Source organism: Pygocentrus nattereri, chromosome 4 (assembly GCF_015220715.1).
Source record: "Pygocentrus nattereri isolate fPygNat1 chromosome 4, fPygNat1.pri, whole genome shotgun sequence".
Classification (NCBI taxonomy): Eukaryota; Metazoa; Chordata; class Actinopteri; order Characiformes; family Serrasalmidae; genus Pygocentrus; species Pygocentrus nattereri.
In genome coordinates this window covers 1,731,350-2,000,818 of record NC_051214.1, presented here as the reverse complement: position 1 = coordinate 2,000,818, position 269,469 = coordinate 1,731,350, and the positions used below count along the sequence as shown (strand labels likewise).

General features: G+C 42.5%; 31 protein-coding genes and 2 pseudogenes across 32 annotated transcripts; 32 read left to right on the top strand and 1 right to left on the bottom strand.

Moving 5' to 3' along the window:
- The first annotated feature begins 7,383 nt into the window (after positions 1–7,383).
- On the top strand, positions 7,384–8,412 carry LOC108432865 (trace amine-associated receptor 1-like). Its single transcript, XM_017706987.1, has one exon. The coding sequence runs from the start codon at positions 7,384–7,386 to the stop codon at positions 8,410–8,412; it is 1,029 nt and encodes a 342-aa protein (XP_017562476.1).
- Positions 8,413–19,739: 11,327 nt separating this feature from the next.
- Positions 19,740–20,768, top strand: LOC108432866 (trace amine-associated receptor 1-like). Its single transcript, XM_017706988.1, has one exon. It carries the CDS (start codon positions 19,740–19,742, stop codon positions 20,766–20,768), a length of 1,029 nt encoding a protein of 342 aa, XP_017562477.1.
- A 15,608-nt stretch (positions 20,769–36,376) lies between these two features.
- Positions 36,377–40,441, top strand: LOC108432790 (trace amine-associated receptor 1-like). The gene is made up of 4 exons (XM_037537811.1): positions 36,377–36,703; positions 36,773–37,106; positions 37,164–37,430; positions 40,254–40,441. The coding sequence occupies exons 1-4, from the start codon at positions 36,377–36,379 to the stop codon at positions 40,439–40,441; spliced, it is 1,116 nt and encodes a 371-aa protein (XP_037393708.1).
- A 2,050-nt stretch (positions 40,442–42,491) lies between these two features.
- On the top strand, positions 42,492–43,520 carry LOC108432862 (trace amine-associated receptor 1-like). The gene is made up of 2 exons (XM_037537810.1): positions 42,492–42,814; positions 42,887–43,520. The coding sequence occupies exons 1-2, from the start codon at positions 42,492–42,494 to the stop codon at positions 43,518–43,520; spliced, it is 957 nt and encodes a 318-aa protein (XP_037393707.1).
- Positions 43,521–51,986: 8,466 nt separating this feature from the next.
- LOC108432791 lies at positions 51,987–53,016 on the top strand (annotated as a pseudogene).
- A 2,017-nt stretch (positions 53,017–55,033) lies between these two features.
- On the top strand, positions 55,034–56,023 carry LOC108432857 (trace amine-associated receptor 1-like). Its single transcript, XM_037537809.1, has 2 exons — positions 55,034–55,326; positions 55,399–56,023. Exons 1-2 carry the CDS (start codon positions 55,034–55,036, stop codon positions 56,021–56,023), a joined length of 918 nt encoding a protein of 305 aa, XP_037393706.1.
- A 13,650-nt stretch (positions 56,024–69,673) lies between these two features.
- LOC108432855 (trace amine-associated receptor 1-like) lies at positions 69,674–70,708 on the top strand. The gene has a single exon (XM_017706976.1). The coding sequence runs from the start codon at positions 69,674–69,676 to the stop codon at positions 70,706–70,708; it is 1,035 nt and encodes a 344-aa protein (XP_017562465.1).
- A 7,570-nt stretch (positions 70,709–78,278) lies between these two features.
- Positions 78,279–114,632, top strand: taar1b (trace amine associated receptor 1b). Its single transcript, XM_037537516.1, has 3 exons — positions 78,279–78,298; positions 112,814–112,889; positions 112,975–114,632. The coding sequence occupies exon 3, from the start codon at positions 112,986–112,988 to the stop codon at positions 114,033–114,035; it is 1,050 nt and encodes a 349-aa protein (XP_037393413.1). The 5' UTR covers positions 78,279–78,298; positions 112,814–112,889; positions 112,975–112,985; the 3' UTR covers positions 114,036–114,632.
- LOC108432869 (trace amine-associated receptor 1-like) lies at positions 79,959–80,993 on the top strand. Its single transcript, XM_017706992.1, has one exon. It carries the CDS (start codon positions 79,959–79,961, stop codon positions 80,991–80,993), a length of 1,035 nt encoding a protein of 344 aa, XP_017562481.1.
- Positions 90,383–91,400, top strand: LOC108432868 (trace amine-associated receptor 1-like). The gene is made up of 2 exons (XM_037537808.1): positions 90,383–90,675; positions 90,748–91,400. The coding sequence occupies exons 1-2, from the start codon at positions 90,383–90,385 to the stop codon at positions 91,382–91,384; spliced, it is 930 nt and encodes a 309-aa protein (XP_037393705.1). The 3' UTR covers positions 91,385–91,400.
- LOC108432871 lies at positions 97,139–98,395 on the top strand (annotated as a pseudogene).
- On the top strand, positions 104,279–105,319 carry LOC108432792 (trace amine-associated receptor 1-like). The gene is made up of 2 exons (XM_017706897.1): positions 104,279–104,606; positions 104,679–105,319. Exons 1-2 carry the CDS (start codon positions 104,279–104,281, stop codon positions 105,317–105,319), a joined length of 969 nt encoding a protein of 322 aa, XP_017562386.1.
- On the bottom strand, positions 109,843–110,826 carry taar11 (trace amine-associated receptor 11). Its single transcript, XM_017706993.2, has one exon. It carries the CDS (start codon positions 110,824–110,826, stop codon positions 109,843–109,845), a length of 984 nt encoding a protein of 327 aa, XP_017562482.1.
- Positions 114,633–134,674: 20,042 nt separating the features above from the next.
- Positions 134,675–135,727, top strand: LOC108432812 (trace amine-associated receptor 4-like). The gene has a single exon (XM_017706918.2). The coding sequence runs from the start codon at positions 134,675–134,677 to the stop codon at positions 135,725–135,727; it is 1,053 nt and encodes a 350-aa protein (XP_017562407.2).
- Positions 135,728–145,341: 9,614 nt separating this feature from the next.
- On the top strand, positions 145,342–146,394 carry LOC108432813 (trace amine-associated receptor 4-like). Its single transcript, XM_017706919.2, has one exon. It carries the CDS (start codon positions 145,342–145,344, stop codon positions 146,392–146,394), a length of 1,053 nt encoding a protein of 350 aa, XP_017562408.2.
- A 3,392-nt stretch (positions 146,395–149,786) lies between these two features.
- LOC108432814 (trace amine-associated receptor 4-like) lies at positions 149,787–150,839 on the top strand. Its single transcript, XM_017706920.2, has one exon. It carries the CDS (start codon positions 149,787–149,789, stop codon positions 150,837–150,839), a length of 1,053 nt encoding a protein of 350 aa, XP_017562409.2.
- Positions 150,840–153,844: 3,005 nt separating this feature from the next.
- On the top strand, positions 153,845–154,876 carry LOC108432815 (trace amine-associated receptor 3-like). The gene has a single exon (XM_017706923.2). It carries the CDS (start codon positions 153,845–153,847, stop codon positions 154,874–154,876), a length of 1,032 nt encoding a protein of 343 aa, XP_017562412.2.
- A 3,438-nt stretch (positions 154,877–158,314) lies between these two features.
- Positions 158,315–159,346, top strand: LOC108432816 (trace amine-associated receptor 3-like). Its single transcript, XM_017706924.2, has one exon. It carries the CDS (start codon positions 158,315–158,317, stop codon positions 159,344–159,346), a length of 1,032 nt encoding a protein of 343 aa, XP_017562413.2.
- Positions 159,347–163,999: 4,653 nt separating this feature from the next.
- LOC108432817 (trace amine-associated receptor 4-like) lies at positions 164,000–165,034 on the top strand. The gene has a single exon (XM_017706925.2). It carries the CDS (start codon positions 164,000–164,002, stop codon positions 165,032–165,034), a length of 1,035 nt encoding a protein of 344 aa, XP_017562414.2.
- Positions 165,035–167,647: 2,613 nt separating this feature from the next.
- Positions 167,648–168,697, top strand: LOC108432793 (trace amine-associated receptor 13c-like). The gene has a single exon (XM_017706898.1). The coding sequence runs from the start codon at positions 167,648–167,650 to the stop codon at positions 168,695–168,697; it is 1,050 nt and encodes a 349-aa protein (XP_017562387.1).
- A 5,910-nt stretch (positions 168,698–174,607) lies between these two features.
- On the top strand, positions 174,608–175,657 carry LOC108432794 (trace amine-associated receptor 13c-like). Its single transcript, XM_017706899.1, has one exon. It carries the CDS (start codon positions 174,608–174,610, stop codon positions 175,655–175,657), a length of 1,050 nt encoding a protein of 349 aa, XP_017562388.1.
- Positions 175,658–176,641: 984 nt separating this feature from the next.
- Positions 176,642–183,951, top strand: LOC108432796 (trace amine-associated receptor 13c-like). The gene is made up of 5 exons (XM_017706900.1): positions 176,642–176,771; positions 177,999–178,095; positions 178,209–178,243; positions 182,148–182,215; positions 182,890–183,951. The coding sequence occupies exons 1-5, from the start codon at positions 176,642–176,644 to the stop codon at positions 183,949–183,951; spliced, it is 1,392 nt and encodes a 463-aa protein (XP_017562389.1).
- A 7,024-nt stretch (positions 183,952–190,975) lies between these two features.
- On the top strand, positions 190,976–192,025 carry LOC108432797 (trace amine-associated receptor 13c-like). The gene has a single exon (XM_017706901.1). It carries the CDS (start codon positions 190,976–190,978, stop codon positions 192,023–192,025), a length of 1,050 nt encoding a protein of 349 aa, XP_017562390.1.
- A 4,971-nt stretch (positions 192,026–196,996) lies between these two features.
- Positions 196,997–197,956, top strand: LOC108432798 (trace amine-associated receptor 13c-like). Its single transcript, XM_017706902.1, has one exon. The coding sequence runs from the start codon at positions 196,997–196,999 to the stop codon at positions 197,954–197,956; it is 960 nt and encodes a 319-aa protein (XP_017562391.1).
- A 2,306-nt stretch (positions 197,957–200,262) lies between these two features.
- On the top strand, positions 200,263–201,237 carry LOC108432799 (trace amine-associated receptor 13c-like). Its single transcript, XM_017706903.1, has one exon. It carries the CDS (start codon positions 200,263–200,265, stop codon positions 201,235–201,237), a length of 975 nt encoding a protein of 324 aa, XP_017562392.1.
- A 3,961-nt stretch (positions 201,238–205,198) lies between these two features.
- Positions 205,199–219,743, top strand: stx7l (syntaxin 7-like). Of its 2 annotated transcripts, none has more exons than XM_017706994.2 (10): positions 205,199–205,297; positions 207,538–207,646; positions 210,080–210,149; positions 210,274–210,364; positions 211,918–212,055; positions 212,372–212,421; positions 212,752–212,848; positions 213,435–213,507; positions 215,610–215,692; positions 217,417–219,743. In XM_017706994.2, exons 2-10 carry the CDS (start codon positions 207,574–207,576, stop codon positions 217,510–217,512), a joined length of 771 nt encoding a protein of 256 aa, XP_017562483.1. In that variant the 5' UTR covers positions 205,199–205,297; positions 207,538–207,573; the 3' UTR covers positions 217,513–219,743. The 2 variants fall into 2 exon arrangements, with proteins under 2 accessions (XP_017562483.1, XP_017562484.1); XM_017706995.2 differs by lacking the exon at positions 205,199–205,297 and adding an exon at positions 205,456–205,619.
- Positions 219,744–222,079: 2,336 nt separating this feature from the next.
- LOC108432800 (trace amine-associated receptor 13c-like) lies at positions 222,080–223,084 on the top strand. The gene has a single exon (XM_017706904.1). The coding sequence runs from the start codon at positions 222,080–222,082 to the stop codon at positions 223,082–223,084; it is 1,005 nt and encodes a 334-aa protein (XP_017562393.1).
- Positions 223,085–225,869: 2,785 nt separating this feature from the next.
- LOC108432818 (trace amine-associated receptor 13c-like) lies at positions 225,870–226,878 on the top strand. The gene has a single exon (XM_017706926.2). The coding sequence runs from the start codon at positions 225,875–225,877 to the stop codon at positions 226,844–226,846; it is 972 nt and encodes a 323-aa protein (XP_017562415.1). The 5' UTR covers positions 225,870–225,874; the 3' UTR covers positions 226,847–226,878.
- A 7,683-nt stretch (positions 226,879–234,561) lies between these two features.
- Positions 234,562–235,542, top strand: LOC108432819 (trace amine-associated receptor 13c-like). The gene has a single exon (XM_037538223.1). The coding sequence runs from the start codon at positions 234,562–234,564 to the stop codon at positions 235,540–235,542; it is 981 nt and encodes a 326-aa protein (XP_037394120.1).
- A 10,157-nt stretch (positions 235,543–245,699) lies between these two features.
- LOC108432801 (trace amine-associated receptor 13c-like) lies at positions 245,700–246,680 on the top strand. Its single transcript, XM_017706905.2, has one exon. The coding sequence runs from the start codon at positions 245,700–245,702 to the stop codon at positions 246,678–246,680; it is 981 nt and encodes a 326-aa protein (XP_017562394.2).
- A 2,947-nt stretch (positions 246,681–249,627) lies between these two features.
- On the top strand, positions 249,628–250,611 carry LOC108432802 (trace amine-associated receptor 13c-like). Its single transcript, XM_017706906.1, has one exon. The coding sequence runs from the start codon at positions 249,628–249,630 to the stop codon at positions 250,609–250,611; it is 984 nt and encodes a 327-aa protein (XP_017562395.1).
- Positions 250,612–257,727: 7,116 nt separating this feature from the next.
- LOC108432820 (trace amine-associated receptor 13c-like) lies at positions 257,728–258,711 on the top strand. Its single transcript, XM_017706928.1, has one exon. The coding sequence runs from the start codon at positions 257,728–257,730 to the stop codon at positions 258,709–258,711; it is 984 nt and encodes a 327-aa protein (XP_017562417.1).
- Positions 258,712–267,403: 8,692 nt separating this feature from the next.
- Positions 267,404–268,393, top strand: LOC108432821 (trace amine-associated receptor 13c-like). The gene has a single exon (XM_017706929.1). It carries the CDS (start codon positions 267,404–267,406, stop codon positions 268,391–268,393), a length of 990 nt encoding a protein of 329 aa, XP_017562418.1.
- The last annotated feature ends 1,076 nt before the right edge of the window (positions 268,394–269,469 follow it).

Sequence of the window (269,469 nt, the reverse complement as noted above, 5' to 3'; positions counted from 1 at the left end):
GTGGGTAGCACTATCGCCTCATGGCAAGGAGGGCCTGGGTTCTATTCCCTGGCTGGGCGACCATGGTCCTCTCTGTGTGGAGTTTGCATGTTCTCCCCGTGTCTGCATGGGTTTCCTCCGGGTTCTCCGGTTTCCTCCCACAGTCCAAAGACATGCAGTCAGGCCAATTGGACGTGCTAAATTGCCCCTAGGTGTGAGTGACTGTCTCTGTCTGTCTGCCCTGCGATGGACTGGCGACCTGTCCAGGGTGAATACTGCCTTCCGCCCGAAGACTGCTGGGATAGGCTCCAGCACCCCCCCGCGACCCTGACGGAGAAGCGGCTTAGAAAATGGATGGATGGATGGATAGATAGATATGAATATTATATATGTAAAATTAGGCCCAACTACATGAAACAGATATGCTGTACAAATTGTAAAGACATATCAAGTAACAGCCACAACTGACAAAAATGGTTTGAACAAGCTTTGGTATTTCCACACATCAGTAAGATATGCAGAATTTGAGCTACTTAGGGCTTGTAGAGAGTGTAGGACTAAAACCAGTGTAGACTAAAAAAGACAGACATTGTTTAGGTTGCACAGTAAAATCATTGAGGTATAAAATTTGCAGTCTTGTTTCAAATAGACTGAGGGCACAAAAGCAAAACTTCTGTTGTACCTGAAGTTAGCATGAGAACATTCCTGTTAAACTAGACTGACAAAGTCTTCTGTGTAACTCTACAACTGAGTCTGGCTTGGCTGACATGTATAACTGAATACCATCAGCATTAAGGTGATTGAGAAACAATGTGACAGTACATTAGTAAGACTGATAATACATGGCATCAATATAATATGACAAACTCAATATTTCATTGTTTTTAAAGGATGATTCCTCCACTGCCAGTTGCAGTTACACTGACCACAGCAGTAAGTACAATATTGTGTTGAGGTTTCAATTGTCCCAACTTTTTCCATTTTTCCACTGCTGTGGCCAAACTGAATGTTAGGCTTTCATTAACACAGGGACTGAATGCTCATAGATGTCCAGGCATACCTGTTTGTGTACAATAACACTTAAACTTCAGTGAAAAAACACTATGCCTCTCAGTGGGCAGGAACCATAGTGAAACAAATGCTCAACTAGTAATCCTTTCATAATATCAAAATTTTCATGTAGACATGCTGACATCAAATGTATACCACTGCTGATTCTGCTGTACAGCGTGGAGCAGTGGCTTTTAAAAGCAGAGGTGTCCTAGGCCTCTGTGGGTTTTTTCCTTTAAATTTATTACATGCTCAGGGACCTCATGGGCTCTTTAATGTCAAGTCAAGTCAAAGTTTTCATGTAGCTCTTTTTACAACAGCTGTTGTAGCATAGCAGAAAATGCCTTTAGAGAAGCATGGGAACAGCAACCCACCCCCTTTGACTCTGTCATTGAGTATGTACAGAAGATGCAACAACAGATAGATGCAGCATCATCCATTGTTCAGAAACACCTGGAAGAAGCCCAGGGAGTCCAACAGTGGGACTACAACTGGTCAAACCAACCATAAGAGTCCCAGCCAAGGGACTGTGTCTGGGTACCTGTAACCAGCTACATGTTTCTAGCGACCTGGCAGGAGCCTTGTACTGTTTAGTGTCTGCAGAATTTCACACCTATTAACGTAAGCTAGAGTGCAGGGAGCTGATGGGCAGCAGGTCTCACAAAAAATTACATTATTAAGCAAGCAGTCTACTCATAATTTTAACAAAGTTAGGCAAAAAAAAGAGAGGCATGTAGGATTCCAGGCCCCTCTCCCGGGCTATGCGATTGGCGGCTGTCCATAACAGGAGGTGATGAGACACCTCAGAACCTCAGAGAGCTACCGTTCGCCATGATGGCTTGATAAATCAGGCCCGATGGGTGTATCAAGGCAGACATGAGATAGTTCCATTGAGTTTACGGATGTCACTGCAAAACCTCAGGTGCTATCAGGCTTGGAAACCATAATGATAGGGCTGGACCATGGACTGTTTTAGAGCCTCCACACTGTATATTTTCACTAATATCAGTTCAAAACATTTACACCAATAAAATGAGCAGGAACATCAGCAACTTTACCAGCTTTGATTTTTACTGTTATATATTTCGCTAGAAATCTTACCGATCATTTCATACAGAATCAGACAGTATTACTGCATTTCACAACTACACTGCCTCTCACAGTTAAAGAGAAACACCAAGGCAGAGAGAGAGAGAGAGAGAGAGAGAGAAAGAGAGGATCACATCAGGTTAGTCAACGACAGTACAACAGAATCGAACAGGACACAACCCTTTGCTAAGACCGAAGAGGAACTGAGAAAGGTAATTAACATGTGCACTGCAACATGGCACACATGGTACACAACCTGTGCAGCTGTAACGGAGAACAAGTAGGCGGAAGGATATGCAGAGATAAGCGAGATTTATTAAGGGCAAATCCAGGGTCATGGTCAAAACGGTCCAGGGACATAGAGCCAATACGGATAGAACAATGTACAGACATGACATAAACCTGAATAACCAACACAGCAGATACCAACAACAGCGATCAATGCAAAGGTCAGCACAATCAAACAAAGACCAGTAAAGACAACGGGCAAACACAGGGCTTATAAAACAGGGATAACGAGGGACAGGTGAAAACAATCAGGGGCGGAGTCAACAAACAAGGGGGCTGAACCAACAAACGCACATGGAAGATCCAAAACACAAAGCACATGAACAGGACTGGGAGGGGCCAATTGTGACAGCAGCTGATATTGTGGCTAGGCTAGTAGCACCTGGACACTGGAAGTGCCCCTTTACACATAAACTTTCTCAGTTTGCAGTAACTCAAAAGACCTCTAGAGCTTCTGATTGAAAAGCCATCTTTGATAAGAAACTCCATTCCTCTTCACAAATATTTGGTTTTAAAACAATCAAGGCAGGGGTATTGGCTGGGCATTTTTGGGATATTATCTCCCAGATTATTGTTACATTTATGTACATTGTAAAATGTGTTAAATTTATCTTTAAAATATATATTATTGTTATTTTACATGGGCATAGCTTTGTCTACCCCTCTCCCCTTAGTTTCAGGATCAGGTGTGTCCCTGAATGAAATTGTGTATGATGAGAAGGTTCAGGGCTTAGTTAAAAATGTTTGAGTATTTTGCCCCAGATGCCAAGGCCAGGAGACCTCCCTGGATCAAGGTACTGAATTCCTTTCTGCAGTGTTTCAGTTCTGGTCTTTGTCTCAATCCTATGGCAGTGCGTATCCTATAATTTGCCATTGGACAGTTAATAGCTCTTAAACTGCTGCCAACATTCCAGTCTTTGCTTGTCCGCCTGGTGGCACCTATTCTGTTATTATTTGAGCTCCAATTTCAATGAGTGGTCAAGCTTTTTTTCTCTTCCTATGTAGCTGCTGCTGCCTCCTCTTCTATTCATGCTCAGTGATTGCAGGTAGGTCAGCAACAGCCACACAACTCACCCTGACGCTAGGCGCAGCGATAGCAGCAGTGGCCCTCCTTCTGGCCACTTCCAGCTTTTTCTGCCACACGCTGCACCACGGACACCAGCAACATTTGTACTTCTGTTTGTTAGAGCTCTAGCCCTTGGCTTTGATTAAACATGCTGCCAGTACCTACTCGTGTGATATAGGTTTGGACTAAATCTTCATCCTAAAGAATGATTATTTAAAATCTGGATGGGTGACTGAATACTTTTGGCAATATAGTGTAGGTTTGGAATAATCTTTATCTTCAGTCAAATGCAATTATTTTCTGAAAAATACGTGTTTTGTGTCCAATTCTATTTTCTTTGTTATTTAAAAATTGTTGGATGATCATATTCAGAAGGTATCCGGTGAAGGGCAAATACTTTGTTTACAGCACTGTACTGTGGTGATATATGTATTATCAGATTAGATTAGATTGGGGCAATTTGGTTTGTAGACAGCAGTGAACACGACAGTTAAAAAACAACTAAAAACAGCAACATATAACACATACATAAGATAAAATAAATATCATATTGGCCTTAAAAATCCAATTGCTGCTGGAAAAAAATTTACCTCAGATATGTGTTTGATTTGGCCCTTCTAGGGAACGTGTACCACTATAGACAAAATTGGGCATGGAAAGGGTGACGAGCATCCGCCAGAATGAACTCTGGTCTTTTCATTGCTCTAACTCGATGAAGATGGTTAAGATCATTCAAAGTAATGTCAATAAGCTTAATGATAGATTCTTTCCATAGCATTGGAACGTTATCACAGGATAAAGACAGCTGAAATATAACTGTAAATATTCCACACAAAAACAAGGCACGGTTTTGAAGCAGTTGGCCACTGATATGAACCCTTGACTTTGCCTCACATTAGTATGTTCAAGAGTTTTCCGGGTGTCCATTTAATTTTCACTGCCCTCTGAAATAAGTCTAAATTTGGACAATTCCTTAATAAAGTCAAAGGAATCAAATATCAAGTAAAACTGATTTAACATATCAGGGTCCAGCAGGAATAACCATTCCCTAGGTTACTTTCTAGTTTGTCTTTATGGAGCATTTTGGCATTTGAATTCCTTTTTCACTAATGTTTGAGCTACTCTTTTTTGGCTAATGTCACTTTGATGAAAAGTTATGTTTTCTGATTGAGAGAATTTTTGAGGGGTATACTGACCCAGGGATTATTATTTGGCTACAATGTAATTGTCTTTCTGGGAATAATCATTTGCTCACAAACACAACACAACTTGATGCAGTAAAAGTCAATTAATCTAAATCAATATAAAACATTTTAAAGATTTGCCAGTTGGTACTATGAAAACAGGCATTCAGTTGAAATATAGCATCCTTGGTCCATGTAGTTACCTTGATGTGCTCAACTTTGCGGCTTCTGGGGGCCATTTGGCAAATTGAAGCAAGAAAACCACAGTTGTGTTCAGTGCCAGTGCCATAGTCTAGGAATTATAGGCCATCTTTATAATACAGTAGCAGATGTCCAGCACTTTACTGCTTCTGTTTGGACAGCTTGCATACTGGTAAAAGAGACCAAGAGGGTTCCTAAGACTAATTGAAATCACTAATTATAAATAAATGTGGGGCATCAGGGGAAATGCACTGCATGTGATGCACAAATTTAACAATGATGTATGTTGCATTTTCCAAATTGGCTCAAGGATCGATATCAACTACCATAATACATACTCGTGGGACCTCTCATCTGACAGCAATAGAAATAGATGAATTTGACGTGAATGCAAATTGATTTTCTAACTACAACATTAGTTACACCAGTTACAGTCTTACACCAGCAGGAGTTACCATATGATCACCCCCCCAGCCCAGTCAGCTGTGTGTCATGGTCAAGCCCACTAGGTTGACCAAAGTCCTCGATTTCGAAATCCTGGCTTCATATATAAACTTTCATCCAGGTTTCAGTCAGTACTGTCAAACAAGCAGTCTCATACTCCACGAACATCTCATATGTCCAGTTTATTCATGAATGAGTGTATGTTACAGAAGATAATGGAGGGAAGTGACAAATGGTGCAGCCAATGTCTGTGTAGCCTCTGTTGTACTCCTCTTTTCCAGCTGCGTTTCCTCACCCATACCACTGTCTGCTGCGTTCTGATGTTCAGACTGCATAACGCTTCGCTTACCTTCTTTCCAGCAAGGCTTCGACACTCGTACCACTGTCAGTTGACGAGTGTAAACGTGTTGGCATGTATTGTCAATAAATGATTCTGGAAACATGATGGCAAGTTTTCATTGGATAGAAAAATATGTAAAAAAAAAATAAAAAGCTTTGAGTCAAGATAAAGTTTCTAAAGCAAATTTAGCTTAAATATGCAACTGAAAAAATATGTCACAATTATGATTCCTAGCTAGACATTCTGGAGATTTTCCCATGCCAGTGCCAGTTGTGTACCTTTTTTGGGAGAATTTGTACACTACTTGTAGACAGCTTAATTTTGGATCAGTTGAGATGTCCACCCAGGGCTGTTTCCTGCTGTAAGTGGAAGAGCAGTCACTAAGGGCCCCTGAACCACCAGGGGGGGTAGGGGGTACACTTATCAAAAGTTCATCTAACATTGTTAAAATAAATGCTCAGTGAGTAATCTAATTTGGTTAACTATTGATTATTTTTCTATTTTTGCATGCACAGGAATATGTTGGTAGGTAGGAGCCTCTGTTCAGAAGTGTTTAGCCCTAGGTCTGCATCGAAAGCTTGGCTAGAAGATTTATTTTAAAACCTTCATTAGTATGTGATCACCCCTTCTAAATATTGTGTTTCAGCCACATCTTTTGATGAAAGGTTTAAAAAAATTAAGCAATAAAAAGTTTTGTGGTGACAGTTTGGGGAAGTCCCTTTCCTGTTCCAGGGGGAGCTCCATAAAGACATAGTTTGATGAGTTTGGTGTGAAGGAGCTCCAGTGGCCTGCACAGAGCCCTGACCTCAACCCCACTGAATACCTTTGTGATGAACTGAAATGTTGATAGCAAGCTAGTGTGTCTCATCCAACCTCCGTTCCTAATCTAACAAATGCTGTCACATGAAAATTTCGGGGAACGCCCTTCCAGACGTTTGGAGCATGTTATAGCTGCAAAGCGGATGACTCCATAGTAATGCCCATGGTTTTAAAAGCACTGATAATGGTGTGATGGTCAGGTGTCCAATCATTTTGGCCATACAGTGTAGCTGGTGTGGCTGGTGATACTGAAAGTCTCAGTTGTCACTGAAAGTCGACTTGCTGTTTGAAATGTACTAATGTCGCGATGTGCATATGTGTTTAATTTATATACTATTCATTGCCTCTTCCCTATTTTCTTGGCTTTGTTATATTTCCAGAATGCAGTAACGAGAGTTGGAAAGTTTGTATGTAGGGATATCAGTTTAACAGCTCATATTCTGTATGTGTCAACTTAGTTTGATTTGTATCTGGTATCCATGACATGGACTATCAAGGGATCAGGAAATAGGTGTGATTTAGCAGAAGGCTTTCCTCATGCAGGTCTGTCAGCCTATAAATGAAAGCTGCTCTTTCATTAAAGCTGGCTTTGACCCCCTGTGTACAAGCATGGGTAAGGCTGGATATTGAAATCATGGAACAAAGATGAAAAAAATAAACTGTACTGTAATAATGTTTTTAATCTATTAGTAAATGTAGCAGGGTTACATTACTGATTGTGCATGATAAACTTTTTAATGTGTCTTAGGAAATACTTATTTTTAGTGTAATACTGTAATATTTGTTTTATGTGTAATAATTTTTAAAGTTAATCAGTTTCAGAAAGGTTTAATTCCTGCATTCAATAATTAATACAAAGTACTTCTTAAATACTTCTTAAAGGCATATTTCTTTCCAGATAAAGATAAAGGACAAGAAGCATAATGGACATGAGCATTAGTCAAAATGGGAGCATAAGAAACATTTCTCTTTGTTATGAACATCATCCTAACTCCTGTCAGAAGTTTGTCTATCCACTGGCCATGCGAGTTATTTTATATTTTGTCCTTAGTGTTATTGTACTTCTTACATCATTTGGAAATCTTCTGGTGATCATAGCCATAGCTCATTTCAGGCAGCTGCACACACCAACTAACTATCTCACTCTTTGTCTGGCTGTAGCTGACATGCTTATGGGAGTTTCTGTGATGCCTTTTAACATGATACGCTCTGTGGAGACTTGCTGGTATTTTGGGAGTTTATTTTGTAAAATACGCAGCAGCATTGCCATTACATTGGGCACTGGATCTATTTTAAATCTTGTTTTTATCTCTATTGAGCGATATTATGCGATCTGCCACCCCCTGCTGTACCACAGTAAAATAACTCCTCGTGTTATTTTATGTATGATGGGTGTCTGTTGGGGCCTTGCTGTTGCTGAAGGGATTTTATATCCACAGCTAAATAACACAGGCATAGATGCTTACAGTGATATGTTATGTAAAGGAGCATGTGTGGTGCTTATAGGACAGATGACAAGTTTAGCGCTTACAGTGACCTTGTTATACATACCTACCGTTACCATGCTCAGCATTTATCTGAAAATATATTTTGTTGCACGGAGGCAATCACGATTAGTTCACAATACTCCCTTTCAAGTAAACAAATCCAAAGGTCAACCCACCATTAGTAAGGCAGAGAGAAAAGCAACTAAAACATTAGCTATAGTCACAGGAGGGTTTCTGTTATTTTGGGCACCATTTTCTATCTATAATCTCATTGTGACAATTTTTGGTGTTACTGGTTCACCACAAATATTTGATTTGCTTTCTTGGGTTGCTTTGACAAATTCACTTTGCAATCCTGTTATATATGCATTAGTCTATAAGTGGTTTAGAAAGGCACTCAAAGTTATTTTTTTAGGTGAAATATTTAGGAGAGGCTCTTCCAAATTGCAGCTGTGTTCAGAGTAGTACAATGTAATGAAGAACCATAAAATGCATTTATATGATTGTTATCATTTTCGCTTAAGGTCTTGATTAATAGCTAAGGGTTTGCATGAAAATATGCAGGACTATGGGGCTGAAACTGCACAACTGCTTTACAGTATCACATTTCAGAATCAAAGCTACAACATGAAGCTACATGAAAGAACAGCACTGCGAAATCTGAGAAAATTAGCCAACACATTAAATGAATGATGTAAAATGATTAAATTATTATATTTACAAATGATTTTACAACACCTGATCTTTAAGTGATTATGCCCGTTTGCAGTTAGACTGTCACAGCTGAGCAAAGTGATTTGAATGGGCTTTAACAACACATCAGGAAGACATGATGGAGCTTGGAAAATTTAGTGCTTTAAATATCGTAACAAAGACCTTGCAGTGAGTGCATGAACTTAGCTTAAACCAATGCATAGCTAAGTAGAATGGACTGCTGAATTTTTTTATTTTGCACAAAAAATCCATCAAGGTACAATGTTAAAATAGCTATCGTATTTCAAACAGACCAAGGGCACGACTGCAATTTATATCTGAATTTAGCATGAGAAAATTGCTGGTAAACCAGGCTTTGACAGTCTTCCATAGAGAAGTCTTAGAAGTCTTCCATAATGTGTAACTATATCATGAAACGATGTGACAGTACATTAGAAAGACTGATAATACATGGCATCAATATAATATATGACAAACTCAATATTTCATTGTTTTTAATGGATGATTCCTCCACTGCCATTTGCAGTTACACTGACCACAGCAGTAAGTACAATATTGTGTTGAGGTTTCAATTGCCCCAACTTTTTCCATTTTTCCACTGCTGTGGCCAAACTGAATGTTAGGCTTTTATTAACACAGGGACTGAATGCTCATAGATGTCCAGGCATACCTGTTTGTGTACAATAACATTTAAGCTTCAGTGAAAAAACACTCTGCCTCTCAGTGGGCAAGAACCATAGTGAAACAAATGCTCAACTAGTAATCCTTTCATAATATCAAAATTTTCATGTAGACATGCTGACATCAAATGTATACCACTGCTGATTCTGCTGTACAGCGTGGAGCAGTGGCTTTTAAAAGCAGAGGTGTCCTAGGCCTCTGTGGGTTTTTTTCCTTTAAATGTATTACATGCTCAGGGACCTCATGGGCTCTTTAATGTCAAGTCAAGTCAAAGTTTATTCATATAGCTCTTTTTACAACAGCTGTTGTAGCGTAGCAGAAAATGCCTTTAGAGAAGCATGGGAACAGCAACCCACCCCCTTTCACTCGGTCATTGAGTATGTACAGAAGATGTAACAACAGATAGATGCAGCATCATCCATTGTTCAGAAACACCTGGAAGAAGCCCAGGGAGCCCAGTAGTTGGACTACAACTGGTCAACTCAGTCCCAGCCAAGGGACTGTGTCTGGGTACTTGCAACCACCTTTATGTTTCGAGCGACCTGGCAGGAGCCTTATACTGTAAAGGAGAAGTTTGGTGCAGTTAATTATATTCTAGATCAGCTGGGTAAGAAAATAGTGTATAAACATACCATGTTGATCTCTTAACAAATTGGATTGAACCTGTCCTCCTGCTCTCAGGTTTCACTTCCTCTCCAGAATCTCTTGCCCATCACCTGCTGCTGTATGGCGAGGAGCTTACTCCTCCTCGCTGCTAGATACTGGCCAAAAGGGCAAAACACTTCCAAGATTTGGTCTCCGATGTCCCCGGCCACACCAGTGTCATTCAGTATACGATTTGTTTATACCTGGGGTTGTAAGGCAGCAGCCCAACCACGTGCACAAGGCACACCACACCGCTATTGAAGAGGAGGTTAACTGGATACTAGCCGCTGGTAATATTAAACAGCCCGTGGTCCAGCCCTATCATTATGGTTTCCAAGCCTGATAGCACCTGAGGGTTTTGCTGTGACTTCCTTAAACTCAATGGAACTATCAGAATCTTGCAGTTAGACTGCCCTGAATGATTGTTTTCATCTCATGGATAATGTTATACACATTTGGAGGGCACTGAGTGGCCTCTGTGAGGCTTGACTCATGGTCAACCCCAAGCAGTGCAACCTCACACTTACAGAGATGCAATACCTGGGGTTCTGTAGAAATAGGTTTAAAAAAGATGGCAATCCTCAACTGCCCCTAGCCTAAGACCTTTTGTGGTCGGTTGGGTATTACAGGCAATTTAGTTCTTTTGTGGCCATCCCCTCTCAGACCTCACCAAAAAGGGCCAACCAGACACATAACCTCTGCAGCACAAAGCTATGCTGCCCTGAAATGTGGTGCCATGGCATTGAACAGTGGTTGAGTAAAGCTGAAGATTCAAACAAGCAAGGCAGTTTGTTCCTAATATCTCCTTTGTGGCCATCCCCTCATGTGGTGGTTTCTGATGCTGCAAAACTTCTCATTTTAGGTGCAGCATAGAGCGGGGGTGCTGAATGGCAATGCAGAAGCCTTCTTTTGTTTGCCTGTCTGCTCAGATTTGACTTGACTCCAGACAGAATTGTTTCTAAGTTGGGCTGTGTGTCTGATGTCTGCCTTGATCCACCCATCAGGATTGTTTTATCAAGCCATCATGGCCAACGGTAGCTCTCTGAGGTTCTGAGGTGCCTCATCACCCCTCTTGTGGACAGCCGCCAATTGCATGGCCTGGGAGTGGGGCCTGGAATTCTACATGCCTATCTTTCTTTCCTAACTTCGTCAAAATTATGAGTAGACTGCTTAATTAATAATGTATTTTTGTTGTAAAATGAGCAGGAACATCAGCAACTTTACCAGCTTTGATTTTTACTGTTATATATTTCACTAGAAACCTTACCGATCATTTCATACAGAATCAAACAGTATTACTGCATTTCACAGCTGCACAGCCTTTTCACAGTTAAAGAGAAATACTAAGGCAGATAGAGAAAGGAAGAGAGAAGAAGAAGGAGAGACAGAAATAGGACAGGGATGTGAGCAGGGATCAGATCAGGTCAGTCAACGACAGTTCAACAGAATCAAACAGGACACAACCCTTTGCTAAGCCAGAAGAGAAACCGAGAAATGTTATTACTTGTGCACTGCAACAAGGCTAATGGAACGCAACCTGTGCAACTGATATTGTGGCTGGGCTAGTAGCTACTGGAAACTGGAAGTCATGCCCCTTTATACATAAACTTACTTAATTTGTGTTAAGTCAGAAGACACCTCCAGAGCTTCTGATTGAATATATCTGGCGGTGCGGGGCTGCAGCTGCCACTTTGGGAATAGCAAAAGTGTGCTTTTTTGCTATTTTTATTTACTGTCTGTCGTGTAACCTGACCAAAACTTATATTATGACTGTTTCAACCAGCACCATCATCTACCATCGCCAGAGCCTGCTACAGCTGAGAAATCAGCCACAATTTCTGGTTCCAAGTGAACTATGTGAAGAGCTGTGTGAGCTAGGCCTGCTACAGTCCCTGGTGCTGCATGATCCTGCTGGCCGAAAGCAATGCACAAAGAAGCAGAAGCGAGGCAAGCAAGCTGGCGTGCGTGCGTGCTAGGCTAATGGCTAACCCCACAAGACCAGTCATTCCATCGCTCCTTCTCTCTAACGTTTGTTCCTTGGAGAATAAACTGGACTACCAGCGGGTTCAGCGGGCTACCCAGCGTAAGTTCAGAGACTGCTGTGTTTTCATTTTTACAGAGACGTGGATGACGAGCTCCACTCCGGACTCAGCCGTTCAGCTCGACGGCCTGTTGTGCTTCTGTGCTGACAGAGATGCTGAGCTGTGCAGTAAGACTCAAGGCGGAAGCCTGTGTGTTTACATCAACGCTGAATGGTGTAAAAACGCAGCACTAGTCTATCCAGTCACTGCTCACCACTGGTGGAGTTTACGATTGTCAGAGCCAGGCCAATTTATTTCTAAGTTCACTGTATATAAAAGCGGTGTATATAGCTCCAAGCGCTAATGCTAACACCTCACTGAACGAGCTGTACACTGCTATCAGCGACCTCCAGAACACAAACCCTGACGCATTGTTTATTATTGCCAGTGATTTCAACCATGCCAATCTGAAGTCAGTACTCCCCAAATTTCATCAGTATGTGGACTTGGCAACCCGTGAGGCTAACGTGCTGGACCTTGTTTACACAAACATCCCCGGCGAGTACAGGGCCGAGCCCCGCCCCCACTGCGGCTGCTCCGACCACGTCTCTGTGATGCTCATTCCAGCATACAGACCGCTCATCAGACATGCCAAACCAGACCAGAAGCAAGTGAGAACCTGGCCGCCAGGAGCTTTCTCTGCTCTTCAGGACTGTTTTGAGCACACTGACTGGGAGATGTTCAGAATAGCAGCAACTACCAGTGACTCAACCTTCAGGAGTACACAGAAATCAGTGACTGGCTACATCAGCAAGTGCATTGATGATGTTACTATCTTCAAACCCATCACAACTCACCCCAACCAGAAACCAAGGATAGCTGCAGAGGTGCGCATGCTGCTGAGAACCCGCGACAAGGCTTTCAAGTCAAGGGACAAAGCAAGCCTCAGGGTTGCAAGAGCCAAGCATGTTGAAGGGCATCCAGGCCATCAGCAACTACAAGTCACCTCCACCTGCTTGTGACAGTGATGCCTCCCTTCCAGACATGCTTAACAACATCTATGCTTGGTTTGAGGCACAGAATGACACGACGGTGAGGAAAACCACACCTCCTCCGGGTAAACAGGTACTGTGTCTGTCCACTGCTGTTGTGAGGAGAACTCTGTGTAGAGTCAACCCACGAAAAGCCCCAGGATCTGACAGCATACCAGGCAAAGTGCTTAGAGAACACGCCGAACAGCTGGCAGATGTTCTCATAGACATATTCAACATTTCTCTGAGCACTTCAGTCGTTCCAACGTGCTTCAAGTCCACCATCATCATCCCTGTGCCGAAGAAGTCTCCAGTGTCCTGCCTCAACGACTACCGTCCCGTTGCACTCACTCCCATCATCAAGAAGTGCTTTGAGAGGCTTGTCATGAGGCACATTAAAGACCAGCTTCCTCCTTCACTGGACCCACTGCAGTTTGCCCCATATCACCCCAAGCGCTCAAGAGATGACGCCATCTACACCAGACTCCACCTGGCTCTCACCCACTTGGACAATAAAGACACCTACATCGGAATGCTGTTCATAGACTTCAGTTCAATGTTCAACACCATCATTCCTCAGCAGCTTATTGGAAAGCTGAGCCTGCTGGGCCTGAACACTACCCTCTGTAACTAGATCCTGGATTTCCTATCTGAGAGACTTCAGTTAGTCAGGATAGGTAATAACATCTCCAGCACCACCACACTGAGCACCGGTGCCCCTCAGGGCTGTGTGCTCAATCCACTGCTGTTCACTCTACTGACTCAAATCACATCATCAAGTTTGTTACTGACATGACTGTGGTGGGTCTGATCAGCAAGAATGACGAGTCAGCGTACAGCGTTTCCACATCGCAGATAACCTCACCTGTGCCGTCAACACCAACTCCATAGCCAAGAGAGTCCAGCTGCACCTCTGCTTCCTGCGGAGACTGAAGAAGGCTCATCTCCCCCCCTCCCATCCTCATCATGTTCTACAGGGGGACTGTGGAGAGCATCCTGAGCAGCTGCATTATCGCATGGTTTGGGAATTGCACAGCCTCAGACCGCAAGACTCTACAGCGTATAGTGAGGACAGCTGAGAAGATCATTGGGTTCTCGCTCCCCTCCATCGTGGTCATCTACACCACACATTGTATCCGGAAAGCCACTAGCATTGTGGACGACCCCATTTGTTCCTCACATGGATTTTTAGTTTATCATATTTATTGGTTCTAGTTAAATTATTTGTTTGCACACGATGTCTGCACGTTCACACTTTGTATTTTTTGTTCATTGTTGCACCAAGTTGTTTCTGAAGGAATGTAATTTCACTCCGCTGTGTACTTGTACATTGATGGAATGATAATAAAAGCCTATTGACTTGACTTTGATAAGAAACTCCATTCCTCTTCACAAATATTTGGTTTTAAAATGATCAAGACAGGGGCCTTGGCTGGGCATGTAAAGATCCGGGACTCATCCCAGTTGACTGAAGGACTTTTTTGGGATATTATCTCCCAGATTATTGTTACAAACCAGCCATTAGGGGTGTACTTTGTGTACCTCTGGTGCCGGTCCCAAGCCCGGATAAATGGTGAGGGTTGCGTCAGGAAGGGCATCCGGTGTAAACTTTTGCCAAAACTATCATGCGGATCATGAATATGATTGCCATACCGGATCGGTCGAGGCCCAGGTTAACAACGACCGCCTCCGGTGCTGTTGACCAGCAGGGTGCCAGTGGAATTTACTGTTATTGGACTACTGTAGGTCGAAGACCATCAAAGAGGAGAGGAGTTAGAAGTTAGCGAGAGAGAAGGAAAGGCAGGAGCGTGGAGGTTAGAGTAGGGACTCTGAACATAGGGACAATGACTGGTAAAGGCAGAGAGCTTGCAGACATGATGGAGAGAAGGAAGGTAGATATTCTGTGTGTCCAGGAGACCAGATGGAAAGGAAGCAAGGCCAGGAACATTGGAGGTGGATTCAAACTGTTCTATCATGGTGTAGAGAGGAACAGAAATGGAGTAGGGATAATCCTAAAGGAGCAGCTTGGGAAAAGTGTTCTGGATGTAAAGAGAGTGTCAGGATCATGAGCCTGAAGTTGGAGGTTGATGGTGTGATTTTGAATGTGGTCAATTCATATCCACCACAGGTTGGCTGTCAGTTAGAGGAGAAAGAGGAATTTTGGAGTAAAATGGATGAAGTGGTAGATGGTGTCCCTAGAGAGGAGAGCTTGGTGATTGGTGCAGACTTCAATGGACATGTTGGTGAAGGAAACAGAGGGGATGAAGAGGTGCAAGAATGTGTTGGGTGTTTCGTCTGCTTCAGAGGAAAGAAGACAAGGAAAGTTGGTGGTGGAATGAGGAAGTCCAGGAGAGTATTCAGAAGAAGAAGGCAGCTAAGAAAAAGTGGAATAACAAGAGAGATGAAGGAAGTAGGCGGGAGTACTGTGAGGCTAGCCACATAGCAAAACGAATGGTGGCAAAGGCTCAGGCCTATGATGAGCTGTATGAGAGGCTGGACAGTAAAGACGGAGTAAAGGACTTGTATCGTTTGGCTAAACAGAGAGATAGAGCTGGAACGGATGTACAGCAGGTTAGGCTGATAAAGGATAGAGAGGGAAATGTACTAGTGAGTGAACCGAGAGTGTTGAGTAGATGGAAGGAGTACTTTGAAGAACTAATGAATGAAGAAAACGAGAGAGAGGAGGACAACGGGGGAGAGATAGTGGATCAGGAAGTGCAGAGAATTAGTAAGGTAGAAGTGAGGGCAGCTTTAAAAAGGATGAAGAATGGAAAGGCAGTTGGTCCAGATGACATACCTGTGGAGGTATGGAGATGTTTAGAAGAGAAGGCAGTGGACTTTTTAACCAGGTTGTTTAGCAAAATCCTGGAGAGTGAGAGGATGCCTGATGAGTGGAGAAGTAGTGTACTAGTCCCCATTTTTAAGAACAAGGGTGATGTGCAGAGCTGCAGTAACTACAGAGGTATAAAGTTAGCCACACCATGAAGGTATGGGAAAGAGTTGTTGAAGCAAGGCTAAGGCGAGAGGTCCAGATCAGTGAGCAGCAGTTTGGTTTCATGCCCAGAAAGAGTACCACATATGCAATTTTTGCGTTGAGAGTGTTGGTAGAGAAGTACAGAGAAGGTCAGAAGGAGCTACATTGTGTCTTTGTGGATCTAGAGAAGGCATATGATAGGGTGCCAAGAGAGGAACTGTGGTACTGTATGAGGAAGTCAGGTGTAGCTGAAAAGTATGTTAGGGTGGTGCAGGACATGTATGAGGATAGTGAGACAGTGGTGAAGTGTGCAGTTGGAGTGACAAATGGTTTCAAGAAGAAGGTCGGGTTACATCAGGGATCAGATTTGAGCCCCTTCTTGTTTGCAATGGTGATGGACAGGTTGACAGATGAGGTCAGGCAGGAGGCTCCATGGATCATGATGTTTGCAGATGACATTGTAATCTGTGGTGAGAGTAGAGAGCAGGTGGAAGAGAATCTGGAGAGGTGGAGGTTTGCACTGGAGAGGAGAGGAATGAAGGTCAGTAGAGATAAGACGGAATACATGTGTGTGAATGAGAGGGAGGCAGGTGGAAAGGTGAAGATGCAAGGAGTAGAGGTTGTAAAGGTGGATGACTTCAAATATCTTGGTTCAACCATCCAGAGCAATGGACAGTGCAAAAAAGGAGGTGAGGAAGAGGGTGCAGGCAGGATGGAGTGGTTGGAGATGGCTGTCAGGGCTGATGTGTGACAGAAGGATAGCAGCAAGAGTGAAAGGGAAGGTTTACAAGACAGTAGTGTGTCCTGCTATGATGTATGGTTTGGAGACTGTGGCTCTGTCTAAAAGACAGGAGGCTGAGCTGGAGGTGGCGGAGATGAAGATGCTGAGATTTTCATTGGGAGTGACAAGGCTGGACAAGATTAGAAATGAGCAGATCAGAGGGACAGTGAAGGTGGAGCAGTTTGGAGGTAAAGCCAGAGAGGCCAGGTTGAGATGGTTTGGACATGTGTTGAGGAGGAATAGTGGATATATTGGGCAAAGAATGTTGGAGATGGAGCTGCCAGGTAGAAGGAGAAGAGGTAGACGGAGAAGGTTTATGAATGTAGTGAAGGTGGACATGGAGATGGTTGGTGTGAAAGTAGAGGAGGCAATGGATAGGGCAAGATGGAGGCAGATGATCCGCTGTGGCGACCCCTAAAGGGAGCAGCCGAAAGAAGAAGAAGAAGAATACAAAACATTTTAAAGATTTCCCAGTTGGTACTATGAAAACAGCCATTCAGTTGAAATATAGCATCCTTGGTCCATGTAGTTACCTTGATGGGCTTAACTTTGCGGCTTCTGAGGGCCATTTGGCAAATTGAAGCAAGAAAAACACAGTTGTGTTCAGTAGAGCCTTGTGGTGCCATAGTCTAGGAATTATAGGCCATACTGGTAAAAGTGACCAAGAGGGTTCCTAAGACAAATTGAAATCACTAATTATAAATAAATGTGGGGCATCAGGGGAAATGCACTGCATGTGATGCACAAATTTAACAATGATGTATGTTGCATTTTCCAAATTGGCTCAAGGATCGATATCAACTACCATAATACATACTCGTGGGACCTCTCATCTGACAGCAATAGATGAATTTGACGTGAATGCAAATTGATTTTCTAACTACAACAGTAGTTACACCAGTTACAGTCTTACACCAGCAGGAGTGACCATATGATCACCCCCCCAGCCCAGTCAGCTGTGTGTCATGGTCAAGCCCACTAGGTTGGCCAAAGTCCTCGATTTCGAAATCCTGGCTTCATATATAAACTTTCATCCAGGTTTCAGTCAGTACTGTCAAACAAGCAGTCTCATACTCCACGAACATCTCATATGTCCAGTTTATTCATGAATGAGTGTATGTTACAGAAGATAATGGAGGGAAGTGACAAATGGTGCAGCCAATGTCTGTGTAGCCTCTGTTGTACTTTTCTTTTCCAGCTGCGTTTCCTCACCCATACCACTGTCTGCTGCGTTCTGATGTTCAGACTGCATAACGCTTCGCTTACCTTCTTTCCAGCAAGGCTTCGACACTCGTACCACTGTCAGTTGACAAGTGTAAACATGTTGGCATGTATTGTCAATAAATGATTCTGGAAACATGATGGCAAGTTTTCATTGGATAGAAAAATATGTAAAAAAAAAAAAAAAAAGCTTTGAGTCAAGATAAAGTTTCTAAAGCAGATTTAACTTAAATATGCAACTGAAAAAATATGTCACAATTATGATTCCTAGCTAGACATTCTGGAGATTTTCCCATGCCAGTGCCAGTTGTGTACCTTTTTTGGGAGAATTTGTACACTACTTGTAGACAGCTTAATTTTGGATCAGTTGAGATGTCCACCCAGGGCTGTTTCCTGCTGTAAGTGGAAGAGCAGTCACTAAGGGCCCCTGAACCACCAGGGGGGGTAGGGGGTACACTTATCAAAAGTTCATCTAACATTGTTAAAATAAATGCTCAGTGAGTAATCTAATTTGGTTAACTATTGATTATTTTTCTATTTTTGCATGCACAGGAATATGTTGGTAGGTAGGAGCCTCTGTTCGGAAGTGTTTAGCACTAGGTCTGCATCGAAAGCTTGGCTAGAAGATTTATTTTAAAACCTTCATTAGTATGTGATCACCCCTTCTAAATATTGTGTTTCAGCCACATCTTTTAATGAAAGGTTTAAAAAAATTAAGCAATAAAAAGTTTTGTGGTGACAGTTTGGGGAAGTCCCTTTCCTGTTCCAGGGGGAGCTCCATAAAGACATAGTTTGATGAGTTTGGTGTGAAGGAGCTCCAGTGGCCTGCACAGAGCCCTGACCTCAACCCCACTGAACACCTTTGTGATGAACTGAAATGTTGATAGCAAGCTAGTGTGTCTCATCCAACCTCCGTTCCTAATCTAACAAATGCTGTCACATGAAAATTTCGGGGAACGCCCTTCCAGACGATTGGAGCATGTTATAGCTGCAAAGGGGATGACTCCATAGTAATGCCCATGGTTTTAAAAGCACTGATAATGGTGTGATGGTCAGGTGTCCAATCATTTTGGCCATACAGTGTAGCTGGTGTGGCTGGTGATACTGAAAGTCTCAGTTGTCACTGAAAGTCGACTTGCTGTTTGAAATGTACTAATGTCGCGATGTGCATATGTGTTTAATTTATATACTATTCATTTCCTCTTCCCTATTTTCTTGGCTTTGTTATATTTCCAGAATGCAGTAATGAGAGTTGGAAAGTTTGTATGTAGGGATATCAGTTTAACAGCTCATATTCTGTATGTGTCAACTTAGTTTGATTTGTATCTGGTATCCATGACATGGACTATCAAGGGATCAGGAAATAGGCGTGATTTAGCAGAAGGCTTTCCTCACGCAGGTCTGTCAGCCTATAAATGAAAGCTGCTCTTTCATTAAAGCTGGCTTTGCCCCCCCTTGTATACAAGCATTGGTAAGGCTGGATATTGAAATCATAGCAGGGTTTACATAACTGATTGTGCATGATAAACTTATGTTTTTAATGTGTCTTAGGAAATACTTATTTTTAGTGTAATACTGTAATATTTGTTTTATTTGTAATCATTTTTAAAGTTAATCAGTTTCAGAAAGGTTTAATTACTGCTTTCAATAATTAATACAAAGGAGTTCTTATACTTCTTAAAGGCATATTTCTTTCCAGATAAAGATAAAGGACAAGAAGCATAATGGACATGAGCATTAGTCAAAATGGGAGCATAAGAAACATTTCTCTTTGTTATGATCATCATCCTAACTCCTGTCAGAAGTTTGTCTATCCACTGGCCATGCGAGCTATTATGTATTTTGTTATTAGTGTTATTGTACTTATTACATCATTTGGAAATATTCTGGTGATCATAGCCATAGCTCATTTCAGGCAGCTGCACACACCACCTAACTATCTCACTCTTTGTCTGGCTGTAGCTGACATGCTTATGGGAGTTTCTGTGATGCCTTTTCACATGATACGCTCTGTGGAGACTTGCTGGTATTTTGGGAGTTTATTTTGTAAAATACACAGCAGCGCTGCCATTACATTGGGCACTGGATCTATTTTAAATCTTGTTTTTATCTCTATTGAGCGATATTATGCGATCTGCCACCCCCTGCTGTACCACAGTAAAATAACTCCTCGTGTTATTTTATGTATGATGGGTGTCTGTTGGGGCCTTGCTGTTGCTGAAGGGATTTTATATCCACAGCTAAATAACACAGGCATAGATGCTTACAGTGATATGTTATGTAAAGGAGCCTGTGTGGTGGTTATAGGACAGATGACAAGCTTAGCACTTACAGTGACCTTGTTATACATACCTACAGTTACCATGCTCAGCATTTATCTGAAAATATATTTTGTTGCACGGAGGCAATCACGATTAGTTCACAATACTGCCTTTCAAGTAAACAAATCCAAAGGTCAACCCACCATTAGTAAGGCAGAGAGAAAAGCAACTAAAACATTAGCTATAGTCACAGGAGGGTTTCTGTTATTTTGGGCACCATTTTCTATCTATAATCTCATTGTGACAATTTTTGGTGTTACTGGTTCACCACAAATATTTGATTTGCTTTCTTGGGTTGCTTTGACAAATTCACTTTGCAATCCTGTTATATATGCATTAGTCTATAAGTGGTTTAGAAAGGCACTCAAAGTTATTTTTTTAGGTGAAATATTTAGGAGAGGCTCTTCCAAATTGCAGCTGTGTTCAGAGTAGTACAATGTAATGAAGAACCATAAAATGCATTTATATGATTATCATTTTCGCTTAAGGTCTTGATTAATAGCTAAGGGTTGCATGAAAACATGCAGGACTATGGGGCTGAAACTGGATAACTGCTTTACAGTATCACATTTCAGAATCAAAGCTACAACAACAATGTATTAATGTATGTATACAAAGTATAAATGACTCTGTCTGTCATACAAACCCAATACGTGTACTACCTCACATACAAAACTTTTCTGACCCCTGGTTTTGTTCATTTTGTGAAGAGTAAACAAGTTAATACATCCTGAGTATGTGCTTAAATTACAGGCCGCATTTTATGTTTTATTATGAAATTAAAGAAATGCATGATAATGTTATTTTGTTTTAAATTGGGCAAAAGTATGTTCCCTGTAAATATTCTATATCAACAAATTTAAATTGCAGGTCATATGATTCATTTTAAATTCAGCAAATACACAGTTACTGTGCATTGTGTATCTCTGTAGAGGGAAGAGAGTACTTTCTGATTTAGAAAATCAACTAAATGTGTAATTTGGCCAGGGAGCCAAACATTTGCCCAGGACTGTCATTATGTAGCATGTTAAACATACTAATACTACTAATAATTTGTATGTTTATCACACTTTTATCTGTAGTTGCAAAATCTCAAAGAACTTTGAAAAGGAACACAATTTTTAAAAATGGAAAGAAAAAAAATACTGTGGCCTACATGAAAGAACAGCACTGCGAAATCTGAGAAAATTAGCCAACACATTAAATGAATGATGTAAAATGATCAAATTATTATATTTACAAATGATTTTACAACACCTGATCTTTAAGTGATTATGCCAGTTTGCAGTTAGACTGTCACAGCTGAGCAAAGTGATTTGAATGGGCTTTAACATTTCAACACATCAGAAAGACATGATGGAGCTTGGCCATTTAGGGCTTTAAATATCATAAAGACCTTGCAGTGAGTGCATGAATTTAGCTGAAACCAATGCATACTAAGTAGGATGGACTGCTGAATTTTTTTATTTTGCACATAAAATTCATCAAGGTACAATGTTAAATTTGCTATCGTATTTCAAACAGACCAAGGGCACGACTGCAATTTATATCTGTATTTAGCATGAGAAAATTGCTGGTAAACCAGGCTTTGAGAAAGTCTTCCATAATGTGTAACTATATCATGAAACGATGTGACAATACATTAGAAAGACTGATAATACATGGCATCAATATAATATATGACAAACTCAATATTTCATTGTTTTTAATGGATGATTCCTTCGCTGCCAGTTGCAGTTACACTGACCACAGCAGTAAGTACAATATTTTGTTGAGATTTCAATTGCCCCAACTTTTTCCATTTTTCCACTACTGTGGCCAAACTGAATGTTAGGCTTTCGTTAACACAGGTGTGACAAGGAGCGAGGAGGTGGACGCATACGCTGAGATAAACAACTTTTTTTATGGGCAAATCCAGGGTCGTCGTCATGACAGTCCAGGTTCAAGTAGCCAATACGGGGAGAATGTGGGTCAGACATGATAAACAAAGACAGAGAACCTCAACCAAGAATCAAACAAGATCAAAACATTTAAACACCATCCAAACACTACAAACAGAACAAGCCTCCAAACATCAAACAATAGAAAGACCAACACAGACCAAGGCAAACACAGGGCTTAAATACACATGGGCTAACAAGGGATCGCAAGACACAGGTGGAAACACAGGTGGGGACAGTCAGGGATGGAGTAACCAAACAAGCACATGGACTAGACCAAAACAAGCATGAACACATGGACAGGACTGGGAAGGAAACACCATGAGCAAATGGAAAGGACTGGGAGGGACCAATCGTGACAACAGGGGCTGAATGTTCATAGATGTCCAGGCGTACTTGTGTACAATAACTCATCAAATGTATCACCATATAACCATTGCTGATTCTGCTGTACAGCGTGAAGCAGGGCTTTTAAAAGCAGAGGTGTCCTAGGCCTCTGTGGGTTTTTTTCCTTTAAATGTATTACATTCTCAGGGACCTCATGGGCTCTTTAATGTCAAGTCAAAGTTTATTGAAATAGCTCTTTTTACAACAGCTGTTGTTGCATAGCAGAAAATGCCTTTAGAGAAGCATGGGAACAGCAACCCACCCCCTTTGACTCTGTCATTGAGTATGTACAGAAGATGCAACAACAGATATATTCAGTGTCACCCATTGTTGAGAAACACCTGGAGGAAGCCCAGGGAGCCCAGCAGTGGGCCTACAACGGGTCAACCCAACCCAAAGAGTTCCAGCGAAATGACTGTGTCCGGGTACCTGCAACCACCTGTATGTTTCGAGCGACCTGGCAGGAGCCTTATACTGTAAAGGAGAAGTTTGGTCCAGTTAATTATATTCTAGAACAGCCCGGTAAAAAAAACACTGAATAAACATACGATATTTATCTCTTAACAAAATGGATTGAACCTGTCCTGCTCTCAGGTTTCATTTCCTATCCAGAATCTTTTGCCCAGTTCCTGCTGCTGTATGGAGGTTCTTCTCCTCACTGCTCCAATGTGGTCTCCGATGTCCCCGACCACACCAATGTCATTCAGTATACCGTGCGGGTATACCTGGGGTTGTGATAAGGCAGCGGCACAACCATGTGCACAAGGCACGCCACACTGCCATTGAAGAGGAGGTTAACTGGATACTGGCTGCTGGTAACATTGAACCCCCTAACAGCCCATGGTCCAGCCCCATCATTATGGTTTCCAAGCCTGAGAGCACCTGAAGGTTTTGTACGGACTTCCATAAACTCAATGGAACTTACAAAATCTTGCAATTAGACTGTTCCGAATGATTGTTCATCAACCGCCTGGGTAAGGCACATTTCATCTCCAGCCTAAACCCCACAAGGGGCACTGGCAGGTGTCCTTTTTTTTTCAAAGCCTGTCGAAAAACAGCCTACCCCCCACCACTGGCATTACTGCTTCTTATTCTGCCTACATGGAGCCCCAGTCACCTTCCAGCACTTCATGGAGGTGTTCCTATGGCTGCATCAAACGTCCACATACTTCATCTTACATAACATCGTCGATCACTCAGAAACCTGATTGGATAATGTGATACACCTGTGGAGGCACTGAGCGGCCTCTGCGAGGCTTTACTCAACTTCAACCCCAAGAAGTGCAACCTCACAGTTACGAAGTTGCGATACCTGGGGTTCTGTAGAAATAGGTGGAAAAAAAGTGGCGGCGATCCTCAACTGCCCCTGGCCTAAGACTTTTTGGGGTCGTTTGAGTATTACAGGCAGTTTGTTCCTAATATCTCCTTTGTGGCCATCCCCTCATGTGGTGGTTTCTGATGCTTTTAGGTGCAGCATAGAGCAGGGGTGCTGAATGGCAATACAAAAGCCCTCTTTTGTCTGCCTGTCTGCTCAGATTTGACTTGACTCCAGACAGGACTGTTTCTAAGGTGGGCTGTGCGTCTGATGTCTGCCTTGATACACGAATCAGGCTTATTTCATCAAGCCATTATGGCCAAAGATAGCTCTCTGAGGTTCTGAGGTGCCTCATCACCTCCTATTATGGACAGCCAGCAATCACATGGCCCCGGGACTGGTGCCTGGAATCCTATATGCCATCTTTTTTGTCAAAATTCTGAGTAAATTGCTTAATTAATAATGTAATGTTAGTGAGACCTGCTTCCCATTAGCTCCCTGCACTCTGGCTTATATTAATAGGTGTGAACTACTACAGACAGTAAATACATTTACAGCCTTGATGCTGTATATTTTCACTAATATCAGTTCAGAACATTTACATCAATAAAATGAGCAGCAACATCAGCAACTTACCCAGCTTTGATTTTTACTGTAATATATTTAACTAGAAATCTTATTTATCATTTCATACAGAATCAGACATTACTGCATTATACAGCTACACAGTCTCTCACGGTGAAAAAGAAAGACCAAGGTAGGTACTTGTGCACTACAACATGGCTAATGGTACACAACCTGTGCAGCTGATATTGTGGCTAGGCTAGTAGCACCTGGACACTGGAAGCCATGCCCCTTTATACATAAACTTACAAAGTTTGTAATAAGTCAGAAGAGTTTCTGATTGAAAAGCCATCTTTGATTAGAAACTCCATTCCTCTTCACAAATATTTGGTTTTAAAACAATCAAGGCAGGGGTATTGGCTGGGCTTGTAAAGATCCATGATCTTCCCAGTTGACTGTGGAATTTTTTTGGGATATTATCTCCCAGATTATTGTTACATTGTTACTTTTATGTACACTGTAAAATGTGTTAAATTTATCTTTAAAATATATATTATTGTTATTTTACATGGGCATAGCTTTGTCTACCCCTCTCCCCTTAGTTTCAGGATCAGGTGTGTCCCTGAATGAAATTGTGTATGATGAGAAGGTTCAGGGCTTAGTTAAAAATGTTTGAGTCTTTTGCCCCAGGTGCCCAGGCCAGGAGACATCCCTGGATCAAGGTACTGAATTCCTTTCTGCAGTGTTTCAGTTCTGGTCTTTGTCTCAGTCCTATGGCAATGCTTATCCTATTGTTTGCCACTGAACAGTTATTAGCTCTTAAACTGCTGCCAACATTCCAGTCTTTGCTTGTCCGCCTGGTGGCACCTTTCTGTTATTATTTGAGCTCCGATTCCAGTAAGTGTTCAAGCTTTTTTTCTCTTCCTATGTAGCTGCTGCTGCCTCCTCTTCTATTCATGCTCAGTGATTGCAGGTAGGTCAGCAACAGCCACACAACTCACCCTGACGCTAGGGGCAGTGACAGCAGCAGTGGCCCTCCTTCTGGCCACTTCCAGCTTTTTCTGCCACACGCTGCACCACGGACACCAGCAACATTTGTACTTCTGTTTGTTAGAGCTCTAGCCCTTGGCTTTGATTAAACATGCTGCCAGTACCTACTCGTGTGATATAGGTTTGGACTAAATCTTCATCCTAAAGAATGATTATTTAAAATCTGGATGGGTGACTGAATACTTTTGGCAATATAGTGTAGGTTTGGAATAATCTTTATCTTCAGTCAAATGCAGTTATTGTTTGAAAAATACGTGTTGTGTCCAATTCTATTTTCTTTGTTATATAAAAATTTCTTGGATGATCTGAAACAGTTAAATGTGACAAATTAGCAAAGACAGAAGATATCCGGTGAGGGGCAAATACTTTGTTTACAGCACTGTACTGATATATATTATCAGATTAGATTAAATTGGGACAATTTTGTTTGCAGAAAGCAGTGAACACAGCACCTTTAAAAAACAACTAAAATCAGCAATGTATAACACATAAAATATCATATTGACCTTAAAAATCCAATTGCTGGTAAAAAAAAAAATAAAATAAATAATAATACCTTAGGTATGCGTTTGATTTGGCCCTTCTAGGGAAAGTGTACCTCTGGAGACAAAATTGGGCATGGAAAGGGTGACGAGCATCCGCCAGAATGGAATCTGCTCTTTTCATGGCGCTAACTTGATGAAGATGGTTAAGATCATTCAAGCTATTGCCAAAAAGATTAGTGATAGATTCTTTCCATAGCATTGGAATGTTACCCCCTGCGACCCTGACGGAGAAGTGGCTTGGAAAATGGATGGATGGATGGATGGAATGTTACCCTGTGATATAGAGAGCTGAAAAATACATGTAAAAATGCCTAACAAAAACAAGGCACAGTTTTGGCCACTGATACAATTAGACCCTTGACTTTGCCTCACATTAGTCTGTTCAAGAGTTTTCCAGGTGTCCATTTAATTTCCACTGCCCTCTGAAATAACTCTAAATTTGGACAATTGTCCTTTGGACAATTACATCAAAGGAATCAAATGTCAAGTAAAACTGATTTAACTTGTCAGGGTCCAAATGCCATTTTCTTGTCCTGAATTCCCACTATAGCTTTAGTTCTCCAAGCACAGCTGGAATCACCATTCCTAAATTTACCTTTTAGTTTGTCTTTATGGAGTATTTTGGCATTTGAATTTCTGAGCAACTCCTTTTTGGCTAATGCCACTTTGATGGAAAAGTTATGTTTTCTGATTGTGAGAATTTTTGAGATATACTGACCCAGGGATTATTATTTGGCTGCAATGTAATTGTCTTTCTGCGAATAATCGTTTGCTCACAACACAACAGAAATTGTGCTCACAACACAACTTGATGCAGTAAAAGTCAATTAATCTAAATCAGTACAAAAAAATTTAAAGATATCCCAGTTGGGTGAAACAGCCATTCTGTTCAAGCGTGACATCCTTGGTCCATATAGTTACCTTGATGTGCTCAACTTTGCATCTTCTGAGGGCCATTTAGCAAATTGAAACAAGAACAACAATTGTGGTAAGTCTAAGAATTATAGGCCATTTTTATAATACAGTAGCAGATGTCCAGCACTTTACAGCTTCTTTTTGGACAGTTTGCATTCTGGTAAAGGTGACCAAGAGGGTTTCTAAGACTAATTGAAATCACTAATTATAAATAAATGTGGGGCATCAGGGGAAATGCACTGCATGTGATCCACAAGTTTAACAATGGTGTATGTTGCACATTCCAAATTGGCTCAAGGATGGATATAAACTACCGTAATAAATACTTGTGGGACCTCTCATGGACAACAATAGAAATAGATGAATTTGATGAGAGGACTGCAAGTTGATTTTCTAACTTCAACAATTTTACACCAGCGGGAGTTACCATACGATCACCCCCCCATCCCTTCTTCGCCACTAGAGTGTGTGAATGGCGACGGTCAAAGCACCCTGAGGAAGGGGGGAAAAGGCAACGGGAGCGAAGGACAAAGAAAGGGGACGCCACGGACAGTGTGTTCAAACAATGGCTGAGTTGAAAGGTGAAACGAACAGAAACGAAAACACAAAAATGTTGCCACCGTAATTGTGACGGTTGGCAGACTTTCCTTCATGTGTTTGGTCCTTTAGCAAACACCTTTGGTGTGGCTTGGATTTTTGGGTATTTTTTTGGTGTGAGTAATTTGGGGGCAATTACTCAATGTTTGTTTTTTGAGGTAAGTTCTTTTCTCTGTCCTTTTTTATTTTTCTTTTTGGTTTTTTGGGCAGTTTCTTTTCTTTTCCTGTCTTTTCTTTCTTTTCCTTTCTGAAGACTAAGTACCATCTCTCTACAAAGGTGTGACAAACATATGCGTTTGCCAGCACCTTATACGGATGCTTCCAGGTGCGTCAAGTTAGTCTAATTGATCGACGGCACCTTGCTGCTATTGCCCTCTTCCGGCAGCAGGCGATGCAGGCTTGGCGCCTCGCCACTGCCGCCTTCTTCCAGCAGCAGGTAGTGTGGGCTGGGCGCCTTGCTGCCGACACCCTCTGCTGGAAGCAGGCGGTGCAGACTGAACCCTTACAGGATCCTGCCTCCTAGGGGCAGCAGCAGATGTCCCCAGGCCACCAGCCCATGCTCATCGGAACTCCCTGATGAGATCTGGTTCTAGAATATGGGACATGGGAACCCAGGACCATTCCTGAGGCCCATGGCCCTCCCATTCCACCAAGTACTGGACACCGCTCCGTATGTGGTGGGAGTCCAGGAGGAAGCGGATGGTGTAAGCCGGGGAGCCAGCCACAAGACAGGGGTCAAGGTCCCACAAGGGAACGGCCTAAAGGCAGGAGACGTGGAATGTCAGGTGGATCGCATGGAGGGCAGAAGGTGCAGCCGGTAGGAGACTGGGTTGACCCACCGGTCGATCTTGGAAGGCAGCAGGAACCCTGACCTCATGCTCCTTCTCAGGGAACACGGGTGGAAGAAACCCAAACTGGCATTCGAAGGGTGATATGCCCAAGGACAAATGCCGGAGAGTGTTGTGAGCATATTCTGCCCAGGGTAAGTGCTCCGCTTAAGAGGAGGGGTTGGTGGAGGTCAAGCACCGCAGAGTCCGGGCTAGGTCTTGCTTGACCCGCTCGGTTTGGCCATTGGACTCTGGGTGGAAGCCGGAGGAGAGGCTCACAGAGGCTCCCATGAGCCGGCAGAAGGCCTTCCAGAAGTGGCTAGCGAACTGGGGTGCCCGATCAGACACCAGATCGCTAGGCATTCCGTGTACCCTGACCATGTGCTGGAGGAATAGCACCGCTGTCTACTTGGCAGATGGAAGCTTGGGCAGTGCCACAAACTTGCATGCCTTGGAGAAGCGGTCGACGAGGACCAAGATGACTGTGTTTCCCCTGGAAGGAAGCAAGCCTATAATAAAGTCCACGGAGACATGAGACCATGGACGCGCTGGGACAGGCAGCAGGTGTGGTGGCACTTGTTCCAGGCACTTTCAGCTGCCAGTGTCTGGAATTCGATGGCGTAATATGCCACCGAACGGGCACCTTGGGAGAGGGCCGGGAGGTGGGGTGATGCCTCCCGAACCCCATGGGGGTTGTGGAAGGTGGTCCGCAGTGCCCTTGTAACGCTTTCCCCCAAGGCAGTGTCTGGGGAATCCAGCTCCCACAATGAGGTGGCCCAAACCAGAGCCCTGCCAGTCAATAGAGAGATCATATAGGCCACTTTAGACCTGTTGCTGTTCAAACACCGGGCAGAAGTGCAGAACCGATATCCAGCAAAACAAAAGGTAACAGGATATGAGGGGCAATGGAACATGCAGCTGCCATCATCACTAATGAGGCGCCCGGACCAAGGTTTGAATCGCCGCTGTTATGGTCGAAGGTCCGCAGCGCTACCACTGCACCACTTAGTGTGGAGTTGTATTTCAGAAGTTGGAGGGGCTGAACGGTATTTAATACATTGGAAAAATTGAACAACATGACACTACAACACTTGTCCATATAAGAGTGGGCCCGATGAAGAAAGTAAAGAATGGCATCCTCTACTTCCACTTTCTCCCTGTAGGTGAACTGCAGGGGGTCCATTGCATGTCAAACCTGTGGTCTAAGAAGGTGTAAAAGCAGGTGCTCCGGGGTCTTCATGTCATGTGAAGTCATTGAGCTCACTGGCTTGCTCCCTCTTGGGTACTGCAATGAGGCATGAAGTCTGCCACAGTGTGGGGACCCTCCCCAAGCACAGACTCAGATCAAAGAGTTTACATTCCCCATCATCACTGAAGGAATAGATTGTTTTTACCTCCAGCATTTCTCCATTCGCTTAGCCTTTAGCTTAGCGCCAATAGCTGCACCCCCAATAGCTTCTTCACAGCGGTTGTGTTGTGCTGACGTGACCCTTTGTTCAGAGCACTAGCAGCTCTTCCCTTGAGCACACAAAGTTATCCCTGCCCCCACGCATGAAAACAGGTTCCATGTCCTTAGGATAACCAAAATAGTCACCAAACTAACAATATAAGCATATAAAGAAAAGAAAACATATGGAAAAAGTGCAAAAACAGTACACAAAAGACACAGCTATTAAAAAGGCTGTCACCCACAGCTGCACCAGAATTACATACATCATGTATCAGTGGAGATTTTCTCTGCATGCTTTCTGGTTCTGGATGCATGCAGTTCCAGCAGTGTGGTCAATTTAATATCATTTGTCCTCTCTGCAAACCTGATGATGTGGTGCAGTCTGTGGATGCCATGCTTGGTGACTGAGCTGCCCCACACTGCGATAGTCATTTAGGTTTAGGTCTTAATTGTCATTGTCACAAGTACAACGGAATTGAAAGTGCTCTGCAGTCAGTGCATCACTCAAAAGTCTCTAAAATAATTTAGGTTAAAAAAAATAACAGCATTGCAGCATACCTAAACACACACCAATATGGACTCACATCTACAGACATGCATACTTTCTGTCTGTAACGCCAGGGAGCGAGGAGGCGGACGCATATGCTGAGATAAGTGACTTTCATGATGGGCAAATCCAGGGTCATGGTCAAAACGGTCTAGGTTCATATAGCTGACACGAAGAGCAGCAGGGACAGACATGACAAAAATGAACACAGAGCTTCAAACAGCATAAACAAAACAACCAGCACAATCAAACAGTACAAAGACCAGCGAAAACAAAGGACAAACACAGGGCTTCTAAAACCGGGATAATGAGGGACAGGCAGAAAACAGGTGGCGACAATCAGGGGCACAAAACAAGGGGTTGGACTAGGAAACCAAAACAAAGAAAACACATGGAAGATCAAAGGGGCACATGGACGATCAGAAAGTGAACAGAGAAAGCACGTAGAGTAGTGGGAGGAGCCAACCGTGACACTGTCATTGCATTGATCCATTTTTTTTTTTCTTGCAGCATTGAGAGTTGTTATTGCAGTTGGATAAAAACTATGAGTTTTCTTTCCTTTCATTAATTGATCTGTACCATCTGCCTGAAGGCAACAGATCAAACAGGTAATGACTGTGATGGTAGGTGTCCTTTATAATGTTCAGGGCTTTTTTTAGACAACAGGAATGGTGTAGTTCTTCCAGTGTGGGAACAGGGCAGCCGATGATCTTTTGGGTGGTGTTGATGACCCTCTGGAGTGCTTTCCTCTGAGCCACTGTACAGCTGGTGTACCATACGCACATGCAGTATGTTGGTAAGCTCTTATTGGAGGCACAGTAAAAGGTCAACAGCACTCTTTGTGTGAACACTCAAGAGGTACAGTCTCTGCCGGACATTTTTCAGCAGCTCAGAGGTGTTCACACTCCAGGATAGGCTGTCCTTGATGTGGAAGTCTGCCGCCCTCTCCATGCAGTCCCTGTTGATGATTAATGGTGGGACCTCTGTTTTCTTTCTCCTGTAATTTATGATGAGTTCTTTGGTCTTTGAGGTGTTGAGGAGCAGGTAGTTGACCCTGCACGATATTGACAGCCGCTCCACCTCATCTCTGTAGGCAAACTCTGTGCTTTGATGGACAGGGGACCAGTCATGTGTGTAGAGGGAGTAGAGCAAGGGACTTAGCACACAGCCCTGGGGAGAGCCGGTACTGAGGCTTAGGGCTGTAGATGTGTAGTGGCCCACTCTGACCCTCTGTCTGAGATCAGAAAGGAAGCTGTTAATCCACATGCAGGTAGTGTGTGGAAGACCTAAGTCCCCCAGTTTGACCACTAGTTTGTCAGGGAGGATGGTATTGAATGTAGAGCTATAATCCACAAAGAGCATCCGGACATCACTCCCCTGCTGCTCCAGGTGTGATAGTGCAGTCAGGAGTGCTATAGCTATGGCCTCCTCTGTGGATCGGTTCGCTCTGTATGCAAACTGGTGAGAGTCAAAGCTGTGGGGCAGGGCTGCTGTAATGTGGCTACGGACCAGTTTTTCAGAGCATTTTATAACCACTGGGGTAAGTGCCACTGGCTGGTAATCATTAAGGCTGGAAATAGGCTGGAAATATGGGGTTTCTTGGGCAGGGGGACTATGGTTGAGGATTTCAGACATGGTGTTACAGTGGACTGTTTGAGGGACTGGTTGAAGATCTTTGTACAGATTCCAGCCAGCTGATCTGCATAGTCTTTCAGTACGCATCCTGGAATGCCATCAGGACCAGTTGCCTTCCTCAGGTTGATGGCCCGCAGCATGCTCCTAACCTTATGCTCTTCAATTGTGAGGTTTACACTGCTGTGGGCCATGTGTTGTAGCGATGCCGTCTTTAGTGCTGTGACCTCAAAGTGGGAAAAGATGTTCAGCCCCTCTGCCGGCACGGCATCACTTCCAGCAGCTCCAAGGTTGGTCCTGTAGTTGATCAGATGCTGAACTCCCTGCCACACCTGCCTGCTGTTGTTTCTGCTCAGGTGGTCCTCTGCCATGGCCTCTCTGATGCCCATCTTCAGATTGGCTTGGGCTGTGTTAACTGCTGCTTTCTGTAGCCTCAATTCATCTATTTTGTTTGCGAGAGATCTGTCATTCATGAGAAATAGGCTGGGAAGTGGTGGTTTGAATGGCTGCCTCCATGGCCTGGCTAGCCCTGAAGCCTCGCTACTGCCTCCTTTCTCTATGCGGCCTGCGCCTCCTCCCTGCTGGGATGGTAATCCATGGAGAGCTGAGGCTTCTAGCTAACTCTGCTGGAATCTCGTGTGTGCGTAGGAACTTGCTTGTTACGCGCCAATTGTTACATAATCCGAACTTAAGGAGATCATGATGACAGACTCAGCTAATGCAGAAAGTACATCCATTGCTGGGCTCTCTTGATGATGGAGCTGGTGGTGCTGTCCCAATTCAACTCTCTGATGATTGTTGTGCCCAGGAACTTGCAGGACTCTACTGCCATCACAGTTCTGTCCAGGATACTGAATGCTGGCAGGGTTGGAGGGCTCCACCTGAAGTCTACTATAATTTTCACTGTTTTTGCTGTATTCAACACCAAGCTGTTTTGGCTGCTTTAGAGGACCACCTGATCAAATACTTGTCACAATCATCTGCAAACATCAGGATTTTGACAGAGGGGTCCATAGAGGTAGTCATTTGTGTACAGTGAGAAGAGCAATGGTGAGAGTACACAACCCTGTGCAGTGCCTATACTGATGATCTGGGTTTTTGAGGTGAACTTTCCCAGCCTCACCTGATGCTCTCTGCCAGTGAGGAAGTTGGTGATCTACATAATGACTACAGAGATCAGTGCAGCGGGCCTATAGTCATTCAATCCTATGATGGTTGCTTTCTTGGGAATTGGTATTATGGTGGAGCATATGAAACAGGAAGTTATGACACAGAACTCGAGTGATTTGTAGAAGATTGCTGTGAATAAAGGTGCAAGCTGGTTGACACAGGCCCTCAGGCAGGAGGGTGATACACCATCTGGTCCTGATGCTTTCCCCACTTTTTGTTTGCTGAAGAGTCAATGCACAACTTTCTCACAAGCTGAATAGGTGGCCGAATGATGGGAGTGTGAATCTGTGCTGAATTAATGTGTGGACCTGGGCTTTTCAAATCTGCAGTAAAAAAGTGTTAAGCTTCTCAGCCAGCCAACAATCACCCATTATCTGGGATGGTGTCCTTTTGTAGCTGATGATGTTCTGCAGGCACTTCCAGATGGTTGATTGCTCGTTTGTGGACATCATATTAGTCAGCTTGTTTGAATATCTCTTCTTTGTAGCTCTGATTTCTTTATTCATTGTGTTCCTTGCCTGATTGTGCAGAGCCCGATCTCCTCTATTCTTCCTATACACTGCCTCTTTAGACCGGCGCAACTGTTTCAATTTGGCATGAAACCAGGGCTTGTCAGAGCAGTAATCCCCCTTTAGCACAGTGTAGCAGCGATCTAAGATATTACTTTCTCTGGTAGAGCAGGTAACATGCTTTCTGTATTTAGACAGTTTGCTGGTGAGTTGTACTCTAATGATGTCCCGTAAAATTATAAAAAAACAGAGTCAGTGTGTTTGAGCTCCACGCTAGTGATCTGATCTACAAGAGTTTTACAGTTTATAAAAACCATTCCAGGTTCCAGGTTAGGACTGCATGGTTTCATTACCACCGACATCTGTACAACAGCCTTGGTTTTGCCTTGCATGAGAGCTCTGTGGAGCAGTCCGATCTGTAGAGATTAAACCCAAGGAGCTGGAGTGCGCTGTCTGGGCTCAACTCAGTGAGCCAAGAGTCTTTATTAGTTCTGTTTAGAAGGGAAAGCTCATCTAATTTATTTCATAAACAGCGAAGATTCATCAAGTGAATGCTGGGGAGTAGTGTGCAAAAACCACGCTGTCAGAGTTTAACCAGTTCTCGAGAGTGCTTCCCATGTCTGTGTGTCTGTCTGCATCTGCTGTAGAGAGCAGCCGCTCCGCTCATTCAAATGTCCAAAAACAGTCAGAAAGCAAAAAGTAAGGAGCAATGCCTTGTGGACTGCCTGATGTTTAGCAGATTTTCTTGCACTGTATATGAGTGACAGGGCCAGTTCCCTAACCTACAGCCAACGTCTGTCCCCATCTTGTGATGTCCCTAGGTAATAATATGACATTGTTCCCCCAAATGCAGCAAACTCACCCAGCCATACAGAGTACAATGCTCCAAAATGTCAGGTAATGTGCTTAATATTATTCACCTGTTAGAAATTGGGGTGTGGCGGAAACACCTGAACTCAGTAATTAGGAGGGGCGTCCCAATACGCTTGTCTATATAGTGTGTCTGTTCATGTTATTATATTGATTGTAGGAAAGTGCAGATGGATTACAATGATAACTTTGTAGAAACTAAAATAAAAAGAAAAGCTATATTACATTAATTTAAGAAAATGTTTTAGAACTTGTGAAAATGCATCATTTTGCATTAGTCAGTCTCCATAGTGCACGATTTTCCATATCCCATAGTCTTTATTCTATGCACAGCAGTCTCCATATTTATTTATCTGTTATTTCCCCAGTATAGTCACTGATAATTCCAACTCACTGACTGGGTCTGACATTATGTTACCAAGTTGAGAAGAAGCTTATTATAAGATTGTTTACCTTATTTCTAGATATTTTACTTGTTTTAAGCCATTTTACTAAAGAAAGTGACTATATTGGAAGCCTATAACATTGCCTATTGAAGCCTATAACAATCTCAAGATAAATATGTCATCCAGATTTTAAAGATTTTATAAAGAATAATTTCACTTATGTAGCACATTCTTTTATTGACCATTTTTACGCATATTCTAATATTCTTTAATGTTTGTGCAGAATATTAGGAAAAGTAATAAGAAATAATTAAACATTAATTACTGTTTAGGACATATAAACACAATTTGCTCTGATGATTAAATAATTTGCTCCCACAAATTATAGGTGTTAAAATATACTTGTCTGATTAAGGTAAATTTTTGTTTGCAATGTTCCAGTACTGGCCTTGTTTTTAGTCCTGTGGCAATGCTTTTTTATTATCCTATTTTTTCCCTTGGAACATTAAATAGCTGCTATACTGTTGCCCAAATACCTGCATCTATTCTGTGGTTATTAGAGCCCTGAGTGGCTCAGCTTCTTGTTCTTTTCTGAGCTTCTTGTTCTTTTTTCAGTTGCCATTATGACGTCTTCAGGTGTCCACAACTTGTCAGGCAGTAAAATCATAATCATGATTTGATTGAGTCAAATCAAAAAAAGTCGATTTTTTTTGCCTGTGAATGCTTTAATTGGAGAAATCTACCTATTTTAATGCTCAAATAGCTAAACCATGTTTTGGTTTTGTAATACTGTTGGTCTGAAATATACCAAGTTGGACACTTCATATATACCCTATCCTTGTGAATTACTTATTTTTGTTGAACACCAAATTGATCTACCTTAAGGAAAACAAACAAAAAAACCCCAAGTGGTAAACATGTTTTCATCCGCAGTTTGTTAGCTGTCATGCAAAATAGCAAGGGATCAACACAGGGGAGGGATCAGCAGAAGGGTATTAATGACACAAGCCTGCAAGCCTATAAATGAAATCTGGTCTTCATCAGAGCTGACTTTGGTCTTGTGTGCAGACAGAGGTAAGGCTGAAAATGTTGTCTGACATTAAATTGTGAAACCATAAATATGTGCTTGTTGTCAAACTATTCTGAATTATAGTATCACATGGATTATTCTTCTTAAAACGTGTTTTTATGTTTTAATACAGTAACTATTAAACAACTGTAATTTAAGAGGAAAAACTCAGACATTTACACTGAATAATGAATATATAACTAATATGAAATATAACTAATGATGTTACATCTTGATTTATTTCTTTACAGATATAGTCAAAACAGGATGGACATGAGTGTAAAACAAAACTGTAGCATAAAAAACATTTCTCTTTGTTATGAACATCATCCTAACTCCTGTCCGAAGTTTACCTATCCACTGGCTGTGAGAATTGTGTCTTATTTTGTCATTGGTGTCATTATACTTCTTACATTGTTTGGAAATCTTCTGGTGATCATAGCCATCACTCATTTCAAGCAGCTGCACACACCAACTAACTACCTCACTCTGTCTCTGGCTGTAGCTGACCTGCTTGTAGGAGGTGTGGTGATGCCTGCCAGCATGATACGCTCTGTGGAGACTTGCTGGTATTTCGGGACTGAGTTATGTAAAGTACACACCACCCTTGACATGACATTGTGCACTGCATCTGTTTTAAATCTTGCATTTATCTCAATTGAGCGATATTATGCAGTATGTCACCCCCTGCAGTACCACAGTAAAATAACCCCTCTTACTACTCTGTTCATGATTGCTGTGTGTTGGAGTGTTGCTGTTGCTGTGGGAATTTTATATCCAGCACTAAATATTCTGGGCATAGAAGATTACAATAATATTTCATGTGAGGGAGCTTGTGCTATAGTTCTAGGACCCATGATAAGTTTGTCGATTTTAGCATTCTCTTTATATCTCCCCACCACTATCATGCTAAGCATATATCTGAAAATATATCTTGTTGCACAGAAACAATCACGTTTAGTTCTCCAAACTGTATCTCAATTAAATAAGTCCAGAGGTCAGCCCATTAGCAGAGGCATAAAGAGACAAAGGCATTCCACCATTAGTAAGACAGAGAGAAAAGCAACTAAGACATTAGCCATTGTAATGGGAGGATTTGTAATATTTTGGGCACCATTTTCTATCTACAATTTTATTGTGACAATTTTAGGTTATTCTGGTTCTCCACAAATGTTTGATGTACTTGGCTGGATTGGTTATTCAAGTTCAGCTTGTAATCCTGTTATATATGCATTCTTCTACAGATGGTTTAGAAAGGCACTCAAAGTTGTATTATTAGGCAAAATATATAGGAACAATTCTTCAAGAATGGATCTCCAGAGTACGTCTTTTTGACTTCCTGATAAAGGATATGGATAGGCATGGGTATATTTATATGTTTATGGCATTTGGCTGACACTCTTATGCAGAGCGACTTAAAATTTGATCATTTTACACATTTTTCACCTTGTGAGATCACGTGATTGTTACCTTCTTGTTTTCTTATTTTTCTTTTTGTGTTTGCACCTGTAACAGAGCACTGTTTAAATCCTATAGTTGTGTAATTCTTTTCAGGCTCACTCTCTGCTAAATGATAAATTTATGCATTCATTTTAGGTTGCTTTTATCAGCACAGCTTTGTATCTTCCTGTACCTTTTCTAACAACTCAGCACGAGCTTAATTATTGGCAAACAGTATACAGGAAAACATGAGCTGAATCAAATTTGTTAGAATGGGTACAGAAAAAGCAAAAACAAAACAATAAAAGATGGCCTGTATTGTATGCTTAATGTACATTTCCTGAGGTTTTAGTACAGTACTTACATGTAAATTAAATCTTCACATTCAGCATACACAGCATACACCTCTATTTTGAACTCAAATTTATAAACAGAATTTAAACAGTTTATTATTTTAATCACTATAGGTTTCACGATTTTTGATTCCATAATCCATATGTTTTCAAAGCCTTTCCAGACATTGATATTTTCTGATATTGATCACAGGAATATTTTGACCAAAATGAAAGCTTGTCCTGGAATAAAGGTCTAAATGTATGTTACTGTTTAGTTTAGTTCATTAGATATACATTTTGTAATATATATGCAATGATTATATAATTTACCAGTTAACTCTGGTGGTGGGAGGGGTCTCTTGAATAGCATGGTCACACACTGGAGAACAGTTCTATACTAAAATACATAAAGTACATGGACAACTGAAGGCTGCGCAAATGAGAAAATTCAACAGAGGCCACCATGAGGAAATTAACAATTTGAATAGACAAAGTTTTATACTACCAGTGAGAGAAAATAATGAGTGTATTTCCACAGCAAATGGTTACTAATAGGTGACAGGTGAAGCTGACAAAGAGCCACAGGTGTAGCAGTACGTTTGGAAGCCAGTGGTTGGAGTTTCTGGTGGAGATCCAAATACAGTCCCCAGGTTAAACCTTTGGAGGGTAATTGCAGCTACAATCTGCATTTGTTGTGACAACTGCAGGGGATGCATTTTTGGGTCACAAGGCCTTAAAAGCTAAAAGCTGAGATGCTACCTTCAGGCCGCCACATGTTTTAGAAACTTGGCCAGAGGGAACCTTCTGCTCTCATCAACCTAGAAGCTTAATCATTGTGGGTATACTCATTATAACTGAAACCAATTTCTGTCATCCAGTATAAAACCAATACTTTGGCAGAAACACAGAAGAGCTGTTTGAGTCAAGATCATGCAGAAAATAACATACTTGCCACTTTAAAATGTAGTTGTAGGTCTATGATTTTGTACGAATCTTTTAATTGAAATAACTGTGGATTTTCTTAGTATAAACAGTAGCATGGATTCCATTAAATAGAAAGAGATTTTAGTTCAAAATCTGACTGCTGCCAGATGGCTAGGACTGAATGGGAATTGCGTCTTCCAGCAGACCAGTAATGCAATGAATCCTTCAAACACAAATTGTTCACAGATCACAGAAACACGCTTTTGCAGTAGTCATTCTAGTCCCCTGAACCAAACAGTACTGGAAAAGAGGGAATCCTTGAAAGTATTTCATGAGCTGGTCCACTACAAGAGCACAGATGGCTGGGGGTCAAGCATTGAAATAGCAGTTTTCTTGTTTTGGCTGGCTTGTGGCCCATCCTACCCTGTTGTGTCTTGTGCATTTCAATGCCCCATTCCACTGTCCGTTGTGTAATTCATCAGGTGGCCAGTGAAATTAGGTCAATTTTCCCAAAAGTGGTTCAGCATCCAAAAAATTTCAAGGTTCAAGGTTTCAAGGTTTCAAAAAGTTTCAAGGTCTGAGAAATCATGCAGTTTTCTGATGTGTAGTCAGTGCTATAGATGGCTGCCATGTACAAATTAAAGCTCCAGGAGAACCTGATGCACAGTGCTACTGAAACCGGAAGCTTTACCCATCTGTGCAAATGCAGGCCGTGTGCGATCATCAGGCAAAGTTTCTGGATGTTTTTGTAGACTTTTCTGGATCTGTGCATTTTTTTGGCACTATGCTAAAATCAGTTAAAATATACCTGCATAGACAAGTTAATTGTTTCTTTTCAATCACAAAATAAGAAAGCTTTAGGATAATTATTTTTGCAGTGAGAAAAAATAGGTCAATATTCATTTTGCTAAATCTCACACCAAAAAGACCTTCATTATAGTTTATCTTACTAATAGCTCATGTGAAAATATTGTTTTGTTATTATGATTATACTGTAAAAATAGTTCCTACTTATTTTACAACATGAATGACCTTCATTAAAGGAAAATGTCAATATGCTACAAAAAAAAGAATGGACCTTAATGACTGAACAGTCTGTAAATTTAAATTTGTGAAAGATAGCATAGAAGCATAGCACTAGAATTGGTTTCCAATGAAGTTATCAATAAAGAATAAATTGATTCAATCAAAGAGAAAGCTTATTATTAGTTTATGCATTACCACATTTCAAGATTAACATTAAAACGTTCCAGAATTATTCAATAACATAAGCTTTATTTTTATAATGCATTAGTTAATTTTGCCAACAAGTTTTTCAACAAGGCCGTACAAGCGGTCAGACCACTCCTGCGCCGCTCACTCTTTCCTCTCTTCTCTTTCTGTCTCCCTCTCCATAACCTCTTGCAAGAGGTTGGTTCCCTGCCTCTTCCTTTGTCTTTCTTCAGACAGTGGGGAAGCCACAGCAGAAGATGGCCCTGGTTCTGCCTCATCTGACGAGGCTATTTGCAGAGGTGGTGAAATCGAGGGCTGGTTATTGAGAGACTCGTCCATGAGGCTAAACCAGGGCCAAGTGGCTGCAGTGGTTTCCCTGTTGCCTGTCCCACTTCCAGATGGTGGATACTTCAGCTCCTAAAATAAATGCAAACCTGTAAGCAAATCTCATTCTGCTTTCTATTGCCTGGCTGAATTATATTTAAGAATACTTTAATATTTGAATTAAGTTTGAAATACACAAATGGTTGAAATAGATAAATCCTTAGTCTTTCAAATCATGTACTGCAACTCTGTCTTAGAACTTACGTTTTATGTCTTCTTGAAATTATCCCATTTTTACGGGCTTGTTGAGGAGTCACTTGCTGCTGCAGCCCCAGTTCCAAAGAGATAGTCCTATCAACAAGCAAATAAAACCATATTAGGACTTTTTGAGTCTAGGTAAATAGATTAAAAGATTCAACATTTTACAACAAAACTTTTAATCAAAAAACACTTTTACATAATACACACTGTTAATTTAAAAACATGCATGACTGACTCATTCATGCCCAATCGTTTCTGCATAGATTCGCTACTGCAGGTTTTCATAATTTAGTTTGCCCCGATTGAGAGGAATCAGGTGAGCTTCTACATGTTTGCAATGAAAACCTGCAGCTGCAGCCACCCTTTATAGATAAGCTTGGACACCCCTGATCTGACTGGTGAATCAACACTTTCTTACTTCCAAGCTGAGTTTTTCTCCCCGATGAACAGCCTCTCTTTCTTTATACAAGCCTTAATAAATGCTTCAAGTGCTGATCTGGTCCCTGAAAAAATGGAAACAACTTTTACCTTGAAGAGTATTCTTAAGGGGAAAGGGACACATTTGGTTAAAAAAAAAAGATAAAATGCCAGGACTCAATACAAAGTCTAGACAATTAAGACCATTAAGACAATTAACATAAATATATAACTGAAAAATAATATGGAAATTATGTTAAAAAACTGAGGTACTGAAGAAGTACCCACTCCATTGACAGTTCAGTAAATTTCCTTTCTGAGAGTATCCAGTACATGCAAACAGATTAATTTCGGAGTAATTGATAGGTCCCCCCTAGGGATTATGTCTAGTTTAAAATGGTGTAAAGAGTCATATAGGGTCAACAAGCTGCCAGGGGGTGCTGACTTTGCACTTTTTAAGCTGGATACATTGTTTAAAAAAAACTCAGTGCCTAAATGTTGAGAAACAGTCCTGGGTCTTTTTTTTAAAGCTTGGTAGAAGATTTGTTTTTAAAACACTAAAATTATGCAATCACCCCTGCAATTATTTAGTTTGTGTTTCAGCCACTTCGTTTGGTAACAGGTGCAGCTTAGGGAAGTCCTTTCCTGTGACCCTGTACACAAAGCGAGCTCTATAAAGACATGGTTTGACAAGTTTGACCTCAACAACACTGAACACTTTTGGAATGAACTGGAATGTCAACTGTGAGCCAGGCCTTCAACATCTGACCACACAAATGTTCTTTTAATTGAAATGACACAAATTAATAAGTTGTCCACATAATTTTAGAAATGGTGTAGCTACCGTGCAGTAATAATAAAATAGAATTTGGCCGGTATTACTGAATATTGCAGGTGTTACCATTTCCAGAGTGCAGTAATCAGAGGTGGAAAAATCTGTATTTAATAATATAAAAAAAGTATGTAATAATATCAGTTTAGCAGCTTTTAATCTGTCTGGGTGAACGTATTTTGATTTGTATCTGGTAAATATCAGATGGACTATCACGGGATCAGGAAATAGGAGTGATTTAGCAGAAGGCGTTCCTGATGCAGGTCTGTCAGCCTATAAATGAAAGCTGCTCTTTCATCAGAGCTGGCTTTGTCCCCCCCCCCCTGTATGAACATTGGTAAGGCTGGATCCTGAAGTCATTAAAAGCAGATAAAAAAAGAAAATACTGAACATGTGCTTGTTATCTGTTATAAATTATAGCAGGGTTACATTGCATTTATATACTATTCATGCGCACTGAGCTTTTTACTATTTTATGTCTCAAAAATGATATGAATGATCATTTTATTATCATTTTGTGTTATTTCAAATGAGTAATTTTTTATCAGTGTTTAATTAATTACTACTTTTAATTGTGACTTTTAATGAAAGCACTTCTTAAAGGCATATTTCTTTATAGATAAAGGGAAAATGCATAATGGACATGAGCATTAGTCAAAATGTGAGCTTAAGAAACATTTCTCTGTGTTATGAACATCAGCCTAACTCCTGTCAGAAGTTCATCTATCCACTGGCTGTGCGATATATTATGTTTCTTATCTTTGGTGTTATTGTAGTTCTCACTTTACTTGGAAATCTTCTGGTGATCACAGCCATAGCTCATTTCAAGCAGCTGCACACACCAACTAACTACCTCACTCTGTCTCTGGCTGTAGCTGACCTGCTTGTGGGAGTGGTTGTAATGCCTCCTAGTGTAATACACTCTGTGGAGACTTGCTGGTATTTTGGGAGCTTTTTCTGCAAAATACACAGGGGCTTTGGTATTATATTGTGCACTGCATCTATTTTAAATCTTGCATTTATCTCTGTTGAGAGATTTTATGCAGTATGTCACCCCCTGCAGTACCACAGTAAAATGACCCCCCTTACTACTTTGTTCATGATCATTGTTTGCTGGGGTCTTGCTATTGCAGAGGGCATTATGTATCCAGAGATAAATAATCTGGGCATGAAAACCTACAGTGGTTATATATGTAAAGGAGCCTGTGTGTTGCTTATAGGACCTGTGATAAGTTTATCAGCTTCTGTGATCTTTTTGTACATACCTACCATTATCATGCTCAGCATATATCTGAAAATATATCTTGTTGCACGGAGGCAATCACGATTAGTCCGCAATGCTCTCTCTCATGTAAATAAATCCAGAGGGCAAGCCAACGTTAATAAGACAGATAGTAAAGCAACTAAAACATTAGTCATTGTCATGGGAGGGTTTTTATTATTTTGGGCACCTCTTTCTCTGTGTAATCTTGTTGTGACATTTTCTGGTTTTAATGGCCCCCCACAACTGTATGATGTGCTCTGTTGGGTTGCTTATTCAAATTCAGCTTGCAATCCTATTATATATGCATTCTTCTACAAGTGGTTTAGAAAGGCACTCAAAGTTATTCTGTTAGGTCAAATATTTAGGAGAAACTCCTCCAGAATGCAGCTGTGTTCAGAGTAATGCAAAGCGATAAAGCACCATCAACAAAAATCAGCAGAACTGACTCATGATGATTACTTCCAAAAGATCACTGCACACATGGACTGGAGCAGTGCTCAGTAATGTTTCACTTACTGACATGTGAAGCATAAGGGTGTTGAAAATGTATAACAAACACACAGAACTCATAAACCTTGAATTTCTTTTTTTTAAGCATTCATACTCTGTATGGCAATATATTTTAATTTCAACACAATCCAGTGTTTTGTGCGTTATTTCTGTTGCTGTTGTAATACATTGCAGCTGTGAGCTGCTCTAACACATCTGAACAAGAACATTAAATGAACTAGTCCATGCCATACAACCCCAGTACACCAGTGCAGCAAAAGGTAATAATAACAGTAAGTCCATATTTTGTAAAGTAACATATTCTCCAAGAAGCTTACAGTAATGTTTTATGTGAGGGGGCTGTGTGATGTTTCTAGGATGATAAGTTTGTCAGTTTGTGTTCTCTTTTTATCTACCCACGACTGTCATATAAAGTAAAGCACAATCCTCAAACTTTAACTGACTCAGTAATTAATTATAACACAGCACAGTACTTACTTACATGGGATACATACTATAAATATACATATCAGTCAGACATCTCATCTTCCTTTAACAACAGCCAAGAGACTCTAAGGTATGAGATTACTCCACCTTCTGATATGACTGCTTAACACCTGATGTTCTTTTTTGCATCCACTGTAAAAGAAGAGTATTCAATTGGTATTACCTCAAATTTTGTTTCTTACGTTTTTTTTTTTGTTTTTTTTTACACTTCTTATGCAATATATTTATGATTGTTTGAATACTTTCCATCACTTTTTCTCAGCTAGAGTCCTTAGTTCATTTGCAGTACACATATTTCTATGTTCTTATACTGATTCAAGCCAAGAAGAAAAAGAAAACTTAATTATTAGCATGCATCATAATGACAAGATCACTTAAACAAAAATTTAGGATGCTGTAGTTGGGAATTATGTCAGTGCAACTGGGTTACACTGATAATTTTGAAAAGACAAAAGGAAAATAATAACCAGATTACTCTGATAAATTAATCATGACTCAGAGTGTTCGCTTGAACAGCATAATTCACAACCACTTTTAACAGTCTGTGAAGGTTAGAAAGGATGGTTTAATTATTTTATCTTGTCCACAGAAGACTGTGCAGCGATCCATTTGCAGCAACTGAGGAATGCAGTCATTTCCACATTTTGACACAACACATCCAGCATCTTGGAGAGTCCAAGACCAGATAAAATCATGCTCTCGAAGGCCTGAAGGCGAAAGTAAGCACAACCCACTCTTAGATAGGGCCATCTTGTAGACTGGCAGCTCAGTTTATGCACATAAAAAGGATCATGCATGTTGAGTCGAAGTCATACAGAGAGTTCCCAATTTCAAGTGTGGTATTGGGTCTGTGATTTGGTATGGATCTTTTAATTTTTTAAAATTATTTTAATTCCTCTGTGTATCCTCTTAACCTGTTTATACATAAGCACCCACTAGCCGGGTTTATTTTTTTCTGCGTAGATTACAGGGGACTTCATAAAATTACAGACAAATTTTTACAGTTCAGTAAAAACTCTCGGTGCCTGGCATGTGATCTAACCACTGGAGCGAGTCCGATAATTACCAGTATTTACAGACTTCACTGAAGTAAAATATGCTGGCATGTAGCCGGAAATATTTATTTTATAAAAAAAAATAAAACAATGTCTTTCCCGCTGTGCTGCTTGTGAGGGCCAATCAACTTTTTCTTCCAGTCTGCAGTGATGTGTGTTTATTACCACAACCCTAACCCTGGAAGGAGACTCCTGTTCAGAATTTTAACTCCTACCTCCAGGAGAGCTTTTCCCATGTTCCAGAGAAGGTAGGGGACATAGTGTCTGAATGGATGGACCCTGTTCAAAAGCTCCATCGTGGAAGCTGCCAGGAGTAGCTATAGCCAAAAGCTTGTTGGTGCCTGTAAGGGCGGAAAGCCAAGAACCCCCTGGTGGACAACGGTGGTTAGGGAGGATATCATGCTGAAGAAAGAGGCCTTTAGGGACTGGATAACCTGGAGAATTCCCGATTCATGAGATAGGTAACAGCAGGTAAAAAAGGCAGCACTGGCAGCTACAGCGGAAGCAAAATTCACGGTGTGGGAGGAGTTTGGCGAGGCCAAGGAAAAAGACTTTCAGTTGGCTTCAAGGAGGTTCTGGACAACTTTCCGGCGACTCAGGAGTGGACAGGAGGGCTTTGCCCAAGCTGTGTTTGGCAGGTGTGGAGACATTCTGACTTCAAATTAGCATATTGTCAGTTGGTGGAAGGAGAACTCTGAGGAACTCCTTAATCCAAGAGACATGCCTCCCTCACAGGAGTCACGGCCAGAGGTCTGTCAGGCTCCATGTCACTGAGGTAGTTGGCAAGCTCCTTGGTGGCAAGGCACTGTGGGTGGATGAGATTCACCCAGAAATGCTTAAGGCTCTGGATGTTGTGGGGCTGAAATGGCTGACATGTTGCAAGGACCTCGGGAAGAGTACCCTTGGACTGGTAGAGGGTGTGTGCCATCTACCAGGGTATCACATTGCTCAGCTTCCCTGGGAAAGTTTATGTTAAAGTGCTGGAAAGGAGACTCCAACTGATAGTCGAACCTCAGATTGTGGAGGAACAATTCAGATTCTGTCCTGACCAAGGAACATTGATCTATCTTTTCACCCTCTCGTAGATTGTTGAGGGGGCATGGGAGTTTGCCAACCCAGTCTACATGTGTTTCATTGAATTGGAGAAGGCTTATGACCGTGTTCCCTGCGATATATTGTGGGAGATCCTCAGAGAGTATAGGGTGCCGGGGCTACGACTCTGGGCCATCCAATCTCTGTACTTCCAGAGGAGGCTGGAGGGTGGCACCTTTGCTATTTGCAGATGATGCTGTCCTTTTGCCTGGATCACATGGATGCCTCCAGCACTCACTGGAGAATTTGCAGCTGAGTGTGAAGTGGTTGATGCACGGATTAGCTTCCATGGTCCATGGTCCTAGCCCAGAAAAGGATGGCATACCCACTCCAGATAAGGCCCCAGGTGGAGTTTAAGTATCTCAGGGTCTTGTTCACAAGTGATGGGAGTAGGAACTGTGAGATCAGATGCAGGCTGGGACAGAAGGGAGCAGTAATGTTGTCACTGTACTGGACTGTAGTCCCGACCCCCACCTATGGTCATAAGCTGTGGGTAATGACGCAGTGTAGGAGATCTCAAATACAAGTGGCAGAAATTAGCTTTCTTCACAGGGTGAAAGGCTACACTCTGCTTAATAGGGTGAGGAGATTGGTCATCTGGAAGGAGCTGAGAGTAGAGCTGCTACTCCTCTGCATTAAGAGGAGCCAGTTGAGGTGGTTCAGGCATCTAATCAGAATGCCCCCTGAACACCTCCCAGTGGGGGTATACCAGGCACGTCATACGGGGATGAGACCCTGGGGTCATCCTAGAGAGAATATAGAAATATAAGAAATTGTGGGGGACAGGGTTGTCTAGGGTTTTCTGCTCTACCAACTGCTACTGATTGGTTAAAAATTTTTATGATGATAAAAACTAACATCACCTCATACATGGAGAGAAACTGTAATACTGTGAGTGATATATCAGTAATAGGACTGCAATAGCAGTGTTTCTATGAGTACATATCGCCATCTTATGTGTGCCATTGCCAATTATGCTGTTTTTAAAAACCCTTCCTGGATCGGGGCCCTTCCTGGATTGGGGCCTTGTCATGGCGGAAGGGCTTGTGTGGTCTAGGGATTTTCAGAGCTAAGTCGTCGGGAGCAATATGCTCCTGGTAGTGTCTCCCAGGGCGAACAGGTCTGGAGTGAAGACCCAGACTAACACAATCCAAAGTTTCTCCATGCATATCGTGCACAAAAAATCGTGTACCCTGCCCGGGAAAGGGTCACCGGGACCTACCCCTGGAGCCAGGCCTGGGGGTAGTGTTCCACGGCGAGCGCCTGGTGGCCGGGCAGCCCACGTAACCTGGCTGGGCTCAGCCCGAAGAGGCAACGTGGGGAGGCCATGTGGGCCCACCACCCGCAAGGTCCAGCATGGGGGAGTGGTGCAGTGCCATATTGGCAGTGGGAGATTGCGGCGGGGAAGGAGCCAGAACTTGTGCAGGAGGTTGAGAGGTACCAACTAGATATAGTTGGGCTCACCTCCACCCACAGTGTCGGCTCTGGAACCAAACTCCTGGATAGGGGTTGGTCTCTCTCCTACTCAGGGGTTGCACAGGGTGAGAGGCGCCGGGCGGGTGTGGGGATACTCACAAGTCCCCGGCTGGTGACCATGGAGTTGGAGTTGGCCAAAGAGATTCTGGGTTGGCATGGGAGTTTGCCAACCCAGTCTACATGTGTTTTGTGGACTTGGAGAAGGCTTATGACCATGTCCCTCGAGATATCTTGTGGGAGGTCCTCCGGGAGTATGGGGTGCCGGGGCTACTACTCCAGGCTATCCAATCTCTGTACTCCCGGAGTGAGAGTTGTGTCCGTATACTCGGCATTAAGTCAGACTCTTTCAGTGTTAGCGTTGGGACTCCACCAGGGTTGTGCTCTGTCTCCACTCTTGTTCGTGATATTCATGGACAGAGTGTCAGGGCGTAGCCGGAGTCAGGAGGGCATTATGTGTGGAGGCCAGAGGGTGGCATCTCTGCCATTTGCAGATGATGTTCTTTTGGCGGAATCACATGGATGCCTCCAGCGCTCGCTGGAGCGGTTTGCAGCTGAGTGTGAAGCGGTTGGTATGCGGATCAGCACCTCCAAGTCTGAGTCTATGGTCTTGGCCCAGAAAAGGATGGCATGCCCACTCCATGTAAGGGGAAAGGACCTGCCCCAGGTGGATGAGTTTAAGTATCTTGGGGTCTTGTTCATGATTGACGGGCAGAGGGATCGTGAGATCGGCCGCAGGCTGGGACAGGCAGCAGCAGTAATGCGGTCACTGTACCGGAATGTACTGGTGAAGAGTTAGTTGAGCCAAAAGGCGAAGCTCTCTTTTTACCGGTCGATCTACATCCCAACCCTCCGCTATGGTCATGAGCTGTGGGTAATGACCGAAAGAACGTGATCGCGTATACAAGCGGCAGAAATGAGCTTTCTTCGTCGGGTGGCAGGCTACACGCTATGCAATAGAGTGAGGAGCTCGGTCATCCAGGAGGAGCTCAGAGAAGAGCCGCTACTCCTCCGCATTGAGAGGAGCCAGCTGAGGTGGTTTGGGCATCTGATCCGGATCCCCCCTAGATGCCTCCCAGTGGGGGTGTTACAGGCACGGCCTACCGGGACAAGACCCCGGGGTCGTCCTAGGACCTGCTGGAGGGATTATGTCTCCAAGTTGGCCTGGGAGGGGGTTGGGGTCCCCGGGAATGAGCTGGAGAAAGTTGCGGGGGACAGGGCCGTCTGGGATTCTCTGCTCTCCCAACTGCTACCGCGACCCTGTCTGGACTAGCGGTCAATGATGATGGATGGATAATGGATGGAGGTTTTTAAATGCCAAGATATAACACAGCTTAATTAGAATTAATAAATAAAAGCAAAATCAGTGAGTTATATTTGCCAAGCTTGTAACTGTATTTTTTTTAAGAGTAATTTTTTTAGAGTAGTGCAATACAGTGATACCAGTCTTGCAAGGAGAAAAGCACGAGAAACTGTGAACTAATACTTGTACAAATGACATTTACATGGTTTTGAACTGCATTCAGGAAGTTATTTGATGCATGCTATGTATTGTACATTTGTAATTGTTACACAGTATTTTATATACAACCCCAATTCCAGTGAAGTTGGGACATTGTGTAAAACATAAATATAAACAGAATACGATGACTTGTAAATTCTTTTCAACCTATATTCAATTGAATACACTACAAAGACAATATTTTTAATGTTCAAACAGATAAACTTTATTGTTTTTTGCAAATATTCACTCATTTTGAATTTGATGCCTGCAACATGTTCCAAAGAAGTTGGGACAGGGGCGTGTTTACCACTGTGTTACATCACCTTTCCTTTTAACAACACTTAATAAGTGTTTGAGAACTGAAGACACTGATTGTTGACGCTTTGTAGGTGGAATTCTTTCCCATTCTTGCTTGATGTACAGCTTCAGTTGCTCAGCAGTCCGGGGTCTCCGTTGTTGTATTTTGTGCTTCATAATGCGCCACACATTTTCAATGGGAGACAGGTCTGGACTGCAGGCAGGCCAGTCTAGTACCCACACTCTTTTACTACGAAGCCACGCTGTTGTAACACATGCAGAATGTGGCTTGGCATCGTCTTGCTGAAATAAGCAGAACGTCCCTGAAAAAGATGTTGCTTGGATGGCAGCATATCTTGTACCTTTCAGCATTAATGGTGCCTTCACAGATGTGCCAGTTACCCCTGCCATGGGCACTAACACACCCCCACACCATCAGAGATGCTGGCTTTTGAACTTTGCACTGAGAACAATCCGGACAGTCCTTTTCCTCTTTGGCCCGGAGGACACGACGTCCATGATTTCCAAAAACAATTTGAAATGTGGACTCATCAGACCACAGGACACTTTTCCACTTTGCGTCAGTCCATCTCAGATGAGTTCGGGCCCAGAGAAGCTGGCGGTGTTTCTGGGTGGTGTTGATATATGGCTTTCTCTTTGCATGGCAGAGTTTTAACTTGCACTTGTAGATGGAGCGACGAACTGTGTTCACTGACAGTGGTTTTCTGAAGTGTTCCCAAGCCCATGTGGGAATATCCGTTACAGCATGATGGTGGTTTTTAATGCAGTGCCGTCTGAGGGATCGAAGGTCACGGGCATTTGGTGTTGGTTTTCTGCCTTGTCGCTTACTTGCAGAGATTTCTCCAGATTCTCTGAATCTTTTGATGATATTATTGCTTGTAGATGATGAAATCCCTAAATTCCTTGCAGTTGCACGTTGAGAAACGTTCTTAAACTGTTGGACTGTTTACTCACTCAGTTGTTCACAAAGTGGTGAACCTCGCCCGTCCTTGCTTGTGAACGACTGAGCCTTTCAGGGATGCTCCCTTTATACCCAATCATGACACGTTTTGCAGGCATCAAATACAAAATGTTTGAATATTTGCAAAAAAAACAATAAAGTTTATCCGTTTGAACATTAAATATCTTGTCTTTGTAGTGTATTCAATTGAATATAGGTTGAAAAGGATTTGCAAATCATCATATTCTGTTTTTATTTATGTTTTATACAACGTCCCACCTTCATTGGAATTGGGTTTGTAGCTTCAACTACAACTTAAAGCACAGGAAAATTAGAACAGGTGAAAATGTGTTTGACTGATACTTTCTGTAAGACTTTCTTAATGCAGAATACCTTGCTTCTCACTCCAGCCCAGCTTTTGATCCTGCTACTGCAATCAACTCTGATCTAGCTGCTGGCTTCAATTTAGATCCTGCCTCTGCCTCTGTACAAGTCTCTGGTTCCTATCGCTGTCTCCACCTCAGTCCTTGTCATCATCGCCAAGCCAAGTCTCTTTCACAGTCTCAATCATGTTTCCATCTCTGTCCAAGTTACAGCTCCCACTGCAGATAAGGCTCTTTTGTTGATACAGAGTACTGAGGACTAATCTTATATCAAGCACCTATGTCACAATATATATTACAAATATAGCATATAAAAAGAAACTGACACAAAATACATGCCTGTTGCACAATGACTGTAAAAAAATAACCAAGCAAAATGTGTTTTGTATGGTTTTAATGTTTGTAAGTCATATGTAGAATTTATCATTTGATCCCTGTATGAAATAAGAGGGAGCAAACCTGCTTTACCACAACTCTCCTGAAAATGAGTCTACAATAAATCTCAAGTACAAACACAAGTGTTTTGAATTAGTGTGAAAAATAATCAGTAGCCAATTGGTAGTACAATATAGCAAATACCAATATAGTTGAACTGTCCTTTGACTCAGTTTTGCATGATTTATCCACTAATACTTACTCCGGAGACTCCTGGCTAACTGTAATCCCATATCTTACATAGATTCATAGCTGCTTCCACCAAAAAAAAGGCAAAAATGTGCCAAATTAATGATGAACTTATTCATGGTGTATTATTTGTCAGGTATCAAGGGATCAGGAAGGGGGAGTGATTTAGCATGAGAATGCTCTTGATACAAGGCTGGAAGCCTATAAATGAATGCTTCGTGTTTGCCAGTGCTGCCTTTTCCCACCCATCTGTGCAAGCCGAGATAAAGCTGGAAATAAAAAAAATCTATTCTTAATCATAGCATGGTTACAAAGTATTTAGTTTGACTTTCTCAAGAACATGCAACATTTAGAAAATAGATTAAACAAAAGCATAAAAATTATTTCATGCTATTTATAGCAAATGATTTGGAGATTTTTTTTTCTGTGATAAAAATTATGTCAGTGATTATATCCCCTTTTATGAAATTTCTTTACAGAAAAATGAAAAGCATGCTGGAAATTACTGTAAGCCAAAATAGAAGCATTGGAAACACTTCTCTTTGTTTTGAACATCATCCTAACTCTTGTCAGCAGAATGTCTATCCACTGGCTGTGAGAATTGTCTTATTTTGTCATTGGTGTTATTGTACTTCTTACGTTGTTTGGAAATCTTCTGGTGATCACAGCCATCACTCATTTCAAGCAGCTGCACACACCAACTAACTACCTCACTCTGTCTCTGGCTGTAGCTGACCTGCTTGTGGGAGGGATTGTGATGCCTCCTAGCATGCTGCGCTCTGTGGAAACTTGCTGGTATTTGGGGAGTTCATTTTGTAAAATGCACAGCAGCCTTAACATTATGTTGTGTAATGCCTCCCTGTTAAACCTTGTATTTATCTCTGTTGAGCGATATTATGCAGTATGTCACCCCCTGCAGTACCACAGTAAAATGACTCCTCTTACTACTCTGTTCATGATCACTGTTTGTTGGAGTGTTGCTGCAGTTGTGGGAATTATATATCCAGAGCTAAATGTTCAAGGCATAGAAGCTAACAGTGATGTGTTTTGTGAGGGAGCCTGTGTGGTGATTACAGGGCCCATGATAAGCTTAGCAGTTTCATTGGTTTCTTTGTACCTTCCCATCATTGTCATGTTAAGCATATATTTGAAAATATATCTTGTTGCACGGAGGCAATCACGATTAGTCAGCAATGCTCTCTCTCATGTAAATAAATCCAGAGGTCAGCCTACTATTAATAAGACAGAGAGAAAAGCAACTAAAACATTAGCCATTGTCATGGGAGGGTTTATATCATTTTGGGCACCATTTTCTATTTATAATTTCATAGTGTTGTTTTTTGGTTTTAGTGGTCCACCACAATTGTTTGATGCACTTTTATGGGTTTCATTGTCAAATTCAGCTTGTAATCCTATTATATATGCATTCTTCTTCATGTGGTTTAGAAAAGCACTCAAACTTATTTTATTAGGCAAAATGTTCGTGACCAATTCCTCAAAAACAAAGCTGTGATCAGAGTAGAATAAAGAACACCCTAAACCTGATCACCAGAACTTGATCGATTTGATCAATTTCCAGTGCAGTACTGCTGTAAAATGCATTAGAACATCTGCAAAATGCAATAAATATAAATGTGAAATGTACTGCATGCTGCTTAAGCAGTGTTTAGAGTTTGTTTAAACTACTGATATGTACAAGCATTGACAACTACATATTCTTTGACACCACATCTTCCTTAAGAAGAGCTACCAGGCCCCAGATCTGACCTATGTTTGTTGCAAATTTATACAATCCTTGTATCTCAACACCTCTTTGTTTTTTTTTATTTCTCTGTATTCACAAGAGACAGAAGTATTCAATGTATTCATTCAATTCTTATTTTTTTTACTCTTTATAGAATAATTTTTTAAATATATTAACACTTTACATCTGTGTTTCTGAGTTTCAATCCTGTTGTCAACCTGCATGGTACAGTTTCAGCTCCTGAAGGTCTTGATTAACTAACAGATTAATAACTATCTGTGCAGGTATGGGAAAACATGAACCTTTTTGTGGGTGCAGCTGGACGATAGGGTTGGCACTCAAAAATGCTGTTTTCGAGTGTCTTTAAGAAATGTCTCAATAAACCACACAAATGTATTAAGCCTGACAGACTTATTTGCAAAGAGTAAGTGCCCATTACAGGCAGTGTAATATGTTTGAGTTAGTGAAAAGAACGAGAGACTTTAGGTCATGCGAGTAGATTTACAGAAACAATATTTTGCTAAAAAGAAAAATTAAAAGCTCATTGTGATCTCAAACTCAAACTTTGATCCAAACCTAAACAGAATTCATCCAGAATTGTATTAACATTTTACATTCAATGCAAAATTTACATTTAGATACATTTATTCAAATAAATGTCTAAATAAGTAAATGATATGAAACAGTTTTCTGAATTTGTTTTCAGCATTTTCTAGAATTTATATTTTTTAACGTGTTTCCAAGATATTCTCATGATGAACATAATATTTTTAGCCATATGGAAGTTTTAGTTTTTAACAGTTATGTATGCTTACATTTTAGGCTGTAAAGTAAAAATAAAAAATTGATCTAGAATCATCTACCAATTTATTGTGTGGTGGTATGGGTCTCTTGATGTTGCAGTGTCACGCAGTGCAGGAGAACTGAATAGAATTAAAGGCAAAGTTATGTATTAAGGTGTGAAAAAGGCTAAGGTTAAATTAAAGCTAGCCTTTAAGGAAGAATCTAAGAATGCTGAGCACAAATAAATTAACAAAATAGAAACGCACACACAAAATCAACAAAATGAGCAATCGTGCCGAACAAAGAAATGTGCTTTACCATGCCTTTCTTAAAAATGAGACCACATTAAATCCCAAATTTTTGGATAAGGTTGAAAAATGACCAATAATAGCCAATTAGTAGTAAATTAGCAAATGCAAATAGAGTTTGCATCATCCTTTGACTCACTTCTGCTTGAATTATTGACTAATACTGATTCCCAGGCACACCAAGATAACTAATTTCAGATCTCACAAAGATTCCACCAAAAAAGTAAGTAAATTAGTGTTGAACTTACTTTGATTAATGGTTTGGTTTCTATCAGGTATCAAGGGATCAGAAAAGGGGAGTGATTTAGCATGAGGATGCTCCTGATACAAGCTTGTAAGCATATAAATAAATGCTTCTTGTTTGTCAGTGCTGCCTTTGCCCAATCATCTCGACAGGCAGAGGTTAAACTTAAAATAAAAGGCATACTGTTTTTGTTCAATTCTTAATTGTAGCATTCTTAAATAGTATACTTGCTAAACCATTTATGAGTTTGAATTTCTCAAGAAGGAGCAACATTTAGAAAATATTTCAAAAGTATAAAAATATTTGCATATTATTTATAGCAAATCATTTGGGTTTTTTCTTTTATGGTTGTCATAAAGAATTGATTTTTTAGTCATTATTTATAGTTATGAAATTTCTTTACAGAAGAAGGAAAAGCATGATGGATGTTACTCTAAGTCAAAATGGGAACATGGGAAACACTTCTCTTTGTTTTGAACATCATCCTAACTCTTGTCAGCAGAATGTCTATCCACTGGCTGTGAGAATTGTGTCTTATTTTGTCATTAGTGTTATTGTACTTCTTACATTGTTTGGAAATCTTGTGGTGATCATAGCCATAACTCATTTCAAGCAGCTGCACACACCAACTAACTACCTCACTCTGTCTCTGGCTGTAGCTGACCTGCTTGTAGGAGGGGCTGTGATGCCTGCCAGCATGATACGCTCTGTGGAGACTTGCTGGTATTTTGGGACTTTATTTTGTAAAATACACACCAGCCTTAACTTTATGTTGTGTAATGCCTCCCTGTTAAACCTTGTATTTATCTCTGTTGAGCGATATTATGCAGTATGTCACCCCCTAATGTACCACAGTAAAATGACCCCTAATACTGCTCTGTTCATGATCACTGTATGTTGGAGTGTTGCTGTTGCTGGGGGATTTATATTTCCTGAGCTAAGTGTTCAAGACATAGAGGCTAACAGTGATGTGTTTTGTGAGGGAGCCTGTGTGGTGGTGATGGAGCCCATGATACATTTAGCGCTTTCATTGGCTTCTTTTTACCTTCCCATCATTGTCATGCTAAGCATATATCTGAAAATATATCTTGTTGCACAGAGGCAATCACGATTAGTCCACAATGCTCTCTCTCAAGTAAATAAATCCAGAGGTCAGCCTACTATTAATAAGAAAGAGAGAAAAGCAACTAAGACTTTAGCCATTGTCATGGGAGCGTTTATGTCATTTTGGGCACCATTTTCCATCTACATACTCGTAATAACATATTATAGTTCCAGTGGTCCACCACAACTTTTTGATGTTTTTCGTTGGATTGCTTATTCAAATTCAGCTTGTAATCCAGTTATATATGCATTCTTCTACATGTGGTTTAGAAAAGCAGTCAAAATAATTTTATTAGGTAAAATCTTCAGGATCAGTTCCTCAAAAACAAAGCTGTGATCAGAGTAGAATAAAGAACACCCTAAAAATCACCAGAACTTGATGATTATTTCCAGTGTAGTACTGCTGTAAAATTATTAAAACTTTGCTCTGCATAAGAACATCTGCAAAATGCAATAAATATAAATATGAAATGTACTGCACACTGCTTAAGCAGTGTTTACAGTTTTTAAACTACTGATATGTACAAGCATTGATAACTGCATATCCTTTGACACCACATCATCTTTTTAAGAAGAGCTGGCAGCCTCAGCTCTGATGTTTGTCCCATCTTTGTGTTATCTTTTTAACACCATTTTTTATTTCTTTGTTTACATGGGAAACCGAAGTCTTCAATTAGTCTTTTTCTTTACTGTTACTACACAGAACAATTTTTATTGTATTTACACTTTTACAGCTGTGCTTCGGAGCTTCAATCCTGTTGTCAACCTGCACGGCACATTTTCAACTCATGAAGGTCTTGATTAACAGATTAATAACTGTCTGTGTGACATGGTTGGCTCTCATAAGTGCTGCTTTAATTCAAATACATACATTCATTCAAATGCATTAAATGAAGCTTTATGATTCAAACCAGAGAAACTTGTTTGCAAAGGGTAAGAGCCAATTAAATGCAGCGTAATCTGTGCTTATGAGTGAGTGAAAAGGCAGTGCATTCCAAAGAGATTTTGGAAATAGATTTACAGTAATAATAGTTTTGCCAAAAGAAAAAAAAGTTAAATGCTGAGCTTAATCTCATACATTGATTCAAACCTAATATCACTAATTTCATGAACAGAATTCATTTTATTACCATTTACATTCATTGCAAAGTTTATATTTATAACTTTTTTTTCAGACAAATGTCTAAATGTGTAAATCATATAAAACAATTTTGTGAATTAAAATTTTCACCTTTTTCTTGAATTTCTTTTTTTTTTTTTTAGCAACAAGAAAGTTTCAGTCTTTAACAGTTATACATTTTTACATTTTTGGTTATAAAATTTTAAAAAGTGGATCTATACTCACCTACCAGTTTAGTATGTGGTGGAAGGGGACTCCTGATGTTCCAATGTCATGCAGTGCAGGAGAACTAGATTCAATTGAAAGTAAAGTTATGCATTAAGGTGAAAAACAAGCTATGGTAAATGGTAAAGGAGGCCTTTAAAGAAGCACAGGTAAATTAGCAAAATGGAAACACACATATGAAGCCAACAAAATGAGCAATCATGAAAGCATAGATGCATAGATTTATACACAATAAACATTACACATATACTTACAATGCAAATTATGAATGACACATCCAGGTGATTAAAACCATAAATGTTTATTTAAAAAATGATTTATTACAGTTGGAATAAAAAATGATTACTGTCAGGCCTTTCGCCATAACAGGAGCAGTCGTGGGCTGGAGGTTAGGGATCCACCCTTGTGACCGGAAGGTCGCCGGTTCGATCCCCAGAGCCGACAGCACATGACTGAGGTGTCCTTGAGCAAGACACCTAACCCCAACTGCTCCCCGAGCGCTGCGGATTGGGCTGCCCACCGCTCTGGGCAAGTGTGCTCACTGCCCCCTAGTGTGTGTGTGTGTGCTCACTAGAGTGTATGTGGTGTTTCACTTCACAGATGGGTTAAATGCGGAGGTGAAATTTCCCCATTGTGGGACTAATAAGGGTATCTTAATAACACTGTTTTATCTGTGAGCTTCTGACTGTGTTTGGAATGTTACAATTATATTAATGTAGATATCAGAGAATTTGCATCTTTTTTTTCAGTCTATGAAATCTAATTGTCATGTCCATTTTTGTGATGTTTGGTTTCAAATTTGTATCAGTGCATAAAGTCCTGCATTTACATTTACGGTATTTAGCAGGCAAGTGTATGCTTTTTTTGTCCATTCAGATAATGTATCTTAACTTGTACAAATAGTTCAAGGTCCAAACTGCCCTTGAACTCAGACTCTGCTAGCAACAAAAACCAATGCTGATACCTAGAAAGAAAAATACAGAATTTTATACAGAAATGCAGAAAATTGTGATATAATGCATTTACTATAAGATAAGATAAGATAAAATAAGATAAGACAAGACAAGACAAGATAACCCTTTATTAGTCCCATAATGAAATTAAGGAAATTCTGAGTGTTACAGTAGCAACTTTTTCCTGAATTTCACATAGGGTACTGATGTATATTACACATGGGATGTTGAGGAGTTAACAATATCAACTCTTTAAACTATAGAGACAATTAAAATTTGTTGCACATTATAATGCACACAATTAGTGGTGATGATATCCACAGTTAATGTTCTGTAAGTATGTGAGGTGGAGGAGAGTTCTACTGGGAGCAGTGCTGTTTGTACAGTCTAACAGCAGCAGGAAGGAAGGACCTGTGATAACGCTCCTTCACACTCTTGGCGTGAAGCAACTGGTCACTGAAGGAACTGCCCGGTGCTGCCAGAGTCTCATGCATGGGGTGGGAGCTGTTCTCCAGCATGGATGATTGTCTGACTAACATCCTCCTGTCTCCCACCATCTGCACTGGGTCTAGGAGGCTTTCCAGGACAGAGATAGTCCTCTTAATGTGTCCTATCAAGTCACATACTGACTGCAGTTGCGATGCTCCTGCCCCAGCTGACCACTCCATAAAAGATGGCTGATGCCACAATGATGTCGCCGAAGGTCCTCAGGAGTGCCCCCTGCACTCCAAATGACTTCAGTCTCCTAAGCAGGTAGAGTCTATTCTGGCCTTTCCTATGAAGTGCACTCTTGTTTTCTGACCAGTCCAGTCTGTTGTTGAGGTAAAAATAAACAGGTAATTATGAGTCCACTCTCTCAGTGTCCGTTCCCTGAATGTTCACTGGTGGAGGGAGGTGACTGTGTCTGCAAAAATTCACCACCATCTCTTTGGTTTTCCCTGCACTGATCAGGAGATGGTTCTTCAGACATCAGTCCACAAAGTCCTGGGTCAGTTTTCTGTGCTCTCTGTCATCCTCATCTGTAATGAGTCCGATGATTTGGTGAGATGTACATGAAGTCTGCAGTGTACAGTATGAAGAGGAATGGTGTCAGGACTTTTCCCTGCGAGGCCCCTGTGTCATACACACATACCATCCCATACTGTGGTCTGTTGGTGAGATAGTCCAGAATCCAATTGTATAGGTGGTGATCCACCCATGTGTTCTCCAGCTCGTCCCTCAGGAGTTTAGGCTCTGTGGTGCTGAAGAAATCAAAGAGTATGATTCTCACAGTGCTCCCAGGCACTCTTCTTCAGCGAGAAAGAGATGTGTAGAAGGTAGATTGCTGCATCGTCCACTCCAATGCCAGGTTGATAGGCACACTGGACAGGGTCCATAGATGTGCTCACCAGAGGGCGAAGATGTAGAAGGACCAGCCTCTCTCATCTTCATCATCAGCTGATACAGTATCTCACAAAAGTGAGTACACCGCTCACATTTCTGCAAATATTTTGTTCTATCTTTTCATGGGACAGTGCTATAGAAATGAAATTTGGATATAACTTAGTCAGTGTGCAGCTTGTATAGCAGTATAAATTTACTGTCCTCTGAATATAACTAAATTGTGTTTAGTTTTCCAAACTATATTTCAAATAAACTGAGGCAGATTCAGTCAGACACTCTCACTTAAAGAAATTACACTGTTGTGAGAATAATCTACAGACATTGTTGAGAAACAGGCATGGTTCAGAACCAGAAAAGAGCAGAGACAACATATAACAAGCATTAATTCAAGCAGACAAATACAAAAGGGAGAAGGTAAAAGGTGATGTCTAAATCCACGGGAAAAACATTGTTTTTGGAAGGATGTAGGGTCTGAGGGATTCGTGACAGTACCCCCCAAGGAGTCTGAGACAGCTGCGGAATGAGGACAACTGCAACAACCATCACACATGCAACCAGAGGAAGGAACAGGAGCAACCCTGGAGCTATTGTCGCACTGGACCGATGGGGCATTCTCCGGATGATTATGGAGCCAACCAGAATCAGGACCAGAACTATCCCTCCTAGTCAAACCTCTAGGGCAAGAAGCAGGCCGCTCTGGGCGCTGATTGTGAAAATTAGCCAACAATCCTGAATCCAGGAGATCCAGAACTATTCCTCTGGTCCGTATCCTTCTCAGTTTGTGAGATATTGCAGAACACCTCTGCTGCTTCTTGAGTCCAGTAACTGTTAAATAGCATACACTGGGACTCTGTCCATCACCATCCTAAGGGCGGTGAGACATCAGGCTTGGCCTCATCTAATGGATCTGGAACAGCTGGCTTAAGAAGGGAGACATGAAAATATTGAGAAACCCAATATCATGAAGTCAAATCAGGCAATCATGTTACAGCATTGATTTTCTTGAGAATCTTAAATGGCCAACATATAAGCTGCCTGCTCCCCTTTGCAAACCTAAAGTCTCTAGTGGAAAGCCAAACCTGATCTTCAGGCTGGGGAATCTCTCCCTAATGATGATTGGCCTGCCCCTTATGTCTGTGCACAGCTGCCTTAATGCATTGATTAGTGTCTTCCCAAACTTTTTCATTGTGTTGCATCCATGCATCCACTGCAGGGACATCAGAAACCATAGCAGTCCAAGATTGGACAATTGCCACTGGAGATTGAAAGCCTGAACAACATTGAGAGGGAGTGATACCAGTCGTCAAACTAATTAAAGTATTTTGGGCAATTCAGTCAATTTGTTGTTATGACAAAATTCTCAAAACTTTTCCAAACTCTTGGTTCACCCTCTTACACTGTCCACTGGATTGGGAGTAATATCCTGATGTCAAAATTACACATACACCAATGTGTTGCCCACACTTGATATGTAAATTGGGAACCCTGATAACAAAGAATGTCCTCAGGTATGCCAAGATATTTATACACTTGATTGACAAGTCTTAATAGTCTGAAATCCTTTCAATAGAGCAAAGGGTGCAGCAATATTGTTAAAATTACCAATGAAATGTCTATAGACATTGGTAAAACCTAGAAAAAAAAAAAAAAAAAAAAAATATATATATATATATATATATATATATATATATATATATATATATATATATATATACAGAATCCTGCTTGGGCCAGTTAAACTTTGTGGTTGCCCATGGATACACCACTAGAGCTGATGACATAACTGTGCCATGCACCCGTCATTGATGACTGCCATAAGAGCCAGTGGGAAGGCATGAATCAAAAACATTGCCAAATGGGTGAGAGCCACGAGAGGCACAAATGTGGGACACAAGTACTGAGCTCTGCCACCCAGTTCCCACCTACTTGCAAACTTGTCACTGAGGCTGTGTCTACTCATGAAGATGTCAGTGTGACATCTAGTCCCCAAATTCTTACCTCGCTCTCTGTTGGCACTGTGGGGAGCCCAGACACTTCCAGGATCTGTGTCACCACATGGAGGTCGGGACATTGGTCTGGGTCCCCACATTGCCTCCGACCTCCCCTAATCAGGCTGGAGCGTACCACATACGTGAATATTCAAGGGGGTACATATCAAGCCTTCTTTGATTCTGGGTGTAATCAAACCATGATTCGCCAATGCTTGATTCAGGACACATGACATTGGAGGGCATGTAGGGTGAAGTTGCAATGCCTCCACGGGGATGTACACAATTTTGGGGGAAAAGGCATAGCATGAAGGGGGCTGTTAGTCCTTGCCTTACCCATCTTATGATTTTGGGGACAAATTGGCCGCAGTTCGGTGGGTTAGTGAAAACTTCGTTAGATGATGGGTCCCGCAGTACTATAAGGAAGGGGGCATGAAAATTATGTGCATGCTCGAGGCAGGTGGGCTTCCATGTCTGTCCCTGACAGCTCCTGAGTAAAGGGAGGTGGGAGATGGGGCCTCAGGGGGTGGGGCTGAACCTGACAATGTGGCCACACCTCCCAGGGTTACCCTCCTGGTTCCCCTTGGGGATTTCTCTGTGGAGCAGTCACATGATGATGAAGTGAAAGTTATTGATGGTCAGTTGCTCGAGCCAAGATGGGCTCTGTCATACCCCCATTTTTCGCTTATTAAAGATAGATTATACAGAGTGACAAATGTCAACCCAGCTTTTAGTACCAAAAAGCCGTAGTTATTCCATGCTGCTCATAATAATCCGATGGCAAGACACTTGGGTCAAGAGAAGACACTGAATTGCCTAATGGTCCATTTCTACTGGCCAGCTTGTAAACCCTCCGGCCATGCCAAAAGAGCCTTTGTGGCCCCTCCCATTAATCAAGATCCCCTTCGAGAGAATTGTTATGGACCTCGTCGGACCATTGGATTGAAACTCACATGGGTATCGCTTTGTATTGGTCTTAGTAGATTAGGCAACGCGATATCCAGAGTCGGTGCTTCTTTGCAACATATCAGCACGTACTGTTGCAGAGGCACTCTTCAAAGTAATCTCCTGAGTCAGGATCCCGAAAGAGATCCTGACTGATCAGTGCACAATGTTCATGTCACACACTTTACGCGAATTGTACGAATTGTTGAGGGTTAAATCGATTGTACCAGTGTTTACCACCCCCAAAAGGATAGATTGGTCGAATGCTTTAACCAAACCCTTAAAAACATGATTCGAAAGTTCATTCACAAGGATGCTAGAAATTGGGATAAGTGGCTAGAACCCCTGTTGTTTGCAGGGAGAGAAGTCCCGCAAGACTCCTTGGGGTTTTCTCCTTTTGAATTATTGTATGCGAGGAGACCCAGGGGTGTCCCAGACGTCATTAAAAGAGTACTGGGAGGAGGGACCTTCAACCAGCAAAAATGAAATTCAGTACGTTCTTGACCTGAGAGCAAAACTGCAAGTACTAGGGCACTTAACTCAGGAGAATTTGCTCCAGGGTTAAGAATGTCAGAGCTGTACCTACAACATGGGCACTCGGCTACGTAGGCTTTCACTGGGAGACAAGGTACTCGTTATACTCCCAATATCGAGCTCCAAATTCCTCGCCAAGTGGCAAGGACCCTTTGAGGTCACACGGCGAGTGGGAGAAGTTGACTATGAGGTCAGACAAACAGACAAAGGTGGGGCACTCCAGGTATACCACCTCAATCTCATCAAACTTTGGAGGGAGTTGGTCCCTGTTACTCTGGTTACCATGGTTCCAAAGAGAGCTGAGTTGGGGCCAGAGGACCCAACCAAAATTAATCACACTCGGTCCAGCTCTCCCTGTCTCCCTGTTTTTGACTCTGCCTGGCCGTACTGATCTCATAGAGCACCACATTAAAACTCCTCCTGGCGAGGTTGTATGCAGCTGGCTTTAGCATCTGCCTGAGCACAAAAAAGGTGGTTCAGGATTAAATTAAGGCCGTGCTCAACATGGGGGTAATCGAGGAGTGCCACAGTGATTGAAGCAGCCCCATGGTGCTTGCTCCCAAGCCTGACGGGATTGTTTGTTTCTGTGTGGACTACAGGAAAGTCAATGCGGTGTCTAAATTCTGTGCCTATCCAATGCCACAAATTGATGAACTGCTCGATTGGTTAGGTGCTGCTCGTTTTTACTTGACACTGGATTTAATTAAGGGCTACTGGCATATCCTCTTGACTCCAGTATCGGAAGACAAAACGGCTTTCTCCATCCTGTTTGGGTTACACCAATGCATCACCCTCCCTTTTGCATTATTCAGAGCACCAGCCATGTTCCAGTGACTCATGGATAGAGTTCTCTGCCCCTACAGTGCTTATGCCACTGCCTATTTAGATGACATTATCGTATATAGCAATGATTGACAGCAGCATCTGAGGGCGGTTTTGAGATCGTTGAGATGGGATGGCCTTGCGGCTAACCCAAAGAAGTGTGCGATTCGACAGATGGAGGTATGGTATCTGGGCTTGCACTTGGGTCACGGACAGGTGCGTCCCCAAATTGATAAGACAGCAGCGATTGTCCGAGACCCAAGACCAAAAAGGAGGTGTGACAGTTCCTGGGGCTGGCTGGCTATTATCGTAGGTTCATCTCTAAATATTCGGATGTCACCAGCCTGCTGACTGATCTCAGTAAAAAGGAAGCACCAGATCCAGTCCAGTGGATGGAGCAGTACCAACAGTCTGTGAACCACATTAAGGCAAATCTCTGTGGGGACCACTGCTGCATTCGCCTGACTTTGCTCTCCCTTTTGTTTTGTAGACCGGTGCGTCAGACAGAGGGCTGGGGCCCAGGTGGTGGAGGGGGAGGATCACCCTGTGCTGTACATAAGCCAAAAATTGGCACCTTGGGACTTGGCACTTATCGGCCAGATGGCTGCCCAGCCTGGATTGGGTGGTGGGGGCATGTGGAGAAGAGATGTGGCTGAGCATCGAATGTGGGACATCTGTGAGGGTGAGTGGTCTCCATCTCTCCACCACCACAGTCCTCCCTTAGAGCACAGCCACCAGGGTCAAAGGTAAGATGAGGTCTGGAGGTTGGGCCCAAGCAGGGGAGGTGGGGGAAGAGAGGCAGGGAAGCTGCAGAGCACATGGAAAACCCAGACAGCAGCTCCAGGGCACTCCCAAGAGCACTCTGTAAGAGAGTTCCTGACATACTCTGTGATGCCAGGTGATGTGATCAATGTAATAGAAGTCCTTTATCCCTGCAGGCTTTTGCAGGAGAAGAAGATTCTGCAGCCATGCATTAGGAGATTGTGCCCATGAGGGCCAGGGGAAGTCCTCGTCCCCTGTCAGGTCCACACTACCCAGAGCCTCCTCCTCCACCCTGCGAACCAGGCCCACAGCTGGGAAAGACAAAACCAGGCTCTGGGACAGGTGGAGGCCGGGAGTGGGCAGGGCTTTGGCAACCCTGGCTCATCCAGGAAAGTGAGGAGGGAGAGAGTGGAGATGTCTAGGCTGGAGGAAGAGGAAAGAACCAGACTAGGGCGTGCAGGGCAGGCGGCCATTTCTGGGCCATATTCCCCATCCATTCCTGAGAGCACTGCAGCCTCAGCAACAGTCAGGAAGTGGTGGGTGGGCTGAGGCTCAGGAATATCAAGCTCTACAGGCTTCAGCATATTGTGTGGCATGTGGGAACTCAAGCGCTTCAAAGGCCATGGTCTCATAATCCTCCTTGGGATAAACTCAACAGCAGCAATAATCCTACTCAGTGTTGTCACACTCCACTGCCTTAACACTATTTGACCATTCCCATTTCACCATGAATGTTTCCCCTGTGTACAAAGTGAGCTGCCTAAAAACATGGTTTGACATGTTTGGTGTGGAGAAACACCGACCAATGTAGCTACAATGCCTAAATAATAAAATGTCATTGTGCTTAATATTGCTGGCTAATACAGGTGTTACTAAAATACTTGAAATAAATGTAATCAGGCAATGTTTACTTGCTGTTTCTAGTGCTCTGATATCTTAATAATCTTACATATTTCAGTTGTCTATATTTCCTTGTCTCTTTCCTATTTTCTTGTCTTAGAAATACTACCAGCGTGTATTAATCAGAGTTTGAAATATTTTTAGGAAGGAAATGGAACAGCCCACAGGCAAGGAACAGGAGTTGGAGAGGTCTGAGGCACAGGAACAGGAGCCAGAGAGGCCGGGGTGCAGAAACAGGGACTGGAGAGGCCCAGGGGGCAGGAACAGGGACTGGAGACACAGAGACTACAGGCAGGTCAGGAGATGCTGAGACCTCTGGCAGATCAGGAGATTCGGAAGCCAGCAGGTGAGGAGACTTGGAAGCCATGGGCAGGTCAGGAGACTCGAAAGCCACGAGCAGGTCAGGAGACTCACATGCTGTGGGCTGGTCAGGAGATGCTGAGGCTGCCGGATGGTCAGGGAACCAGAGTGCAGACATAAGCTGAACTGCACTGACTTGGGGTGCAGATGGGCCTACTGCAATGTCCTTGGTGGCAGGCAAGGCAGCTGCCATTCATGCTCTCCAGAGCACAGGGTAGCACCAGAGGGGCATTGAATAAAAAATCCAAAATGTCCCAGGGGGGTAACTCCAAGCCCTCTGTGTGGTAGTCATTAATTCTCGGGCAGTCTTCAACATGGTGGCTAGAGCCTAACAACCCTCTTCCAACATTCTTCACCCCCATGAGCAAATCACTTATCTTGCTGTTGGGTGAAGCAGTGTGACTGTGACATTTTATATACACTATATTGCCAAAAGTATTCACTCATCTGCATTCACAGATAGGGTTTCATATGATGTCGGCCCGGGCGGCACGGTGGCGTGGTGGGTAGCGCTGTCGCCTCACAGCGAGGAGGGCCTGGGTTCGATTCCCCGGCCGGGTGACCAGGGTCCTCTCTGTGTGGAGTTTGCATGTTCTCCCCGTGTCTGCGTGGGTTTCCTCCGGGTTCTCCGGTTTCCTCCCACAGTCCAAAGACATGCAGTCAGGCCGATTGGACATGCTAAATTGCCCCTAGGTGTGAGTGTGTGAGTGGCTGTCTGTGTCTGTGTGTCTGCCCTGTGATGGACTGGCGACCTGTCCAGGGTGTATCGTGCCTTTCGCCCGAAGACTGCTGGGATAGGCTCCAGCACCCCCCCGCGACCCTGACGGAGAAGCGGCTTGGAAAATGGATGGATGGATGGATGATGTCGGCCCACCCTTTGTAGTGATAACAGCTTCAACTCTTCTGGGAAGGCTTTCCACAAGGGTTAGGAGTGTTTACGGGAATTTTTGACCATTCTTTCAGAAGCGCATTTGTGAGGTCAGACAATGATGTTGGACGAGAAGGCCTGGCTCACAGTCTCTGCTCCAATTCATCACAAATGTGTTCTGTCAGGTTGAGGTCCAGACTCTGTGCAGGCCAGTCAAGTTCTTACACATTAAACTTGCTCATCCATGTCTTTATGGACCTGCTTTGTACACTGTTATGCAGTTGGAACAGGAAGGGGCCATCCCCAAACTGTTGCTACAAAGTTGGTGCATGAAATTGTCCAAAATCTCTTGGTCTGCTGAAGCATTAAGAGTTGCTTTCACTGGAACTAAGGCCGAGTCCAACTCCCCGAAAAACAACCCCACACCATAATCGACACTTTACACTTGGCACAATGCAGTCAGACAAATGCTTTCTCCAGGCAAGCAACAAACCCAGACTCAAACTGAGAAGAATGGAGAAGCGTGATTTCTCACTCCAGAGAACACGTCTCCACTGCTCTAGAGTCCAGTGGCGGCGCTTTACACCACTGCATTTGACACTTTGCATTGCGTTTGGTGATGTAAGGTTTGGATGCAGCTGCTCGGCCATGGAAACCCATTCCATGAAGCCCTCTGCGCTGTTCTTGAGCTAATCTGAAGGTCACATGAAGTTTGGTGGTCTGTAATGATTGACTCTGCAAAAGTTGGTGACCACTGCAGTTGCTGTTGATACAGTCACTTCCACTTTGTTATAATCCTACTGACAATTGACTGTGGAATATTTAGTAGTGAGGAAATTTCACGACTGGACTTGCTGCACAGGTGGCGTCCTATTACGGTACCACGCTGGAATTCATTGAGCTCCTGAGAGCGACCCATTCTTTCACTAATGTCTGTAGAAGCAATCTGCAGGACTAGTGGCTTGGCTTTATACACCTGTGGCCGTGGAAGTGACTGGAACACCTGAATTCAATTATTTAGTTGGGTGAGTGAAAACTCCTGATTCACATTGGGCCCTGAACTGGGCCAAAACACAATATTAATCCTGTAAGCTGGTGCTGGGTTTCTGAGTTGTTTTGCTTGCTGTACCAGTTAGTGGGCTGGCATTCTGTAAAGCTGGGGTTGCCGAGGCAGATGAGGGGATGGTACAGGCACAAGTATCCTTTGTTATAAACTTTATACAGAACATGCAGAGGACAAGCAGGAAAATAAATGGTGTGTATATCCTTGAATATAACAGAAAACAAGACTATACTGACTACTGTGAACATGAACTATATATAAATACAAAGAAAACATGAGCAGAGAAAACCGAACACTGTTAACTCAAACATAATTTAGAGAGTTAGAAACATGGAACTGACAACACAAACTGAGAGCATGAGAGCACAAACTGGGACCATGAACCAAGGACAAAGAGCCCACGTAATGCTAGCCAAGGAACAAGAGGAATAGAGGTGTATATATACAGCAGAAGAAAAGCTAGACACAACACATTTGGCCTAAGCTTCAGCTACAAAGCGGATTGCATGCCTAGAAGAGATGTCGGACAACCTTGAGAAACATGGGTGAAGTAAGAATATTCGGCTGTTCAGTCTCAAAGAGTGTGCTGAGGGCAGGCATCCCCTTCTGGTCTTTGTGTGTGAAATGCTATCCAAATGGTTAGATTCAGGATCCAACAAATCATTACTTAACTCATTTTTTTTCTCTTTACAATACAATAAAATTCACAAATTGAATATGACTAACACACAATGTAATAATTAACGTCACAGGCCTAGATCAAAAGAATTCTTATAGTTTTGAAAAAGAAAACGGCAGCTGTCACTCTTTTATAGAAAACCTATCTGTCTACTGAGGAGCACAAAAAACTTGAGAGATATTGGGTAATTCACTGTGAAGGCGGAAGCAAGGCCCATGGTGGAAATTGACAGACGAGCCACGACAGTGCTCCAAAGCGTTCACCAGGGTGCTGAAAAGCCCAAAATAAACAGGGGGGGTCTGACTGATTATACACCTTTGACAGGTGATGAAGACCGCAGCTGCAATGCCAAGGGAGCGGGAGAAGCTCTAACTGCTTCTTTTCCCTCTCTCTCTCAAAAACCAGGCTCGACAACAGACTTGAGTAGACTCAAGCCGGCTGTTCTCATCCTCCATGCTCTGAGCTCTTCCCCATGGGACTGCCATGGGTCTTCTACACACCAAAAAGCTTGCACCCATTTTCAGGCTTCAGCCTATTCTCATTAAACTCTCTATTTTGAGTTTGTAATAAACGTCTCTGAGCTCTACTAACCCTGTCTGTGGTTTGTCTGTCTGTCGGTTCTATTAACATCACACATAGCATTCATCAGTCAATCCCTGTACGAAATAGGAAGGAACAAACAAATCTGCTTTACCATGCCTCTCCTAAAATCCACAATAAATCCCAAGTGCATACACAAGTGTTTTGAATGAATGTGAAAAACAACCAAAAATAGCCCTTTTGTAGTATAACTTATAAAATGCAAATGGTTTTTGTATCATCCTTTAACCCAGTTCTGCATGAAATATCCACTAATATTCACTCCCAGACATTCCTAGATAACTGCAGTCCTGTATCTCACATATATTCATAGCCTGATGCCCACCAAAAAAGTGCTAAATTAGTGATGAACTTATGTTGATTTATGGTTTGTTACCTGTCGGGTATCAAGTATCAAGCGATCAGGAAAGGGGAGTGATTCAACATGGGGATGCTCCTAGTACAAGCCTGTAAGCCTATAAAAGACAGTTGCTCATTTGCCAGTGCTGGCTTTGCCCCCTAGCTCTACGGGAAGAGGTAAAACTGGAAAGGTATAATGAGTTGTTTTGATCTATTCTTAATTATAGCATGGTTACAAAGTATTCTTGTTAAACTGTTTATGAGTTTGAAATTATCAGGTATGTGCAACATTTAGAAAATGGATTTTTCAAGAGTATAAAAATAATTTCTTGTTATTTGAAGCAGATCATTTGGAGATTTGTCTTCTTTCATTGCTGTCATATATAATTCATTCATTTTCTGTGATTTATTTATTGTTATGAAATTACTTTACAGAAAAGAAAAGCATGATGGAAATTACTGTAAACCAAAATGGGAACATGGGAAACACTTCACTTTGTTTTGAACATCATCCTAACTCTTGTCAGCAGAATGTCTATCCACTGGCTGTGAGAATTGTGTCTTATTTTGTCATTAGTGTTATTGTACTTCTTACATTGTTTGGAAATCTTGTGGTGATCATAGCCATCACTCATTTCAAGCAGCTGCACACACCAACTAACTACCTCACTCTGTCTCTGGCTGTAGCTGACCTGCTTGTAGGAGGGATTGTGATGCCTCCTAGCATGATGCGCTCTGTGGAGACTTGCTGGTATTTGGGAACCATGTTCTGTAAAATACACAGCAGCTTGGATATTATGTTGTGTAATGCCTCCCTGTTAAACCTTGTATTTATCTCTGTTGAGCGATATTATGCAGTATGTCATCCCCTAAAGTACCACAGTAAAATGACTCCTGTTACTGCTCTGTTCATGATCACTGTTTGTTGGAGTGTTGCTGCTGTTGCTGGAGGATTTATATTTTCAGAGCTAAATGTTCAAGACATAGAGGCTAACAGTGATGTGTTTTGTGAGGGAGCCTGTGTGTTGGTGATAGAGCCCATGATAGGTTTAGTGCTTTCATTGGTTTCTTTTTACCTTCCTATTGTTATCATGCTAAGCATATATCTGAAAATATATCTTGTTGCACAGAGGCAATCACGATTAGTCCACAATGCTCTCTCTCAAGTAAATAAATCCAGAGGTCAGCCTACTATTAATAAGACAGAGAGAAAAGCAACTAAGACTTTAGCCATTGTCATGGGAGCGTTTATGTCATTTTGGACACCATTTTCCATCTACATACTCATTGTAACATTTTATAATTACAGTGGTCCACCACAACTTTTTGATGTTCTTAATTGGATTGCTTATTCAAATTCAGCGTGTAATCCTATTATATATGCATTCTTCTACATGTGGTTTAGAAAAGCAGTCAAAATTATTTTATTAGGTAAAATTGTTGGGAACAGTTCGTCAAAAATGCAGCTGTGCTCAGAATAGAATAAAGAACACCCTAACAATCCCAGAACTTGATGATTATTTCCATTGCAATACTGATGTCAAATTGTAAGAGCAAATGCAAAATGTAAATAAATACAAATGTAAATTAAATAGAAATGTGAAATGTATTGCACACTGCTTAAACAGTGTTCAGAGTACTGACACAAAAAAGCATTATTAATTTCATATCATTCATGAGAAGAGCTACCAGGCCCTACCTCTGACTTTTTGTCCCATATGTATGCTATCTTTAATTATTTTAACAGTTTTTACCTTTTATTTAATTATATATGTACATGGGAAACAGAAGAAATCAATATGTATTCTTAGTCTTTCTTTCTATTTTTTTGTGACTTCATAGAACTGTTTTTTTTTTTCAAATTAATACTTTACTGCTGCCTTTCATGGACTAAATGCAGACATTCTTATAGAACTAGCCTTTAAGGACGGTGCACTGTCTCTGGAACAACTTAACTCTTTGGCTATCTGGCTGGATCTTACAGGACAAGAGATCCATTTCAGTTGAGAGTCCTGAGGAACTTCTCTCCCACAGAACATTTGATTGTGCCATACACCAAGAACATGGTTTTATTCGCCCTTCCAAGTAACCTATAGCCTCCTATTTATTTATTTATTTTTGTTTAAAAGAAGCATGGGGGAACTGGGGGAACCGCTGCAGTTACTTCAAGTTAGAACTTAGACAGAGATTGGTAGCAGCTAAGATCTGAGACAAGATGGGATTTCTTTTATTTTCTCTCATCCTTACTCAGCTATTGCTGGTACCTGTGCAGGACACCTGTAAGCCAGGGGGAATCTTGCTGGCCTAGAGGAGAGACAATTCAGAAGGCTAATTGCAGATGAGGGTGAAGCAAGTTAAGTATCTGTAACTGTATCCTTGGAGAGAAAATAAAATAAGGCAGGGTGGGGAAAGATAGGACAGAAGCGAGAGACAAAGGAGGAAGTGCAGATTGTGCCAAGTGAAGGCAGAGCAGGGAGTTACTGTGCTAGGAGGAGGGGTAGGTCTGCTGAAGTTCAGGCCCAGAACAAGCCACAGGCCAATGTTCAGTCTCCTCATCCTATAGCAATCAATTACAGTCTTATCTGCAAATGTAAGTGTATTCTGCTGTTACTGACTGCTATAATCATATGTGCAAAGGATGTACAGGAGATGAGACAGGACACAACCCTGTGGTTAACCAGAAGAGAAACAGTGGGAAACTATTTATGCACTGCAAAATGGTTACTGATATATGACCTGTACAGCAGATATTAAGGCTAGGCTATTAGCTACTGGGTACTGAAAGCCCTGCCCAGAGGAGGAACTCTGACCAAAAGACTGCAAAGAAGAAGTGTGACAGGCATAATCATCTAATAATGTTTTGTCCTATTGTGAGAACCCAAGCTAAATTCAAAGCCATTTTTGGCAGGACACCACTTTCCTCTTACATAACTTTCTGATCTTAAAATGTGCTTTTGATCAAGGTACTGAATTCTTGATTGCAGTGTTCTTGCTCTGGCCTTGTTCTCAGTCCTGTGGCAATGCTGTTGCTTTTCCCTTTTTTTGCTAGTGAACATTTATTATTTGCCGCCCTCATTCCTGTCTGTGCTTGTCTGCCTGTCCATTTGCAAGGTGGATTTTTTTCTTCAATCAGATCTGTAAAAATGACTGTCCACACTGTTATTTGTAAGTAATCAGATCAGGTTTGAGTTTGGAGACATCACCAACCTATCTTCATGCATTGTTGTAGTAGCTACATAGCTATGCTGGTGATGTGGATTTCAAACGCAGATGCAGGTGAGATGGATGTGCACTTCTATCACTGTGGAATGGACATCACTGGTGTTTGTTGCATTGTGAGTGACATAAAAGACAATACAATTTGAGCAGCAAGAGCATCCAGATTGAGATTCATCTGATTTGGACCTGTCAGTCTGAACATAGCCAAAGTGTGTAATAGGGGCCTGTCTTGCCCTGTGTGACAACTGAACAGGCATTCTCCTCATTGGGAGACCAGAATGCTAAAGGGAAAACCACCAGCCAGGGATGGATTCAAGTGCAGAGCAGTAGGGGTTTAAAATACATTAATTTAACAACATGAAAAGAGGATGAATTTATAGCCGTCTTATTCTTGAGGATAATCAAAGGACAAACAGAAGAGAGAACCAAATTTTGATTGTCTTTTAAAAACCAAAAATATTGTTCTTTAATTTAATTCTTTCTTTTGTTTCCTTGGTTTTTTTACTTTTCTCTTCCACTAAGTAAACTAAATAAAGTGACAAGTTTTCCAACTTGGCCCTTTTTTAATAAGACTAATACTGAGAGCTTTAACTCGAGATGGACCAAATTCTAAAAACACTGAACTGAAGAGAACAGTATGTGCTGTGGTTACCTGAACACCAAAAGACACAAGCATTGAACTGACTGAGCAGAGAGCTGCTTATGAGTTCTCCTTAAGAAGAATGTCTCACTGTGGACACTTTTTGTGAAGCCAGGGCCTTTTGAAGTGCTCTGCTGGTCTGTTGCAAGGGTACAGGGACCTCTGTCTCAGACTCTTGCTATAGGAATATGGGAGGGGAGCAGACAGCGTAACCACAAAGGAAAGTGCCGTCAGAAGGCTTAGAGCAAGAGCCATCCACATAGAAGGAAAGACCACTAGAAAGGGGGGTGGACAGGACGTCCGGGCGAATAGAGGTTTCAGCGGCCAGGCGAGAAGTGCAGTCATGCAAGTCAAAAGAGGAAGAAGTGTGTGAGTCAGACAAGGAAAGCAGGTGCATGAGAGCAGAGGATCAAGGGCAGAGTGAGGACGGATAGAAAGATTTTCTGTGGCGAGAAGAATGTTCTCATAACCTGCACGGCGCTGGGCCGATAAATGCTGTGTGGAACAATTGTTAAGAAGCTGACACACCTGATGTGAAGTATGCAAGGTGAGGGCATGACCTAAAACGATTTTCTCCGCATCTTGTATCATGAGGGCACAAGCTGCAACCGCTCTGAGACAAGATGGGAGGCCTCTAGCCGCAACGTCAAGCGTTTTCGAGTAGTACGCGCAAGGGCGCATCCCCCCCCCATGGGACTGGGCAAGCACAGCAGCCACGGCACCCCCAGACTCCGACACCCAGAGATGGAATGGCAGGTTGTAGTTAGGAAGGCCCAAGGCAGGTGCTGAACGAAGGGCAGTAAGCAGTGCCACATAGGCAGTGTTCATGGCATCGGTCCAAGTCAGGGAGGAAGACATGGGCTGTTCATGGGAGAAGGAGGCCCTCAGGGTCTTATCGTGGGTGGAGCAGTCGGGAATCCACTGTCTGCAGTAATTGATGAGACGCAGGAAGGACATCATGGCCTGTTTGGTGGCGGGTTTAGGAAGGCCTGTGATGCAAGAGACACGGTCAGCAGAGAGCAGGCGTTGACCTTGAGAGAGTTCATGGCCTAGGTATTGCACACGCGGGAGGCAGAACTGCAACTTTTTCAGTGAAACCTTGAAGCCTAAGTCAGCCAGCCATGTGAGAACCAGCCTGGAGGCATCAACACAGGTGCATTCGTCTGGGGCCAAAATCAGGAGGTCATCCGCGTACTGCAGGAGCACAGCGCCCCCGGGGAGGGAGAGGTCTGAAAGGAGGTCCCTAAGCGACGCAGCGAAAGCGGCAGGCGAGTCGCAAAAACCTTGCGGCAAACGAGTCCACGTTTATTGGCGCTAACGGTGCGTGAACGCAAAAATGGGCTGTGTGTCAGGCTCAACTGGAATACTGAAAAAAGCGGAACTGACGTCAATCACGGTGAAAAATGCATGATGGCAAGGAACCGATGACAGAATTGACGTCACGTCAGAAACAATAGGGGCTATCGGCACCGCTGCATCATTTAAGCGTCGCAAATCCTGTGTGAAACGCCAAGACCCGTCCGGCTTAGGAACCGGATTAATTGGGGTATTGTAGGCGCTTTGACACGGGACTACCATGCCCAGAGACAGCAATGTAGTGAGAATGGAGTCGATACCACGCAGTTTGTGTTCAGGCAGTGGGTATTGTTTCACATACACCGGTGTAGAATATTTAAGAGTGACCTCATAGGGTTTACAATCTACACACCCCACGTCATCCTTATGGGTGGCCCAGACCGTGCGAGGAATGGAGCTGAGAGGTTCCGGGATGGTTGAGCTGTCAGAGGGAGAGAGAGAAAAGAAAGCAGGTGAAAAAGACTTATATGATTTGTTAGCAATCTGCAAATCTCTAGAGGGAGAGCCAGTGGAAACAGTCATGCGAGAGCCGCTGAAAGTCAGAGTAATGCCAAGGCGGCTCATGAGGTCACAGCCCATGGGATTAAACGGGCAGTCCGGCATAAAAAACAAACGCATGGGAAAAACGGAGGTCGTCGCAAAGAACTGATAGCGGGGGAGTGTAATGGGGTACAAAGGGCTGACCAGTTATACCCACAGAGCTAGTGGTTCTACATGACAAAGGGCCCTCATACTTAGGTCCGAGCGAAGAAAGCGTGGCACCAGTATCTATGAGAAAACTGAGGTCCACGCCCGACACGTTAAGCGAAATAACGGGAAGATCGTGGTTCTGGAAAGAGGAAAAAGTAGTGCTAAGATAAGCTTCACTCGGGACCAGACTCTGTGGGCAGCCCTATACTGGGGGAGGTGGAGGAAAAGGGCCAGGAGGACGAGGAGGACCCTTTGCCTTTGCCTTCAAGTCTCTCGCACGTTTTCTACACTCTGGCTGCCAATGACCCTCCCTGCCACAGTAATGACAGTTCCCTGGTTTTCTATCAGGGGCTGGCCTGAACCTGGATTTCCCTGATATTGCAACAGAACTGTGTTAGGGGCCATATCAAACAACCCATCTGATTCCATCATACGAAGCTTCTTCCCTACATCCTGTATTCTCAAGTTACTCCGATCAGTTAGCTGCATTTTCAGCATCTGCTGACAATCAGCACGACAGTTACTCATGAACGTATTAATGAGCAAAACATTCGGGTCTTTCTCATTCACATCCATACCACCCTGGAAAATCCAAACATTCTTAAACCTTTCCAAAAACTTAACAAATGGCTCACCCTTCTCCTGCTTACATGAGGTTACTTGAGACAAATCCTGCCTACGCTGTTTGCGAGTGGACAGATATCTAGTCAACAAAGCCTGGAGCCTGTCCATAGCATCAGGTTCCTACCATATATAGCGAGTGGTGAGTGAATATGTCATACCACGACGTATATCCCTCTTTCATGTAGGGGAGGTCCCATTGCGGATCCCCAATGAGCAGAACTCAAATACCCTGCATCAAAAGTCCCATTCCTAGGGTATGGCGGAATCTGAGGATTACTCTCAGTCCGTCCTGCTAGGTTAGAGAGAAACGGGTCAATATAGTAGGCCAGATTACATCGCCTCATCCAATCAGCAGGTTTCTCATCCGGCTCTGGTTTGGGAAACGACGTACCCATAGCAACAAACACAATACAAATACAAACAACACAAATCTTGGGAGTCAGAGGGATTGTGAGCATAAAACCACTAGGCGCCTAGGTTTGTACCCTCGTTACAGGGGCAAAAATCCTGCTTCATCTCATACTCCCGCCCACCAGACAGGGCTGGGTAGGTTAGCTGAGCCAAAAAGGAACGCGATATCGTCAACCAGGCAGAGGTCCAAAGGAAGGAAACGGACTTACCAGGTGAGGATATCACGTCGGGGTCGCCACGACTGTTAGGAAGGGTCTCCTTGAACAGTGTTCTCCCTCAGAAACCAGAGAATGAAGCGATAAACCAGCTTGGTGCAATGATGAACACTCTCGTAGAGAGATGAGTGATTTATTCAGCACAAAGCACACAGAAGAAGGGGAAGTCCCCTCTTTATAAACACGGAGAGCCCGTCCCATGTGCACACAGGCAGCCAGGAAGGGCCCGACCACATTCTAACATATGTCGTAACCTGCTTGTCCATACATGGAGTTGTTTTTCTCCATCTCTGGATGTGCTCAGTTCAACATCAAAATCCAGTAAGTCAAAAGTGCAAGTGGTTTGCAGAATGAAAGAGGAACAATAGTTATTAACAGCCTGTAAGTTTGCACAAAGGGCAGACACCCTTGCACCCTCAGCAGAGTCTAATGTTATTAATACATGTTAGTCACCGGGGAAGAGACAGGCCAAAGGAAAGTTAACCCTTTCAGTACCTCTTAATCCGAGACCATGGTTCTCAGGCGGAAAAGGGTGGAGAGCCCTCTCTGGGTCAGGGATAGGCTTTTGCCTCAAGTGGAGGAGTTCAAGTATCTTGTTCACGAGTGATGGTACAAGGGAGCAGGAGATTGACAGGCACGTTGGTGCTGGGTCAGCAGTGATGCGGGCTCTTTACCGGTCTGATGGGGTAAAGAAAGAGCTGAGCCATAAGGCAAGGCTCTCGATTTACCGGTCGATCTACGTTCCCACCCTCACCTATGGTCATGAGCTTTGGGTAATGACCAAAAGAATAAGATCACGAATACAAGCGGCTGAAATAGGTTTCCTCCGCAGGGTGTTTGGACTCTCCCTTAGAGATAGGGTGAGAAGTTCGGTCATCCGGGAGTGACTCGCAGTAGAGCCGCTGCTTCTTCACATCGAGAGGAGTCAGCCAAGGTGGTTCGGGCATCTGGTTAGGATGCCTCCTGGACGCCTCCCTCGGGAGGTGTCACAGGTAAGTCCACCTGGGAGGAGACCCCGGGGAAGACCCAGGACACGCTGGCATGACTACATCGCCCAGCTGGCCTGGGAGCGCTTCAGAATCCCCCTTGGAGAGCTAGTGGAAGTGGCTGGGGAAAGGGAGGTCTGGGCCTCATTGCTTAGGATGCTGTCCCTGCGACCCGAACCCCGGAGAAGCGGCAGATAATGGATGGATGGATGGATGGATGGATGGATGGGTTATAGCCTTTTGTCTGGGATAGGCTGTCTGCTTGTTCAAAAGCAGAACCAGGCTCTGGGACAGGTGGCGGCCGGGAGTGGGCAGGGCTTTGGCAACCCCGGCTCATCCAGGAAAGTGAGGAGGGAGAGAGTGGAGATGTCTAGGCTGGAGGGAGAGGAAAGAACCAGTCTAGGGTGTGCAGGGTAGGCGGCCATTTCTGGGCCATATTCCCCATCCATTCCTGAGAGCACTGCAGCCTCAGCAACAGTCAGGAGGTGCTGGGTGGACTGAGGTTCAGGAAGGTCAATCTCTACAGGCTTGAGCATATTGTGTGGCATGTGGGAACTCAAGCACTTCAAAGGCCATGCTCTCATAATCCTCCTTGGGATAAACTCAACAGCAGCAATAATCCTACTACCAATGTAGCTACAATGCCTAAATAATAAAATGGCATTGTGCTTAATATTGCTGGCTATTGCAGGTGTTACTAAAATACTTGAAATAAATGTAATCAGGCAATGTTTACTTGCTGTTTCTTGTGCACTGATATCCTAATAATCTTACATATTACAGTTGTCTATATTTCCTTGTCTCTTTCCTATTTTCTTGTCTCACTACCAGCGTGTATTAATCAGAGTTTGAAATATTTTTAGGGTGCAGAAACAGGGACTGGAGAGGCCCAGGGGGCAGGAACAGGGACTGGAGATACAGAGACTACAGGTAGGTCAGGAGACGCTGAGCCATGGGCAGGTCAGGAGACTCAGATGCTGTGGGCAGGTCAGGAGATGCTGATGGTCAGGGAACAGAGAGCAGACATAAGCTGAACTGCACTGACTTGGGGTGCAGATGGGCCTACTGTGATGTCCTGGAAGGCAGGTGGGCCTGCTGCGATGTCCTTGGCGGCAGGCAAGGCAGCTGCCGTTCATTGCTTTCCAGAGCACAGGGTGGCACCAGAGGGGCCTTGAATAAAAAATCCAAAATGTCCCAGGGGGGTAACTCGAAGCCCTCTGTGTGGTAGTCATTAATTCTAATGAGCCTAACAACCCACTTCCAACATTCTTCACCCCCGTGAGCAAATCACTTATCTTGCTGTTGGGTGAAGCAGTGTGACTGTGACATTTTATATACACTATATTGCCAAAAGTATTTGCTCATCTGCATTCACACGTGTATGAACTTGAGCAACATCCCATTTTAAATCCATAGGGTTTCATATGATGTCGGCCCACTCTTTGTAGCGATAACAGCTTCAACTCTTCTAGGAAGGCTTTGTGAGGTCAGACAATGATGTTGGACGAGAAGGCCTGGCTCACAGTCTCCGCTCTAATTCATCCCAAATGTGTTCTGTCACGTTGAGATCAAGACTCTGTGCAGGCCACTCAAGTTCTTACACATTAAAATTGCTCATCTATGTCTTTATGGACCTTGCTTTGTACACTGGTATGCAGTTGGAACAGGAAGGGGCCGTCCCCAAACTGTTGCTACAAAGTTTGGAGCATGAAATTGTCCAAAATCTCTTGGTCTGCTGAAGCATTAAGAGTTCCTTTCACTGGAACTAAGGCCGAGTCCAACTCCCCGAAAAACAACTGATTATACACCGCTGACAGGTGATGAAGACTGCAGCTGCAATGCCAAGGGAGCGGGCGAAGCTCTAACTGCTGCTTTTCCCTCTCTCTCTCAAAAACTAGGCTCGACAACAGACTTCAGTAGACTCAATCCGGCTGTTCTCATCCTCCACGCTCTGAGCTCTTCCCCATGGGACTGCCATGGTTCTTCTACACACCAAAAAGCTTGTACCCAGAGCTGCAACTCCCAGAAAGTACAAATGAAGCATGAAATATCCACTAATATTCACTCCCAGACATTCCTAAATAAATGCAGTCCTGTATCTCACATATATTCATAGCCTGACGCCCACCAAAAAAGTGCTAAATAAGTGATGAACTTATGTTGATTTATGGTTTGTTACTTGTCGGGTATCTAGTATCAAGCAATCAGGAAAGGGGAGTGATTCAACATGGGGATGTTCCTAGGACTGTAAGCCTGTAAGCCTATAAAAGACAGTTGCTCATTTGCCAGTGCTTGCTTTGCCCCCTAGCTCTACGGGAAGAGGTAAAACTGGAAAGGTATAATGAGTTGTTTTGATCTATTCTTAATTATAGCATGGTTACAAAGTATTCTTGTTAAACCGTTTATGAGTTGCATTTATCAGGTATGTGCAACATTTAGAAAATGGATTTTTCAAGAGTATAAAAATAATTTCTTGTTATTTGAAGCAAATCATTTGGAGATTTGTTTTCTTTCATTGCTGTCATATATAATTCATTCATTTTCTGTGATTTATTTATTGTTATGAAATTACTTTACAGAAAAGAAAAGCATGATGGAAATTGCTGTAAACCAAAATGGGAACATGGGAAACACTTCACTTTGTTTTGAACATCATCCTAACTCTTGTCAGCAGAATGTCTATCCACTGGCTGTGAGAATTGTGTCTTATTTTGCCATTGGTGTTATTGTACTTCTTACATTATTTGGAAATCTTGTGGTGATCATAGCCATCACTCATTTCAAGCAGCTGCACACACCAACTAACTACCTAACTCTGTCTCTGGCTGTAGCTGACCTGCTTGTAGGAGGGGCTGTCATGCCTGCCAGCATGATACGTTCTGTGGAGACTTGCTGGTATTTGGGGAGTTTATTCTGTAAAATATACATCAGCCTTAACATTATGTTATGTAATGCCTCCCTGTTAAACCTTGTATTTATCTCTGTTGAGCGATATTATGCAGTATGTCACCCCCTGCTGTACCACAGTAAAATGACTCCTGTTACTGCTCTGTTCATGATCACTGTTTGTTGGAGTGTTGCTGCTGTTGCTGGAGGATTTATATTTTCAGAGCTAAATGTTCAAGACATAGAGGCTAACAGTGATGTGTTTTGTGAGGGGGCCTGTGTGTTGGTGATAGGGCCCATGATAGGTTTAGCGCTTTCATTGGTTTCTTTTTACCTTCCTATTGTTATCATGCTCATCATATATATGAAAATATATCTTGTTGCACAGAGGCAATCACGATTAGTCCACAATGCTCTCTCTCAAGTAAATAAATCCAGAGGTCAGCCTACTATTAATAAGACAGAGAGAAAAGCAACTAAGACTTTAGCCATTGTCATGGGAGCGTTTATGTCATTTTGGACACCATTTTCCATCTACACACTCGTTATAACATTTTATAATTACAGTGGTCCACCACAACTTTTTGATGTTCTTAGTTGGATTGCTTATTCAAATTCAGCGTGTAATCCTATTATATATGCATTCTTCTACATGTGGTTTAGAAAGGCACTCAAAATTATTTTATTTGGCAAAATTGTTGGGAACAGTTCCTCAAAAATGCAGCTCTGCTCAGAATAGAATAAAGAACACCCTAACAATCCCAGAACTTGATGATTATTTCCATTGCAATACTGATGTCAAATTATAAAAGCAACTGCAAAATGTAAATAAATACAAATGTAAATTAAATAGAAATGTGAAATGTATTGCACACTGCTTAAACAGTGTTCAGAGCTTTTTTAAGTACTGACACGAAAAAGCATTATTAATTTCATATCATTCATAAGAAGAGCTACCAGGCCCTACCTCTGACTTTTTGACCCATATGTATGCTATGTTTAATTATAACACTTTTAAAATTTTATTTAGTTATATATGTACATGGGAAACAGAACATTTGATTGTGCCATACACCAAGAACATGTTTTTTTGCCCTTCCAATTAACCTATAGCCTCCTATTTATTTATTATTTTTGTTTAAAAGAAGCATGGGGGAACCAGGGGAACCCCCCCTGGTAATCTTGAATACTGATGGAGTATGGCCTGATGAGAAGGAGCTGTTTAAGACTGGTGGCTTCATTAACCTCCTCCTCAGAGAAGGTGACAAAATTCTCAGAGGTGAGAGAAGACGGTGGTGGGGGAGAAGGAGAGTAGAAAATGCTGAGGCCCTTGCATGTATCAGATGCTGATGCTTCCAGTTTCCCCCTGTAGAAGGATGACTTTGCTGCAGTTACTTCAAGTTAGAACTTAGAAAGAGATTGGTAGCAGCTAAGATCTGAGACAAGCTGGGATTTCTTTTATTATCTCTCAGCCTTTCTCAGCTCTTGCTGGTACCTGTGCAGAACACCTGTAAGCCAGGGGGAATCCTGCTGGCCTGGAGGAGAGACAATAGAGAATGTTAATTGCAGATGAGGGTGAAACGTTAAGTATCTGTAACTGTATCCTTGATAGGAAATAAAATAAGGCAGGATGGGGAAAGATAGACATGACAATTGAAGCAAGAGATTATCTGAGCAATGAAGGGGGGTTACTGTGCTAGGAGGAGGGGTAGGTCTGCTGAAGATCAGGCCCAGAACAAGCCACAGGCCAATGTTCTGTCTCCTCATCCTTTTTGCTAGTGAACATAATATTTGCTTCACTGCTGCCCTCATTCCTGTCTGTGCTTTGTCTGCCTGTCCATTTGCAAGGTGGATTTTTTTCTTCAATCAGATCTGTAAAAATGATTGTCCACTCTGTTATTTGTAAGTAATCAGATTAGGTTTGAGTTTGGAGACATCGCCAACCTATCTTCATGCATTGTTGTAGTAACTACATAGCTATGCTGGTGATGTGGATTTCAAAAGCAGATTCATGGATGTGCATCATCTTGCCCTCCAAATTCTTAAAAAATTCTCTGGCATAACCATAAATTCTTGGCACTCTTCTTGAATTCCAGCACTTCTGTCACTGTGGAATGGACACCACTGGTGTTTGTTGCATTGCGAGTGAAGAAACGACAATCCAATTTGAGCAGCAAGAACATCCAGATTGAGATTCATCTGATTTGGACTGTCAGTCTGAACACAGCCAAAGTGTGTAATAGGGGCCTGTCTTGCCCTGTGTGACAACTGAACAGGCATTCTCCTCATTGGGAGACCAGAATGCTAAGGAGGAAAACCACCAGCCAGGGATGGATTCAAGTGCAGAGCAGTAGGGGTTTAAAATACATTAATTTAACAACATACAAAGAGGATGAATTTATAGCAGTCTTATTCTTGAGGACAATCAAAGGACAAACAGAAGAGAGAACCAAATTTTGATTGTATTTTAAAACCACCCCCCACCCCATTCCTCCAAAGCAAGTGCTAGCAGCTCCTGATCCCCAGCATTGTGGTTGCATTCTGCACAGGTAAGGGTAGTAAAAAAAAGGCACAAGGACAAAGTTTACAGCCAGTCCTGGAAGATTGGGATGCCAATGTCGCTACACAGACATCGGAGGCATCTACCATCACTAAAAAATGGTAGCGCAGGTTCAGGGAGTTGCAGGACCAGAACAGTGTTCAGGTGAAGTTTTAGCTTATCAAAAGCCTTCTGTGCTTCCTGGGTCCACTGGAACCATATTGAGCCTTTCTTTGTGAGGTTGGTCAATGGGGCAGCCACAAGGCTGAAATTTCTAATAGAAAAAATGAAAGGTTTTGAGTTCGTTCATTAATCCTAATGGCATAATGTGGTACTTATGGCGTACACATTAATTCTCAGGGCATCATGTGGCAGGGAATTATGAATGTTGTCTTCCATTTTTTGTCCTGGCACATTCTAATGAGGTTAGACACTGCAGAAGTCCAGCTTAGTGAAAAATGGATGCTTGCTGCAGTGCCTCAAAGGCTCCTTGATAATTATTTTGTTTGCTCCAGCTAGCAAGGTGGAAGGTTAGATGAAGCCCACTGCTACTGCATCCCTGATGTATTCCTCCATGGCTGTTCCATCAGGACCCAAGACATTCTGCGGAGGTAGAATTTGGACTTTGTGTTCGCTAAAGACATCCAATAGATTGTAGCAGTCAGCCAGGACTTGAGATAGGTCAAGACTGGCAACTGGATCATTTACATTGAGGCTCCTAACCTGCCACAAGCTGGGTCAGCCAACCCAGTCATGGATCATGATGCTGCAACCAGGGAAGCCCTGAGATCAGTTGCAATTCGGGGGACTTGAGCAAAATCTGCTCAATGTGCTGACCTAGTCATAGGGTGAGAGGCTGAGTCTACTGGTTGACCAGCCCCAGCCCAAGAGGGCAACTGTTGATAGCTGAAACTGGTACAGAGAACTTGGTTAACTAGTGATTTAGATTTAGGGTCTTGACCTAGGAGATATCTTAAAAAATCGCCTGCTGCCCCACAGCCATTTCTTGTGCAATTGCCCCTGGGAGAAGGTAGCGGTAAAGAAAAGTATAGGTGCCTTCGGGGAGTGACCCTGCTCTGGCACTGGTCCCCTTTTTTTAACAGACCTTGGCTTTTCCCCTTTCAGAGCATTCAGGACAGAAGTGGTCAACTTGCCCAATGTAAAGGCACCTGTGTTCCCACACGTGTTGCTTTCTTGACAGGTTTGGCAGGTATGCCCTAAATGCATGGGCTGCTTGGCCTATCAGGGTATGATCAAAAACCCACAGGAGTTACGAAAGGGAATATAACAAGATTAGACTAGAACCTAATACTTACCATTATTGTAACACCAAATTTACCAATAATGTAATACTTTATTGCATTATTAGGAAATTAATTTCTCAGGTAGATCAATTGTAATACTCTATTACATTATTAGGAATGTACTATTATTTGATGTAATATTATATTATGATGTCCAATGGATAATGTAATAATTTTCTGTTGTAATGTAATTTTTTCTTATAATGTAATAATGTATTTAATTATAGTTTATAGCTGAAGCTGAGAAAGCCCAATAAAACAGTTTTAATATGTTGGTATTAAATTGTTGGTCACTTGTGTCTTGTTGACACTATCTTCTTCATTTTGTACCTTCAGAAATACCAATGTTCGAGTATTCTGTATGAGACCTGTATTAAAAGCCTCTCACTATTAAAAAGTCAAGAATTTCAAAACAAGTTTTCCATTGATCATATTATGATAGTGACAGCTTTGGAAGGCCCTTTTCTGTTCCAGCATGACTGTGCCCCTGTCCACAAAGTAAGCTCTATAATGACATGGTTTGGCAAGTTAGATGTTAAGAAACTCCAGTGGCCTGCATTGTCCTGACCTCAACCCCACTGATCTGTAATGTTGATAGCAAGCCAGGCCATCTTATTCAATAACATGCCTGGTATCACCAATTCTTTTGCTGAATGGGCACAAATTCCCATTTGGGGAGTGCATTCTTTTATGCATTCTTTTACAAGTGGTTTCGAAAAGCCCTCAGAGTTATTTTACTACATCAAATATTTAAGAGAAACTCCTCCAGAATGCAGCCGTTTTCAGAGTAGTACAAAGCAATAAAACATCATTCACCAAAAAAAAAAACAGTTCAATGTTAGGCAGTGTTTTGTGCATTTGTTGATTGATTGTTTTAGTATTTGGCATCAGGGATTTGCTACGGTATCTCACCAGTTTCAGCTTCAGCTTGATTATAGGCTAAAAACCTATAAAAAGACATAATACGCGTATGGTTTTAAACTACTAAACATGGACTAACATGGCTTGGAACTGTGTAAAAGGGGTGGGGAGATGACCTTTGAGATGATATTTGCATTGTGGTTGACTGGGAACCATTTTGCCCTTTGATGCTCAATAAAACAAAGGCCTTTTCCTTCCTTCCACAAGAACTCAGCAACTGAGGACTTTTTTCATTCCTTTTTATCCTTTTTCCTTTTTGTTTTATTATTTCATTTCTTTAAATTCTTTTTGAAGACAGATTACAGACAGTTATTAAGGCAATAGTATAGATAATATCATTAGTTATTTATAAATGTCCAGACCCTGGGCAAAAAGAGAGAGCTCTTGGTTGCAACACCCTACTCCAACACAACCACTAAATCTAGCAATAAGTGCAATCAGGTGTGTTTGACTAGGTAAATCTCCAAACTGTGCTGGACACTTGTCCTCCAGAACTGCAGTTGTGCACCCTTGCAGTACAAAGTACAGACTTGAATTATGGCCTACGTTATAGCCTTTCCTCTCCATGGATCACCACCTTAACGTGGTGGATGGGTTTGCATGCTTGAATGATCCTAGGAGCTATGTTGTCTGCAGCAAAAGCTCCTGGTAGGGTCTCCCATGGCAAACTGGTCCTAGGTGACAGGTCAGACAAAGTGTGATACATAAATAACCCCTATGAAAAGACAAGAACATGACTTGTGTACCTGGGACCCCACCCTGGAGCCAGGCCTGGGGGAGGGGCTCGCCAGCGAGCGTCTGGTGGCCGGGCATTTACTCATGGTGCCCGGCCGGGTTATAGTCGGCTCACCTCAACACACAGCTTGGGCTCTGGGTCCAATCTCCTTGAGAGGGACTGGACTTTATTCTTTTCTGGAGTTGCCCATGGTGAGAGGCGGCGGGCAGGTGTGGGGTTTCTCATAGCCCCTCGACTCGGTGCCTGTATGTTGGGGTTTTCTCCGGTGGATGAGAGGGTAGCTTCCCTACGCCTTCGGGTTGGGGAACGGGTCCTGACTGCTGTCTGTGCTTATGCACCGGACAGCAGTTCAGATTACCCAGCCTTCTTAGAGTCCTTGGGAAGGGTGCTTGAAAGTGCTCCTCCTGGAGACTCGATTGTCCTACTGGAGGACTTCAACGCTCACGTGGGCAATGACAGTGAGACCTGGAGGGGTGTGATTGGGAGGAATGGCCTCTCTGATCTGAACCCGAGAGGTGTTCAGTTTTTGGACTTCTGTGCAAATCACAGATTGTCCATCACGAACAACATGTTTGAACACAAGGATGTCCATAAGTGCACATGGCACCAGGACACCCTAGGCCGCAGTTCAATGATTGACTTTGTAGTCGTGTCATGGGACTTGCGGCCATGGGTTTTGGACACTCGGGTAAAGAGAGGAGCTGAGCTGTCAACTGATCACCACCTGGTGGTGAGTTGGATCAGGTGGTGGGGGAAGATGCCGGGCAGACCAGGCAAGCCCAAACGTATAGTGAGGGTTTGCTGGGAACGTCTGGCAGAAGAACCTGTCAGATTGATTTTCAACTCACACCTCCGTCAGAACTTTGACCAGATATCGGGGGAGGTGGGGGACATTGACTCAGAATGGGCCATGTTCCGTTCCTCCATTGTTGAAGCGGCTGACTGTAGCTGTGGCCGTAAGGTAGTTGGTGCCTGTCGGGGCGGTAATCCTTGAACCCGGTGGTGGACACCCCAGGTGAGAGATGCCATCAAGCTGAAGAAGGAGTCCTACCGGGCATGGTTGGCCTGTGGGATACCAGAGGCAGCTGGCAGGTATCGACAGGCCGAGCGATCTGCGGCTTCAGTCGTCGCCAAGGCAAAAACCCGTGTATGGGAGGAGTTTGGTGAGGCCTTGGAAAGTAACTTTAAATCGGCTCCGAAAAGATTCTGGCAAACCGTCAGGTGACTCAGAAGGGGAAAGCAGTGTGCCACTAGCACTGTATATAGTGGAGATGGTGTGCTGCTGACTTCGACTGAAGACATCATTGGGCGGTGGAAGGAATACTTTGAGGACCTTCTCAATCCCACCGACACATTCTCCAGTGAGGAGGCAGAGTCTGGGGACATGGGAATAGGCTTGACCATTACTTTCCACAAGGGTTAGGTGTGTGCTTATGGGAATTTTTGACCGTTCTTTTAGAAGCGCATTTGTGAGGTCAGACAATGATGTTGGACGAGAAGGCCTGGCTCACAGTCTCTGCTCTAATTCATCACAAATGTGTTCTCTCAGGTTGAGATCAGGACTCTGTGCAGGCCAGTCAAGTTCTTACACATTAAACTTGCTCATCTATGTCTTTATGGATCTGCTTTGTACACGGGTATGCAGTTGAAACAGGAAGGGGCCATCCGCAAACTGTTGTTACAAAGTTGGGAGCATGAAATTGTCCAAAATCTCTTGGTCTGCTGAAGCATTAAGAGTTGCTTTCACTGGAACTAAGGCCGAGTCCAACTCCCCGAAAAACAACCCCACACCATAATCGACACTTTACACTTGGCACAATGCAGTCAGACAAATGCTTTCTCCAGGCAAGCACAAAACCCAGACTCAAACTGAGAAGAACGGAGAAGTGTGATTTGTCACTCCAGAGAACACGTCTCCACTGCTCTAGAGTCCAGTGGCGGCACTTTACACCACTGCATTTGACACTTTGCATTGCGTTTGTTGATGTAAGGTTTGGATGCAGTTGCTCGGCCATGGAAACCCATTCCATGAAGCTCTCTACGCTGTTCTTGAGCTAATCTGAAGGTCACATGAAGTTTGGTGGTCTGTAATGATTGACTCTGCAAAAGTTGGTGACCACTGCAGTTGGTGTTGATTACAATCACTTCCACTTTGTTATAATCCCACTGACAGTGGACTGTGGAATATTTAGTAGTGAGGAAATTTCACGACTGGACTTGCTGCACAGGTGGCGTCCTATTACGGTACCATGCTGGAATTCATTGAGCTCCTGAGAGCGACCCATTCTTTCACTAATGTCTGTAGAAGCAGTCTGCAGGACTAGTGGCTTGGATTTATACACCTGCGGCCGTGGAAGTGATTGGAACACCTGAATTCAATTATTTGGTTGGGTGAGTGAAAACTTTTTGCAATATAGTGTAGCTCTTCTAGAGGTTAGCTGAGAGGGGAAACTCCTGATTCAGTTTTGGCCCTGAACTAGGCCAAAACACAATATTAATCCTGTAAGCTGGTGCTGGGTTTCTGAGTTGTTTTGCTTGCTGTACCCCTTAGCAGGCTAGCATTCTGTAATGCTGGGGTTGCCGAGGCAGATGAGGGATGGTACAGGCACAAGTATCCTTTGTTATAAACTTTATTCAGAACATGCAGAGGACAAGCAGGAACATAAATGGTATGTATATCCATGAATATAACAAGACTATACTGACTAAGAAAACCTGTGAACATGAACTATATATAAATACAAAGAAAACATGAGCAGAGAAAGCCAAACACTGTTAACTGAAACATAATATAGAAAGTTAGTAACATGGAACTGACAACATAAACTGAGAGCATGAGAGCAAAACTGGGACCATGAACCAAGGACAAAGAGCCCACATAATGCTAGCCATGGAACAAGAGGAATAGAGGTGTATATATACAGCAGAAGAAAAGCTAGACACAACGCATTTGACCTAAGCTTCAGCTACAAAGCGGATTGCATGCCTAGAAGAGATGTCAGACAACCTTGAGAAACATGGGAGAAGAAAGAATATTCAGCTGTTCAGTCTCAAAGAGTGTGCTGAGGGCAGGCATCCCCTTCTGGTCTTTGTGTGTGAAATGCTATCCAAATGGTTAGATTCAGGATCCAACAAATCATTACTTAACTCATTTTTTTTCTCTTTACAATACAATAAAATTCACAAATTGAATATGACTAACACACAATGTAATAACTAACATCACAGGCCTAGATCAAAAGAATTCTTATAGTTTTGAAAAAGAAAACGGCAGCTGTCACTCTTTTAAAGAAAACCTATCTGTCTACTGAGGAGCACAAAAAACTTGAGAGATATTGGGTAATTCACTGTGAAGGCGGACGCAAGGCCCATGGTGGAAATTGACAGACGAGCCACGACAGTGCTCCAAAGCGTTCACCAGGGTGCTGAAAAGCCCAAAATAAACAGGAGGGGTCTGACTGTTTATACACCTTTGACAGGTGATGAAGACCGCAGCTGCAATGCCAAGGGAGCGGGAGAAGCTCTAACTGCTTCTTTTCGCTCTCTCTCTCAAAAACCAGGCTCGACAACAGACTTGAGTAGACTCAAGCCAGCTGTTCTCATCCTCCACGCTCTGAGCTCTTCCCCATGGGACTGCCATGGGTCTTCTACACACCAAAAAGCTTGCAGCCAGAGCTGCAACTCCCCGAAAGTACAAATGAAATGTAGTTTTCCTTCTTGCACCCATTTTCAGGCTTCAGCCTATTCTCATTAAACTCTCTATTTTGAGTTTGTAATAAACGTCTCTGAGCTCTACTAACCCTGTCTGTGGTGTGTCTGTCTGTCGGTTCTATTAACATCACACATAGCATTCATCAGTCTATCCCTGTACGAAATAGGAAGGAACAAACAAATCTGCTTTACCATGCCTCTCCTAAAATGAGTCCACAGTGAATCCCAAGTGCATACACAAGTGTTTTGAATAAATGTGAAAAACAACCAAAAATAGCCCTTTTGTAGTATAACTTATAAAATGCAAATGGTTTTTGTATCATCCTTTAACCCAGTTCTGCATGACATATCCACTAATATTCATTCCCAGACTTTCCTAGATAACTGCAGTCCTGTATCTCACATATATTCATAGCCTGATGCCCACCAAAAAAGTGCTAAATTAGTGATGAACTTATGTTGATTTATGGTTTGTTACCTGTCGGGTATCAAGTATCAAGCGATCAGGAAATGGGAGTGATTCAACATGGGGATGCTCCTAGTACAAGCCTGTAAGCCTATAAAAGACAGTTGCTCATTTGCCAGTGCTGGCTTTGCCCCCTAGCTCTATAGGAAGAGGTAAAACTGGAAAGGTATAATGAGTTGTTTTGATCTATTCTTAATTATAGCATGGTTATAAAGTATTCTTGTTAAACCGTTGAGTTTGCATTTATCAGGTATGTGCAACATTTAGAAAATGGATTTTTCAAGAGTATAAAAATAATTTCTTGTTATTTGAAGCAAATCATTTGGAGATTTGTCTTCTTTCATTGCTGTCATAAATAATTCATTCATTTTCTGTGATTTATTTATTGTTATGAAATTACTTTACAGAAAAGAAAAGCATGATGGAAATTGCTGTAAACCAAAATGGGAGCATGGGAAACACTCCTCTTTGTTATGAACATCATCCTAACTCTTGTCAGCAGAATGTCTATCCACTGGCTGTGAGAATTGTGTCTTATTTTGCCATTGGTGTTATTGTACTTCTTACATTATTTGGAAATCTTCTGGTGATCATAGCCATAACTCATTTCAAGCAGCTGCACACACCAACTAACTACCTCACTCTGTCTCTGGCTGTAGCTGACCTGCTTGTAGGAGGAATTGTGATGCCTCCGAGCATGATGCGCTCTGTGGAGACTTGCTGGTATTTGGGAACCATGTTTTGTAAAATACACACCAGCCTTAACATTATGTTGTGTAATGCCTCCCTGTTAAACCTTGTATTTATCTCTGTTGAGCGATATTATGCAGTATGTCACCCCCTGCTGTACCACAGTAAAATGACTCCTGTTACTGCTCTGTTCATGATCACTGTATGTTGGAGTGTTGCTGCTGTTGCTGGAGGATTTATATTTTCAGAGCTAAATGTTCAAGACATAGAGGCTAACAGTGATGTGTTTTGTGAGGGAGCCTGTGTGGTGATTACAGGGCCCATGATATGTTTAGCGCTTTCATTGTTTTCTTTTTACCTTCCCATTGTTGCCATGCTCATCATATATCTGAAAATATATCTTGTTGCACAGAGGCAATCACGATTAGTCCACAATGCTCTCTCTCAAGTAAATAAATCCAGAGGTCAGCCTACTATTAATAAGACAGAGAGAAAAGCAACTAAGACTTTAGCCATTGTCATGGGAGCGTTTATGTCATTTTGGACACCATTTTCCATCTACACACTCGTTATAACATTTTATAATTACAGTCATCCACCACAACTTTTTGATGTTCTTAGTTGGATTGCTTATTCAAATTCAGCGTGTAATCCTATTATATATGCATTCTTCTACATGTGGTTTAGAAAAGCAGTCAAAATTATTTTATTAGGCAAAATTGTTGGGAACAGTTCGTCAAAAATGCAGCTGTGCTCAGAATAGAATAAAGAGCACCCTAACAATCCCAGAACTTGATGATTATTTCCATTGCAATACTGATGTCAAATTATAAGAGCAACTACAAAATGTAAATAAATACAAATGTAAATTAAATAGAAATGTGAAATGTATTGCACACTGCTTAAACAGTGTTTAGAGTACTGACACAAAAAAGCATTATTAATTTCATATCATTCATAAGAAGAGCTACCAGGCCCTACCTCTGACTTTTTGTCCCATATGTATGCTATCTTTAATTATAACACTTTTAAAATTTTATTTAATTATATATGTACATGGGAAACAGAAGAAATCCATATATATTCTTAATCTTTCTTTGTATTTTTTATTGTTACTTCATAGAACTTTTTTTTCTTCAAATCAATAATTTACTGCTGGCTTTCATGGACTAAATGTAGACATTCATATAGAACTAGCATTTAAGGACGGTGCACTGTCTCTGGAACAACTTAACTCTTTGTCTATCTTGCTGGATCTTACAGGACAAGAGATCCATTTCAGTTGAGAGTCCTGAGGAACTTCTCACTCACAGAACATTTGATTGTGCCATACATCAAGTTTTATTCGCCCTTCCAAGTAACCTATAGCCTCTTATTTATTTATTTATTTTTGTTTAAAAGAAGCATGGGGAACCGGGGGAACCGCCCTGGTAATCTTGAATACTGATGGAGTATGGCCTGATGAGAAGGAGCTGTTTAAGACTGGTGGCTTAATTAACCTTCTCCTCAGACAAGGTGACAAAATTCTCAGAGGTGAGAGAAGACGGTGGTGGGGGAGAAGGAGAGTAGAAAATGCTGAGGCCCTTGCATGTATCAGATGCTGATGCTTCCAGTTTCCCCCTGTAGAAAGATGACTTCAAGTTAGAACTTAGAAAGAGATTGGTAGCAGCTAAGATCTGAGACAAGCTGGGATTTCTTTTATTATCTCTCAGCCTTTCTCAGCTCTTGCTGGTACCTGCGCAAGAGACCTGTAAGCCAGGGGGAATCCTGTTGGCCTGTAGGAGAGACAATACAGAAGGCTAATTGCAGATGAGAGTGAAGCAAGTTACTGTAACTGTATCCTTGGAGAGAAAATAAAATAAGGCAGGGTGGGGAAAGATAGGACAGAAGCGAGAGACAAAGGAGGAAGTGCAGATTGTGCCAAGTGAAGGCAGAGCAGGGAGGGAGAGTGTAAAAGATAGAAGGTGATTATCTGAGCAATGAAGGGGGGTTACTGTGCTAGGAGGAGGGGTAGGTCTGCTGAAGTTCAGGCCCAGAACAAGCCACAGGCCAATGTTCAGTCTCCTCATCCTATAGCAATCAATTACAGTCTTATCTGCAAATGTAAGTGTATTCTGCTGTTACTGACTGCTATAATCATATGTGCAAAGGATGTACAGGAGATGAGACAGGACACAACCCTGTGGTTAACCAGAAGAGAAACAGTGGGAAACTATTTATGCACTGCAAAATGGTTACTGATATATGACCTGTACAGCAGATATTAAGGCTAGGCTATTAGCTACTGGGTACTGAAAGCCCTGCCCAGAGGAGGAACTCTGACCAAAAACTGCAAAGAAGAAGTGTGACAGGCATAATCATCTAATAATGTTTTGTCCTATTGTGAGAACCCAAGCTAAATTCAAAGCCATTTTTGGCAGGACACCACTTTCCTCTTACATAACTTTCTGATCTTAAAATGTGCTTTTGATCAAGGTACTGAATTCTTGATTGCAGTGTTTCTGCTCTGGCCTTGTTCTCAGTCCTGTGGCAATGCTGTTGCTTTTCCCTTTTTTTGCTAGTGAACATTTATTATTTGCCGCCCTCATTCCTGTCTGTGCTTGTCTGCCTGTCCATTTGCAAGGTGGATTTTTTTCTTAAATCGGATCTGTAAAAATGACTGTCCACACTGTTATTTGTAAGTAATCAGATCAGGTTTGAGTTTGGAGACATCACCAACCTATCTTCATGCATTGTTGTAGTAGCTACATAGCTATGCTGGTGATGTGGATTTCAAAAGCAGATGCAGGTGAGATGGATGTGCACTTCTGTCACTGTGGAATGGACATCACTGGTGTTTGTTGCATTGTGAGTGACATAAAAGACGATCCAATTTGAGCAGCAAGAGCATCCAGATTGAGATTCGTCTGATTTAGACCTGTCAGTCTGAACATAGCCAAAGTGAGTAATAGGGGCCTGTCTTGCCCTGTGTGACAACTGAACAGGCATTCTCCTCATTGGGAGACCAGAATGCTAAAGGGAAAACCACCAGCCAGGGATAGATTCAAGTGCAGAGCAGTAGGGGTTCAAAAACATTCATTTAAACAACATACAAAGAGGATGAATTTATAGCAGTCTTATTCTTGAGGATAATCAAAGGACAAACAGAAGAGGGAACCAAATTTTGATTGTCTTTTAAAAACCAAAAATATTTTTCTTTAATTTAATTCTTTCTTTTGTTTCCTTGGTCTTTATACTTTTCTCTTCCACTAAGTAAACTAAATAAAGTGACAAGTTTTCCCTTCACTTCAAGTTTTGTGAAGTTTTCACTTCAAGTTTTGGCCCTTTTTTAATAAGACTAATACTGAGAGCTTTAACTCGAGATAGACCAAAGTCTACAAACACTGAACTGAAGAGAGCAGTATGTGCTGTGGTTACCTGAACACCATGGATCACCACCTTATCGTGGTGGAGGGGTTTGCGTGCTTGTATGATCCTAGGAGCTATGTTTTCTGGAGCAAAAGCTCCTGGTAGGGTCTCCCATGGCAAACTGGTCCTAGGTGACAGGTCAGACAAAGTGTGATCCATAATAACCCCTGTGAAAAGACAAAAACAGGACTTGTGTACCCTGCCCGGAACAGGGTTACCGGGGCCCCACCCTGGAGCCAGGCCTGGGGGAGGGGCTTGCCAGCAGGCGTCTGGTGGCCGGGCATTTATTCATGGTGCCCGGCCGGGCCCAGCCTGAAGGTGTTACATGAGTCCCCCCTCCCATCAACCCACCACCAATGGGAGGGGCAGTAGTAGGGGTTCGGTGCTTTGTGGATTGGGCAGTGTCCGAAGGCGTGGACCTTGGCGTTCTAATCCTCGGTTGCTGAAACTGGCTTTTGGAACTTGGAACGTTACCTCACTGGCGGGGACGGAGCCTGAGTTGGTGCGCGAGGTTGAGAGATACTGGCTAGATATAGTCGGGCTCACCTCAACACACAGCTTGGGCTCTGGGTCCAATCTCCTTGAGAGGGACTGGACTTTATTCTTCTCTGGAGTTGCCCATGGTGAGAGGCGGCGGGCAGGTGTGGGCTTTCTCATAGCCCCTCACCTCGGTGCCTGTATGTTGTGGTTTTCTCCAGTGGACGAGAGGGTAGCTTCCCTACGCCTTCGGGTTGGGGAACGGGTCCTGACTGCTGTCTGTGCTTATGCACCGAACAGCAGTTCTGAGTACCCAGCCTTCTTAGAGTCCTTGGCAAGGGTGCTTGAAAGTGCTCCTCCTGGAGACTCTATTGTCCTACTGGGGGACTTCAACGCTCACGTGGGCAATGACAGTGAGACCTGGAGTGGTGTGATTGGGAGGAACGGCCTCTCTGATCTGAACTCGAATGGTGTTCAGTTTTTGGACTTCTGTACAAACCACGTGCCGCCATGTGTTTTGGACACTCGGGTAAAGAGAGGAGCTGAGCTGTCAACTGATCACCACCTGGTGGTGAGTTGGATCAGGTGGTGGGGGAAGATGCCGGTCAGACCAGGCAAGCCCAAACATATAGTCAGGGTTTGCTGGGAACGTCTGGCAGAAGAACCTGTCAGATTGATCTTCACCTCACACCTCCGTCAGAACTTTGACCAGATATCGGGGCAGGTGGGGGACATTGACTCAGAATGGGCCATGTTCCGTTCCTCCATTGTTGAGGCCTTGCAAAGTGACTTTACGTCAGCTCCGACAAGATTCTGGCAAACCGTCAGGCGACTCAGAAGGGGAAAGCAGTGTGCCACTAGCACTGTATATAGTGGAGATGGTGCGCTGCTGACTTCGACTGAAGACGTCATTGGGCGGTGGAAGGAATACTTTGAGGACCTTCTCAATCCCACCGACACGTTTTCCAGTGAGGAGGCAGAGTCTGGGCACATGGGAATAGGCTTGTCCATTACTGAAGCCAAAGTCGCTAAGGTAGTTAAGAAGCTCCTTGGTGGCAAGGCTCCAGGGGTGGATGAGATCCGCCCTGAGTTCCTCAAGGCTCTGGATCTTGTGGGGCTGTCTTGGGTGACACGCCTTTTCAACATTGCGTGGACATCGGGGGTGGTGCCACTGGATTGGCAGACTGGGGTGGTGGTGCCTCTTTTTAAAAAGGGGGACCAGAGCGTGTGTTCCAACTACAGGGGAATCACACTCCTCAGCCTCCCTGGTACGGTCTATGCAGGGGTACTGGAGAAGAGAGTCCGGCTTTTAGTCGAACCTCGGATCCAGGAGGAGCAGTGCAGGTTCCGCCCTGGTCGTGGAACACTGGAGCAACTCTTCACCCTCCCCAGGATTCTGGAGGGTTCATGGGAGTTTGCTCAAACTCCCATTGCATAGCCGGCAGTAAGTCAGACTCGTTCCCAGTGAGAGTTTGACTCCGTCAGGGCTGCCCTTTGTCACCGATTCTATTCATAATTTTTATGGATAGAATTTCTAGGCGCAGTCAGGGGATGGAAGGTGTCCGGTTTGGTGACCTCAGGGTCACACCGCTGCTGTTTGCAGATGATGTGGTCCTATTGAGGACATCAGGCCGCGAACTTCAGCTTTCGCTGGATCGGTTTGCAGCCGAGTGTGAAGCGGCCGGGATGAGAATCAATACCTCTAAATCTGAGACCATGGTTCTCAGGCGGAAAAGGGTGGAGAGCCCTCTCTGGTTCGGGGATAGGCTCTTGCCTCAAGTGGAGGAGTTCAAGTATCTTGGGGTCTTGTTCACAAGTGATGGTACAAGGGAGCGGGAAAGAAAGAGCTGAGCATAAGGCAAGGCTCTCGATTTACCTGTCGATCTACATTCCCACCCTCACCTATGGTCATGAGCCTCATTGCTTAGGATGCTGCCCCCGCGACCCGAACCCCAGAGAGGCAGAAGATTAAGTGATACATTTTTGTTCCGACAACCGGGGAAATTCCACCTTCGCATTTAACCCATCCGTGAAGTGAAACACCACATACACACTAGTGAACACACACACTAGGGGGCAGTGAGCACACACTTGCCCGGTGCGATGGGCAGCCCTATCCACGGCGCCCGGGAAGCAGGTTGGGATTAGGTGTCTTGCTCAAGGACACCTCAGTCATGGACTGTCAGCCCTGGGGATCAAACCGGCGACCTTCCGGTCACAGGGCCAGATCCCTAACCTCCAGCCCACGACTGCCCCTAGATAATGGATGGATGGATGGATGGATGTTTTCTTGGTTTAGTAATATTTCTAGAGTGCAGTCAGAGCACTTGTCAACTTATTTTGATTTGTATCTGGTATCTATCAAAGTCTTTCAGTGAATCAGGAAATAGGAGTGACTTAGCAGAAGGGCGTTCCTGAAGCAGGTCCATCAGCCTATAAATAAAAGCTGCTGTTTTGTCACAGCTGGCTTTGCCCCTCCATACAAGCATTGGTAAGGCTGGATACTGAAGTCATTAAACACAGATGGAAAAAAGAGGAAAATATTGAATATCTGCTTGTTCTTCATTATAACAGTTACATAGCATTCATATACTACTCCTGCATGATAAAACCTTTACAATTTTAATGTGTCTCAAACATTTAGCAAATTCATCTGGAATTATTATTTCGTGCTGTCGTGCTATTTGAAGTGGATGCTTTTCTGCAATGTCTAATTAATCACTGCCTTGAATAGTTTTATTGAAAGCATTTTTACATATTTATAAAACATTTCTTTACAGATAAAGGAAAAAGGAATAATGGACATGAACATGAGTCAAAATGGGAGCATAAGAAACATTTCTCTTTGTTATGATCATCATCCTAACTCCTGTCAGAGGTTCATCTATCCACTGGCCATGCGAGTGATCATATATTTTGCCATTGGTGTTATTGTGCTTCTTACATTGTTTGGAAATCTTCTGGTGATCATAGCCATAACTCATTTCAAGCAGCTGCACACACCAACTAACTACCTCACTCTCTCTCTGGCTGTAGCTGACCTGCTTGTAGGAGGGATTGTGATGCCTCCTAGCATGATACGCTCTGTGGAGACTTGCTGGTATTTGGGGAGTTTTTTCTGTAAAATACACAGCAGCCTTGACGTTTCGCTGTGCACTGTGTCTCTTATGAATCTTGTGTTTATCTCCTTCGATCGGTACTATGCTGTATGTCACCCCCTGCTGTACCACAGTAAGATAACCCCTGCTGCTACTCTAGTCATGATTGCTGTTTTCTGGAGTTTTTCTGCTGCTCCAGCGCTGGTGATGATGTTTCCACCTCTCAGTAAGGCTGACAAGTCTTACCAGGACAATCTGGCCTGCAAATGACTCTGTATGATCTCGCTAGCACCCATGGCAAGCCTCACAGCTTCACTGTTCTATTTTTACGCACCTGCTATAATCATGCTTTGCATCTATCTGAAGATATATCTCGTTGCACAGAGACAATCGCGTTCAATACACAATGCACGGCGAAAGAAAGCATGCAAGGAGAACACAAACATCAGCAAGTCAGAGAGAAAAGCCACTAAGACCTTAGCGATAGTCATGGGGGTTTTCTTACTGTTTTATGCACCAGTTTGTTTCTACAGCATAATTATTCCTGTTTCTGGTTATATCGGCCCCCCTCAATTGTTTGAACTGCTGAGTTGGATTGGTTATTCAAATTCAGCATGTAATCCTATTGTATATGCATTCTTTTACCAGTGGTTTAGAAAGGCACTGAAAGTTATTGCCTTTGGTAAAATATTTAAGGAAAACTCTTCAAGAATAGAGTTATCATCAGAATAAAATTCTTCAGAGTAGATAGATTCTTATATATATATTTTGCAGGCATCCTATTGCAACTTGTTAATCCCTCGTGTTTAATCTTATTGTATGTGGTTTGATCAGACATATTGATTAAAAAAACAGCACTGTTTTTCCACTTTAGGCACAGAACTACAAACTTAATAAATGATGTAGTACAGATTACAAGCATAGTTTTACTGTTGATTAAAAATGTAAAAATATATATATATTTCAGTACAGAATTCGTACACTAGAGTGTTAGGGAGGTCATGAGTTCCGACATAATGAAGTGGTTACGTATTTCAACTGCTTTTACAACTTTTACAAAAAATGACAAATGTACGAGCAATGTTCTTAGTTCTTGCCCTTCTGTGAAATGTTCCTTCCTGTCTTTTTATCTTTTTCTGTGAAGGCTAGGATCAGTTAATTAGGTGGTCTGATAATGTCTCTTGTTTTCCCATATTAAGAACTAAATACCTTTTGTATTACATTAGAGCTTTCCTCTGCTTAATGTTGCATGGATTCAATAAAATTAAAACAGCCTCATTTTTTCATTCCTTTTTGCTCTCTGACAAATGTGCATCACCACAGCTCATTTTATGGCCAAAGCTACGTTGCAATTATGAGTTATGAAATCATAAAATATGTGTGCAAGCAGGATAAGTTTGACTTCATGGTTTTCCAAGTTAATCTGGAGGTCTGAAGGCATACTGTGGATCAGGGCTTCCCAACCCTGGTCCTGGAGGTGCACTGCCCTGCAGGTTTTAGAGTTCTGCCTGGTCCCAGCATAACTGATCAGCTCATTAACAGCCCGTTACTGAGCTAAAGTGTATCTTTGGGAAAGTACTAAATTGTGCAGTACAGTGGGCCTCAGGGTCCAGGGACCACTGCTGCAGATTAGGGCCCATGTTTGAGCGCAAGGGTTTTTAGTGGATTGAAAGAAAAAGGATGGGTCTTCAGTCAACATTTGAAGTGAGCAAAAGAGAACCAGGTTGGCTGGCCAAATTTCAGTCTGGCAAAACCGGGCAGTCTGGTTTGTAGGGGGGTTGGGCAACTAATATGTCCTATTCTGCCTTTTCTGGAGTGTGATTTTAAAACAGTTTGATAACTGCTTTTGTGTTTTTCATTCATTTAGTTTGTTTTTACTTTTCACTGATTCTTTTATATATTAAATATTAAATGTTTAAATGAATTTCAGCCTGCTGAATGACTGTTTGTTTTAATATTGTGTAACACAAATAAAACCTATATTTATTCAAATTTTCACTTGGCAGTGAAGATGCATACTCAGTTGTTTTTTGAAAGGTAATTAAGAAAAGCTTACTTTACTTTTTTTATACCGAACCATGCCATAATCTAGCCCAGGGGTCAGCAACCCACAGGTTAAGGAAAGCCATTTTGTCCATCCAGCAAATATCAATCCGCCTTGGAAGCCTCAACTGTAAGGGCCCATCCTGTGAGGCACCACAAGTTCAGGGAACTCCAATTCCCAGAAGCCCTCAGGCTGATTAGGCCCAACCTGGCACACCTGTGGACTCCTCTACTTAAGGCCGTGCCAAACAGTAGCCCTCTGTCACACCTTTGTAGAGGGGTGACCGGTACGGTACTTAGTCCAGATGGGTATTTAACAAAAAGGAAAAGAAAAGAGAGAAATAGTCCTAAAACTGCATAACAAAACTTTATTCCATTCATTGAGGTGTTTTTCTTATTTTCTTATGTTATTCTTATCTGTGCTTCACGGTGGTGCAGCGGTAACTCCTCGAACCGTCAATCCGTACCTCAGCAGTTTGAGCCTGGCTCTGACCCACCTCAGAATCCCTCCCTTCACACTCCATCACCTCATTAATTCATTTCAGACCCTTTCTGAAAGGTTCTCGTCTCTGCACTCCGCCTCCTTGCTGTCCCGTAACAACTTTTTATATACCCATTAATTGAAGTAATGTCTTGCGCTATCTTCATCATAGCAAAAACTTCCTTCTTGGCCAAGCTTCCAGGTCTTAGACTTTGTTAGTGCATGCCGGTGTGTCTCTCGGTCTTACTTGCATTGTGTGACCATGACTCATGCCTTTATTATCTCATGGGAGTAAGGTGGCTCAGCTTTCCGAGCCAGGTGCCACAGTTGCTCACCATCTGGCTGTACAAGCTGAGACAAAGCTTGATGACGACAGACCTCTCTTTTCATTGGCTAGAAGCTCTGCTGACAACCATGTAGACACGAATGGTACTGAATACAGCAGTGAATATCTTTCAAAAGCAGAAAGAAGTCGTTTCTTCAGATGTGCTCTTACAAATGTAGTATCACCGCCTGCAAGGCTTCTTGCTCCCTAAATCCATAATAAATCACTCGTCTATGGCCAAAGCTATTCTCCACTTACACGTTATAAAATCATTTAATATCTTTACACATACCATAAATATGACTTGGTCGTTTTCCTAGTTAACCTGGTGATCTGAAGGCAATCTGGAATAGTGCAGATCACTGGATATAGGATCAGCCTATAAAAATACACTAGATTAGATATTGATAGTGTATGTATAGTTTTCAGATAAATTAAAATCTCATGGGTAAATGAGAGCTGGTGGTTCAAGAGGTCTGTTTGACTTAGTCTCTTCTCAGCCCCTCCCCAACTGCAGCTAGGTATGCTTGCCGCTGTATGACAGGAATTTTTTTAAGGAGTACCCTGCAATGCACGCTGTACAGGGCACAGCCTTGAATTATGGCCTACATTTAAAGCTTTCTGTCTGGGAGAGCCCTGGCTGTTTTGCCTGTTCTCTTAGCAAAAAGGGTTCTCTGACTCGAACAATAGCAGAAACTTTCATTGGTGTTATATAGAATCATTTTAAATGGTTATTTAAAGAACAACATAATGCAACAGTTTTAAATGGGAGGGGAAAAAAAGCATCAAACCATGCAAAGATCCACCTGGTCAACTGGACCTGATGAGTGGCAAACTTACTGTTGACCAGTATACATTTAATACATAGGTGTGTGTGTGTGTGTGTATGTATGTATGTATGTATGTACAGTGCATCCGGAAAGTATTCACAGCGCTTCACTTTTTCCACATTTTGTTTTGTTACAGCCTTATTCCAAATTGAATTAAATTAATCTTTTTCCTCTAAATTCTACACAAAATACCCCATTGTGACCATGTGAAAAACGTTTTCTCGAGAGTTTTGAAAATTTATTAAAATTAAAAAACAAAGAAATCATATTTACATAAGTATTCACAGCCTTTGCTTAATACTTTGTAGAACCACCTTTGGCAGCAACTACAGCCTCAAGTCTTTTTGAATATGATGCCACAAGCTTGGCACACCTATCTTTAGGCAGTTTTGCCCATTCTTCTTTGCAGTACCTCTGAAGCTCCATCAGGTTGGATGGGAGACGTCTGTGCACAGCCATTTTCAGATCTCTCCAGAGATGTTCAATCGGATTCAAGTCTGGGCTCTGGCTGGGCCACTCCAGGACATTCACAGAGTGGTCCTGAAGCCACTGCTTTGAGATCTTGGCTGTGTGCTTCGGATCGTTGTCCTGCTGAAAAATGAACCGTCGCCCCAGTCTGAGGTCAAGAGCGCTCTGGAGCAGGTTTTTATCCAGGATGTCTCTGTACATTGCGGCATTCATCTTTCCCTCTATCCTGACTAGTCTGCCAGTTCCTGCTGCTGAGAAACATCCCCATAGCATGATGCTGCCACCACCATGCTTGACTGTAGGGATGGTATTGGCCTCGTGATGAGCAGTGCCTGGTTTCCTCCAAACATGACGCCTGGCATTCACACCAAAGAGTTCAATCTTTGTCTCATCAGACCAGAGAATTTTGTTTCTCATGGTCTGAGAGTCCTTCAGGTGCCTTTTTGCAAATTCCAGACGGGCTGCCTTGTGCCTTTTACTAAGGAGTGGCTTTCGCCTGGCCACTCTGCCATACAGGCCTGATTGGTGGATTGCTGCAGAGATGGTTGTCCTTCTGCAAGGTTCTCCTCTCTCCACGGAGGAACGCTGGAGCTCTGACAGAGTGATCATTGGGTTCTTGGTCACCTCCCTGACCAAGGCCCTTCTCCCCCGATCGCTCAATTTAGACGGCCGGCCAGCTCTAGGAAGAGTCCTGGTGGTTCCGAACTTCTTCCATTTACGAATGATGGAGGCCACTGTGCTCATTGGGACCTTCAACGCAGCAGTAATTTTTCTGTATCCTTCCCCAGATTTGTGCCTCGAGACAATTTTGTCTCGGAGGTCTACAGACAATTCCTTTGACTTCATGCTTGGTGTTTGCGCTCTGACATGCAGTCAACTGTGGGACCTTATATAGACAGGTGTGTGCCTTTCCAAATCATGTCCAATCAACCACAGGTGGACTCCATTTAAGCTGTAGAAACATCTCAAGGATGATCAGTGGAAACAGGATGCACCTGAGCTCAATTTTGAGCTTCATGGCAAAGGCTGTGAATACTTATGTAAATATGATTTCTTTGTTTTTTAATTTTAATACATTTTCAAAACTCTCGAGAAAACTTTTTTCACATGGTCACAATGGGGTATTTTGTGTAGAATTTTGAGGAAAAAGATTAATATAATTAAATTTGGAATAAGGCTGTAACAAAACAAAATGTGGAAAAAGTGAAGCGCTGTGAATACTTTCCGGATGCACTGTATGTGTATGTATATGTGTGTATATATATATATATATATATATATATATATATATATATATATATATATATATATATATATATATAATAAAAATCTTTTTTCCTTCCCCCCTCCCCACCCCAGACTTTTTGCCTGGAGTCTGAGCAAGTAAAGTGACGAGTCATTATCCAACTCACATGCTATGTGGTTCTAGTGACACATACAATTAGCATTATCTAGGAAATGGGTTCTGAAATTAGGACATGGTTCGCTGTTTTGTTCATAATATAATAAATTGTTGTCTCAGGAGTGTCTGACTCAACCACAAGGGTCATATTTAGAAAATGTCAGCAAATCTGTGGTTTAGCATTAAATACTCAAAAACAATAAGTAAAAATAAATAGATTTTAAAATAAAAAAAATACAAAAAAACATATTTGCTTACACAAGGCACCTTTTCTTTGGGTCTAACCACTGACCCATAGATTGCTGTTGCGGGAAGGGAGTCGTTGCAGTGCATGCTGGGGACTGTAGTGCATCTCTGGAGCAACAGGCAGATAACAATAGAAAATTAAAATAATTTCGTGGGCCAAATAGGACCGTCACGGGCCTGACCCAGTCCGTGGGCCTTGTGCTTGCCACATGGGGTCTATCTGTACTGATGTGTTGCTAGTGACCAATACTGGTCAATAAAACACATTAATACATTATTTTCTAAGTAAGTCACTATTTTGAACATGGTGGTTTAAATAAAAGAAGAAAGCTAGAACTAAGTCTTCAGGAGTGAATGCCCACTGGGAAGGTAACCCAGGAGCTCAAGAGGACTGCTTTGAATGCGAGGGCTGCTTCTATTGGCTAAGCTTGGTAATAAATTGGGGCATTCCTCTCTCCCACCTGGCTAAACTACATGGCACAGGGAGAGGTATGAAGCTCGGCTGATACTTATGTATCAGTTTCCTGGATTATCAGTTATTAACTCAGTTTTCCATATGTAGATGTATTAGACGGTGAAGGAAACGTGTGAAATTTACTTACAGCTTTCAAGAATTTCACACAAACTATATTGATGAAATGACAATTTTGTTGTACTATTTGAACAGATGTAAATGAGGCTTCTGAACAAATAGAAAGAACAGTGCAGTCAGTTTTTTTATGCTGGCAACTTGACAGTATACATGTTCATTTAGAACTAATGTGCTCTATTATATATTTTATGTGCCTTGTGTTGAAACTGTGTCCTGATTGACAAGTGTGTCCATCTAACCTTTCCTTCACTTGTCTCGGAATAGGACGGCACGTGTGCACGCTGTAGATGGACAACATTATCAACTTTGACCAAAATGGGATCTTGGAGAAGCCTCCGCTTTGTTTTGATTCTCTTAACGGTTCTTGTCTGAAGTTGAATTATCCTCTGGAAGTCCGTGTTTTGCTCTATATGCTCTTTTGTGTCTCATCTCTCCTCACAGTGATCGGAAACCTTCTGGTGATTATAACAGTCATTCATTTCAAGCAGCTGCACACACCGACTAACTACCTCATTCTCTCTCTGGCTGTCGCCGACCTGCTTGTAGGAGGGGTGGTGATGCCTCCCAGCATGCTACGCTCTGTGGAGACTTGCTGGTATTTGGGGACTTTCTTCTGTAAAATACATAGCAGCCTTGATGTCACCGTGTGCACTGCATCCATTCTAAACCTGTGTATAATCTCTTTAGATCGATATTACGCAGTCTGTCACCCCCTGCTGTACCACAGTAAAATGACCAATAACACTACCCTGTTCATGATCGCTGTTTGTTGGAGCGTCTCTGTTGTAGTGGGATTTGGAATGATATTTCTGGAGCTGAACATTCTGGGGAACGAGGACTTCTATCACAATAACTTTGCCTGTGAGGGCGCCTGTATGGTGTTTCAAGCTAAAGTGGGTGGGCTTGTGTTTTCAGCGCTTTGCTTTTACATCCCTGCTGTAATCATACTCAGTGTATATGTGAAAATCCTGCACACTGCACAAAGGCAAGCTCGTGCAATCCGCAGCACTAACACCCACATGAAAACAGCAGTGGAGAAAGCCAACATGAGCAAGTCGGAGAAGAAGGCCACAAAAACTTTAGCCATCATCATGGGGGTCTTTCTGTCATTCTGGGTCCCATTTTTCCTTTGTAATGCCATTGACCCATTCACTGGATACTCTGTGCCACCACTGCTGTTCGATGTGTTCCTCTGGGTTGGGTACTTCAACTCAACGTGTAATCCTATTGTATACGCCTTCTTCTACAGTTGGTTTAGGCATGCGTTCAGAGTCATTCTGTCTGGTGGAATATTCCAGGCTAACTCGTCACGCACCAAATTATTTTAAAGGCATAAGCAGCCGACAGGTCGATTTTGAGTACTGTAACTAAAATGTGCCAGTATCGATATTTACCATGCTGTCTTTTAGCGTGTCTTCAAACGGAGGTGGTTGCAATTTCCTGATTTGGTATAATTCTACCTGCTACATTCAGAAAGATGGTAAAGACACCTGTAAAAATATTTGCTAGGTATGTATTGTATCTAAATAAATTCTTTGCTTTAACTGTTAAATGCAGCTCCTAAACATTCAGTTAATGTGTATTTTTACCTCTTTTGCCTTTGCACAGTCGTTGGGTGGGTGTGTGTGTGTGTGTGTGTGTGTGTGTGTGTGTGTGTGTGTGTGTGTGTGTGTGTGTGTGTGTGTGTGTGTGTGTGTGTGGTGCTGTCCACTTTTATTCATGGAGCCATTCAGGGCTTTTCTTTTGAATGTTCCCCACTACAGTGAACCTGATTCAGCTGTTCAGCTGATACATTTCCACTGTAAATCATCAGTTTAACCTTATGCCGTGGATGTACGCCTTAAAAGAAATAAACATTCAGCTACAGCCCTCGGACTTTAATAACACACTATATTGCATGATATTGCCCACTCACATAGAAGTACGCTGAAGTGACAGCTCCACATTGATATTTGGTTAAATAAAGCACCAGACTAAAACTAAAGTATCCCTCATGTGATACTTTATGTCTAGCTATATGGGCATAAAAATAGGACTGTTTGCATTGGTGTTGAATACCCACCATACACACAGAAAACAGGAAAGGGTCTTGACTGCAGATACGCAAAGTTCCAGGTACACAGACTCACTGACAGGAAGTAAGCCTGAGATTTCAGGCAGGCACATGAAACAGTGACGCAAGAAAGCCAAGACATGATTAACATTAACCCATTTAAACGAATAATTTCCCACTCAATCCATCAAAAACACTGCTATGCCACTCTACCTGCGTTTTGTCAACATGTAGGCTGTGGGCTGTACACTGGACCCTCTGCGAGGACCTGTGAAAGAAGTATTAGACAAAAAGACTCTCACCCGAACATTGACCATGAGATCACAATCAATCAACCTTTATTTAAACTCAATGTACAGTACAATGTGGGAGACCCTCATTTGCAGTGTCGCTGAGCTCGGAGCTTGTTATTCGTTTTTACTACTCAACTTTTCAATCATCGCAGTAAATAAAAACAAATCCATATACCATTCAAATGACAGCAATATAGGAACTTAATACAAATGAGACAATTATACCGCCCCCGATGTCCACGCAATGTTGAAAAGGCGTGTCAGCCAAGACGGCCCCACAACATCCAGAGCCTTGAGGAACTCAGGGCGGATCTCATCCACTCCTGGAGCCTTGCCACCAAGGAGCATCTTAACTACCTTAGCGGCTTCGCCCTCAGTAATGGACAAGCCATTGTTGGCCCATGGCCCATTCTGAGTCAATGTCCCCACCTCCCCCAATATCTGGTCAAAGTTCTGACAGAGGTGTGAGTTGAAGATCAATCTGACAGGTTCTTCTGCCAGACATTCCCAGCAAACCCTCACTATACGTTTCAGCTTGCCTGGTCTGACCGGCATCTTCCCCCACCACCTGATCCAACTCACTGCCAGGTGGTGATCAGTTGACAGCTCAGCTCCTCTCTTTACCCGAGTGTCAAACACATGGCCGCAAGTCCGATGACACAACTACAAAGTCAATCCTTTAACTGCGGCCTAGGGTGTCCTGGTGCCATGTGCACTTATGGACATCCTTGTGTTCAAACATGGTGTTCGTGATGGACAAACTGTGGTTTGCACAGAAGTCCAAAAACTGAACACCACTCGGGTTCAGATCAGAGAGGCCATTCCTCCCAATCACTCCCCTCCAGGTCTCACTGTCATTGCCCACGTGAGCGTTGAAGTCCCCCAGTAGGACAATAGAGTCTCCAGGAGGAGCACTTTCAAGCATCCTTCCCAAGGACTCTAAGAAGGCTGGGTACTCTGAACTGCTGTTTGGTGCATAAGCACAGACAGCAGTCAGGACCCATTCCCCAACCCGAAGGCGTAGGGAAGCTACCCTCTCTTCCACCAGAGAAAACCCCAACATACAGCCCCCAACCCCCCCCCCCCCCCGCCCCCCCAAAGATTTTCTGGATTTCCTGGATTTCCTGACCGGTGCCCCTCAGGGCTGTGTGCTCAGTCCACTGCTGTTCACTCTACTGCCTCATGACTGCACTGCAAATTACAGCTCAAATCACATCATGTTTGCTGATAACATGACTGTGGTGGGTCTGATCAACAAGAATGACGAGTCGGCGTACAGAGAGGAGGTGCAGCAGCTAACGGTGCCAAAAACCTGTCTCTGAATGTGAACAAAACTAAGGAGATGGTTGTTGACTTCCGAAGAATGCGAGGTGACCACCCCCCACTGAACATCAAAGTTCCTCAGTGTCCACATCAGATAACCTCACCTGGTCCCTCAACACCAACTCCATAGCCAAGAGAGCCCAGCTGCACCTCTGCTTCCTGCGGAGACTGAAAAAGGCTCATCTCCACCCTCCCATCCTCATCATGTTCTACAGGGGGTCTGTGGAGAGCATCCTGAGCAGCTGCATCATCACCTGGTTTGGAAATTGCACCGCCTCAGACCGCAAGACTCTACCGCGTATAGTGAGGACAGCTGAGAAGATCATCGGGGTCTCTCTTCCTTCCATCATGGTCATCTACACCACACATTGTATCCAGAAAGCCACTAGCATTGTGGATGACCCCATCCACCCCTCACACGGGCTCTTCACTGCTGCTGTCTGGCAGGAGGTACTGGAGCGTCCGTGCCACCACTGCCACACTCTGCAACAGCTTTATTCCTAAAGCAATGAGGTTCTTAAACTCACAAGGACTGAGCTAACCCCCACCCCCCACACACACGCTCCACACACACACCTCTTTTGATAATCTACTTGCACTGTCTGGATCATTGCTGCTACTGTATTTTCACTGTTTACTCTGGTTTTTCTACCTCAATATCTGCTGTGTTTGTCTGTCATCTGACTGCGTGACTCACAGATAACAGCAGGTTAATATCTCTGCACCTTATTCCACGACCTCATGTCCAGAGTGAGTGCTGTGTCGGTGCTGCCCTGTCCTGTCTGTTTACTGTGTCTGATCTCTGTTTAATTTATCGTATTTATTGGTTCTAGTTTAATTTCTTGTTTGCACACGATGTCTGCATGTTCACTCTTTGTACTGTTTGTTCCTTGTTGCACCGTGATGTTCCTGGAGGAACGTAATTTTCACTCCACTGTGTACTTGTGTACTTTGTGTACAAAGATGGAATGATAATAAATGCCTCTTGACTTGACATGTTACACCACAGGTGCCTATAGTATAAAAGTTCAGTCTATAGATGCACCAATGAGGCCATTATGCTACATACTACATACACACTATAATATACTAATATAATATTTGTATTGTTTTGCTCTTGTTTTTTGTTTAACGGTACAAAATAATGAGGCCTACATTAACTGATTCTGTCCAGGCATTTGGCTAACATGACCTCAGGGGATAAAGATATATAAGTGAGCATCATCAGTATTTCAGTGAAGGTGTATGATGTATTTTTGTGTGATGGTACCAAGCAAAACTTTAATTCCTAAATAGTAACCTTACAGTAGAACGAAAATGCATTCCTAAATGATAATGGATGGCAAAGTACTAAGATTTTTTTTCCCCAAGTGATTCTGGACCATTCCTGTTGGTTCATTCATCCTGAAATTAATACAAGACAAAGGATAACTGGAGTTTTCAATACAAGAGATACAAGGTTTTGGTGCAGTGTTGAACGATATGTAGGTTAAATGGCAGTGGACCCAGTGCTGACCCTTGAAGAACTCCACATGAATTGTTGATTTTGTCAGATTTGAAGTTACTAACCGACACTAAAGTTCTGGTCTGTTCTTTTAGGATGTCATGATCAACCATATCAAAAGTTGCATTCAAGTCTTTAAAAAAAAAAAAAAAAAATTGTTTTATCATGTGACTTGATTTTAATGTCATGTCCTACTTTCACCAGTGCAGTGTCAGTGCTGTGGATAGCTCTAAAACCCAGATTATGACTTGTACCACAGGTTTTGATGTGAAAGAGGGTTATGTAATTGTTTGATAACAACCTCCCAGGTGTTTAATGAAGTCACCGCTCAGTGTATACTTTATCAATACATATATTGTATAGGTTTGCACATAGTGTTTATCTATGCTTTTATATTAAAATCAAGTTAAGTGGAGACAAATGTGATTTTGTCCAGTAGTACATGGTATTCAGTTAACCTCTGACCCAAAATCGCAATGTGAGTAATTCTTCTTGGACTATCACTGCCATAAGATAATCTACCAAACATTTAAAGAAGACATTTAACATTCACCCTATGAGTAAAAGACCCTTTGCTGGTCTACAGTCACATGTAAGTAGTGCTTTAGTACATACACAGGCATAAAAAGCTATTGAAACACAGAAGTGTATGCCTGGAAATAGATCTATAGTACATTATTATTGCTTGAATAGGTTGTTCACCAAAACCTTAGTGGTTTCTCTGAACCAGCTATAAAAGAAGGCATATATTAAGGGATTGAACATTGAGTTCATGTAAGCAAACCACATCAGCACTTCATACAAAAGTGATGGTATTGAATGGTTTACTATAGGATCTATAATATTGCACATGAAAAATGGGGTCCAGCAGAAAAGAAAATTTCCAATGACTATAGCAAGCGTCTTGGTGGCTTTTAGGTCTTTAGCAGCTGGTGACGCAGTGCCTCTGGAGTTATGGGTGTAACTATGAATGAACTTGGCATGTCTTCGTGCTACGAAAAAAATCCTAGCGTAAACAGTGACTATTACAGTCACTGGTATGAAAAAGAAAACGAGTGAATATTCCACCCCGATTTCTTTGGCATGCAGAGCAAAACATCCCCCAGCACAAGGCTTGTGTGAACTGTCTTTGGTTTTAACGTGTGGATGTGAAAGTGTGATGGCAAAGCCAAAAATGGAGGCGAGAAACCAGCTGGACACTATCATGGCAAAGCAGAGCCTGTTGGACGCTCTGTTCTGGTAGTGCATTGGATGGCATATGGCCAGGTAGCGGTCAATGGAAATGAATGTGAGGTGCCACACTGTGGTATTGCACAGGATGATGTCAGCGGTGGAGTGGAAGTCACAGAAGAATTCACCAAAGTACCAGCAGGTCTCCAGAGAGCGCACCATGCTGGGAGGCATCACAAGCCCACCCAGGAGAAACCCGGCTATGGACAGGGAGAGGATGAGGTAATTAGTGGCTGTCTGTATGTGCTGGGAGAACACTATGATGAAGATAACCAACAGGTTTCCACTCAATATCAGGAGAACTATCAGAGCAAAGAGTAGGTACAGGGGAAAGCGCAAGGCTGAGGAGTAAACCAGCCGTGGGCATGATCCGTTCAGAGACTCGAAACACAGGGTCACTGCCTCAACCAGTCCTGGAAGGCTCGAGTTCATCGTGGCAATAAAGACCTAAGGATGGAAAGAAAGCAGCACCATGTTGATCAAAACGCATTGTTTTTAACTGGTTCAGATGTACATAAGACATTGTGAAGGTTAAGTCCATAGTTGCATATACAGTATACATCATAATGAAATTAAATGAGTGAATAACCTGCCATAAAAGTTTAAAGGCACTGAAAGTTTACAACAACCAGAGCACAGATTATGATGGATCTGAGGACAAACTTTGGTTTGAGCAAAGAAAAGAAAGTTAACTTTTTCATCGTTAGATATTAACATATGTTATAAGGGCATTACTTGTGTAGATAGATCATCACATTTACAAAAAAAAATATTACTGCATACACTCTGACAAAAGCATTTAGTGGTTTGTCTTGGAACAGTTTCACATCAATTTGACCCATTTGCAATCACAGTAAAGTCCCAAATGAACACATACAGTCATCACTTAAGTTAGTTATGACATAAGGGTTTGAAAAGGGGGCATCAGTTACAACAAAGACTGCACAGCAATGAAGTCAAAAATAAATAAATAGAGGATTTTTGTTCTACAGCATTTTCAGTTTTAACTTACCTCAGACTGGCTTGCTGCATTCTGGCCAAACACTGGTCAAAAACATATCTATATATATGTGTATAAAGAAAGAGGGAGCTAGTGCTGTGTAGACCATAGTCACTTTCAGCCAATCAGACTGAAATATTTTCCCTCGTGTGGCTAGAAAGGCCCTTAATTGGTTGTGGGTCTTCTTGCATGTGTTTTCTTGAGACCCTTAGGAAAAGAACACACAGATGTTTATGAAAATGAACACCTGAACGACTACACGTTCATACTCTACTTCCAGGCCTAATCCAGAAAGTGGGTAGTGGACCGTTTTTACCTGTTTTGGGCCATGGCACCATTTGGCCACTAATCAAGCTTGCTTCTACATTTCCAGGGAGTCACTGTCCTTTGTAATTTAGTCTTCAAAAGGACCTTTTTAAATGCAATGATTTTCTCTACTACATAAAGGTCCCTATGCGCTAAATACTGTTTTATGCTTTACCCGAGTTACATGCAAACATCTGCAGGGTGGTAGCCGTCAATTGAACAAATCCAAGTGGAAATAGCCGCAATCAAATGCAGCAGGTAGCGGCAGGGCGCTTAAATAATACGGCGTAAAAGTGGATGGCTAAAATAAAGATAAGAGTGCCAATTTTCCATCAAGCTGTTTACCTTTTTCCCCAGACTTGTTTAAAAGTTCCGATTCACACGTCAGATTAAAAGAAACATGACGCAATATGTAATCGTGAGCTGTAGAACCATATACATTGTTTTCTGCCTAAAATAACTTATTTGAGATATTGCACCTAGTCATGCAGTGTAAAATGTAACCAAATGAATCTGGGCCTTTGTATCAGTATCTGGCCATTTGAGTGTCAACATTAAACATCTGTGTCTCATTGTGCACGCATGTTTGCGTAGCTCGTGATGCTGTCCTGGCCCTGTTCCCAGGGCAGCGGCCTGTAAGGATGATTGCTGGGTTTCGCAGAGATGTTTGCACTGTTTGGAAGAATCGGGTTCACTCGGATGAAGTGTACACAAGCAACATGTTATAAGGAACAAGGCACCACAGATTTTTCCTGCCTGAGGCATGATTACTTGCACGTACACAAACGTGATGGGGGGGGAAAACGATGAGGGGAAACAATCAATGGACTTTTTTACAGTGGTATATTTGACTGATGGTGCCAGAGCCAGTCAGTCTCAGATTTAGTCGGGAAGAGAGAGCGACGGGAGAGGGGACATGCAATTCACTGGGCAGTTGTTTATTTTAAATGAATATATAAAGGGCCTCATACTCTTCAGCAATTACCCTGGAGGCTCTCTTGAACACTAGACATGGGTTCATTTTTGGACATAACCCATTTATGGAATACCTCTTAACTCCAAAGACAGCAATATTTATGCATTCCCAGAGGAAACTCATGCAATCTCTTGCAGAACTCTTTCAGACAAACTGGATCCAGTTCAATGGACCTCACAAGCTAGAAGACTGTTACATAAATACGTGTTAAATGTAAGTCCTACTTTCTGTAAATAACAATGTATGTGTTGTTAACATGGTTTTGTCGATGATTTGTGCCTTTTTTTTTTTTTGTCAGGACGGACCATAATGGACTACCTAAACATCTCAGTCTTCAGTGTGCATGATCCCTCAGACACATCCTTCTGTTACGACTCCATCAACGGATCCTGCCAGAGAATCCTGAGAACTCTCGACGTCAAGATTTTTATGATCTTCACCATGGCAGTTACCGTCTTGGTGACTGTTACAGGAAACCTTCTCGTCATACTTTCTATAGCACACTTCAAGCAGCTCCACACACCGACCAACCACCTCATCCTCTCTCTGGCCATGTGTGACTTGCTGCTGGGCATTTTCGTCATGCCTCCGAGCGCCGTGCGTTCCGTACATGGCTGCTGGTACTTTGCGGACGTCACGTGCAAGCTGCACACAGGCATGGACATAATGCTGAGCACGGCTTCCATCTTTCACCTCATGTGCGTGTCGGCCGAACGCTTCTGTGCCGTGTGCAGCCCCCTGACGTACCGCTCACGCGTTCGCTCTGCCACAGTCTTGTGCATGGTCTCTGCCAGCTGGATCGTCTCTGCCGTGTTCGCCTACACCATAGTCTTCAGCGAGCTCAACCTCAAAGGGGCCGAGGACTTCTACAACTCCCAGATACGCTGCATGGGTGGCTGCCACGTCTTCTTCAGCCGGGGTTCGGCCGTGGTCACCTCAATGGTCTCCTTCTTCATCCCCGGCTTGATCATGTTCGGCATCTACTCCAGAATCTACTTCGTCGCTAGAGGGCAAGCGAGGTCCATTGACTTCTTGACCAATCAGCTGAGGATGGCCAGCCACAGGCCGGGGGAGTTCAGGTATCGCACACGGAAGGGTACGATGACTCTCGCTGTTGTGGTTGGAGTTTTCCTAATCTGCTGGACCCCCTTTTTCCTCTGCAATATCCTAGACCCTTTCATTGACTTTAGCATACCGCCAGCATTAATCGATGCCCTGGTTTGGTTTGGATATTTAAACTCCGCTCTGAATCCCTTCATTTATGCGTTTCTGTATCCTTGGTTCAGAAAAGCTTTGCATATCATCATCAGTGGAGCGGTTTTTAATAGAAATAGTTGCAGAATACAGCTGTACTCATGATCAGAGGAGTGATGCCAAATATCCTTCAGTATGTTTGTTCAGGGCTTGTTTTCTAGACACACATTAAGCCTGGAACGACCAGTAAGAGTGGATTTTAGTGCGGGACTAGATTCAAGCATGTCTTACAGAAGCAGTTGTAATTTTGTGGTCCTGCTTGTAATGGAAATCGAAAAAGAGAGAACACAGAGAAAAGGAGTCAGAGATATGGATACACGAAGTGCGACGTTCCCGTCTAATGCTGTTTTTTGAATGGAGGTATTGACAGTAACACGGTTGGACTTTGTGATCAATATATTTGTTTCAGAGAAAAGCTATCGCATTAGATGTTGCACTGGTTAACATTGGTCAAAATACAGTAAGTTCACTACACTGTGGTGTGCTGTACATATGTGTAAAAAAGCATTTTGCGTGACATTTTGTCTCCTACCGATGCTCAGAACAAGGCATACAGGCTTGTAGCACAGGTACAGACTGCTTTTGTGTCCACCTGTACTGTGTATGTCTATAACAGGCTTAATCCTTGAATTGCCTGCTTGCCTTTACATTGTCGAGGAATTCTGTCAACGAATGTCAATAAAATCAAGCTGCTCTAGGCCATTAGAGTGAAATGTATTCTTCTTACATTCCAATGAAGTAAAAAGATCTTTTGAAGCAAAAGACACAGAAGTGTATCCAAAAGTCCAAAAGTCTGTATCATGTAGTAAGTATTTGATGATTTGTCCCCCTTTTGCTTTAATGACCGTGCACTCAAGATGGCATGGCCTCCACAAGTTTGCGTGAAAGCCCCTGATCGGCATATCACATCCACCTCAGACCCGTCCGAACCCTAGCTTCAGAGGAATAAAAGAGAAAAAGCCTGAGCTTTTTGTACAAAGTCCCCCTTGTACAAAAAGTCAATTTCACAAATTTTGCTTAAATTTAAATAGTGAGCTGGAAATAATACAGAATTTCAAACAATTCTTCTTTATTTTACCTGTCATTTTTTTTTATTGCTTTACATTTTTCAAAACTCTAAAGTGTTCTGTTGTTTATTTTCAAGATTAATGAAAAAATCCCAGATTTTTTTGGACTTTTGGACCCTGCTGTGTTTTATCAATAGCATGACGCTCTTCTTTTGAACAAAAACGGGGAAGACTACATTCTAATGTACGTTTCTTTACTCTCTACAAATTAATCAGGGTAAATAGCACAAATGGAGACGCCTTGGATGAGATGAGACACTGTGTGAATGTACAGTAGTGTGTGAAAGTCTGAGGCCCCCCAAGACGCATTTTCAAAATCTATTTATTTGTGTAGTTTGTGTTTTATTTGCTGAGTGTTAATATTTGAATAAACAAAATGTATAGAATTACGTGTGTGTGTGTGTGTGTGTGTGTGTGTGTGTGTGTGTGTGTGTGTATGTATAAAATATAAACACACACACAAAGATAATGATGTTCTGGATGTTTGTGTGTGTGTTTACCCGTCTCCAAGCCTCTCCTCGAGGAAGCCCAGTATTATATGTAGTTAAAAAGCAGCTCCTGGTTTGACCAATCAGTGCTCAGTAAATTGAGCTCATGATGTAATTGATGATATTAACGAGTCTCTGTGGCGGCTGTGAAGGTGTCCAGGAAAAATATGAACCCAAGAAATTCTTGTTACTGTTTATTGTTTTTCTGTTTATCTGAATTATGAATACGACTTTATTCTAATGTATATTGTGATAAACTCACTGCTGAGGTCAACTGGTTAAAACTTTGCTTAGACGCCTGAAACTTTCACACAGTACTGTCAAATTAGGAAAGTGCATATGTCCGTTTAAAAATGTGGCTGTTGATTGAATTTTAACACTAACTGTAGCTGTACTGTATTGCTTCTCTTTGCATTATGCATTTCCGTAAATACAATAAGTGTACATAATGAAGACACAATGTCAGTTTAGGACAATTTGGGTTGGCTGAAAAAACAGAGGCAGAAAGAAATCGGAGGCCTTTTGTGGGTCTGAAATTAGTGCCACTTAGTGGTGGAAAGTTGAGAGAGAAAATGAGGGGAAAAAAGAGGAGGAAGTTATTTGTAAATGTTATGTAAATAGATTCATTTGCCAACTACTGTTTTCATTACTTAAATGTCTCAAATACTGTTCCAGTTCATGATTGTTATAATTTATTGTAGTGCAATGACCCATTAGTTAGTACTCAGTAAACAAAGAGCTCCTTCTGGAAATTCCCATCATCACCAGCACGCACTAGTTCAGTCTGATCAGAATGCATTTCCCCAGCTTTAAATCAAACAAAATATCCAGATGAAGGTTATTATTTAATTTCACCTGGGTGTGCTTCCTTTTTTACGCTAGATGCTGGATTGAGCAGCATAATTTTCCATAAAACTGCATTAAACTCCATTTTATTAGGATGATGACACCTTTTTAGAGTCCAATAAATTGTAATGCTGTAAAAATACAGTAAACATCCATTACTGCTGTTTGGGTTTGGTAGACAGAGACCTAAAGTTTCTACTCTTAAGACATAATAAATATCATGTCTGTGATTAGGCAGGCATTAATGCTTCCATTTCAGATGGACAGAATGATGACGGCATGGACAGTAAGTCGTGTGATGTCTTCAACACCTCAGATTAGACGGATACCTGGGAGGGTTGATGAAGTGAGAGATGTTAGCTGGTCTCGCAGGTCTTCTCCTAGATACTTGCAATGGCATTACATCATTTTCTGACTTTGTACATTTGTTTGTAGCAATGCAAAGAATACATGTAGTTGTAGTAGTAGTAGTAGTAGTAGTAGTAGTAGTAGTAGTAGTAGTAGTAGTTGTTGTTGTTGTTGTTGTTGTTGTTGTTGTTGTTGTTATTATTATTATTATTATTATTATTATTATTATTATTATTATTATTATTATTATTATTATTATTGTTATTATTATTATTATCTGTCATTAAATCACATTGTTCAAATTCATTGTTATTGTTCAGCAACTACAGGGACTCCCGTGCAAACGGACTGAGCTACTCTTAGGTTTTAGAAGTGTGTAGTAAAACTTTAGGCCTGACGGTTTCATAGTTTCATAGTGACACGGTATCCAGTCCACTTTTTGGCCTTCAAAACTTTGTACTCGCTTTACCGTTATAATTGAAGTCTCTTGTCCTGCTGCAGCGTGAAGGACCCTCTGCCCAGGTTGGAAGCAACTGAGTTTGTTAACAATTTGAATATCTGTAGATGATCTGCAGGGGACCATAGCGGACTGTCCAAATGAAGTGAGGCCGATGTTTCTGCTAAAAGCACTTATGAAGGTGATTCTCAATACAGAGACGGTCACATACAAAAGTTTCGGCATGTCAGGTGAAATGACAAGAGTTGTTGGTTTTCTAAATGAAGATAAGTGGACACTAATCTTCTACAGGGAACATGCTTAACGCACGATTACTACTTATTGGCTTGTCATTTGCCTAAAGATATTTAAAATTTTGCTTCCATCCACATGTGAAGATTTACTGCTCAGTATCTGGCATTTCAGGTATTTCAGTGGGCAACAAAACTCCTGTTTCTTGAAGGTAACAGAAGATTGAACAGTTCAGTGTTCTAATACGACAGGGCCTTGAAACTGACAATTTGCCCAGGAATTAAAGGCTGTTTCCCTCATATGTGTAAACTGTGGGAAACAGTAAGTCTGTGACAATGAATGTTAGTCAGATTGAACATGTATGTTGAAATGAGCAGTGAGAAGAAGGTGTGTTGTAAATTTCCCACGTTTTTGTGTCGGTCCTGCACCACAGCACGTTCTGCACCTTTACTCCTCCTGTGTGAAAGCGCTGACCTTCTGTGATGATAAATGCCACGTGTGGAGCTTTGCTGCCATCCGGTGGCAGAAGACAAGAAGGATCATCTCTTCTTATTCAGATCTAGACATACGCGTATCTGCTCACACATAGGCCAGTTCTCATGTTTCCATGAAAAACACAATTAAAGATGCCTGTGTTTTGTAAACCCCAGTTGTAATGATGTACATAACCTTGATACCACTTTCCAACAAGACTATCGTTCTAAAGTGTTTTTGAGCAAGTGTATTCATGGTTTTTAATAAAATTTAAATAAACACATTGAAAATCATTATTAAGCAATTAGGACACAAATGAAAAGGGTGATGAGTGACTTATGAATATCCAGTAAAGCTGACTGATATAATACTAGAGAACTCAAAGCAAGATCAGTAACCAGAAAGGTTGTACATGAAAGTGGGTTCACTATTTGGCAAATAATAATTTGTTGTTTATGACCTGACTAATAACCAGACTATACTAGTCTATTGTAAAGTGGTAGAATTAACATTTTCTTGCCTAAACAGGCCAAAAGGCCTGTATTTAGTATGTAATCCTTTTAAAAAAAAACTAATTTAATGTTTTCATTTAAAATGACAGTTTGTTGAAAAATCTAATTTGTCCAGTTTTCCCCCTTTAACCCAAACACAGCTGATCAACAAACATGTTTTCTTTATTTTCAAATCAGAGACTTGAATAGGATAATGTAGCTAACGGGTAATGGAAGCTTATACCCCACCAATTAGCCGTGTGCTGACTGCATGCCTCTTTTTTCTTTATATTGGGTGAACATTTCATGATTAATGGACCAATAAAAATCATCTGAAAGTCAGTTGCTTCATCTTCTTATTTAGATTAGTAAAATATTCTGATGTTATATGGTATTTGGAGCTCTTGCGCTTATATGATTTGAAAATGGCCTGCACCAAATTTTTAATCCATTATCCAACATTTATCAGTAGCTAAATAAAATGGTGACTCAGAATGTGTTGAACACAGCCAGTAAAGGACATGCACCTGTATGTTCTTTATCCATCGATGGGCTATAATTTTCCATTACTTATCATCTACGTTGGCCTTATGGCTCCAGTGTAAAACTAAAGGGGTGAACTTGTCTCGGCTGATCAGCTACATTTGGGCGAGGGGACTGATTTACAATGTCACATGAGCCTCTGTTCAAGATGATAAGCATAGGCCTTAAGTTGTTTTGGAAAACCTGGATCCTACAGGTCACTCTCTCCTTAATCTGAGAAATGGTTGGAAAATTTTTGCCTTAAAGTTTGGTTCAACTGCTTTGATTCTGGTTTGATTCTTGCATGACATAATGTTGTATCACTAATGAGCAGCGAAACGTCAGATAAACAGGCTGATGCAATATTCTACCAATCAGTTGAGTCTCAGATGGACAGAATTAGATGAAAATGTGAGCTCCATCATTAAAAGTGAGAAGTGATAAATGGGCTCTAAGGTATTATCTTAGATTCAATCATTACATCAGCTTTCATGGTACTATGATGCAACACAAACTTCACCCTCAACCTTTATTGTCAATAATAAAGTGCCAAGTTTACATAATAAATATATATATATATATATATATATATATATATATATATATAATATGAGATTCTGTCTGTCTGTCTGTCTGCTCGGCGATGTACTGGCGACCTGTCCAGGGTGTATCCTGCCTTCTGCCCAATGACCGCTGGGATAGGCTCCAGCAGCCCCCCCACGACCCTGAGGCTTAGAAAGTGTGTGTGTTATATGTATATGGCTATTCAAGGTCTTTTCATTTCACAGCTGTAACCTCTGGATTAGGACTCATATGAAGACACCTTCATATTTAAGTCTATAAATCTTCTGAGCACAACATCCAATTAAGGATATTCAAGGCAGATGAGGTTTAAGGCAAACACAAACAAATAAAATCCTTTTTTAACAGATTAAAGCAGAATGTGAGGCTTTTTTGGACATAATAGGGCCATAGCCCAATGATGAACCAAAATGATAGACTTGGATAAAGAATCTTCTGTGGAAACATAAGATAAGTAAGACAGGGTGAACAAAAAAAGCAGGGAGAAATCCAAAGCAGGCCAAAATCCATTAAGCCATTAAATGGCCAGGGCCCTTTGGCAGGCCCAAAGGTTTACTACACACTTCTATGACCTAAGAATAGCTCAACTAGTTTGAAGGCTGTAGTCCCTGTAGTTACTGAACAATAAACCTGGGATTTTGTGGATAAATCCTTTTTAAGCCTCTCTTTAAAGTATTTAATTATGTTGAGTAGTTGATAAATGCACCAAATGACTGGGTCTTTGTAATGTAAAAAATGAATATTTTCAAGAGTTGTTCCACAAGGTTCAATTCTAGGGCCTGTTTTATTCACGATCTACATAGACTATATTGTTTCCTCTGAAACTGGCTGTAATGAAGACTCAAACGCTTATTATTCTTCACTTATATTCTGTCTTGTATTTTATGCTACTGTTTGGGAAGATTCTTGAAAAACGAAAAAAAAATAAGTACAGATATAGGCTAGAAAAAAAACACTGCTCTTAAACACACTTTTGAATCATTTTATAGCAGTGAGGCCTTACTAGACAAGTTACAGTGGTAACATGTGCTGCCTTTCTTTCTGCTAAAACCGCGAAGCAGCAGAAGTTATGTGCAAAAATGTAGGCACCCTTGGTCAAACAATGAGATTTATATTTTCTAAGCTAAATAAGCTCTGTTGGTGGGATATGTTTAAAAAGGAACACAATGAGAAAAAGGTATGAGGTTAATGTCACACTTTTGTGTCTGTTCTGCACCTCTGCTGCTTCTGTGCTGTGTGTGAAAGTGTTGGCCCTTTGGTGATCTAAAATGCAGCCGTGTGAGGTGTTTTGTCGCCCTCTGGTGGGGTAAGATGTAGAGGAGCATCGCTTCATGTTCAGATCTAGACATGTCTGGTCAATGAGGCCTGTTCTTACACTTCCAAAAAAGTACAATTAAAGATGCACCTGTGCTTTGTAACTTCTATTTTTATCAATGTACATAGACTTGGTACCACTTTACAATAAGAGTACCATTTAAATGATGCTTTACAATGAGTGTATTAACTAAATAAACATCATCATCATTATTAAGCAGCTGTGACTCATAAATTAAAAGGGTGAGGGGTAAATATGAATAACCAATGAAACTAACTAATTTATTCTGGCCAATGAAGAAAATCAATTAAGATCAGTAACCATCAGCAAAGATGTTTGTGCAGTCACTGTTAAACTTTATGTATGTGTTATAACTTATATTAATGCTTTTTAAAGTCTTTCTGACCTGATTAATAAGCTTTGATGAACTAACCTCAAACCACCCGTAAACCCTTTATAAGGGTATTCTTATTTTAAGGTGGTACTGTAAACTTTTTCTTGCCTAAAGAGGCCAAAAGTTCTGTCAGACTGGAAAGTATTTATTATGTAATATTTTTTTCAAAACTATATAATTTGGCGTTTCTAATACTGCGATGGTTTGTGGGGGGAAAAAATAATCTACTCAGTTTTCCCCTTCACACCAAATGGAGCCAATGCTTTTTTTTTTCTTCTCTATTTTTACACTGGAGCTTTAAGGTTAATGTACCTGACAGGTAATGGAAGCTCATACCCCACCAATTAACACTGCGCTACCTACAGGCCACTTACACCACTTGAAAACGCAGCTGTTTGTTATGTTAAGTGAATATGTCATGATGAATGGACCAGTAGGAATGGTCCAAAAGTTCAAAACATCATTTCAATAAAGTCAGTATTTCTGTTTACAGTTATTATTCCTGAGGCTTCTACTGCTAATACGGCTTTAAGATATGCAATGTGCTTCTGTGCCCTTTCATAGATAAGAGTGTCATAACATATCAAAACCCTAATAAGCAACACTATTTCAGATTACTTCACAACTCCCTGTGGGTTGAGGCCAGTGTATAATGATTTGGCAGCCTGCCTCCCTGCTTTAACAGACTTGGCCTGCTTTAGATTTTCTTGATTGGTTTAATCACCAAAAATTCCCTTAATTCCCTTTGATGTTGGACCCAAGAGGCAGATGCATGTAAGCATGCATATAATTAAACTTGTATGCAAACTGTGTAAAACTGTGGGTTCAGGTCTTATTTGGGGTGAATGCTAAAAGGACAGGAAAGTCATAGGCTAACAGTGAGCTGGAGGTGCGTGGGCATTGCAGGATGTACAGTATAGCTTGCCATGTCACTCCAATTTCCAGCGGTTAAGCACTATATCAATGTCACGCATGATTACCTGATGGTAAAGAACGGAAATGCCGTGACTTTCATAGATCACTTGTATTTTAATCTTCTCGTTTAGATTAGAAAATATTCTGATATCATATTGTGCTCATTTCTACTGGGCTTGTATGATAGAAACATGACCTGTGCCAGGTTTTTGATCCATTAACAAAAATTTCCTAATTGCTAAATGGTTGGTGATGGTGATTCCCAATGTTCTGCACCCAACCAGCAGAGGCTGCATGTCTGCGCTTTCCTTCACTATTCATGAGGTATGATCTTCTCATACTTATTAGCCTCAATGGCCTTAATGCTCCAGCGCAAAACTCAGAGGACACATGTGGCTGATCAGCTACATTTGGGTAAAGGGGACTGATTGACAACGTCAGATGAGCTTCTATTCATGACCAGGCCTTGAGCTGTGTTGGAAAACTAAGTCTACCTTTTTTTCATCCTATTAACCTGAGAGAAGACTGGAAAGAGTTTGGCATAAAAATGGGTTCAGCTGTTTCAGGTTGCCCCCCTCTTGCATGACACAATGCTGTATCACTCGTCAGCAGTGAAATGCCAGATAAACAGGCTGATGCAATATTTACCCACTAAATGAGTCTCAGATGGACAGATTTGGATGAAAGTGTGAAGCAATAAACTGTTGTCCTTTACACCTTTGATTAGTCTGATACCAGAGAGAGGCGGTCCATCATTTACAGTGAGAAGTGATAAACAGCCTCTAAGGCATTACCTTAGATCCTCACAAAGACGAACATTACATCAGCTTTCATGCTACCATGATGCAACACAAACGTCAACCTACAACCTTAATTGTCAATCATAAAGTACTAAGTGTACTTTCTAATGCATTTATATCAAATTATCTATATGACTATTCAAGGTCCTCAGCTGTAGCCTCTGGATTAGGGCGGACATGAAGGTTTATATCCATTCTGGATATTTAAACCAGATGAGGTTTGAAGCAAGCATAAGCAAATAAAATGCTGCTTTTATAGATTACAACATGACGCCTTAATTAAAAGGGTGATGGGTAATTATGAATATCCCATAAAGCTGACAGGTGTAACACTAGCTAATGGAGAATACAAAGCAAGATCAGTGTAGATGGATGTATGATTCACTTTTTGGCAAGCAACAGGTTACTGTTGCCCTTTTTCTTCGTGTTACAACTTTTATGAATTATTTTTATGGTGAATTTGACCTAATTAATCACAGTTGAGCTCATTTTAAACCATCCATGAACCCTTTTTCAGTGTAGTCTTAATATAAAGTGGCACTATAAACTTTGTCTTTCCTAAAGACGCTGGATGTTCTGTCAGATTTTATGTAATCTTGTCCAAATTTTAATCTACCCAGTTTCCCCCATTGCCTCATATAGAGCCAATACATGTTTTTCTTCTTTATTTCTACGCTGATCGGAGCTTTGAGGTGGATGTAGCTCACAAATAATGGAAGCTTACACCCCATCAGTTGTCACAGTGATAACCGCAGGCCACTTACACTACTTGAAAATGCCAGCTGGTCTTTATGTTGCATGAACACCATGAAATGTCAAGAAATACTGTTTTTATGAACAATTTTCTAAAATCAACGTCACTAACACAATCCACAAAGCCATGCCAGCGCTGAGCCATGACACTGGTAGATCACTTGTAGTTTAATCTTCTCGTGTAGATTAGCAAATTAGTCTGATATTATTATCTGATATTATTATATTCTGATTTTTTATCCATTTTTAAAAACTTCCTAATAGATAAAAGTATACTGATTGCCAATGTTTTGCATGCAATCAGCAAATGCCATGCATCTGTTCTTTTACTTTCCTATTCATGGGCTTTTCATACTTATTATCAACACTGGCCTTATAGCTCCAGTGCACATCTAAAGGCAAACTTGCCTCTGCTGACCAGGTATACTTGGGTAAGGGGACTGACTTACAATGTCAGATGAGCCTCTATTCATGACCAGGCCTTGAACTTTGCTGGGAAACTAAGCCTATCTGTGACCATCTTTGTAATCTTGAATGACCTGGAAAAAGTTTGGCCTAATGTTTGGTTCAATTGTTTCACTAATCACTATGTCAGATAAACAGGCTGATGCAATATTGTGCCAATCAAATGAGTCTCAGATGGACAGAATTAGATGCAAGTGTGAAGCAATAAACTCTTGTCCTTTACACCTTTGGTTAGTCTGATACCTGTGAGAGGTGCACCATCATTAAAAGTGAGAAGTGATAAATGGCCTCTAAGGCATTACCTTAGATCCTTGCAAAGACAAACATTACATCAGCTTTCATGCTACCATGATGCAACACAAACTTCAGCCTTTATTGACAATCATAATGTTCATAATCATAAGTTTTATTCTCTTTTACCAAAACTGACATAAATTTTATTTATATGGCTATTTGTGATCTTTTTCATTTCACAAGCAGTACAGGTACCCAAGGAAATCACAGCTGTAACCTCTGGGTCAAGGTCAATATGGAGATACCTTCTTATTCAAGTCTACTAACCTTCTTAACATAAAATACCATTATGGCTATGCAAGGCAGATGTGGATGGACCAAGCACAAGCAAATAAAGTGCTGCTTTTACAGATTACACAAAATAGGGCCATTAAGCCTAATTAAGAAACAAAATGAAAGACTTGTCCGAAGAGTCTTACATGCAAAGTTCATAAATCTGCCATAGCTTGGCCCAAACCTGACCTGAACCCACAGTTTGCTTGCATTTTAGTTTACTTATATACAAGCTTACATGCATCTGCTTCATGGGTCCAACATCAAAGGTTTAAGGTAATCTTTGGTGACAAAATCATCAAGAAAATCTAAAGCAGGCCCAGTGTTTTAAAGGAGGGAGACAGGCTGTGAGAAACCTGAATGCCTGAATGATGAATTGCAAAATTAGCTGAAAACAGACATGAATGCTCGCCCAAATAGAGAAAGTAGCCATGGACATCCTGGGGACATTTCCCCACCACCGAAGCTGGGAACTGCAAAATGCTTGTTGCCATGGATTGTTTCACTAAATGGCTTGAGGCATGGTGGTCCTAGACTAGACTGCCAAGAAAAGTTCTTCTGCTAGTTTGGCATGCTAGAGGAGATCCATGGTGACCAGGAAGGCAACTTTAGGCCAGTAATTATGGCTGAGCACTACACCACTACACTTCACTTTGGTCCTGTGCAAGGTTTCAACCGAACGCTCGCTTCACAGCTGGCCATCATCAACAACCAGCACTGGCATGATTGGGAGATATTTGCCCTGGGCCTGCTGGCTTTCCACTCCACTGTGGAGGGTCGACCTGATGATTCCGACTTTATGTTCAGCCATGAGCTCTAGATGCCCATGGAGCTGGTAGCAGACTGAGGTTGAAGGAGGACAGAACTGCCAGAGCATAGTATGCGCTCTGCCACCATTCCTAAACTGTGTCCCAACTAGCCAGGGACCATCAGGGTGAGGCCAGCAAGAAATGTGCATATGACTTGTCCAAGTGTGGCTGTACAACCTGTGCCCCAGGATGGGGTGCTGCACTCAGGTGCAGTCACAATGGTAGGGAGCCTGTGTGTAAGAGTGCCGGTGGACTGTTGTGTTTCATATGAACAGACTTGCCCTTTACTTGCATTGTGAACATGAGGCCACAGCAGGCCTAATGACCAGTCGCATCAGGGTCTTTACCCCAAGGAGGAGTTGAATGCTCCCAGGGCCGGTGGGTGCACTCCGCTTGGTACTCATGCTGATTAGAGCAGTGGACGTTCCAAGACCCCTGCTGCACCAAGACCACTGGGGGGTGACAAATTCCGGTGAAGTTGAAGTATTTTGTTTGAGCCATGCGGGTCACTGGGATGGCTATCCTTTAAGGGACAGGCAGGCTGTGCTGCCATAGCATCTTGCAAGCATTACATGCAAAAACAGGCCATACAAATAAACTAATGGGAGACTTGTGCTTCCTGCAAAAAGGGCCTGCTTATTGTAGGTGTTGGGTTTGTCTGCAAGTTTCAGTTGTTGCACTTGGTGGTGGTGGTGGTGTTGTTTGGTGGGATTAGTGGGTTGTCCATTAGAAGGAAGTGTTTTGCTGAAGGTGAACTCCTCACTGATTGTGCTATATTTTGAGTGTGGCTTCGGCCTACTCTAATAAAAGAATACTTCCTGAGCTGAAATTAGTTCTTCGCTGAATATTCTTCTGCCTGTTCTTCACCAAATCAATAAAATATCTTAATTATTAAGTCCATTAATCTTCTTGACATTAAATACAATACCAGCGGTTTTACTTGGATCTGACATTTTTCATACATACCCTTACAGAGCTTTGACTTATGGGCATCAGGAACAGCATCATGTTTAAGGTAAGGTTATGTAAGGTAATAAATCAAGCCAAAATTGGTTTAATGACTTAGATATACAGTAAGATGTTAATAGGAAAGAAAGACATTCTGCTGCTTCAGTTCAAAATATGGGTTACCAGTGAACTGAAGGTGTTGGGCATTCAGTAAATCAACACTACCTCACTGTTACCAATGATAGACTGGCAGTAAAAGGAAAAAATATTGTTTTATGACCTAACCCTTCCCAAAACAGACCGCCAGGCAAATGTCACTAACACAGAGTGATGCTGGCAATGAGCCACATGTTTTGTAGATCAGTAGTATTTTAATCTTCACATTTAAATTAGTAAAATATTGTATTGCATTTTATTTATTACTACCATGCTTACATGATTACAAAATGGCCTATTCCAGATATTTAATCCATTATAAAGAATTCCTCAGTGGCTAAAAGAATGCTGATTCACCATGTTTTGAATGCAACCAGCAGATGCTGTACATCTGTATTATCTTCCCCTATTCATGAAATATGATACTTATTAGCTACATTGGCCTTATAGCTCCAGTGTAAAACGAAAGAAGTAAACTTGTCTTGGCTGATCAGCTGCATTTGGGTAAAGAGGATTGATTATACAATGTCAGATGAGCCTCTGTTCATGACCAGGCCTTGAGCTGCATTGAAAAATGAGCCTACCTGTGACCTTAACCTGAGAAATGACAGGAAAAACTTTGGCTTGACTGTTTTTCAGACTGCTACCTTCTTGCATGACATGTTGTACCACTAAAGAGGCTGATGCAATATTTACCCACTAAATGAGGTCTCAGATGGACAGAATTAGATGAAAGTGTGAAGCAATGAACTCTTGTCTTTTACACCGTTGATTAGTCTGAGAGAGGAGCTCCATCATTAAAAGTGAGAAGTGATAAATGGGCTCTAAGGCATTACCTTAGATTCTTGCATAGACAAACATTTACATCAGCTTTAATTTTACCACGATGCAACACAAACTTCAGCCTTTACTGTCAATCATAAAGTACTGAGTTTATTTTTTTATCTCTAAATACCAAAATTATGTCTCTTAATTTGAAGGACTTTTCCTCTTACTAGCACTACATGGCAATCACTAGCACTAACACCAGGCAATCACTGCAGTAACCTCTGGTTCAGTAACCATATGACGCTAATAAAATGCTGCTTTTGCAGATTGTGACAGAATATTTCATATATATATATATATATATATATATATATATATATATATATATATATATATATATATATATATATATATATAAGAAAAATAGGGCCATAGCCTAATTACAAAATAAAAAGAGGTACATATGAAAGTCTTCAAGTCTGACCTTGACCTGGACCCGCAGTTTTACTTGGATCTAATCTTGTTCATACACATACTTGCATGCCCTGGCATGACCTCACAGGCCTCAGGGCCAACATCGTGACATTAGTGTAAGGTAATAAAATGAATGAGAATAAGGAGAAAATTACAGCAGGCCATAAACAAAGCCAAAAAGGTGGGAAACAGGCTGTAAGAAACCTGAATGTGAAATTTTAACATGAGTTGAAAACAGAGAAAAAGAATAATGTCCCCAGTGGAACAGTAGGGCCGTTTCCCACCTCCTAGGCCAGGAACCTCTATGTGCCTTTGGCCATGGATTATTTCATTAAATGCCCAGAGGCACATGCGGTTCCAGACCAGAGTGCAGCCACAACAAAGAAAAACCTGAAGCAGGCCAAAATCTGTTTAGGGTCAGAGACAGGCTGTGAAAGTGTGAAATGAGCTGAAAACACACATGAATAGTTGGTGTCGGTGAATAATATGTATATATAGTTGTTTAAAAAGTAATTTGTCAGCTTGAGGGAATGTTTAGACATAATAAACCAACATATTTTGCTTTTCCAACAAGTCAGAGACTTCTGAGCAGTGTTCCTGAATTGTATATATGCATCTATCACTTATTATGTTCTGCTATGCATAAGCAATACAAGTTCACTAAGTGATTTTCCTGTACTGTGATTTCAGTGTAATGTATAATGCACCTAATGTGAGGGTGTTGGTATTGCAATGTGTGAGTATTTTTAAAAGGTGTTCCACAAGGTCCAATTCTAGGGCCTGTTTTATTTATGATCTACACAGACAATATTTCTTCATAAGGAAATCTATTTGAGATTACTTAACAGCTTCACAGGAGACGAGTGTGTAATGATTTAGGTATGCAGTGACATGATGCTAAAAGGAAAGGAAAGTCAAAGGTTAACAGTGAATTGGAGGTGCTGGACGTTACACGGTACACAACAAAACTTGCTGTGTTGTCCCACTATTCAGTTAATCAACACAATGTCAATACAGGGTGAGTCAAACGTGACAGGACAGGTTTTATTTATTTATTTTTATTTTATTATCGACTTGGGGTCATCTCAAATAAAACATCTCTGGGGTCATCTCAAACAAATTGTTTATGCTGAGAAAATCCGCACCACCACCTTCAACACAGCATAAAAACTAAAATAAAGTAAAAGGGTGTCCTGTGACTTTTGACTCACCCTGTAGAACAAATGCTTAACCCCATAAAATCCCAGGCTTATTACATACTAAGCCTTATTATTCTGTAACTACAGGGATTTTAATACAAACTGGCTGTGCCTGTTCTTATGGCCCTACTTAAGTGGTTAACTGAGCGACTGGTTTTGTGGATCAGTTGTATTTTAAGATTAACAAATGATTCTGATGTTGTATTGTGTTGTATTGTTTTCATTGTTACTGTGCTTGTATGGTTGCAAAATGATCTGTTGCATGTCCTGTTTAGTCCATTATGAAAAATGTATCAGTAGCTAAAAGAATGGCGATGCACAATGTTTTGAGCACAAAGAACAGACACCATATGTTTGTACTTTCCCATACTTATCAGCTAAATTGGCCTGCAAAACTAAAGAGACAAATTGGCCTCATTTGGGTGAGGGGACTGATTTACAATGTCAGATGAGCCTCTGTTCAAGATCACGTTTACTGTAAGCTTTGAACTGTGTTGGAAACCTGATCTTACATTTCACCATCTTCTTAATCTGAGTTTGGCCTAAAGTTTGCTCCTAACTTGCATGACATAATGCATCACTAATCATCAGTGACATGTCAGGTAAACAGGCTGATGCAATACTGTACCCATCAAATGAGTCTCAGATGGACAGAATTAGATGAAGGTGTGAAGCAATAAACTGTTGTCCTTTACACCTTTGATTAGTCTGATACCTGCGAGAGGAGCTCCATCATTAAAAGTGAGAAGTGATAAATGGGCTCTAAGGCATTACCTTAGATCCTTGTAAAAACAAACATTACATCAGCTTTCATGCTACCATGATGCAACACAAACTTCACCTTCAACCTTAATTGTCAATCATAAAGTACTAAGTTAAATTGTTCAATCTCTAAACACCAAAATTGTGTCTCATAATTTTTTATGTATTAAGCAATTCAAGGTCTTTTCATTTTGAAAGGAGTTCTGGTAACCCAGGCAATCACAGCTGCAATCTGTGGATCAGTATGTATATAAAGATACCTTCATATTTAAGTCTGTAAGTCTTCTTGACACAAAATACAATTCACGATATTCAAGGTAGATGTTGGTTGAAGCAAGCACAATCAAATTCAATTCAGCTTTTACAGATTACTGATGCTTTCCATACAACACAGAGCCATAGCCTAATTAAGAAACAACATGAGATACTTGGCTGAAGAATCTTACATACTAAAGTAGGATAAGTATGACATTCACTGGCAAAATTCTGTCTGAAACTGCCCATAGCTTGGCAAATTTCTTTCCAAATCTGACCTGGACCTGCAGTTTTATTTGCATCTAATCTTGTTCATGTACATTCTTACATGGATTAGCCTCATGAGCCTCAGGTCCAACACCATGAATTCAAACTAAGGTAATTTAAAGGAATGAAAGCATGGATAAATGCTGAAGAAGGTAATTCTTTTCACTGTGAATTTCAGTTTTCAGCTTGAGTGAATATTCAGACATAATAAGCAACTTCTAGGCCCTAGAGCTCAAGCTTCTAACCAGTGCTGTAATGATGTGTGCTTTTTCAGCAACACAGAGACTTCTAAGTGGTGTTCTCAAAGTGTATAAGTGCTTCTTCTTCTTTCACATATTGTATTCAGCAACACACACAAAATACAAGTTCACTAAGTGATTTTCCTGTTCTTAGATTAGAGCTTGGGGTCCTGCCCTGAGTAAGCACATGTAATTTGGTCGCTGTCAGGGAAAAAGACAGATTGAGGCTTTGTTGGGTTAGACAATGCATGGGACTCTATGGGAGGAAGGAGGGATTAAAAAACGACAGAGAGAGGAGTGCGGGTCAGTATGGCTGCGGATTAGAATGTTTCCCCAACCTGAAGGGCATTTAAAAGTCTTTGAAGCATCTAAGATGATAAAGACGCTGGCAAGCTGTCTTCAACAGGGTGTTGATATGGCAGGACCTCAACAATTCCTGCATGATGTGGACACAAAGATACCAGAAGTTGTCCACTCATGGCACTGGGGCATAGTAGATCCTAATGGGGTGGTAGCTCCTCTGCTCATTGTCTGTTCATTGTCCACTTCTTTGTCTTGCTGATGTTCAGGAGGAGATGGTTCTCCTGACATCACTTGTCAACATGCTTAACCTTCTCCAGGTAGGCCTTTCTCAGAGATCAGGCCCACCACAACAGCAAACTTGACAATGGTGGTAGCGTTGGAAGTGGCCAAGCAGAAAAAAGTGTACAACGAGATCAGCAGTGGGCTCAGGTCACAGCCCTGTGTCCTGAGGCTAAGACAAAGTGATTATCACTCATCATTCTTGGTGGGTGGCGATTTATAGTCTCATCATTCTCATCGTTCCCTGTCACAGGCTCCTAGAGTCACGTTGATGGAACTGTCACTCTAATTTCCTACCGTTAACGTCACATCACCTCCTTCACCACTCTGCGCATGCTGTAGGATGCAGCCTTGTGCTCCTCCATATTCCTGGTTGCAAACCCCTCGTTGTAGGCAGTGGTGCAAGATTTCAGAATGTTGCAGATGGTTTTATCCACCCACAGCTCCTGGAAGGGAAATGTTCTGATGGTGGCTCCGTGGACTGTCATCCACCAGCTTCCCAAGAAATCCAACAACAGTTTCCGTAAACACATTGTTATCAGAGCTGCACCTGAACATGTCCCGGTCAGCATCGTCAAGAACATCTTGCAAAGCAGCCACCGATAGACTCTTTTCACATTTCTGTAATTTTTCTGCTGGAAGTAGCCGTTGCAGGGTAACGCTAAAGCAAGAACAATAACAGCAATGACGGTTAGAGCATGGAAAACTTACTAAAGTGTTCAAGCTTGAGGCAAAAACAACTTTATCTCTAGTTTTAGAGGATTGTCAGCTGAAAATGAATAGAGGAAAAATTTGTTTGTGCAGGTAATAAAGGAATAAACTTTGTCATACATGTGGCCTCTCTGATCTGAACCCGAGTGGTGTTCAGTATTTGGACTTCTGTGCAAACCACAGTTTGTCCATAACGAACACCATGTTTGAACACAAGAATGTCCATAAGTGCACATGGCACCAGGACACCCTAGGCCGCAGTTCAATGATTGACTTTGTAGTCGTGTCAGCGGACTTGCGGCCATGTGTATTGGACACTCGGGTAAAGAGAGGAGCTGAGCTGTCAACTGATCACCACCTGGTGGTGAGTTGGATCAGGTGGTGGGGGAAGATGCCGGTCAGACCAGGCAAACCCAAACGTATAGTGAGGGTTTGCTGGGAACGTCAGGCAGAAGAACCTGTCAGATTGATCTTCAACTCACACCTCCGTCAGAACTTTGACCAGATATTGGGTGAGGTGGGGGACATTGACTCAGAATGGGCCATGTTCCGCTCCTCCATTGTTGAAGCGGCTGACTGTAGCTGTGGCCATAAGGTAGTTGGTGCCTTTCGGGGCGGTAATCCTCGAACCCGGTGGTGGATATCCCAGGTGAGAGATGCTGTCAAGCTGACGAAGGAGTCCTACCTGACATGGTTGGCCTGTAGGACACCAGAGGCAGCTGGCAGGTATGGACAGGCCAAGCGATCTGCGGCTTCAGTCGTTGCCAAAGCAAAAACCCGGGTGTGGGAAGAGTTCGGTGAGGCCTTGGAAAGTGACTAAGTCGGCTCCGAAAAGATCCTGGCAAACCATCAGGCGACTCAGAAGGGGAAAGCAGTGTGCCACTAGCACTGTATATAGTGGAGATGGTGTGCTGCTGACTTCGACTGAAGACATCATTGGGCGGTGGAAGGAATACTTTGAGGACCTTCTCAATCCGACCAACACGTTCTCCAGTGAGGAGGCAGAGTCTGGGGACACGGGAATAGGCTTGTCCATTACTGAGGCCGAAGTCGCTAAGGTAGTTAAAAAGCTCCTTGGCAGCAGGGCTCCAGGGGTGGATGAGATCCGTCCCAAGTTCCTCAAGGCTCTGGATGTTGCGTGGACATTGCGTGGACATTGCGTGGACATCGGGGGTGGTGCCACTGGATTGGCAGACTGGGGTGGTGGTGCCTCTTTTTAAAAAGGGGGACCGGAGGATGTGTTCCAACTACAGGGGAATCACACTCCTCAGCCTCCCTGGTAAGGTCTATCCAGGGGTACTGGAGAAGAGAGTCCGGCTTATAGTCGAACCTCGGATTCAGGAGGAGCAGTGCGGGTTCCGCCCTGGTCGTGGAACACTGGACCAACTCTTTACCCTCTCCAGGATTCTGGAGGGTTCATGGGAGTTTGCCCAACCAGTCCACATGTGCTTTGTGGATTTGGAGAAGGCATTCGACTGTGTTCCCCGGGGTATTCTGTGGGAGGTGCTTCGGGAGTATGGGGTACATGGCTCTTTGCTACGAGCCATTCAGGCCCTGTACAAACAAAGCAGGAGTTTGGTTCGCATGGCAGTAAGTCAGACTTGTTCCCAGTGAGAGTTGGACTCCGTCAGGGCTGCCCTTTGTCACTGTCAAAGACCTCACGAGGGAGCATCCAGGAGGCATCCTAACCAGATGCCCGAACCACCTCAACTGGCTCCTTTTGACGTAAAGAAGCAGCGGCTCTACTCCGAGTCCCTCCCGGATGACCGAACTTCTCAGCCTATCTCTAAGGGAGAGTCCAGACACCCTGTGGAGGAAACTCATTTTGGCCGCTTGTAATCGCGACCTTATTCTTTTGGTCATTACCCAAAGCTCATGACCATAGGTGAGGGTGGGAACGTAGATCGACCAGTAAATTGAGAGCCTTGTCTTATGGCTCAGCTCTTTCTTTACCACAACAGACCGGTAAAGAGCCCGCATCACTGCTGACCCAGCACCAATCCGCCTGTCAATCTCCCGCTCCCTTGTACCATCACTCGTGAACAAGACCCCGAGATACTTAAACTCCTCCACTTGAGGCAAGAGCTCATCCCCGACCCAGAGAGGGCTCTCCACCCTTTTCCGCCTGAGAACCATGGTCTTGGATTTAGAGGTACTGATTCTCATCCTGGCCGCTTCACACTCGGCTGCAAACTGATCCAGTGAAAGCTGAAGTTCACGGCCTGATGTCCCCAATAGGACCACATCATCTGCAAACAGCAGTGATGTGACCTTGAGGTCACCAAACCTTGAGGTCACCCTCCGTCCCTTCACTGCGCCTAGAAATTCTATGCATAAAAATTATGAATAGAATCGGTGACAAAGGGCAGCCCTGACGGAGCAAAAAAATTTTTTTTGCGTTCCAACTACAAAAAAATGATCTTTTCTAAATAGAAAAAAAGTCCTATTATCTTATTTCTGTTATCAGATCTGTTATTTTACATCAATATGTGATGTAAAATACACCTTTTCATCAATCATAATACCTGCAATTTCAAATGTATGTATTTATTTACATATCATGTCCAGTTTAATAAGTTGTTCACTAGGAATGGGTGCCATGGGAACACATGGCTAAGACTTGAACACTTGGTCATTGAATGATGTCATATTAAAGCAATTGAATTGGTGACGGTGAAATCCAGAATCTATTTAAGCCAAGATGCAACTGCACAGCCTTCATTTGTGTTGTTTTATGGGTGTTATAACAATCAGCTATAGCCATATTTTAATGAAAATCTTTTGTTCCACCTGTTAATAATTGTACTATGTTGTATTTTACATCCTGGTCAATATTTCACATTTGAAGAACACATTTAAATGGCTTGGATGAATGTCCTTAATGAGAATATGACTGAGGCTGATGTGGAGAATGTGCTTCTCTGCTTCCCTCACCAGCCTGACTCCTGTCCGAGAGCGCACCGCTTTCTTGCTCTCAAAGTTGCCGTGTACGTCTTACTGCTGGCAACAATTCTTATGACTGTCTTTGGGAACCTGCTGGTCATCATCACTATTTCCCACTTTAAGCAGCTGCATTCACCCACTAACCTCATCGTCCTCTCCCTGGCCTTGGTGGACTGTTTGTTGGGCTGTCTGATCATGCCCTTCAGTATGGTGCGATGGTTGGAACGCTGCTGGTTTTTGGGTGATGTTTTTTGTAAAATACATTCTAGTTTGGATATGACACTAAGCATTGTATCGATTCTACATCTGTCTTTGGTCTCCATTGACAGGTACTTGGCCATTTGTGAACCTCTGAGTTATAGAATGAGGGTGACCAATGGCACTGTGGCCATATGCATCGCTTTCATTTGGCTGTTTTCGCTCACATTTAGCTTCGGTGTCATTCTGTCTGAAGTGAATATTACAGGTTTGGAGAATCTTTTAATACTCAGTTCTTGTGTGGGCAACTGTGCTTTGATTTACAACAAAGAAAGTGGTTTCATTCTTTCATTTGTGGCTTTTTTCATTCCGGGGGCGATCATGATTTCACTGTACCTTAAGATCTTCCATGTTGTAAGACAACAAGCTAAAGTAATGTCCGAAAGGGCAACTGTGAGGCGAACCTCTTGTGAAATGAACGTCCAGTCCTCAGAGCAGAGGGAGCGGAAGGCAGCAAAAACTCTGGGCATTATTATGGGAATTTTTCTACTGTGCTGGTTGCCGTTCTTCATTGTTACTTTAACTGATCCATTTCAAAACTTCTCAACCCCTCTAGATGTTTTTGATGCCCTGGTATGGTTTGGATACCTCAATTCTACTTTAAACCCTTTGGTCTATGGCTTTTTTTATCCACGCTTTCAGAGCGCATTTAAGATCATCATATCAAAATATGTTCTACGCCTCAGTAATGCAAATCGGTTAGTCCTGTAACTCTAACTGGTTTCACAGGCAGGGTGGGGGGGGGGGGGGGGGGGTTGGGGGGTGTAGTGTCATGAGCACTTTATTAAATAAACCTACCCTGTATCTGCATGCACTGAAAGGTTTTTCAGCTTTATCAGCATTTACCATATAGTTTCACTTTGTAGTTCTACAATTACAGACTGTAGTCCATCTGTTTCTCTGATACTTTGTTAGCCCCCTTTAACCCTGTTCATCAGCGGTCAGGAACCCTACAAGACCCTCACAGAGCAGGTATTATTTGGGTGATGAGTCATCCTCAGCACTGCAGTAACACTGATATGGTGGTGTGTTAGAGTGTGTTGCACTGGTCTGAGTGGATCAGACACAGCAGTGCTGCTGGAGTTTTTAAACACTGTGTCCACTCACTGTCCACTCGATTACACTCCTACCTTGTCGGCCCACCTTGCAGATGTAAAGTCAGAGACGACAGCTCATCTGCTGCTGCACAGTTTGTGTTGGTCATCCTCTAGTCCTTCATCAGTGGTCACAGGATGCTGACCACAGGACGCTGTTGGCTGGATATTTTTGGTTGGTGGACTATTCTCAGGCCAGCAGCAACACTGAAGTGTTTAAAAACTCCAGCAGCACTGCTGTGAAGGTAATTGTACAACCACAAAGTGCTCCTCTATGGTCAGTGGAGCTGATAAAATGGACAACAGATGTAGATACAAAGTACCTAATACCCAAGTTCTAAATGAGTATGAATATATTACAAAATGTAATATTGCATTTAATATAAACTTTTGTTTAATGTGTGCATAAATCTTACTGTACCCCTTTGCTGTAGTGCAAAAGTTTGAAACATTAAAAAAATATATATCTAGGCCAACAAGCAAATTGCACATGAATATGAAATTAATTTATTAAACATTAAAAGTGCTCTGTCTGTTCTGCATTCACGCTCTCAGTGTAGAAATTAGGTTTAATAATAAAAAAAGTTTAAATGTGAGAGACCTTATCTTTTTTTGTCATTAACGTGTTTCCCTGTGATCGCTGGAAGAGCACTGATGCTTTTGTGAATAATCAGATGTGCTTTGATCTAGGCTTTCATGCAGTTTCATAATTCTGTTACATTGCTAATCAGTTGTATCCAGTCTTATTAGATTTTAATTGCTATAAAAAACATGTTCACTAAGGGAACACTAAAATTCACTTCTGTGTTCTTTTTACACTAGGCATTGCCGAAAATGTACCGGAAGATTATTCCAAAGTCATGAAGGTGCAGTAGGAAAACATCAGCCACTGCTGTGTTTTTCATAATTCTTTAGATACTGATAAAGAGGCATGGTGAGGTCAAATCAGCCACTGCAGATCATAAATCAATTTTTTCAAATACTGTGGAGGTAAACCATTCCATCTCTAGATTAGTAGTAGTATTTTACAATATATTTGGACATGAACTGGCAGACAGTGTAATGCTGAAAAAATAAGGGTGATATTCTCAAAGTATTTGGCCTGATTCATTATTTCTGGCCTGATTTGAAGCTCACAAGTACATCATAGGTAAGATAAGAGTAGATCATTTTACCCATATTTTCACAGGTAAACGTGACTAAAAAGGAATTGACAATACTGATTTTATTAAAATAAGTGAAAATGATAGATATTCAGTGCGGATGTGGTTTGAAGCAAGTACAAGCTAATACAAACCTGTTTTTTCATAAGAAAAATGGGGCCATACCCTAATTACAAAATAAAAAAGGTACATATGAAACTGACTATAGCTTGGAAAAATTTCTCCTCATGTCTGACCTGGACCCGCAGTTCTACTTGCATCTAATCTTGTTCATACACACACTTGCATGCCCTGACCTCACGGGCCTCAGGGCCAACATCATGATATTAATTAAGAATAAGGAGAAAATTACAGCAGGCCATAAACAAGGCCAAAAAGGTGGGAAACAGGCTGTAAGAAACCTGAATGTGAAATTTTAACATGAGTTGAAAACAGAGAAAAAGAATAACGTCCCCAGTGGAACAGTAGGGCCGTTTCCCACCACCTAGGCCAGGAACCTCTGTGTGCTTGTGGCCATGGATTATTTCATTAAATGCCCAGAGGCACATGCGGTTCCAGACCAGAGTGCAGCCACAACAAAGAAAAACCTGAAGCAGGCCAAAATCTGTTAAGGGTCAGAGACAGGCTGTGAAAGTGTGAAATGAGCTGAAAACAGACATGAATAGTTGGTGTCGGTGAATAATATGTATATATAGTTGTTTAAAAAGTAATTTGTCAGCTTGAGGGAATGTTTAGACATAATAAACCAACATATATTGCTTTTCCAACAAGTCAGAGACTTCTGAGCAGTGTTCCTGAATTGTATATATGCATCTATCACTTATTATGTTCTGCTATGCATAAGCAATACAAGTTCACTAAGTGATTTTCCTGTACTGTGATTGTACAGGGTGTGGTATTGCAATGTGTGAGTATTTTTAAAAGGTGTTCCACAAGGTCCAATTCTAGGGCCTGTTTTATTTTACGATCTACACAGACAATATTTGTTCATCTGGAACATTTTTGTTACTTGTCTACAGATGCTGCACATTCTTCAACCCCTTCAGTACTGCTTGAAGTTCACTAAGAGTTCTTGATGCCGAACATACTACATTCATGTTGTTCACCAGAGCCGAATATACTTCTACCAAGAAGAGTTCTGACCTCAGTCCCTTGGACTTTGTGTATCATTCTGCACTCATGTTCTGTCATGTATTTCATGCTAGTGTTTAGGAGGATTTAAAAAAAAATGAAAAGAAGCAACTGAAAATGATTATCAACATGTCTGGACAATGTCTTGTACATCCAACAGGGCCTTAAAACAACATCATTTGAGAGTTATCTGATTTTCCATAGATTTTTTCACAAGCAAACACAATTTCTCAAGGAATGAATTACAGTTTCCTCCATGTCCGTACATATTTGGAAACAGTAAGTCTGTGATAATGAATGTTATAGTGAGATTAAGGGACTGTAATTGTGTTAAACATAGAGCTCTGTTGGTGGGACACATTGAAAAGAGCACAGTGAGAAAAAGCTATGATGTAAATCTGTTACACTTCTCTTCTGCACCAGAGCACAATCTGCACCTCTGCTCCTTCACTACCACCTGTTTGACATTAAATGCAACTAGCTGAGCAACTCTGTTGCCCTCTGGTGGCTCAAAGTAGAAGGAGCATCACACTAAATCCACATCAAGGCACATGCATGTCTGTTTAATGAGGCCAGTCCTTATGTTCCCATTAAAAACACAATGTGCCTTAGTGTGTTTCATAACATCTAGGTTTATCAGTATCTATAAACTTGACACTAATTTACATTAAGACTACCATTACGCAAGGTTTTTAAATGGTTTGAACACCTTAAAAATCATTTTTAAGAATTTATGGCACATACATTAAAATAGTAATGGGTGAATATGAATATCTCATGAAACAGACGGGTTTTTTTCCTTGTTGACGGAAAAGACAAATCAAGATCCATAACAAGCGAGATCAGTGAAGTTGAATGTGGACTCACTGTTTGGCAAGCGACAAGTCACTGTTCACCATTTCAAGAGTGTGTCGTACAGTATCAAAGCCCTCACAGGTGTCCTGTGACTTTTGACTCACCCTGTAGAACAAATGATTAACCCCTTAAAATCCCAGGCTTATTACATACTAAGCCTTATTATTCTGGAACTACAGGGATTTTAATACAAACTGGCTGTGCCTGTTCTTATGGCCCTACTTAAGTGGTTAACTGAGCCACTGGTTTTGTGGATCAGTTGTATTTTAAGATTAGCAAATGATTCTGATGTTGTATTGTGTTGTATTGTTTTCATTGTTACTGTGCTTGTATGGTTGCAAAATGATCTGTTGCATGTCCTGTTTAGTCCATTATGAAAAAAGTATCAGTAGCTAAAAGAATGGCGATGCACAATGTTTTGAGCACAAAGAACAGACACCATATGTTTGTACTTTCCCATACTTATCAGCTAAATTGGCCTGCAAGACTAAAGAGGCAGTTTTCTTGGCTGATCAGCTACATTTGGGTGAGGGGACTGATTTACAATGTCAGATGAGCCTCTGTTCAAAATCACGTTTACTGTAAGCTTTGAACTGTGTTGGAAACCTGATCTTACATTTCTCCATCTTCTTAATCTGAGTTTGGCCTAAAGTTTGCTCCTATCTTGCATGACATAATGCATCACTAATCATCAGTGACATGTCAGGTAAACAGGCTGATGCAATACTGTACCCATCAAATGAGTCTCAGATGGACAGAATTAGATGAAGGTGTGAAGCAATAAACTGTTGTCCTTTACACCTTTGATTAGTCTGATACCTGCGAGAGGAGCTCCATCATTAAAAGTGAGAAGTGATAAATGGGCTCTAAGGCATTACCTTAGATCCTCGCAAAAACAAACATTACATCAGCTTTCATGCTACCATGATGCAACACAAACTTCACCTTCAACCTTAATTGTCAATCATAAAGTACTAAGTTAAATTGTTCAAACTCTAAACACCAAAATTGTGTCTCATAATTTTTTATGTATTAAGCAATTCAAGGTCTTTTCATTTTGAAAGGAGTTCTGGTAACCCAGGCAATCACAGCTGCAATCTGTGGATCAGTATGTATATAAAGATACCTTCATATTTAAGTCTGTAAGTCTTCTTGACACAAAATACAATTCACGATATTCAAGGTAGATGTTGGTTGAAGCAAGCACAATCAAATTCAATTCAGCTTTTACAGATTACTGATGCTTTCCATACAACACAGAGCCATAGCCTAATTAAGAAACAACATGAAATACTTGGCTGAAGAATCTTACATACTAAAGTAGGATAAGTATGACATTCACTGGCAAAATTCTGTCTGAAACTGCCCATAGCTTGGCAAATTTCTTTCCAAATCTGACCTGGACCTGCAGTTGCACTGTACAGGAGAAAGCTTGATATTGCATAACTTTGTCACCCACTTAAGGTGAATATTGATAAAGCAGGAGGGGCACATTTTCAAATCTTTATGATTCTGTGATCAAAGATTGTTACTAGGTCACTTTTGATGGAGATGCATACTTCAAAACAAATATTAAATCAAATCAAATCAAATTTTATAGCCCACACACATCCATACACAGCAGAATGTGTAAATAAATGCTTATATACCTGTCCTTTGCCATGAAAAACAGCAGAAACAATAGAAAGCATGAAATAGAATATGAAAGAAAGGGAAGAAGAATATATAATATACAATTTTAGGGATATAATAAAATACAAGTATAGGTGTATTTAAAGTGCAGATGTGCATATTTGTTAAATGAGTAGGAGGTGGTAGAATGAAAGGGGTTAATAAATATTATAATTATAAATTAGAACTGTGGAATGGTTGTGCAGCGGATACTATGAAAGTCTATAGGAAGAACAAGGGATGAAAAAACTACACATAGAGGAGTGTGGGTCAGTAAGGCGGTAGATTAGAGCTTGGGGATCTGCCCTGAATGAATACTTGCATGTTGGACATTGTTGGATAAAGAAAATAAAAGGGCTGAGTTTGGGCGAAAATGAATGGTACTGTATGGGAGGAATGAGGGATGAAAAAACAAGACATAGAGGAGTGTTGGCTAATATGGCTGTGGATTACAGCTAAAGAACCTGTTCAGAGATAGTACATGCATTTTGGTTTCTGTTGGACAAACGAAATATGGCATGGGTTTGGGCGAAAACTGATGGACTCCATAGGAGGAATGAGGGATGAAAAAAATGACATAGAGGAGTACGGGTCAGTATGGCTGTAGATTAGAGTTTGGGGTCCTGCCCTGAGTAAGCACATGTACTTTGGTCGCTGTCAGGGAAAAAGACAGATTGAGGCTTTGTTGGGTTAGACAATGCATGGGACTCTATGGGAGGAAGGAGGGATTAAAAAACGACAGAGAGAGGAGTGCGGGTCAGTATGGCTGTGGATTAGAATGTTTCCCTAACCATAATAGAGAGTAGAGTACATTTTAGGGATGACTGAAGTCATTAACTGTCTCCCTTGTTTAGGTCAGCATAGCTTGGTGGTGCAGATGTAAAAGCTCTCTAACACACTGAAGGGCAGTTAAAAGTCTTTGAAGCATCTAAAATGGTAAAGATGCTGACAAGCCATCTTCACCAGGTTGTTGATATGGCAGGACCATGACAATTCCTGCATGATGTGAACACAAAGATATCAGAAGATGTCCACTCATGGCACTAGGGCATAGTAGATCCTAAAGGGGTGGTAGCTCCTCTGCTGCTTCTTGCCAAAGTTCATTGTCCACTTCTTTGTCTTGCTGATTTTCAGGAGGAGATGGTTCTCCTGACATCAGTTGTCAACATGCTTAACCTCCTCCAGGTAGGCCTTTCTCAGAGATCAGGCCCACCACAACAGCGAACTTGACAATGGTGGTAGCGTTGGAAGTGGCCAAGCAGAAAAAGTGTACAACAAGAACAGCAGGGGGCTCAGGTCACAGCCCTGTGTCCTGAGGCTAAGACAAAGTGATTATCATTCATCATTCTTGGTGGGTGGCAATTTATAGTCTGTCATCGTTCTCATCGTTCCCAGTCACAGGCTCCTAGAGCCATGTTGATAGAACTGTCACTCTAATTTCCTACCGTTAACGCCACATCACCTCCGATTCTCACCACCTTCTACAGAGGCACTGTAGAGAGCATACTGACCAGTTGCATCTCTGTCTGGGCAGGAGCCTGCAGCACCTCTGACGGGAAGTCCCTGCAGAGGGTGGTTAGGACAGCAGAGAAAATTATTGGGCCTTCACTTCCTCCAATACAGGACATTGCAAAAAGTCACCGTCTGACCAGAGCTCATAGCATAAATAGAGTCCTGTCCCACCCCCACCATGGACTGTTCTCGCTGCTGGCCTCTGGAAGGAGGTACCAAGGCCTATGAAGCAGAACAGCCAGGTTCAAAAACAACTTCTTCCCACAAGACTGCTGAACTCTAAATAACATGCTGCTCCAATTCTTTCTTTTTTTGATTGCCTCATATATGGGACATGTGCAATATACTCTTACATATACTTATTTAAAATTATTTATCTGCTGACATGTATATGTTTGCATTACACTGTACTTTTCACTACACTGTACTTTGCACTACATGGTATTACTTGTATTACTGATCTACTCTGAGCAGAGGCAATGAAATTTCATTCAAATGCACACTGTATGGTGTTAATTTGAATGACTAAAGTCTGTCTAAGTCTAATGCTGTAGGATGCAGCCTTGTGCTCCTCCATGTTCCTGGTGGCAAACCCCTCGTTGTAGGCAGTGGTGCAAGATTTCAGAACATTGCAGATGGTTTTATCCACCCACAGCTCCTGGAAGAGAAATGTTCTGATGGTGGCTCTGTGGACTATGTCATCCACCAGCTTCCCAAGGAATGCAACAACAGCTTCCATAAACACATTGATGTTATCAGAGCTGCACCTGAACATGTCCCGGTCTGCATTGTTAAGAACGTCTTGCAAAGCATCCCCCGATAGACTCTTTTCACATTTCTGCAATTTTTCTGCTGGAAGTAGTCATCGCAGGGTAACACTAATGCAAGAACAATAACAACTATGACGGGTAGAGCATGTAAAACTTACTAAAGTGTTCAAGCTTGAAGCAAAAACAACTTTATCTCTCAGTTTTAGAGCATTGTCAGCTGAAAATGAGTAGAGGGAAGAATTGTTTGTGCAGGTAATAAAGGAATAAACTTTGTCATACAGAGAAAAAGAACCTCTGTGCCAGCATTTCACCACTGATAATGCTAACATGCAGCTCCTGCTTTAAAGTTGGTGCTACAGCTGCTTTCAGAGAAATAGTTTTTCTCTAGCTGACACTATTGTACTCTAATAGCTGTGAAGGGATTTTTCCATGAAGCATCTACATCTTTGGTTTCGTTTGGACTCCCACATTCATGTGTGTTTTGGTTTTATCCAAAAATTCTCGACACATCCTCAAATTTCAAACGTCGCAACTGTGACAAAGATAAAGTGACACACCTGTATTTCTGAGTTTAATAACTGTCCATAAGGAAATAGCAGAACTTGTTTTACCCAGCATTGACACACTTCCGTTTCTTGTGAAAAAGGGCTATTGGTCCATCCAGCGTATTTAGGCCGTAGGAAGATGGCAGTATGGTATGATTTCCCAAATCGTGGATGAGACTGCTCCTTCTAGCCTGCTTTGAATGGACAGGAACAATGGTCCAGTGTTCTTTCAGCACTGGTGGGGCAGGTGATTTGTTGATGTAAATTTGGCATTTCATGCTTGAGCTTGTGACTGTTAAAGTCCTCTGTCACAATGAGCACAGCATCTTGGTGATCTGGTGTTGGATGGGATCCTCATGTACTGCACATAAGGAACCTAAGCAATGAGGCCCAGACCTCCCTTTCCCCAGCCACTTCCACTAGCTCTCCGGGGGGATTCCGAGGCACTCCCAGGCCAGCTGGGCAATATAGTCATGTCCTGGGTCTTCCCCAGGGTCTCCTCACTGGTGGACTTGCCTGTGACACCTCACGAGGGAGGCATCCAGGAGGCATCCTAACCAGATGCCCGAACCACCTCAACTGGCTCCTCTCGACATAAAGAAGCAGCGGCTCTACTCCGAGTCCCTCCCAGATGACCGAACTTCTCACCCTATCTCTAAGGGAGAGTCCAGACACCCTGCAGAGGAATTTTGGCCGCTTGTAATCGCGACCTTATTCTTTCGGTCATTACCCAAAGCTCATGACCATAGGTGAGGGTGGGAACGTAGATCGACCTGTAAATCGAGAGCTTTGCCTTGTGGCTCAGCTCTTTCTTTACCACAACAGACCGGTAAAGAGCCCGCATCACTGCTGACCCAGCACCAATCCACCTGTCAATCTCCCGCTCCCTTGTACCATCACTCGTGAACAAGACCCCGAGATACTTAAACTCCTCCACTTCAGGCAAGAGCTCATCCCCGACCCAGAGAGGGCTCATCATCTGCAAACAGCAGTGATGTGACCTTGATGTCACCAAACCGGACACCCTCCGTTCCCTGACTGCGCCTAGAAATTCTATGCATAAAATTTATGAATAGAATCGGTGACAAAGGGCAGCCCTGACGGAGCAAAAAAAAATGTTTTGTGTTCCAACTACAGAAAAATGGTCATCTTTTCAAAATAGAAAAAAAAAGTCCTATTATCTTATTTCTGTTATCAGATCTCTTATTTTACATCAATTTGTGATGTAAAATACACCTTACCATCAATCATAATACCTGCAATTTCAAATGTATATATTTATTTACATATCATGTCCAATTTAATAAGTTGTTCACTGGGAATGGGTGCCATGGGAACACATGGCTAAGACTTGAACACTTGGTCATTGAATGATGTCATATTAAGGCAATTGTATTGGTGACGGTGAAATCCAGAATCTATTTAAGCCAAGATGCAACTGCACAGCCTTCATTTGTGTTGTTTTATGGGTGTTATAACAATCAGCTATAGCCATATTTTAATGAAAATCTTTTGTTCCACCTGTTAATAATTGTACTATGTTGTATTTTACATCCTGGTCAATATTTCACATTTGAAGAACACATGGCTTGGATGAATGTCCTTAATGAGAATATGACTGAGGCTGATGTGGAGAACGTGCTTCTCTGCTTCCCTCACCAGCCTGACTCCTGTCCGAGAGCGCACCGCTTTCTTGCTCTCAAAGTTGCCGTGTACGTCTTACTGCTGGCAACAATCCTTATGACTGTCTTTGGGAACCTGCTGGTCATCATCACTATTTCCCACTTTAAGCAGCTGCATTCACCCACTAACCTCATCGTCCTCTCCCTGGCCTTGGTGGACTGTTTGTTGGGCTGTCTGGTCATGCCCTTCAGTATGGTGCGATGGTTGGAACGCTGCTGGTTTTTGGGTGATGTTTTTTGTAAAATACATTCTAGTTTGGATATGACACTAAGCATTGTATCGATTCTACATCTGTCTTTGGTCTCCATTGACAGGTACTTGGCCATTTGTGAACCTTTGAGTTATAGAATGAGGGTGACCAATGGCACTGTGGCCATATGCATCGCTTTCATTTGGCTGTTTTCGCTCGCATATAGCTTCGGTGTCATTCTGTCTGAAGTGAATATTACAGGTTTGGAGAATCTTTTAATACTCAGTTCTTGTGTGGGCAACTGTGTTTTGATTTTCAACAAAGAAAATGCTTTCATTCTTTCATTTGTGCTTTTTTTCATTCCGGGGACGATCATGAGCTCACTGTACCTTAAGATCTTCCATGTTGTAAGACAACAAGCTAAAGTAATGTCCGAAAGGGCAACTGTGAGGCGAACCTCTTGTGAAATGAACGTCCAGTCCTCAGATCACAGGGAGCGGAAGGCAGCAAAAACTCTGGGCATTATTATGGGAATTTTTCTACTGTGCTGGTTGCCGTTCTTCATTGTTACTTTATCTGATCCATTTCGCAACTTCTCAACCCCTCTAGATGTTTTTGATGCCCTGGTATGGTTTGGATACCTCAATTCTACTTTAAACCCTTTGGTCTACGGCTTTTTTTATCCACGCTTTCAGAGGGCATTTAAGATCATCATATCAAAATATGTTCTACACCTCGGTAATGCAAGTCAGTTAGTCCTGTAACTCTAACTGGTTTCACGGGGGGTGGGGGAGGTGTAGTGTCATGAGCACTTTATTAGGTAAACCTACCCTGTATCTGCATGCACTGAAAAGTTTATCAGCTTTATCAACATTTACCATATAGTTTCAGTTTGTAGTTCTACAATTACAGACTGTAGTCCATCTGTTTCTCTGATACTTTGTTAGAACCCTGTTCTTCATTGGTCAGACCCCCCACAAGACCACCAAAAAGCAGGTACTATTTGGGTGGTGGATCATTCTTAGCAGTGCAGTAACACTGCAGTGGTGTTTTAGTGTTTGGATCAGACTCAGCAGTGCTGCTGGAGTTTTTAAACACTGTGTCAGTCACTGTCCAGCTATATTAGACCTTGTAGATATAGAGTCAGAGATGATAGCTCATCTGCTGCAGCACAGTTTGTGTTTGTCATCCTCTAGTCCTTCATCAGTGGTCGCAGGACCCTGTTGCCTGGATATTTTTGGTTGGTGGACTATTCTCAGTCCTGCAGTGACACTGAGGTGTTTAAAAACCTTAGCAGCACTGCTGTGTCTGTAATTGTAGAACTACAAAGTGCTCCTCTATGGTCAGTGGAGCTGATAAAATGCACAATAGATGTGGATACTAATGTATCTAATACCTAATAAAGTTCTAAGTGCGTATGCATACAGTACAAAGTAGAATATAGATCATAAACTTTTGTTTAATGTGTGCATAAAACTTGCTGTACTCCTTTCTTGTAGTGCAAAAGTTTGAAATGTTTAAATTGTCATATCTAGACCAAGAAGCAAGTTGCAAATAAATCTGAAATTCGTTTATTAAACATTGACTAAGTGCCATACCTGTTCGGCCTTCACTCTGTCAATGTGTAAATTAGGTTTAATAATAAAAAAGTTGAAAAATGTGAGAGATCGTATCTTTTCTTCTTCAAGAACATGCTTCCCTGTTTGGGCCTGTGATCACTGGGAGAGCACTGATGCTTTTGTAAGTATAATCTGATGTGTTTTGATTCAGGTTTTAATGCACACAATTCCATAAATCTATTTTAATGTTAATCAGTTGTATCTAACCTTATTATATTTTACTTGCAATAAAATCACTTTCACCAGGAGAACACTAAACACCACTTCTGTAGCTCTTTTTGCACTCAGCATGGCCAAAAAGCAGCCGTACATTCATCTGAATCTAAATTCCTAGTTAACAATCTGTTGTTTCTTGTTCATAGGTTGAAAAGGAATGACCACTAAGAGAACTAAGACTTACTATGGTCAAGGCTCACTGAACCAAAAATGTATAGGAAGGTTATGCTAAAGCCATGATGGCACAGTATGAAAAAATCAGTACCTATAGAAATTTCCATAATTGTATAGGTACTGATAATGAGGCACCACGAAATCAAAGGAGGCCTGGCAGATCATAAATCAGTGTTTTTTTCCTGGGTCACATACTGTGGAGGAAACCCATCATATATCTAGTAATAGTATATTGAGTAATAGTATTTCCCAATATATGTGGAACTGGCAGCCAGTATAATGCTGAAAAAATAAGGATAATATTCTCAGGTATTTGGGCTGATTCCTTATCCTTATTTCGACTGATTAAAGCTTGAATGTGCATTGGAAGGGAAAAGAGTAAATGGCCAAATTTATACAAGTAAATGTGATGTAACATATGTATATATGTTCAAACTGCTTGTTCCTAGGCAGCTTTGGAAGTAAGTTAGTGGCAGCATACACTATATAAGGAAAAAAAAACATTGGTCCAAAAATAGAACCTTGTGGAACACCAATGTTTACTTATTTGGTTTTTCAGTTTTTCATTTAATCTTAAAAGCTAATAAATATTGTGGTCTACCAGCGTGTGTTGAGAGACCGAGCCCAGGTGGAGCTTGAGCCCCTGCCCTTTTGCCATCAGGCTGTTCTAGTACAAAATCTGATGTCAATGAGGCACAGCTGTACTGGGAATACAGCTTGTGGGTCAGCTTGGGCTCTACGAGCTTCACTGTTCCTCTTCCGCCTCTTCAAGTGCACTACAAGAGTTTACGAATATTTCACCTCAGTCAGCTCCCAACAATTATGGTCATTACATTTATTTCATGGTCAGATTGTCCTATATTCCTTATTCTCCGAATCTCTGTGTGCAGGCCTGGTCTGTGCAGTCCTGGTGAGAGGAACTGTGTCTAAAACTGTGATGTGGCCTGAGTAAAACATTTGGAAGGTATGATTCCTCTGTTAGGATGAGTTGCGGTGGTCTCAGAATGGAGAGATTTGTTGTATATTGCCCAGAGTGGGCCTCTCTCCCCCAAAATAGGCCACCTAAAGGATAAAGAAGAGTAATTACACGTTTTTATTTTGATTGTTGAGCAGTCGACATTGCTTACCAGTTTCAGCTTGGTACCTTTGATACATTCAGGGGTTAAATGCTCATAGGCCATGCATCTGAGCCAGATCATCTTGCTTCCTGTCTGGTCATATGACATACATTACTGTATTGCTAAGGTAACAGGTTAAACAACAAACACGTTCATGAAATGTTCTGTCTGTGGTTTCAGGTGGACAGAATTGGATGAAAGTGTGAAGCAATACGCTGTTACACATTTAATTAATGTCATCATGTCATACCTGAGAGAGGAGCTCCATCATTCAAAGCAAGAGGTGATAACTGGCCACTTAGGCCATACCTTAGATACCTACACAAACAACATTACATCATAGGGAGAGGGAGAGAGAGAGAGATATCATCCATAATGTAATCTGTATTGTATTAAACAATTAATTGGTGTTTCCTCAGTTTAGGAGAGAGAACAATTAAATCTTCTATACAGTAAATCTTTCTCACTGTCTGGTTTTGGCCAACTGCAATGTACTATCTGATTACGGTTGCGATAAGGTATAGACTGAGGTCACATTTGCATAATCTAAGGCAGAATAAGACTTTGTTTCTGCTATCAAAAGGAAAATGGTCTCCGTTTCTAAATGAAAGCCCCAGTATTTTATCTCTGTTACTTCATCAGTATATGATTAGATAAAATACATCTTATCATCAATCTCAATACCTCCAATTTCATATGTATGTATGTATTTACATAACATTTTGTGTCATTAAGTTCACTAAGAACTGGTGCCACTGGAGCACACGGCTAACACTAAGATGACAGGTAAGGACATTTCAGAAGCAGCTAATGTTTGTTTGGCCATGGAATGATGTCATGTTAAACCAATCTGATTGGTGAAGGTGAAATCCAGAATCTATTTAAGCCGAGATGCTACTGTACAACCTTTGTTTGTTTAGTTTTGTGGGTGTAAGAAATATCTTACAGCTTTATTTTAATGAAAATCTTTTTTTCCCAACCTATTAATAACGGTATTGTCAATATTTCACATTTGAAGAACACATTTAAATGGCTTGGATGAATGTCCTTAATGAGAATATGACGGAGGCTGATGTGGAGAACGTGCTTCTCTGCTTCCCTCACCAGCCTGACTCCTGTCCGAGAGCGCACCGCTTTCTTGCTCTCAAAGTTCCCATGTACTTCTTAATGTTGGCTTCAATTCTTATGACTGTCTTTGGGAACCTGCTGGTCATCATCACTATTTCCCACTTTAAGCAGCTGCATTCACCCACTAACCTCATCGTCCTCTCCCTGGCCTTGGTGGACTGTTTGTTGGGCTGCCTGGTCATGCCCTTCAGTATGGTGCGATGGTTGGAACGCTGCTGGTTTTTGGGTGATGTTTTTTGTAAAATACATTCTAGTTTGGATATGACACTAAGCATTGTATCGATTCTACATCTGTCTTTGGTCTCCATTGACAGGTACTTGGCCATTTGTGAACCTTTGAGTTATAGAATGAGGGTGACCAATGGCACTGTGGCCGTGTGCATCGCTTTCATTTGGCTGTTTTCGCTCACATTTAGCTTTGGTGTCGTTCTGTCTGAAGTGAATATTACAGGTTTGGAGAATCTTTTAATGCTCAATTCCTGTGGCGGAAACTGTGCTTTGATTTTCAACAAACAGTGGGGAGTTATTGCTGCACTTGTGGCTTTTTTCATTCCAGGGACCATCATGAGCTCACTGTACCTCAAGATCTTCCATGTTGCAAGGAAACAAGCTAAAGTAATGTCCGAAAGGGCAACTGTGAGGCGAACCTCTTGTGAAATGAACGTCCAGTCCTCAGAGCAGAGGGAGCGGAAGGCAGCAAAAACTCTGGGCATTGTTATGGGAATTTTTCTACTGTGCTGGTTGCCGTTCTTCATTGCTACTATAATTGATCCATTCCTTGATTTCTCAACCCCTGTAGATGTTTTTGATGCCCTGGTATGGTTTGGATACCTCAATTCTACTTTCAACCCTTTGGTCTACGGCTTTTTTTATCCACGCTTTCAGAGCGCATTTAAGATCATCATATCAAAATATGTTCTACATCTCAGGAATGCAAGTCAGTTAGTCCTGTAATCCTAACTTCACAGGTAGGGTTGGGTAGGGTCATGCTTTGTTTAGTCTGTTAGGCGGGGTTGGAAAAGTCAGTATTGTTAGTTTAGACACATTGTAGATACATTAAGTCTAAATCTTTAATGTGTGCATAAACGTTGCTGTACCCTTTTGATTGTAGTGTAAATGTTTGTAAAGATGTTGATGTATCCAGACCAATGAACAGAATTTTATATGATTCTGAAATGTATTTTCAAACATTGTGCCATGACTGTTCTTCATTCACCCTGACAGAATGTTTAGTAATAAGAAGTTTGAAATGTGAGCACCATTAGCTTGTTTATTTAAGAACATGGTTGGGGGCTGTGGTCACTATACCCATCTTTGCTGGGAGAGCACTAATGCTTATATTACTAGGACCAGAAGTGCTATGATCCGCACCATTTCATTATTCTGTTATATTGCTAAGCATCTGTATCCGCATTATTGCAACAAACCACATTCAGGCCTCATTCAAGCACTTTACACAACAGACACTGTCAAAAAGCAGCTGTACATAAATCTGGGTCTAGATTCCTAATAAACAACATGAGGTTCACTGTTAACAGGTTGAAACCACTGAGAGGAACCAAGACTCAGTAGGGTCAAGGCCCACTGAACCAAAAATGTACAGGAAGGTTATTCCAAAGCCATTAATGCATTGAAAGAAATAAAATCAGGCCTCTGCTGTAACTTTTATAATTACAACAATACTGACGTCACTAAAAAGGCATTCACTGTCCCATGGCAGCCCGGCCTGTGGTGGAAAACACAGTATATTTAAACTGCTTGTTCTTAGGAATGAAGCTAGTGGAAGTATACAGTATATAAGAAAAAAAACATTTGTCCTAAAACAGAGCCTTGGGGAACACCAGAGTATACTTTGTTGGTATTCAGTTCACTGCTTAGTCTTAAAAGCTTTTAAATATTATGATCTTATGGCATGTGCAGGGAGAGAGCCTAGGTGGGGCTTCAGCCCCTGCCCTTTTGCCCTCATACTGTACTAATACAAGATCTGATATTGATGAGGCACATTTGCCCTGGGAATACAGTCTGTAGGTCAGCTTGTGCTCCACAAACCTCATTTCTCCTTATTTACCTCTTCAGGTGCAGTACAATTGCCTATGGATATTACACCTAAGCCAACTTTGATCAGTCATGGTCATTCAGATTGCCCTTTGCCACCTGAAGGATAGAGAAGAGTGTATTATATACTCAATATTATTTTTAATGTTGAGCAGCTGGCACTGCAGCTTTAATTTGGTCCATTATCCTGACCTGACCTGTGATTTAAACTTAAGCAGCCCTGCCCAAATCGAAAGAACCATATTTTCCTTTTTTACAAGGTATTTGCAGACCCAGAAGAGTAAAAACTGATATGTTGCACCTTTCACTTCAGTATTCAAACCTATGTAATATTAATGCTGTAACCATTTTAATGATGCACAGTTTAATGCATGGAGGCCACACATCTGTGCCAGATCATCTTGTGCTTCCTGTCTGCTCATATGACGTACATTACAGTATTGCTAAGGTAACAGGTTAAACAACAAACAAGCTGATGATCAGTCTGTGGTTTCAGGTGGACAGAATTAGATTAAAGTGTGAAGCGATACACTGTTGTGTCTATTACACCTTTCATTAATCTCGTACCTGAGAGAGGAGCTCCATCATTTGAAGTGAGAGGTGATAACTGGCCTCTTAGGCCACACCTTTGATACCTACACAAACAAAGGTTACATCATAGGGCGAGAAAGAGAGAGAATGTGATCATCCATAATGTAAAGCGAGAATCAACCGCAGTAATCATGCGTATTGCATTAAACAATTAACTGGTGTTACCACAGTTTAAATTGAGGTAGGCCAACTCACCAGGCCAACATATTTCCTTTATCTACTGTAACCTCTTTTCAAATAAGAGACCTCATCACATGATGGTCAACACAAAAGGGAGAACCTGTCTCGTAGCAGAGTTTGTGGGAGGGAAAGATCAAAGTTTGAGGAGCTCAGAAAACTGAATGCTACATAAAGCATAATGTCACCCTTTAACCAAACCTTATATCTCTGTTTCTGTCATTGTTTCACATTATTTTAGAAAACTCCTTGAATGTAACCTACATTCTAGTAATTGTCTATTAAACTCACTTTAATCTTCCCCAACCCTAAACCTTCACCTAACTCTAAACCTAAACCTTTCCCTCACCCCGGGCCTGAACTCTAATTGAACTCCTTACACTATTGCAAATCAACTGTTTTTCACCAGATAATCTGTTAATAAATTGAGCATCTATAGACGATCTATTGGGATCAATCCCAATAAATTGAGGCCAATTCTTACTATAATGACTTACATTGAAGGCTTCAATTTGTTTTCTCCTTCTAATGTAAAGCTACCATTGTTATAAGTCAAATTAGAGTGTAGCACAGCACACCTAAGCATGCTCTGATGAAACCCCAATAACACTTACGTATAGAGGGGCATTATAATGTCCTCTCATTTTATTAAGACTGCAGTTGCTAATTAACTGGCTACTTTATTAAGCAGCTACTAGGAGACATTTAAGATTTTTTCCAAAGCATTTATATATTATCTTCATCTTTTGTACAACATGTGTGCTGTTAGATTTATCAAGGTAAGAGACAGCAATTCATTCATTGGCGGCACATTAGTTATTTATTAAGCAACAACTTGGCCAAGTTATTAGCAACGCCCCACACCTCCCCGCCACTCATGGTTCAACTCACTCTCTCCAGGGCTTTTTTCCTGTTCCTATATTCCTATTGGTCACTGGGTGTTGCCTTTGGAAAAAAAAATCGAAAACATATTTAAGTTCAAAGTTAGTACTTTCCCAAATTAGCTTATTTCCACTTGCACAGAGTATTCTTTTATTCCATTAGTGGACATGTAGGTCATCAGCTGTACTATTGTTGACACTCCAAGTTATTTGGGGCTTTTTTTTTCTGAGGAAGGACAACGGTGAAAGGCTTGGATGGATTCCTTCATTGCAAATATGACTGAAGCTGATGTGAAGGATGTGCTTCTCTGCTTCCCACACCAGCCCGACTCCTGTCCCAGGGTGCATCGCTTTTCTGTGCTTAAATTCATGATGTATGCTTTTATGCTGGTCACTATTTTTATGACTGTCTTCGGGAACCTGCTGGTCATCATCACCATTTCCCACTTTAAACAGCTGCATTCACCCACGAACCTCATCATCCTCTCTTTAGCGCTGGTGGACTGTATGATGGGCTGTCTGGTCATGCCCTTCACTATGGTGAGATGGGTGGAAGGCTGCTGGTTCTTGGGAGATTTCTTATGCCAAATACATTCTAGTTTGGACATGACTATAAGTATTGCTTCTATCCTGCACCTGTGTCTGGTGTCTGTTGACAGGTACGTGGCCATTTGTGAGCCTCTGCAGTATCGAATGAAGGTGACGAACAGTAAAATAGCAGTGTGTCTCGCCACTATATGGCTCTTCTCTCTGAGTTTTGGCTTTGGGATTGTTCTTTCCAAAGTTAACGCTCTGGGTTTGGATACAGTGGTCACTCCATGTGTTGGATACTGTGCTTTGACTTTTAACAAAGAGTGGAGTGTTATTGGGTCACTTTTAAACTTTTTCATTCCGGGCACCATCATGAGCTGTCTTTACTTGAAAATCTTTTGTGTTGCACGAAAACAAGCGAAAGTGATGTCTGAGAGGACAGCGGTGGTAAAGCCCTGTGAGACTAGCCATTCCTCAGAGCAGAGGGAGAGGAAGGCAGCCAAAACTCTGGGCATTGTTATGGGATTTTTTCTTCTCTGCTGGCTGCCGTTTTTTATGGCCAATCTGATCGACCCATTCCTTAACTTCATGACCCCTGTCGACGTGTTTGATGCTCTGATATGGTTGGCCTATTTCAATTCCATGTGTAACCCTCTGATCTATGGCTTTTTCTATCCACGCTTCCAGAGAGCTTTCAAGATCATCATCTCAAGATATGTTCTCCGCCTCAGTGACGCAAACAACTTAATACTTTGATAGCAACTGGTCTTATATATATATATTGAGATGAAACATAAATATATGCTAAATATATGCATAGAATCTTGGGTTGTAATAATCCACATAGGTAGATTCTCCTTCATATATATTGTTTAATCCTAAATGTTGAACATTGTCTTTTTGTATATAGAATTTACATGTCAAGATGATACAGCTAAGAGCAATGTATATTTAAAATGTAAACAATCTGTTATTCTGCTGTTGTCTGAAGAAAACATTGTATCTCCAAAGTAGTAACTTCATGGGAGAAGGAAAAAACACACTTTACTTTTAATGAAAGTCAATGGAACCAGAATTTTTTTCAAAGTTATTTTCGGTCGTTTCTTTTAGTCCATTCATAATTACATGTATACACAATGTAAAGAACAACAGGTACTTTCTAATTGTGTCAAAAACTGAAAAATGACAAAAAATTAAGATATGACAGCAGCGATTCGTAGATGTGAATGATATTATCCTTGAGTGCATAAAGCAGATAAACACAAATACATACAAACTCAAACTATCAGTGAGTTCATCAACCCTTTGTCAAATAGTGATTGAGTGCCATGAATATTGTGCAGTCACCCTGACAGCAATTTTAAGTACAGGTGTTATAATTAAAAAATGTATGTGCGATAGGCCTGGCTTATTAGAGTGTGCCCATCCCATCTCCATTGCTGGAGGTTATGATCACTTTACCAGAAGCAGTCTTTAAGCTGTAAACAGAATTAGAAGTGCTCCAGGCTTCCTGCTCATAAGCTCTACTGCATTAGTAGGCCTGTCATCATGACTCACATCAATCAGTGAAGCAAGAAAAAGACCAAATGCTTTATTGCATGTTGGCTTGCTGTAAAAAGCCTGATCCAAGTACTTACAAGGCCTCACAGGGCATTTCATGATCTCACCTCGTACCTTTTTTGTTCTACTTACATTTTATTCTAAGATTTGAACATCGATCAGCCCCTTCATTAAAACCACCTCCTCGTTTCTGCGCTCACTGTCCACTTTATCAGCTCCACTTACTGTAGAGCTGCACTCTGTAGTTCTACAGTTACAGACTGTAGTCCATCTGTTTCTCTGATACTCTGTTACCCTGTTCTTCAGTGGTCAGGACCCCTGCAGGACCACCATAGAGGTTTTTGCTGTGCTGGAGTTTTTAAATAAGTCAGTGTCGCTGCTGGACTGAGAATAGTCCACCAACCAAAAATATCCAGCCAATAGCGTCCTGTGGGCAGCGTCCTGTGACCACTGATGAAGGACTGGAGGATGACCAACACAAACTGTGCAGCAGCAGATGAGCTGTCGTCTCTGACTTTACTTCTACAAGGTGGACCGACAAGGTCAGTGTGTCAAATAGAGTGGACAGTGAGTGGACAGTGAGTGGAGATCTGAGATCTGACTCTGATTCCATGAATGTACTGAAAGGTTAATGGGAGACTTTTTTATGAATATTAAAGTCCACTGTATCAAATGCAAAATGAGTCTGAAACGAGGGTTAATGGTCTCACCCACATATCATTTGTCATGCCACGAGAGTTGCTTCAGTGCTGTGGGCTACATAAAGGCCTGACCCAGGTTTCTGTGAGTAAATGTGGCCCTGAAGATGAGCATCATCCCACTAGGTGTAGGTATTTACATGAGAAGAAAATCTGGTAACACTTTCTATGAATGTCACGTGTGCAAGCATCTAAAAACACATTTATAACACGTCATAATGCATTCATAAGGCATTATAAACATGGTTGTAAATATTCAGAAAAATGAATTACACTGAATTACACTTTATAGCTATGTTTATTATACATTATGAATTGTTATTATAATGCATTATAAGCCGTGTTAAGTTAGTGCCAGGCTAACGGTGGTGAACATTAACAGTGGTGCACATTAACAGTGGTGAACATTAACAGTGGTGAACATTGACTTTCCCACATTGGGTGAAACTCTGATGTTGCTCTAGTTTAAACTCTGACATTTGAAGCCTGTAATGAGCTTTATTGTGTTTTAATGTTTCAGTAAATTCTTCAACTTGAAGCCTCAGTCTGAACCCTGGAGGAGGCTTTAGTCCAGCACGCTTCACTTTACTTAGAGTGGAAAAATACGAGTTATGAGCTCATATTGTGTTATGAACAGTACTTATAATGCATTCTTTTAACAATACATAATGCATAATAACTATGGCTACAATGTCTAATGCATTTTTATAAATATTTATAGGCACGTTTATCATGCCTAATAAATGCATTAGAACATGTTATGAATGTGTATCAATGATTACAAACGTAACATTTATAGAAAGTGTTACTGAAAATCTTCATAGTAATTGTAGCTGAGTGTGTATTGAATGCCTTAATTTATCTGACTGGAGGTGGCAGAAGTCGACAAGTCCCTTACTTAAGTAGAAGTACTAGTAATCTAGTAAAAACATCAAGAAGAAGTGTAAAAGTATATGCTCAGAAATGCATGTGAAGTAAAAAGTCATGGTATTTCTTGAGAAATAATTTCTAATTCAGTTTTTAAACAGGATATCTATTTATTAAGGGTTGGAGGTGCACATCATTCAAACCAGACGCAAATGAAGATTACATGAAAGTTGAATCTAACAGGTGAAACAAGTTTATGGTTTATATATATATCTTACCTGTAATGACTCGATGCACTGAAGTAATGTTTGTACAGGCATCTGAACAAAACTGCTACATCGTTTAAGGTGGAAGGAGGAAATGAAGCTAACTTCAGCTTCACCTAATCTCTATCCACCGTATAAGTCTCGATTTCAGTCAGTAAACCGGGGCAATATCACTTGGGATGGGGGCTGCTGGTTTAACTTGGTTTGTCTGATTTGAGTAGCTAGAGAGAAAAAAATAGAGTAAAGCAAAAAGCATGCTTTGAATATGTAGTGACAATACGCAAAAAGTATTAAGTAACAGAAATACTCAAGTAAAGTACAGATAGCTAAAAGTACTGAAGTTCAGCAACAAAGTACTTTGTTATTTAGCACCTCTGTATTCGACACTATGGATTACAGGAGGGTGGAGGGAGCGATCAAAGAGAAATGGGTCTAAATACAGCAAAAAGCATGTCACTTTGAAAAAGACTGAACCACTTGACCACATTGATTGTGGTTCAACAGGGCGCACTGTTCAAAGCATTTTTAGGAAAATCATTATTCTGTTCTTGAAGCATAAAAAATGATGCACCTCCTCCCAGTGATGTTCAAGCCACTCCCAACTCTGCATGTATGGTGCCATTTGGTAATAATCTAGATGTTCCTATTGGCTAAGGGCTGTTAACTTTTTAAAATCACAACGTATTTAAGTCAAGGAGCTATTCTAAATGACCCCATTTGGCTAGCATGCATGGAGAAGTGCCTGTAGATCATCTGTTTTAATGTGGATTTAAAAAAGTTGTTTTGTGGAAATTCAGGATTGAATGGACATCCTAATGACAAATATGACTGAAGCTGATGTGAAGGATGTGCTTCTCTGCTTCCCACACCAGCCCGACTCCTGTCCCAGGGTGCATCGCTTTTCTGTGCTTAAATTCATGATGTATGCTTTTATGCTGGTCACTATTTTTATGACTGTCTTCGGGAACCTGCTGGTCATCATCACCATTTCCCACTTTAAACAGCTGCATTCACCCACGAACCTCATCATCCTCTCTTTAGCACTGGTGGACTGTATGATGGGCTGTCTGGTCATGCCCTTCACTATGGTGAGATGGGTGGAAGGCTGCTGGTTCTTGGGAGATTTCTTTTGCCAAATACATTCTAGTTTGGACATGACTATAAGTATTGCTTCTATCCTGCACCTGTGTCTGGTGTCTGTTGACAGGTACGTGGCCATTTGTGAGCCTCTGCAGTATCGAATGAAGGTGACGAACAGTAAAATAGCAGTGTGTCTCATCACCATGTGGCTGTTTTCACTGACATTTAGCTTTGGGATTGTGATTTCAAAAGTTAACACTCTGGGTTTGGAGACAATGATCAGTTCCTGTGTTGGATACTGTGCTTTGACTTTTAACAGACAGTGGACTCTTGTTGCTTCAGTTGTGGCTTTTTTCATTCCGGGCACCATCATGAGCTCCTTTTACTTGAAAATCTTTTTTGTTGCACGAAAACAAGCGAAAGTGATGTCTGAGAGGACAGCGGTGGTAAAGCCCAGTGAGACGAGCCATTCCTCAGAGCAGAGGGAGAGGAAGGCAGCCAAAACTCTGGGCATTGTTATGGGTTTTTTTCTTCTCTGCTGGCTGCCGTTTTTTATGGCCAATCTGATCGACCCATTCCTTAACTTCATGACCCCTGTCGACGTGTTTGATGCTCTGATATGGTTGGCCTATTTCAATTCCATGTGTAACCCTCTGATCTATGGCTTTTTCTATCCACGCTTCCAGAGAGCTTTCAAGATCATCATCTCAAGATATGTTCTCCGCCTCAGTGACGCAAACAACTTAATACTTTGATAGCCACTTGTCTTAGAGGCAGGAACTTGCTTAAAATTGGCAGTTTTACTGCACGATGGGTGAATAATAATATAGATTGTGATCAAACATAAATATACGCATAGAATTTTGGGTTGGAACGGGTCCCATAAACCCAGGTGACTAAGTAATGTGTACCGTTTTCTTATGTGTAAATGAATAACATGTAAAAATGTGACTTTGTTGTTTAGTTTCTCAATTTCACACAGAAATATACAACAGTGCACTACTATGCTCTTCATATGGAACCTCTTTAGGGTGCTGTTCGGTTCTTCAATGTGAAATTGATCTGAATAATTCTGGCTGTCTACAAGTCTGCAAAGACATCTGCAGTGGAAACAGTTGCCTGTAGTGAATGGTGCTATGCGGGTCCCCTTTCTGTGTTCAAATTCAGAGAAAAGCTCCTAATAAGCTCATTCCTATCTATATTTTTCATATTTTCATATGGAGTTTTTCAGTTTTTAATGACATGTCATGTAACCAACTGAAAGATTTATCTTTTTTAGCATAAGAAAACACATTTGACTTAAATAATGAAACAGAATTTTAAAAAGTTGAAAAATGTGTGCTTTACTGAGTCTTTTGCATGCTTTAGGCCTTCTAACAGGTTCTACCCACAGGCTGTCAGGCTTCTGAACAAGCTGTGAAGCTGTGGGGCCATCCCCAACTACCATTTCACTCAGTCACCCTGTCAGCATTATTATATTATTAATATAATTATATTATTATTTTATTATATCATATCATCTTTGCTATGGACAACAACACCATAACACTAAGCTTCTTTAAAGAACAATAACACTGCATCACTCAAGCCACTTTAAAATGCATAGTCTCTATATTTTGTGTATATTTCTATATTTTGTGTGTATTTAATATATTTCAATTTATTTTTTTATATTTTACTTATTTACTGTCTGTAGAGTGATTAGTTGAGCCTCACCACAAGCATTTCTATGCATAAATGTCCTGACATGTTGTGCAAATGACAAACTTGAAACTTGAGATTTCTAGTGTTCCTAATAACGTTCCGAGTCAGTGTTTTAATTCGGGAAATGGGATATTTATAAGCATATTAACATAATCATCCTTTTAATAAGACCTAATGACAACCATTATAATAATAAAGGAACCACTATTAAAGCTGCATGTTTTCTGGATTTGGGGACCTCTCTGCTGGAGGAATTTGATGAATGAAAGAGAATTCAAAGAGAACTCGGTCAAAACTCGGTGAAGGATGTGTGTCTATCACTGTCGTCATATCTTCATCAGTGTGATGTTGATATTCAGGTCATTTGAGGCCTAAACATCGAGGCGGACCGTCTTTTTGACTTTTGATTTCAGTCATTAGCTCAGAGAAGCTGTGTATTGAAATGGGAAATAGTAGATCTAAATCTTCGGTAAACACTGTCATATCGGCAATTCATTTACTCATCTCTATATTTTGTGAATATTATTAAAATATATCTTAAATGTCTCACAGAAGTCTGTCCAATTAACATTTTGCATTTACTGAGAACCATTAACTCCATCACCACCAAACTGGCGTAGTCTTAGTCTTCCTCCAACGTTTTGATGGAAGTTTATATACATTACACATTTTTAGCTGTCAGTGATTATTTATGAAAGAAAACTTAAGAACCGGTTTTTCATTTAAGTTACAAGAAAAATGATTTATTCCAAATTATTTTGGATCATTTCTACTGGTCCATTCATCATGAAATTCTGAAACAACGTAAAGCTCATCTGGTGACTTCAAATCATGCAAAAAAAAAGGAGATATTATGACATTTTGTCCTGACACTGACAACAGACAGATCCCAAATTGCAGATTGTAAAAACGTGTGGCACCAGTTCGCTGTTCATAAACAAACATATTTCCATCCCTTTGGTCAGGCATGCCAAACTGGAAGCGTTCCAGGCCAAAGTACTGCAAAGATTAACGTTTACCATCATCTAATGCTCTGAATTCGGTTTATGAAGACCCTGCTAATTAGCCGATGAGCTGAGTCGGGTGTGTCAATCAGGTGTATCAAACGTTTAAAGTCGATTACACATATTTGATATGTTGACAAGAGAAAGACATAGCTTTTACACATATGATGGAGAATAACCCAGGTAACACCCTGAGATCAGTGTTCTTTAGGTTACTTGACAACACTGTCATGAGAAATGACATAGACTGGCAGAGATGCTTATAAAGGCTGTGTGTATTTTAAGTGATATCAGTCCTGACGTGATGCCAGGTTGAAATGACATGGCACATCAAAATAACTGACACAATGCTGAAGATAAAAGTGGACAAAGGTGACCACTTCCAAAAGATGCTCTGCAGTTCATTAAGACGGATTCCAGCAAGAATCGACTGTCATAACAGCTTTTTTGTCAAAACAAATGCAAAGCTGACCTAACACTCACGCAAGGTTATGATACTGAATTAGTGCCATGACAACGGACTCTGTAGTTCTTTGTATTTCTGGTTTATCAGAGTAGCGTGTTGCTGATGATCTACATTGCCAAGTGAGACTACTGGGAAAGTTCATGGCATTGGTGTCACCATGGAGAACTTATCAACTGCGATATAAAGTTTGATTTAAAAATGAACGCCTCTGTGGCATGCGCCCATTTCTCGGGTCCTGATGATGGCCGTGAGCAGGAACGCAGGTCTCGAACACTGAGCGGTGATGAAACCCCAGCGAGGCGAGAACTGCGGAGAGAGAGCCGTGAGGGGACGGTGGGGAATGGTACGCAAATCCCGACCACCACTGAGGGACGCGAGTGACGGCGGGAGGACGATGTCAGCAGCAAGAGAGGGGATGACGACGGCCACAAGAGGCCCTAAAGCGGGAAGCGAGTACTGAGTTCCTCCCTTCGCCACCCGAGCGCCACAGCCCATCCACCTGGATCAGATGTCAGGTGGAGTGGAGTGGCCTCTCTCCGGAACAGGGGGTGGGCTTGGGACTTGCTTCCCGCTTTCATGCCTCTTGTGGGCATTGTTGTCCCCTCTCTGGTGGCTGATGTCCTCCTCTCACCGTCACTCGTGTCCCTCAGCGGTGGTCGGGATTTGTGCACCATTCTCCGCTCACCCGTGGCTCTCTTCCCACCGCCCTCACCGGGGTTCGTCACTGCTCTGTGTTCGGACCCCACCTTCCTGCAGGCTCTCACGGCCATCATCAGGGCCCGGGTTAGTGGGCACATACCACATAGCATGAATGGGCACAGAGTGGAAAGGCTGTGGGACTCTTTCTGAGGACACTGAGTGGGAGATATCTGTTATACTATAGCAGAAATGCCAGGGGAATTACCAAGACTGTAATGGACTGTATGACATTTTGTGAAAATAATATTATCTGCTCAAAGATTAAGGTCTATCCTAATAACAAAGCAAGGTGTCTGAAGAAGTAAAGAGTACAAACGGCCACAAAGAACATTTTTAAGAATTTATTTATTTCACAGGCAGTTTCTTTAATGACGTCATCCATGTTTTTGCTGTAGGTGTCATAAGTATTATGTCAGCATTATGCTCCTGTCATTTCTATGTACTTTTAACCCAGCAAGTGTCTAATCAGGACCTTATGGAGGTGGTGTCCAATCTGATCTACAAGGGTTCAACGTGGCTCTGCACGTCTTCATTCCAAACAAGCTGGAGCTCACCTTGTTAAGATAATTGGTCTCAGTCTTCACACAACTGAACAGGTGAGCTCCTGCAGCTACACTGGCCCTCTGTGGATAAGATTGGACACCCCTGCCGTAGGTCAATACGACATCAAAAGGGTCACTCAACACCTTCTCAACTAGAGCGCCATAGGTTCCTATGAAAAATCCAAGCAAAAACTTTATTAATGAAAAGGTCGTGTAAAATAAAAAAAAAATGGGGTCCAAATACTTTCTTAGCTATGAGTCTTAAAACTTTCCTCTATTAGATTCCAAATCCTAAATATTGATCTCAATCGTAGATTTGACTGTTTACAGAATGTGAAAAAAAAACACAGTAAAATTTCTTAAATCTTTCAAATTTAAAATTTTTGAAAAATTAAAGTTTCCTGCATTTCTATCTAATTTCTTTATGCAACATGTTTAAGCTAAACAGCAAATTTAAAATGGTTTCACAATTAAGAAAAGCATTTTTCAGGCCTCTGTAACCCAACACGTCTCATTAACTGAAAACCTTCAGCTGTACCTAAATATATTCAAAGAAAAGCAGTTTATTTAGTTGTTTTTTTATTTTCATATCATCATCATCATTATTATTGTTATTATTATTATTATTATTATTATTATTATTATTATTATCATTTACTGAATGTTTGCCAGCGACAATAGATTGTGATTGGTTAATGTTTTGCCCAACCTCTGATGCTAATCGCCTCTTGGTGCTGAGATGAGGAACTGGAGCTTTTCTCTTGGTGACGCGTTGTTGCTTTCATAAAAAACGAAACGTATAAAAGCCACCATGAAGCAGGGTAGACGGTTCATCTACTGGACTCTCTGCTAGATAGAAATGTCATTTATTAGCCTAAAATATATTCAGTATCATTTTTTCTAACTGTTGATGCCTGAGTTTTGCATTTCTTTGATATTTGTGTGCTGTTTTTTTTTCACCTGGAAAGCTTTTTGAAGAAGGACCGTTTCTGAATGGCTTGGATGGACATGCTGTTCGTGAATAAAACTGATGTGGAGAACGTGCTTCTCTGCTTCCCTCACCAGCCTGACTCTTGCGCCGGCAAGCATCGCTTCCTGGTGCTCAGAGTGGCCATGTACGTCTGCATGCTGTTGGCGATCCTCATGACCGTCTTCGGGAACCTGCTTGTCATCGTTTCCATTTCCCACTTTAAACAGCTGCATTCTCCAACTAACTTCATCATCCTCTCTTTAGCTTGGGTGGACAGTTTGTTGGGCTGTCTGGTCATGCCCTTCAGTATGGTGAGGTGGGTGGAAGGCTGCTGGCTCTTGGGTGAACTTTTTTGTCAAATCCATTCCAGTTTGGATATGACGTTAAGCATTGCCTCAATTCTGCACCTGTGTTTGGTATCCATTGATCGATTTGTGGCCATTTGTGAACCTCTGAGTTATAGAATGAAGGTGACAAATGCCAATGTGGCTGTGTGCATCGCAGTCATTTGGCTGTTTTCATGCGTGTTTAGCTTTGGGATCGTGTTTTCAAAGGTGAATGTTATGGACCTGGATGAACACATGCTAAACCCCTGTGTGGGAAACTGTGCTTTGGTATTTAATAAGGAATGGGGCGTTATTGCACCGCTTCTTAACTTTTACATTCCAGGAACTATAATGAGCTGCCTCTACCTTAAAATCTTCTACGTTGCAAGAAGACAAGCAAAAGTAATATCTGTCGGAACAGCTGTGACATCTGGCGAGAAAAGCCAAGTGTCGGAGCAGCGGGAGAGGAAGGCAGCTAAGACTCTGGGCATTGTTATGGGGGTTTTCCTGCTGTGCTGGCTGCCGTTTTTCCTCACCACTGTAATCGATCCGTTCCTTGGCTTCTCAACTCCTGTTGAGGTTTTTGATGCCCTGGTGTGGTTTGGCTATTTCAACTCCATGTTCAACCCTCTGATCTACGGCTTTTTCTATCCACGCTTCCAGAAAGCATTTAAGATCATCATATCAAGATCTGTTTGTCGCTCGACAAACTCAAACTTTGTACTTCAGTAATTCTGCAAAGCAAACGTCTTTATGGGTGGAAAGGTTGAGCAATATTTAAATGTCAGTTGTGTTATTATCATTATTATTATTATATCGTTCCTGTATTCAGATTTCTGCAAATTTCAGTAAACTTTGGACATTCATGAGGTGCTGTACAATCTGATGAAACGTGCAAGGGGAGCCTTTATAGAAAACAGTTGAGTTGAAGAACTGACAACGTAAACCATAAATAAACACTGTCAGAATACATCATTTGTGAAGATATCCTGGTAGGGAAGACTGGGCAGAAGACAGGGATACAATCCCTTGAAATAGGACAGGAGAAGACTTTGTGTGTGAAACAGTAGCTTGTTTATATAACAGATTTTTTATGGTAAGAAATTTCACACCTGGATTACAGCTTGGTGAACACTCATGTCATGAGTCTAAGCCAGTTTCGCTAGTTTAGTTCGATGTGTGAAATGTGTGCTGGTTCAAACAAACATCTAGCAATGCCATGACTGCGTGGGTTATAACACACAGCGTAATGTTGGTGACCAAAGAACAACAGGCCTTACATTTCTTGCATAAACCTAACCAACGTCATCTGCAGCTTACACAGTGTTACATGTTTGAAATGTTTTGGTTTATATTATTAGGCCAAATAACATTTAAATAAATAAATAAAGTCCTTTACAAATCAATTTTACCTCAATCAATTGTATTAGAACTCGTCAACTGTAATAGTCGGACAAGTTGTAAAAAGAGAGTTCTTTTGTATTTTACACAAACTGTTGCTATTGAAAACAAAGTCGGACGTCTTACACCACAGTTTGAAAGGAATCACACCAACACAAACAGTTACAGAGGCAGACACAAAAATGTTGCAACCTGCTCGGTCTCCAAATTTGATATCTTACTTTTCATTTAACTTTCAGGAAGACGTCTGCGCGGGACTGTCTTTTCAGTCCCGTTCCTGCCCACCGCTCATCTCCCTCCAGCGGAAAATCAGAATTATTTGTCTAGTTCCGCTCGTCCAGCATCTGATATATTCTAATCACAAATACATTCTTCTCTGCTGAAATAACACGGCAGTCATGGTCGTCAGGCTCACTGTGAGTAACTCCACCAAATGCCATTTATTCCCAGTAAACACAAACCAAGAATTAATCCACAGAGCGGTTATTTTTGGTCTTTTACTGGACATCCGTGGTCATCAGACTGAAGGCCCCACCGTCTCTGTAAGCTGCAAGAATTTGTGAGTTCTTCACAGGAACAGATGCTTAAATAGCAAAGGAGGACTTTGTTCTATATATATATATAATGTATGTATGATTTAGTGATCTTTCTACTTTATTTAGGCTCTTCATTAATTTGCCAGATTTCTCTTCAGGTGTGCTTAGTCCCGCTCCCACCTACAGTCATTAGTTAATGTGGTGGGTCCAGCGGGGATCCGTGTTGACCTCTACTTTCTGGTAGTAAATATAAATTAAGAATTGAGAGTTATTTAGTTTTGTGAAAAGCAAGAAATAAACTGACTACATACAAAATATATACAAACGTACTCATCCACAAAAATGATTTCCTAAATAAACAAAATACTATACGAAAAGTATTAGTACAGTTCCTGGGGAGCCTTTCAGGTAAAAGCTGCAGCTGCTAGAGAAGCCTGGTAGGCTTCAAAATGATTTACAAATAAGCCAAGTGAACAATGTCAGAATAAATGAACATTAGATTTTCATATGATCCTGAAGTGAATACTCAAATTATTTATTGAATCAAATCACAGGTTTATTTTTCAGTTCATAAATGTAAGCTTTATTACTAAGCCATTACAATATATCAATTAGTAACTCTGGTGGAACTGATATGCAATCTGAAACGCAGCAGCATTTGCATAATGAAAGACAGAAAAGTGGGGACAAAGTCTTCAAATGAAGAAATAATCGTTAGTTCATCATAAAAGGGCAAACAGTTACATTGGCTACTTTCTTTTATTTATTTTCTTATGTTTTGGAAAAGTACATTCAGGAGCTGAGGTTTTTCATTCACAACTCAGATCTCCAAAACTGTTAGAAACAGATGCAATGAAGCAATCCTAACCTTGACACCTGTGCATCTTTTAGCTTGGTTGTTGTCATGCCAACATCAGAGACTAGAATACTTATTTTGCTAAAAATTGACCAAATATTGAAAAATAATGTGTTTTCCACAAAATGATATTGGGTGAAAAAGATATAAATTATACACTTTCAGCTTAGTTTACTAACGTCTGAATAAATTACACAAACACTGTGTAAAGAACATTTGTTTGCAAATGTAACATATTTTGTTTTCAGGCCTACAGGGAATTTAAGTTTGCTATACATTTCAACAAATAGTGTGACACAGAATATTTAAGTAATTAATCATAAAAAAAGTCATTAAAGGTTCAGTTTGTTTCGCCCATTTGTTTTGTTCAGCTGAGCAGTGCTGTTATTGGACCAGAGTCTCCCAGGTGGTCTTTTTCCTTGAACAGGAAACAAATATAAGTTGTTGCATTTCCATAACTAGGGACCATTCCACACAGCACCATCTAACACAGTGGAGGAGTCTCTCTAGGACCGACCTCTATATCTTCTGCGTGTTAAGGGAGGCTGCAGGATGCTGCAAGCTACAAACTCATCTTTCCTGGTGGAGGCAGATTTGAAGGAGTACTGTTATCCTGAGTCTAACGTGTCTTGTGTGAGAAGCTTTTACAGTGTAGCGGCTCAATCTGTGTTATATGTTTTACTGGTGTTGGCGATGTCAGTGACCATTCTAGGGAACTCAGTGGTCATCATCTCCATTGCGCATTTCAAACAACTTCACACGCCCACCAACATGCTGGTGATGTCTCTAGCCCTGGCGGACCTGTTGCTGGGTGTGATTGTTATGCCGTTCAGCATGATCCGATCTGTGGATGGGTGCTGGTACTTTGGAGAAGCTTTCTGTTTATTGCACTCTAGTTTTGACATTTTTCTCACCTCTGCATCAACCTTTCACCTGATGTGCGTTGCTATAGACCGATATCAGGCTGTGTGCCATCCGCTTCAGTACCCGACAAGAATAACCATACCTACTGCATGGGTGATGGTCGCTGTGAGCTGGATTACAGCCGCAGGGTATTCTTACGGTCTCATGTATTCAAAAGCAAATGTAGTAAATCTGGATGAGTACATTGAATCAATATCTTGCATGGGAAGTTGTAACCTTGTGTTTAATGCACTGTGGGGGCCTCTGGATGCCTTGTTATGTTTCCTTTCTCCTTGCACAGTCATGTTTTGCTTGTACGCTCAAATATTTTTGGTTTCAAAAAGACACGCAAGGAAAATTGAGGGAACAAAGCAGAGCAGAAATGAGACGAGCTTAAACAAGGTTTCCCAAAGCATGAAACGTGAGAACAAGGCAGCGAAAACCCTCGGCATTGTTGTAGGCACATTCATATTTTGCTGGATGCCGTTTTATGTCAACTCCCTAATGGAACCTCACATTAACTTCTCCACTCCTGTAGAACTTTTTGAAGTGTTTGTCTGGTTGGGCTACATCAATTCAACTTTAAATCCCTTAATATATGGCCTCTTCTACCCCTGGTTCAGGAAATGTCTCTATCTCATTGTTACACTGAGAATATTTGCCCCTCATTCCTCTGACACTAATGTCTTTGCAGCTTGAGAGCATTTATCATCTCAAATGGAATTCATTAATGTTTACACCACATTTGAACTGCCCATCAGTTCGGTTTTTCCTAAAACAGGCATGTTAGGGATTTTTTCATCTGTTTATTCTAGAAAGCTTTTTCTGTGATACTTACACCTGATACAGGTGGGCTAGTGTTCTGTTCTTATAACCAAAATTATACACTGTGAAAAGTCCATGTTATTCTAGAGGAACAGAAAGTCTATTTTTTCAGCTACAGTCTTATTTTATACTGAGGACCATTAAAATAAAATTTTTAATTAAATTTTTTATTTTTTTTTTAAAACCCTAAATTTCCTTCGGGATCAATAAAGTATCTATCTATCTATCTAAAAAGAGAGACATCAAATCATTCTAAACTAATATGCTGTCACTGTCCAAAAACAAAAAAAAAACAATATCAAAAAACAAATCTTTAAACTGCCAGGTTTACAGAAGTGGGCGAAGCATTCTTTATTTTCAATGTAAGTTAATGTAAAGAGAATTTATTGAGGGTGGTTTTGGAGCATTTCTTCTGGTCCGTTTATAATGGAATTCTTACACCATGTAAAGAAATGCTGCCGTGTTCAAATGATGAAGAAAAGTGTAAAATCCAAAAAAGTGGGAATGCTTGTTTTTTTGGACAGTGACAGTGTCTTCATAAACTGTTTTGCACTGATTACTTTTTCACATGAGATGAGTGATGGCTACAACCATGTTTCCAAAAAAGCTGGGACACTGCAAGATGTAAATAAAAACAGAGTGCAATGATGTGCATTTCATTTAAACTCTGCATTTATTTGAAAATAGTACAAACACAACATATCACATGTTAGCTCCGAGTGATCCTCCCCATCTACCAAAAAAAAAAACAACAGCCCCCGGCCCCCTGTACAACGTACCTGTCAGCAAGATCAAAGGGAGAGTAAGTCAGGTGAGTTCAACAGTAGACCCCTACAAAGCACTGCTTTAACTTGAGTAAGAGCCTGCTGACACTGCTCCTTCCACAGGAGCAGATCTGGTGCCCCCTTTTAAGCGAGATCAGTCAGCGGGCTGGTGACGTCCGAATATTTAGAAACAAATGTGTGATAATAGCGAGCCAACCCCAGAAACTGTCTCACCTCCGTTTTGGTCCTGGGTCACAGACAGGTCGCAATCTCATCAGTCTTATCAATTTAGGGATGCACCTGTCCATGACCCAAGTGGAAGGCCACACACTGTACCACCACCTATCCAATAGTACACTTCATCAGGTTTAGCCCTGACCATCTTCCACCATCTTCAGGACTCAAGAACTGCACTCAGATGCTGTACATGCTCTTCTTTACTATAAATATCCAAATAGGATCATATAGGAATATAAATATCTTCATTGTCATTGTACAAGTACAATGAGATTCTGTGTGCACTTTGCTACAAGCTACCTAAATCAAAAGGAGAAATACAAATTACAATAAAATAAAAATGAAATAGAATAAGACGAACAGCATTCACAGAGGAACAAATATACAAGGTAGCCTTGGGTGCATGTGGACACACCTGTGACGTGAGTATGTGCATATTCTGGGGCGGAGGGGTAGTAGAACAGTTCAGGATGGAGCACCAGGGCTGGAATTGTGCCTGTATACAGTGACTGCTGGCACGTTGCAGTATAAAGTGACGTGCCATCGGTAAACAGCGACCATATAGCGATAGTCAGTAGCAGATGCTGGCAGTCAGGTAACGTAGCAGCTTCATTTTCTGTCTAATGCTATGTAAATTGAATAAGGTGCAAATGTAACTATACCACACCATAATCCACCTACTATACTACATGTTATATTAAGTGATCAATGTGCAATATTAATTAGTAGTTGAAGTGTAGTTTGTAAGCAAGTGCTCAGAGCTGCTGCTGGTCAGTGGAGTTTATTGGAGCGTGTAGGAGTGAAGATCCTGAAGTGTAATTAAGACGGATTATTGATCTGGGGAAGAAACTATTCCTCAGTCTGGCAGTATGGGCACTGATGCACCTGTATCGACGCCCAGAGGGCACCAAACTAAAGAGCTAGGTGGAAGGGGTGTGATGGCTGACTGCAGATGGTGGTGGCTCTGTGGAGGCATTGGGAATTGTAGGGCTCCGATGCCTCTCTGGTGTGCCAAGTTATCCTTTTTTGTTGGGTCTTTTCTCAAAGCCGTGGGCTTTAGGAGGGTGTTGCTACTCCTGCCCTCTACGGGGGGGCTCTAGTGTAGTATTAATAGAGGAAGCCAAACTGGACGTCTTGTCTGACCAAGTACACATACTCTAAGCCTGAGATTTCTGCAGTTGAGCAAGAGGATGTTCCAAAATGGCCATTGCTCCCTCCACCCCCACCTCCTGAGGATGGCAGTCAGTTCAGTCTGGCCAAATGCCTACAGGCTATGGAAGAGGGAGTTTACAGTCTGGAAGCCAGAGCTTGATCAGAATGACAAAGTCATTGAGGAGTGGCTTCTCATGTTGTCATGCTGTACCAGTTACAGTGACAACATGAGGAGCTCAAAAAAGTTATAAATCTGGAAGTGCAGGAGATGTGAAAATCTGTGCTGGACTGCATCACAAGGAGGGATAAAAAGCTGGAGAAACGCTTTCAAACTTTGACGCCCATAGCTTCTACTCCATTTCCATATGCCCATCCTATTAGTCATATCACTGGAGCTCAACAACCTCAAACAAGTTCTGTTGGTGACAGCCCATCCAGTACTCACCTAAGGCCACCCATCAAACTAGAATTCCCCAAGTATGGAGACAAAGGCAAGAGCAAGACCATGTAGCATTCGTTGAAAAATGTGAGGAGGTTATCCAACCATTAAATGATCCAGAGGCACTGAATTCTTCAATTGAATACAGGTTGAAAAGGATTTGCAAATCATCATATTCTGTTTTTATTTATGTTTTACACAACGTCCCAACTTCATTGGAATTTGGGTTGTACTCCTGTCATGCAGCCTGGGTACATGCTGAGAATGGATTTTATGGTTCCACTGCCCAAGAACCCACATCAAAATGAACATCTACTGGTCATTGTAGACTACTGTAGCAAATGGGTGGAGATGTTTGCTCTGCATACAGCTAAGACACCTGCAATCACCCATATCCTCATCAATGAGGTATTCACACGATGGGGGCATACCTGGTCGGATCAAGGAGAACAATTTACCTCTCACCTGCTCCATTTGACCCATCAACAGAGGGGTGTAATGCAAAACTTCCACCAAGTTTGGATGAGGTCACAACCACTGTGTTGGGCTGATACCTGTTTTGCTGCGAAGAGGTGGAAAGGGCCTGCCTGAATGGTAAAACAGCTTAATCAAGTCAATTATCAGGTGTCCCAGTCTTCCCATTCAGGTTGACGCTGTCCACATAGAGCATCTTAAGTGATACTATGGTCAGGCCAGATCACCTCTTATGGAGGGGTTATGTAACCAAATCGGTTATCATTTTTGTTGGGTCTTTTCTCAAAGCCATGTGCAGCACCCCAGGAACTTGAAATGGAACTCTTTCGACCATATCATCATTGATGAAGAGTGTAGTGTAGCGTGTTTCTCCCTGCCTTTCCCAAAGTCAAGGATGAGCTCCTTGGTCCTGCTGGTGTTAAGAAGATCTGAACACCACTCGGCCAGGTGCTGCACTTCCTCTTTGTAGGCAGACTTCTCAATGCCTGAGATCAGCCCCATCATGGTGGTGTCGTTTGTATACTTGATGATGGTATTTTTTATTGTTCACAGAAACACAGTCATAGGTGAAGAAAGAGTGTTTTAAAAGCCAAGACACTGCATGATTCCCACCGACCCCTCTTATTACCTTTGTGTGTTAACGTTGATGTAAACTCGTCATATAAAATATTACAGTGAAGGGGTGAAAAATAAAGAGAGAGAGCAGAACATGTGTCTGTTTGTTAGGAGGAATAACATTGTGGTTGGCCAAAGAATTTGGGAAATGAAACTGGAGAGCAGCAATGCTCTTAAAAACAGCACAAAGTGCTGTCACACTATTCTTAACCTTTAGTTGATCGGCTGTAGTTTGTATGACCTATTTTGAACATATGTAACGGTAGCTAGCTGCCTGGCCTCACCAACACACCTGCCCAGGCTTTGCGCTATGGACAATGGATGAGAAGTGGAGGGGTTACAGGGCCCTGTACTTGCAGTAATGGCATGGGGAAAATGTTTTGGGGAATGTTTTGGTTTCACAGAGCTGATAAGGGGGATGGAGAGAATGAGAGCTAGAGAAGCCATCAGTTTGATTAGTCAAACTGGTAATTAGTGGTTCCTGCACCCCCCCCCCCCCACCCCCCACCATTTGCTGCCAGGTGAGCCACTGCCATGAGCGCAGAGGACTAATTGAACTCTCAGAGCATTAGTGAGTAGAATCACTGCTCAGGGGTCCGGCTGACCTGATGGAGGATAGTTTTGTGTACTTCAGCTGTGAATGCAGTGAGAGCTGCTGAGCAGCCAGCTAAGCCTCCTCAGAAAGCAGGGGAAGCTGTTGAACTGCCTAGTCCTTCTCGTCCCACTGATAGTTCTCTGTGGCCCACTCAAAAGGCTCCACAAACGTTTCGGAGTTGTCTTGTGGAGTCATCTTCCTAAGGGGGACTGTGGCGACAACTGGAGGGTTGGTATTGTCCAGCAAGACCCACACCATTTTCCGTTCCTTCTCCTGTCCTTTTACCAGGGCCTCAAAACGGCTCTGATGTTTGTGGACGGAGGGATGGTGGCTCTGCTGAATTTGAGTGAGGGTTTTGATGGGAAAAAAAACACTAGGGTTGGAGAATACAGCTCTAATCAATAAGCAAATCAAGAGTCCGTCGTCAGTCTTGTCGTTTCGGCTGAGCTTGTCATTCAGATGTCAGGCTTCTCTGCTGCCTCTGCTCCTCTCCCCCAACTCTCTCTCTACTGAGGAAAGAAGGCCATATTAGTAGGGAGAGAGACAGACATGCCAGAGCGGCTCTTTCCACAAGACACTGTAACGATGTTTAAGGCAAAGCACAGCTTGAAAATTAATGGTGTAATCAAACAAACAACATAGGAGTTTGCCTGCCAGTTTTCAATCTAATCAATCCATCTTTACTCATAAACATCAAATAATGTATTATCGTGGATAAACCAAGCAAATAATTTTGCCTTGTTTTCAAGCAGTGTTTTATTTCAGAAATCATCATATCTCCGGTACATTTCACTTCAGTTATGTGCTGAGCTGCAATGTCCATTTTGAGACTTTCTGTGTCTTTCATGATGCGAATGCCGTTGTGTTGCATTCTGTGTTTAATTGCCTTAACCTGCACTGAAGAAATATGCAGCGTGGGCTTGTCTGAAGAGCATACAGTCTGAGGGGCTCAGTGGTGCATTGGTACAAATCACAATGAGCAGATAATAAAAGACAAAGGCAAACAGGAGAATAATGTTCAGTATGCTCTGAGAAAGAGTGGCAATACTTAGCAAAGTAATCTAAAACAAACTGTTTATATAGGTTGATGGTGATTGCATTCAGGTGTAACAGTTCAACACTGCAGTGATGATAAGTGTGATTATGTTTTGTGATTAAATGCAGTAGAAGAGTTAAGTGTCACATGATTCCCTGGAGAGTTTTGGGAGTTGTAGTACATGTGAGGACCGGTGTGCTGGGTATTATGGACTATGGTGCCAGAGGGAGGCTTGGTGAATCAGTAAAGGAAAAGTCACTTCATGATTTGTTTTCATTTGTTTTGTTCAGCTGAGCAGTGCTGTTATTGGACCAGAGTCTCCAAGGTGGTCTTTTTTCCTTGAACAGGAAACAAATATAAGTTGTTGTATTTCCATAACTAGGGACCATTCCACACAGCACCATCTAACACAGTGGAGGAGTCTCTCTAGGACCGACCTCTATATCTTCTGCGTGTTAAGGGAGGCTGCAGGATGCTGCAAGCTACAAACTCATCTTTCTTGGTGGAGGCAGATTTGAAGGAGTACTGTTATCCTGAGTCTAACGTGTCTTGTGTGAGAAGCTTTTACAGTGTAGCGGCTCGATCTGTGTTATATGTTTTACTGGTGTTGGCGATGTCAGTGACCATTCTAGGGAACTCAGTGGTCATCATCTCCATTGCGCATTTCAAACAACTGCACACGCCCACCAACATGCTGGTGATGTCTCTAGCCCTGGCGGACCTGTTGCTGGGTGTGATTGTTATGCCGTTCAGCATGATCCGATCTGTGGATGGGTGCTGGTACTTTGGAGAAGCTTTCTGCTTATTGCACTCTAGTTTTGACATGCTCCTCACCACTGCCTCTATTTTCCACCTGATGTGCGTTGCTACAGACCGATATCAGGCTGTGTGCCATCCGCTTCAGTACCCGACAAGGATAACCATACCTACTGCATGGCTGATGGTCGCTGTGAGCTGGATTACAGCCGCAGGGTATTCTTACGGTCTCATGTATTCAAAAGCAAATGTAGAAAAACTAGATGAGTACATTGAATCAATATCTTGCATGGGAAGTTGTAACCTTGTGTTTAATGCACTGTGGGGGGCTCTGGATACATTGATAGGATTTCTTCTGCCTTGCACAGTCATGTTTTGTTTGTATGCTCAAATTTTTTTGGTTTCAAAAAGACACGCAAGGAAAATTGAGGGAACAAAGCAGAGCAGAAATGAGACGAGCTTAAACAAGGTTTCCCAAAGCATGAAACGTGAGAACAAGGCAGCGAAAACCCTCGGCATTGTTGTAGGCGCATTTATTTTTTGCTGGATACCGTTTTTTATCAACTCTCTAATTGATCCTTACATTAACTTCTCCACTCCTGTAGTACTTTTTGAAGTGTTTGTCTGGTTGGGCTACATCAATTCAACTTTAAATCCCATAATATATGGCCTCTTCTACCCCTGGTTCAGGAAATGTCTCAATCTCATTGTTACACTGAGAATATTTGCCCCTCATTCCTCTGACACTAATGTCTTTGCAGCTTGAGAGCATTTATCATCTCAAAAGGAAATTCATTCATGTTTAAACCACATTGAACTTAATTTCTGGAAGGGAATTAGTACAGAATGCCCATCAGTTCAGTTTTTCCTAGAGCAGTCATGTTAGGAATTTTCCCACCTATTTATTCTAGAAAACCTTGTTTACCTTGTTACATACATCTAACACAGGTGGGCTAGTGTTCTGTTCTCATTAGAAATATCCATGAGCCCATGTTATTCTAGAGGAACTAACAGAATGCCTTGAAGATGCTTTCGCTATTTTTTCAGCTCCAGTCTTATTTTATCTTGAGACCATTAAAAACATAAAGACATTGAATCATTATAAACTGTTATACTGTCACTGTCCAAAGTGGCAAAAACCTTCTTCATTATCAATGTAAGTTAATGTAAAGAGATTTTATTCAGTGTACTTTTGATGTAAGTAATTAAATGTAAAGGACCGCTGCCGTGTTCAAATGATGAAGGAAAGTGAAAATCCACAAAAAATCTTGCTACTGTAATCAATTCATTCCTTGGCTTCTAAATTCCTGTTGATGTTTCTGATTTCTTAGCGAATTGGATATTTCAATTCCATTTCAACCTTCTTATCTATGGCTTTTTCTGTCCATGCTTCCAGACAGCATGTAAGATTATTATATTGTGATACTCTGGTGGGTGGATGAGGAAGGAATATGTCCGAGGCAATCGTGGAGGGACAGAGTTATTTTATTATAGAACAAAAAAATGCTAGGCTTGGAATGTGCAGATCGCATCAATAACAAAATCAGGAGTCCAGTGTCAATTGTGTCGGTCAGGCTAAGCTCATCACTCAGACAGCAAGCTTCTCTCTCTGAACTCTCTCTCTCTACTGAGGAAATAAGGGCAAGGTGCACAGGGGCACACGCTTACCACTCAGCCTGCCCCCTTACTTAAACCAGGCCTTCACCTCAAAGGTGGTGCCTGACCATGCCCCCTCTGCCACATACCCACAATGCTCCACTCAGGCTGGGTAGCCATTCAGCCAGCAGCAGATATCCTCCTCACCATGGCAGGAGAGGAAATCTGCCTTCAGCATCTTGGCCCCCAGCTTGTGGACCACCTCAAAGTCAAAGTGCTGTCAGGTCAGATATGAGCAGGTGATCTGGGTGTTGGCATCTTTCATGCAGTGGAGTCACTGGAGCAGAGCATTAGCTGAACAGAGAGCAAAAGAGCATCATAATAGGTAATAGCAGAGGGTGAGGACTGCCCACTTGAGGGCAAGATACTCTTTCTTAATAGTGCTGTAGTTCTTTTTCCTCACAAAGAGCTTGCAACTAATGTACAGCACAAATTGGCCCACCCCATCCAGTAAAAAAACAGCCCCCAGCCCCGTGTCCAACGTATCTGCCAGCACTAAAAAAGGGAGAGCAAAGTCAGGCACATGCAATAGTAGACCCCCACAAAGCACTGTTTTAACTTGAGTAAAAACCTGCTGACACTGCTCCATCCACTGGATAGAATCTGGTGCCCCCTTTTTAGTGATGTCAGTCAGTGGGTTTGTGATGTCTGAATAATTAGAAACAAACGTGATAAATTTTTTGGTCCTGGGTTTCACACAGGTCGCAATCTCATGAATCTTATCAATTTAGGCATGACCCAAGAGGAAGCCCACACACTGTACCACCACCTATCCAATAGCACACTTCCTCAGGTTTGCTGTGAGCCCTGCCCATCTCAAGGAGTCAAGAACTGCCCTCAGAACTGCCTAAGAAGGCCTTAGGTGCATGTGGACACGCCTGTGGCATGAGTACATGCATATTCTGGAGTGGGGGGGGGTAGCAGAATAGTTCAGGATGGAGCACCATGCCTAGAATTATGCAGCACAAAAGTAACAGTGTTCATGGCTGGAATGTTGCAGTATAAAGTGACACGTGTCATTGATCAGTGATAAACAGTGATCGCATAGCGATTGCCAGTATCAAATGCTAGCAGTCAGGTAAGGTAGCAGCTTCACATTCTGTCTAATGCTATGTAAATTGAACAGTGTGCAAAGGTACACTACACCATACCATCCATCCATCCATCATAATATTTAATACTATAGAATATAGAATTAAATGTAGAATATATAATGTTCTAAGCTACACTATGCGTATTATACCTACTACACTACACATATAAGTGATTAATATGCAATATAAATTAGTAGTTAAAGTGTAGTTAGTGAGAGTGCACAGAGCTGCCATTGGTCGGTGGAGTTTATTGTGGTGTGTAGGAGTGAAGGTCCTGAAGTCGGATTATTGATCTGGGGATGAAACTGTTGGTCAGTCTGGCAGTATGGGCACTGATGCACCTGTATCAATGTCCAGAGGGCAGTAATGAGCTGGTTGCAGGGGTGTCTTGGGTCACTGCAAATGATGGTGCCTTCGTGGAGGCATTGGGAATTGCAGAGTTCCTGAAGAGATGGTAACTGGGCGCCAATGACTCTCTGGGCACTGTGGAAGACAGGGCGTGTCTCTCTGCAGTGGTGCAGCTGGTGATCTCAGAAAGGAGTGTTGCTGTTGTGCCTTCTTCGCCAGTGCTGTGGTGTTGACAGACCAGGATAAGTACTCAGGTATGTGTACACCCAGGAACTTGAAACTGGGAACTCTTTCTACCACATCACCACGCCACATGAAGAATGGAGCATGCCTTTCCTGAAGTCAACGATGAGCTCCTTGGCCTTGCTGGTGTTAAAAACTAGGCTGTCACCTGAACACCACTCGACCAGGCACTGTAGACAGATTCATCATTGCCTGAGATCAACCCTATCACTGTAGTGTCATCTGCATATACATGGTATTTGTACTGTGGACAGGAACGCAGTCATAGGTGAAGAGAGACTACAGAATTTGGCTTAGTACACAGAACTGAGGAGTACCAGTGTTCAGTATCAGTGGGGAGGATGGGTATGTCCCCAGCAGGACTGACTGAAGGCGACTGGTCAGAAAATCCAGTATACAGGTATAAAGATGTTGACTGAGGCCCAGGTTCTAAAGTTTGGAGGCCAGTTTTTGGGGATGGTTGTGTTAAATGCTGCATTGTAATCAATAAACAGCATTTGAACATATGTGTTTGAAGTGCTCAAGGTGGAATAAGGTGGTGTGAAGGCCTGTGGATGTAACGGGGAGCGAGGAGGCGGACGCACACGCTGAGATAAGCGAGATTTATTAGGGGTAAATCCAGGGTCGTAGTCAGAACAGTCCAGGGTCAGTGAGCCGACACGTACAGACTTAGGGTAAGACATTACAAAGACTAGATTCAACACAAACAAGACCAGGACAAGAATTCAAAGGTACAAAGACTGGCAAACGGAAGGGGCAAACACAGGGCTTAAATACACGGAACAATGAGGGACAGGTGAGAACAATCAGGGGCGGAGTCACACAACCAAAACAAGAGCACATGGACAGGACTGGGAGGAGCCAACTGTGACAGAACCCCCCCCCAAAGGCACGCACACCGGGCGTGCCACACAGAACAAAACAAACCAAACCGACAAGAAAGCGAAACCCAGAAGAAGACAAGACCAAATCACACAGGCACAGACACCGAAGCCAGAGCAGAGGCAGAAACGGGCACAGAGGCAGAAACGGGCACAGAGGCAGAAACGGGCACAGAGGCAGAACCACAAGAGGCAGAACCACAAGAGGCAGAACCACAAGAGACAGGAACAGACACAGACGGAGACACACCAGACACAGGAACAGACGAAACAGAACGAGGACAAAAAACGGAGGGAGGACGAGGAGGCACACCAAAAAACGACGCCGACCGAGAGACGACCGGAGACACAGGACGAGGAAAACAAGAACGAACAACAGACCACACAAAAGACAGGGGAACAGGCACCAAGACAGACACAGGAACAGAAACAGGCACAGAAACAGAAACAGGAACAGAAACAAAAGGAGACACAGGAACGGGAACCACAACGGGAACGGGAACCGACACCGACACAACAGCAGGGAAAAGGACAAAACCAGGAACAGAACAAGGCAGAAACAAAGGAACGGAAACAGACACAGAAGGCACAGAAGGACCACGAGGAACAGAGACAGAAACGGAAGGCCCAGGTGGAACAGACACAGGCGAGGGTGGGACGGGCGGGAACAAAGGGGATTTAATGTCCACGGAGGCAGGCGGGCCTGCTGCGACGTCCACGGAGGCAGGCGGGCCTGCTGCGACGTCCACGGAGGCAGGCGGGCCTGCTGCGACGTCCACGGAGGCAGGCGGGCCTGCTGCGACGTCCACGGAGGCAGCCGGGCCTGCGGCGGCTGGCGGCGGGTCCGGAGGCGCGGCGGCTGGCGGCGGGTCCGGAGGCGCGGGCTTGCCGCGGGGTGCAGCCACGGGATCAGAAGTGCCGCGGGGTGCGGCCACGGGATCAGGCTTTCTGGCTGGGGACCTCTGCTCCAACCTGGAGGAACAGACAGACACTGGACCCACTCGGCCGTTCCCGAAGCTCACTCGAGCGATTGGCAGCTCGCAGTGACGCTTGCGAACGAGCCGAGTCCCACAAAACGGGTCATCTGAATGCTCCTGCCGTCTGACCCCGTCTTGCACTGCAGGTCGCTCCTCCCTGCAGTGGCGCTCAAGACGGGCAGACCCAAGGCGCTTACCTGAGCTCTCGTCGCCCGGATACAAGGCGGGAAGGTCCTCCGCTTTCTTGCGGGACCGACGAGACGCTCGTGTTCCCTCAGCGCCAGGGGATTTGCTGTCTCCGGCTTGGTGGCGTTGGGACACGGCGAACTCGGGCTGCTTGGAAACAGCCGGAGTCTCGTCCCAACGGAACAACCACATGCCGGAGTCTCGCTTACCTGCTGCGTCCTGTGGAGGCCAGTCTTTCTGTAACGGGGAGCGAGGAGGCGGACGCACACGCTGAGATAAGCGAGATTTATTAGGGGCAAATCCAGGGTCGTAGTCAGAACAGTCCAGGGTCAGTGAGCCGACACGTACAGACTTAGGGTAAGACATTACAAAGACTAGATTCAACACAAACAAGACCAGGACAAGAATTCAAAGGTACAAAGACTGGCAAACGGAAGGGGCAAACACAGGGCTTAAATACACGGAACAATGAGGGACAGGTGAGAACAATCAGGGGCGGAGTCACACAACCAAAACAAGAGCACATGGACAGGACTGGGAGGAGCCAACCGTGACAGTGGATCATCTGGTACAGTATGTATACTTGTGAGGATCAAGAGCAGCTGGGTTGATGTTTTTAATGTGTACCATTCTCCCAAAGCACCTCACAGCAACAGGAGTGAGTGACCGGACTGAAGTCATTGAGGCTTATGGTGACTGTTTTCTTTGGTACAGGAACAATAATTGCAGTATTAAGGCAGTGAGGTATAACAATCAGTGTCAGAGACATGTTGAAGATCCTGCTGAATACCTCTGCAAGCTGAGCCGTGCAGCCTTTCAGAACCCTTTCAGGAATCTCATCTGGGTCTGCTGCTTTCTTGGAGTTCACACATGCAATGAACTTCCCTCAACTCCTGTGTCTGTAGCACCAGTGGAGGGCTTGATACTGAGGGTTGTGCTCTAGTGGTTTCTCCACTTTCACCTTTGTCAAAGCGGGCAAAGAAGCTGTTGAGTTCTTCAGCTAGCATGGCATCATCAGTGGTCAGGACTGTGCTGTTGCTGTTGATAAGAGGCTGAATGTCTTGCCATCCATGTTGGGTGTTATTGCTGATGAAGTGCTTCTCCTTTGAGCTCTTTTGGCTCGCTTGATGCCCATTTTAGGTTGGCCCTAGCAGTGCTGTATGCTGCTGTGTCATCTGACCTGTAGGCTGCATCCCATGCTCTCAGCAGATTACAGACATCGCTGTTCATCTTCTGGTTGGGGAAAACCTGAATGTGTTTCTTTACAGTCACTCTGCTTCTTCAGTAGTTGATGTATGCCAGCACTGAGGATGAACACTCATCAATGTTGGTGTTACCATCATAGGTAGCCTGCTGCAAGAACATATTCCAGTCTGTGTGCTCAAAACAGTCTTGGAGCTGGGAATGTGCACTTTTAGGCCACATCTGCACTGTCCTGATGGATGATCTGATCCTGTTTATAACAGTTCTGTAAGAGGGTGCAATGGTGCATTTGGAATACCAATGGGTTAAATATTCGACATTTACAGCAAGGTGCGCACCACTTCAATACATCCCCGTAAATGCCTGGCTAACAGACAAGCCATCAACTGATTTAGTGCTTTATATCATGCCTCAGATGATCTGCCATAGGATTAAATGGGGATTGGAGTCCACACCCCCCAGCAACCCCAGATCTGGAACAATACAGGACAAACCTGGAAGCTCCTCTCACTTACAAGCTGCACAAGTCACACACCATCTCTCACTACAGGATCCATCCTTTATCAGCCTCTTAACGAACCTCTTAAATTGTGGCCAATTGGTCACCAAAAATCAGTAAGTTAGGCAAGGACAAGCCACAATTTTAACATTATGCTTTTTCTCTCCAGAAATCAATGGTGACAAATACGAGCAGATTTTTGTGCATATCCCTGTGAATACACCTCACCGTTACCATGTAAGCTTTCCCCATGACCACATTTCGGATAAAGCATTTTTTCAAATCATAACTGCTCTGTGGTGGTCCTGACCATAAAGAAGCAGCCAGTTGTTGTATATACCATATGTTTTATTTATTTATTTATTTATTTGGGCCAAATGAAGGCCTATAGGGAAATTAAGTTTGCTACATGTTTTACTGAATAACACATAACCCGGCACATTAATATGTAATTAACTACATTTCAGTACTTAATTATTTTCCCTAAAGATGTTCGTCCACTTAAAAATGATGAAATAAACTGGCTGGGTTGTTTACTCTCCGCTTAGAACTTATGCTTAGACTTGGTTTAATAGTAACAAAATATATTCAAACTTGAGATCTTTAAACAAAATATTCATACTTGTAAAACATGTATTGAGTCAATCAGCAAAAAAAAGAACATTTTCACATTTTGCAGTGCACCTGGTGGATCAGTAATAGAAACTGAAGGTTCATGTTTTTTTTTTTTTTATTTATTTCCACTGAGCATTGTTGGATTGGACCAGAGTCTCCCAGGTGGTCTTTTTCCTTGAACAGGAAACAAATATAAGTTGTTGCATTTCCATAACTAGGGACCATTCCACACAGCACCATCTAACACAGTGGAGGAGTCTCTCTAGGACCGACCTCTATATCTTCTGCGTGTTAAGGGAGGCTGCAGGATGCTGCAAGCTACAAACTCATCTTTCCTGGTGGAGGCAGATTTGAAGGAGTACTGTTATCCTGAGTCTAACATGTCTTGTGTGAGAAGCTTTTACAGTGTAGTGGCTCGATCTGTGTTATATGTTTTACTGGTGTTGGCGATGTCAGTGACCATTCTAGGGAACTCAGTGGTCATCATCTCCATTGCGCATTTCAAACAACTGCACACGCCCACCAACATGCTGGTGATGTCTCTAGCCCTGGCGGACCTGTTGCTGGGTGTGATTGTTATGCCGTTCAGCATGATCCGATCTGTGGATGGGTGCTGGTACTTTGGAGAAGCTTTCTGTTTATTGCACTCTAGTATTGACATTTTTCTCACCTCTGCATCAACCTTTCACCTGATGTGCGTTGCTACAGACCGATATCAGGCTGTGTGCCATCCGCTTCAGTACCCGACAAGAATAACCATACCTACTGCATGGGTGATGGTCGCTGTGAGTTGGATTACAGCCGCAGGGTATTCTTACGGTCTCATGTATTCAAAGGCAAATGTAGTAAATCTGGATGAGTACATTGAATCAATATCTTGCATGGGAAGTTGTAACCTTGTGTTTAATGCACTGTGGGGGCCTCTGGATGTATTGTTATGTTTCCTTTCTCCTTGCACAGTCATGTTTTGCTTGTATGCTCAAATTTTTTTGGTTTCAAAAAGACACGCAAGGAAAATTGAGGGAACAAAGCAGAGCAGAAATGAGTTGAGCTTAAACAAGGTTTCCCAAAGCATGAAACGTGAGAACAAGGCAGCGAAAACCCTCGGCATTGTTGTAGGCACATTCATATTTTGCTGGATGCCGTATTATATCAACTCTCTAACTAATCCTTACATTAACTTCTCCACTCCTGTGGAACTTTTTGAAGTGTTTGTCTGGTTGGGCTACATCAATTCAACTTTAAATCCCATAATATATGGCCTCTTCTACCCCTGGTTCAGGAAATGTCTTTATCTCATTGTTACACTGAGAATATTTGCCCCTCATTCCTCTGACACTAATGTCTTTGCAGCTTAAAAGCATTTAATGTCTTAAATGGAATTCATTAATGTTTAAACCACATTGAACTTAAGGTCCAGAAAGGAATTAGTACACAAGCCAAATCAATTCAGTTTTTCCTAGAGCAGTCATGTTAGGAATTTTCCCTCCTTTGAAAGAATTAAAAGTATTATTAACTCTAGAGAGTCATTTGATACCAAAATCTGATGCAGAAAGGCCGATGTTTTATACTCATTACAGAAATTACATACTGTGAAATTCATCCAAATTCATGTTATTTTAGAGGAACTAACTGAAGGCCTTGAAGATGTTTTTCAGGTCCAGTCTTTTCAGGTATCGCTGAACTGTTGGCAGAAGAGGGCAAAAACCTTCTTTACTTTCAATGTAAGGTCAATTAAAGAGATTTTATTTTTCTCCAAGCAGTTTTGGTGCATTCCTATTGGTCCAATTATATTAACATTTACAGACAATATGAAAAGGAGAGCTGCTCAAATCAGCTGCACATCAATGTTCAAATGATGAAGAAAAGTGAAAACACAATAAAATGGAGATATTTTTTCTTTGAATAGTTATATGTTTATGAACAATTTTGTACTAATTACATTTTCACATGAGATGAGTGACAGCTACAACCATGTTTCCAAAAAAGCTGGGACACTGTGCAAGATGTAAAAACCAAATGCAATGATGTGCAAATCATTTAAACCCTATACATAATTCACAATACATACAAAAATCAAATATTGCAGCTTAGAATTTTTTAATATATGCCCATTTTTATTTTGATGCCATACATTCCAAAAAACTTGGGACGGGGGATGTTACCACAGTGTTCTTTTCATCTTCTTTTAACAAGGCATTTGGGAACTGAGGAGACCAATTCCTGTAGTTTTGTGGGTAAAATGCTGTCTCATTCTTTTGTTGATATAGGATTTCAGCTGCTCAACATTAATCTCATCATCCTTTCTTTAGATTTAGTGGACTGTATGTTGGGCTGTCTGGTAAAGCCCTTAAGCATGGTGAGATGGATGGAAGGCTGTTGGCTCTTAGGTGAATTTTTTGACAAATCCATTCAAGTTTGGATATGATATTAAGCATTGCTTCAATTCTCTACCTGTGCTTCATATCCATTTATCAATGCTTGGCCATTTATGAAGTTCTGAGTTACAGAATTACGGTGAAAAATCCTCACCACTTGGGACAAAACATTCCCCAGCCCAGACTGACACATCTGTATGCAGGATAAAAGGGAGAGCAAAGTCAGGCGAGTGCAGTAGCAGACCATCACAAAGCACTGCTATAACTTGAGTAAAAGCCTGCTGACACTTTTCCATCCACTGGACTGGATCAGGTGCCTTGGTCAGTGGGCTGGTGACATCCGAATAATTAGAAATGAGCCTGTGGTAATAGCCAGCCAACCCCAGAATCTGTCTCACCTCTGTTTTGCTCTTGGGTCTCGGACAGTTCGCAATATCAGCAGTCTTATCAGTTTGGAGACACAAATGACCCATGTCCATGACCCATTTGCACACTTTCTCAGGTTTGCTGTGAGCCGTGCCCATCTCAAGGACTTAAAAACTGCCCTCAGATGCTGTACATGCTGTTGCCATAAATAATGATGTCATCCAAATAAGCAGCAGCATATGTAGCATGGGGCCTGATTCTATCCCGGAGCCTTTAAAACATGGCAGGAGCCCCAAACAAACTGAATGGAAGTGTGACAAATTGTTGTAATCCAAATGGTGTGGAGAACGCTGTTTTTATCTAACTGAGTAAAGTCCTGTGCCAAATAAAAGCGAGCAGTGCCCAACAGATTGAGCAAATTGTCCATATGTGGCATGGGATGAGCACTCAATTTATACACCATGTTGACCTTTCTATAATCAACATAGAACCAAACAGTCTCATTGGGCTTGTGAACAAATACTACAGAGCTGTTCCAATCACTCCTTAACTCCTCTGTTACTCCCATATCAAACATTGCCTTAATGTTTTCTGAAACTACCTTTCTCTTGTGTTCAAGTAATCTCTAATGACAGCAAATGGGTCTCAATGTAATACTCTATGAGGTTGGTTGGGCCTGATAGAGGTGAAAGCACATTGAGAAACTCAGTGCAACCTGGCAAACTTAGTTTTCTGGTACAGCAAGAGCCAGTCACCATATGGAATCAAAGTGTGTTTTGCGAACCTCCAGTTTTGGCTCTCTGCCATCATTAGAGCAACAAGGATCCACAGTTCAAGGAGGTTGAACTGATATATCTGTAGTAAATCAACTCTGTCAGATCATATCATCTTACAGTCAACCACTCTAACTTGTCATGTGATTTCAAAGGGTCCTTGCCATTTGGCAAGTAATTTTGAGCTTGATGTGGGAATTAAAATGAATACTTTCTTTACCACAGTAAATACCCTTGCTCTGTGCTCTGCTTTCAGCAAATTCCCCTAAATTTAGGGGGTAGTCATGGGCTGGAGGTTAGGGAACTGGCCTTGTGACCGGAAGGTCGCCGGTACATGACTGAGGTGTCTTTGAGCAAGGCATCTAACCCCCAGGTGCTGCAGATAGGGCTGTCCACCACTCTGGGCAAGTGTGCTCACTGCCCCCTAGTGTGTATTCACTAGGTTGTATGTCTTGTTTCACTTCACAGATGGGTTAAAGGCAGAGGTGAAATTTCCCTGTTGTGGGGACTAATGAGGGTCATTAAGCTTAAATTTAGTTACCAAATGCATGGAGTTTTGCTCTCAAGAATGTACTAAATTTACTTTATGCTGTTTTAAGGTCCCTTCTCCCAGTTTTCCCTAATGTTATCCAGAAAATGAAGAGGCTTTAATCTGTATAGCAATACAAAGGGAGAGAACCCTTAGGAGCCTTGCAGGACCAGAAGGCTTTCGAGGAGATCAATGTGCAGTTTACATCCCCCCAGTCCTCCTGCTGCCTGATCCAGAGGAGCCGTTTGTCGTCAAGGTAGGTGCTTCAGAAGTTGACGTGGGGGCCGTACTCTCCCAACGACAAGGTTCAGCCAAGAAGCTCCACCTGTGTGCACTCTTCTCCCACCGTCTTACCCTGGCTGAACACAACTACAATGTCGGAGACAGGGAGCTTCTGGCCATGAAGCTGACCCTAGAAGAATGGAGGCACTGGCCTGAGGGTCTAAACATGTTTGAAAACACACAGTTACAACATATATCCCCCAGTGAGCAAGCCAGAGGTGACGGTGGTAAGGAAAAACTCCCTCAGACTGGAGGAAGAAACCTTGGGAGGAACCAAGACTCACAAGGGGAGACCCATCCTCCTCTGGTCAAACAGTGTTTACAATTTAATAAGCTAAATACCAAATAAAAGCAGAGAGGATCTCTGTTGAAGACTGGATGGTAAAGCTTTAGAAACTGTACTGGTGGAGAGTCTTTTTGAAAAGTGGGAGTGAGCTGAAGCAGTCTGTGAGCTGTGAGCTGTGCCTTTATCGCGTCTTGCGAGACGTGTGCATGCTGCAAGGCACCCCGGTCACGGCCCCAAGGTCTCCTCCATCTACTGCCCATCCCTGCATGTCCTTGGTCTCACGTCTCCCTGGACTTTGTCACAGGCCTTCCTCCCTCCAAAGGCAACATGACCATCCAAGTTTGTGGCACTGCCAAGCTTCCATCTGCGAAAGAGACAGCAGAACTACTCTTACAGCATGCGGTCAGGGTTCACAGGATGCCTAGTGATCTGGTGTCTGACCAGGGTGCCCAGTTTGCTAGCTGCTTTTGGAAGGCCTTCTGCTGGCTCATGGAAGCCTCTGTGAGCCTCTCCTCTTGGGTTCCACCAAGAGTCCAATGGCCAAACTGAGCAGGTCAATCAAGACCTTGCCCAGACTCTGCAGTGCTTGACCTCCACCAACCCCTCCTCTTGGGCAGAGTATCTACCCTGGGCAGAATAAGCCTATAACGCTCTCCGTCATTCGTCCCTGGGCATGTTGCCTTTTGACTGCCAGTTTGGGTTTCCTCCGCCCATGTTCACAGAAGAGGAGCGCGAGCTTGGGGTTCCTGCAGCAGAGCAGTTCATACAGCATTGCCGGAGGGCATGGCGGAAGGCCTGTGCTTCCCTCCTGACCACCACAGAGGCCAGAAGGCAGGTGGCAGACCGCAAGAGGCATCCGGCACTCACCTTCAGGACAGGCCAGCAGGTCTGGCTCTCAGCCAAAGATCCTCCACTCCATGTGAAGTCCAAAAAGCTGGCTCCTAAACATGTGTGGCTTTTCAAGGTCAACCGGCGGATCAACCCAGTCACCTACCGGCTACGCCTTCTGCCCTCCATCCAGATCCACCCTGTATTCCACATGTCATTCCTTAGGCCATTCCTTTGTGGGACCATGTCTTATTGCTGGCTCCCCAGCTTACACAGTCCGCCACCTCCTGGACTCCTGCCATGTGTGGAGTGGTGTCCAGTACTTGGTAGATTGGGAGGGCTACAGGTGTTGGTTTCCGGCACGCCATATCCTGGACCATTAGAGATCATTAGGGAGTTTCACAGGCATGCGCTGCTGGCCTGGGGACTTCTGGGACCCTAGGAGCGGGGTCTTCTAAGGGTCCAGCTGGCCCCACCTGCTGCCAGCAGATGGTGACAGTACAAGAAGGCTTGAGCTACAAACTGTTCCAAGCCCTGTAAGAGGTGTTTATTCCAGGAAGAGCCAACAAATGATGCCTAAAGTCTGACTTCTCGATATTTCAGAGGAAGTCATTTTTGTTTTCTCATTTTCTTAAATTTCACATTTATTGTTCAGCCTTTGTTGAGCAAGATGGTTTCAGTGTCTCCTTTATTTGACATGCCTGCCTTTTCTCTTTTCCCTTCCTTGAGGTGCTTTACCTATTGTTGCTTGTGCATCCCAGTGGTGCAGCGGTAACCCCACGCACCACCAATCAGTACAATGGGGCTTCAAAACTGGCCCTGGGTCATCTCACTTGCAACGTCACAAACATACACTCCATTGCCCCGGTAAATCTCCGTACTCCTTTTTTCACTGGCTTTCATTTCTGCTCTTGAGTCTGCCTCTCCACCATCCTGTAACACTATCCCATGTGTATACCCCACCTTGGCATCTCAAGCTTTGGAACAGCACAGGATGGACCTAGAAGCTCCTCTTGCCCTGAAGCCACAAGTCACACTCCATCTCTCACTACAGGATCCATCCTTTACAGTGTCTTAACTAACCTCTAACTGTGCCAATTGGTCTCCAAAATCAAAGGATGGGTAAGGCGAGGACCAACGTCTTTTTTGACACTATGCTTTTCTCCTGGGAAATCAATAGTGACAGATACTCGCAGATACTCACATATATCCCCATTAATACACCTCAGCTTTACCTTATATGCCTTCCCAAATGCCATGTTTTGAATCAAGCATTGATGTGCTGTGGTCTGATCACCACCTGAAATCACCAAGGCCTGATATATACCCCCTTCAATTCTCATTGGTATGCAGTACGTCCTTCCTCAATCAGGGGATATGTGTGGAGAGTCAAGAATCCAGACCAAGGTTCCAACCTCCATGTGAGGACTGCGATCCTGGAAATGGCTTGATTTCCAGCATCCCCAACACACCTGCCAGGCTTTGACCCAGCTCTCGTGAGCTCAGCAGATGCCACCTGTGGAGAGGGCAATAGATGAGAAGAGGAGGTGTTTCTGGGCCCCATACTTAAAGTAAGGGTATGGGGAAAAGGTTTGGGGGAAATGCTCCCTTTTTACACAGAGCTGATGAAGGGGGACAGAGAGAGATAGAGAAGACTTTGGTGGTTGATTAGAGGTTCCTGCCCCTCACATGTGCTGCCAGGTGAGCCTCTGCCATGAATGCAAAGGGTCAGTTGAACTCCCAGAGCATAAGTGAATAGAATCACTGCTGATGCTGCTCAATGGTTGAGCCAAACTCCTGGAGGATGGCTTTCTTCAACTGTGTGTACTTCAGCTGTGAATGCAGTGAGAGCTGCTGAGCGGCCAGCTGAGCCTCCTCAGTAAGCAGGGGACACTGTAGAACTCCCTAGTCCTTCTCATCCCTTTGATAGTTCTCCATGGCCCACTCAAAAGAGCACTTCATTCAGAAGTCAGGTTTCTCAGCTGTCTCTGTTCCTCTCCCCCAACTCTTTCTCTACTGAGGAAAGAAGGCCACATTAGTAGGGAGAGAGACAGCCCAGCATTCTCATTGGTCAGCTCGTCCACAATGTTTGAATGGGTCAACTGCCAGAGCATTTTTTTTCCACGAAACACTGTAAAGCATGCCAGTTTTCAGTCTAATCAATCTTTACTCATAAACTTTGGACAATTTATTCAAATTGATAAACCAAACAAATAATTTTACATTGTTATCAAGCAGTGCTTTATTTCAGAAATGGTCATATCACTTTAGTCCATATTGAGACTTTCTGTGTCTTTCATGATGCGAATGCCGTTGTGTTTCAGATTTGCATGTTGTTTATTTGTGTTGCATTCTGTTTTTAATTTCCTTAACCTGCACTGAAGAAATATACAGCTTGGGCTTGTCTGAAGAGCATACAGTCTGAGAGGCTCAGTAGTGCCGAGTTTTTTGGACCTAAAATAATTATATTTACTGATAAAATGTTTACTATATATTAACACTACAAACATTACTTATTCAGTTTTTGGCATTTTAACTCAATTTACAAAACTTACTCAGTGATGATAAACGTGATTATGATTTGTGATTTGATGCAGTAGACTAGGTAAATATCACATGATCCCTTGGTGAGTTTTGGGAGTTGGACTCCTTTGAAGGACTGGTATGCTGGGTATTATGGACTATGGTGCCAGAGGGAGGCTTGGTGAATCAGTAAAGAAAAGTCACTTCATGATTTGTTTTCATTTGTTTTGTTCAGCTGAGCATTGCTGTTATTGGACCAGAGTCTCCCAGGTGGTCTTTTTTCCTTGAACAGGAAACAAATATAAGTTGTTGCATTTCCATAACTAGGGACCATTCCAAACAGCACCATCTAACACAGTGGAGGAGTCTCTCTAGGACCGACCTCTATATCTTCTGCGTGTTAAGGGAGGCTGCAGGATGCTACAAGCTACAAACTCATCTTTCCTGGTGGAGGCAGATTTGAAGGAGTACTGTTATCCTGAGTCTAATGTGTCTTGTGTGAGAAGCTTTTACAGTGTAGCGGCTCAATCTGTGTTATATGTTTTACTGGTGTTGGCGATGTCAGTGACCATTCTAGGGAACTCAGTGGTCATCATCTCCATTGCGCATTTCAAACAACTTCACACGCCCACCAACATGCTGGTGATGTCTCTAGCCCTGGCGGACCTGTTGCTGGGTGTGATTGTTATGCCGTTCAGCATGATCCGATCTGTGGATGGGTGCTGGTACTTTGGAGAGGCTTTCTGTTTATTGCACTCTAGTTTTGACATGCTCCTCACCACTGCCTCTATTTTCCACCTGATCTGCATTTCAGTAGACCGATATCAAGCTGTGTGCCATCCGCTTCAATACCCGACAAGGATAACCATACCTACAGCATGGCTGATGGTCGCTGTGAGCTGGATTACAGCCGCAGGGTATTCTTACGGTCTCATGTATTCAAAGGCAAATGTAGAAAATCTGGATGAGTACATTGAATCAATATCTTGCATGGGAAGTTGTAACATTTTGTTTAATACACTGTGGGGGCCTCTGGATGTATTGTTATGTTTCCTTCTGCCTTGCACAGTCATGTTTTGCTTGTATGCTCAAATTTTTTTGGTTTCAAAAAGACACGCAAGGAAAATTGAGGGAACAAAGCAGAGCAAAACTGAGACGAGCTTAAATAACATTTCCCAAAGCATGAAACGTGAGAACAAGGCAGCGAAAACCCTCGGCATTGTTGTAGGCACATTTATTTTTTGCTGGATACCGTTTTTTATCAACTCTATAATTGACCCTTACATTAACTTCTCCACTCCTGTGGTACTTTTTGAAGTGTTTGTCTGGTTGTCTTACATTAATTCAACTTTAAATCCCATAATATATGGCCGCTTTTCCCCCTGGTTCAGGAAATGTCTCTATCTCATTGTTACACTGAGAATATTTGCCCCTCATTCCTCTGACACTAATGTCTTTGCAGCTTGAGAGCATTTATCATCTCAAATGGAATTCATTAACTGAACTTTACAATTCTTGGAATGGAGTAAGTTGTAATACAGAACATCTATCAATTCAGTTTTTCCTAGTGCTAGGGATTTTTCCAAGCTTTGGAAGAATTAAAAATACTATTAATTCCAGAAAACCACATTCTCTGACACAGTTAGGCCAATGTTCTATACTCATACAAATATGCACTGTGAAATGCATCCATATCTATGTTATCTAGAGGAACTAACAGAAGGCCTTGAAGATGTCTTTGCTATTTTTTCAGCTCCAGTCTACTATATCTTCAGACTTTTTACACAAGAATGACATTAAATCATTATAAACCATTACATGTTCATAAATTGTTTTATTATAATATTTACTTTTCCATAAAAGTGACAGTTATTACCAAACAGGGATTGTGCTCATTTGTTTAAGAAGAAATTAATAGAATACTTCGGCCAAATTTAAAGTAATTGAAAATGTTTTGATGTGAAATTGTGGATTTCTATAGAATGGAGGATGCAGGAACCAGGGGCTGTAACTTGTCTTCTGAGTTTTAATGTGAAATTCAATTGATTATGATTAAATAGTGAAAATATAAGGTAAAATTATGCCCTGCGTGGTTGTACCAGTTCCCTCCGCTATGAATGGATTTAAAATATATCTTTCTGGACAAACTCATAAAATGATGTGTCAGATGTCAGGCAGCATATTCATAAGCATTTCGTGTAATAACATGCTTTGAGGGAGTTTATCTTTAGATGTCTGGTTTCTTTTCTAGAACAGAGTATTTTGCATCAAATCATTGAGTTGGTTTGCATGTTTACATGTTGATCTCAACACCATTTTTGTGCATACCTAGCTTTTGCACAGGTCCAAACTATTTCCATGAAGCTGGAAACACAGAATTATCTGTTATTATATACTACAACATTGACGTCTGCATTAGATAGAACTATGGGACCTGATCAGTTATGGTCGAAATTTAAGACAATGTGTATGAATTCTGAATAAAAGGCTTACCAATAGAGTATTGGGGGGAATAAATAAATAAATATGTGCCCATTTTTGATGCCTTTGGGATCATCAACTGATAACTGGAATCTAAAAAAACCCTTTATGCTCCAGGTTTTGCTGAAGTTGACAGTGATGATGTAACTATTGGACTCTGTGGTCACTGAATTGCAATTGATGAAACCCACTGGGGACCCTGGCAGTGCTGTGTAGACAGGTTGGCATGGTGTAGTTCTCCTGACCACCAAAGGTCAAGTTCTTGACCACCAGTCGTTTTAGGCCCCTTCGAAATTTGGAGTCATATTTCCAGCACTTCTGTTCTAGTTAAGTATTCAGAGAAAGTTGTTGTATAGCTTTTATTTTTCTAAGCAAGTACAAAAATATTCAGAAATATCAAATTAATGTAAATGTTAAGAAAACTTCATAATGAAATATGAAAACAAGAGAAACAACAGAAATAAATAACAGAGAAGCACAATAAAGCTACCCACAAAATAGGTTTTCAGTCATAGCTAAAAAGTAGTCTTTGGGTCAGAAAGTCTAACATCAACTTTTCATACATTCAGGAACAGCAAATGTGCAGTCCCTCCTTCACTTTAGTTGTGTCCTTTTAACAGACTAAATCATTTAGAAGACCTCAAAGCCAGGTAGCTAACAATTCATACTTGCATGGTTATATCCCTGAATATAGATGTAAATTCACTTTTCAAAGGATGGTTTAGAAAGATTCTGTAGTAAAGACAGTAAAGATTCTGATCAGGGTAAGGTTATATTTATAGTGCTATGCAAAAGTCAAAACTTGGATTCAAAAATTCTTAAAAGCTACAGAGAAAATGAGACTCCTAACAACCACCTGTAGGACCTGGTAGACATCAACACTGACACCACTTACAAGCTTTCATCTCTGAGAGAGAGGAGAAGATCAAGCTGCTTAAGATCTGAAAACATCCACAGGTGTTTCTGTCCATCCTTCCACTGTGAGAAGACCACTCAGCCCTGTGGGTCTGAAAGGACGTGTAGCTGATCAAGAAGAACCTCACTGAGAAAAGGAGACGGACACATCAAACAAAGAATCTGAACGATGGACTGACCACCCCAGAGTCCAGAGCTCAGCACCACTGAATGGGTTTGATTACTTCAGAAAATCATCAACCAAATTCTCAGACTGAACTTTATAGAATAGTTGAAAAATGAAGCATAGTAAGTTAGGACTTCTGCTAAATGTTACTACAAAGCTGGAAGAAAAAGAGCATTCCGGTTTTCCAGAGCATTCCGGAGCATTTTCGGGAACAGCAAAACGATGCTTTTTTTTGTTTACTGTCTGTTGTGTAACCCAACCAAAACTAAATATCATGACTGCTTCAACTAACACCAGCATCTACCATCACCATATCCTGCTACAGCTAAGAAATCAGCCACAATCTCTGCTTCCAAACGAACTGCGGGAAGAGCTGCGTGAGCTAGGCCTGCTACCATCCCCGGCACTGCGTGAGCCTGCTGGCCTGAAAGCAATGCGCGAGAAAGCGGAAGTGAGGCAAGTCAGCTGGCTGATCTCTGATTCTCACAGACATATTCGACATCTCTCTGAGCACTGCAGTCGTTCCAACGTGTCCACCATCATCAGCCCTGTGCCAAAGAAGTCTCCAGTGTCCTGCCTCAATGACTACCGTCCCGTTGCACTCACTCCCATCATCATGAAGTGCTTCGAGAGGCTTGTCATGAGGCACATTAAAGACCAGCTTCCATCTTCACTGGACCCAATGCAATTTGCATATCGCCCCAACCGCTCAACAGGTGACATATCTCCACCACACTCCACCTGGCTCTCACCCACCTGGACAATAAAGATGCCTATGTCAGAATGCTGTTCATAGACTAGTCAGGATAGGAAATAACATCTCCAGCACCACCACACTGAGCACCGGTGTCCCTCAGGGCTGTGTGCTCAGTCCACTGCTGTTTACTCTGCTGACTTACGACTGTACTGCAAAGTGCAGCTCAAACAATATTATCAAGTTTGTTAATGACACGACTGTGGTGGGTCTGATCAGCAAGAACGACGAGTCAGCGTACAGATAGGAGGTGCAGCAGTTAACGGACTGGTGTGGAACCAGCAACCTGTCCCTGAATATGAACAAAACTAAGGAGATGGTTGTTGACTTCCGAAGAGTGCGAGGTGACCACCCCCCCTTAACCTCACTGTTTCTGCTGTGGAAATCATCAGGAGCACCAAGTTCCTCAGTGTCCACATCACAGATAACCTCACCTGGTCCCTCAACACCAACTTCATAGCCAACAGAGCCCAGCTGCACCTCTCCTTCCTGCGGAGACTGAAGAAGGCTCATCTCCCCCCTCCCATCCTCATCATGTTCTACAGGGGGACTATAGAGAGCATCCTGAGCAGCTGCATCATCACCTGGCTTGGGAATTGCACCGCCTCAGACCGCAAGACACTACAGCGAATGTAGTGAGGGCAACTGAGAAGATCAGCGGGGTCTCTCTTCCTTCCATCGTGGACATCTACACCACACGTTGTATCTGGAAAGCCACTAGCACTGTGGACGACCCCATCCACCCCTCACACGGACTCTTCACTGCTGCTGTCTGGCAGGAGGTACCAGAGCACCTGTGCCACCACTGCCAGACTCTGCAACAGCTTTATTCCTGAAGCAATCAGGTTTTTAAACTCACAAGGACTGAGCTAACCCCCCCCCCCCCCCCCCCCCCCACATACTCCACACACACAACTCTTTTGATGCTCTACTTGCACTGTCTGGATCATTGCTGCTACTCTGTATTTTCACTGTTTACTCTGGTTTTTCTACCTCAGTATCTGCTGTGTTTATGTCTGTCTGACTGTGTGACTCTCAGATCACAGCAGGTTAATATCTCTGCTCCTTATTCCACGACCTCATGTCCAGAGTGAGTGCTGTGTCGGTGCTGCACTGTCCTGTCTGTTTACTGTGTCTAATGTCTGTTTAATTTATTCTATTTATTGTTTCTCTCTTAATCTTTAGTTTTCACACAATGTCTGCACGTTTGCACTTTGTATGGGAGCAATGTAATGTCACTACAATGTGTACTTCCACATTGATGGAATGAAAATAAAAGTCTCTTGACTTGACAATTGTCCAAATGTCTTGGTGCTAAAGCATTAAGATTTACCTTCACTGGAACTAAGGGTTCTAGGCCAACCCCTGAAAAAGAACCCCACACCATAATCCCCCCTCCACCAACCTTTACAATTGGTACAGTGCGGTCAGGCAGGTAATGTTCGGTGTCTATCTAAGGAACACGCTTGGACAGACAGTGTGCGTTTCAGCACTCGTCGACCCCCTCTGTGGGTTTGCACAGTTTGTTGCTTTGTGGCTGAGCTGTTGTTGCTCTGAGGTGCTTCCGTTTCATAACAATAGCACTTACAGTTGTCTAGGGCAGACCCAGGAGAACTGAAATTTTACAAACTGTCTTGTGGTCAGAGGTGGCATCCTATAACTGAGCTCATCAGAACAACCCATTCTATTGCCAGTGATTGTCTAACGAGACTGCAAGGCTATGTGCATAATTTTATCTACCTGTCTAGCAATGGGTGTAGCTGAAACACCTGAAATCAATAATTAGGAAAATACTTCCCCAATTTTTCTGTCCATATAGTGTATCTACAAGCATTTCTTAAATATTGGCCAACCACAGCTGCATAAACAAAGGAAAATCCTGAACAATAATAACACTCAGCAATAAACAATAACACACCTCATCACAGTGTCTTTCTGCAGCATGAAATATCCAATGACTTGAGTAATGATGATGTAAGCCGTGGTGACCACTCCCGTGCATTTGGGTGTATAAACAGAAGCACAGGTAGTCATCCATGTGTTCAAACCCATAGTGCCTGCACCTGGTTATTTTGACATAAGCCACAGAATGGAAAAAAAGGCTTCTGCATAGGGTCTGTCAATGGAAGATTCCTCGAAGACCTTTTTTGCCCATGCGGATTACCGCTGCAGTGCATTTCTGAATGGAAGCTGCTCTGAGGATGTTCCTTTGAACGGCAGTGATCTGAGTGTCTTTCTGTTCATGTTGGTGATGTCTGTGCTGACAGTGTGTGGAAACATGGTCGTGATCATTTCCATTGTCGTTTTCCAGCAGCTCCGCACACCAACTAACTTCATCATCCTCTCTCTGGCTGTGTCCGATTTTTTAATCGGAGCGATTATGATGCCATTACAGTGTGTTTTGCTTGTAGATACATGTTTACATCATGGAAAAACTCTCTGTCCTGTTTATTCCTTTATCAGCATGATTGTTGGCACAGTGTCTCTCTATAACGTTGTGCTGATTGCAGCAGACCGGTATTTCGCCTTATGCAACCCCTTCGGTTATGCAGCAAAAATGACGGTGAGAACTACATCAGTGTGTATCAGTTTCGGCTGGTGCTTTTCATTCTGCTATAATCTTATAATGATGTATGTTGGCAGTTCAGAACGAGGGGAAGGAAACGTGATCTGCTTCAGAGAATGTGCAATACCGGTCAGTAACACCTGGGGCCTTATTGATTTAATATTCATCTTTATTGTTCCCTGTTTATCAATAATACTGTTATATCTTAGAGTTCTTCGTGTGGCCCTAAAACATGCGAAAGCTATTTCCAACACAGTAAAGTTAACTGCATCTCAGCAGAGGAAGAAATCTGAGTTAAAAGCAACCAAAACATTAGGCTCTGTTGTGCTGGTGTATCTGATGTGCTGGATCCCGTGGTACACATGTCTAGTGAATATTGAGAGTCTTCCAAACCCCTCTGTCAGCATCACCTATTTGATGTGTCTGTTCTTTAGCAATTCTTGTATCAATCCCGTTATTTATGCTATTTCTTTTCCTTGGTTTAGGAAATCAGTGAGGATCTTTGCTTTACACTGAAAGCTCTACATTCAAAAGATGTGCATTTTGAATTCTTTTCTCTGGTCATTCTTAAGTAATAATTAAATAATCTTTTATTTTATTTTATCTTTTATTTAATTTTTGGTCATATATTTGATAAATATAAAAATAATGTGTCTATTTATACTTTTTTGTGATTTTGAAGGTAAATGTTTGATAGATTTACCACATTCTCAAATATTACACTAGAATAAGTTCTGTATAACTTTTCTCTGTGTGAAAAACTTTAGATCATAGTTCTCTTATTTACACTTTAATGCCCTTGTATTCAGTGTAGGCGTTCTCCTCGTGTTTCTGTGGGTTTCCTCCATGTACCTAGGTGTCCTCCCTCAGTCCAAGCCAATTCAATACGCTAAATTGCCTCTAGGGGTGTGTGTGTGTGTGTGTGTGTGTGTCTGCCCTGTGATGGACTGGCGACCTGTCCAGGATGTATCCTGCCTTTCCACTGTGGGATAGCCTCCAGCTCCCCCCGCAACCCAGATGGAGAAGCGGCTTAGAAAGTGTACGTGTGTATATATTCACTATATTAAAATACAGTTTTCTGATTTACTGTGTCCGGTTTCTTTATTTACACTAGTTGGCTCTCTTTATATTCCTTCAATAATAAAAGCAAGTGGGATATCTTCCCAAAACACCGGGTCTAAAAGTGACACCTGCAACAACGTGACACCTGCAACAACACCTAAAAAATGCAATTGCTGATCTGTGGCCATTAAGCCAAAATTATATACAGCCTCCCACTGTCTTCCCATAGTTATATATCAAACTAATAAAACACATGATGGCTGTATAAACCTGTACCAAGTTCAAATGTTTTAAAAATGCAGAAAGGAACATCTATACGTACAACCCCACTTCCAGTGAAGTTGGGACGTTGTGTAAAACATAAATAAAAACAGAATACGATGATTTGCAAATCCTTTTCAACCCATATTCAATTGAACACACTACAAAGACAAGATATTCACTCTTTTTGCATTTGATGCCTGCAACATGTTCCAAAGAAGTTGGGACAGGAGCAACAGAAGACCCGGAAAGTTGAGGAATGCTCAAAAAACACCTGTTTGGAACATTCTACAGGTGAACAGGTTAATTGGAAACAGGTGAGTGTCATGATTGGGTATAAAGGGAGCATCCCTGAAAAGCTCAGTCGTTCACAATAAGGACGGGGCGAGGTTCACCACTTTGTGAACAACTGCGTGAGCAAATAGTCCAACAGTTTAAGAACAACGTTTCTCAACGTCCAATTGCAAGGAATTTAGGGGTTTCATCATCTACAGTCCGTAAAGGTGGATGACTTCAAATATTTTGGGTCAACCATCCAGAGCAATGGACAGTGCAGAAAAGAGGTGAAGAAGAGGGTGCAGGCAGGATGGAGTGGGTGGAGACGGGTGTCAGGGCTGATGTGTGACAGAAGGATAGCAGCAAGAGTGAAAGGGAAGGTTTACAAGACAGCAGTGCGTCCTGCTATGATGTTTGGTTTGGAGACTGTGGCTCTGTCTAAAAGACAGGAGGCTGAGCTGGAGGTGGCGGAGATGAAGATGCTGAGATTTTCCTTGGGAGTGACAAGGATGGACAAGATTAGAAATGAGCAGATCAGAGGGACGGTGAAGGTGGAGCAGTTAGGAGATAAAGCCAGAGAGGCCAGGTTGAGATGGTTTGGACATGTGTTGAGGAGGAATAGTGGATATATTAGTGGAGATGGTTGGTGTGAAAGTAGAGGAGGCAGTGGATAGGGCAAGATGGAGGCAGATGATCCACTGTGGCGAGCCCTAAAGGGAGCAGCCGAAAGAAGAAGAAGACTGGCATGCTGGACAAGACACAGTGACCGCTTCATGCGAGCCAGACGCAGCAGTAACAGAGCTAATGTTGACCGATACCCCACACACACAGCATTTAAGCTATGTAGCTTGTGGTTTGAGAGCTACAGTAGACTACATTGGCATTTGTATATGCAGTAGTTACACGGTGCATAAGTTTTACCCTGCTGACACTTTATGGTTCTTAATCAAAGGGTCCATTGAAACATTGTTACAAACAAACCATGAAAAGCAGTTACAAACCACAAAGCAAAGCATGAAAACAACAGCAAAGCAGTGAGTTCACACTGACCTCTGGTGGTGGTCTCTTTCCACTGGTGCTTGCCAAAAGCTACAACTTTACTATGTAACAACATCAAGGCATTACATCATCCTTGGGTTGGGTATAAAAGGCAAACCAGTCCATTGCAAGTTTGATGCGTATTGAAACCTCTGGAATGGTTTGGTACTGTGAGAGTGATCTTAATGGAAGAGCTTTCTGAAACAGGCTTTGCTCATCTGGATTATCGTTGTGTTGCACTGTACAACGCAAGCTGCTCTGTGGACTTTCGTCTGAATTACGGTGATTTGGCTCTGTTCCTGTTTATATCGGTCATGTCTGTGCTGACAGTGTGCGGTAACATAGTGGTGATTGCTTCTATTGCGATTTTCAAGCAGCTCCACACACCAACCAACTTCATCATCTGCTCTCTGGCTGTGTCGGATTTTCTGGTTGGAGTGTTTGTGATGCCAATGCAGGGTCTTATGATTCTTGACATGTGTTTACAGCGTATGAAAAGCCTCTGCCCCGTGTTTCACTTCATCAGCTCCATCGTCGGCTCCGTGTCTCTGTGCAACATTGTCTTCGCAGCCACGGATCACTATTTTGCCCTGTGGAATCCTTTCCTGTATATGGCGAAAGTGACTTCAAAGACTTTGCGGATATGTATAAGCTGTGGATGGATTTCTTCCGTCTTGTATAACGTGGTTCTTTACATTGGTAACTCAAAGGGGGAAAGAAAGCTGGTTTGTCTCCTTCAGTGCGCAGTGCCAGCCAATAATACATGGGGTCTTATTGATATCGTTTTCAGCTTCACTCTGCCATGTGCCGCAATAATAAGTCTGTATCTTTTAATTCTCAGAGTGGCTCTGCGACACGCAAAAGCCATTTCCTTCACGATGCAGAAAACAGTGTCTGAAAAAAGGAAACTCTTTAGGAATTCACAGCTGAAAGCCAGCAAAACATTAGGGATTGTTGTTCTGGTGTATGTGGTGTGCTGGATCCCTGGATACATGACTCTTATCAATTTAGAAAATCTTCCAGACCCCACTCTGAGAATCACCATCATGTTATGCCTTTTCTACGGTCATTCCTGTATGAATCCCTTCGTTTATGCAATATCTTACCCTTGGTTTAAAAAATCACTGAAGCTTTTTTTCACACTGCACAAGTTGGCGTGATGCTGTGTATCTCGCTGCATGTACGCCGAGCAGGCTTAACATTATGACCACTTGTTCTTGTTTCTGGTGCTCAGTGTAGATTTTACCAGCAGTAGTTCTACAATTACAGGCGCCACCACCACATACTGCAGTGCTGAGAATGATCCAATGATCCACCACTAGCTGCTCTGTGAGGGTCCATGGGGGTCCTGACCACTGAAGAACAGGGTAACAGAGTATCAGAGAAACAGATGGACTACAGTCTGTAACTGTAGAACTACAGAGTGCAGCTATACGGTCAGTGGAGCTGATAAACTGGACAGTGAGCGTAGAAACGAGGAGGTGGTCATGATGTTACGCCTGATTAGTGTAACTAAACATGCTGCAGATCACAGATCAAGAAAATAGTCTGCGATAACACAGGCCCACTAAATGCACAGGCTGAAATGAAGTAGTGGCGTTTCCTTTGTGATTTATGCTCCCAGGTTAGGATCCTCCTTGATTCTACATTTTCCAAGGGCCTCCATTTGCCTCTACACTTATTTTAGAGATTGTACGCAAAAGTAAGCACTGTAGTCCCCACCACATAAATAAACTAATGCTAAGTCATGGTTTGGAGATCAGTAAACAGTGAGAGAAAGCAGCAATAATATTTTAGGTCATTGCTTTATGAATCGCGACCTTAGAAGCGGCTTAGAAAATGGATGGATGGATGGATGGATGCTTTATGAATTAAATGTCTTTTTTTTCTGAATTAGTATGTTCTTAGCGATTCCTGTTCCAGTACACAACTTTATCACTCCTTCTCTGGCTGAGGGAAACTGGTTAGAGTGTGTGAAGCCTAGTGACACTTGCTTACATCACAGAAAAAAAAAATCCAAAAAATTTCAATCACTTTCTCAACACAATTGTTCACACAGTGACCCTATATAATGCCATGCTTATTGCAGGAGACTGGTATATTGCTGATTATATAGCTATCGCTTATGTGGAAAGAGTGGCCTCATGGTCTCCATGAGAGAATGTGCATTACCTATCAATAACAGTCTGAGTCTTATTGATCTGATATTCACTTCCATTGTTCTGTAGGCGTTAATGACTCTGTATGTCCTTATTGTGATCTTACTGTGGCCCTAGAGCACAAAAAGGGCAGTTCCATCAAAGAAACCACGAAGAACAACAAGAAATCACAGTTTACTTAAGAGGATTGTCAGCCAACTTGTCCCCGTCCTTACATTTGACATGTACTTACTGTAAAAATAGTTTTCAGTAGACTTCATTATGTGGTTTCTAAGGAATGCATGTACTGCTGTTTATAAAAATGACCAATAGTACATCATATATACCTAATAATATTTGCTGCAGCCAAATTGAAACATGGATTTAGCCATCCATACAGTCTGTAACCGTAGAACTACAAACTGCACCCACACAGCAGGTGGAGCTGATAAGATGCCGCTCATTCACTGACAGATTATGAAGGATTACTGAAGGACTGAATGACTAATGATTGTGTGTATATTTTAGGCCTGTCATTTAAACGGCTCTGTGGGATAAATGAAGATTTAAGGATTTGTTTCATCATTTTTCAACATTTTTACATATAACATATAACAGCAAATCATCTGCATATAATGACAACTTCAATTCGATACCAGAGCGGAACATACCCTGAAAAGTTTTAAGGATTTAATTGCAATGGACAAAGGCTCAATGGAAAGGGCAAACAATAATGGAGATAAACTACAGCCCTGTCTCGTCCCGCGTGATATTGGTGTGGACACTGGCCTGGGGAGAGGAGTATATTCTTCAATGTTTTTAACATGAAACCATCGACCATTCAAAAATTTTATTAACCGTCCATGGGAACAGTAGGTCCTTGTTCACCAACCGTCCTTAAAAAGACGTTTCTTCTTAACACCCACTCACGCAGCGTTCATGAAGACTCTGACTCGCCAGTGTTCTCTTATCTGAAGAACGGCATCTCCACACACTCGAGAGCACAAAGATGAGAAGAGTTCTGCGCTTTAAGAACACGTCTCGAACCTGACGAAGACTTTCTCTTAGGATCCTTCTCAAGAACACAGTTGAGAGCAAACTTTACTGGGTATTGATGAACGAGGGCCGATGTCTCATTTCGTACAGACTTTCTTTGCTGACAGAGGCTTAATTGACCTTAATTGAACCTACTTTTAGCACACAATTAGAAATTACACAGAATGTGGTTAACTATCATCTGTGCTAATGGTATGAGGACATTAATAGCATTCCCATGCTTCCGTTTTTATCCATAATTTGCTTTAAATCTATATTCATATTATAAATATTATAGAAAATAATTCTTTTCCTCTTTCAGAAATTCAGATGAAGCAAATTCATCTTGAACATGCTGACTTGTGGAATAAATGAGGTGAAATATTCTTAACCTATAAAATTCCTTGATATATAATGCATGATAAATAATTGAATTAAAAAAATTGAATGGATTTGCACATTTATGCAAAAAACTATATGATTTCTGAAGTATTTTAATGGTTATATTCCAAGGCAAAGTGCAGTTGTAGTGGGCTGGGGCTGCTTTATAAGTGCTGTAGTTAGATTTTGTTAATATTTTAAGTTCTTTATTTTGCTATAAAGGAAACTATAAAATGTCCTTTAACTTCACTTAACGTTCACGTCTGTGTATGTGATATCGGTGGGACGCAAATGGCTCCCCAACTGTGGAATCACACAGAGCCTTACGAAATTCAGTTCCAGTGCTGATACATGATGGATGGACTAAGACAAGAGTGGTCAATCCTGGTCCTGGAGGTTAACCACCCTGCAGGGTTTAGCTTCAACCCTAAACGCCCCTGATCCAGGTAATGAAGGCCTTCAGGGGCATCTGAAAATTAGAGCCAGGTGTGTCTTTTTCTCTAAGCTATTGGTAACTAGCAAAGATACTTTCTCTAGATTGACAAAGCACTTCTTGTAAGTCGCTCTGGATAAGAGCGTCTGCTAAATGCTGTAAATGTAAATGTGTGTGGGATCTGGGATCTCCAGGATGGTAGAATTCCTGGACTAGGACTGGGCACTCCTGGGCTAAGACGTTCCACTGCAGAGGAACTGAGCTCTCCAGGAGACTTTTGCTTCTGGTTGAGCTAGGGGTGGGCAATATGGCAAAAATATTATATCCTAATACTCGAAGACATTTCCATGATGCATAATAATAATAATAATAATAATATATTCAGCACTGTGTGAAAGTTTTAGGGCGTCTAAGCGAATGTTTAAACAGTTTCCATCAGCAGTGACTTTATCACAATATACATGAGAATAAAGTCGTATTCATAATTCAGATAAACAGAAAAACAATAAACAGTAACAAGAATTTCTCGGGTCCATATTTTTCCTGCACACCTTCACAGCCGCCACAGAGACTCGTTAATATCATCAATTACATCATGAGCTCAATTTACTGAGCACTGATTGGTCAAACCAGGAGCTGCTTTTTAACTACATATAATACTGGGCTTCCTCGAGGAGGAGAGGCTTGGAGATGGGGAAACAAACACACCAACATCCAGAACATCACTATTATATATATATATATATATATATATATATATATATATATATATATATATATATATATATATATATAATATTAATTATATTATATTAATTATAATTTTAACTTCCACCAGATGGGGACAAATCTCAAAACTCTAGTTGCAGGCTTGCAAATAGTGCCCCCTGCAAGACCCCCAGTCTTGTAAAACCGTAGTCTGGGCCTAAACCCTCAGCGACATCGTCTTTAGATGTGAGAGACTGTCAGACTTGAGTCTTCTAGCGCTCAGTAGCTGTAGTGGAGTCAGTACTTCAGTGCAGACACACTTCAGGCCCTTTGAGGGCCCTTTCCCGGCGCCGGGGGGGCGGGGCTTGTCGGAATATGGGTGGGAAAAGGAAACCCTGCGTGTCCTCCTTGAGGCTGAAAGTCACTGAAAGCCAACCAATCCCAACCGCACCGAGGCGTCACATGACGGGCTCCGCTCCAGCCGAGGAGGTTTGCTGTGGGCGCTTTCGCTGCAACAAAGTCGAGGTAAAGCCTGAAAAGAGACACTTAATCCCAGTCAGGGGGGCCTGAGACGGTGCGAGCTTGGGCTGGAGGGGCTTTAATCCCCCGAGTTTGACTGGCAGAAGCCAGAATGACTGTATTACAGCGGCGCCGCGCCGGAAGGCTGCGTGGACTCTTTGCTCGGCGCTTTTATGTCGCTAAAATGCGACTTAATGTGCAAACGAGTGCTTTCCGTGCTTTGCTTGGCTTCTGCGAAGGTCTCCTCTTGCCTCTCGAGGCCGAAGGCTGTAGGTTGACCCACATCCAGTCCGCACTGTCGTCCGTTTGAGTGGACTGGCACTTCAGGGTGTGTTTGTTTCCGCATATTTTCGTTTTGGTTAAAGCTCAGCAGGTGCACCTGGTGGACGATGAAGCTCCAGCATGTCAAGCTCTTGATGTCCTTCATACAGAGGAATAAGGGCCTGAAGCCGTCACCCGCCGACCGGCCGCTTCCTGCCACTCTCCCTGTCCGCCGTGTCAGCTCCACTGACCAGAGAGCAGCTCTCTGGAGCTCCACGGTTACAGACTGTAGTCCATCTGTTTCTCTGATGCTTTGTTACCCTGTTCAGGACCCCACAGTGGACGTGGTGGTGGTGTGTTCGTGTGTGTTGCGCTGGTGCGAGTGGATCAGACACAGCTGTGGTGCTGGAGTGTTTAAACACTGTGTCCACTCACTGTCCACTCTGTTAGACACTCCTACCTCGTCGGTCCACCTTGTAGATGTAAAGTCAGGGACGGCAGCTCATCTGCTTTGTGTTGTTCGTCCTCTGGTCCGGTGTTTTCTCAGCCATGATCCTGGAGGCCCACTGTCCTGCTCGGTTTTTAGGGTTTTGTCTGATCTCCGCTCACCTGGTCAGCCCGTTATTGAGTTAAAGTGGGTGTGTTAAAGGAGGAAAAGCACAAAAACGTGGGCCTCCAGGACCAGGGTTGGGGAAACGCTGTTCTGGTCCGTCATCACTGGTCACAGGACGCTGGTTGGTGGACTGTGCTCAGTCCAGCAGCGACGCTAAGGTCTTCAAAAACTCCAGCAGCACCGCTGTGTTTGATGCGCTCACATCTGCTCAATGCCACCACCACGTTGGTGGAACTCCAGTGCCGATGATCCACCACCCAAATAACGCCTGCTCTGTGGGGGTCCTGACCATTGAAGAAAGGTGTGAACAAAGTATGCAGAAAAACAGATGAACTACAAAATGCTCCTGTACGGTAACGGACAATGAGCGTAGATACGAGAATGTGGTTTGAACGAAGTGGTGAAGTGGCTGGTCGGTGTACAGTTACTCTGCTGGAATGAAGACTCTAGCAGATGTAAACCCAGGTGGAGTGCCTGGGTCCTCTGAGAACTAGAACTGCAGTGGACCTTGTTATGGTCAGAAAAAGACTCTGAACGTTATAAGAATTCGTATTCAAGTACAAACCATCAAAAGCTGAGGTCTGCGGAGCTGAGGTTGAGTGAACGTACCAGGTTACTACCCACTGCTAAAGGTTAAGACGTACAGTCTTAAGAATGAAGGAGCCAAAAAGGGTGATTTGCGTGAAGCCATAGAAGAACCACATTTGGTTCCCTAAAGAGCCAAGAACAGATGTAGGAGTGTGAAGAACCTTTACATCACGTCATGATTTTTGTAAGAATCCTTAAGTACATAAACAGCCTTTACATTATGAGGAGGTTCTTTAAAATAAGTATTAAAATAAGATTAAGTGACCCTTATTAGTCTCTCAACGGGGAAATTTCACCTCCTCATTTAACCCGTCCGTGCAGCGAAACACCACATACACACTAGTGAGCACGCTTACCTGGAGTGGGGAGCAGTTGGGGGTTAGACGTCTTGCTCAAGGGCACCTCAGTCACATACTGCCAGCTCTGGGGTTCAAACCGGCGACCTTCCTAACCTCCAGCCCACACCTGCCCCATGTTCTTCTAAGGCATTGCCCAAATCATCTATTGCAGCACTTGTGTTTAAGAATGTGAAACTAGCTGGTTTGCGGTGGCTGTATGTTCTAAGAATACCACAAATAAAGGAGAAGTAATTCTTTTTCCCCCACAAAAAAAATGCTTTCATGAAAGTGAATCTAAAGTGCCGTGTCTGATCATCTCTGTGCTCTATATGTGCTTCTGAGCCAAACTCGGCAACACTGGCCTTATTTCTGCTGTAGGGCGGATGGTGCGCTGAATTTGGCTTTTCTTTCTTGCTGCTACATCTCTACCATTTTCTCGTTTGTAGTGTTGGAGGAGCTGAAAGCCCGGCTTGTTCGTCACCATGTCGGGATCCAGAGACCCAAATCTGCTAGCTCAGACGATCGGCTCGAACATCCAGAGCATAACGCAGCACAGTGAGTCGGATGTGTGTCGCTGACTGAATTTGACTTGTAGTTGGTGAATTAAGCTTCTAGGTTTCACTGGTAAACAATTCGCAGTTCGCCGTGTTCATACGACCGTTTAATGCACATCATATACACATCACACGTATCGGTGAGCAGCTTCGGGAAAGCGGAACAAACGTTCGACTGTCTCCCAGCGAAGTCTAGCGTCTGACCGACTTGGGCCCTTTTCACGCTCGGCAGCAGTAACCAGTTGTGGTGATAGAATAATCATCTGATCCTGTCACGTTTACACTGGGCCTTTTGAAATGTAGCTTCTCCTTCCAGATATTGATTGGATTTCATTTTGGGGGGGTATTAAAATTTCCATCCAAGACTGCTGTGGTGCCAGAACAGAGTGGGCAGGCTGGGCACTGTTGGGCCTACTCAGTCCTCATCAGGGCTTTTTTGGCCGATTGGGCACGTTGAATCAGCGCTGGTGGTCGGCCGCAAAAACAGCTACGTTTTAATAGGAGGAATAGAATCGAACTATTTTTGCTATTCGAATGTTCAAATATTGAAATGAATAATGTGTGATTGTTAGTTAATAAGGAGGCGATGTCTTTGTTATGAATGTACACATGTTGCTCTGATAACCCACTAACTCAGAGCACAACATCTGGAGTCTGGAAACGCTCACTTTTAAATAGCCTTTTTAGCCCCCAGTGCTGCTGACATCAGTGCTTTCACTGTCACACTTCAGGCTTCGTTAATAAGACGGTCAGGCAGCGTGTTTACTTGTTAAGACGGTCAGGCAGCGTGTTTACTTGTTAAGACGGTCAGGCAGCGTGTTTACTTGTTAAGACGTTCAGGCAGTGTGTTTACTTGTTAAGACGGTCAGGCAGCGTGTTTACTTGTTAAGACGGTCAGGCAGCGTGTTTACTTGTTAAGACGTTCAGGCAGCGTGTTTACTTGTTAAGACGGTCAGGCAGCGTGTTTACTTGTTAAGACGTTCAGGCAGCGTGTTTACTTGTTAAGACGGTCAGGCAGCGTGTTTACTTGTTAAGACGGTCAGGCAGCGTGTTTACTTGTTAAGACGGTCAGGCAGCGTGTTTACTTGTTAAGACGGTCAGGCAGCGTGTTTACTTGTTAAGACGGTCAGGCAGCGTGTTTACTTGTTAAGACGGTCAGGCAGCGTGTTTACTTGTTAAGACGGTCAGGCAGCGTGTTTACTTGTTAAGACGGTCAGGCAGCGTGTTTACTTGTTAAGACGGTCAGGCAGCGTGTTTACTTGTTAAGACGGTCAGGCAGCGTGTTTACTTGTTAAGACGGTCAGGCAGCGTGTTTACTTGTTAAGACGGTCAGGCAGCGTGTTTACTTGTTAAGACGGTCAGGCAGCGTGTTTACTTGTTAAGACGGTCAGGCAGCGTGTTTACTTGTTAAGACGGTCAGGCAGCGTGTTTACTTGTTAAGACGGTCAGGCAGCGTGTTTACTTGTTAAGACGGTCAGGCAGCGTGTTTACTTTGTACAGTGCAGGTTTAGAGTTTTAGGCTTTTACCAACTTTTGCTATGGATGTTTGTTCCTTTTGCGCAGGCATGTTAAATAAATCGCTGTTGTCGGAAAGGAAAACCCTGTATCTCCAAATTGGCAACTTTTCAGGAAAAGGAATACAACTGCTTTACTTTTAATGTACGTCAAAGGAACCAGAGTTTTTTCCAAGTCATTCTGGGTCATGTGTTTCAGTCCGTTCCTCATGAAATTTACATACAATTTAAAGGGTAACTGGAGTTTTCACCTGACGTCAAAAACTGAAAAACATCAAAAATGGAGATACCAGGTTTTCTTCCGGCGCCAGCGAAGTGTGTGTGGACTGTCAGCTGTAGTCTTTGTGGTTTGTTTGTGATGAGGAATCACAGATGAGTGGTGACAGTGAGCTGCTGGAAGGCGATCATCAGTCGTTCATAGTTGGCGCTGGTTCTTAAACTTTGGCAGCCACAAAACCATGGAAAGAAAAATACCCGGCAGTCAGGAGCGTTTTGGAAAACCGTCTACAGGCCTTCACAGTGGGAAAACTGCTATTCGGCATTCACATTTGTAAGTCTACGTTCAAATACATGTGCAGACGGATTGAAATGTTTTGTTTAATACGATCGTGGGTGTTGGACCAAGATTGTGCACACGCGAAGATCCGATTACTGCCTGCGCTCATCTTCCTTTGGGATCAGGACAGCTAGACCTGATTAGAGTCACAATCACAGTTACACTTGTCTCGGAAATGCACCGTCCAGATACGGGATGCATTTTAACGCCAAATGTAAACGGAGCCCAATTAACACGTTCTCACCCTATAATGAGCAATAAGTATTGCGGTGTAAATATGGTTCATTGGACAAAATCAAGTAGCCCAGGAGTGATTTTTGAGTCTGTGTTGCTTGTCAAAATATTTTGCCTTTGTTTCCACCAGCCTCTGAAATCAAGAGAATAGTGACCCAACTCGGAACAGACAAGGACACACCAGATCTCCGACAGAGACTGTGAGTAAAGCCAGGGCCTGAAAACATGCACAGTGCCCACAGTCCCTCACATCTCAATGAAACATCTCAGTGTTTACGTCTGTGAACTAATTCAGCGTTTGTCTGTTGTCATGTGCACACACAGGCAGCAGAAGCAGCAGCACGTGAACCAGCTGGCTAAAGAAACGGATAAGTGCATGAAGGAGTTCACCTCTTTACCCGTCGCAGCTGATCAGGTAGGGCTCCAGTTCAGCTTCACAGATAAACGGTTTACATGCCCACCAGACTGCCACTGTAAGACTTGATCGTCCACACAGCGCAGGTTGATCGTTATAGTCCGATTTAAGGTCTTAGTTTTAGATTAATGATAATAATACATGCAGTCCAGACCAACTGGCTGGACGTTTAAGACGGATTTGGACGTAAACGCTTAGATCACTCCACTGACTCTGATTTATGGCACCAAACGTGAGTGATACCAGATTAAAGGCCGGCGCTTCTGAGGGGAGGAAAAACATTCCATCAGATACAGAAGTTGTTAGATATTCACATATAGAGAAAAAAAGGGAACATGGATGTTTCTCAGTGTGGAAAAGTGAACTGCATTGTAATACGGCTGCTTATCTCTGAAAGGTCCGACCGTGCTGACGTGCATGTCGACTGGACTGTAAATGGGCTAGTCTTTTACACAACTCTTGCAAATGTCTTTGTTTCCCTAAGAGTTCAGTTGGGCTATTAATAATATTTATCTACAGTGGGGTAAAAAAGTATTCAGTCAGCCACTGATTGTGCAAGTTCTCCTACTGAGAAAGACGTGTCGCTGGGCAACACGGACTTTCAACTCCCTCCAAAGGTTTTCTATGGGGTTGAGGTCTGGAGACTGGCTAGACCACTCCAGGACCTTGAAATGCTTTTGTGACTTGAGTACTTGAGTACTTGATTGAACTGAGAGAAAGGGCTGGTCTAGGACTAAATTATGGCCCAAACAGTGAATCACCGCTGGAAATTCATTTTAGTCCAGGCTTAGTCTGGGAAGCTGGCCTTTTAATACATTAACACATCTTCACAGTGAAGTGTGTATATATTGATGGCATTTGGCTGACGCTCTTATCAATGTGATGGGAGTCTTGCCCAAGGACTCTTATTGGTATAGTGTAGTGTGGTTACCCAGGTGGGGCACTGAACCCCAGTCTACAGCGTAGAAGGCAGAGGTTTTACCCACTACACTAACCAACCACGAATGTGAATGAATGTAAGTATAAAGAGGTGAAAAGGGCGTGTTCCTCAAGCGCAGTCATATGCAAAATGTTTGAACACCCCCATGCGATGATGTCATTGATTTGTTTTCTGTTATTTTTAAGTGAAAATAAGTTAACACATGCCCGACAGGGGACACACCTAAATATGGCACTTCCTGCTCATTTTAATACACCGTTTCTGATTATATTGTGAGTTTGACATGTTGGAAAAATTGTGCCAAAACTTTTACATTGGCCACATTTTATGTTTGTGTGTTAAATTCAGGAAATAAACAGTAATTCTGTATTAAAAAGGTTTTAGCACCAGGCAGACGTGAAAAAACAGCCAAACGTCATTTGAGAGTATGGGGGAGAGTATGGCTCGAAGATGTGGCCACCACATCAGCATGATTGTGGAGACTGAAAGGCAGGCCTGAGAAGTTTGCTGTGAATGACAGAAGCCCTTAGATGAGCTGACATTTCAGAAAAACTGATAGAACCAGCAGCAGATGCGCCTCAGTTATTTCAGCTGTAACCCTTTTCACCTGCAGCGCCAAAGAAAGATACAGCGAGAACGGCTTGTGAACGACTTCTCCAACGCGCTGGCGATTTTCCAGAAAGTCCAAAGACAGGCAGCGGAGAAGCAGAAAGAGTTTGTGGCCAGAGTTCGCGCCAGCTCAAGAGTTTCGGTAAGGAGAGTTTGGCGTAATCAGTATTCAGTGTTAGAATCTGAGAAGTGAGAGCTGAGATATGTAAAGTTTCATGGTTAAAACAATAATAATAATAAAAACAATAATAATAATGTGCTAAGTTTGAAATATTGCTCCATTGATTTTGTTGTTTAATAGGGGAGCTTACAGCTTCATTATATTTGATTATAACACTAAATTGCTTTAATCAGTCAAACACACCACATTACAGTTTACTTAGGTGGAGTGACACATTTTCCCTGGGTGTTATGGTCATGTGACTTGCCTTAATGTGCAGTGCTCCTCTTGTCCACAGGGTGGCTTTGCTGATGACACATTTGGAGGAGGTGCTTCGCCTTATGAGAGGTCATTGGCTCAAGCAGTACAGCAAAGAACCTTCTGTCACCAAAACGTTTACTTTGTTGGACGCATCTGTCTAGCTTCTCTTTCTTCATTTCGGAGATGTAACACATTCAAAGAAAAGATGTGCAGCGTTCTTCCGTTAATCTCTTATCTCTCTTCTCTGGTAGTTTTACTATAACACACATGCAAAGTGCACATTTGAATATGAACAGGATGCCTTTAGTTTCTTTTCTTGGTGTCCATCATTTCATTTTCATTTAAATATTTATTTATTTATTTATTTATTTTTGCTTTTGACTTTCTGGCTCAGTCTCTTCGTCTCCTTCTCTGTAGTGAGAGCCAAGCTCAAAAACAGAGTTTTGAGGATGGCATCACTGAAGAAGATCTGCATCTCATTCACGAGAGAGAGACAGCCATTAGGCAGCTGGAGGTGAGGCGGTTATCCCAGTGATGTGAGAGGGAGTGTGAAATAGGCCCCACAGATCCTTTAAAATGAATGTTTAATCAATTAATTATTCATCGTAAAGAGGAATTTCTGCATAACTCGGTGGTTAAGATGTAATCAGAGAGATTCAGAGGGTTTGGTGTGAAGTGGTCCACACGTCTTTACAGTGGTGGTGATGGGAACCAGGCGTCGTCATGACTACAACACAGATATAGACACTTTATTTACCATCCAGAACCACCAGAGAACCTACACGAGTCTCCTGTAGGTTTAAGGGTCTTGTCTTAACTGAAAAGGCCCTCTAATTGTACCAGATAAACAGCTGAGGATCCATCAGGGGCCAAAAAGTTTGACTTTGCATGGGGGAAAAAAAAAAGATTAGGGTCACAATTATAAATCAGGTGATTTATGAGCAGATCCTGTGAAAGGAACAAGAGCCTAGATAGGCTATTCCTTGTTTACCGGATAATAGATCAACTGTAGTTTTTATACTCAAAAATCAAGATATGCTCCTCCAGTTATCCATAACTGAGGCTAACCTGCTGTACTGCCTGCTCTGCCTGTTTTTCAGTCGGATATCACTGACATCAATGAAATCTTCAAAGACCTAGCAGTTATGGTGCATGAGCAGGGAGACATGATTGGTAAGAGCTATTAAAGCCTTTTCATTAACATCCGAGTTATTACCACAGAGCACACACACACACACACACACACACACACACAAACAAGCATATCGGGCCTGATATCAGACTCAGGGCTTTACTGCACAGCACTTAAACATTATGGGTCTAGTAAGAATAGATGATAAGGCCTCTGGGCCTAATCTGACATACACAGGTAACAACACACATTCTAGCAGAACACAGGACAAGCCTGTGATATGGAATCAAAGTCCATTGATTAGCCAAGTGGCATCTAATCTGGTTTAGATCTGGCCTTAACATATAATCTTTGCTATTTCTGAGCAAGCACTTGAACACTAGTTCTCAAATTCACCCCAAAACTTTATATTTTATGTTTTTTTTTTGTCCATCTGAATGAAAAGGTGCATATCCATTTTTTCCAGTGTTCCCGTTTACACTGGTTGTACGGACATACGGCATTTCTCACTTCCGTGCCATTGAAGTTTAAAGTCTAGACACTAAGCCATAAGGCCAAGAAGTGATGCCCCCACTCTCGAGCTTTTGTTACAGCAAACTGATTTACCGTCGGGTTTTAAAGCTGCTCTGAAATCAGTTTGGAAAAGAGAGAGAGGGGGAAAAAGCCTGACAAGTCGGGGCCAGATTGGACGCACGGTGGTGCTCGGAAAAGGACTGCTGTCCTTGTATGTTAGAGATGATCTTAGAGATGAGCTTGTTTTGCCTCCGTGTTATAATATGGCATTTTTCTTATCATTTGATAATGTAAAGTCTGCCATGTGACTTCTCAGCTCTTCTAGTTCTGCTGTAAAGTGAGACCAAGTGACGTGATGCCTAAACCTAAAGCAGCTATAATTTATTCCATTTGAACGTTTTCCATATCGTAGCTGTCCAGAGAAAAACAAGCATCTCCAAAATGCTAACTTTACAGAAAAGGGCAAAAACCCTCTTACCTTTCAGTGTAATGTAAAGACATTTTACTCATGATTCTGGAGCGCTTTATTTTGGTCCGTTCATCAGGTGTGTCCTCCTTGAAGAGAAAAAAGAAAAAATGGAGATGTTTCCTTTGGACAGTGACGATATATTAACATGAAATATTCCATCAGGAAACCTTTGATACTATTTTAGGCTCCTTTTTTTTGTGGCTTAGAAAAGGATGAAGCTTTTGAATACTAAAAACCAAGATAACAAATAAATATTTGAATTATTTGGGCCGGCCTTTGGTTATTTGATTGTATGTTATATGGATTTGCAGTGTCATTCAGGAAAAGGCCCCTTTATTTATTTATTAATTATTATTATTTTTCCGTTCTACTAACTTCTACACACACACCTCTCATTGGCACCATAACAGTGGCCTGCCAGCACCCTCCTACGTCTCTGATGACCTGCTTTAGTTGAACTTTCACACTTAATTCCCAGATGTGTTCAAATGTGTTCATTTAATGAAAGCAGGTGCAAAACCAAAGCTGTTGGTGTCGACGGTTGAACTGATGCAACCCCGCAGACCGAGAAGAGCAATCAAAGGTGTTAAGAGGGCCAGCGCTCTTAATGAAGTCCTCTGGGACTAGCTCATGCAATCACGGTGGAAATGTTTGTTTAGCCACTAAGCGTTGAATGTCAAAGCAACAGGCCTCGTCATGCAGGTTTGACTGTAAGCGTTGCTGGAGTTGCTAAACCGTTTGGAGGTCATCGGTCATGTTGCAGAACATAATGTTGTAGTATTTGGTTCACTGGCCAAACACCCAGACCAGGGCCATGAACATACCTTTTATATCTATCTATCTATCTATCTATATATATACATATACATATACACACAACATCAGAATGCGCGTCGCTCTAAGAGTAAGTCAACTCAGTCATGGGCTTAAAAACAAACCCATTAGACAAAACCTAATAAAAAGAGAGTAGAGAGTAGGTGACGTGCCAAAACCGGTGTGATTGTTTTCCTGGCACAGTTCTGTCAATATGCTGTGAATCCTAACTGAAAGGTTCATTTTCTCTGTGCTGACCTGTCTGAACAGAGTTGTAGGTCTTGCCTCCTGCGCTCCACTCTGGGACATTTATTAACGTTCTTCTCCCTTTCCAACCTCTCTCCACAGACAGCATAGAGGCCAATGTAGAAAGCGCTGAGGTGAATGTTCAGTCTGCCACGCAGCAGCTGGCCAGGGCTGCCACTTACCAGGTAAAACCAACACGCGTCTTGCAACAGCCTGTACAGTGATCGAAAACCAGATGAAGTACGTTTACTTCTGTAATTGATCAGACACACTCACTAGCCACTTCATTAGAAGCACCCCTTGTACTTCCACTCTCTGGCCACTTTATTGGAAACACTTACCTTGTGCATCCGATTACTGGCCGCATTAAAAACGCCTACCTTGTACTTGCATGCAGTGGCCACTTTATTAGAAACACACCTGCCTTGTGCCTGCACTCACTGGCCACTTGATTAGAAACACCTACTTTATAGCCCCACTGTGTTGCTGAGCAGTTTCTGACCACAGATCTGCTGCTGTCCTCGGCAGTGACCATCAATGAAGAGCCAGAGGATAGCTAACCCAAGTTGTGCATCAACAGATGAAGTACGGTTTCTAATGCTAACCATACACCAGAAGACTCTGAGAAGGCTTTTAAAAGACTGAAGTCTGACACCCTCTCGCATCCAGAGATAACATCACAGAGTTTTTGGTCACAGACTATGATTCTGCGAAGACTAGAGATCTTGCAGGGTCACTGTTTGCAAAACCATAACTAGATTTTTGAGAATTTCCCATCAGTACGGAAATTTTCAAGCAGAGAAGCCCTTTTCCTTCTCCGCTCAGTAGTGGTAAAAAAGGGAAGACGTGCTGGCTGGGAAAGCTCAGCCCAGTTCACTGTAGAATTGTATATTCTGGCAGATCAGCTCCCAGTAATTTTTTAGATTTACTGTTTTTGCACCCACAATGTCTACCCACCATTACCGGGTGCCCCACAGTTACATACATTCCGTTCAATCCTTTGCAAAAGAATGACTGCCACTTTAGAGCCCTAGAAGGCATGTCAACCCGATGAACTTCTGGGCCAAAATGCTGAGGCCATCGGTGCAGTTCATGAAGGCCTTGCTAATTAGCTGATGAGCCGAATCGGGTGGGTTTAACGAGGCAGTGTGATGAGATGTGCAGTGTTCTGGCCCATGAGGACAGGAGCCTGACACGTGCTTTAGAATGAAGGTATGCCATGTATGTAGAATTCCGTTTAGCCTGTGCCTTTAGGCTTAGGATATATAACAGACACACACAGGGTCAATGTCCTGTACAGGGATTAGGCCTAACCTTGGACCACACAGCTTTCTGAATGGAGGTTCTCCAGTAAAAGAAAAAGTGTAGTGTCCAGTGTAGTGCCAGACTGGAGTTGACTCCTGTCTGGTAAACTGACCACAGGGTCACTTTTCTAGACGAAATTGAAGTTTTTATCTGCACCTGAAAAGTAGACAGACTCATTGTTACTATTTAGAGACATAAAAGAAGGGAGGTAATGTTTTTTTTTTTTTCCTTCTTCTAAAAGTAGAGAGAGTATTTCAAACACTGGTCAATGCTAGATGGTTGGTTAGTGTAGTGGGTAACACCTCTGCCTTCTACACTGTAGACTGGGGTTCAATCCCCCACCTGGGTAAACACCCTACACTATACCAATAGGAGTCCTTGGGCAAGACTCCTAACACCACCTTGACCTTCCTGTGTAAAATGGTCAAATTGTAAGTCGCTCTGGATAAGAGCGTCAGCCAGATGCCATGAATGTAAATGCTGGATGACTTCTGCAGTTGCCCGTCTTCCTCTTGACTGAGCCTGGGTGCACCAAGCTCCTGTGATTAATATCAGAAATAAGTCTTAGGTGTGGTGTGTTAATCACCAGTTCTGATTTCCACAGCAAAAATCTCGCAAGAAAATCTGCATCCTGATCGTCGTACTGGTGGTGCTGGCTGTGATCGTGGGCCTCATCATCTGGGGATCGATCAAAGGATAAGACGTCTCGCTCACCTGGATCCTCGCAGGTGACTGCTGACATGCCTTCCGGCGGGAGGACGAGGAGGAAAGCACTATATATGTATGAGATTGGCCAAAAGATTTAGGGCCTGTTTTTTTCTGAGCATAGACCAAATCTCGGACTAAATTACTGTCGTTGGGAATTGTCATGATTGATATGTGGCAGTGAATCACCACAAAGTGACGTTAAGGTTCAGTCAGTTACAACAAGCTCCATATGGAGCAGCTCTGAATCAGAATTTTCATGCCCTCCATTCTGTAACCTTCAGTTAGCGGTGTGCAGGTTATATCGTGCTAATTGGAGGATTTTAGATGTAATCTTTTACTTGCCTTTTTGGCGCCGCAGTGGATCATTTCTTTTAATTAAATTAAACGAGTAATCAAAATCACTAAGTTAACGCTGCTGTCCTGTTGGAGAGCCAAGTCTGAATGTAGGGTAGTGGCGAGTTCAACCATTTTTCCCTGCCAAAAGTCAAAGCTTGGCTTTGATTTGGATAGTTTCACGGTTAACATAACGGGAGCCTTTAACGTCTGTTTAGAGGATGGCTTTAATTTCATAGACTTCCATTGTGTGAAACAGAAACTTGGCGCAAGTTGAAGGAACAGCTTAAGTGCTATATATTTGCTCTGCAGTGTAGCCATGCTCTGCTTGAAAATGAATACATGATAGAAATAGATTAGTTACTAGTTACTTTTCTGCAAATGGCAAGTGCATTTTCATTCTGCTGTACAATGGTGGTAAAAGTGGTGGTTGGTTAGTGTAGTGGTTAACACGTCTGCCTTCTACACTGTAGACTGGGGTTCAATCCCCTACCAGGGTCAGCCCCCTACACTATACCAATAAGAGTCCCTGGGCAAGACTCCTAACACCGCCTTGGCCTGCCTGCGTAAAATGATCAAACTGTAAGTCGCTCTGGATTAGAGCGTCAGCCAAATGCCATAAATGTAAATGTAAGTCTCTTGGCTGTTCTGTGTCAAACTGATTATATTGTAGACTTTTTCAGACACCCCAGAAAAATATGCAAGATTTTCAGACCCATGGTGGATAATATATTGCCAAAATTGCCAAGCTCAAGCTGCAGAGGTTAGAAATGAATTACTATGATTTTCTCCAGCTGTCATTCAGTCTTGACTTCTGCCAACCTTCATGTTGTAGGGAGCTTCCATTATCAATATACTAATCGTTGTCCAGCACTTGTGAAGGGAATTCATTTGGACTATTCGGGGCACGTAGGCTTAATTAATGTGAAGCATCTGATCTGTTTTAATGTATTTCACCCTGCCATGTTATCAGTGTGGTCACCATTGTTAGCAGTTCACTTGCCGTAAACAGTCCATGCATTCACTATGCAACACTAGTTTTAATGTAGCCTTTGAAGCAGATATCATAACTGGGTTTATGGCCACGTCTGATGCTTCTCTAAACCAGAAATGATCACCGAGTCTGGTCTTTTCCACTTTTAATTGGGTCAGTCATTGGCCTTCTGGAAAACGTAAGCAGTTAGCTTGTTGAAAGACTGAAGGAGTTGGCATGCGAAGGTTAGTGAATATCTAGAACATGAAGTGCCATTTAAAGAAGCGTCCCAGTTTTGCATGAGTTATTGTGATGCCTTGCCAAAAAGAGAGTAGGGAGGAGTAGCCAGGCTTAGGGAGGAAAGTCACGTCTGAGAGTTGTGATAACTTTGGTGTCTAATGCAAACACATTTCTGGAAAGCTGTTGTGCTTTTTTTTTTTTTCTAATAAATTCAGCGTGCATGTCTTTATGTCAAAGACAGATGTCCACAACTTTCCTGCTAGCTCATTTTGTTCTCCGGCAGGTCCTGGTTTTACTGCAACATCAAATCAAGGATTTAGGGTAGAATTAATTTCTCATCATTAGTTTTTGCACAGTTCGAATCTCTTCAGTTTTTAGTTTAAATTGTGCAGATTCTTTGATAAAATGTAATCACATATATATTTATAGCAGCTTAACTTTGCTTAATAATATATGCAGCCTTATCAAGAAATGTATTTGAATCAGAGCATAATTTTCCATGCTTGGTTTAATAAATGATTTAAAATGTTTCACCTCTTTGTGTTATGTGCCATCAAAACATGAGGTGTGATGCAACATGTAGCGTTGAAAATGAAGTTCTAGCTGTCAGAGACACTTTTTTATGTTTGTGTTGCAAAGACTAATCTAAAAGCAATAAAAGTCCATTTTTACTTTTGTTTGCAAGAGTTTCTATACTTTTTTACACAGTGCTACAATTGATGGGTCCACTTTTGGCCTGAAAAACTGAACACCAATTTCTGTTGGTTGTTAATTTTGGATGTGCGTAAATTTTTCTTCAGACGTTTTCCACAGTCGCGCTCATCCCGCCCGGCAAAAGACTGTATGATGTGGCCTAATGTGTCACGCCAACGTAACCTACATATAATTACAAACACACACATTTTTAAAAAGATGGTTTTTAGAACCGTCAGTTCTGTATAGAACCACTATGTGGAAAAATGGTTCTTCAGATTGCTGGACAGTGTGTAGTACATGGTTCTACATAGCACCATGTCTGGGGGTCTGCTGTGGTTACAGTGTTCAGCTTGCAACAACAGCAGAATTATTTTTAGGGCTATATAGAACCATTCTTTCAAAAAGGTTCTATATAGAGCCCAATTCAGCATATTCCCCATCAATCTGAAGCAGCATTTGACCATGCAAATGAAGCTTGAAATGATTCTATATAGAACTCATGGTTCTAAAGAGAGGGCGATTCAAAAAGATTCATCCGATTTGAAGTCGGTCATATATTTTTACAACCGTGAGGAGCCGAGGAACCAATCACACTCCAACTGTAAGAGGGGGTCATAGAGTTCCTGACTGGCTCCTTCAGTCTGAGAGGAGCTGAGACCCCTGAGCAGAGCGTTCTGCGTTCTTCACGTCAATCAGAGTGAATCCGTCAGAACTGAGCAGCGGGATTTTCATCAGCAGTGAAGCTCCAGCAGCTCAGAGCGTTCGGCGCTGGTTCCACAGCACTGGATGATCTCCGAAATCCCACTGAAAGAGCCGTGAGAGCAGCGACGCCCGACACGCTCAGTCCAGTCTGGGATGAGTTTGACTGTGGTGTTGATGTCGTCCGTACAGCTGGAGGAGGTTCAGACTGAGACCTTGTAGAACTACATAATAAACTTTATGCTCATTTAAACCGTTTACAGCTCACTGCACTGATCTGTGATGATTTACAAGAGAAATCGATCATTTAAAAAAGATTAATCAGATTTCTAATCACCCTGTATAACAATTCCCTTTCCTAAAGAGCCCTCTTCTCTAGACACGGCTACATTTTTACCTTGGTGCATTTTTGCCAGTCATAACGTTGAAGAGGGCCCACATCTGGATGTGTTAAAACGGAACTAATTTGCATATATTTTCTGTGTTCCTGTTATTTGTATCTAAATGGGTGTCATTATGCAGCACAGTGACTTTGAAAGACTGCACTGTGTAGTATGTGAGCCTATAAGTAATTCAGTGACTGTGTTTATAACCTAATCTAGCAAAAACCTGCTCAAGCGTGCAGCAACGTTCAGCACTCGTTTCCTCTCGTTAAAAAATCTCCCAGTTCCACTGGCAGACCCATCATTGCTGGCGTACAGAGGAAGTAAATCTAACGCACTGCGTGTGCCAACATCCACATGTTGACACTGGTCCTCCATCCAGTGATGCAACCAACCATGTGTCTGTGTCGGAACAAACATTGCAGGTGCACACCATTCCAAACAAACTCAAACCACCACGTTTACTTGTGCAGACACACTTTTACTTGTACACTCGGTCGAAGTAAACCACCAGCATTGTGTTTGCTGGCTCAGCCAAGTCGCAACGGTCTATCAGTTCTTGCTTCAGCAAAGTTTGCACCTGAATGTCAGATCCAGACATCACAAACGGTCAGAAAAGCACTGAGATTAAGGTTTACATTCACGGCATTTTGACAGACGCGCTTATCCAGAGCGACTTAAAATTTGATCGTTTTTATACAGGTAGGCAAAGGTGGTGTTGGGAGTCTTGCCCAAGGACTCTTATTGATGTAGTGTAGGGGGCTCGCCCAAGTGGGGATTGAACCCCAGTCCACAGCATAGAAGGCATAGGCGTTACCCACTACACTAACCAACCAACCTCATGAGTTTTTGTGTACTTGAAATCTTGCATTCCACTCTCCATGGGGCCGTGGACTTGGCCAGGACTGTGAACATGGTCTTCCCTCCCTTTTCAGTAGGTGCACACTGCAAACGAGGGCCTTGTGGGGGCATTTGTCACATTCGCTTTCACACTGGGGCGATACTCGAACAGAAATCCTACGATCTTAAACTTACTTGTACTATGAAAATGAGAAGTGGGACTTTGTTGCGATTCTGGGGGCGGAGCAGAACTACAAAACGTATAAATGTGAAATCCCAGTATGGGTGGTAGTGAAAGGATTCCTGGTGGGTTGGAAATATATTTATGGGCTGCCACTTGGAGAGGACCACACATCCATTAAGACCGACTCAAGTTTTAAACTTTCCGGTTCATAATGAATGCTACAGAGGTTAACCGAACAGATCACTGCCTGCAGTTTTCCTGTCCAGAGAGGTCTGTGTCTACTGCAGTGTATGTGTTGCTGTATGTGTGTGCAGCTGCTGTAGTTCTGCTGACAGTGTGTGGAAATCTGCTCATCATCATCTCCGTCTGCCACTTCAAGCAGCTCCACACACCGACTAACATGCTCGTCCTCTCCCTGGCTGTGTCAGACTTTCTGGTCGGGCTTTTTGTGATGCCGTTCCATTTCATGTGGTTGATTGAGTCGTGTTGGATGTTTGGACACGTTTTCTGCGTCCTGTTTAACTTTGTCAGTTTTCAGCTCACCAGCGTCTCTGTGGGGAACATCGCTCTCATTGCTCTGGATCGTTATGTTGCTCTAAGTCACCCGTTTCTTTACTCAAAGGACGTTACATCAACGGTCATTCACGCCGTAATATTACTGACATGGTTGTTCTCCTTATTATACAACTTTGCAATGTTTTATGTGGGTGGAAACTTCACAGATTTAGTCCTGTGCCCTGGAGAGTGCCTCTACTATCTGGGTGAAACGAACTCCTTAGTTGACCTGCTGTTCGTAGTCATTGTTCCATGCACTCTGATGGTGGTTTTGTATGTACAGGTGTTTGTCATTGCTCGGAGACACGCCAACGCTATAAGAGAACTCAATCACAACGTCAAAAGCATTTCCAAAATGAGCTCGGACTCCATGAGATCTGAGAGAAAAGCTGCCAAAGTTCTTGGCGTTCTGGTGATCGTGTTCCTGGTGTGTTTAGTGCCGTACTATGTCTGTAGTTTAATGAGTGATGCAGTCAGTGCCGACTCCTCGTACCTTGTGGTAAATAACATTTTGATTCTCTTTTATCTCAATTCTTCGATAAATCCGGTGATCTATGCCTTGTTTTACTCTTGGTTCCAGAGGTGCATGAAGATGATTCTGACTTGCAAAATACTGCACACAGACTGCTCTTTTGTAAATGTGCTGGGAATAAACAGCTAACTGCAGGAAACACAGGTTTTCCTTTGATACTGTTGACAAAGCGAAATGAACATCATGCACAGATCTTTAAAAGCAGTAATGGTGATGATGCTCATCAGTAATGAAGCCCATGTGCCCTTTTTTCAACATGCTCATGAAACAAAGAGCAATGCAAACACTAAGGCCCCAATCCCATTTCTTATTTTTACCCCTACCCCTTGTTTTCGAGTGTAACCCTCCCCCTTGAAGCTGAGTTACAAGGGGTAGGTGGTTGAAACGAGTGCCAACTTGGATGTCTCAGTATGGTCTACGTTTGTTGAGTGAGGATGATGCTACATGTGAACACATGACCATTCTAAAGGTTCCTATGAATGATTATAGCACATCTATAAACAAAATGTGTCTAAATCCTTCCTACCAGTGGCACTGAACATAAACGCCTGCCTCTCCTGTGCTCAAAATACTGCTATAAGCTGTGACCGAAGCACTATTAACTGCTCAGTTAAACAAACTGCATAATGATGTTATTTTGATTCCGACAAATAGAGCACCAATTTTAAATGATTGCTTAATCAATTTTAAATTGATCTGCATGAATAATTTAGTGGTCACACACCACCTGACATTTTTGGCATTTAGGAGGCATAAATGCCTGAGATTCATTTTATTTTTGATGCACTATAGATGTATTCACATAAAGGAAGTATTGTAGAATTATGTGACATGTCGCTGTTGTCGGAAGAAAACCTTGTATCTCCATAATGGTAACTTTACAGGAGAAGGAAAAAACCCACTTTACCTTTAATGTAAGTCAATGGAACCAGATTTTTTCCCCAAGTCATTTTGGGCCTTATGTTTTGGTCCATTCATGATGCAATTCATAGACAATGTAAAGGGTAACAGGCATTTTCAAATTATGTCAAAAACTGAAAAATGACAAAAATGGAGATACGAGGTTTTGAAATGACAGCAGCGATATATAGATGTTATGTCAAAATATGTAGGTTGTTTTATAGAAAAATAATAGATTACAAAATTAAATTTGGAGGTCACATGCTCACATTTTCCCTGACGTTCAACATAGTCACATTCAAAAGTTGGGTCCTCAGTCGTTTTACGTGTTTTGTTGAACACGTGCCTATAGGAAACAGGCTTCTCCACGTTTTAATATTCAATGGCACATTACACACCGTGTAAGGAGACAGAGGAGAATTTGAATCTGGAGAGAAGATGGACCTTTCAAACGGGACGCAAAATATACAGCCAAACTGAAAGTTAAAGGCGCTTGCAGGGCCTGGCCAATCTACTGAGTTCATAGTGGTTGGTTAGTGTAGTGAGTAAAACCTCTGCCTTCTATGCTGTAGACTGGGGTTCAATCCCCCACCAGGGTAAGTCCCCTACACTACACCAATAAGAGTCCCAACACCACCTTGGCCTGCTTTTGTAAAATGATCAAATTATAAGTCGCTCTGGATAAGAGTGTCAGCCAAATGGCATAAATATAATATATAAATATACTGAATTGAATTCCAGTGAGTGTATACAGGATTTTATCATTCTTTGGCGAATCACACACAGAAATGGTCCAAAATTCAACCATAGTGCTGCCAAAAGCATCAATACATTTTTTTTTCTAATTAATTTTATTTTTAAACTCTCTTTATGTTCTTGAATACGTTTCCCCTCACTGTATATTATGTTCATGGCCAAATTGGGGTATAAGACCAGGGTGACAGAGTAAAGTAGAATGATTTTTGACACATCCTACATCATTCCAGTCCAATAAAATAAACATTATTGGACTTGGCTGACTACAGGCCAGTAGCCCTAATCTCTATAGTCATGAAGGCCTTTGAACGCCTGGTCCTAGCCCACCTGAAGGCCCTTTGCACAATCCCCTACAGTTCATGTTTTAATACCATAGTGCCAGAGCTGCTCTCCTAGCGGTCTATGCCAGATCCCATCTACCAGTGGACTGTGGATTTCCTGAATAACAGGGGACAGCAGGTGTGGCTAGGAAAACACATCAGACTCTCAGACTTTCAGTAGTGAAGTATCACAAAGTTGCTTGCTCTCGCCACTTCTCTTTAGTCCCTGCACCAATGACTGCATCTTCTAAGAACCAGCTGTGAACATCCTGAAGTTTGCAGACAACACCACTACGGTGGACTTCATGGTCCACGGTGATGAGTCTGCCCACATAAAGGAAATCGTCAGCTGGTGTTTTGGTGCAGCAGCAAACACTTGCTTCTTAACACACTAAAGACTGTAGAGATGGTGGTGGACTTCAGGTCCAGCCCTCCCTCGAACCCTACCCCCCTCAACATCAATGGCTCTGTGTTTCCCCCTATAGAGTCAGTCAAGTCCTGGACACCACCATGTCCAGGGCTCTGAAGTGGGAGAGGAACACGGTCTCTATCACCAAGAGAGCATGGCAGAGAATGTTCTTCTTGAGGCAGCTGAAGAAATTCACCGTGCCACTGAGCCTGAAGATCCAGTACTACACAACGATCATTGAGTCCGTCCATCCACTGTTGCCATTGGCGATGCTCACTGGGGTTCGGACCCCAGTGAATGAATAACCTTTGACTTGGCTTGAGTCATTCTGTTCCAGCAAAACACCAGAGCTCATCCCATAAAAACAAGCTGTCGTTCCAGCTAGGGGGCGTGAGCAGCTTTGAAACCATATAAAACAGATACTCCCACCTCAAGCCATAATGCATTTGATCATGAACTTAAACTCTTGCTTTCCTACTGCTTCTCAAAAAACGCTAAGATTGTCTCTGTGTTTCTTGTTTAAACGCTGGATTCATGAATCTTACGGAGATTAACCAAACTGACCAATGCCTCAGGTTTTCCTGTCCAGAGAGGTCTGTGCCTACTGCAGTGTATGTGTTGCTGTATGTGTGTGCAGCTGCTGTAGTTCTGCTGACAGTGTGTGGAAATCTGCTCATCATCATCTCCGTCTGCCACTTCAAGCAGCTCCACACACCGACTAACATGCTCATCCTCTCTCTGGCTGTGTCGGACTGTCTGGTCGGAGTCTTTGTGATTCCTGTATCGTTAATATGGATGATCGAGTCGTGTTGGATTTTTAATGCAGTTTATTGTGTATGTTTTATTTTGATGTCCTATTTTCTAACGAACGCATCGATATTCAACGTTGCTCTGATCGCAGTGGATCGGTATTTTGCTCTCTCTAACCCCTTTCTCTACAGTAATACGCTCTCTGTGAACATTATGTGTATGGTGGCTTCATGTACTTGGTTTGGGATACTGTTTTATAATGTAGCACTTCAGTACTTCAATGGATACTATGCAAGTGTGATGACGTGTCCTGGACACTGCTTCTTGGTCTTGGATGAGATCTGGTCTCTGGTTGATCTTCTGATGTCCTTTGTTCTGCCATGTGCTGTTATAGTCATACTGTATGTTCTAGTTTTTGTTATCGCACAGAAACACGCCACTGCCATCCGAGAGCTTAATGCTCACACTAGAGTGACAGACTCTATGAAGTCAGAGAGGAAAGCAGCTAAAGTACTTGGCATTCTGGTGTCAGTGTTCCTGGGATGTTTATTTCCATACTTTATTTATACTGTGCTAGGCAGCGTAACAGAAATCGAAATGGGATCATTTCAAAAAGTCTTGTTGCTGGTTTATTTAAACTCCACCATTAATCCAGTTATTTATGCCTTGTTTTATTCGTGGTTTAGGAAGTGTGTTAGACTCACTTTGACTCTTCAAATATTCAACACAGATTCTGCTCTGATGAGTGTGCTTTGATAAGTATGTACGTGAATGACCTGTTGATTATATTTATGAACGACCACATCATAATCTAAATAAAATTCAGCCTTCGAGCCTCGACCAGAATTTGGGTGGCACTTTATTATTGAGGAACACATAATGAGGGCTTATTAAGATTGCGTTCTTTGCTCTGTAAAAAGAATAGACTCGTTTAATAGCTTTATTAATTATAACCTGCATTAGCACATCATCTTTCTGATGCAATGTTTAAAAGAAGACAGTCACTGTCTGTGGGCCCTACCAAATTCACAGCCATAAACTTGTAGCTCGGACCACAGATTAAGGCCCAGTCTTATTTCTTCTTTTTACCCCTCCCCTTGTTTTGTTCGGAACTGAGTTACAAGGCGTGGTGGGTGAAATCTTGACCTACGAAATGAGACCCTCAAAAAAAACCAAAAAAAAAACCATCACTTCATTAACAGCTACTAGCGCCGCTCTGTAGGCGACCCTGCCCGTCTGCAGGGACAGCAGAGGAGGGGAAAGTTCAGCTCCTCACTGCTGAGCTTTAGTTATATTTAGGGATCATACGCCTTCAAAGAGGGGGGCAGTTATTTATTATCACCCCCCCTAATTCTACAGTGATATGAAGCTGAAGTCGGAGATTCTCCAGATTCTTGCTCGAATTTTCCTGTTCCTCCGCAGTTACATTCTGGCGCTCCAAGCGTCAGAACTGCTGGGCTATTTAAGGTGGAACGGGAAAGTTAGAAAGCTAGCTACCGAGAATTCAGCATAATAATAGTGATTTTTTGTGCTTGTTATGAAGAAAAACAACCATAATACACTGAAACGACATTAAACTAAGATAAAACAGTGGATATCTGAATTTTTTAACAGAGAAAATTCTCACATCTGTGGGTTTCTTTGGTCTCTTCTGGTCCGTCTTGCCTGTTTTTCTTTTTTTCTCATATCTCTCTGTTTGGAGTGTCTCTGAAAAACCTCTGTTTGGAGGGTCATGTAGCCCCAACACTTCGCCCCACCCCTCTATCTCAACAAGATTCAGGACACCCCACCCCTAGACGAGAGCACGCAAAACAGAGGGCTAAGGGCTCAGTGGTAGGGGCGAGGGGTGAAATGGGACTGGGCCCAAAGTCCTTTTCTGTGTAATTAGCGATCTGTTGTGACATGCAATAAAGTGAGAATATTGTGTTGAGGTGAGTAAACAGCCATTAATTTACATTAATGTAACGTCATCACTGTTTACATGTTAGCTTGTCCACAAACTCTAAAGGTCTTCTACACAAAAGTCCACAAAACGCTAAAGGGCTAAAGTTTATTATACACATGAGTGGGTTCATGTGAGGGGCAAGGCAAATACTCACTTTACAAGTCCCCCTTGTTTATGGCTGTTTAGCCAAGAAAGGGTTAAAGGTAAAATTGGTTTCACTTTCTGACTCAGTGTCCCACCTCTCAGCCCCTCGTTTCTCTGCACTGATGGGTTAAATGCGGAGGTACATTTCTCCGTTGTGGCATTAAGAAAAGGTAACTTAATGGATTAAACATTTTGCCCCAGCATGATCCAATATGACTGATGAGGGCTGTGCTACTCAATAGTAATATTGATAAAAGCCAATGATTAATTACCATTGCAGGACATATGTAATTTATTTGGTTTTATGGGTTTTTATTGAGGATTCTTACCAAAAAGAGTAAGCAACTAGTTACATTTTTAAAGGCTTACAAAAATTCCTACTTTGCATGTAGTTTGGTGGGAGTGATGAAACTGGGTTTGAATGACAGCAAAAGTCAAAATGAAGCTTTAAGACTGCTAAATCAATTTAACAACGTGACTTTATTTAAACAATTTTTAAACATCAAAATTTTATTCTTTACTGAGTAAACAAGAGAAGTCCATTTCAGAGTTTCCAAACACACAAAGATCATCATAAGAAAACGTATCATCTTCTGTTATTAAATGACCATTATTTTGGTATTTTAAATCTGCATCACACGGTAAGCACTCCCGCAGTAATTTTATACATAACGTCTGTCTAAGAATGTTTAAAAATGGAGAATATTTTACACTGTCCAGGTTGCCTTAGATTCAGTAGGTTGGAGAAGTGTTTTTACATCACAAACAGAAGGGTTACTGCAACAGTGTTAAATAGTGTCATTGGTCTTCTACTGTAACAGACAAATGCCACAGATGCCAAAAGATTGTTTGTAACAATTGTAAAGCCTCCCGTGGTGTCGATAAGAAAGACAGATCCAAAAACTATGATTGTTTTATTAGACCTACTTTAAAACATCCGCAGACGGCAGCTTAGGTCCAGTGCCACCATCTGGAATCGCTGGACAAGGCCACCAAGCTGGCAGAGGCAAACCTGGAGGTTGGGACATTGGTCCCTGTTCCTAAATTGCCACCCACCTCCCCTGATCGAGCTGGACAGTAAGACATACCAGTATTCAAGGGGGTACATGTCAAGCCTTGGTGGATTTTGGCTGTAATCAAACCACGATGTGTGATGAAGTGGTCGGCCACATAAAATGACAGGGCGGGGTCAGCGGAAGCTGAGGGGCAAAGTGCGCAGAGGTCACCGACTTTCTGCAGAGTCAATCACTACAGACCTCCAAGCTTCATGTTGCCTTCAGATCAGCTCAAGAACAGCATAGAGAGCTTCATGGAATGGGTTTCCATGGCCGAGCAGCTGCATCCAAGCCTTTCATCACCAAGCGCAATGCAAAGTGTGGAATGCAGTGGTGTAAAGCGCCGCCACTGGACTCTCTGGAGTGACCAATCATGCTTCTCCGTCTGGAAATCCGATGGACGAGTCTGGGTTTGGCAGTTGCCAGGAGACGGTACTTGTCTGGCTGCATTGTGCCGAGTGTAAAGTTTGGTGGAGGGGGGATCATGGTGTGAGGGTGTTTTTCATGAGTTGGGCTCGGCCCCTTAGTTCCAGTGAAAGGAACTCTTAAAGCTTCAGCACCAAGAGATTTTGGACAATTTCACGCTCCCAACTTTGTGGGAACAGTTTGGGGACGGCCCCTTCCTGCTCCAACACGACTGCACACCAGTGCACAAAGCAGGTCCATAAAGATGTGGATGAGCCAGTTTGGTGTGAAAGAACTTGACTGGCCTGCACAGAGTCCTGACCTCAACCTTGGGATGAATTAGAGTGGAGACTGTGAGCCAGGCCTTCTCGTCCAACATCAGTGTCTGACCTCACAAATGTGCTTCTGGAAGAACGGTCAAAAATTCCCATAAACAGACTCCTAACCCTTGTGGAAAGCCTTCCCAGAAGAGTTGAAGCTGTTATAGCTGCAAAGGGTGAGCTGACATCATATTAAACCCTGTGTATTAAGAATGGGATGTCACTCAAGTTTATATGCGTCCTATTAATGACCTCTGCTTTATGCAAACTGTACACATTGTTGGGCATAAAATCGATTCGTATCAGTGTTTACCACCCCCAAACGAATGGACAGGTCGATTATTTTAACCAAACCCTCAAAAATATGATTTGGAAGTTGTTGTTTGCAGTGTGAGAGGTCCCAGAAGACTCCTTGCGGTGTTTTCCTTTTAAATTATTGTACAGGTGGAGAATCGGGGCTGTCCTAGATGTCATTAGAGAATATTAGGAGGAGGAATCTTCAAACTGTAAGAATGAATTCCAATACGTTCTTCACCTGAGAGCAAAACTCTAAGCACTGGAGCACTTAACTCAGGAGAATTGAGCTCCAGGCTCATGAACGTTAGAGCCGCATCTACAACAGCGTAGGTTTTCACCGGGAGATAAAGCGTTCGTTTTACTCCCTACTTCAAGCTCCAAATTGCTCGCTAGTGGCTAGAACCCTTTGAGGCCACACGGCAAGTAGAAGTTGACTTTGAGGTCAGACAGACAGAGTCAGGGCACTTCAGACATACCACCTCAATCTTCTTAAAGAGGCGGTCCCTGTTTCTCTGGCAATGGCAGTTGTGGGGACCTGTCCCGGAGAGCAGAGGTGGCCAAGTTACGAAAGGATTTTTCCGACATATTTTCGCATCTGCCTGGCCGTACTGACCTCATTGAACACCACATTGAAACTCGTCCTCCTGTGGTTGTACACAGATGACCATATCGAATGCCTGAGCACAAAAAAGGTGGCTTAGGAAGAAATTAAGGTTGCACTCAATATGGGGGTAATCAAAGGGTCCTACAGTGATTGGAACAGCCCAATTGAAAAATCAATGCGGTGTCTAAATTTGATGCATATCCCATGCCACGTATTGATTGGTTAGGTGCTGCTCGTTTTCACTCAACACTGGATTTGACCAGGGGCTACTGGCAGATCCCCTTGTCTTCAGTATCTCCATGCCGTTTGTCACTTTCGGGTTATTCAGAGCACTGGCAACATGGCGAGAGGAACTACCTGATCCATCTGCTGCTCACCTATTGGCCAGTGCATCATGCAAAATTGGAAGAATCCACTATCTGACCAGCCTTTCGCTCTGAATCTAGCTCTTCCATTTCTCACTCTTCGCTCATATGTCCACACCAAATTGTCAGAACCTTCTGCAGGTCAGGGACTTCCGGTCTATGATCACCTCTTTTTCTCTGAAATTACAACAAATGTTGAAAGCAAAATGGAGTTATGAAATAACTGAAGTTTGGAAAGAATACCAAGAAGCCCATTCTCCTTTCAATGTAATGTCCTATAAATTTTCCATCTCAAATTTCTATTCTGTATTTTGCATGTTCTCCCCGTGTCTGCATGGGTCTTCTCTGGGTTTCCTCCCAAAGTCCAAAGACATGCAGTTAGGCCAGTTGGAGATACTAAACTGGCCCTAGGCATGAGTGTGTGTGAATGCATTTCTGACCTGAGATGGACTGGTTCCTGCCTTCTGCCTAATAAGTGCTGGGATAGGCCCGAGCATTCTTGTCATGACCCAGGAGAATAAGTGGCTTAGATGATAAGTAATTTCCATTAACTGTCACTGTTTTTGTGTCCCAAAAGCACCCCATTTCCTTCCTGTTCTTCAGTCCAGTCAGACCAATCTATGTTGATCAAAAAAGGGGAGGTCTGGCCTTCAAGCTTCAAGCAGAAGCTGCCCAGAACTCTGGCCTACATTCTCAGAGGGTTCTGTCTTTCTACAGTCATACGGTCTCCTCTCAAGGTATGACCATGCTGAAGAAATGGTCAGAGCTAGTATATCTGTTTTCATTAGAAAATTGCTGAATATTAGTGATCTATGGACTGTAAAGTTTATTCTTGCCAGTTAACCCGTAGATGTCAGGCATTGCTTGCAATAACAGGATGTTGTAAATTTCTTCTATTATACGTTAAGCATTTCTCAATTATTAAAGGAAACAGAAACTCTGTAAAAAGGACAGGTTGTAACAATCTGACCAAACTCAGCAGTTACTAATAAAATCCGAATGGGTAATGGAAAAACTGGATTACAGCGATTGGAAACAATAGAGAACCTGAAGTTTTCAACAGTGTGCAAGAAATGCGCAATGCTAGTTATCATCATGAAAACGGACAACAAATGCTGACATTTCTCACAACTCTATTCAAACCAAGAACTGTGATGTTCACAATATTTATATAGTGGCTTAAATTAGAATTAGAATATATTAAAATGTGCGAGTGAGAGTACGTTTGTTAATTCAGCGTTCAGTCTCCACTCCCTGCAGTTTGTCTGAAACTTTTATCTCTCTTGCGCATATTGGACAGCACAACGAGAGCAAAAGGCAGTGTTTATGTCATTGCGCCAAGTTTATTTACTAGCAAGCAGAATACAATTGCCAGGACTTACGTCGATTTCCCCCACCCAATGTGAACACTAATTTGGTGAGGACAAAAAAACGTGAGCACCAGAATCTCACAGAGCTTCCACGAGTTTTACTTAATATTCCCCAGAACAGACAACACACTAACAGCTTAAAAAAAAAAAAAAACAAAGCAGAAAAGTAGTTAAATATATGATCTACTGCAAAAGTCCATTAGGTGGGATAAGGTTATGCAGAGAAGGTCCAGAGATTGTCCCTATCAAATCCATCCATCCATCCATTTTCTAAGCTGCTTCTTCCTCAGGGTCGCAGGAGCCTCAGGATCCCAGCGGCCACTGGGTAGAAGGCAGGATACACCCTGGACAGGTCGCCAGTCCATCGCAGGGCAGACAGACACACTTACACCCAGGGGCAATTTAGTATGTCCTGTCAGCCTGACTGCATGTCTTTAGACTGTGGGGGAAACCGGAGAACCCGGAGAAAACCCACGCAGACACGGGGATAACATACAAACTCCACACAGAGAGGACGTTGGTCACCCGGCCAGGGAATTGAACCCAGGCCCTTCTTGCTGTGAAGTGACAGCACTACCCACCGTGGCACCGTCCAAGCAACCAATGTTCCTAAAATACTCAAAAATCAAAACAGGGCCCAGCAATGCAAAAAAAAAACCAATGAAATTCATCTAACCAACATCTTTTCATCTCTGATCTCACAACCCTCAACAACATGTTGCTTTCACCTCAGAGCACCACAAATGCCCAACTCAAGAACTCAATCTCTTTCTCAAGCTAAATACTGTGGCACCGTCCAAGCAACCAATGTTCCCAAAAAACTCAAAAATCAAAACAGGGCCCAGCAATGCAAAAAAAACAAAACAACATAGAAATGTCCAATTCCTTAAGGTATCTCCACATTTAGAGGGGGTTCTAGAGGTGGAACAGCAATGATCCACCAGGCCACTATTGCCCAACCTTGACCCTCCATGAAATTACCACACTTCCCTTTCCTGTTCCCAAACCAGGGTTTATATTCAAACATATATTCAAACATTTTTAAAAAAAATGTTTTTATGATGTATGGTTTGGAGTTTGGAGACTGTGACTCTGTCTAAAAGACAGGAGGCTGAGCTGGAGGTGGCGGAGATGAAGATGCTGAGATTTTCGTTGGGAGTGACAAGGATGGACAAGATTAGAAATGAGCAGATCAGAGGGACGGTGAAGGTGGAGCAGTTTGGAGATAAAGCCAGAGAGGCCAGGTTGAGATGGTTTGGACATGTGTTGAGGCAGTGGATAGGGCAAGATGGAGGCAGATGATCCGCTGTGGCGACCCCTAAAGGGAGCAGCCGAAAGAAGAAGAAGAAGATGTAGAAGAAAAGAATTTTGACTGAATTGAATTCAGTTGTTACTGGACATTTTGATTGCCTTGATTTGTGGAAAGGAAAAAGGTCTTTTAGTTTTTTGCCATTGTACCAGTTCAAAAAGTCAAGAAATTCAAAGTCGGACATGCAGACCTAAATCTGTCCATGGAGATATACTTGTCCATATTTCATACATGGACACTTTTACGATGTAATTACAATTATTGCAAGCTTTAATATAATGCATATTTAGTGTCCATAATCTATAGCACACTGATCTCTAAAGGTCTACTTTATGTTAATCTTACTAGTTCTGAGTCGTTATTGGAGAACTGTTTGTCTGTGAATGGATCTTCTACTGTAAGACGTTAGAGGCCTGTTCACTACTGTGTATTTACTACCCAGACAACAAGCCATGACATCATGCATTAAACTGTCATTCAAATTAGGAGGGGTGTGACTTTTTTGAAGTATAAATATAGCAGACCTGCTTTCTCAGGCCATAATGCCATTTAACTATGAACCTGTACTCTAACCATCTCACCTCTTCTTCTTAATGCTTCTCACCGAAAGCCGAGATCTGCTTTTTTTCCTTTGAGCTCTACTCAAATGTGGGATACATGTCTGTTATGGGGCTTAACCAAACTGATCAATGCCTCAGGTTTTCCTGTCCAGAGAGATCTGTATCTACTTTATATGTGTTAACATATGTGTGTGCAGCTGCTGTAGTTCTGCTGACAGTGTGTGGAAATCTGCTCATCATCATCTCTGTCTGTCACTTCAAGCAGCTCCACACACCGACTAACATGCTCATCCTCTCTCTGGCTGTGTCGGACTGTCTGGTTGGAGCTCTTGTGATGCCTATGACATTATCATGGATGATTGAAACATGTTGGGTTTTTAGTGCAGCCCAATGTTTGTGTAATGTATTTTTTTCCTATCTTTTCACAACAACATCAGCTTATAGTGTTGCTCTGATCGCAGTCGATCGGTATTTTGCTCTCTCTAATCCGTTCCTCTACACTAAAGCAGTCACTGTGAACACGATGTGCATTGTGGTTTTATGTAACTGGTTTCTATTACTGTTGTACTATCTAGTACTTCAGTACTTTAATGGATATTTCACAAACCTGGTGATGTGTCCCGGAGACTGCTTTTTGGTCTTGGATGAGGTCTGGTTTCTGGTTGATCTTCTTCTGGGATTTGTTTTCCCCTGTTCAGTTATAATCATATTTTATGTCATGGTTTTTGTTATTGCAAGGAAACACGCCACTGCTATCAGAAACCTTAATATGCAAACAAGGACATCAAAGAGCACAGCAGATTCTATGAAGTCAGAGAAGAAAGCAGCTAAAGTACTTGCCATTCTGGTGTCTGTGTTTTTGGGATGTTTATTTCCATATTTCATTTATACTGTATTAGGTTATGTAATAGAAATTGAAATGGGAACATTTCAAAAAGTCTTGGTGCTGCTGTATCTTAATTCTGCAGTTAATCCAGTTCTTTACGCTTTGTTTTATCCGTGGTTTAGGAAGTGTGTTAAACTCATTTTAACACTTCAAATATTCAGCACAGATTCTTCACTGATGAGCGTTCTTTGATGAATGAATTATGTAAGACAGTTGGCACTGTACTTCAGGGTTGTGGGCACCTTGATTGTATTTGCCAGTTTTAATGAATGTCTAGAAATTTGCCTCTGTGTCTTATTGTTACATGCACTCCATTTCTATGATGGTCATTGTTTTTGGCCTGTTGTGACTAGCAAGAGAAAAATGTGTCAGGAATGTATTTTGTACATGGTTCTGTCAGCATGTTTCTCCTGACAAGCACCAGTAAACAGTAGAATAGCCACATGCTCACATTAATTTTGCTCTCTCTAATCCGTTCCTTCACAGGCTCTGTGAACACGATGTGCATTGTGGTTTTATGTAACTGGTTTCTGTTACTGTTCTATTTTTTTTTTTTACTTTATTTTTATTGGTACATCGTGGGAACAGGCATGCACAAATTATAATTATAGCAAAAATGGGGGAGAAGAAAGAAAAAAAAGAAAAAAAAATCAATAAAAATAATAAAGTGGGGGGGGGGGGTGGTTCTACATCTGGTCAGGGATTAGTCCTTATGTTGAGTCTTTTGTTTTACTATTAAGAAAATTGTCCCATTTACTCCAAGGTTTAGAAGACCTTTCCTTCTGTAGCCTCAAAGATAGGCTTATGCGTTCCATATGCTGAATTTCTTTGACTACGTCCATCCATTGCTCAAGAGTTGGGGGTGATGTTTGCAGCCATTTCCTTGTAATGGCTTTTTTGCTGGCTGCTGTAAGGATTCGGAATAAATACTTGTCCTTCTCCCTCCAGTCTACAGGCATGAGCCCCAAGTACAAACTTCTTCCCAGTAAAAAAGTAGTACAGGACAAGACCAGAAGATATGAGTATGATCTGCAACCTTTTCACCACAATTTCTCCAACAGCAGCTGCTTTGTTTTAGATGCTTTACACTTTGTTTGGGGGAGACAAAGAAGCGACTAATTGACTTCCAGCAAAATTCCCTCCAAGATCTGGCTAATGTGGTTCTGGGTTGGGAGCTACAGATTCTATCCCATTCCTCATCTGTGATAGTGACTTCAAGTTCCTTTTCCCATCTATTTTTAATATAGCTTGTTGAGATCTTCATAGAAAATGAGAGAGATTCGTATAATTTAGAAACTGTTCTATTAACCATTCCTTTTTTATAGGCATCCACAAAAATCTCTACTATTGGTGAAATATCCACATTTAGAACTTCTGCTCTAAAGTAATTTCTAATCTGGAGATACCTATAAAAATCTTGATTCTCCAGATTAAATTTCAATTTTAAACCTTCAAATGATTTTAGGTTGTTATTCTGCAACATAACACAGAGTGGGGAGATACCTTTAGCAGCCCATTGTTTAAATCTATCATCATAACGGGCAGGTTCAAAGTGAATGTCATATCCTGGCCATGAAAGAAGCTTAACGTCTCTATGTAAGTTAAATTTATCTATTATATCTGACCAGATCTTCAATGGCACACGAACCCACTGACACTGCTGTACTCCCGCAGATTTAATCATTTCTACACTACTTAAGGCTGCTTGGAGGGGAAACCTGAGCAAATTGGTTTCAATATTTCTTCATTTGGATTGGTAATTAGGATTACACCAACATAATATTGGTCTCAACTGGGCAGCAATGAAATAATTCTTCAATATAGGTAGCGCCATACCTCCCTTTTTCTTAGAAAGCTGTAATGTTGTGAATTTTACCCTGGGACGTTTCGCACTCCATATAAATCTAGAGATTAGTATATCCCAGCTTCTAAACTGTTGATCTGGTATTTCTACAGGCAGGGACTGAAATAAATAGAGTAACCTTGGTAGGATGATCATTTTAATGGCTTCTATTCTGTTGCTAAAGTCTACTGGTAGCAGGGACCATCTGTTCAAATCTTCCTTCATTTTGGCATTGATGGGGGAATAATTCAATTGGTATAGATTTCTTAAGTCTTTTGGTAAATTAATCCCGAGATACTTAATCTGTAAGGAAGACCATCCAAAATTAAATTTGGTTTGAAATTCTTGTGTAAGGTTGCAATTATATAATAGGATTTGTGTTTTGTGTATGTTGAGGACATATCCGGAGAAGGACCCAAACATCTTAAGAAAATCCATCAATACTGGTATGCCCACTACTGGATCTTGTAGAAACAATAGCACATCATCTGCGTACAGACATATTTTGTTCTTATGTTCTACTCTCCCTATTTGTATACCTCTCAAGCCTGTATTCTGCCTTATACCCTGAGCCAGAGGCTCAATATACAGTGCAAATAAGGAGGGAGATAAGACACACCCTTGGCGTGTTCCTCTTTCTAGTTTAATTCGATCTGATAGGGAACCATTTATCTTAACTATCGCAGTAGGTGAGGAATACAAGGTCCGAATGGAATTTATACTTGATTCATTAAATCCAAATTTCCTCAATACTTCATAAAGGTAACCCCACCCAACCGAGTCAAAAGCCTTTTCAGCATCAAGACTAATTACTACCGCTTTTAAATTCCTCTGGTTGATATGATCTAGGATGTGTAGCGTCCTTCTGATGTTGTCTTGCACTTGTCTATTTTGTATGAAGCCTGATTGGTCGTTATCTATTAAATCTGGTATTATCTTTTGTAGTCTTTTAGCTAATATAGAAGCATATAATTTATAATCTATATTCAGGACTGCAATTGGCCTATAATTACTTACATCCATTTTATCTTTACCTTCCTTCGGTATTACTGATATAATCGCTTCATTCCATGAGGGGGGGACCTCTCCTTTTGCTAAAACCCAATTAAAACAATGAAGTAAAAGAGGGGTTAGCTGTTCTTTAAATATTTTATACCATTCTGAGGGGTACCCGTCTGTACCGGGAGATTTGTTCCCTTTCAGTCTGCCTATAGCTGAATTAAGTTCTTCCAACGAGATTTCTGAATTTAAAAAATTATTCTGTTCTTGACCAATAGTGGGGAGATTCAATGAATCGAGGAAATTTTTTATCGACACCATCCCTGCATTTTCAGGTTGTGTGTATAACTTCTGATAATAGGTCTCAAATGCCTTTAAGATCTCTTCAGGTTTAGAGGTTACTTTCTTAGTTACTGGATCCTTTATCTTTGATATATTATTTACTGATTGTTGTTTTCTGAGTCTCCAGGCTAATAATTTAGTAGCTTTTGGTCCCTGCTCGTAGTATCTCTGCTTTAGGAATCTATGTCTTTTCTCAATCTCCCCATCATAAATTCCATTAATTTCTTGTCTTATTTTATGTAATTTGGGCAATAATTTTGAATCTTTAGTTAGGCTATTTTCCTTTGCTATGTCCTTAGGTTAGTTTGTAATTCGTTTATTTTTGCCAATCTCATTTTTTTTATTGATGATATTCTTGATATTCCCTCCCATCGACCCACCACCAATGGGAGGGGAAGTAGTAGGGGTTCGGTGCGTTGTGGATCGGGCAGTGTCCGAAGGCGTGGGCCTTGGCGTTCTGATCCTCGGTTGCTGAAACTGGCTTTTGGAACTTGAAACGTTACCTCACTGGCGGGGAAGGAGCTTGAGTTGGTGCGCGAGGTTGAGAGATACCGGCTAGATATAGTCGGGCTCACCTCAACACACAGCTTGGGCTCTGGGTCCAATCTCCTTGAGAGGGGCTGGACTTTATTCTTTTCTGGAGTTGCCCATGGTGAGAGGCGGCGGGCAGGTGTGGGCTTTCTCATAGCCCCTCAACTCGGTGCCTGTATGTTGGGGTTTTCTCCGGACGAGAGGTTAGCTTCCCTACGCCTTCGGGTTGGGGAACGGGTCCTGACTGTTGTCTGTGCTTATGCACCGAACAGCAGTTCAGAGTACCCAGCCTTCTTAGAGTCCTTGGGAAGGGTGCTTGAAAGTGCTCCTCCTGGAGACTCTATTGTCCTACTGGGTGACTTCAACGCTCACGTGGGCAATGACAGTGAGACCTGGAGGGGTGTGATTGGGAGGAATGGCCTCTCTGATCTGAACCCGAGTGGTGTTCAGTTTTTGGACTTCTGCGCAAACCACAGTTTGTCCATCATGAACACCATGTTTGAACACAAGGATGTCCATAAGTGCACATGGCACCAGGACACCCTAGGCCGCAGTTCAATGATTGACTTTGTAGTCGTGTCATCGGACTTGCGGCCATGTGTTTTGGACACTCGGGTAAAGAGAGGAGCTGAGCTGTCAACTGATCACCACCTGGTGGTGAGTTGGATCAGGTGGTGGGGGAAGATGCCGGTCAGACCAGGCAAGCCCAAACGTATAGTGAGGGTTTGCTGGGAACGTCTAGCAGAAGAACCTGTCAGATTGAACTTCAACTCACACCTCCGTCAGAACTTTGACCAGATATCAGGGGAGGTGGGGGACATTGACTCAGAATGGGCCATGTTCCGTTCCTCCATTGCTGAAGCGGCTGACTGTAGCTGTGGCCGTAAGGTAGTTGGTGCCTTTCGGGGCGGTAATCCTCGAACCCGGTGGTGGACACCCCAGGTGAGAGATGCTGTCAAGCTGAAGAAGGAGTCCTACCGGGCATGGTTGGCCTGTGGGACACCAGAGGCAGCTGGCAGGTATCGACAGGCCAAGCGATCTGCGGCTTCAGTTGTCGCCAAGGCAAAAACCCGTGTATGGGAGGAGTTTGGTGAGGCCTTGGAAAGTGACTTTAAGTCGGCTCCGAAAAGATTCTGGCAAACCGTCAGGCGACTCAGAAGGGGAAAGCAGTGTGCCACTAGCACTGTATATAGTGGAGATGGTGTGCTGCTGACTTCGACTGAAGACGTCATTGGGCGGTGGAAGGAATACTTTGAGGACCTTCTCAATCCCACCGACACGTTCTCCAGTGAGGAGGCTGAGTCTGGGGACATGGGAATAGGCTTGTCCATTACTGAGGCCGAAGTCGCTAAGGTAGTTAAGAAGCTCCTTGGTGGCAAGGCTCCAGGGGTGGATGAGATCCGCCCTGAGTTCCTCAAGGCTCTGGATGTTGTGGGGCTGTCTTGGCTGACACGCCTTTTCAACATTGCGTGGACATCGGGGGCGGTGCCACTGGATTGGCAGACTGGGGTGGTGGTGGCTCTTTTTAAAAAAGGGGACCGGAGGGTGTGTTCCAACTACAGGGGAATCACACTCCTCAGCCTCCATGGCAAGGTCTATGCAGGGGTACTGGAGAAGAGAGTCCGGCTTATAGTCGAACCTCGGATCCAGGAGGAACAGTGCGGGTTCCGCCCTGGTCGTGGAACACTGAACCAACTCTTCACCCTCTCCAGGATTCTGGAGGGTTCATGGGAGTTTGCCCAACTAGTCCACATGTGCTTTGTGGATCTGGAGAAGGCATTCGACTGTGTTCCCCGGGGTATTCTGTGGGAGGTGCTTCGGGAGTATGGGGTACATGGCTCTTTGCTACGAGCCATTCAGGCCCTGTACAAACAAAGCTGGAGTTTGGTTCGCATAGCCGGCAGTAAGTCAGACTCGTTCCCAGTGAGAGTTGGACTCCGTCAGGGCTGCCCTTTGTCACTGATTCTATTCATAATTTTTATGGATAGAATTTCTAGGCGCAGTCATGGGATGGAGGGTGTCCGGTTTGGTGACCTCAGGGTCACATCGCTGCTGTTTGCAGATGATGTGGTCCTATTGGGGACATCAGGCCGCGAACTTCAGCTTTCGCTGGATCGGTTTGCAGCCGAGTGTGAAGCGGCTGGGATGAGAATCAGTACCTCTAAATCCGAGACCATGGTTCTCAGGTGGAAAAGGGTGGAGAGCCCTCTCTGGGTCGGGGATAGGCTCTTGCCTCAAGTGGAGGAGTTCAAGTATCTCGGGGTCTTGTTCACGAGTGATGGTACAAGGGAGCGGGAGATTGACAGGCCGATTGGTGCTGGGTCAGCAGGGATGCGGGCTCTTTACCGGTCTGTTGTGGTAAAGAAAGAGCTGAGCCATAAGGCAAGGCTCTCGATTTACCGGTCGATCTACGTTCCCACCCTCACCTATGGTCATGAGCTTTGGGTAATGACCGAAAGAATAAGATCGCGAATACAAGCGGCCGAAATGAGTTTCCTCCGCAGGGTGTCTGGACTCTCCCTTAGAGATAGGGTGAGAAGTTCAGTCATCCGGGAGGGACTCGGAGTAGAGCCGCTGCTTCTTCACGTCGAGAGGAGCCAGCTGAGGTGGTTCGGGCATCTGGTTAGGATGCCTCCTGGACGCCTCCCTCGGGAGGTGTCACAGGCGAGTCCACCTGGGAAGAGACCCCGGGGAAGACCCAGGACACGCTGGCGCGACTATATCGCCCAGCTGGCCTGGGAGCGCCTTGGAATCCCCCTTGGAGAGCTGGTGGAAGTGGCTGGGGAAAGGGAGGTCTCGGCTTCATTGCTTAGGATGCTGCCCCCGCGACCCGAACCTCGGAGAAGCGGAAGATAATGGATGGATGGATGGATGGATTCTTGATATTATTTGACCTCTGAGCACTGCTTTTGCAGCATGCCATAGTATTGAGGGGGAAATGTTGTCTGTATCGTTCTGCTCCAGGTATGCCCCCAACCCATTTTTGATAAATACTATAAATGATGGTTCGTTTAATATCCCTACATTGAGTCTGCATAAATGCTTTTTAATTAGGCTATCCAAGGAGAGGGTAAGGTAAATTGCGCAGTGATCTGATAACATTTACATTTACATTTATGGCATTTAGCAGACGCTCTTATCCAGAGCGACTTACAAAAGTGCTTGTCATTACTTTAGAATATCTCATGTTAATAAAGGTCGACATAATGTTAAAGAGCTTTGCTCTAAATTGCTACCTGAAGTTATCTATGCATTGAGACCTAAACAAATACAACAAGTAGAAAAATACCTACAACTCAACATAGAGTCTACACAACACTAAACCTGCTGAAAAAAAGTTTGTAATACAGTGAACAATAAAAGAGGTGAAGATCTTTAATAGATAGTGTTAGTGATTAGATAAGTGTAGTGTAAAGAGATGGGTCTTCAGACGTCGTTTAAAGACAGCAAGTGATTCTGCTGTTCGGACATTTAGGGGAAGTTCATTCCACCACCTTGGTGCCAGGACAGAGAACAGTCTGGAGGCATGTTTTCCTTGTGATCTGCAAGATGGTGGGTCAAGTCGAGCCGTACTTGAAGCACGAAGGTCTCTGGGTACGGAACTAGCTTTCACCATTGATCTCAAGTAGGAAGGAGCTGGACCATTTTTGGCTTTGTAGGCCAACATCAGGGTTTTATATCTGATGCGAGCTGCTACAGGAAGCCAGTGAAGGGAACGCAGCAGTGGAGTGACATGGCTGAATTTAGGAAGGTTGAAGACAAGTCAAGCTGCAGCATTCTGGATCAGTTGCAGGGGCCTGATGGTAAGCATTGGAAGACCAGCCAGAAGGGAGTTACAGTAATCTAGTCTAGAAATGACTAAAGACTGAACGAGTACCTGTGTGGCCTCTCTAGAGAGAAAAGGTCGAATTCTCCAGGTGTTGTAAAGGAGAAATCTGCATGACCGAGTCAGGTTAGCAACATGATCCTTCTGACCTATAGTACAATCCTTAACCCTCCATCTATCAGAGCCAAATATAAAAAAATAATCCAATCTAGAGTATTCAAGGTGTCGTGCTGAATAGAAAGTATAGTCTCTCTGTGATGGGTTAAAATTTTGCCATGTGTCTAATAATCCCAGCTCCTGCATAACTTTCCTGATCTTCATATTAAATGGGCTTCTCCTCTGTTGGTTGGTACTGTCGAGTTTTGGATTTAATATTAAATTAAAATCCCCAGCACATACCAATATTCCTGATGTCTCAGTAGCAACTAAGGTAGACCACTGGAGTAGCTTGTCGAGTTTGTCTTCAAGAGATAAGGGCTGGAGTTTAGCGCAAAATTCCGTCGGTACTCCCCTTTTTTCCAAGCCATTTGCCGCTTCGTCTGCGTTTTCATAGGTAGTCACTCCGTCTTCCCAGAAAACCCGCAGTCGCGCAGGAAAGGGTGTCTGAAAACGGATCCCCTTACCCTTCAATGCCTTCCTGATAGGGGCGTACTCCTGTCTTTTCTTCAAAACCTCCTTAGCGTAATCGTGGTCGAAGAATATGCGCTTGTTCTGACAATAGATGGGTTCTTTCCACGCCGCTCTCAGCACCTTTTCTTTCATCACAAACTGGAGGAAACCCACTACTATGGATCTTGGAGGGGCGCCTGCAGGTGGTTTTGGTGCCAAGGCACGATGAGCTCTTTGAATCCCCAGCAGGGTAGCATCGTCTTGTAGCAGCGGTATCATCAGTTCTTCCAGAAATTTCTGGACCGAGGAACCTTCTGCACCTTCAGGTACTCCGTAAATGCGTATGTTATGTCTTCTCGAAAAACCCTCCAGTTCTGTGATTCTCTTTTGCAGACCTCTTTGCTCTTTTAGCGTGTGTAGCAAAACCTCCTTAACCGCTACGTTCCATGTTTCGGATTCTCCTACGCGCTGTTCTGCCTCGGACACTCTGGTTGAAATGTCGTGGAGTTCTTCCGTGACATCCTTCAACTTTTGGCACATGTCCTTCTGCATTTCCAGCAGTTCTGCCCGTACATCTTTTTTGATTTCGTCTCGAAAAACGGAGAGTGCTTCACGCAGTTCGCTGCTAATCACCTCCTTCATCATTTCTCGAAGGGAAGGTTCGCCTGTTAGCTGCATTGTGCTAGCTCCTACTGGAGTTTCCAAGTTCGGTCGTAAGTTACTGTCCTCATTCACCATTTTAAGATTTTGCTTCGCAGAACCCTTTCATTTGTTTCCCCCTGACATTGCCTGTGCAGTTGTATCACTTAAATATATGAAAGACTTGAATTTCAGGGGGAAAATTATCCGTCGATTGGGGAGCTCTCCCTTTAGGCTGCAATAACTGATATCGTTGTCAAGAGCTATTGAATGAAATTCATCTAACCAACATCTTTTCATCTCTGATCTCACAACCCTCAACAACATGTTGCTTTCACCTCAGAGCACCACAAATGCCCAACTCAAGAACTCAATCTCTTTCTCAAGCTAAATACTCAAGCTAAATACCGTGGCACGGTCCAAGCAACCAATGTTCCCAAAATACTCAAAAATCAAAACAGGGCCCAGCAATGCAAAAAAAAACAAAACAACACAGAAATGTGCTCAACCAATTCCTTAAGGTATCTCCACATTAAGAGGGGGTTCTAGAGGTGGAACAGCAATGATCCACCAGGCCACTATTGCCCAACCTTGACCCTCCATGAAATGACTGCCACGCTTCCCTTTCCTGTTCCCAAACCAGGGTTTATATTCAAACTAATAGTCCCCAGACGGAACGCACAGGAAACATTTTCAAAACAAAAAAATGTGGAAAACAAAGCATAATGAAAATACCAGAAATAAGATACGGCCACAACTCCAATCAGAACATCCCAGTGAGAAGTCATAAAGTAAATGAAGGACTTTATTTTCTGTGGGGTAACCTAAATAACACTACCTGAATTCTGTGTTAGTGTTAATCATTAGAAGTAGGTATTCCACAGGTCCCCTTATGTGGTGGTGTCACAAGGTTATACATTTTTATCCATACCATTTTGTGTTTGTTTGTAGAAGAAAAGAATTTTGACTGAATTGAATTCAGTTGTTACTGGACATTTTGATTGCCTTGATTTGTGGGAAGGAAAAACGTCTTTTAGTTTTTTGCCATTGTGCCAGTTCAAAAAGTCAAGAAATTCAAAGTCGGACATGCAGACCTAAATCTGTCCATGGAGATATACTTGTCCATATTTCATACGTGGACCCTTTTACGATTTAATTACAATTATTGCAAGCTTTAATATAATGCATATTTAGTGTCCATAATCTATAGCATACTGATCTCTAAAGGTCTACTTTATGTTAATCTTACTAGTTCTGAGTCGTTATTGGAGAACTGTTTGTCTGTGAATGGATCTTCTACTGTAAGACGTTAGAGGCCTGTTCACTACTGTGTATTTACTACCCAGACAACAAGCCATGACATCATGCATTAAACTGTCATTCAAATTAGGAGGGGTGTGACTTTTTTAAGTATAAATATAGCAGACCTGCTTTCTCAGGCCATAATGCCATTTAATTATGAACCTGTACTCTAACCATCTCACCTCTTCTTCTTAATGCTTCTCACTGAAAGCCGAGATCTGCTTTTTTTCCTTTGAGCTCTACTCAAATGTGGGATACATGTCTGTTATGGGGCTTAACCAAACTGATCAATGCCTCAGGTTTTCCTGTCCAGAGAGATCTGTATCTACTTTATATGTGTTAACATATATGTGTGCAGCTGCTGTAGTTCTGCTGACAGTGTGTGGAAATCTGCTCATCATCATCTCCGTCTGTCACTTCAAGCAGCTCCACACACCGACTAACATGCTCATCCTCTCTCTGGCTGTGTCGGACTGTCTGGTCGGAGCTCTTGTGATGCCTATGACATTGTCATGGATGATTGAAACATGTTGGGTTTTTAGTGCAGCCCAATGTTTGTGTAATGTATTTTTTTCCTATCTTTTCACAACAACATCAGCTTATAGTGTTGCTCTGATCGCAGTCGATCGGTATTTTGCTCTCTCTAATCCGTTCCTCTACACTAAAGCAGTCACTGTGAACACGATGTGCATTGTGGTTTTATGTAACTGGTTTCTATTACTGTTGTACTATCTAGTACTTCAGTACTTTAATGGATATTTCACAAACCTGGTGATGTGTCCCGGAGACTGCTTTTTGGTCTTGGATGAGGTCTCATTTCTGGTTGATCTTCTTCTGGGATTTGTTTTCCCCTGTTCTGTTATAATCATATTTTATGTCATGGTTTTTGTTATTGCAAGGAAACACGCCACTGCTATCAGAAACCTTAATATGCAAACAAGGACATCAAAGAGCACAGCAGATTCTATGAAATCAGAGAGGAAAGCAGCTAAAGTACTTGCCATTCTGGTGTCTGTGTTTTTGGGATGTTTATTTCCATATTTCATTTATACTGTATTAGGTTATGTAATAGAAATCGAAATGGGAACATTTCAAAAACTCTTGGTGCTGCTGTATCTTAATTCTGCAGTTAATCCAGTTCTTTACGCTTTGTTTTATCCGTGGTTTAGGAAGTGTGTTAAACTCATTTTAACACTTCAAATATTCAGCACAGATTCTTCACTGATGAGCGTTCTTTGATGAATGAATTATGTAAGACAGTTGGCACTGTACTTCAGGGTTGTGGGCACCTTGATTGTATTTGCCAGTTTTAATGAATGTCTAGAAATTTGCCTCTGTGTCTTATTGTTACATGCACTCCATTTCTATGATGGTCATTGTTTTTGGCCTGTTGTGACTAGCAAGAGAAAAATGTGTCAGGAATGTATTTTGTACATGGTTCTGTCAGCATGTTTCTCCTGACAAGCACCAGTAAACAGTAGAATAGCCACATGCTCACATTAATTTTGCTCTCTCTAATCCGTTCCTCTAGACTAAAACAGTCTCTGTGAACACGATGTGCATTGTGGTTTTATGTAACTGGTTTCTATTACTGTTGTACTATCTAGTACTTCATGGATATTTCTGAAATTTCCCCTCTGGGATCAATAAAGTATTCTGATTCTGATTCTGATTAAGTGCCAGAGTTTAGATTAAGAGCTAACAGTAAAAACCCGGGCACTGCAGATATTATAATATATATTATATAATAACAGATATTATATGTTCCACCTGAAAGCAGCTCTGTAGACATGCAGACCACTGTGTTACTTTCTGAAAGGTGGTTGAGGGACCTCTGGGCCATGGTCACCTCTTTTCCTCATAGTACAACTATGTTTAAAGCACTATGGTGTTTTGAAATAACTGAGGTTTAGACAGAAGACCTTGAGTAAAGCCCATCCTCCTTCCAATCTAACACACCCTAAAATTTCCATCTCTACTTTCTATCACCTGTGACTGTTTTTGCACTTCTCCCTGTCCAGTCCAGTCAGACCAACTTCTGCTAATCTAACAGAGGAGGTCCAGCCTTCTAGCTTCAAGCAGAAGCTGCCCAGACCTCCAGCCTAGTTTCTCAGAGGGTTCACCACTCCTACAGTCTTACAGTTTCCTCTCAGGCTACGACCAACATGGTCAGAACTAGTCAATCTATTTTCATTAGAAAATTACTTAATGTTAGTCAGCTATGGTGCACTGTAAAGTATATCAGTTTTAAGCCCCACTTAAGGGGCCTCCGTGGGCTGGAGGTCAGGGAACCAGCCTTGTGACTGGAAGGTTGTTGATTCGATTCCCTGATCTGACAGGAAATGGCTGAAGTGCCCTTGAGCAAGGCACCTAACCCCCAACTGCTCCCCAGGCACTGCGGATAGTACTGCCTACTGCATTGGGCAACTGTGCTCACTGCCCCCTAGTGTGTGTGTGTTCACTAGTGTGTATGTGGGTGTCTCCGCTCTAATTCATCCCAAAGGTGTTCGATCAGGTTGAGGTCAGGACTCTGTGCAGGCCAGTAAAGTTCTACCACACCAAACTCACTATCCGTGTCTTTATGGACCTGCTTTGTGCGCTGGTGTGCAGTCATGTTGGAGCAGGAAGGGGCCGTACCCAAACTGTTCCCACAAAGTCGGTTATCCATACGAGAGGCATGACTTCACCCCTGAGCACCATCACTCCCAGCACCGACTGCCGAGCCCAGTAGGTGGACAGGAGTGGACCTACAGGAGACCCACGCCTACTATTCTGGATAGGATTCACCCTAATTCCAAGATAGTTCTCTTGCCTTTGAATTGCCTTCGAACACCTCAAATACCAAATTTTTGTTGATCACCTTAAGTCTGAAGAAGCCCTGCTGTTTGCTGACTCCTATAGTCACTCGAGGTATCCCTTCACCAATACTATGGGGGAAGGTGCATTGTACTAAATTGCCATTAGCTTATTTAGTGTGTCCTGAGCTCCAGTCAGCAAGAGCAGCTGTCCTGTCATCTGTTCTGACTTTTCTTGACTTCTCAGCAGCTTTTGACAGGGTCAACCACACAATCCTTCTAGATGTCCTCACCAACCTTGGAATTACTGGCTGTGCATGGAAATGGTTCAGGTCTTATCTGGAGGGTTCACATCCTCTCCATGCAGGCTGTCAACTGGTGTCCCACAAGGCTTGGTCCTGGGTCCTCTTCTCTTTTCTCTTTACACTAGCTCTCTTGGTGATGTAATATCCTGTCATGACTTCTCTGATCACTGTTATGCTGATAACACTCCACTAATCCTTTTTTTCTCACTTTCTGACTTGGCATGTCTGACAAAACCCCATTTTTTCTAGGTTTGTGGATGTGTAACCTATCTTCTTTCCAAGTGCATTTTTATGATCTAGGAAATTGTATTCACTGACATCCTGGCTGTCTTTGCAATTTCCCTAAAGAACTGATCTACACTAGTAAAGGTTATAATAGCCTGTATGTTTTGCTGGGTTACCTGTCTTTTTCTCAAAATTATGAAATTCCATGCGGCAGTGAAATAATCTTTAAATACTGGCCAAGAGTGTGTAGTAGCTCGTCTGTTTCTGCTTTTCGTCTGTTTCTGAAACACCTGTAGGTATTGTTCTCGTCAACTTTCAAGGTAACGAAATATTGTCAAACAATCATTAGTGTCCCTGAGAAAGGCCCTTTTTATATCTAAGAAATGTACATTATTTTTCAATTTGCATTTTTTTTAAAACTCTAGTAGCTTACTGCTTACTTCCATATCGTTCCAGGTTGTTGACTGAATACATAAATATTATTTAGACTAAAAAGGGTCTGTTCTAAAATGTAAACTGTTGGCAGTGTATACACATGTGTACTGTTTAACTTAGAAATTGTGCTGTTGGACAACTGTTTGTCTGTGGTAAATGGATCTTCTACTGTAAGAGAGGATGTTTTCTCAGGTTTCACAAACTGGCTATTTACTACCCGGCCAACAACCAGTGACATCATGTATGTAAATAATATTCAAACTAGGAGGGTGTGACCTTTTTTTAAGTATAAAAATAGCAGACCTGCTATCTCAAGCCATAATGCCTTTTATCAACTCTTATCATCATACCTTTTTATCTTATGTTTCTCAAGAAAAGCAAAGATCTGCTTTTTTTCCCTTTGAGCTCTACTCAAATGCGGGATACATGACTGTTATGGAGATTAACCAAACTGATCAATGCCTCAGGTTTTCCTGCCCAGAGAGGTCTGTATCTACTGCAGTGTATGTGTTGCTGTATGTGTGTGCAGCTGCTGTAGTTCTGCTGACAGTGTGTGGAAACCTGCTCATCATCATCTCCGTCTGCCACTTCAAGCAGCTCCACACACCGACTAACATGCTCATCCTCTCTCTGGCTGTGTCGGACTTTCTGGTTGGAGCTCTTGTGATGCCGACAGCATTAATCTGGATGATCGAGTCATGTTGGGTTTTTAGTGCAGTTTACTGTCTGTGTTATATATTGGTCTCTTATTTTCTCACAACTACATCAATATTTAATGTTGCTCTGGTTGCAGTTGATCGGTATTTTGCTCTCTCTAATCCGTTTATATACACTGAAACAGTGTCTGTGAGCACAATGTGCTTTGTGGTTTTATGTGACTGGTTTATAATAATGTTTTATAATGTAGCACTTCAGCACTTCAATGGACACTTCTCAAGTTTAGTGATGTGTCCCGGGGACTGTTTTTTTGTCTTAGACGAGATCTGGTCTCTGGTTGATCTTCTGTTGACATTTGTTCTGCCATGTGCTGTTATAGTCATATTGTATACACTAGTTTTTTATATTGCAAGGAAACACGCCACTGCTATCAGAGACCTTAATATTCATACTAGGACATCAAAGAGCACAGCAGACTCTATGAAATCAGAGAGAAAAGCAGCTAAAGTACTTGGCGTTCTGGTGTCGGTGTTCCTGGGATGTTTATTTCCATACTTTATTTATACTGTATTGGGCAATGTAATAGAAATTGAGATAGAATCATTTCAAAATGTTTTGGTGTTGGTCTATCTGAATTCCACCATTAATCCTGTTATTTATGCTTTGTTTTATCCGTGGTTTAGGAAGTGTGTTAAACTCACTTTAACTCTTCAAATATTCAACACAGATTCCTCACTGATGAATGTCCACTGATGAATGAGTTATGTAAGACAATTGGCACCGTACTTCAGGTTTGCAGGCACTTTGATTGTATTTGCCAGTTTAAATTTGTCTCTGTATCATATTTATAATAAGACACAGCATACTGTCCTCTGAGCTCCACAAAGAAGTTTGGACACTGGACATTTTTGTAGTCTAGGACTTTAAAATGATGGTTTTATGGGGGATGAGCAGACTTTCATTTAGGGCATTGGCACTCAATTTTCTCCTTAGTTCAGAAGTTCAATATTTTATGGTACAGAGTAGTAGAAATACTACTGAAGAACACTTTGTAACATGGGTTGTGCTTCAGACTTCTCCCTCAATTACTGAGAGTTCAAAGAAACTGGGTGAGTGAATTATCAACTGATGTAATCATATTTTCATCAGTATTATACTGATATAAGACCTAAACATCAAGCTGGATGTTCTTTTAGAGTCTGTTCAGGTGATGTAAGACAAAGGCCTGTCACTGCACCTCTGAATCATCATCATGATGATCTCCATGGACAATCCAATCCATTTCAGACTCACTCTGATCTTACTGCACCTTCATTCTAGCAAATCTGTACTTAAACATATAGATTGACAGCTTATACATATTCTATCCACATTTTCTATAATCTGGAGGATTTCTATATCAATATTCTATCCGTTGTGTACCTGCATCTCATTTATTATCTACCTCAGGCTAACTTCATTTCCATAAATGTGTACAACAGCACATTTCATAGATTTATTTAATCAATTATAGCTGTACAACTGTACCTGCGACCCTGAGGGAGGAGCGGCTTAGAGAATGGATGGCTGTACAACTGTACATGGGAAAGAGTGCAATATTTGTGTATATTGTGTATTCATAGTCAGTATATCTATATATATATATATATATATATATATATATATATATAAAATTGTTTTTTTAGAAGGTGGTTAGCACCTACAATTTTCACTTTCCTTGCGGTTGTGTAAATGTGATGTGACAATAAACATGATTTGATTTTTGATTTGATATGAAATATGAAAATATTATAAATATTTTTAAATATTTATAATGGGGGCAGTCGTGGGCTGGAGGTTAGGGATCTGGCCCTGTGACCAGAAGGTTGCCGGTTCGATCCCCAGGGCTGACGGTCCATGACTGAGGTGTCCTTGAGCAAGACACCTAACCCCCAACTGCTCCCCGGGCGCCGTGGATAGGGCTGCCCACCGCTCCGGGCAAGTGTGCTCACTGCCCCCTAGTGTGTGTGTTCACTAGTGTGTATGTGGTATTTCACTTCACAGATGGGTTAAATGCGGAGGTGGAATTTCCCCAGTTGTGGGATCAAAAAAGTATCACTTATCACTTATAATAAGACACATTCACACTGTCCTCTGAACTCCACAAAGAAGTTTGGACACTGGACATTTTTGTAGTCTAGGACTTTAAAATGACGGTTTTATGGGGGATGAGCAGACTATCATTTAGCACATTGGCACTCAAATTTCTAAATAATATGCCCCTGCTTGGGACCGGAAGTTCAATATTTTATGGTACAGAGTAGTAGAAATACTACTGAAGAACACTTTGTAACATGGGTTGTGCTTCAGACCTCTCCCTCAATTACTGAGAGTTCAAAGAAACTGGGTGAGTGAATTGTCAACTGATGTAATCATATATTCATCAGTATTATACTGATATAAGACCTAAACATGTGAGTGTGAGTGAATTATCAACTGATGTAATCAACTCTTCATCAGTATAATGTTGATTTTGAGAGATAAATATCAAGCCAGATCTTCTTTTAGAGTCTGTGCAGGTGATGTAAAGACAAAGTCCTGTCACTGCACCTCTGAATCATCATGATGATCTCCATAGACAATCCAAACCTCATACACACCTCATCAAACTCCCTATGATCTTACATATAGATTGACAGGTTATACATCATCTATCAACATTTTGTATAATCTGGAGAATTTCTATATCAATATTCTATCCCCCTCTCCATGGATCACCACCTTATCGTGGTGGAGGGGTTTGCGTGCTTGAATGATCCTAGGAGCTATGTTGTCTGGAGCAAAAGCTCCTGGTAGGGTCTCCCATGGCAAACTGGTCCTAGGTGATAGGTCAAAGTGTGATCCATAATAACCCCTATGAAAAGACGAAAGCAGGATTTGTGTACCCTGCCCGGAACAGGGTTACCGGGGCCCCACCCTGGAGCCAGGCCTGGGGGAGGGGCTCGCCAGCAGGTGTCTGGTGGCCGGGCATTTACTCATGGTGCCCGGCCGGGCCCAGCCCAAAGGAGTTACATGAGTCCCCCCTCCCATCGACCCACCACCAATGGGAGGGGCAGTAGTAGGGGTTCGGTGCTTTGTGGATCGGGCAGTGTCCGAAGGTGTGGGCCGTTCTGATCCTCGGTTGCTGAAACTGGCTTTTGGAACTTGGAACGTTACCTCACTGGCGGGGAAGGAGCCTGAGTTGGTGCGCGAGGTTGAGAGATACCGGCTAGATATAGTCGGGCTCACATCAACACACAGCTTGGGCTCTGGGTCCAATCTCCTTGAGAGGGGCTGGACTTTATTCTTTTCTGGAGTTGCCCATGGTGAGAGGTGGCGGGCAGGTGTGGGCTTTCTCATAGCCCCTCGACTCGGTGCCTGTATGTTGGGGTTTTCTCCGGTGGACGAGAGGGTAGCTTCCCTACGCCTTCGGGTTGGGGAACGGGTCCTGACTGCTGTCTGTGCTTATGCACCGAACAGCAGTTCAGAGTATCCAGCCTTCTTAGAGTCCTTGGAAAGGGTGCTTGAAAGTGCTCCTCCTGGAGACTCTATTGTCCTACTGGGTGACTTTAACGCTCACGTGGGCAATGACAGTGAGACCTGGAGGGGTGTGATTGGCAGGAATGGCCTCTCTGATCTGAACCCGAGTGGTGTTCAGTTTTTGGACTTCTGTGCAAACCACAGTTTGTCCATCACGAACACCACGTTTGAACACAAGGATGTCCATAAGTGCACATGGCACCAGGACACCCTAGTTCAATGATTGACTTTGCAGTCGTGTCGTCGGACTTGCGGCCATGTGTTTTGGACACTCGGATAAAGAGAGGAGCTGAGCTGTCAACTGATCACCACCTGGTGGTGAGTTGGTTCAGGTGGTGGGGGAAGATGCCGGTCAGACCAGGCAAGCCCAAACGTATAGTGAGGGTTTGCTGGGAACGTCTGGCAGAAGAACCTGTCAGATTGATCTTCAACTCACACCTCCGTCAGAACTTTGACCAGATATCGGGGGAGGTGGGGGACATTGACTCAGAATGGGCCATGTTCTGTTCCTCCATTGTTGAAGCGGCTGACTGTAGCTGTGGCCGTAAGGTAGTTGGTGCCTGTCGGGGCGGTAATCTTCGAACCCGGTGGTGGACACCCCAGGTGAGAGATGCCATCAAGCTGAAGAAGGAGTCCTACCGGGCATGGTTGGCCTGTCGGTCACCAGAGGCAGCTGGCAGGTATCGACAGGGCAAGCAATCTGCGGCTTCAGTCGTCGCCAAGGCAAAAACCTGTGTATGGGAGGAGTTTGGTGAGGCCTTGGAAAGTGACTTTAACTCGGCTCCGAAAAGATTCTGGCAAACCGTCAGGGACTCAGAAGGGGAAAGGAGTGTGCCACTAGCACTGTATATAGTGGAGATGGTGTGCTGCTGACTTCGACTGAAGACGTCATTGGGCGGTGGAAGGAATACTTTGAGGACCTTCTCAATCCCACTGACACGTTCTCCAGTGAGGAGGCAGAGTCTGGGGACATGGGAATAGGCTTGTCCATTACTGAGGCCGAAGTCGCTAAGGTAGTTAAGAAGCTCCTTGGTGGCAAGGCTCCAGGGGTGGATGAGATCCGCCCTGAGTTCCTCAAGGCTCTGGATGTTGTGGGGCTGTCTTGGCTGACACGCCTTTTCAACATTGCGTGGACATCGGGGGGCGGTGCCACTGGATTGGCAGACTGGGGTGGTGGTGCCTCTTTTTAAAAAAGGGGACCAGAGGGTGTGTTCCAACTACAGGGGAATCACACTCCTCAGCCTCCCTGGTAAGGTCTATGCAGGGGTACTGGAGAAGAGAGTCCGGCTTATAGTTGAACTTCGGATCCAGGAGGAGCAGTGCGGGTTCCGTCCTGGTCGTGGAACACTGGACCAACTCTTCACCCTCTCCAGGATTCTGGAGGGTTCATGGGAGTTTGCCCAACCAGTCCACATGTGCTTTGTGGATCTGGAGAAGGCATTCGACTGTATTCCCCGGGATATTCTGTGGGAGGTGCTTCGGGAGTACGGGGTACATGGCTCTTTGCTACGAGCCATTCAGGCCCTGTACAAACAAAGCAGGAGTTTGGTTCGCATGGCCGGCAGTAAGTCAGACTCGTTCCCAGTGAGAGTTGGACTCCGTCAGGGCTGCCCTTTGTCACTGATTCTATTCATAATTTTTATGGATAGAATCTCTAGGCGCAGTCAGGGGATGGAGGGTGTCAGGTTTGGTGACCTCAGGGTCACATCGCTGCTGTTTGCAGATGATGTGGTCCTATTGGGGACATCAGGCCGCGAACTTCAGCTTTCGCTGGATCGGTTTGCAGCCGAGTGTGAAGCAGCCGGGATGAGAATCAGTACCTCCAAATCCGAGACCATGGTTCTCAGATGGAAAAGGGTGGAGAGCCCTCTCTGGGTCGGGGATAGGCTCTTGCCTCAAGTGGAGGAGTTCAAGTATCTCGGGGTCTTGTTCACGAGTGATGGTACAAGGGAGCGGGAGATTGACAGGCGGATTTGTGCTGGGTCAGCAGTGATGCGGGCTCTTTACCGGTCTGTTGTGGTAAAGAAAGAGCTGACCCATAAGGCAAGGCTCTCGATTTACCAGTCGATCTACGTTCCCACCCTCACCTATGGTCATGAGCTTTGGGTAATGACCGAAAGAATAAGATCACGAATACAAGCGGCTGAAATGAGTTTCCTCCACAGGGTGTCTGGACTCTCCCTTAGAGATAGGGTGAGAAGTTCAGTCATCCGGGAGGGACTTGGAGTACAGCCGCTGCTTCTTCACATCGGGAGGAGTCAGCTGAGGTGGTTTGGGCATCTGGTTAGGATGCCTCCTGGACGCCTCCCTCGGGAGGTGTCACAGGCAAGTCCACCTGGGAGGAGACCCCGGGGAAGACCCAGGACACGCTGGCATGACTATATCGCCCAGCTGGCCTGGGAGCGCCTCGGAATCCCCCTTGAAGAGTTAGTGGAAGTGGCTGGGGAAAGGGAGGTCTGGGCCTCATTGCTTAGGATGCTGCCCCCGCGACCCGAACCCCGGAGAAGCGGAAGATAATGGATGGATGGATGGATGGATATTCTATCCCTTGTGTACCTGCATTTCATTTATTATCTACCTCAGACTAACTGCACTTACAGAAATGTGTACAACAGCACATTTCATAGATTTCATAAATTACAGCTATATAACTTCTTCATTGTTGTTAACTGCTCAGTCCAGATAGGGTCATGGTAGCAGTTGAGGGAGCAGAGAATCCTAGATGACCCCGCAACTTCCTGCAGCTCATTCCCGGGGACCCCAAGCTGCTCCCAGGTCAACATGGATATATAATCCCTCCAGCAGGTCCTAGAACGACCCCAGGGTCTTGTCCCAGTAGGCCGTGCCTGGTACACCCCCACCAGGATTCATCCAGGGAGCATCCAGATCAGATGCCTGAAACCACCTCAGCTGGCTCTTCTCAATGCGAAGGAGTAGTGGCTCTACTTTAAGCTCCACCCGGATGTCTGAGGTCCTCACTCTATCAAATAGCATGTAGCCCACCACCTTACAAAGAAAGCCACCCCGGCCTCCACACATAATGCCCTCCTGATCCCAGCTACGCCGTGACACTCTGTTCATGAATATCACAAACATGAGTGGAGACAGGTCACAACCTGGGCGGAGTCCAACACTAACACTGAAAGGGTCCAACTTAATGCAGAGTATACAAAAACAGCTCTCGCTCTGAGACTACAGAGATTGAGTGGCCTGGAGTAGTAGCCTTGGCACCCAATACTCCCAGAGGACTTCCCACAAGATATCTCAGGGAACATGGCCTTCAAACACGTTGGTCCTTGTTCTTTTCAAGGTTTCATTTTCAAATATCCTATCACCCCGGCTCACGTAATACTGAAGCCGATGCATTGTCTTGAGTCTACTAGATCCAGGAGGAGCTAGGTAGCTCTCCAGAATTTGAAATGCTGCTGGACTCTCTATCTCTATTTGATGTTCTCTCTGTCTTTCCCTCCCATTCTCTCTCTCTCTCTCTGGCAGCGGCATCACAAGGGCAGCTCGGAGGGGCTTGGAGTGGCTAGGCTAGGTGACTACCAGACTCCCATGGTGCCAGCAGAAGTTTGGGCCGAAGTCATGGCTCAGCGTCAAGCAGTGTCTAGTGCTTGGTTGGGTAGGAGAAGGCTTGATTGAGCTAACTAAACAGTCCACTATTAGCTTCTACAAAGCAGCTGGCTGCAAGTCTGAGCTAGGCTAGTGGGCAGTTCAATGAGTGTTGAAGCTAATTAAACTGCTATAAATACAACAATTACAAGATATTACCATCACTTGCCTTGTATCACAGGTTTATCAACACTGAACCAAAATGATATGAACTATTTAAAGGAACAAACCCCTATTGCTCATTATTTAGCAGGGCCACCATAATTTGAAATTATTACCTGCTTTAATATAATACATTTATAGTGTCCATAATCTATAGCACACTGGTCTCTAAAGGTCTGCTTTATGTTAATCTTATTAGAATAAACTTTTTCTGGGTCGGTATTGGACATCTGTTTGTCTGTGAATGGATCTTCTACTGTAAGAGAGGAAAATGTTTTTCAGGCCTTAGAGGCCTGTTCACTACTGTGTATTTACTACCCAGACAACAAGCCATGACATCATGCATTAAACTGTCATTCAAACTATGAGGTGTGACTTTTTTGAAGTATAAATGTAGCAGACCTGCTTTCTCAGGCCATAATGCCTTTTACCATGAACCTGGACTCTAATCATCTCACCTCTTCTTCTTAATGCTTCTGAGCGAAAGCCGAGATCTGCTTTTTTTCCTTTGAGCTCCTCTCAAATGTGGGATACATGACTGTTATGGGGCTTAACCAAACTGATCAATGCCTCAGGTTTTCCTGCCCAGAGAGATCTGTATCTACTGCAGTGTATGTGTTACTGTATGTGTGTGCAGCTGCTGTAGTTCTGCTGACAGTGTGTGGAAATCTACGCATCATCATCTCCGTCTGCCACTTCAAGCAGCTCCACACTCCGACTAACATGCTCATCCTCTCTCTGACTGTGTCGGACTGTCTGGTCGGAGCTCTTGTGATGCCTATGACATTAACATGGATGATTGAATCATGTTGGGTTTTTAGTGCAGCCCAATGTTTGTGTAACATATCTTTTTCCTATCTTTTCACAACTACCTCAATATTCAATGTTGCTCTGATCGCAGGCGATCGGTATTTTGCTCTCTCTAATCCGTTCCTCTACACTAAAGCAGTCACTGTGAACACGATGTGCATTGTGGTTTTATGTAACTGGTTTCTATTACTGTTGTACTATCTAGTACTTCAGTACTTTATAGGATATTTCATGAACCTGGTGATGTGTCCAGGAGACTGCTTTTTGGTCTTTGATGAGGTCTCGTTTCTTGTTGATCTTCTGTTGACATTTGTTCTGCCATGTGCTGTTATAGTCGTACTGTATGTTCTGGTTTTTGTTATTGCAAGGAAACACGCCACTGCTATCAGAGACCTTAGTATGCAAACAAGGACATCAAAGAGCACAGCAGATTCTATGAAGTCAGAGAGGAAAGCAGCTAAAGTACTTGGCATTCTGGTGTCGGTGTTCCTGGGATGTTTATTTCCATATTTCATTTATACTGTATTGAGTTATGCAATAGAAATTGAGATAGACTCATTTCAAAATGTTTTGGTGTTGGTCTATCTGAATTCCACCATTAATCCCGTTATTTACGCTTTGTTTTATCCGTGGTTTAGGAAGTGTGTTAAACTCACTTTAACTCTTCAAATATTCAACAAAGATTCCTCACTGATGAGTGTTCTTTAATACATGAAATGGCATTACAGTCTTCACAAGCCTTCATAGTTGTATAAGCATAATAAGTATGCGCCAAATGGAATTCAACACACTCCAGATCTAATTTGATGTAAAACAGCTTTTTGCACTTGACATTTTTGTTGTGTAGATATTTAAACGAAGGTACATGGGCTTTCACTTGTAAGTACTTTTTTTTTTTTTTTAATGAAACATTTCATAGTGTAAAAATGTAATTCATGGTAAGGGCTCATGGACCACGTCTCTCAAGCTGGAGTATAAACACAAATGCAAAGAGCGCAATGTTTATCTTTTGTATGTTACCATATGATAACAAAGCCATCATAATATAATTGCTGTAATATCAAAATCAGATGATTGCCTCTCAATATTATCATAAACATATGAAATCACATTGGTTTATTAGGGAGGAAGCCCCCAAATAAGTCCATATACCCTATAAGCCTGTGTATCATCTCAACTGTTAAATACATGTCTTTCATCTGGGTTTTAAGCTAATAGACTTACTTCAGGTTGAGATGTGTGTGTGTCTATGCAGAGTGAGTTCTATGCACTATGAAAAGTTGGATCCACAACGAGTTCTCCCTGGACAGCAACATTTCTCTCAGAGGAATGTTACGAGCGCAAGAGAGAAGCTGTTAGTTACTCCAAAAGAGTTGCAGGACAACCTAAAAGTAGCAGGAACAATAGTTTCACAGAGAACACTGCTCTGCTACAAAAACCCACATCTGAAATTTGCACACATGTATTCTGATCAATCAGAATAATACTAGGCCTAATACTACTACTACTACTACTACTACTAATAGATCGACCAAGATGGCGGCGCGTGAACAACGCGAGGCTCAGCGTCTCTCCAGAATCTGCTATTCAACGGTTTTCTATGTACTTTTGACTGGACTATTCATCTCAAATTGCTCGGCGTTGCTGTTCTACAGCAGACAGGAGCTTCTGGACATCAGAACTCAAACCTCCGACAGTTTTATCACCGATCTCCGACTCATTCCAGAGATCTCCAGAACACCGGAGGCTGCATACTCTTCCCGGCCGGGTGGAAGTGCACGCAGACGGCGCCGAGAACGTAAACAAAGGCGGGGTAGGCGCGGAGGGCTACGAGCTAAGCTAAAGCTTATACCACACTGGCTGCCCTTACCCAGCATTTTCCTCCATTTTCTCTGACCAACGACAGACAGATTATGGACTCAAATGTCATGATTTTCACCGAAACATGGCTAAACCACGGCTGCCCAGACAATGTTATTGAGTTAGCAGGACAACACACACACCGAGCTGATAGGACAGCAGAGGACTCCGGCAAGACCAGAGGTGGAGGTTTGTGCATTTATATTAACAAAGCTTGGTGCACAGACTCTGCTACGACCGAGAGACAATGCTCACCTAATGTGGAGTTTATAATGGTCAAATGCAGACCCTATTATCTCCCAAGAGAAATAAATTCCATCATAATCACTGTAGTGTATGTTCCCCCGGACGCTATTGCTAAGCTGGCCATGAAAGAACTTTATGCAGCCATTAACAAACACCAGACCAAACACCCTGAGGCTGCTTTTATTGTTGCTGGTGACTTCAACCACTCCAACCTGAACACAGTCCTCCCCAGATTCCACCAACATGTCTCCTCCCATACCAGAGAGGACAAGACTTTGGACCATGTTTATTCCAACATGCCTGGGGCATACAAAGCAACACCCCTCCCCCACATTGGACAATCTGACCATCTCTCCCTTTTCCTCACAACTCGGTACTCACCACTCATCCAACGTGTGAAACCCACTGTGAGGACAATAAAAGTGTGGCCAGAGGGGACAGACGCTGTGCTCCAGGACCGGTTTAAAAACACTGATTGGAATATGTTCACTCACACAGACTTGGATCAGTACGCCTCATCTGTACTGGACCACATCTCCACCACTATAGACAGTGTCACCACCCAGAAACAGATCACCATGTATCCCAACCAAAAGCCTTGGATGAACCAGGATGTTCATCTCCTGCTGAAGGCCCGCAACATCGCCTTCAGGTCAGGAGATGCACAGGCCTACAGTGCAGCCAGGGCTGAGCTGAAGAAGGGCATCAAAAAAGGCCAAACACCACTACAAAGGGAAGGTAGAAGAACACTTTTCCAACTCCGACCCCCGACGTATGTGGCAAAGACTCCAGATTATCACCGATTACAAGACCATCAACCCCTCCCCCGCCTCCTCTGACGTCTCCTTCCTCAACAACCTCAACAATTTCTACGCCCATTTTGAGAGAGGGAACCCAACAACTGCAACCAAGGCAGATGTGTCTGCAGACCACCAACCACTGACTCTTTCTCCCACCGATGTAGGAGTGGCGCTGGGCAGGATTAAGTCCACAAAGCTGAGGGTCCTGATGGCATCCTTGGACGTGTTCTCAGAGCATGTTCTGGAGAACTGGCAGGAGTGCTGATGGACATATTCAACCTGTCCTTGGCCTGTGCTGTGGTACCAAGCTGCTTCAAAACCACCTCCATCGTCCCGATACCCAAAAATTCCAAACCGTCACGACTGAATGACTACCACCCGGTAGCCCTCACCCCCATCATCACAAAGTGCTTTGAGCAGCTGGTCCTAGCACAGCTCAAATCCTGTCTCCCCCCCACCCTGGATGCCCACAATTTGCATACCGCCAGAATAGGAGCACAGAGGATGCAGTCTCCATAGCACTGCACTCTGTCCTCTCACACCTGGACAATAAAAATACCTCTGTCAGGATGCTGTTCGAAGACTTCAGTTCAGCATTCAACACAGTCATCCCCTCAAAACTCATCACAAAACTCGCAGACTTGGGCATTAGTTCCCTCATGTGCAACTGGTTACTGGACTTCCTGACCAACCGACCCCAACATGTCTGGTTGGACAACCACTGCTCATCCACCATCACCATAAACACCGGTGTACCACAAGGCTGTGTGATGAGTCCCTTCCTCTACTCCCTCTTCACCCATGACTGCAAGCCTGTCGATGGTTCCAACACCATCATTAAGTTTGCAGATGATATCACGGTGATTGGCCTCATCAAAAACAATGATGAGACAGCCTATAGGGAGGAGGTGGATCGTCTGGCTGAGTGGTGCGACACAAACAACCTTCTGCTCAACGCTGAGAAAACCAAGGAGCTCATTGTGGACTTCAAAAGGAATGCTGACCCACATCCATTCATCCACATCAAGGGGATGGCAGTGGAGCGTGTGATCAGCTTCAAGTTCCTTGGTGTCCCCATCTCCGAGCATGAAGAGGCTTTCTGAAGAGGCTGAGGATAAACCACCTGTCCTCAGACATCCTGGTGAACTTTTATCGCTGCACCATTGAGAGCATCCTGACCAACTGCATCACAGTATGGTATGGGTGCTGCTCTGCCTCAGACCGGAAGGTGCTGCAGAGGGTGGTGAAAGCTGCCCAGCGCATCATCGGTGCACCACTTCCTGCCATAGAGGACATCTACAGGAAGCGGTGTCTGAAGAGGGCTGGGAAAATCATCAAAGAACCCAGTCATCCAGCACACAGACTCTTCACCCTCCTGCCCTCTGGGAGGCGCTACAGGATCCTCCGGACTAAGACCACCAGGTACCGGAACAGCTTCTTTCCAACAGCTGTCACACTCCTGAACTCTGCCTCCTGATACCTAAACAAACAACAATGGACTGTACCCTAACACACACCAATAACACACAGACTTACACACCACTCAACACCACTTACCTGCACTTACATCTGTTGTATATACTGTGTAAATATTCTACCTGTACATACTTACCCCCTTCATATTTATAACCTGTTCATAGTACTTTATACCCCTTCGTATTTATAACCTGTACATTCTTGTTTATAACCTGTATAACCCCCTTCATGTCTATACCCCCTCATATTTTTAACCTGTATATATTATACTTACTGTACATTGTAACATACATATTTATATTTCTGCTAAGCACTTCTGGATGGATGCAAACTGCATTTCGTTGTTTTGTACCTGCGACATACGCAATGACAATAAAGTTGAATTCTATTATATTCTAATAATAATAATAATAAGTTACATTTATATAGCACTTATGACAATCCCAAGGTTCAATCCCAATTGAAGCCAAGCAAGCTCTGGAATTCATTATTAAATGAAACATTTTGAGTTCTGTTGTGACCCTATTGTTTCTTCCTGCCCTTGTTTGTGTATTTCCATTGTATACTAAAGCTGGCATAGTAGGGAAAACCTAGAACTGACAGTTTGCTGTTTAGCCATGTATTCGTCATCCTCATCATCATCATAATTGACTGCTAGTCCAGATAGGATCACAGTAGCAGTTGAGAATGCAGAGAATCCCAGATGACCCTGTCCCCTACAAATTCCTCTAGCTCATTCCCAGGGACCCCAGGCCGCTCCCAGGCCAACTTGGAGATATAATCCTTCCAGTGGGTCCTAGGACAACCCAGGGGTCTTGTCCCAGTAGGCCATGCCTGGAACAGCCACACCATACTGCTGCCGCCTGTCCCAGCCTGCGGCCGATCACACCATCCCTCTTCCCATCACTCGTGAACAAGACCCCAAGATACTTAAACTCCTCCATCTGGGGCAGGTCTTTTCCCCTTACCTGGAGTGGGCATGCCATCCTTTTCTGGGCTAAGACCATGGACTCAGACTTGGAGGTGCTGATCCGCATACCAACTGCTTCACACTCAGCTGCATCCATGTGATTCAGCCAAAAGAACAACATCATCTGCAAATAGCAGAGATGCCACCCTCTGACCTCCTCCATAATGCCCTCTTGACCCCGGCTACGCCCTGACACTCTGTCTATGAATATCACGAACAGGAGACAGGAGACAACCCTGGCAAAGTCCAACGCTAACACTGAAAGAGTCTGACTTAATGCCGAGTATACAGACACAGCTCTCACTCCAGGGGTACAGAGATTGGATGGCCCGGAATAGTAGCCCCGGCACCCCATACTCCCAGAGGTCCTCCCACAAGATATCTTGAGGAACATGGTCATAAGCCTTCTCCAAGTCCACAAAACACATGTAGACTGGGTTGTGAGAGGGTGAAAAGCTGGTGCATTGTTCAACGGCCGGGACGGAGTCCACATTGTTCCTCCTCAATCTGAGGTTCAACTATCGGTCGGAGTCTCCTTTCCAGCACCTTTGCATAGACTTTCCCAGGGAGGCTGAGCAGTGTGATACCCCGATAGTTGGCACACACCCTCCGGTCCCCCTTTTTACCTTTAGGGCATTTAGCAGATGCTCTTATCCAGAGCAACTTAAAATTTGACAATTTTACACAGGCAGGTGAAGGTGGTGTTAGGAGTCTTGCCAAAGGACTCTTATTGGTATAGTGTAGGGTGTTTACCCAGGCGAGGATTGAACCCCAGTCTACAGCGTAGAAAGGAAAGGTGTTATCCACTACACCATCAACATTTCTGAAAGGTTTAATGTCTTATTTTACTCCATAAAATGTTTGGTGAGTCTTGAGACAAACAATACCTCAAAATGTAGGTTCTGGCATTAGAAAATGTTAAGGAACCCTTGTCTAGTTTCCTTAAGCAGAGTCCATGATCAAAACCAAGTATACCTGCATATTACAGGATTACAGGATATCCCAAATACTGTATTACTAAAACACCAAATATTGATTTTTCAAATGTCTGATTGTCTAAGATAATCAACAAAAGGTGCTAATTTACTGGGGCAGTCCAAAAAACTGCAGGTGCAGTTAGTGGATGTCTCCTGGCTGATTTACAAAAGAATAATTGCGTCGATGACACAGCAGAGAAAATATTTAAATTATTGTGACCTGGTGAGTATGGATCACAAATGAAACAAACTGAGTTTATATTTATTAAAGCAGAACCTCCGAAGCAGACTCTGTTAGTAGATCACAGAGATGCTCACAAGTCATTTTTTGCAAGTCCAAGTCAAGTCTCAAGTCTTTGATCTCAAGTCCAAGTCAAGTCTCAAGTCTTTGATCTCAAGTCCAAGTCAAGTCTCAAGTCTTTGATCTCAAGTCCAAGTCAAGTCCCAAATATTAGAATGACACTGCAGTCGCAAATCACTTTATAGTTGTAATGGTCTGTTATGACACTTCTGATGTATAATAGCTTAAACTGGTGAATGAAAAAATGTAGATTTTGGAGATCCAGATCAGTGACTGCCTCCACAAGGTGAAGCGTTGAGTTCCATCTTGTTGACACAGCAGATGGGATGCTGTGATTGGCTCCATATTGAGCCTCAAATGCTTCCTTCATGCTACATGTAGAATGCAGCAAACTGCAAAATTTTGTCAATTTTGCCATTGCATTGTTTATACATTTTGTTTCTTTCAGTCCATCTCGCACAACAAGTTGCAGGGAATGTGCAAAACACTGTAAGCGCTGCTGCCGGCAACTTCTCTGGATGGATTCCACATCATCCTGGAACTCTTCACTCGTTTCCTCCCATAAGTTGCCATTTTCCAGATCATTGTCACCATCTTCACTATCAGTCACAGTAGAGGGGACACAAACTGTGAAAGCTTTTTTCATATTAGCAGCATTATCAGAGATGATGTAATCTAATTTGTGTTTTATGTTAAAGTTGTCACATATCTCTTCAAACTTTTCACTTATCCTTTGTCCAGTGTGTGACCCTGTGAAACGCTCACAACTTAAAAGGACTGACTGTAGTCTTGGGCCATTCTTCTCAAGTTCCATAAAATGAGATGTTATACCTAAAAAGCCACGCATGCTCCTGTCAGTCCAGATATCCACAGTCACAGAAACAGTGTCTGTCTTCTCTAACTTGGATTTTATCTTGGACATTTTGTCTGCTGCAAGCTCACTTAGACACCTGGTTACTGTGCTGCGACTTGGTGGGCAGTATTTCTCCTCTACCACTGCCATAAAGTTTTTAAAGCTGGGCTTGTCAATCAAAGACAAGGGGAGGTTGCAAGAAATAATAAGGTCCTGGATTATTGATTCAGTGATGGCCTTATGTCTGGGATGTCCCTGGCTGTACACTTGCACTCCTTTTGAGTGAGTCAGAAAAGAGTCAATGCTGCTCTGTCCCTCTCCACTTGCCAATTTTTTTGCTTTACAGAATTCAGAAAACCTGTAGATGAACATGGATATCTATTTGGAATAGTAATTAGGCTTCTCAAATTTATTAGTTTGTAATGTGTACCAACTTAGTCTTGATAAACAAATTAGTCAGACATGAATAGCTTAAAATACTGCACGTTACAGCTTATTTTTATCTGAATGTAGAGGCCAAAACATTACATTAAATGCCTCTCCTTTTCCAGTCAATACCAAGCTAACTGGGTAAACATTCGGTTGTTATAAGTAACACACTAACTGTGACGCTAAGCTTGTTTGTAGCAGATGCTAATAACCTTTCAGGCAGTGACTCACCTTTCCGGGTGGGTTTTCAGGTGGCGAATAAAATTCGATGTGGTGGAACCAGCGTCCTGTATTTTAATTCCACAGACGCTGCAGTTTGCTGCTCTTTTATTTTCCACTTGTGCGAAGTTTTTGTACCCAAAACGTTTTATAAAAGGAGGAGCAGAAGCAAGCGTCCTCACCGGCGCCGTCATGATTGCGATGGTTTGCGGCGCGCGCATTTGAGTCACGTAACGTTACATCAGCGGGAAGTGAAAAGCATACAGACAGGCGGAGAAGAGATTGTCAAATGAAACACAAAAGAACATTACAAATAAAAGATTGTTCACGAGTCTCAAATCACGAGTCCAAGTCGAGTTAGAAGTCTTTTGAATGCAAGTCTAAGTCGAGTCTGAAGTCACTGTATATGCGACTTAAGTGCGACTCAAGTACGAGTCCCAAACTCGAGTCCCCATCTCTGGTAGATCACTTGTACAATTTGTACATTTGTACAAATGTAAACCTTATGAAATCTGTACTTTAAGCGAACTTTGAAATTTGAGTCCTACATATGCGATAATGTGCTACTGGATCACCTAAATCTCAGCTCTGAAGAATGAAAACAGTGGAAGGGTTTTTTAGATCATAAAGGAACCTCAAACTTGTGAAATGACACATTAAACAATGTCACCAGTAAATACCTGTGTGTTTGTTCAGCTAGAAAACAGCTGTTAATATCTCAGTCGATATTTTTAAAAATGTTTAGTGGTGTACAAACATAGAATTTGTGTGATGCCACAAATTGTGTAAAACTCTAATATATGACCTGATTTTTTCTCATAAACTGCAAGCCAGCCAGCAAGAAACCAGCTGAAATGTGCCTCAAAGCAACTGACTTCATTTAAAGGGGGTTGTGTGGAGTCCTAAAGAGCTGAGAAATGTGAAATGTTTATGGGTAAAATGTATTGGAATTGTCTGCAGTGTGTGCTCTAATTATCATTGGCTATTCAAGTATGGTTTCGTTTATTTGTGATTATTTTAGACGCCAAAACTCAAACACTGCAGAAATACATCACAAGACAAGTGTGATTACATCAGATGGGGGCTGTCCTTCTTTTATTTTTGTAATGTTACATCGTAACGCATCCCACCATACATGTCAGAAGGGGGCGTGAACAGTTTCCAAACCTTATAAACCACTAACCCCAAACTTAGGTTAGTAGTGAAGGTGTCGTTGTAGGTTCACTAGAGAAGAACTGGATGATCAAGCGCACTTGAAATGCTGGAACCATGAATTTTACTGGGGTTAACCGAACTGATGGCTGCCTCTCATATACCTGTCCAGAGAGATCTGTATCTACTGCAGTGTATGTGTTGCTGTATGTGTGTGCAGCTGCTGTAGTTCTGCTGACAGTGTGTGGAAACCTGCTCATCATCATCTCCGTCTGCCACTTCAAGCAGCTCCACACACCGACTAACATGCTCATCCTCTCTCTGGCTGTGTCGGACTGTCTGGTTGGCGTCTGTGTGATGCCAGTTGCATTAATCTGGATGATTGAGTCGTGTTGGATTTTTAGGACACTGTACTGTATATGCTATCTTTTGGCTGCTTATTTTCTTACAGGCTCATCTATATATAATGTTGCTCTGATCGCAGTCGATCGGTATTTTGCTCTGTCTAACCCGTTTCTCTACACTAAAGCAGTGTCTGTGGAAACGATGTGCTTTGTGGTTTTATGTGACTGGTTTATATTGCTGTCATATACTGTCGCCCTCCAATACTTCAATTTACCCTTCGTAAACATGCTAACGTGCCCCGGAGACTGCTTTCTGTTGTTGGATGAGGTCTGGTCTCTGGTTGACCTTCTGGTTACGTTTGTTTTCCCATGCGCTGTTATAATCATATTCTATACTCTAGTTTTTATTATAGCCAAGAAACACGCCACCGCCATCCGAGAGCTTAACGCTCAAACTAGGACTCAGACATCAAAGAACATGACAGACTCTATGAGATCTGAGCGAAAAGCTGCGAAAGTGCTCAGCATTTTGGTTTCTGTGTTTCTGGCTTGCTTGTTTCCATATTTTGTTTACACTTTGTTAGGCAATGTTATTACACTGGAATTTGAAACATTTCAAAAAGTCTTGATCCTGCTTTATCTCAACTCTGCCATTAATCCAGTTATTTACGCTTTGTTTTATCCGTGGTTTAGGAGGTGTGTTAAACTAATACTAACTTTTCAAATATTTAACACAGATTCTGCGCTGATGAATGTTCTCTGATGAATTACAAAGGTGTTGTAGTTTCAACAGAACCAAACTGGGTGGCTATTTGCTCTGATAAAGAGGATAAATGAAGTAATGAGTGTAATAAGAGAAAAAATACAATGCAAATGATAAGTAACACAACATTTCTTCTTCTTTCGGCTTTGTACTCCCACAAACTTGATTGAAGACTATAGCAATAAGGTTAAAATGAGGACTGTCAGCTTTAAATGTAATCTCAGTCAGACATACACTGTTAGAAATAAAGGTACCACACATGTACATGATTCGTTCATCAAGGTACAGTGTAAACGTTCCCTCAAAGGTACAACAGCAGTTTTAAGGTTCAATTGTGTACCTTAAATAAGTTTTTCCCATTGGGAAAGTAGAAATTTGTATCTTATTATAAACGAATATTTGAAAACAGAACCTTTTATTAAAAGGCCTGGAGGCGAGGCGAGGCGGGGTGTGTGGAGTCAGTACAGCTTAGAAAATATCATTTCAGTGGATTATGGTTCATTTATGTTCCCTGACTGAAGGTACTGAGATGAACCCCTGAGGGTCCCACCACAGTGACAAGAAGGGTACTGCCCCAGTGTCAGTGTTGTACCTTTTTTTCTGAGAGTGTACTGGAGTGTCTTTAAGGGAACCAAACACAATTGGTCATATTACATAAATCTCAGATAAAACGGTCACATGAATTACTTTTTCGATCAGTGGCTGTGTTTAAAACTCACAGACTTTGTGCAAAACTCTCTGAGCAAGCTCCCCAGCATGGGAGGACTATGAATAAAAGAGCTTGAAGTCCTGCTCAGTTGACATAATATGGACATACACATCCTGTAACTGAAGCCTGGTCAGCCTTTTCACAAAAACAGTCACCATGAAGATTGAGCTGTACATCCTAACAACTGCTTATTTCGATCTGTTTAAATAGTATTTTGTAGTAGGATTCTGCAGCACGCATTGAAGGTATTCAGTGAAAGCTATGTATTGGGTTTCACCACCATTCAGCAGGACAGACACAGCACTGCGGTTAGGAAGAAGGTTCAGCAGCGTGTTTCCTGCAACAGCTCCAGAACCTGGGGCTGCCT

Excerpts from the sequence above, each read along its gene's own strand:
- LOC108432865 (XM_017706987.1), top strand. The coding sequence starts at position 7,384 with ATGGACATGAGCATTAGTCAAAATGGGAGCATAAGAAACATTTCTCTT.
- LOC108432866 (XM_017706988.1), top strand. The coding sequence starts at position 19,740 with ATGGACATGAGCATTAGTCAAAATGGGAGCATAAGAAACATTTCTCTT.
- LOC108432790 (XM_037537811.1), top strand. The coding sequence starts at position 36,377 with ATGGACATGAGTGTAAAACAAAACTGTAGCATAAAAAACATTTCTCTT. Across the intron at positions 36,704-36,772 it reads TCGGGACTGAGTTATGTAAA|CGATATTATGCAGTATGTCA; the intron begins GTACACACCACC and ends ATCTCAATTGAG. Across the intron at positions 37,431-40,253 it reads TTCAAGAATGGATCTCCAGA|ACAGTGGGGAAGCCACAGCA; the intron begins GTACGTCTTTTT and ends GTCTTTCTTCAG.
- LOC108432862 (XM_037537810.1), top strand. The coding sequence starts at position 42,492 with ATGGACATGAGCATTAGTCAAAATGTGAGCTTAAGAAACATTTCTCTG. Across the intron at positions 42,815-42,886 it reads TATTTTGGGAGCTTTTTCTG|GAGATTTTATGCAGTATGTC; the intron begins CAAAATACACAG and ends TATCTCTGTTGA.
- LOC108432857 (XM_037537809.1), top strand. The coding sequence starts at position 55,034 with ATGGGAAACACTTCTCTTTGTTTTGAACATCATCCTAACTCTTGTCAG. Across the intron at positions 55,327-55,398 it reads TATTTTGGGACTTTATTTTG|GCGATATTATGCAGTATGTC; the intron begins TAAAATACACAC and ends TATCTCTGTTGA.
- LOC108432855 (XM_017706976.1), top strand. The coding sequence starts at position 69,674 with ATGATGGAAATTACTGTAAACCAAAATGGGAACATGGGAAACACTTCA.
- LOC108432869 (XM_017706992.1), top strand. The coding sequence starts at position 79,959 with ATGATGGAAATTGCTGTAAACCAAAATGGGAACATGGGAAACACTTCA.
- LOC108432868 (XM_037537808.1), top strand. The coding sequence starts at position 90,383 with ATGGGAAACACTCCTCTTTGTTATGAACATCATCCTAACTCTTGTCAG. Across the intron at positions 90,676-90,747 it reads TATTTGGGAACCATGTTTTG|GCGATATTATGCAGTATGTC; the intron begins TAAAATACACAC and ends TATCTCTGTTGA.
- LOC108432792 (XM_017706897.1), top strand. The coding sequence starts at position 104,279 with ATGGACAACATTATCAACTTTGACCAAAATGGGATCTTGGAGAAGCCT. Across the intron at positions 104,607-104,678 it reads GTATTTGGGGACTTTCTTCT|ATCGATATTACGCAGTCTGT; the intron begins GTAAAATACATA and ends TAATCTCTTTAG.
- taar11 (XM_017706993.2), bottom strand. The coding sequence starts at position 110,826 with ATGAACTCGAGCCTTCCAGGACTGGTTGAGGCAGTGACCCTGTGTTTC.
- taar1b (XM_037537516.1), top strand. The coding sequence starts at position 112,986 with ATGGACTACCTAAACATCTCAGTCTTCAGTGTGCATGATCCCTCAGAC.
- LOC108432812 (XM_017706918.2), top strand. The coding sequence starts at position 134,675 with ATGGCTTGGATGAATGTCCTTAATGAGAATATGACTGAGGCTGATGTG.
- LOC108432813 (XM_017706919.2), top strand. The coding sequence starts at position 145,342 with ATGGCTTGGATGAATGTCCTTAATGAGAATATGACTGAGGCTGATGTG.
- LOC108432814 (XM_017706920.2), top strand. The coding sequence starts at position 149,787 with ATGGCTTGGATGAATGTCCTTAATGAGAATATGACGGAGGCTGATGTG.
- LOC108432815 (XM_017706923.2), top strand. The coding sequence starts at position 153,845 with ATGGATTCCTTCATTGCAAATATGACTGAAGCTGATGTGAAGGATGTG.
- LOC108432816 (XM_017706924.2), top strand. The coding sequence starts at position 158,315 with ATGGACATCCTAATGACAAATATGACTGAAGCTGATGTGAAGGATGTG.
- LOC108432817 (XM_017706925.2), top strand. The coding sequence starts at position 164,000 with ATGGCTTGGATGGACATGCTGTTCGTGAATAAAACTGATGTGGAGAAC.
- LOC108432793 (XM_017706898.1), top strand. The coding sequence starts at position 167,648 with ATGCTGCAAGCTACAAACTCATCTTTCCTGGTGGAGGCAGATTTGAAG.
- LOC108432794 (XM_017706899.1), top strand. The coding sequence starts at position 174,608 with ATGCTGCAAGCTACAAACTCATCTTTCTTGGTGGAGGCAGATTTGAAG.
- LOC108432796 (XM_017706900.1), top strand. The coding sequence starts at position 176,642 with ATGCTCCACTCAGGCTGGGTAGCCATTCAGCCAGCAGCAGATATCCTC. Across the intron at positions 176,772-177,998 it reads CAAAGTCAAAGTGCTGTCAG|AGGGCAGTAATGAGCTGGTT; the intron begins GTCAGATATGAG and ends ATCAATGTCCAG. Across the intron at positions 178,244-182,147 it reads AGACCAGGATAAGTACTCAG|AAATCAATGGTGACAAATAC; the intron begins GTATGTGTACAC and ends TTTTCTCTCCAG.
- LOC108432797 (XM_017706901.1), top strand. The coding sequence starts at position 190,976 with ATGCTACAAGCTACAAACTCATCTTTCCTGGTGGAGGCAGATTTGAAG.
- LOC108432798 (XM_017706902.1), top strand. The coding sequence starts at position 196,997 with ATGGAAGATTCCTCGAAGACCTTTTTTGCCCATGCGGATTACCGCTGC.
- LOC108432799 (XM_017706903.1), top strand. The coding sequence starts at position 200,263 with ATGGAAGAGCTTTCTGAAACAGGCTTTGCTCATCTGGATTATCGTTGT.
- stx7l (XM_017706994.2), top strand. The coding sequence starts at position 207,574 with ATGTCGGGATCCAGAGACCCAAATCTGCTAGCTCAGACGATCGGCTCG. Across the intron at positions 210,365-211,917 it reads TACCCGTCGCAGCTGATCAG|CGCCAAAGAAAGATACAGCG; the intron begins GTAGGGCTCCAG and ends TTTCACCTGCAG. Across the intron at positions 215,693-217,416 it reads CCAGGGCTGCCACTTACCAG|CAAAAATCTCGCAAGAAAAT; the intron begins GTAAAACCAACA and ends TGATTTCCACAG.
- LOC108432800 (XM_017706904.1), top strand. The coding sequence starts at position 222,080 with ATGAATGCTACAGAGGTTAACCGAACAGATCACTGCCTGCAGTTTTCC.
- LOC108432818 (XM_017706926.2), top strand. The coding sequence starts at position 225,875 with ATGAATCTTACGGAGATTAACCAAACTGACCAATGCCTCAGGTTTTCC.
- LOC108432819 (XM_037538223.1), top strand. The coding sequence starts at position 234,562 with ATGTCTGTTATGGGGCTTAACCAAACTGATCAATGCCTCAGGTTTTCC.
- LOC108432801 (XM_017706905.2), top strand. The coding sequence starts at position 245,700 with ATGTCTGTTATGGGGCTTAACCAAACTGATCAATGCCTCAGGTTTTCC.
- LOC108432802 (XM_017706906.1), top strand. The coding sequence starts at position 249,628 with ATGACTGTTATGGAGATTAACCAAACTGATCAATGCCTCAGGTTTTCC.
- LOC108432820 (XM_017706928.1), top strand. The coding sequence starts at position 257,728 with ATGACTGTTATGGGGCTTAACCAAACTGATCAATGCCTCAGGTTTTCC.
- LOC108432821 (XM_017706929.1), top strand. The coding sequence starts at position 267,404 with ATGAATTTTACTGGGGTTAACCGAACTGATGGCTGCCTCTCATATACC.